The following is a 267,783-nucleotide window of genomic DNA, read 5'->3' as shown; positions in this document are numbered from 1 at the left end:
TGTAGGTGACATGGTATTTTCACATACGAAAAGAGGGTGATTACTTTATTTTCTTGAAAACTCAGAATTCTATGAAACAAGTTCCTTTCATCCTCTTGCCTTTTTTTCCATTTATCGGGGCTTTGCAATCACGTATAATGATTGCTCATAAGTAATAACGTGTATTCTGTGCCTTATCGTCTTTGTCATTTAATGGGTATGCGTATACATATGGTGCATGAGAGTGTGTTTGAACTGAAGCACGTTAAAATGCCGATTCAATTACTCTAGATAGTTAATTGTAATAATAAATGAGTTTCATGGTATAATAAATCTTTGAAATATTCATGGCTACAAAAAGAAAAATGAATTACATTTTTAACATATAATTGATAATCGATAATGCATAATTAATTATTGTTATTAATTCTTCTAATAGCGTAGTAAATTTTACTGTACCACATCGTTATATCGAATATTTTAACATTTTCCGATTATTAATTCTTTAGAGATTCATTAAGATATAATTAAATATTCTACAAAATGTTCTCCTTTGTATGTAATTCATTTTTTCTTTTTTTTTAATGAAATATTTTCAAATGATTTGTAACACTTTGTGATACATTTTATTATTATGACTAACACATTGATGAATTCAATACACCTTTTGTAATAATAAGAAAAGGATTAATATTTCTCCTTCTATTGGATGTTCAGTCTGTTATTGTATCAATTTTTTTAAACTTCATTGATTGTATAGTGAATTAATCTTTTTTAATTAGGTACTTTTATATAAATGAGTACCAAGCTGCAAAAACATTATAAAACTATGGAAAAAATAAATAAAATTACATATATGTATTACAAATACTAATGATACAAATTTTCTGTGTTGTTACAGTGTTGTTCGTAAAACAATGTATTGCTCTTAAATAATTTTAGACTATGATCCTTTATGGCAATTCAAATATCTTCAATTTGATGAAAACTTGTAAGAATTTCCGCGTGTCATGAAAATTAAATTAGCAGAATTGTGCAATCACACTATCTTTTACCATATTTGTAAAAATATATAAAATCTGCTTTCATTGTCAATACATTTTATTATCAAAAAATTGTTTTTACATTTTGGCATAGATGCATTAAGTAATTCAGTGTTCTTAAAATGAAAGTTTGAATAATCAGAATTTGATATAATTCTCAAAATTTACACTAATTATTAAGTGAATGTTTTCCTTGCATAGAATTCTGAAAGATATATTAAAATAATTAAAAAAGATATAAATATAATGTTAAAAAAATAGTAATGCATACTTTCTAGCATACATTTTAGGTTTACAAGTTTCAGTATTATCTTGTAAAATTGCAGATAACTTTTATAAGCTTTGGATATTCTATCTGTGAGTTTAATTACAAAAAGACAAAAAGAAAGAAAAAGAAAAAATATGCACTTTGTGTTAGATTATATACAAGTACGAATGATAATTCTTCTAAGGAATCATATTCTGTCGCTTCTTATATTTCTATTTAAATTGTAATCCATCACCAATACTGTATTTGGATATCTTTGTGCAAGTGATGGTTTCAAAACAAAGGGAAAGTATTTATTATTGATATATAAGTTAAATGAATATCTAGCATGTACATTGTTATGTATGATATATAAATTAACATTATACCTTTAAATGTATGTGTATATGAGCTAAGCATATTCGTGAAAATGCCTATAAATAATATTATGAAATCAGAAAAAGAAAAATCTGACTTATTTGTGTCTCTGTATATATGTAAAATTGTATTTTTTCAAATAACAGCATAGAAATATAAACAATCGTTTAAATTATTTTTGAAATATCCAATTTGCATCTCAGTACCAAATAAGTTTGCTGAATTTTATTTTATTTGATTTTATTGAAGCATAATTTCAGTCTTCTAAGAAGTATAGTCTAAAACAATAGAAAGAACAGAGAATTAATTTGATTCTGTACTTTATTAAGAATTGTAAACTTTTTAAACATTTTTATGACAACATAAATAAGTAGATAAATATTTTTTCCATAATTCAAGAGTTATATTCAAGTTTCTAGGCAAAGTACAACGAAGGCTTATGCTGGTATTCGCGAAGAAAATATTTGCTAAAAACATTTGTATATTTCAGTTTATTTAATTAAAATATACAGATTTGAAACGTGATCACACATTTGTTCGAGTATGCCTCCTTCAACCTATGCTTAACCTGAGATAAACCGCTATAAATTTCCACTCTCTATACAATTCTGTGTTCCTCTGTTAAATCTTATTTCTTCCTTTTCCCGTTTATTTTGACTCTCAGAGAAAATACTTAATTTTTCTATTTATTTGTTTTTAATTCACGTCCTATGTAACGAATGTTAAATCTACAAACGCAGAACTAGACGGATCCTTTTTTCCTCGTCCACTCCTACATTTCATTTCCTTCGTTACTATTATAATTTCTCATGTATATAAATAAACGCTAGCGAAGATTTTCTTTATGTCTCTTATGAGCACAATCATCTAAATCTTTTTTTTTTAATTATATCTACATGTAGACGATTTACAAATATATGCGTTTTTATTTTACAATATGTATGTATATATATGCGCCTATATACTTATATATATTTACATACATATACAGTATATCTATATGTATAGATAGTGCTACTTGATCGCATGCACCAAGAAGAGATAGTGAAATGTTCTTATTTTATGTATCTCAGATTTTATCTACCTTGTAATATATTTCTTTCTTATCATTTGGTGTTTATATTTTCACTGGGTAACAATGAAAAAATTACTTTCTTCTTGGCTCATGATATATGTATGAATACACTTTATACATATATATATACAAATTTCAATGGTAACTATTGTAGGCACGTGTCATTATTTTCTTTCCTTTGTCATACTATTTTCCTCTCTGTTTTTTGAAATAATTATGTCTCTCTCTGCACTGTCTATAATAAAACAGAAAGATATAAAAATATTGATAAATTCGTACAAGCATACGCTTCTGAATGTCTTCATTTTCTTTTTTCACTTGGTCAAATAATCCCGGAGAAATGGTAAATTTTCATCAAGTATGATCACTGTACTATTTCTATAAAAAATATTCCAAAAGATAGAAGTCAACTAAAAATCATGTTATGAATAATCTTATTTTAACATAAAACACCCTCTAATCTTCAACAAACATTACTCTAGAGGATATATATATGTATATGGAACAAAATTGTAACATGTGGATGAGAATTTACCATCTCAATCTCTCTGACCATATTATTACTTCAGCACACATGCAACCAAACTTTCAAAATTATCCTGAAGTAAGTTTCACGCTATTCGCAAATTTTAAATAAACTTAAAAATAATCACCGCATTCGTAATAAATGAAAAAAAAGCCTCCAATAGAATACATTTCTATTTAACGATTTAAGCACATAATTATACGAAACATCAGCATCTCAATCATCGTTTTAACGATTCACTGTTCAACACATCTCTAATTTTGCGAACTTCGAAAGGCGACTCCTGTAAATTTTTGCGAGCAAAACGCGACTCTGCGAACCGTTCTTTCTCAGTACCCACAGTCTGCCGTGTTTCGTCCATAAAAATATATATGAACCACCTTCTGATTGTTGCAAAATTGAGAAAAAGCTAAAATTTGTTGAAGAATTATTATATATCCATACAACAAATAAATTTTTCAATTCTTTCACTCACTCGTTCGTTTTCTCTTTTTTGTAGCTGCTATAAATATAATCTAAATTTTGTATCGCATAACAGACAGTCATTTTTCGTACCGCTTCGTACCAAGATAGACGCTATTCAAAATTATCGTCGTAATTAAGCGAACGACTGAATACTTACAATAGTGAATACAATAGAATCGAACTACCTACGAGTCCCTTTTTTCTTTTTTCCTTATTATATCGAAAGACTTTCTTAGATTTTGTGCTGCCATTGTATAAAGTTAAATATAAAAATTTCATGATTATACATGCCGGTTTTCCCTTAATGTCGACCGAACGAATCTTGAACAGTCACCTCCATGCTTGGCCAAAGCGGATCGCTGTTTTACGTACCTACGTACTAGATATTTTCATTTTCTTTGTAATCTTACTGTAAGCAAATCACATTTTCTCTTTAATGACTTGTTAGTCCTCTTTGAAAGTCGCCCCCGCGTAAAACACTGGAACATTTAAAGGAATCATTCAAAATAATTTCTACAAATCACATACGCACTTGTAGTTACAGTTATCCTTTACTTCTTTTACTCTCATACTCACATATTTTATACACATGTTCGTGTTCTTTATCTTTTTCTGTTTCAAGCTTCCTCAAACTCTATAATTAACAATTTAACAAGCTAGTCAAACATTAGAAAGCATAGAATTAAGAAAGGAATCATTTAATATTAAGCTGACAATTAATGAGATACGCCGTCTTATTGGTTTCAAAAAGTTGGAAATTATTTAAAAAAAATTTTTTTAACAGAACCTGTTTTAAAACTATGCTTTTCGACCTAGTACCCAGCAGGTCTTAAGAGTTATTCATACAACAAATTCAACTTTTTACAAATTGTCCTTTACAAAATCATCTATAATGTATTGTACAATCTCTCTAATATTTTAATATTCGTTATACATTATATTGTAAAAGGTCTAACTTTACTTATGTTAAAATAGTAATTTCTTGTTCCAATTGTTGGTAATACTGGGTTCCAACTGGTTTTGTAATCTTAAACAATAATAAAAGTCTTAATATACTATGAAATAATTACTAGATAAAGCAAATGTTTAGATTATAGTATTCATTTTAATCCTACAAGGTGCTATGCTTTCTTAAGAAAGTGAAAAGTGATAAAAATGTACCTAGTTAGCTTTCTGATGGCAAAATCTGTTCAAATGAAGTAGCATGGTGATCTATTACTTGAGAAAGAGGAATATTTTACTCAAACTTGAAAACCGATAACACTGATTTCTGAAAATCAAAAACTATTCAGAAACTATTACCACGGCATGAAAAAAAGGAAGTATTGTTACATTCGGGAAATTACATACGTGGATAACAGTGGAGATATTCCAATGTATAAATTACAATCTGCAGGAATAGTATATACAATTGGAAAGAAATACACATGCAATTTATGATTGACATGACGTTAAAATCTCAGTTATCGAAACCCCGATTAATGGAACGATCGATTAACGAAAAATTCGATTATTGGAACATCGATTATTTAACGGAACGTTCGATTATTCGAACGGGTTGTCTAAGATGTAAACAAGAGAAATATGTGTTTATGTTCAATGCGTGTATGTATGTTGTGTTTTCATTTCGGTTATGCTTCCTCTTTCTCTCTAATCACTATTCATTGTATGTAGGTATGTACGATGTCTTTGGGTTATTATTAGCATTTATAGATTAGATCCTATTAGTAACGTTCTTATTGCTTACTACACACTCAGAAGCATTCGTTGCTTTAAAAACGAATTTAAGATGGTTCGAAGCACAAAGAGAGAGAGAAAGAGAGAGAGGGGGGGAGAGGGAGATAGATAGATATAGATAGAGATAGAGAAAGAGAGACAGATAGAGTACGGCTACTGAAATAATAACATTGAAAAAAGTCGCCCAGTTGGCAGCTAAGTAAGATTGGGAGACAAAAATGAACACTAAAGAAAATTGTTAAATCTTGATTCAAAAGCTTTTGTATTTGTGTAATACTAATATATCTGTATGTATCTACAAAATATTTCACATTAAATGATCTTTGTTCGTATAAAAACAGAGTTACTCAATTATCCGTATGGACGTGCCATGTCTTGTTTTGAATAATCATATTAATGTATGCATTTTTCTAAACGGAACATGAAGAAATACGTTATACTATTCGATCGATTCTACATTATTGCTAAATATCTTTCAACGTGTGAAACTATGCAAATATGAAAAATACGATCAACTCTTGACCCGTAGTGTGCCGTGGAAGTAGTAAAACTTTACTATGTATCGATAAGAAAATTGTTATCCTACTTAGTATCCTCATATACTTATTACTAGCAAATTGTTTTAAGAAGAAGTTAGAACTATTCTAAAATAGGAAACGATGGAAATCGTTGATGATTCTTATTTTTCTTTGCTTTTTTTAACAATTGGTCCATAAAATGCAAACCCAATTCCATCGAGACATTTGGAAAATTGAGACAAGAGCTTGCCTATAGCATCTTCAAGTTTCAAGATAAAATGCAACAGTATAAACGAGAATAGTTAATCTCTCTCAGTTAGATATACCTTTCCATGAAGATGAAAAGCAAGACGCAAAGTGAAGAAAAATTTGGTGAGGGTAAGAAATGATACCCTGTTTAATGTAACAAGCAGTGTAATTAATGTACGTTACCCTACCTCATTTTCCAAGACGTTTAATGCGAGATCGCGTGCTTAATGATCTAGCACTTGGGTTATAGGGTGATTTGACTCTCTTAGCCATTCCGGAACTAGAGTTACATCCGGTGTTCGTAGGATTAATCGTAGAGCAAGCTCCGTTCGCAGTATTACTGCTAGTTTGCTTTATACTGGACGACAAGGAGGAAGACCTTACTCTATTTGACTGTAGAAATCCATTATTACTAGAATGCTTCAATTTACATGGTAAAGAGAGCCGACTTTGCTTTACTATTCCGTACTGATGTACTAATTGTGGAGATATCGTGTGACCAGTTATGTCTACATTACGTGAACGTAGTGTTTTTACAGGTGTCGCTGCGATAGTATCTGACCTGGAATGAAAACAAATACAAATATATCAGGTAAGGAATTGCAAAATCACTTCGCGCAAATGCAAGCTTAGTTTCAATACAAGTTAGTAGACACGATAAAAAAAGATCAAACGATAAGGAAACTAACCTGAGCCAACGTTGCGGAACAGTCGTATTATCTGAAGGACCTATAATAGACACGGCTCGCTTTATCCTCCGCTCGTTACAATTATTCGATCGATTACTTCTTCCCTGATCCCACTCTCTTGCGCTGAGACTAGCAGCCCACAATTGTTTCAACAGACCTTTGATAGACGGCCTTCTGATAGCTTTCACTGGCGTAGCTTTTTTCTCCAAATTTCTTTGGAAGCTATTTAGCGACGGTAGCCTTTCCTGTACAGGTACAGTGGTAGCAACAGCCGTAGAACGAGCAATATTGGAATCCGTGCTAGGCCAGCTCATACTACTACTCGCGTCCTTTGTGGCTTGATTCGCTGGATCGTTCTCATCGACCGGGTTCGGACGATCCTCCGATCGCGTCCTCCTTTTAACGCATGGTTCTTGTAACATACATGACTCCTCAATCGTGTTAACTACACTCTGTGATATTGCACTGTGTCTTCGTTTAGTAGCAACAGCACTACTGCTTGTTTTGCCCGTCGAATTTCTCACACCTTCCTCCACCATGTTTCCCGATACTGACACTTTTGTACTACGCGATTTAAGTCTAGAATTTACATATGTTTTCGTTTCCAACGTACTAGCATCCCCCAAAGTATTTCGCGGATGTGTGGTTAGGCTGAGCCTTCTCGTGCTTCGGACGTCTCTTCTTGAGGTTGAGAATAATGTTGTTTGTCTGTGACGAGATCCATTTAATATGTTAGCTTTTACTTCATTCTCATTACAGCTAGTACTCGCTAGAACTACTTCATTGCTCTCTGTGGTATTAGTAACGACTGTGGAAGAATGTGTACCATTACATTCACTGGAAAATGCACTTTGGTGTATCACATTTGAAACATCAGGATCGTTTTTCATTTCTATCTCAGGTGATTGCCGAGATGATCTCGAATTTTTCTGCTCATTTAGTGTATTATCTTTAGTTATCTTTGTTGGTTGTCCCTCATTGGTCTTGGTTTTTTCTACTTTTGCCTCAAATTCGAGACTATTTACTTCTATACTGTTCTTTAATATTTCATTGGATGATAATTCTACAGGTTGAAAATTTCCATCGACCAAATTTTCTGAGATATCTGCATGTTTTTCATCTTTTTGATATTGATTTTCTTCAATTTTATCTGCAGGTGTACATATATTATCCACATATGATTCTTTTCGATTCCCCTCAATCTCATCTGAAAAAGCTGGTACAGACCGGTTAAGATCAACATAATGATTTATTATAGGGGAAGGCCTTGGTGTACTTGGAGAGACTTGATTACAGTTATGTCTTGTTGGGGCTTCTGCAAGCGTAGCTGTAGGTGTGTGCATAGTACGATGTGTTACAACACACTCTTTCTGGCTCAATATAATCTTGAAGAACCAAAAAAACAAATTTGTTTAACAATATAACCAACATCTTGCTTTGTATCTTCCAAATCATTTTTTCCTTTTTTTAATGATATTACTAAAGAGTGGATGGATAATGTTTAACCATACATACCTCACTACGAGATGGACCTGGTGGATCTAACATTAATGTAACCACGCTTGTATTATCTGCACGTAGCCTCTTTAATGACCACTTTTCCAAAGCTCTATCTACTAGACTTTTTGAAGGATTTATCCACAGTTGAACATTATCAGCTTGCTGTTTAAAATAGGAATTACAAATATGTCTCTGTACGTTTAATATCTTATTCAAGTTCCTTTTAAACATACCCCATTACATGTTTGTTGAGAAGCAATCAGATGTTTCTCATTATGTCTATCTGCAGCTTGGACAATAGCCACTGCAGCTTGGGGTGTCAACATATTCCACAAACCATCTGTTCCAAAAATAAGGCAACGATGTGATTCCACATCAATCGCAACTACTTTAACATCTGGTTCTGGAGACACAACAAATGTGTTCAACTCTGAGTTATAACTCCAAAGATCACCTATAAAATACAAAGTTGTTAATCATCTAATGATCCATACATTCTTATAGGTTTTTCCCTAATATTTTAATAGCAATATACCTAAGGATCTAGCAACAGCAAGAAATGGAATTTCATCTATATGAGTTGACCTTCGAACAGGTCCTTTGTGCCCAATACGAGGTCTGTTCCAAACAACTCTTGGAACCCCAGACTTGCTAACAACTTTACCACCAGACTGACGTATCCTCATCATTTCTGGCCCACTTTCCGGCTTATGGTCTTTGGTCAAAGCTTCTGCACGCCATTGAGGATCACCATCTGCTTGGTATCCCAATATTATGCCAGAATCTCCTACATGACCCAGGTAAATTTTACCTTTACGAATAAAGGCTATACTAGCCGTGGTCCCGGCCGTAGATGGTAATCCGGATGCGGTTCTCGGCCACTTGTCTATCACAAAAATACATCCTCGTCAACATATATTTTCATTGAGAATTCCTGTCGAAAACCACATTCTACGATTCTTTGCTTTATAACGAACAAATTGCCCATAGAAAAACAAAAGATATCGAATATTTTCTTTCAACTACTTTTTCTCAGAGTTTGAACTTTCAGGTTAGCTCGGATTACATAACCTAAATTCTAACCTAATCGAGCATAGGTGGTGGGGGAAATACGCGGGACAATGAGAGAAATTCTTCAAAAAATAGTAGATACATTAAGTTTCTTTGTAAATACGCGTGAAAAGTGATGGAATTTGGCGGGAAACGAGTGAAGTAGTAGAAATAACGGAACAAATGGCGGAAATAAGATTCCTACCAAGCTCCCGCCACATCGCATAGTGCGTGTTCACGTATCCGTCTTTGATGGCTCGCAGCACATCCTCGTCCCGATCGCTCCAAAAGTTCTTCTGCTTGACGATAACGTTCATCAGATGTTCTTTAGCAAATGTGGCAGCTTCGCCGCCTCCGTGGCCGTCGAATATTCCGAAGAAGGCATACTCCAGATCTTTGTCATCCGGTGTCGATTGAAAGGCCACGCTGAACATGTCCTCCATGTACTTACGACCGCCCTGATTACAATGTCCGGTCACTCTTAGATTAACCCCAATACTCAACGGCATGATGGAACACGCCGGTGACCACGGGATGTCAAGAAGACGAAAGTCTATCACTTCCTTTAACTACGCACTGTTTCAACACTCGACACGCACAGGGAACGGAAGCCTCGTATTTACTGGGTAGGTCTGCGCGTAGCTCGAGGGACGCACACACACTCCAACGATCATGGCCCCACACGGCACAATGACGTTGCGCGCACCGGAGTAGGGCAGGAGGGGTCGTCCCCTCCACGATTTCACCGTCACCAATGCGCCTACCACTATACTCCGACGTTTCTCGAGAATCTTCAAACCGAGTGTTTTTGAGCAACGCAATTTATTTAACTGGGAACCTTCCTTAACCTATAAACACACCTTGATTAGTCTATCTTAGAACTATAAAAAAATTATTTATTATACCTTAAGAGGTAGAAGTAATCCTTCAAATTGGTACAGTATAGTTTGTAGTTATAACGTAGTAGTAACTTCCGAACATTTTAGGTTTTCTACCGAGCCCTACTACGCCCTTCCTTAAGACTTACTTTCGACTTGATAAATTTCTTAAGTTTCAACTATAAATATTAACTACCTATATAAGCCTAATTCTTAAAGTTATTACCATTATTATTTCATAATTACAATGTATATAGTACTAGTAATTTCTGAACATTTTAGATTTCCAACTTAACTCTGCTATGTCTTTTATTACATGTTACTTTCGTGACGACAAATTTCTTAAGTCTGAGTTATAACTATCAACTACCTATACAAAATTAGTTCTTTAAATTATTAGTGTATTCTATAATTATAATGTAAATACATAGTATTGATAGTTTTTGAACATTTTAGGTTTTGAACTTAACCCTACTACATCTTTCATTATAAGTTGCTTTCGACTCAGTAAATTGTTCGAGTTTGAACCAGATAAGTATCAGCCACTTACATAGAAGCATTTTCGAGCTATTAGTATACATTATAATTACAACGTAATATTGGTTGCATCTGAACATTTTATATTTCTAATTTAGTCCTACGTCCTTCGATTCAGTTGTTAACAAATTTCTTAAGTTTGATGAAAATACTGAAATCACTCGTTACGTTAAACATTTTTGTAAAATATTGAATTTCCGTTCTGAGGCAGAAAAATTGCAGTGGCAGGGTTTCAAATCGATTGGCGCGCAGAAAGTTCCACGCGGAAGCGTATACGATATATGTATACATTATCAATGCGTTCGATAATTTGCAAAACGCATCATGTATACGTATTTCCAAGATAACTATTCCCGTTAGTTCGATTCTCATGTAGCATATGTTCCCCGACGTATAAGTTAACGTATAGCGGTTCCATAATCACGATTGGACGATTCGATTTGCCGCGCTTCGAATTTAACCGGGAAACTAGATGTGCCCCTTTGAAATTTCCAAAAACTCTCCGTAAACAGCAACTTGGTAACATTACCTCGGTTATATTACCCTCACCGACGACCACCACACGCAGAGCGGTATCGCATCCCCCTTTCGTTTCACCGTTTCCGCCCATCCCCACTGTCGTGGAAACTTTTACCCCTTCCCTTCCCCCACCATTCCCCTGACATAGGGCCGGCCCATCAACGTCGCGGTGCTATTCATGCCGCGCATCTCGGCTCACGCAGTTGCTGCGTTGCCATGTGTTCTCCGACGAACCTGAACTTTCTTGTCCAGCTGGTGACTCTCGAAGTCTCGAACATGTCTTTTGCAAAATTCTTCCCAAAATTAAAACATTATTTTACATAAATGCACATTATAACATACAATCACCTTAATTATCAAAATATGATAATTTTTTGTAAAAGAGAACCAAATTGGGGTAAGGATAAATAAAATATGGAATACTATAACACATAATATCTTTGGTCGTTTCCAGATTTAAGTTTCCCTCTTCGTTTGAATATATATTTGCATGTTTTAATGTTGTAAACATGTGATACAAGTTTGTAAGATATAGATATGTCGAGAATATAATTTGCTGTTAAGGAGTGTAGAATTATTGTTTCGTTTTTTTAGGTGGTTTTGCGGACGTAAACGGGAAATGAATGCGAACCAAGTGGAAAGCAAACATTCTGTTTTGCCAGGCTGTGCAGTTATCTCTTTCCAAGAGCAAAACACGGGGCACGTGTTTGAACTTGTTCGCCTCACGAACTGGCAACGTTGTACTTCGTTCAAAATAGCACTCCCAGCTGGCGGCTTTCGCTTAACATCCGATAGGCTATAGTTTGATGAGAACTGTTTTTGACTTTATCGCTAAAGTAGAACCGTTTTCGTTCATATTTTGTTTTCTGATTTCGTTCGCCAAAATCCACGGTTAACAATTTCTATGATTCGCTAAGCGATCGGAGATACGGTCGATATGTGTCATCGATTGCATCATCTCTTCGAAAAGATGGCTGTTCTTTTCTGCTTGGAAACAGTTATGCGGAAACACGGCAATCAGCAATTAAGCTATTTCTTTCGAATTTATTATTAATATTAGATTTGTTATGTGATTAGGACTGTTAATTTTCCAAAGATATAACTATTGCAATATCCTTATTGTTGAAGCTTGATTACTGATTGTACTGTTAAATTAATAAATGTAATAGTTTTAAAAGTAAATGAAGTTTGGAACTGTCAGAACAGTTGTCGCGCTACCATCTACCGACAATTGGCAGAATTACCGAAAGATCAGATAACAGAAAATGATACAAAAATAAACGCGTAACTAAATAAATAAAGCTGCTTTTCGCAAAGCACTGAAGTCTATTTAATATCTGTTTGCAAAAACAGTATATATAACAATTGTTGAACAAAATTTTGCTATATGAAAATTTTCAAATGGTTCTATTATACCGACGCATATTTTAATTCAATGCAGAACACTTTGCAAACAGAAAATTGCGCTGTCTTACATACACATACACAAAAGCGCGCGCGCTCACACACACACAATCTATCTATAATAATATAATATATATAATATAATATATATAATATTATAATAATATTATATATATATATCTTTATAATATTCGGTATATAATTACAATAATGATAATGAACCATTTTCATGAATATAATTAATATAATTCAAGATAAGTAATAGAGAGAATGTAAATCTTTAATTAATCCTTCCTGAATTAATTAAATAATTGAACAATTATTGAGAAGTGTTAGCAAAATACAAATTTAAGATATATTTCATATTTTATGTAGTAAGTATAAGACAATGTATGATTAATTACTAACGAAATTATTTTATTTACTATTAGTATGAGTGGAGTTATTCTTTCGCGGAACAACGGGATGCGAATTTTAAATCTGTTTCCAACGCGACGGGTTGGATGATTCAGGAACCTTCTCAGGAATTAGGAACAAGTCGGTGCAGGTTCAGTCCTGTCCAGGCAGACCTAACGACATCTTCAAAGTACTGACGTGTTGTGTTACTAAGCCAAGCCGAATGCATCGATTGTGTCAGAGAAAATTGCTTGATGACGTTTGTTTCGTGATACAGTATACCGGTCTTTTATTTCAAAAGTATCATTCACTTCGCTTTATGCGTTGATTCTCTCATGTGTAATGTGTATCCTTTTTGCAATTGAAATTTGTTTCTCTTAAATGCTAATTCTAACCTTTATGTTTACATATTATGTATATCAGTATGTATGTCAGATCAAAGTAAACTGAATATCCTACTTGAAATGTGATGTTACATTTAATAAATATATGTAGTTATAAGTACATACAAGTCGTCTGTGTTATAACATAATGTTTTGTCATTGATGGTAATTGTATTATATTATTAATAAAGTATGAGTGAAATTATTATTATGGATAAATTGATTCCTTAATTTTTATTTTGTTTTACGTGTTGGTGTTTGTAAGAATTTCTCATTTTGTAAATAAAATTTAAGACGATGTAAATATAACCAAATTTGTATATAAAAAAAATCTATACAAATAAATATATGTCTAAACCTTGTAATAAATTCCCGTAATGTAATATTAATAATACGTAATTACAATTATTTTGATAATTTGATTTTTTTATATACAATATTTCCCCTCCAGTTTTGTTTATTTTAATACAAATTTAATAAGCATATAAAAACAACATTTTGGTATAAATTATATATAATTATTTCTCTTACATAATTTTGAACGTTTTGTATTTTTATCAAAAGCACTATAGAAAAGGATAAAAGAATCTCTCTTCGATTGTCATTTTGTCTTATAGATTCTTGCTAGACTTGATGGCAACTTGACGGAAAATCAAAATATTGGTAAAGGTATATTCAAGAAAAGTGGGTATATGTATATACTTGGGAAAAGAACGGAAAATTAAGCATATATCTTTGTATTATGAAATCCTACTTATTTGCTCTGCTATCAACAGAGGCACAGGAACATTATGGAGGCATCAGACGAGGAAACGGAATTATAGAAGGGAAAATATCTATATTTCGTGATCTAACAATATCGACCCATTAGCCAATGAAATTGATAATGAATAAATAATTTCAGGCCATTCTTTTATGAATTTTTCTTAATAATAAAGTTTTACTCAAGTGTAAGTATAAAAATATAACGTATAATAAAGAATTCCATTAGTAAGGAGCTATATGTTCATAGAGTATTACCATATTGATGACTTAAAAATTAAGGTCTGTTAAATGAATTCCATCCATTTTATTTTTAATAAATAATTTTTGTTTATACATATTTTGTTTCGAAATAACATATATACATAGATAGTTATCTAACTCGGCGGCACGCCGTCGCCAATTCGAAATGTATGAGTCAGCCATGCACGCAAAGAATGTACGAATCAGCCACTTGTAAGAAGTAAGACTAATTCTACGAAATACTATCATTTATGGAAACCCTCGCATTCTTGGATAACTTTAACCTTTCTTGAATAAAATTTATACATAGTCTAAGATATATCCAAAACACAACGGCATGAAAACAGAACGAGAATTAAAATCACAAAAACTTTTATAAAGCAGTTTAGCATTCTAAATCTTGTAATAACAAAATTACAAATTATTTTGAGATTCAAGGTTTAGATAATAAAATTCACTTTCATTAAAAATTAACCGTATATTTTCTTTATGAACTTTGGTAACAGATCGTGTCTTTATCTTTCATCTTTTTTTATGTCTAAGTTTGTAACAAAATATTGTTCTTTTTTCATAAAACAAATTACACACAAGTTATGTAAGTCTTATTTGTAAGAGTGTATTTCAAAGATTCCATACGAATTTGTTGTCACAGAAAAAGTCCAATCTCTTTCGTACCAAAAGCTATTTGTCCTAACAATTTCCACGTCCTGCATACAAATGTAAAGTAAAACTTATTATAAAATCTTCAAACATAATTGTATATTAAGATTCAATTTAATATATAAAATTTTACCTCTGCCCAAAGGCAGCTTGAACTTTGTAGTATCTTTTTTAACTGTACCTCGTCCTCCTATATTGAAACAAATAAAAATTAAAAAATTAGAAATACTTCACATAAATTGTACCATACAACCCGTTAAAAGTAAAGAAAAATATTTTTACACAAAATATTAATATGTTTTATTATAATATATCTTACTGAAATTATTTGTGCACTATTTTTCTTAAGTTACTATAATTAACTTTCACATTTTGTAGATAGAAAGGCACTAACAATTAAACAAGTATTACCTTATAATCTTACTCAGAAAAATAATGTTGAAAATAACGTTCAAAGCAATAAATTCAAAAGTCACTTTATGTTTTTAAATAAATTATCAAGCCAATCCTAGCGGCACTGCAATGCTAGGCTGACTCACGACAGAGGTGGAGCAAGCACCAACCCTCCGTCAGATTCCAAAAATCAGTTTAATATTCTGACTTCCCAATGGGAAGTGTATCAGATATTAAGCTGATAAGAACAGATACTACACTTTGATCTTAGCCATAAGGCCGAGAAGCGATACCAGTTCTGATTTTCTTTCCGAATATAACATCTGTATCTCCTAAATTTCCTAGCGAGAAATGATACTCTAAAGAAACCACCTAGCGGTGGGGTTTTCAACTACTTTTATTTATGTATAGGATATAAGATAAGCATACGTCACGGTTCATAAAACTGATTCTGTCGTTGATTTAAGAGAGATTATGTAAATAAAGATATTGCATATCAAAAATTTTTGGAAATTTTAAGGGAAAGTCAATTATGTGGTATTTTTATCTAATTAATTTTCACCGAATAAACTGGTAATACGGAAATAATCTGATATTTTTCTTACACTCTATACGCAAAGTAGAATAGTTGGACACCCTAACCTAACCCTAGCCAAACTCTAACCTCACCATTAAGGGTAAGTGATTTCTCAAGGCTACCGTGTACAAAGTATACATTTTCATTGACACTTTCTTTATACTCGTTATAATTTTTTTGTTTGTTGTATACATTATAGCTTTTTAACTCTTCTTTGAAATATAGGTAATTGGAAATTCATAAAATATATTTAAAAAGAAAAAAATAATTTCTAGAAATTAATGTCTCACCAATTGGTGGAAAATTGGTAACATCGTTAAGAAGCTCGAAGCCTTCCTGTGTTCCACTAAGAGCTTTAGCTAAAATATTATAAAATATTTAGTTATATCGTACAAAATGGATGTAAGTAGGACACAAAAATATACTTACCCATTGTTTTAGGTGCACGCAATGGTCGCATTGGCAAATTTAGCTAAAAGTTCGAGAAATAAATTATTTTCAAATTGTATACTTTGTACATTCTAATTAACTGCTTGGAAGTTTAGCCGTGACGGTTTGAAACACTTGTACTTACAGCTGCAGTGTTGGATTTGGATGTACTAGCTTTAGCATGCTCAACTATGACCACTTTATTCTCCATTCGTCTATTTTTCTCTTCTTCGTAAGATCGTGTAGATACCTTATCCCTATACTCTTTGGATACCTAATTATATTGAAAAAATTTTATACTTGTCAGAATATGAAACAATATCACCCTCTCTTTCTCTCTCTTTTTCTCACATAATTTTATATACTAAAAATCAATAATTTATTACTCACTCCATTCATATCAGCAATTGTTACCCTGTTTTCCAGTATTTTTAAAGTCTTTATCTTCAGATCAATGTTATCAGTTCTTCCGCTAGCAGTATCTTGTCTATTAATGTCGAAGGAATTCTTGTATGGGCAATGCACACCTTCGATCATTTCAACATTCAGGTATTCACAGCAATAATCACATATCGTCATACCCCATCTTGTTATTATGGATTTACTGCAGTACTGAGCTACATCTACAATTTTATGGAACTATATGGAAATCAAAATAAGCTGTTATTAAGGGTATTATATAGTATTAATGATTAGAAGTATTTTTTGTATGCATACTTCACACTCGAAGCCACGCATAGTGGATAAGTAGTCTTTTGCAAATTCCGTTTCAGCAAGAACAAGAGGAATGCCACGTTCGTCTACGCTCTTTACAGCAGCATTTCGTAGTTCTCCAAACAGTGCTTCTATTGAATAGATTAGATAGTCGTCAACAGATTGACCTAAAATACAATTACTAATTAAAAATGTTGCCAAAATTTTGTATTATCTTCTGTAAACTGTTATAAATATCTATAGTTACCACTTGCTTCATTCAATCTCTGTAGCAGTGATTCCACAATAGGATATGAGTTTTTCAGAGTGAACAATGGAGGATACCTTCTCCCAGTCTTATTACGTTCCATAAATTTGGAGAACTTATCATACATAAGTGCAAAGTCATATTCTCCATCATCTAATTCTATAGGGATTTGGTGTGTTTCCTGACTAGTTTCTAATGCATCTCTTTTCCATCCTAAAGGTATTTTTACCTTTAATATTTCATGGTATACATTTTGAATACCATTTAGTATACTAAATTCTGCAATTGCAAATTCTGCAGGACAAAAGTCATACTTGTTAATTCCTATGTCTCTTCTATAAAACCAATTGACATGTATAAATATGAATTTTAAATTTTTCAAGTCTGTAACAAATGACAATATTAAATGTTAAATAATTAATCAATATCTTAAAAGTTCTTATTAGAAAAGAAGATTTAATTTGGAATACTTACTATCATGTCTTACACCTACACCAACTATAGATTCTATGTATTGAAGCATGTTTTGATGAAATTCCTCCTGTCTCTTTTGCTCTAACTCTAACTCAGCTACACTTTCACCAATTGTAGTTCTGTTGCCTACTGTCATTTGAGCTTTAATCTTGTTGTCTTTTGCTTTAGACTTATAAATTCCCTTTTCATGTGGAGGAAGCTTCTATGATAACATAGAATTATACAAAATACTGTAATTTCCACTAAAAAATTTTATCAACAAATAACTATTAAAAATCATTAATATCACATATTCTCTTGCATATCACTTTATATATAGGGACATAAAAAAATTAGTTTGAGAAATTTCTCAGTCAGTTATTCTACTGTTAAAATGACCTTTGTATGTTAACACAAACATTTACATTCAAATTCTTCTAAATGTTCATATTATGTAAGTATTTTAAATAATGATATATTTTTAAATTAGAATTATTTATTAAATTGGAATGTTTTTTATTCAAAGAATGGTACGTGGTCAGTTAAATTATTGAAATAAATTGTTAAATAAATAGCCGAAATATGAAATATATCACCTTCCAGTCTTCGCTACAAAGCGATGAAAGTTCTTTCATATTTCTTGGGACAGATATGCCACGCTTCTGTTGCTCTTTTGCCCAGTCAAGAGCAAAGAAATAAAATGCATTTTTTGACATATTGTATATAATGTTCAACAATCCACATTCGACGGAGAACCGGAAAGAACTGTTCCTTTGTTTGATTTTACATCGCATAGAGCTGACATTTGTTGGCAGTGCCATCTTCAATACTGAGGAATTAAAATAATTCGAAATACGAATTACAATCACACGTTGTTTGATTATTAATTATAAATTATGGAATTTTTATATTATATGAATATTGGATAGGACATATATTGACAGGTTGGAGGCAAAGAATATGGAAAATATTAATATTATTAATATATTGTATAATATATATATTAGTTATGAAATTATAATATATACAGATTTATTGAGAATTAATAGTGAAATTATAATATATAATCCTTATATATTGAGATTTAGATAATAATCTTTTTCAAAGATAATTTTAATTTATTATTGTGAGAATATGAAGCAGTTCTCTCATTTTTAAGATATTATACAATAATATATTCACAATAGTATTAATTAGAATTATGCTATCGACAATTCATAACGTATAAATATATATATATAGAAATAATTACTATCAGTAAATAAATATTACATATAAATAATAATAGTTGATGAAAATTAACTACATGAGTGAATAATGTAATAAAAACGAAGTTAGAGTTACATATACTTATAACTGTATATAACTGTATATGTATACATACAGTCGATCTCGAAAATATTCGGGCACTAGTATAACTTTGACTTCTATGTTCTATGTCTGAAATAAATACACGTAAAAAACAAAAATATTTTGCAATCTATTGAGGTATAGTATGTTTAGATGTCAGAAACTAAAGAACTTTTGACTTCAAACAAACCGTTATTTAAGTATTAGAAGAAATATCAGAACAAAGTGAATTTTCATCCCACAAAAATATTCGGACACCTTATAAATTATTGTTAAAAATACTAAAGTGGTAATTTTTTTAAAAAAGTTGATGTTTTACCCGATACCCCATTTGTTCAATAATATGTCTCAAGCAGTTTAATATGTCGAAGATTAATGTTTAATTGTTGGAATACAACGATATCAATCGCATGCAGATAAGGTGATTGATTGTACGGATTCTTCCGTTCGTTGCCCAGCGCCATCCCTACTAGCGTGCGTTCGTGAGATGCACAACGGCAATTAGCAGGTGCATGCTTTTTCAAAAAACGCCGGAAGAAACGTGAGGATATGGATGGAACATTCTAGATGGGCAAGTCGAGAAGCTACTAGAAGGTTCTGGAAGGTTCTGTGCCGCATGTGACGCCACACAGACACCCACACAGGTCACACTCATTACTGCATAGAGAGTGGGGTTCAAAACCTTTTCAAGGGCCATGGGTCACTAAGCCAGTCAGTCTGTGAATAACTAGCCAACTGTCTACATTCCAGAACGCACATTTACAATTCGTGTAACAATTGTTTAATAAATATCACATTATATTATTTCAAACACAAACATTGTGTTTTCCACAGATTATTAATCTTAATCCCAAGATTAAATTCTAACATTAATTAATAATCGATACTGCATTTTTTTCCTCCTCTAAACGAATTTATACGAAATTTCCCTTTAGCGTCTATTGTTGCTCCTGCCAATATACCAATATGTCAAATATTCTTGCAAATTAAAAATGCGCCTTTCTTCGGTTTATCTCGTAATGCTCAGGCAACAGTACATAATTAATTAATAAATATTTTATTCTCGATAAATTACAAATCATCTAATTTTTTATTTCTGATATCTGTGAACTGTATCGTAATATTTTATGTTATACGCTTTTACGACATTGTATGTAAATAGCAAAAAAAGAATATACTGATTTATTAACTGAGTACTGAAACATAAATCGAAGATAAATGAATTTAAAATTTGTGAGTATACTTCAGTACCGATAAGTTTTCTTTGTTGAAATTATATTAGCTGCATGTTTATTTTCTTTGCATTTCAGTCTAACGTATGGAGCTCTTTAGTTGGAACAGAATATGCTAACTCTCGAAAGCATATTAGGTATCTTTTCTAGGAATTTGGCGACTACCATATCAGTGCGCGCTCGACTTGTCCTTTTCTTAAACCGAAATTCGCTGCGTAAGCTGTGGCGCGGGGGTCAGTTTAGAGTCGAAACTCGAAGCAGCCAGACGTTTGTTTTTGTTATTATTACTTCGTGATGGGTGTTGTCTTTCTGCAATGTAATAGCAAAGTGGAATTTCCTGGTAGTACTGTTATAGACATTTTTTTAGTGCTGAAACCGACGCTATTTTTTAATTAACGTACGTTTCTACTCAATAATTTATTACAATCTTCTGTAACCTATTATTTGATTATCTTTGTTGCGTTACCATGTTTTTGGTTGTCACATTTGCCGGTAGCTTGTATAATGAACTTTCAAAAAACAATTTGACCTTGACCTTTGTTTCACTTTCATACAATTTGTTCTTTTAATACATTTATTCTATTGTTTTGGTCTTTCGTTGTTGAGATTACCAGCAGATTATGAGGAAACTTAGGAAACATTAGAAGGACGCCACGAAATTAACAAACATGGCGCGGAATGAAAAAGGATGGAAGGTGATCGGCGATGAATTCAACAAGTTCTCGTGGAGATTTGGTAACATTTGATTCATTTTAATAGAGACAAATTCATTTACATGTTTGCTTTCTAATATTATTGAACAATTGGTAACGTTTATTTAGTATTCGATCAGTATACATTTTTAACGAACAATTCATAATCTTAACATAATTGATACGTAATAGAACGAAATTCTAAATTAATTTCGTGGTTCATTACGAATACTAAGATGGACATATTTTGCGCATCGCGTCTTTTTCGTATTACGCAGCTTTGTTTAACCGTAAAAAAGAGCGCGCCATATTTTATCGGTATAAACTATGTTCGAAACTATAATGGCGGACATTCACTGTATGATTTTTACAAATCAATTATATTATGAAATCGTAAACATTTAACAATTATTTAACAATATTAATAATATTTTTAATGTATTAATTAAATATTTGGTGTTGTTAATATAGTAGTAATATTTTCATGAACAAACTCTCGGAGTTGTTGGAAGAAAAAGAGATATGAAAAAAATATATTGCTTCTTTTCTTTAACCCCTACCCGTTAATAAAGTTTTTCTTTCAGAGAATTTTTGTGATCGCGCGCAATGCGGTCGTTAGAGTCAGTGTTTGTTGCCTTATATTATTTTCAATATTCTTTAGAGCACATAGCTCTCATTAAATTTCATCATAATAATCATACAAGAAATTAGAGTCAGTGTTCGCCGATTGTTATTTGAACGGGCGCGGTAATATGTAGTTTCTTATTTTTCTTTTTTTTTTATGAATCCTTTTTTTCAAACGTTCGTTTTCGATGGTAGAGTGGCTGGTCTCGTAAGAGGATAAAGCCTCTCTTGGAGTCCAAGAACGTAAGTATTTTTGTATACTATACTTTAATTTATTTTATTATTCGTATTTTAATTGATTTATTATTAGTTTCTGTTGAAATAGAATATTAAAGTTTCAATATTAAAATATACAATAGAATTGTTTAACATGGTTTAGCAATCATTAGATTCTTATCATTTTTAGATTTTAAATTTTTATTTTAGTTTTACAATATTTAGGTTTTAATTGTAATCAGTCTTTATAAGAATTTCAATTCTTATTATCAGAACTTAGAACTTGTATAGAGTTCTATCTTTCATCATTTTGAACTTTTTAAACAATAAGCAGTATATATTTCAGAACAGACTATAATTTTTCACGTGTTTTGTTATAGGTTTTTCACTTTTTCCTGTTCATTGGGAAGGGTGGAGTGGTGCTTTGCAACTAAGCATGTAAGAATCTTTGTATATTTTATCCCAATTAATTTTATTCTTCGTATTTTGCTGTATTTACATATTTATTAAAGGATAAGGTCAGATTTTTAATTTTAATATTAGAGTATTTTTTATTATTAAAATTTCAAGTTTTCATAGAGTGCCACATCTCATTATCTTAAATTTTTTGAACAATCATCATTGTGTGTTGCAGAACTAATTATAATAATTCATTTTTTGTTAAAGGTTTTTCACTCCTCCCTCTTCTTGTTCATCAAATAATACAAAATAAAAAATAAAACTTCATCAAAATCATCAAAAATAAAATAAAATAAAAAATACAACTTCATCAAAAATTTGACAAATTTAAACTCATTCTTGAATGGAATAGTGTTATTAGAATTTCATGAAATTCATTATTTCAAATTTTTCAAATAATTAACGCTGTCTTTAAGAAGAAATTATAATACAGATATTTGTTAAAACTTTGTTACAAATTTCTTCCAGATTTCGTTTTTTTGATTTAATGGTGGTTTCACGATGACTTTCCTTGGTTCACAACGATATAAAGGACAACATTCTTTGCATGTAATTGTAAGTTGCATGTATTTATGTTCCTCTAGTCACTCGATCATGTCGTAGGATGAAAGGTCCGAATCGACACGGGTAACTGGTTGTATTACGTAGAATTTTTGACGAGCATAGTGACCACGGGTATTTATTATACCCGCGAGTAGTAACATTTTCTTATCTGTGTTTTATATATTAGTTCAGGATATATCTTCTTGTACGTCGCTTTTTTTATATTAATAATAATGTCATTGACGATTGAAATATTATATTATTACATAACATTAATATAATGATATTAATTGATACAAACAGTATTATATCAAGCATTAATTTAAATATTTGCAAAAGCCAAATATACATATATAAATGAAATGTGAATATTTGAATAAATAATATGTATTGAAATGACTTGGTTAAATATTTCCTTGCAGAGAAATCGAATACCCTCCGATTTCGTTGCATGAAAAATTCCAATTATTGCATAATGATAGTGACAATAATAAATTTTTTTTCATTTCATCTTGTGTTCTCTGAACATAATATTCTAAAGAATTTAATTGTTTGTCTTTCATATTTGAATTTAAGTATTAATTAGAAAAATATAAAGATATTAATGTTCAATTCGTACCGTACAAAGATGTATTCAATTTCTTGTGCAAGAAGAAACTTCGCGACTGGCAGATTTCGGAATCAAAGCTACAAATTCTGAACATTGCTTTTGTGCTTTTGAAAATATGCTTTGACAAAGGGACTGCCTGAGGCTTGCATTAACATGTAATTTAGAGTCAGTTATTAAACAAACTTCTTATTGTTAATATTTTGTTTTAATACGAATTAGAATTATTAGAAATATATTAGAAAATTAGAATTTTAATAATTAATTAAAATATAAAGTCAGTTATTTGATTGAATCATTAAGTTGTATTGGTCTTGTTTGTGTTTTCTATAAATAATTTCAGTATTAGAATTGTTGTAATTTATTAAATTAGCCAAAATAGAAAATACAGTGATAGTAACTTGAGATAAAATTCGAAGATGCAGAATGCAGAAAGATTAGCCTGTTAAATACAAAACAGACGTACTAATAATTTTGTTAGTTAGGATTTTCAGGTTTGATCTTTTCCGTATCATTGCCAGGATCTCGCTCACGTGTCCAGGTGCTACTTGGGTGGGAGAAAGGCAATGGGTACGATGACCATTTATAAAATGATAATGTTTGAGCGACTGACGACGCGTTAGTGTATCGTGCACGACGTACTTTCCACATTGTGTGTGTGTTGTTAGGCTGTGGAATTGCGTCGTTTCAATTATTTCGTACACTATAAATTTAAATAATAACAAAATAAATCTACACAAATATTATTTCAATCACAAATTGTAGAAACAGACTCCCTGTTAAATATGGAACTGTAGATAGCAATATTATTAATTTTGTCATCAAATTCTAATAAATCATACCAGATTTCGTATCATTTAATATTTTTTTGAGAAATAGACACACTCTTTGTTTTTTATTCTTTCATTTTTATTGTGTTTGCACGCAATGGTCTCTAGCCTTCGTCAGACGATTTCAGGAAAACGGTACGTACCTTAGAGTAGCTGCATGGTGTGTGTTAAGCTCGGGTGTCGGAAGCGTCCCGGGACGTTCTCTCTAGTGTAGGACCTTTGCGCCCGAGCGTTTGCCTGAGAACCGTGGAGCGTGTGTGTTGGTGTGCCCGTTTTGCCATTTTTTAAATATAGCGCTAGGTAGGATAGGTAGTATACTTTCTGGTATGTCTGTTATAACTATAAGTAGGTAGGGCCGGGCAGGTTGGCACAGTCTCTGGTCGGGTAGGCGCGTTTTCGCGTGACCAACCTGTTTCTGGAAATTTATTTGAAAAATCGACGGTGAAATTGGCACGAGCAGAGCATGCTCTCGTCTCTGGTTTTGCCTATCGATTTTTCGAATTTCGCGGTCGCGGTCGCGAATGGGCTCGAAACGAACGTTTATCGCTCGAGCACGCACATACGAGTGGGCAACGATCACGGCCGTGATCGTTGGCCAGTCCATGCGCACTTCAATCAGCTTCCGCGGTTTATATTTTTATTTCACCTTTATAAGTTTTTTTTTGTTTGCGATTTAGAAGTCTCGAGCTTAGATTTAAGTTTCAGCGAGCATTGCGCTCGAAGAAAGAAGAGGCTATAAGCCGAAGAGGCCCGGCAAACTGTCACTCAAGAGGGCAACTACCAATGGCTTCCCATCCTCTGGGTCATCCAGAGCATGGGAAGTCATTAATGTTACTACTTTGTCACTATGCTCGCTTTTACCATCTGTAGTTGTAGTTGTAGTATTTTCTTTCTTGACCGATGTACATGTCGGTCCATCACCATATTGGGCAAATTGTGACTTTTCTCATTAGTGTTGCGAGAGATTGATTACAATTGAGTCAGAGTTGCGGGAAAGTTTCGCGGCTTTCTATTAGCGTCACGAGAGACTGATTACGGTTTGAATTAGAGTTGCGAGATGACGATAATCGTGTTTGTTTTAGTGTTGCGGGTTATCACATCGCGATTGTCTTTAGTAATTTTGATTTTGAGTTGTTAGAACTGTTTACAGAGTAATATACGTTAGAGTTTATCTTGTTACCTGTCGTTTAAAGCTAAATTTAGAAACGCTAACTTCTCATTAATTTTATAGCATTGCAATTAGTATGTAGCATTCACGTATGGAAATTAACTTTATTTTTGTTTTAAGAATTAGTGTTGCGGACTCCCATCGCGATTATTTTGATTAATTTTTTAATTAGAGTTGCGTTGACAAATGACCGCGTTCTTCGAAGTAGTGTTGCGCCTGTATCATGCCCAATCTCCTTCCACTGGACTGTGGAAACACGATCCTGCATGATCCGACGCAGTTACGCCAGCAGTCTTACAGATGGCTGCACTGGATGTCTCGTTTTTAGCGTTGCGAATATTTAAACACCTGAGTGCATAGGTTAATAGCTATTAGTGTTGCGCAAATAAATAATTCACGCGGGAATCTTCTATCTTTTTTTCTTTTTTTTTTTGTCAATAGTAGATTGATTAACATTGAAAATGTAATAAAGCACTCGTAAGTTACGTGTAATAAATTTGAGTTGCGAAATACATAGAATTCACGTTCCACTCACGGTTTACTCGGATTTATATCGAGTGGATACTCTTTGATGGCCCGTTTGGCTGGTAGAGTCATTTCTTTTTCAGTGTTCTTTATTTAGAGTTTTTTTTTATTATTTAATTTGTACTTTACAATTTGTCCAGCTGGACATTTGGTAAATTTTTCTAATTTTATTGCTAAATAACATGTGGATGGTTACCCCCAGAGGGATGCCATCTTCGAGTTTGTTTATTTTATTTCTTTAGTGAAATCAGTGGGGTGTTTTCTTTTTAGTCTTCTTTTTATGTGGGTTTTGCTCGTTTCAACAGCCAGCTGGTTTGGATGTGTTGTCATTCTTTCTTTGTATTTTTGTGCGTATCTGTTGATTTCTTCTTTGACCCTTGGTATTTTTAGGTCTTTGTGTATATCCTTGTTTCTGACATACCATGGGACGTTGACTATTATTTTGAGTACTTTCGACCGTAACGACTCTAGATGCATGATAAGTGTCCAAGATTTTGTACAGCAGTCCTTGCCCCTTCCCCATCCTCCAATCGCTTCACTACAACTAGCTATTTGTATAGATAGGGCTCATGAAAACATTTTACGATGCAGATGAAATAAGATTTTCGAATAGGTAGAGATTTTTGAAATTTGTAGGTAGGATACTTTTAAGTTAGATTTATGGTTAGGTAGGGTATTTTTAAATAAGTGCTTACTATTTGTATCAACGGTTAATATATAAGTAAGATATAAGTTATAAGTAAGATTTAATTAAGTGCATGCATAATTTAAGAGTGGTATTTTAGTAGATAAAGTAGCGTAAAGTAGATAAGTCGTATAATTCTATATAAGGCGTATATCGCGATTCAAAATTATTTTTAAGAGTCTTATTTCCGATCTTCGTTTCACCATTAACTCGTATATCGAAGATAAAAAAGAACAACATCAATTTCTTTTCCTTCCATAAACCAAAAAAAGCAATTAGAAACTCATAAAAAAGATTCTTGTTATCGACTGTTAAACTGTTAAACTGTTCCAGTTTATCTTTTCATACAGAATTACTTCCTTGCCGGCTGTATCACGGTTACTGGCACATTCTGCATATGTCAGGTGTCGCTTCAGGGAAGCTACAGCTTCAAGTCTTGTCTTTCCACGGGCGTCGCTATTCGATAAAAATACATTTTATATTACGACTATAATGATTAATTTACTCGTTTAATTTAGGAAAAATTGAAAAATGAACAATTCTCTTTTAAAAGTGTATAATGTCTTTTAACAAATTTTAAGTATAACTTATCAGAAAATAGGTTTTATTTCACATTTACGTAAAATTTCATTTTAACTCCTTCCCACTTAATTCTACCAATTCTTAATTCTCCGCTGTGTCAATAGTCCCAGAGCTCGAAAACTTGAATTCGACCCTGTGTAATGTGTATACCTCCATAGAGCACAATAGGTTAATTTACCTCCTTCGCTTCATCCTGGAACCCAATACCATCAACAGAATTCGTGCAACTCAACGAACGTTTTATCTGAAAATGCCATCGAGCGCAATTTCTCGACGCCATCTTCTGCATGTTCTTCCTGCCATCAGAATACAATTTAAGTTCATTCGACATGATCGTCGTTACGGTCGTGTCAAATTTCCTGTCGTTCATCAGACCTCGTACGTTGCACAGGCTCTTCCATCGAGATCCCAATTTCTGATCTGCATTTTCGTCTCGAGCAACGTCGTTAAGAGGAATACTAAACGTCCTGATAGAAAGCGTATCGCGCGTTTTCAGGCTTGCACATCCCTTTCTAGGACGCTCATATGGTTGCCTGTAAATGGCTCGCTTCCGAGGGCCATTTTCTCAGTTTAGCTCGCGTGACGCTTTGTCGAACGCCTTAATGGAATATCGAGGAGCAATAGCGGGTTAGACAATGGGCTTCTGGCGTGTATGAGACGCGTCAACTGCTTCGTGAAATCCTTCTGCTAAGTTTAGAGGTTAGGTACGATTATTCGAATGCCTTAACGATCACGCTGACGTTCAGATACACGTTAGAACGTCCTAAGCATTGCTAATGATCATTTTGATCGCGTGTATGATCTTTTCTTTCTTTTGATTTCTTCAGATCAAGACCCATTGAATATTTATTTGAATATTTCATTTGAATTCTAGAAATTGAATGGTTCTTCAAACACGAGACAGACCATGACTCATTGAATACTTATTTTAATTTTTCCTCTTAGTTTTCGAATAAAAAGTGAATATTGTTTGCTAGAAAGTACGTACAATAGTTTGATGATTGTTATTGTTAATCGCAGCGTAACTATAAAAAGCATTACAAGGCAAGGCATTTCTTTACGTAGACTGACGTTACAATTAAACTTCTACTATGCACAATGTGTGTATATTTCTGTATATTTCTAAACAAACAAGTACAAAGTAACAATGTCTAATCTAAATACATAAGACTCCTCCAAATCGTTACAATATTTTTAAAGTAACGTATATGTATTTCAATTTTTATCCCATTACACATGAACCAGAGATTTTTTCACTGTAAACCATAAATGGTAAAAAAAAATGAAATTATAATAGTTGCTTTTTTCGAAAAAAAAGAAAAAAAAGAAGAAGAAATAATTTAGGTGAAAATGTAGGTTTCTGTGATTGTCATCGGTTGAACGGAAGTACGAGTAATTTACACAATTCTCTTACATTTATACGAAAGAATTACATTTGTATGCTGCTTCGATTCGAATTGGAAATTACTGGATGAAGTCTACTTGCCGGCGGGCCATGCAACGGCACAGCAAGAATCCTAGTTATCTCCCCAACCTAACCTAAAACGGTAAAAGAGACATTTGTGTAAATTTGTTATTAAAATCGTGGCTGTGCTTCAGCGAATTCTTTCACGCAAAAAATTATTCTACAGGAAAGAAACGATATTGGAATAATGGCACTTTTTATTTATCCTTCTTCTTTTTCCTTTATCTGCTTTATATTATCCATTTCTAGGTTATAAGAAGCGCTCAACTATAGACATAGCATAATAGTATTAAGTTTAGGTTAGGTTTCAACTGAATTCAGATTTAAGGTAGAATTCGAATTGAATTTAATTCAGATTAAGTTTGATAATTTAAGTTACTTTTCGCTAGATTTCGATCGAACTTAGTTTGATAATTTAGGTTAACTTTAAATTGAATTTATTCTGGATTTAGATTAGTTTTGGATTGAACTGATTTAGCTTAGAGACAGGTTTGAATTGAATTTCATTTAAATTTAGGTTAGATTTGCATTGAATATGTTTCACGTCTAACTTAGATTAAAATTAAGTTTAGCATCGACTCGGTTTAGGTTAGGTCTGAATTTAGTTTATTCTTAGACTATGTTTCAGTAAAACTCGTTTTAAATTTAAGTTAGCCTCGAATCCTCCACAATATTATATTTGGATTCTCTCAAATATATTACCATCTTTTCAATCTACTGAAAGAACCTTTTATCTCTACCACATTCTTAACCACAATTTTCTTTCCATCAAATAAGAAAGAAAAGCTGATCTCTTCACGAAAATTTCTCCTCTCTCATATATATCTATTTGATTTCTCATCAAAAATAAATTCTCCCGTTAGATGAAGAAGAATCACGTTTGAGATTGCTTGCAAGATCGTTATTAATCTTTTCTAAACTTTAAGGAAGTCTCTGTTTCTTACGTTGTCCGTGTTCTCGACGGATAGCCTGGCGGATTCCATTTCGCACGATCGATTTTCATTCAGCTGCAGTTGCTCGGGGGCCTCGGTAATTAATTCGTTGAATCTGGCGGCCACTTGCTTCCATTTCACCAGATCGGCCGGCTGTAACAGCAAAACGATCGATCAGTCGCGTTAAAATCCTTGTCGATCTGCATCGTGATTCGTTTCGTGGCTGTTTCTGTTCTTTGGGTTAAACCGAATGAACGATCCATTCCGCTCGAAGGGATCTCAGAATTGCACAGCCTCGAAAAAATTGCGAATACGCTGTAACAAAGGAGCGTTATATACGTGTATATCTATATATATATTCACAAAGAGGAAGCTGACACCGGTTTCGATTGGGCCAGTCAACGTCATATACGTAACATAAGATGCCCCGTAAAAATGTGAATGTGCATAAACATGCACAGTCTGCTCTCAACACTGGAACCTACCACACCAGTGAAAACGACTGGATTTACAATTTTATAAATGTGCCAACGCTCATTTAGGGATCATGGTCCCAGTTGGGTAAACAGTACCAAAAATGTACTGCATAACATGGAATTCCCTAGTGTTTTAGTGCAGTAGTTCTAGTGTTGATAATTAAATTTTTAAAAAATGTGAATTTGCATAAACATGCACAGTCTGCTCTCAACACTGGAACCTATCACACCAGTGAAAACGACTGGGTTTACAATTTTATAAATGTGCCAACGCTCATTTAGGGATCATGATCCCAGTTGGGTTAAAAGTACCAAAAATGCACTGCACAACATGGAATTCCCTAGTGTTTTAGTGCAGTAGTTCTAGTGTTAATAATTAAATTTTTAAAAAATATGAATTTGCATGAACATCCATAGTCTAGCCTTAACAATGTAGTCAAACAATGGAAACGAATCTAACCTTGTAAATTATAGTTTCGATAATTTAACAAATTTAGGGAAATCGTAAAATAGAATCTGATCTTTACGTAGTATAACAATTTTGATTTCTATTCATTCGATCGTGTCGAGAATGATTTACCGTCAAAGTAAAAAAGACTGGAAGAAGTGCGATTGGAAGCGGTGATCCACGAAGCTCTGATCTTTCGGATGGAGGGCCAGAGAGTGTCAAGTGTCTGAGTAAATCAAGAAGGCCGGCTAGAAGCTCTCCGTGACGACCACCGACGTCTTGTCGTATCAATCCTAGTGCATCCTTGGCGATCATGTGCGCAGTCACTCCGGGATTGTCAGCTGTTTTACGAAAAATTATCATTCAGTCATTGGTTCTTTTTATTTCGATGCTCGTATGCAGATAAATACCTTTATATGCGAAGAAAAGGAATTATGAATTTTTATTTATTTATTTTCTTAAATAGACAAATTTTATCTGCGAATGACCAAGTTAAGAAAAATAAAAATTAAATATTTGTACCTAACGTTGGTAACGCTCGTTCTAGTTATATTCTAGTTATATATTAGTTAGGTGGTACGCTTGAAGTTATTGACTTAGATCTTTGTATTACCAAGATATGGATTTTATAAGTTACAAATATCTTTCTCTATAAAATACGATAATCGTACATTTCAAGAAAGTAAAATTCTCAAACTAAAAAATAAAACAAAAATCATTATTTCAATTATATCTAAATAAAAGTACTGCTACAAATTACACAGAAGAGAGAAGAGGAAATGAAACGTGATATAACAATAAAATTTCGCGGATAGGCAGTTTGGTAATTCTCGTTTGTTTCTATAACGAGCGTCAGTCGGTTTTAATTACCAGCACGTATCACGTATCAGGATCTTTTATAGCGTAGAATATCGTGTCGAAACGTGGTCATTCGAAACCATGTCAGGAGGGGAACACGAGTGCATATTGTTTCCAAATATCTGCGGTTAGGTAACGCGAGGAATTATTACTTAACGCCATGATGGCTGGACTCGTTAATTTAATCGATGATTCGTATCGTTTGGCTAGATCGCAAACAGATATGCCGCGTTTCATGGATTTGTTTAAGTAAGAGTAATTTCATGTGGAAGTGAGAGGGAACATAAACATATGATATATAAATTGGCAAACCTTTTTTCTAGGGATTTTAATTTTTATTGGATATGAAGATAAAATAAATATTATAACATTCATTGAGTTATTAGAGATTTTAGTTTTTAGATCTCTGACATAGACATGATTAGATATTATATTTTTTCTTTGTGTTTCCGTAGATAACACGATCTTCTCTAGATTTCTAGGGATTTTAATTTCTATTGGACAAACAGATAGGTAGATTTCGTATCTTTCTTCAGATTTCTATAGATCTTATATTTTTCTTTAGATTCCTACAGATTCTTAATTATTTTTCAATGGATTTAATAAAAATGTTTGTCCAAATATAAAGTAAATAAATTTTTGAATTCAGAGAAAAATCGCCGCTTGAGATTTCGTGATCTTCGTAATAGGATTCCCCACCAGTTAACCTCCTTTTTTACGATGCTTAAATAGAGATCGTAACAGTTAGAAGCCAGGGTGGTTTTTAATTAAAGAAGGAAGGAAACACAAGGAAAATTCAAATATAAGAAAAAAAATTGTATGCTTATGAGAATAAAACGTAAATCCTACTTCGATTAGATCTCTAAAGAATTTTCGTTGATGAAGAATAAAAACAGATTTTAATTATTCAGTATTCTTCTCTATAGGATAAAAATGTTAATTCTATGAAATTTTACTAATTAACGTATAGTTGCATTTACTATTATTCAAAGAATTTTCAATTTTTTTAATCCATTCAGTAATTAAAATACCAAAGTGCTTTTTCAAAAATTCTATCTTGTATGTTAGTGAATAATTGTATGAACTGTTATACGGAATTTTTCAATTGTTTAATTCACTTTAATAATTAGGCGAAAAATCACAATCACTTTAGAGATTTTTTCTAAAGAAACTGAAACCTCACGAAATTAGACGAAACTTCCCAAATCACTGAAGGAATCTTTCAATGTTCAGAATCTCCTAAAATTTATTTAAAAGACAATAAACGTCTTTAAAACAATTTAAAAAACAATAAACGAAAAAAAAGGGAAAGAAAAAATGGCAAAATTAATTTGACTCGCAATTCCCCTGGTAATCCTTTCAATTAAAAGAAGACGTAGGACTCTTTTGTCTACCAAGAAGAAGTTGTTGAACGTGCTGAGGCATCACAGGTTTCTTCAAATGGCTTAAAAAAAGTTGCAACGCGGCTGCGCATTCCAGAGCCGCGTCGTTGTTCCCTAAATGAGGTTTCTCGCCTTTCTTCAACGAGTTCAGAATTCGTCTTCTAAGATCGCGACGACCAGCACGTCGAAATAGCCCTTCCTCTCTAGCATCTTGAAATCAGACAGAAAGCAGTTTTGTGAGTCTTTAATTAACCTAATCACGTCAGACTGCGTTACAGAAGAAAACGAAAATAAATATACAGGGTGGTTGGTAACTGGTGGTACAAGCGGAAAGGGGGTGATTCTAGGCGAAAAAAGAAGTCGAAAATATAGAATAAAATTTTTGTTTTTAATTTTTTAAATTTTTCTATCGAGGCAACGATCTACAGTGAGATCCGTTATAACGAGACCTGATAAAGTGCACGCGTACCGAGCCAAAGTTCAAAGTCGATTTTCTCGAAAACAAAGCCTCGAACGAAAAATTTTTATTCTATATTTTCGACTTCTTTTTTCGCGTAGAATCACCCCCTTTCCGCTTGTACCACCAGTTACCAACCAACCTGTATATATAATTTTATTTTATATATATAATTTTCATTATTTTAATAAAAAATTCTGTGCGTTAATAACAGCAAGAAAATGTTATGTAGCCTTTGTGATAGAATTTATGGCATTTAGCTTTAACGGTAGAATTTATGGCATTTAACTTTTATAGTAGAAGTTACGGTATTTAGCTTTTATACGGTAGAATTAACAGTATTGGAAATAAAGAATAAAGATGTATCGTTCGAATAATTGCAATTTAATTAGCAGTAAATTTGCTTTGTAAATTCACAATTCCTTACGTTCTTTCAGAAAGTTGATGATCTGCTTGACTGATTGTAGTGATTTCTTCGATATTATGTCATCGTCTGTGTCCTGTCTGCGAAGAAACATTCGGTGGATGAACATTCGTAGCGCCATCTGCGATTGTGAAGGATCCTTGAAAAAGTAACTAGGTACTTAAAAGTAACTAGATACTTAACACTAGTTCGATGATCGAGAAACCAGAACTTAAAATTTGGGAACGTAATGATTCGTTATTTCGAGAGTTTTTTTTTAGAATAATTTTCCAAGAAATTCCGACAATTGCAATTTCAAAATTTTCCTATTTTTGCATCGTTTCTCCCTATAGATTATATTCTATGTGAAATAAAATAGAAAGAGGAATGTATGGACGAGTTTCATCTACTTTCAGTTATTATTGTCAATTATTATAAAGTAAATTTATTTTTGAAATTATTCTCATTACATTGTTACGGACTGTTTTCTAATCAAAGAAGAATTTTCTAACCTGATCAAAGTGAAAATTGAGAGGAACAGGAAGACGGTTTAGTAAGAAGAAAAGGTACAGCTTGTACGACGCGTGTGAAATTAGTTGGAAATACATATGCAAATATTCGTGGAACGAGAACTAGGGGCAGCTCGTATTTCACTCCAATCACTTTTGTCAACAACAGGGAAACATTGCGCGTAACATAACAATAAATAATCGGATTATTTATTATTATTTCACTTTGATGACATCTCATATATCAGACTGAATTTCAGTTCCCCCACTTTCTTCCATATTTACTCAAATTTACAATTTGCAATGAAATCGGTCGAACGTTAAGGAAATCCATAATATTTATAATTCTTATTCAGAAAATGGCAAGAATATTTGTCATTTATTGTGTAATAGACCGTCGGAATAATTTTTCTTATCAACGTTAAATATGTTAAATTTATGGTATTTTTAATAAATTCGTAGAAAGAAAGTTAAACGATTGACAAGAAATTGTCCAGAAACTGACGTACAATGAGCGAAATGTGTTTAAAAAATATCCTAATTATGGCAGGAAGACGATAGCTTTAAAACGAATATTTATTTTTTGTACAACATATAATAATAATAATAATAACGATAATAATATTTAATAATAATAGTATTTCAACGTTTATGCTATTGCATCATCATAATGTTGATCTTACTCAGGGAAAAGGAGATCAAGGCTAACCCGAGCCAGTAAATCATTAATGCATCTTCATTTCCGGCCACGTAAAGGAAACACGAGATTCTGACGCAACAAAGAGGAAGTATATGTCCTCGTCGCGTTTGTAGCTTATAAAAGCGTCTCGACGAGGTCTGATCTTTAATAACCATATAAGCATGTTCGAACGATCTTTTAGACGACTTCTTCTACTTTGTCTGTTCTTGAATGCGATCTCTGGATCGCCACAGTTACGAAGGTGGGACGAAGAAGAGCAAACGAGAAATCTGAGGCATGCTTCCTGCCCCTCGTGTCGTCGAGAACGACCAGACACCCTGGTTTCATGGTGAGAAATCGAATTCTTCGCGTTTCTTAATTTCATCAGCTTATAAATATCAAACTGTTTGAAATTCTTGAAAATTTTAGGAAATTCCATTTCCATTTTACCGAAAAATGAATGAGCGATAGACTCTACCATGAAAATTAATCCGTTATTATTGGTTTTGCAAGAAAAAATTATCTAAAACAACTTTCTTTTTAACAAAAATTTAAAGAATCCTTTAAATTTTGAATTCCAAGAGATTGACGAAAATTTGAAAGAATTTAGACCTTTCGCCATAAGAATATTTTTTTCCTTACAACTCCCAATTTATTTTAATTGACGCTGAAACGTTAGAATTGACCCTAAATTTCTAGGGACACGTCCAGAAGAGAGTATCATGGACTCGAGCCAGAAAGCAGTCCTTGGCAGAGCAGCGAACCATTTAGACGTAACCCAATCTTCCAGCAACCCTACAATTCTCCATTCAATGACCCATACGATAGAGCCTCGTATGATAGAGCCATCAGAAGCAGAGGGACCCCACCTGTCACTAAATCAACAGCCACCTGCAAACGCGAGAATCCCTTTACCATCGGACGAGATTTCGATTTTGACGTGGCTCCTTCGCAAACCACCTCTATTCACAGTATAAATAATCCAACATCCTCGTATCAATCTCATTTCCCAGTTTCAAGAACTCCAAATAGAACACCATACAGAAAGCCTAATTTCTATGACCTCATCAAAGACCAATCTGACTTGGTACCTTCGAGCAAATTGTATGCGGATTATGGCCTGATCAATAGTGAGTCTTCTATGAATAATTTCAAAAGACAATCAAGTGCCTTAGCTAATGATGAAGAAGATTTGAGGAACCTTGGAGCGGGGAAGGAGTTTAGCGTGAGCACAGGACCTGACAAGTATTTTGGGGATTATGGCTTGTCTAGTAGTCAGTCTGATTTTGGTCATCCAAAGAAATCTTCAAATTTTGGAATGAGGAAGGACTTTGAGACGAGCTTCAATAACGAGCCTTCATCTAATAATTTCAGAAGACCTTCAGGTCTGTCAATCAGTAATGAAGAATATTTCAGGAATTTTGGGACGAAGAAGGATTTTGGAATGGGTAAATATTTGCCTGGTTCCAATAACGAACCTTATTTCAATCATATCAGAAGACCATCCAGCCTGTCATCTGATAATGAAGATTTGGGAAATTTTAGATCGAAGAAGGATTTTGGAATGAGCTCTAGGTCTGATAGGTATTTTAGTGATTCCTTTATACACGGCAATCCTATGAGTCAATCTAGCCAGCATTCCAAAACTCAAGTTAATCAATATTTCAAAGTTCAACCTAACCAGCATTTCAAAACTGAAATTATCCAGTATCCTAAAACTGAATTTAACCAGTATTCTAAGGTTCAACCTAGCCCATATATCACGCCTGAACCTATCCGATATTCAAAACCTGAACCTGTCCAATATTCCAAACCTGAACCTGTCCAATATACCAAACCTGAACCTGTTCAATATACCAAACCTGAACCTGTCCAATATTCCAAACCTGAACTTGTCCAATATACCAAACCTGAACCTATGCAATATTTCAAACCTGAATCTAACCAATATTTCAAAGCTCAAACCAACCAATATTCCAAAGCTCAAACCAACCAATATTCCAAAGCTGAACATACCCAATATCCTAAAATTCAGTCCAACCAACAATCTGCAATGGGAAATCCTAGAATTCCTTATGAAAGAGAACAAAAAGTAGTACGGTCCCAATTTGTCCAATCTCAAAGGACTCAGACATCAGATGATAGCAGACAGATCTATGCTCCAGAAGTAAAACACAGTTCCTACGATATTCCAGGGGAGTTGAACGTGTTCAGGACGACGCAGAAGGTTGTTGGAGATGGCGTTGAGATTGTTAATAGTAGCAGATGGGAGAAGCAATTGGAGAAACATGAAGATCAGGAGTCTTACGAGATCGATGAAAATGGCGAGCAGATGGGAGCTGAGATGGTGGAGCAGATGGATGACAGTTATCAGGGTAATGAACAACTGGAATCTCGCGAGGCGATGCAGCAGCAAGAGATTAAGAGGAAAGGAGACATCACGAGCGAAGATAATAATTCTAGGGACAAGAATGGATTCTCGGGGAACAGGTCCTTGGGCGAAGATTCCCCGAAGACTAGATTGATGCAAATGGAGACGATAGGAGATGACGATGTGTCTGAAGAAAGCACGATAGAGACTATGAGTGGTGTTTGATAGTTTGGAAACGATAATCGGTTAGAATGGAACATTATTAAAAAAGACTGGAATAAAAATAAATTTGTTCGAAGAATTTTTTCAGAATTCGAATAAAATTTTATTCGAAGAATTCTATGGTTCGAATGAAATTTTATTTGAGGAATTTTTCCATATATAAATATTTAATAAAAAGCGATTAATTATTTGACAATCATCTAGATAAAATTTTATTCAAGAAATTAGTTATAATTCTTGGGCAAGTTCGTTTTATTCGTGCGCTTTATTTGAAAGTTATTTGAAAACAATTTTACTCGAGTCATGTTCGAGTAAAAGCTGCGAATAAAAAACGAAGTTACTTAATTAAAAATGACGAATAATTGTTTCCATGTTTATAAAAACATTATTCGTTATTGATCTGGAGATTTTATTTGTTACGCGAAATAAAATATGCCAAATTGCTGACTTTACGAGCAGAATAAAAATATTAGAAACTATCTAACTTTTGTACGAAATATTTCTATGAAATTTGTATTGTGATAAGAATATTTTACCTATTAAATTATACCATATGTGAAACATCCTGTATACTTCTTCGTATCTTCATTATGTAGTTTAGATTTTAGGGAATTATTTTTACAGAAGCTAGTGAATAATTTGATTGTTAGATGAGAATTTGAAGAGTCGCTTTTGATGGAATAAATTCTCATAGAAGGTGTTTTTCTCTTGCAACATTTATCCTCTTATTTATTTTTGTGTTACGTATTGTTTGGAATAATAGCTTGAAAGGTTGGACTAAAAATGGAAATTAGTGAAATGTATCGCCAATATTTGGTAAACAAAATTGCAGAATATCTTCATCGTTTTTTATCTACCACATCGTGAAACTCGTCGGATATTTGAATAAAAATCTTCCGGGATATTCGTATTCATGAAATTTTAATGTACGCGTTTTCTGATGCGCGAAAAATTCTCGATACAGTAAATATTCGACTGGGGCATTCGATCGTTACAATGCTCGTTTTAAACAGCGCAAGAAAATAAATTTTTCTATATCAGATGTGAACAGCCACTTTAATCTTAAAAAGATTACTTATCACCGCGATAAGAAACGATTCATTTTTTGTAGAACTAACCTCCAAATTAGAATGACAATAATGAAAAATAATTAAAAAAACATATGTTCTAAAATACCATTTTAAGTAAAAGAATTACGTTTTGTAATGAGATCAAAAGAGATCTCTCTTCTTATAGAATATTGTATAATAAAAGGACGCATTTCTTTGAAAACCTAACCTAAAAATTAGACTGCTACAGTTGAGAAAACTCCAGTTAGACGATATTCTGAAGCATCATTTTAAATAAAGTAGTTAGGAAATAAAATAGGAAAAGGAGTGCGAAAACAGCAAAAAGTGAATCCCGATAATAAAAAGGCATCCAAAGGAACAATTCAATGAAAAATGTGCTAAGGAACACATTAGAAAAGAAATTGCAAGAAGGCACCAAAGGTAGTAAAACAACAACAGGTAACAGGAATCTACCAATGCAACGTAAAACGGAAGCAGGAAAGTAAAGTACTATTACTTTTACTCGATTTTTATTTTTACGATCTCGTTACGCCGTGCACTCTACTATATATATATATATATATAAGTTTCCATGAAGCTCTCCTACAATGGTGTGTTCTAATCAAAGAGGAGGAAGAAGCACAGTGATTCTTGGAAGAAGAGAGAAGGCACTGCTTTGAGATTAAAACGTATTCTCTCTTCAAACCGACGGGGAAGAAACAATTCGATCATTGAAGAGGAAAAAGAGAGACTCCTGAGGAGAATTACAAAGCAGGTTAGGGTTTCGTGTAACCTTGGTTTGATTCAACTTTGGACGTCGGAGGAAAATGGTCAGTGAAATGAGTTTTTCCCCTTTTCTCGTAGAAGGATCGGTGTATTGTGAAAAATAAACTGGCAGAGAATGGGTTCTTTCAAGCTAGCAAATTTCATTCCTTTTTCTTCTTTTTTTGTATTATATTGGGTTGGCAACTAAGTGATTGCGGATTTTGTCACTAGATGGCATTGACAAAATCCGCAATCACTTAGTTGCCAATAGAAATGAGGACTTAAGAATAGAACAGTTTATCGAGCGATTTTGAATTATGACGATGTAAATTATGACAAGGTGGAATTTTGGTACGTTTGCAAATAAATTTAATTGGAAATAAATAAATAAATACAGTAATAAACTGTTGATGATTTTATGGTACGATGAACATATCGAAATGTGAGAAAGAAAATCAGTAAATAAATGAAATAATAACATTGGAAATAAATAGAAATAAATGAAATTGGGAAATGTAAATAAGCTATGGAAAGAAATAATATATACTCCCGATATTCTTCCTTTTATTTTATTTGTTTAAATCATAAATACGAACGCGTGATCTTGACGAAATATCTCACTACTGTTTCTCAATTACGAAACGAATATCAGCTGAACAATATTGTTCAACCTGTATGCAACATGCATTCTTATTTTGGAAACGTTATGCAATAATAACAATAATCATCGTAACCATGACGATGACGAAATCGAGTTTATTAATCGTGTTTCTTAATCGAGTTTATTTATCGAGTTACATGTTCTTGCAGTAAAACGTAATGTCACTGCATCCGATGTTTCCGTATTATTCTCAAACACACGGCTACGCAACAACGATGAATATTAACCCTTTGATCTATTATATGCATTAACAAAACCAAAAAGAAATAAAGTAACCGAGAAAGCCTAGTGAAGAATCGTCCATTTTGTCTGCGAATAATATAATAAAAAATGAATAAAATAATTAACTTGTGTTTTTTTTTAATTAATTTGCGTTTGATTTAAATCGTAAAAATACGTCAATCAATCGTTTAACGTTCAAAATGACAGTCGATCGTTTAAAGCTTCTATAGTCATAACAATAAATTTATGAATTTTATCATCGTCAAACATACTGTTCCGTTAATTTAAAATGGTACCAAGATCTGACGCACGTACTGTTATTTTTATGTTCAAAATTTGAAAAATTTTTTTCTGCAAGTAGAATTCCGTAAAAGATACCGAGGTAATGCTCCTTTCCAGCAAAACTTCGATTTTTTTGTTCTCGAAGGTCTAACCTCGATCAAATAGGCGTTGCTTCGAATAAAATTAACCGACACTCCGTTACTTACACTTACACGAGTCATTTATTACACATTGCTGGTCACTAACGCTATTTTAAAGCTATGAATTTAGAAAAAAATGCAATTTACAAAAATAGAGAAATTGCACAAAACTGTAGATATTTAAAAAGATTGCAAAATGTAAAGTAATTGAATAAATTTAAGAAATTGAGGAAGTGAAAAGCTTTAAAGAAATTTAGAGAGTTAAAGAAACTAAAGAAATTGGAGAAATTATCTTTTTTTTGTGTCTTGTATTTCCAAAAATATCGTATAATTTGCATATTGCCGCATACTTTATAAAATGCTTGTAAAGCAACTTAATACAAGAAATTCTCTATCTTGGAAAGTTTCGCGGAACCGTTTCACGCATGGTAACACGCCGACAAACCAATAATCCACTATCGCGTCAACAAAGTGGCTCAATACCTTCAAATTACGCTCACTCAGCACCATTGCGTATATACGCGTGCTTCCTAAATAAAACCAGGTCACTGTATTTCACCAAATCCCTATAAAAACCGAGCTCCTCATCAGGATCCTCACAGTTCGACTTCGAAGAACAATCCAACTAAAAAAATGAATTCCAAAGTTGTCTTCTTCCTCTTCTTCTTGGGTCTGACCCAGGCAGTTCCAACGAACATCAACGAGAAATCACTGGACGAAGGCCATAATCTGAAGATCGACAAGACAGAAGAAGACGACCAGGCTAGATCCAAGAAATCAGTCATCTGTCTGGATTCAGGTAGCATGGTACCTCAAGCACAAACTTATAGCATCCAAGCTGCTCCTCAGCCTGTTCAAACGTTGAACATTCAGCAAGTACCCCAACGAGTGCAAACACTTAATATCCAAGCTGTTCCTCAATCAGTTCAAACTTTCAGCATCCAACCTGCTCCTCAGCCAGTTCAAACCCTCAACGTGATTCAACCTCCTGCTCAAACTTCCTTGAAATTCATCCAACAGCCTCAACCTTGTCCACCTTCTCAAACCAACGTCAACATCATTCAACCACCAAAAGAAGAGAAACCTGTGAAACCAGTGGTTGAAACTATTATCAAAGAGAAGATTGTGAAGCCTGAACCTAAACCAGAGAAGATCGTGGCCCCTAAAATAGAGAAGGAGCCTGTTAGGCCTGCGTACGAGGAACAAATGATGGTGGTTCCCCCCAAGCCTGTTGTGATGATTACTGAACCTGAACCTGTGGCCGCTTATGTCAAGGTACCTCAGTGTCAACAATGTCAACAGAGTATTATGCAGTGCAGCTGCACTAAACAGCAAGTTCCTACTTTGGCCTCGGCTGTCTTCATGGAGCCTGCTATGAGGATCTATAAGGAGAGAAGTATGGGCCGCCATATGGTTCCCATGACCCATCGTATGCATCATCATGTAAGTTGAACTATTTGGCGATACTCTTAGCAATGTTTTAGCAATGTTGGTACAAACAATATTACTCTAACGGTATTGAACTATTTTAATATTATGTAGTGCTATTGGTATTCACTGAGTGAGAAAGCTTCTGTTTTGGTTTCCGTTCATTTCTTCAGCTGTGTTTATAAAAACGTAAATTTGTATAAGTATTCAGGGCTTGATCAGTATTTTTGTGATAGGATTTTCGATTTCTCTGGATGAGGTGATCAATTAAGTCAAATTTTGCCTTTTTTCAGATGTGATGTGTGCACCTAGCAGAAGGGGTTACCACCAGAGCTGGACCTAGAGTAGTTAAGAAGATCAAAAATGAGAGAAAATATACGATTGTGAAAAATATGAATAAAATTTGAAGAAACATACACACGTCTTGATTTCTCTTTCCAAATAACTACCAGATCTACCGGTTGCCTAAAATTTATCTCACCAAATTTAATCACATTTAGTCACATAAAAGTACCATTAAATGAGACGAACTTTAATATATCTGGTCCTAAGTAATTAGCATGTAAATGGTCTCCAATGGAAATAACAGCGTGTAAATACTGTTTGTAACTACTGTAAATTCATGCTACCAATTCAGGAACCACATCATATCATCAGCAGCCTTCATACGAGCTAACTTATGAAATTCATCGTAAACCGAGCCACAGATCGTTTTTCCACTCACTGGGCAATCATAATAATTAGAATTCGCTAGGATGACAGCCACGAGCAAGATTCATTTACCAAACTCGAGAATATTTCGAATCACTTATAACACGAAGAATCGATCGTCGTCGTCAGATTCATCAACGAATCTTCGACAATTTATCACGTTACGTTCAAGCAAATGGACTATGGAATCTTCTAAGGGAATGCTAAAGTGCCCTGAATGCCACTGGTCGCTAATGGAGCCAATGACATCATCTACAGCGTGTTAAAAAATTGTGGAGGATATTTATATTGTTGTTCTTAGTTAAAATCCCACAATCAATATTTTATTTACATTTAAGACTGTTAAAGTTACTAATGTATTTTTAATGTAACATTTATTTATTCGTCACTTGACAAACAAGTTACATGATTTAAGTTATGCAAGCCTTTCATAGAATAAAGTAGATGACATTCTGAAATTTTTGAAGTTTTGAGTCAAAACAGTGTTGTGTGCGAGTTTATTGATCGATCGACTTATCCAATTTACCTAATTTCTATATAATTTCATCAGTTTCCTCTGCTTCTCATTTTGTGAAATCAATCAATTTGGCAAGCAAGTTTTATACCTGACTCCTTACAAATTCTGTACAACTGCTTCCCTTACATTTATATTTACTTTTTCCAATCTTATGTTTATCAATATATCAACCATGCTTAATTACTTTAATCAGAAAACAAGTGGCTCATATATTGTGTTGGCAACTAAGTGATTGCTGATTTTGTCAATACCACCTAATGACAAAATCCGCAATTACTTAGTTGCCAACCCGATAGTTTCTTAAATGATTTTTGTACATGAATTATCTCCACTGTCTTCATATCTAGTAACATACTTCTTTTTTTTTTTTTGGAAATGCTCTGTACATTATCTCGATTAGCATCGTTCAGGGTATCGATAGAACGCAGAGGAGGATGAAGAGTAATTAAGTTGAACGAATGCATTTCCATTAATATACATATGTATTATCCGACGCATTACTATTCGCGGTGTTCTAGGTGTGAGTCATTATCTGCTCTTTACCAATATAAATTCCGCCAGATAATGGATAATCGATGCCATATTTTTAACTTTGGCTTTGATGGAACGTATTCGCCTCCGGCTAGCCACGTATCGAACGACCAGACAAATTTTCCCTATTTTTTGTTCTGCGAAACTATCTTAAATGTCCTTAAAATTATCTTAAATGCAACTTTAAATCGTTTCTCTTTCGTACAAATTGTACATTAACACTTTGACTGCCACGCGAAAATCACATGTTTCACTGAGGACGCCACGGCAGTATTTTTATTATTCAAAGCATATAATGGCAAAATAATAATAAATTCTTACCCAATGGACCATTTATCTTATTGGGGTTAGGTGGCGCCTTGGTAACACTCGATAGCGACATATTATAACAAGGCTTCGTTTATGTCAACAAACCATTCGCATTCGTTATTCCGTCGTAAGCAGAACGTGCAGAATATATTGTTGAAACGTGTAAAAAATATTAGTAAACAGTACTTGCTCATTCTGTGGTAGTATCATGGACGAAAGGCCTAAGAGATATCGGGCGAACTGTAAACAATGTCGCGAGAAAGTCGAAGTGTCGACAGGCCCAACGATGTATCGTCGGTCCTTCGATCGGATAGTTTCGTGGAAAAGGTGTGCGTGACCCTGGCCACGAGCGGTTACGGAACACGTGCGTGGTGGGGATAAGACAGAAGGCAAAGAGATGCTAAGGGACAAAGACGAATTAACAGTCAGTGTCAGTTGAGAAGCCAGAGAGTGTAAATCGAGAAGTCAGAGAGATAATGTTACTAGCGTTGTCGAGAGAGTGTGGTCCGCGTGAGAGAGAGAGAGAGAGAGCGTTGGAACCGTAGTGACGAGAGTTGCAAATTAACCATCTAGTTATCTTAATACTTTATCGACTGCTAGCGAGTCAACAGTATGTCCGATTGGCATCTCAGGCGCAGATTCTCCCTGGTGCCGGCTCTGTTTCCGTTTAGACTCTCCAATACCATTTTTTTCGTTCATCGCGAACGGCAAGTTTTTCAAATTGGTATAAAACTGTGGGAGCTTACAGAGCAACGCGACTGACGCAACTGAGCAAGGTACCTTAGTATTAAATAACGAATTACTGTTCAAATAATGAGAATGATTGTCGGCGACAAAAAGCCGATTAATAGGCTATCGGTCGGTAAACGTCGGCGACAAAAAGATGATTAATAGGCCATCGATCGGTAAGCGTCGGCCATGAAAAACCGAATATGCTATCGGTCGGTAAAGTGTTAATTATAGTACGTTATTGTGATTAGTTCACGTTAAACAACCATCGTTTCCTGTTTAACCAACATGTGTTTAATCCATTTATTGTAAATAAACTAATTGTAGTAAGATCCTACACTATATATAATAGTAAGGTATGTGCATATTTCTAACTTCAATCATACGATTATAAAGCAGCATTTACAGTTATTTTCTAAGGTGTGTTTGTAATAATATTCGTAGATTACCCTTCAAAGATATGGATGCAAACACAATGCACCGTTAGATGCAAGATTTGTTCTCTCTTTTTTTTTTTTAGTGATGTTTTAGTAAAAATGTTTAATTGTTCAATGAGGCACTTCTTTTTCAAAGTATCTTCTATTTATCGGTTATATTCAAAACTGTCCTAACTGTTAATTTTCATATAATTTTTAAAATGGTAAGAAGTTCGAGCGCTACGATCATCAATGACCACTGTGGCGTCACAGGAGAGACCGTTGGCCGGTCATATATGACCCACGCGGTAGTCAAAGTGTTAATGTTAATCGACGAATTGAGATCTTACGTAAATTGAGGTTTTGTATAAATAACACTTCATATGTTACACGTACGCACACGAAGACACAAGTAGAAAGAGTAGGATAACATTTTTTTTTCGGACGAAGCTATATTGCTAAATAAGTGAAGGAATCTCGCTGCAAGTTATTTTGCCTACGTACGATCCTCTCCATTTCATGCATGATTTTCATAAATGTTACTGTTTCGCCGAGTCACACGTATTTAATAATTTTGTTCATCACTACATTTCATGGAAGCGCTGCATCTACCATGGAAATGTAAAGAACGAATAATTAGTAATGCCATGCATAATTTTCTAAGGATGAAATAATCAACGTATTTGATTTATTAAAATTCCATGCATAGGGAGCTGATACTGAATTATCAAAAGAAATATCGATTCGAGATAATTGTAGAGAATATTTATTAATTAAGATCTTTTGAATTACTACACGATCCTATCAAAATTTCAAGAGAAATTTGTAGAGAAAATTTATTAATTAAGATCTTTTGAATTATTACACGATCCTATCAAAATTTCAAGATTAATTTAAAGCTAATAAACATCTTTTTACTTCGATGGACACGGTTTTATCAAAATTTCAAGTTCCGCTATATGCAATAAATATTTTTTTATTTTATTTACTCAAGATTTTGTGTACTAAAAAAAAAAAAACGACGTACCTAATCAAAATTTCTTGAGTAGATAAAAATATCTATGCTTCAATCATTTCAATGAAAATTATAGCTTCGATGAGAACGTAGAAAATGACCGAGTATCAAGACTGAAGAGGGAAATCAAAAGCAATCAAAATGATTACACGAAGCAATTTCCATTAGTCACATTTCAGGTCAAAGGTCGACAACTAAATTTTTATAGGTTATGCGTATACTCTCGTGGGTGACTAATCGTAGTACTAATTCGAATAGTTCGTGCACTCTGGTTATTTCGACTATAGGTCATATTTAGTATTTCACGAACACCTTCTTGTTTTGCCTTTTAAAGTAACAATCTTACGTAACAATCGCTCTTCTTACGTAAAACATGCTAACATTGCGAAAAATCTGTCACGTTTATTGAAATCGCATCTTACGATATTGTTAGGAAATTTAGTTCAACGAGAAAATAGTCTCGTATTTTATAAAATTTGCTAATTTTTACGGGTTTTTTTTTTATTGAAAAACCAAACGATATACGAAATTGTATTTTATAAAATTTGTAAAAAATTCAGTTTAATCAGAAAGTAGTCTTGTGTTTTATAAAATATTTTAGTCTCTGTGAAATTTATTTTAATGGAAAAAGTAGTCTCGTTATAAAATATACAGAAGATTTCGGCGAGTGGGTTGGCGAGTACGTGGCAGATGAAAATTGTGAATCAGAAGACACTAACCTCTTGGAATTTTGCATGCCCATAATTCGATTCCCAGTGGCTGAGAGCAACGTGCCGATTCTCAGAGAAGAAGATATCGTTTTACGCTTGGTCACGACGTCTGATAGTCAACCGTGGAATTTTTAAACGTTCATTCGGGCCACGAAGGTTACGATGTGCCGCGTCTATATTTTTCTGCGAGCGACGCACGCGAACGCAGTCTTTTGTCCCGCTCTCGAGGTTTCTATGCTAAAGAATAACGCGAAATTCACTAATCCATCGTATCTCTTTGCGTTTCGATACAATCGAAGCCTCTACTTTTACATTTTGTCCTCCGATTACAGAAACTTTTGACAATTTTAACATTTTTCTTTTCGAGGGAACCGAGTGTACTTTAAGAAGATTTTTATCAGTTTTTCTAATTTTCGGATTCTAATTACAGACACCTCTCGTGATTTGGAAATTTTTATTTTTGGAGGGGTTAGATGGATTTTGGGGAAACCTTTTAGGCGAATTTTAAACCAATGCGACGATTCGATGATTGGTATTTATTACGTAAATTTAATTTGGAATTTAATTTTTAAAATCAAATTAAATAAAATTCTAAATTTAATGTAGAATTTGAAATATCAATGACGATCTAACAGTATAATACAATCTGACAGTAAGATACCGCAAAACGTATAGTTGAAGTTCAATCTTTTCTTTTCAATAGCGTCTTGGAACTTGTGATATTAAAATTTGATAACATTTATTGAAAAGTATATAATTACAGGAAATCTGAATTTACGAAATTATACTCTTCCTTACTTGTACCTATGAATGTTTCATTTCTAATGAAAATCCAAATATTCCTACAAGCATATACAGTGTAATATATTCGTTTAATTTCTAAGCGTTGATTTTTCCGTACGCAATATCATTTTCTATTCAAACGCATAGAAGAAAGTATGAAACGTGGTTGCAATAGAAAGACGTAAGGTTAGAATCTTAAGTTGTAAGATCATTAGGAGAGAAATCTTTCATATGACCACAAAGAAACGTAAAACCTAGAGAAATATGCTGACGATTCGAAAGCTTTTCATCGATAGTGGGAACACGTTCGAGTCACATGGTGTTACAGAGAGGTTAACTTTTCTACTATTCGGTACAGAGCACGTACAGGCAGTGTTCTTTCTTCTTATTCGATGGAAGATATCTTATTCCCGCGGTTCCAATAACAACCTGTCGTCGTCGTCGTCGTCATTGTCGTTTTCCTTCTCCTGCTGTCGACTAGCTGCACAAATACTTACGTTCGGCTCGAAAACCTCGATTGCCTGTTTCGAGAAGATACCAAGTCTGCGGATAGAAGCGAAACATCAGCCAGGATTTTCGTTTCTCCTGTTCCGTCAACGGATAAGAACGAACAAATATTTTTCTATTTTAAAACCTTGCAGAAGAAAGTGAAATGTAGATTTCAATTTTCTTCCAGATTTTATTATCACCGAATCATCTCATTGTTTGTTTCTTTTTTTTTTTCAGGTAATTCGTTAAGCGAACGTTTGTTCGAGTAAATGTCAATAGAAATTTATTAAAAGTTATTCCGGCATAATCGTTTATTACTACCACGATACGTATTGAGTCCTTGAATCGCTATGTTGTGAAGTTTCTCAGCCACGTATACTCGATATTTCATATGTCAGATTTTATGTCTCAGAAATTCTCCCACTTACCTAACCTAACCTTAAACCATCACAATTGGTTGGCCATCTTTTCCTCCCAGATCTCACAAAGGACATAACCTAACAAACACGATGATGGTACCCCGCTGGGAGTAGCCACCCACATGATATATTAGTATACCGCTATAATACTTTACCAAATGTCCTACTGGACAAATTGTAAAATAAATTGTAAATAAACAAATAAAAAAAATCTTTTCCTCTATCTAAGAATTTACCATCTTCAATACTTTTTTCTATGCTGTTCAAAGAGGATGTCCGATTGTCTAATGTTACGTTTTTGTTTGATTTGTTTTGGTTGTGTTGCCGTTAATTTTTGAATTTAGATTACATGGTAGCACTGTCTGATGTTTAATGCGTTTGGCAATTAAACTGCACGTTTCGGCTAACCTGCTACGCGCAGGAATACTGGCACGGAAGAGGATTAAAGTTGGTGAAAGTAAATGTTCGCTTAATCCTATTATATTATTAGACAAATATTCTCTACAACAAATGTTTATTCTAATTCTAATTGGATATTGACAGAATTGTCGTTGAGATTTCGAATACTCGAAATTGCGATCGTTCGCGATGCGTTTTCACTCTTATTAATTACAAGATTTTAATTTGATTGATTTTCAATAATTTACAAATTGACAGATACAAACACGTCGATTAACTGACAAGAACTGGGAACTAATGAAACAAAGAACTAAAAGCTAAGGAACTAAAGGACTAAAGAACTTAAGAACTGAGAGCAAAAAAACTAAGAGCTGAAAAACTAAGCAACTAAAGAATTGAAAGACAAAGGAACTGAGAAATTAAGAGCTAAAGGAATTGAGAACTAATCGCTATGAACAAGGAAATTACTTGCCAAGAATTGGGGAACTGATCGCCAAGAACCAAGGAATTAACCACCAAGAACTGAGGAACTAATCACACACAACTGAGGAATTAACTACTCTGAACTAAGGAATTATCTCTCTATCTTCTATATCGCTACGCTTATTTATAATTACCTTACGACCTTGGAGGGGTCGTCATGTGACGGGTTATTCCGTGGGGGTTGTGAGGCTCGATTTTGGTTTCTATACAAATTCTTACATTTTATCTGAATCTCAAATTGAAACGCTCAGTCGCGCTATTGGTAGTTTTAGTCTACGTTACGGCGCATGCGCAGCGCGGGACGTGACACTAATATTATAATAATAATTTAGAGGATCTATTGTTATTTAATTTCCACGTTCAACCATAGTAATTTGCAATATATTTTTATTGAGCAATATATTTTATTGATATTATTATATTTTAATGAGCAAGCAAGTAAATAAATAAAATTCTAAGTAATAAATAACATACGATAAACAATAAATATAACGATTCACATCTAAACTTGACGACTTATTTCTCCATCATTTTCATCACCAGATGGAACCACCATCGAATGCACGTATCTCGCTGAAATCTCTACAATTTCACCTCATTCCTTGTCTCGTGTTCCGCAAGTCTCGTTCCAGTTTCAGATACGCATCGTTTTCTTTGGTGCAGCGGCTCGAACCGGAAGCGACGACGATGAGAATGTAGCTTCGTCGTCGCTCAAACCTACGGAATGAACTGGATATTGACGTTCTATCCATGAAATCGACAGGAATCAGCAGTTCGCTCGCTTCTCGCGTTCCCAGCCAGCCAAACACGTACCACCGGAAATGACGATCCTCTGCGTGAGACAATTCTCCTGTCTTCGTTTTTCCCTTTATCGTCTGTTACCAGATAGACACACACACCGGTGTTGATTTTTCGTATCGAATGAGGATTGGAATATGTACGACCAAGGAGACAGGTTTTCACTTAGAGGTTATGACGATTCGAGCAAAGCTTCGACATATATACGGTGTCTTATCTTGAATCAATTTTCGTGAATATATTTGTTCGAAAATTCTTGTTTTAATGATCATTATTTAAATAATATCTAATTATTAGAAATGTGAAAAATTATTCATATGACAAATTTCTGACGTTTTTCGATAGAAACTGAACAGGATCTGTTCGATTTGAAACTTGGTAGAGATTCAAGGAATTATTTGTGTTTTTAATTATTTATAGATAGTATAAAATGTAATTATTTAAACGCGTATTTCTTGGTCTTTTACAATATTTTTCGATGCTTTTTAAGAATTTAATAGAACACCAGTATTTTTATTTTAGTTTCTCTTTCGTGCAGTTTCTTTTTACAATTTTTTAATTCTAGCCACGAGTTACACCCGCACTCAAAAGTTACGCAACGCTTATTACATTCGCGCGAAAAGTGGGAAAAGTTACGAATGATCGATAGCGGTATTTAATGTCACCACTATTAAGAAATATTTTTGCAGATCTTCGTACATTTCTCAGCAGATTTATTTCTATATTATTTATGTTATTTTGAGAAGTTTCAGGAGTTTCAACAATTTTTAAAATAGCATACGAAAATATAGAAGACCTCGCAAGTGGAACATTTATTTGGACTGTGGATTTTTATACATTTTAAGGAAATTTAAAATTGCAAAAATCTATAAAATATTCCAAGTATAGTAAACAATTTCTGCGTCGGTTTCATTTCTTCCATTGCATTCAGTGAATTATGAATTTGTACAAATATTTGTGCTCTAACAACGATACTTAATACAATTTGAAACTATGGAGGAAAATCGACGGACTTCAAAAGGAATTTGGCCGGTTATTTCCTTAAGATTTTCCGGGATGAATGTGATTAGCTTTCTCGAAAGCACGTTCAATTATGCGATATCTGGGAAACTTTGAATGTTTAATAGCGATGTTTAATGTCAGTGGAAACTTTTAATACCGGTTTTACTTGAAACGAAAGTTTCAAAACGAAAACCAACTGATACATTTTTCTTCTTCTTTTTTTTTTCTAAGTTTCTCTTTGGTTCAGGCACGTAATATAGATTATGGGATATCTTCGAAACTTTTAACGATCTAATAACGACGTCCAATAACGACGAAAACTTTAAATGCTTGATACCGATTTTACTTGATAATCGAAGTTTTAAAAGCGAAAGTGATTCCTCTTCTTCCTTCTGCTCCAGTTTTTTTAGATTTTAAAAATGTTATTTCGCATATAATAATATACATAGCTCATAAGCTACAAGGCCTATATAATAATAAGATGTAATAATAATAATTAATAATAAGATATAAGGCCTATAGTAAAGCAATTAGAAAGTAAGTGTAGTTTCGGGGAGACGCAATCGCGAGGAGAGACGTCAACGGGAGTCGTAAATTCCCGTTACGATTATAGCAATCGATCCCCTGATTTCCGTTGAGATAATAGGGCTGATTCAGTTAGTATAACACTGTGATTCACAGAATTATAAGTTATATATTTCCAACACTTAGATTACAGTTGAGTAGATATAAATAGATAACAACTTATCGCACGAAGATAAGATAGATATGCACGCTGGAGCAGGTCTCTTATAATTGAATTTAGTGTATTAGTGGACGTAGCACTATAGTAGACTTGGTAGAGGAGATGGATGTTCGACAATACTTAGATACAACCGACTTAGATAGTTTACGTGACTTACGCTCCTCTAGCGTTGTGTTTAGACTTAACCGTTAGGCGTTAGATTTAGACTGTGTAGTTGACTTGACCTTCCAGATGTTGCAGAAGAAGTTGACTCTCGTGAAGTCGTAGGAGCAGTAAGGTAAGGTGCTGTGTCGTAGGAAAGCTAGTGATGGGCGTGTCTAGCGCACGGGGCCATCGGATTTGTTGGTGACGATTTTGGCTAAGAGAGTGAGGGAAATAGGCTTCGTTGTTAATTGGTTAAACGAAGGTTGGTGGACTAGGAAGGGTCTTAGCTGCCCTCGATAGAAAGTTGTTATTAGGAAGCATCGTACGCGGGAAAACCCAACTTTCCCTTGTCAAGCCGTAGTAAACAATCGTCTTTAGAAAGTGATTTAGAAAAAGACATTTGTTGGATCTGAAGGACCCTAGCTAGCGAATTACTCGGATTTATGACGGGTCCTTAAGGCTATTGAGGGTACGCCGTAAGGATGAGCGGGCATCTGGTGTCCGTCTGGCCCGCTGGTGTATGACCTGGTCCAGGTAGAGAGTCGCCCGGCGTAACAGTAAGAATAATGAAAAATATTTCATTGCTACTACGAAGCTGTCCCGATAATTATGGTTGCCAGTGTACATAGAACGTATATTTTATTTTCGTTCAATATCGTACGCTTTACACGACAAAGATCATCGTTTATAATTGCCGTTTCGTCAAATATAAAACATTGAATAAGATAAAAGGGATACTCTAATGCAACAATAGCAGCTAACGATTAATATCGGCTTACTGTCTTCTTGGTCATCAATTTCAATTTTGTTAGTAGCAAAAAAAAAAAAAAAAAAGAAAAATGATGCCGGAAACGTCAAACGTTAACTCGAAAGACCCAGCGTTTCCTGTTTCTCTGGAAGATTTTTCGCCGTCATTGCCTCTGCTAAATGGTGTCCGATATTTCAGGCGGTAACGTGTCTGCTCCAGTTCGTGGGGCTAGTGGCATTAACCGGCGTTCTAGTCTGCCTCGTTGCCGTGTTGCGATTGGTGGAACTGGCCATCACCCTGATCAATCCTTTCACCGTTTTTATGCTTCACCAATCGGGCAAGATAATCATTGTGAGTATGAAAACGAGGTAATAGAATTCTTTTAGACACCCGTTTTATCAATGGCTGATATTATTGGACCATTAGGAACTGTAACAACGTTGGATGAACCTGCCGTATACAGCTAACTCTTCGTTGATTTCGGTGTTCTTGAAATATGTGCTCAAGGCCATAATTTTGAACAGCTCTTTCCTATACATGTATAAGATGTTTATATAGTTATCGAGTTATACACGAAAGAATTGCATTTTTTTAGCAGGTCGCCGAAGCCGGAAATGTGACACGTTTTTCAGGAAAACAACAAATTTTTGTTTACCTGTTGATGCGCGACGTCCTCGTGGGACTCGATTTGGTACTCTTAAACATATCGTATGGTTTACGCTGTGTGCATTTGAATCGCGAGTATTCATTTTGATTTGGGGGTTTCTTTTTTATTTCCCGGCTATGATCGCATATGACAGAAAATGGTAAACGAGAAAATTGGCATTTCGAGTATTGGCATTGTTGCACCAAACGTTTCCCTGAAAAATGAGTCGCCTAATATATCCACGAAAAGACACATTCGTATTATTTCTGTATTTTATACTAATATTGTTTTTGTTACTTTTTATACGATTTTGTACATTAGATGTTAGAACTATTGCGCGCGCGTGTGTGTGTGTCAGTATTTTCCCCTATTTTTTAACATCACTGGATTTAAATCGCACATTAATTCCGCCCCCATGCGACTGTTCCCGTTCACGAGGGCTGCAATCACTTAAATAACCTAACCTCACCTACTACTTTCCATTTGCAATTCAATTTTTATTATTTTTCCTTTAATACCTCACCACAGAGGTATTAGAAAGAGTGCTGTTAAAATTCATGCGAAGGTAACGAACATTACTTGCGTTTGTAACTTGAAAACCGAACACCCGATATATGTGTAGGAAAAGGTTGTTCAGAATGACGACCTTGACAACATATTTCAAGAGCATCGAAATGTGTGAGGAGGTAGCTATTCGACAGGTCGACCCAATTTTGCATTCAATTTCACTAGACTATAATCCAGAGACCGAAATGACAATTATTTTAAATACTTAAAAAGAGAAAATTATCGGGAAAAAGATTTTTGATTTGAAATAAATTTTTTAGAGTAAAGTAAATTTGTATTTAGATGGAAGTTAGGATAGTGACTTTTTTGTTTCCAATGTACGCGGGAATTTTGTATTTTAATTTAACGAGAGGAACTTTATTAAAATTTGTTAGCTCACGTTTCTATGCGCAGATCTATCTATCTGCCTGGATAAAGGAAGCGAGGGACACGATTGTTTGTGAAGTATATTATCAAACTTTAGAAGTAAGCAGCACATAAAACTGAAGAGAAATTCGTTTCTATTTTACTAATCCTGTGTTTCAATATTTGGAGAACTTGTTGGGAAACTTGTTAGGAAGCTTGTTAGGATTTAGTCCATCTATAATAGAATTAGTGGAATGATCTAGGGAATTATGTTGTGATATTCTAGTGAATTTAACGTCAGTGGTCTTGATCGTTTTTTAAGATACGTACTAGATTTCTAACTAAATTAATTAATTTAATTTTTTACAAGATTTATAGAAACTCTCAATTTAGTATTGCCACAGAGAAAAGGTTCTTAAAAGGTTTAGTCTCATTGGACTGGATTTAAAGATTTCCTTTTTAATCTGATTTGATGTATAAAAAAATCCCTAGATTAAAGTATAGTAACAATTCCTAGATTTCATAGACATAACACTTAAGTCTATCGTTAATTACATTGAACAGATTTCAGATGATTTTAAACTTGGAATGTGATGGTCGAATGTGGTGGAAAACAGAAGAGAATCACGTTAAAGTAAGATAAGAGGATCGTTAATGTCGTTCGGATTAATTAGTTTGTCGCGTTGAATATTCGTCGACGAGGGTTTGTCGTGTGCAGTTTGCCAACGTTAGAGAAAATGGAAAACTGTCTGCAGGACTGTGTGAAACCAGCTAAAATATTAGGTTATTACACGATTTCGTAATACCACCGTCGTCGTAGGACCTCGTCGTGCGGATTATTCGCGGAAATTAGATCATCCATTTCATGCTCTCCTCCCGGAATTTTCAGCCGTTAATAATTTCTTATACCGACGAATCATCATATATTTTTTTGCCAGATTCAACTAGGTACATACAGATTTTCTACATTGTCACCAAACTGACAAATCATGATCAAACGAATTGTAAGAAACAAACTCGTGCATTGTTCTATTTCTTGCCCTCTTTTTTTTCCTTGTTTCGATTAGTTCTTTTATAAAAGTTGGAAATATTCTTGCACAAGTTTATAAATTCTTTTATTTCTTATCTCTCGTTCTTCGTCTATTTTCATTGCTTTCTAAGAGATGAAAATATTGCTTTTTAGATTTATAGACTCTTTTATCGCTTTTCCTTTTGTTTCGATGCGTGCAATGAAATATTCTGTTCTTGAAATATTCAGATCCTCTCATCTGTTTCTCTTTTTATTCTATTACACAAGGTGCAAATATTGGTTGGTAAACTTGTAAATTCTCTTACTTCTTTTCCATTGTTTCTCCTGTTTCAATTCGTTTTATCGTGTAGAAAGAAGATATCTGGTGAATTTGTAGGTTTCTAAGTTATATTACTTTTGCAAATTCCCTAGTCTTTAGTGCCTTTTGTCATTATCTTGCAAAGAACGAAAGAAACCTTCCTACTGTGGATCCTCATATTCTCTTTATTCTGTGACAGAATAACCAAATATTTTCGAAATTAACAATAATTAGTAATAATCAATTCAAGATCAAGAATCATTTATGTATTTGGTTATAGTGTTAACGAAATTCCAAAATTTCCAAAATTCCAATAATATACAGTGGCGAACAAAAAGAATTTTGTAGAATAGAATAAGAAATATAAAACGACATTATAATTTTACACAATTTGTGTACAACGCGGAGTAGATGACCAAACAACTGTAAACAATATTTGATACAAAAGTTACTAAAATTCATAGTTACCAATTTTAAACTTTCTCTTGTTCCCCACTGTATACGTAAAAGTTCCCTATAGTAAGTGCTGAAATACTTTCGTAAGTCATTATACAGGGTAGTTCAAAATTCAGTTCCTACGATTTTTCAGGCATTTCCGATAGTCGGATAGAAAGATATCTCGAGCAAAAGTTAATCAGTTTCCGATCGACTACAACGTTAAGAAATTCAAAGAAGGTTTCACTTGCACAAAAAGTCAAGGTCATACATATTTTTCTAAACAGAACACCACATCTTTTAACACACCATCCGATGCATTTCTTAATCCTCTAGGAAAAAAAGTATGAAAATACTCGAGTCGAAGAATGATTAATTTAAACGATATTTGAACTTTAATGTCGTGAAACCTATCGCTTGAAGGAGGGGGAAAACGTTAAACCGAAACAGCACCGCACTATCTTCTCTTATTTTTTATGCGATAAGTTTCGCGATATTAAAGTTCAAATATCTTTCAAACTAATCATACTTCGATCCAAGTACCTTAACACTTTTTTTTATGAAGAATTAAAAAACATAACCTATCTGGCATAAAAAAATGTCGTATCGTATAATTGAAAAAAAATACAGTGACTTTAATTTTTCCATCGAAATAAAAGTTTCTTTGATATTCATAATGTTTCAATTCGTAGTCGTTCGACAGCTGAAAACCTTTGTTCGAAACATCCTTTTGTCCGACTATCGGACAAAGGCTCTTGGTTACTGTACCGCTGTGTGGATCAAACGAAATATTTAAAATACGTCGATAAATGGAAAATAAGTGGCAGGGCCGGAGAGCTCGTGGCCAGTTAATGTTAAATGCCTGGCTGTCCGCAGTTTGGGCTGAGGAAGAGTAAAAAGCTGACATCCAACGCTTACCATAAGATGCGCATGGATCGTGGACGCGCACCTGTCTTAGAATTAGAGATAGGTATACGTCAACCGGAAGTGCTTTACAACAGAAACGTGGTGTCAGGCTTGATGGAAGAAACGTTCCCTCGCGAGGGTGATAACTACAGGGCCGTACAAATGTCAGAAGTGGCTAGCGTCGGTCAGGATGACGAGGAGCAGGACGAGCAAGAGATAGAAGTTCACAGTTCCAACGAGGTGGAAGTCGAGAAGGTTGACGAGGACCGAGAAATCGAAGAGGCTGATGATGATCGTGAAACTGAAAAATCTGCTTCCGAAGAAATTGGATAGACCAGCGACAAGGAAGCAAACGAAACGCTTGAAGAGTCCATGGGAGAATAAATCTCTGAAGTGAATAACGACCATGGTGTCTAATGAAAATCGTCAGTCTGTTTTGAAATATATACATGTCTTTTCGACGAATTAAAAGAATTGTGTTGTTATTGGGTTTGCAAGTGAATTTGGTTTTTACCTTTTTGTAAGAAATTTTTATCAATATTAAATAGAACATAATTTTATTTATATTTTTCATAGAACTTGATCTCTTATCTTCTTCAAAAAAAATTTTTTTATTAATGTTTTCATAAAATTCGACCGATATTCTAACAAACTTCGATCTTTCACTGTTGGAAAACATTTTGTTTTCAGGTTATAGCAGTGTTTTTTAGGTTAAGTTAGAATTTTAGGTTAGGTTAGGGTATTAACTGCAAATTATAAGACTAGATACTGATCTGACAGCAGATCAATCTTCGTATCGATAACGTTTTATAAGATTTTATTCATAAGACTGAATTCTGGGAAAATCCAAATTCCCAACATTTTTCTTGCCACCGATAAACTTGTTCATTTATTTTGTTCGAGTCTGGTTTCCAGATTATAAAATCACATTGTCCAATGGTTGCTTTTTAAAGTACTTTTGACACTCTGGTTTCCGATTCTCGTTAAACCCGTGAAATTAAATTTTCCTCCGTTTTCCGATTTTCACGCATGCCTAAATCAAATCCAAAGTAAATTGCACAAATCGTGATAAATCGTTCAATGGGAATTAAGCGCGGACAACTTTCTCACAAATTTCTCAAAGGGAATCAAACGTTACGCCTTTAAAATTGAGCGTCCCTTTGATATCACGGATTCTCTCTGTAATTGAAGTAATCGTATAAATGTCTTTAAAATCTCGTCATCCGTTGATAATTCATTTTTCTCACGAAATTCCAATTAAAAACACGTCATCGTCTACTCGACTTTACACCGTTGGATGATACGTTTCACGCGATAATCGATCACAATTGGATATTGTTACACTTGCTTTTCGACATCTTCGATCATTTTTTTTCTCCTTCCCTTAACTTTTGTTTTCCTTCCACTTCATAGTTTCTGGAAGATCCGGTTAAAAATACAGGAAAATTGTATTTTGTGCAAAATATTCCTTTTATTAGGAATTTTGTTTTCTCTTTGTCCTTTTCCTAATTCGAGAAAGATCACGGTAACGGTGTGACAAAAATGCTATTTAATGCAAAATATCGTTTTTTTTTCGTGTTTTTCGCAAGTCGCGAAATATTTTCATAACAAAACTGCAAAATTTCATTCGAAACAAAATACTCACTTTAGTAGAAACTTCCATATTACATCGACCTTTTCTCATTTCTATTTTGCAGAAGATTTGATTACGTATACGAAAAAATTCTGGTTGCAATACAAATAAATATTTATAAACGAAGATTCATATATGTGGCGGCACTCGACAACGAATATCACCACTCGATACTAATTTTTACCGGACGACGGCAGCGCAGTGGTTAGCGCCTTAGGTTACGAACATTCGGGACCCGGGTTCGAATCCCGGTCACCCATAGTCCAATTTTTCTTCCACGCATCTAAATTAGAAGGAAAATAGCAGTACCCCATCAGCGACATACATTTACAGCTCAACATCTACAAGTATCGCGGACAACAACACTACACTTCATATATATATTTACATTTTACGCATTTCAACATTACATTTACATTTGAATTTAAGTTCATTATAGTAGATTTCAAACATCAAAGGATTGGTTGGTTGTATGTCAATAACTGCATAAAAGTATTAACATTTTTTGCAATAATATTTATTTGTTAAGTAGAAATAGATGTATATAAAAATCTTATTTACAGCAAAAAATGCATGTATAATAATGTCAGATAAATAAATATAAAAAAACATTATTTGGTGTAAGAAATATTGTATGGATATAATACTTCAATATATGTTTGCAATTTACTTATAAACATAGAAACTTATATAAAAAACTAAATATTCAGTTATGAAAAAGAAATATTAGAGCAATATTTATTAAATTAAATTTTCAATAAAGTATATTTTTTAGTGTATCGTCATTGTAAATTTGAAAAACTATCGCATTAATTTGATCATTTTTTTTCATTTTCTTCTCTTTTCGTCTAATTTCCAAGGGATCTCGTTAACATGTATTCTACATGTAAGAAGAATGGAATTAAACAATGCTAATTTCCAAGAATTTTAATTAGAATTGCAAAAAAATTCTAATTCTAAGAATTCACCGTTGCAGTTTGTAAAATCCTGTTTCTCATCTAATTCTTCTATAAAAATTCTTCTCGGCCTTTAATGAATAATATTAGAAATGCAAAAAAAGAAAAAGAAAAACAAGAAAGATAGAAAGAATATTAGTATTTTATTATTTTGATTATAGAAAAATTGGTAGAACTTTCGCGTCAAATATTTTGTCGTTATTTTCAATATTCATGGAAAATCAGGGAATTTTGGATGAATTCAGATTTCGCGATAATTAGTGGCTTAATTTATGATCGGTCCACAGTTTCGCGAATTATAATACATCATTCTGATGTCAGGATAATTAGATTTATTGCACGCTCGACTAATGGCTTTCCATCGCGAATGAGAATTTTTTCACCTATATCTTCGCTACTTTTATTTTCTATCAAACGAGCCACAGATAATTAGGTTGGAAGAAAATGTGCCAAGCGAAAAGCATGCGAAAAAATTCTTTCTGTAACATCACAAAACGCTATCTGTCTGTTATTTGAGTTGAAATTAAAGAAAAAGAAAAAATATATAATTTTGAAATAAAATTTCGAAGATATTTTTTGAAACGTCTTAACAATGTGAAAATTTTCAACAGTTTTATTTTTCCGATGCTCGTCCCCGGTTTTCCAGAAGATTTAAAATGAAACTGGAAGCCGAGGAAAAAAGGCGCGAACATTTTTGCATAAAAGATATTTTCATCGTGGACTCTGTCAGTTTCTTTTCCCATATTTTACTTTTTTTTTTGTCCCCTCCCCCTTTTTTTCATTTCCTGTCAAATGCGTTCTCTTTTTCATTAGGTCATCCTGCGAGTTCAGGTCGCGCAGAGAAATTCATTTCGCTTGGCAACAAAGAGAAGAAGATGGCTTTAAAATATGGGAACCATGCTGTGTTCAAAGTAAATTAGGAGCAGTATGTTATGAACATGAAATAACGTACCTCAGAATATTAACTTAGGGCGAAGAAACTTTCCCTTTGATCTTGGAAAATGAACGAAATTGCAGCAGAGTATTTTTCCATTGTAACATTCTTAGAGTAAAGGAAATAGTTACTCTAAAAAATTATTTACTACATTGCAACAAGATTTTCATAGAATTTCGTTAAAATCCTCTAAGGATATTGAAATCGAAGAACATGCTCCTTTATCACGTGAATTTTCAATCTCGACATCATAAAGGACATTTTTTCCCCTAGTTAATTCGGCAAAATTATTTTCTAAGAAATTTCTAAACAATTTCATTTTATTTCTATTTAATAAAAATTTCATTAAAAGTTCTTTCGATATTTCGAGATTTATTATTATTATCGTTTCAATTGAAGTTTACGATATTCAAAGAGATCGAACGATTGTCAATTATGATGAAATTCACGTAGGTTAGTTGAGTCGACGGACAGTGAGCAATGTAACGCGAGATGAAAAAAGCATGAAAATATTCGTTTATGAATTATGGTAAATTTTCAGCGTTCGTAATCTCGTAATAGAGATACACAAATATGAACGTAAGTAAATATTAATGACGAATATCGTGGAAACCGTGTGACAGTTCCTAACATTTGTCTGTAGACAATTATTTTATTATATTTTATTTTATTAAATGTTAGAAAAATATATCTGACTAGTCGATTGTACGTCTGTATGCATTTAAATACATTGGAGTTTTACGTAAGTTGTTTTTGAATACGTAAAAAGTGAAAAAGAAACTATTAAATATGAAACATGTTGCTTCAGGAAATGTTTATTTATTATATAAATAATATGTGCACATATACATTGACTACCGAGTGTAAAAAATTAAATTAATATATTCAACTGTAGCGTTATAAATACTCGTATTATACGTTACATTCGTGCTATTAGCCAAGAGAAAGCAAGTTGTTTCACGATCGAATATTAACACGAATGGGCAAATAATAATTATCTAATTATCGCAAAAGTGAAAAATTATTCGTATGAGAAATCTTTGACGTTGCTCGATAGAAACTGTACAGGATGTTTTCGATTTGAAACTTGGTAGAAATTCAACAAAATATCTGATTATAGGAATTATTTGTGTTTGCAATTATTTATTTATAGATATTATTAAATATAATTATTTAGACGCTTGTTTGATGGTATTTTACAATATTTTTCGATCCTGCTTCTTAAGAATCGAATAGAACCATCGATTTTTGATTTTGCTTTTCATTAGACGATCTCTGTCTTCTCCTTCGTGCAATTTCTTTTTGCAATTTTTCAATTTTACGACACTCTCGATCGACACTGTAAATCTGTTTGTATTTTACGTACTTTGGAAAATTTCTACTCGCTGGCTAACATACTCATAAATCATACTAATCGTATTATAACAATGCGTACGGGTAACCTCGTTAACGCGAATAATTAGAGCGTAGGAAAATTTCCAGATTTATTATCTATCAATTTTTCACGCAGCTCGAAGTTATTCTGACAGATTTGAGCGCGAAATTCCCCGGCTTAAAATATGTTGTACGACCGGAGTACGCGCCATATTTGAATACAGCTGGTACAGTGTTGCTGGGTTGGCTGATAGTGTCTTGGATTTCTTACGTAAGTTCTATCCTTTTTCACAATTTCATACATCTTTTACAATTTACAAATATTTACTCGCGATTTTCCTGGGATACATTGGCTTGGCAACTAAGTGATTGCGGATTGTGTCATTAGGTGGTAATGACAAAGTCCGCAATCACTTAGTTGCCAACCTAATATCTGCCAAATTTCTGCCCATTTTTATTTTCACTTACTTTCTCGTTTATTTTCATTTATTCAACGAACGTTCCAATTACACGGCTGATTAAAGCAGAACAAATGAAAATCTGTTTCGTATCGTTAATTAATCCGTGGTATTTTTCCATTCGTCGTTTGCTCTTTCACGCATCGTCGCATTTACAACATACTCAGTTTAACATTTACGTTCGTTCGTTAAATATGTCAACGTCATCGTCTACTCGAACAGTAATTCAGAACAATTTTTTATTCTGCATCAGAATTTGATTGTACGAGATTTTCTTTCAAGTATTGGCTTGGCAACTAAGTGATTGCGGGCTTTGCCATTAGGTGGTAATCCTGCCGAACGACAGCGTGTTTTACATAAATGTGAAAATATTCAATTAACCATGTAGTCTCGCAAGATTTGATCCCAAGTTTTCCCAAATCTCACTTTTATTATCGAATATCGATTATTCAAAAGAGTTTCGCTTTAGTGGCAATAAAATCTCAAAGTGTTTCCTATAAAACACACGATATATTCTACAAGTGTTTTCAAGTCAGGGATCAAAAATAACGGTTATGTCTAAAATCTTGGTGACGAAAGTCATTGATAAAGAAAAAATTGAAAAATTGAGAAATATTAATTTTTAAGTACTCTAGTTACGAATTACCATTAGTGACCATCAGAATGTTCTTCATTGTCCATAAGCATTGCATATGATAAATTTTTTTTATTATTTATGAAACATTTCATTTCTGTTTATTTTCTTTCCACTTTTATTTTCATTCTTCCTCCCTCCACCCCTTCTAGATAATGGTTATTGGTGACCAAAAAAGAATTTTGCCACAAACGATGATTATTTATCTATTAGAAAAAAAACTATAATAGTTATTCGTAAAAAAAAAAAAAAATCAATTAAACCAACCTACTACTTCTTACACAGCAACTTTACTCATCTCGACTATAACTATTATGGTCCTTGGTTCGAATGTTTCTGTAAAGAGTGTTCATAAAATTTGATCATTTTTGACGATACTGTATTTCATTGGGAATTATAAAAGTCCTTTATCTGTAGCTTATCTGGGCGTTCCTCGCGCCCCTCATGATCACTGTCATCGCCATAATCCTGATTTGCCCGACGACGGCGAAGTGGTGCGTCAAACAAACCATCCCCGGTATGGAAACCGTTTTCAACGAGTTCTTGGAAATGTTCCGGACCATTTTGTCGCAAATACGCGACTGATCAAATTTTGACAACGGCAGTTACGAGTTTAGTCGTAGTTGCAGCACGTTTTGTAACTGTGTTTCATCTAAACCTTCCATCGTTGATAAAAACGTTCCAGGAAGAATAGTATTAGCTGTAGAAGAGGAATTAAGATGAAAACTAATCGACTGTAAAAGAAAATTACTCATTTCTGTCAAGAAATTGTAATAATAATTTACAAAATAAAATTGGATATGTATTTCTATTTTTTTTTTTTTTTACGTTAAAAGAAATTTGAGACGTTCAGCGTTGAATCATAAATCGATACGTGGTATAAACTTGGAATAGAACACGCAGAAACATGAGGAAATACGGGGATGCGAGTAATGTCTCCGATTACCATCCAAACGGCTCGTGTTCTAATCCCAACGCACCCATCTGGTTTTTTTTCAACGTCAAAAAATACTTTTCCCATTGCACGATGCGCGTACGTCTTAAAATAAAAATAAAAGTCAAAATAAAAAAGCTCTCATATGCATGAAAAGAAAAAAATAATGGAAAACAAAAATGTTAAGGTAGTGAAAAAACGTATTAGAGGGTTATTCATCATAATTATCAGAGTAATCCAGGAAACAAGAAAAACATTTAAATTTTCCACAAATTGAGAAAACATACCAAATACATGTATATTAATAATATACCACAAAACGAAGTTTATGAATCTGGTAATTATGAATTTGTCGAATATCTCTAAATTATAAATTGTGCAAATCCCTGAATGTAACAATATAAACATTATTTACGTTAATTACTTAGCAGTATCAAAATATTCTAATAGTCAATCAACAATAATTAATGTGTTCGTTATTACTAATGAATTTAATGTTCGTTTACAACAACTAAATCCCGCTATTTAAATAAAATTCAAGCTTATCACAGTTTTAAAGGGGATTACCTGTCCGAAGCTGAACAATTTGAAAAGAAATAAAACAACCCATCGATAACAGGTGTAATTACTATTGCAGAAGATTGTGATAATTTAAACTTCATACTTGGGAAATTCAATAAAAGATAAATCCTGTGTCTGAATCAGCTCCATCCTTAAAAATCCACGTAACAAGAAAGATGGAAAATTAGAGCTTTAGAAAATCCACCTATAGCTTTCGAGAGAAGATACATCTGGCTAACTACAATATTGGGTTTTTCCCATCCCACGTGGCCAGACGAATTTGTAATACGGTTGTTCACAAGGTTACAGTAGCCATTTGTCAGGAAAGCGCCCAGGCAGATTAGTTGTAATTCGTGGGGCGTCGTTCATTAAAACGAGAACACAGTGTTGGAAGGTATTTTAATTGCCTTCACGATCTTCTTTCTACTCGTTCTCTCTAAGTGTGGCATATTCGTGGTTCACAGAGGGATACTGGATGGAAATAAAAAGCTGTTCGTGAAAAACAGGATTTTAATCTCATTCTGGAGGATCAGGAATACCTTCGAGCAAAGTCCACGATTTCCTCGAACGAATTTCCCTGTTAACGGTTCAGTGGTTTAATGGTAGGAAATTTTCGATTTAGAATTTGAAAATTCAGTCAATCGAAACAGTGGCAAATTTTCTGCCCTCTGTAATTTCTGAATTAGAAAGAAAATTCGAGAATGCGAAACTTGAGATTCGACGACTTTAGAAGTTTCGAATTTTCTAAAATTTCGTAATTCGAAAGTTTCACATCGCGTACGGATAAGTTTTTTAGAAGTCTGAGAGGAAATCGGTGGTTTGAAAATGCGACATTTCGAGATCCGGAGAGTCGACGATTTTCCAGCTCGTGGGAGAATTTTCAAATTTAAAGACTCGGAAAATCGCGATGTTTCCTAGGCCGAAGCTTTTCAAAATTAAAAGAATACAAAATCTGGCGATTTTGAAGATACACAGATTGGAAAATCTCAGTTACTCCGAAAGCCCGGAAAACTCTAAGCTCCGTACGTTTCCTAACTTGTACGTCATCAATCGTAGAAAAGCAATTTCCCATTCCTATACTAATTTTCCTACATTTTTCATAATATGCGTACGGTGCGAAATATATTGTTCGATGCTTGAAAAGTTTTCCAGTCCAATCGTTGGCCGTTTCATACTCTGTCTGAATGTACGAACACACGCCGCCTGCGTGTCACACGTTCAATCAATGTTAATTAGAAATTAATTTCCACGGCTCTCTGTTGCCGGCGCGATCGCAAACGGCAGCTCGATGATTTGGCAGCCTCGAGGCTTCGGCACAACACAAATCCGGCCTGTTGTTCAATTAGCGAGCCCCAGACATCAAGATGTAAATTTCGGCCTGGTTAATCGTTTTCGAATGTATCGAAATTCCACGAATTTTTCGTCCGATCGACGAACACGAAAAGCCGCGTAAATGGAATTGCCGATTCCGGAATAAATTCCTTCGTTGTTTCGTCACTACATATCCTAGATGATTATTTGGTCGTTTATTCGGAAATTTCTGAATCATCGACTGCATGAAATGCTCGAGTCACGGACTTGAAAAGGAGGTAACGACATTTGGAAAAATATCTGGCTTCCTAGCGAATGATTCACGGATTAGGCGAATTTTCTGTCATCCAGCCTTGCAAGTTACCCACTGAATCGGAAAATTGATGAAACAATAGAAATTTTGTAAATACGTGAAATTTAACGAGACGATTGTTCAGTTCTATGTTGTTCTATTAGGTTGGCAATTAAGTGATTGCGGATTTTGTCGTTAGGTGGTATTGACAAAATCCCTCAATCACTTAGTTGCCAACCTAATAGATACTCTGGAAACATAAAATTCCAAGCTTTTCCCTTAAATCGCTACCTTTTTAACCTCAGCCCTTCAATCATTAGAGGAATTTTAATTCATCACCTCGACAGAGTGAGAAAACTGGAAGAAAAGCGATAAAAGCAATTCGTAGATCGCTAACGACTGGCTGTGGTTCCCCTGAAAGATACTGAATTACCGGCCGCGCAAAATAAATACTTTGCGCGTTAAAATATCGACTGCGCACAGATTTAAGGTTAGGATATAATAAATGCCTGATTAACGGTTATCAATATTTATTTACTCAGCGAACGGTACTTTACTTTACTGGACGTGAAACGGCTGCGTTATAACATCGAAATTATAAAATATTATATAAAAGGTTAATACAAAAAGTTTGCGAAATGGTTACCTATGCGTGAAATAACGTGGCAAATGCGGAAATAAAGAAAGAGACGGAAAGGTACGTAATATAGAAAGTTTTATAAGGTAACTCTTCGCAAGGTAGAGAAAATGATCGTTTCACCTTATAAAGGAGAATTTACAAGTAACAAGTTGGAAGTTCCATAATGGAGTGCTTTTTTTTTTTTACTGAGAATTGCAGTACGCAGATAGTCGGGAAGTTTTTTATGGTCCAAATAGAGGGAGCCACTTAAGGGCAATACTTGAGGAAGCTTGAGTGCCTTTAAGAGACGCGATTATTTCCAGTTAAGGGAAGAATATAGGGGCCGATTCGCCATCCCAGGCACTCAAACGTCTGATCTAAAAGCATATAAGACTCCAACGACAGGAGAACTACAAAGTTGAGCGCTCGATAGGCTGCTAAGTAGCACTGTGCTAGTAGCAGCGCACTTATCTCGAAGCAAATGGAGTTGCAGTTACTGATTTTCATTGAAATGAAAAAAGAAAGTAAGAAAGGAACAACTAAAAAATAAAAATTAATCCAAGATAAGAAGGTATCGGGATTGTAAAATTTTTGAGCCGTGTCATTTTTCACGGAAAGCTAAAGAGGACGATTTTTTCACGGAAACGAACGATTTTGAAAATTTGGCCTCGAGAACGAGGGTTTGGCCAACGAACGTTTCAACTGTGGAAACTGTACACGGAAAATAAAAATTATTCGATAATAATTCGATACTCGCGATTCAAATGTACACAGAGTAAACCACAGAGTAGGTTAAGAGTAGCAAATGTAGAAAAAGCACGTGGTCAAAATTAACGAGGATGTGACACATCAACAGGTTGAACGAAATTTGTTGCGTCTCATTTCCGTGAGAGAAGACCCAGATTTTCCGCCTCGACGAGCTCAAAAACCACTAAAATCTGTCATTCTGGCCGAATATTTTTCAGTCCGGGTACTATACTCGAGCTTTAAAACCAACGATTCGTAACATCAGTGTTGCGTTACACATACAGAAGCAAAATATTGTTGGCTCGAGCGAGGTTGGAGTGGAATTTCTTGGATCAGATTTCTCAGATTTCCCTTGTGAGGAAAATGGAATTAAGTTTCACGTTAATTAATGAACATTCCTGGTAAAGAGTGCTAGGTAATTGGAAAATAAACTCGGACGAGTGGAAGACTTACTTGGGGAATAAATTAAATTAAGTTCCGATTAAATAACGGGATAAGAAAATATCAATTTGTCTAAAGTTTGAATGAAGAAATTCTCGGGAAATATCTTTTATTACGCGAAGCAATCAAATATGAGAAAGTTTTGCAGAATAATTTTTTCGCGCTAATTGGTTTAAATAGTATTGAGGTTAGGTTGGGATCAGGTTGAGGTTAGGTTGGGGTTGGCAACTAAGTGATTGCGGATTTTGTCATTAAGTGGTATTGACAAAATCCGCAATCACTTAGTTGCCAACCTAATTGTACGAACCGGAACCAGGTCCGAGGTATTACGTGTCAGATGGACAAAACGAAAAGGCTATTCTTCCGGTGGAAGGAAAGAAAAGAAGAGAAAAAGACGAGAAGATCGTCGACGCGAATGTTTCGTGACGACAAGCTATTAATTTGCGGTGCACGTTAATCGTGGTTTGTTCCTTGGAATGATCATTACGTTTCGTTACAATGTAGGTAAATCAGGTTCGATAAAACATTTGATTAACACACTGATGGTTGAAAGTAACATCTATGAGGAATTTTATAATTTTATAATATTTAATTTTAACTTAGAATATTCTTTTTTTGTTTTTTTAAAGTTTCTGAATGTTCCAATTTTTCAAACCATTGATTTTATATCTTTTCGTATCTTGGAGTTTTTAATTTTCAAAATTCCGACACTGGGAGTTTGGGGTTGACAAGTTTTCAATTTCACGAGACCCCAAAAGTTTCACAGAAATGGAATTCTCGAATTTTAGATTCTTCAATTTTCGAAGCCCGCGGAAAGAAAAATTTGTTAATTTTGAGATTCAACAATTTTCAAATTTCTATTACGCTTCCAAATCGCGAAATTTCCGCCTGAATATTTCGGCCTTGCGGAATAAACTTCTCAGAATCTCAAACACTCGACTGAGAAATTCTCAAATTAGCAAATCGGAAGAATTTTCAGCTTCGAAATCGTCGTACGTTCGCTGCTTGAAATCTGCAGCTTCTTTTCCGAAATCGAAACAAAGTTTCGAGAATTGCCACCAGTTTCGAAATTCCCACTCTTTCAATTTTCCAATTGTGAAAGTTTTTCAATTTCGTAATGTCACGTTTCCGCGTTTTCCATTTCCTTTACGACTCTGCTGCCCTTTGCCAGCCTTCTGCTTCTTTAAAATTTACATAAAATACATAAAGACGTACGAGGATACGTAAAGATTCGCAATACGTCGAGTATACTCGTCGAGCATTTGCTAGACGAGAGTAATATCTGTTTAGAAACCAATTTATCATCCATTTGACAAAATTAATGAAAATACGAATTTTTTGGGCTGGCAAATAAGTCGGTGCGGCCGCTCACGATAGCAACAATGACGGTGCGGTCACTCGAGCTGGCAACTATGTCAGTGAGGCCACTCGAGCTGGCAACTATGTCAGTGAGGCCGCTCGAGCTGGCAACTATGTCAGTGAGACCGCTCGAGCTGACAACTATGTCAGTGAGGCCGCTCGAGCTGGCAACTATGTCAGTGAGGCCGCTCGAGCTGGCAACTATGTCGATGCGGCCGATCGAGATGGCAACTATGTCAGTGCGGCCGATCGAGCTGGCAACTATGTCAGTGAGGCCGCTCGAGCTGGCAACTATGTCAGTGAGGCCGCTCGAGCTGGCAACTATGTCGGTGCGGCCGATCGAGATGGCAACTAAGTCGGTGCGGGTCATATGATCTGGCAACTAAGTGAGTGTGGGTTTTGTCAATACCAACTAATGACAAAATCCGCATTCCTTAGTTGCAACACCATTAATAAATTTCGAAATAAATATGCCTTGCCACCATCACGAAGCATCGGTATTTATCAAAATCTAGAAAATCTAGCACTGCGAGTAGCGACGAATATTAATCGAACCTTACGTAGAAACTTGCGGCCGCTTATGAAAACGGAAAAACAAAGGAATACATTAAGTTTCCTCGTGGCTTGTTTGAAATTCAACCGTCAGCGGGCAATAACGAAGCGCGGAATATTAAAACTCTGGCGTAACAAACTCGGACATCAATCTCGCCGTAACACCATTCCTCTTATTTTCCGAAAAATAAAAGAGGAAAAAAAGAGAAGAAAAATAAGAGAATGGTATCCCTTCAGGAAATGGCTGAAAAATCGTTCTCGCTGATCTGTTCGGTCACGAAGCAAGAGATAAGCTTTATCTTTGATCATTCCTTAAATCATGCGGAAATAAAAGTGGAAAATTCAAGCGATTAAAAAATAAAATAAAAGAGAGGGAAGAGAAGGAAGATAGAAAAAGGAGAGATCCGCGATTTTTCTGTGTGCTGTGTTGCGTGCATCGATTGCGTCTATTCATTCAGATTCACAAATCTCGCGAACATGGAATCGACATTTGGTCAGGGGAAAAATTTGATCTCTAGTCCACCGTGGGAGAGGAACAAAACGTTGGCCAACCTGTCGTTTCAAATTTACGACCCACGATATTTTACAGTCGTTCTGAAAATAGTTACAACACAGATCTGGCCACCTGGAGGCCGGTTTGTGGCTCGTGATATTTATAGCGATCGTTAAGACCCACGGTTCATATGGATGATCTTTTACATCACTTTGTAAAATTTGCACACGTGTCGACTATAAATTGCAAGAGACTGGGAAAATTAGATCGAACCAGTTACTTCTTCCTTCGTATACAGAGATACTTTATTTGAGATGAAACTATTGGGTTGGCAACTAAGTGATTGCGGATTTTATCACTAGGTGGTATTGACAAAATCCGCAATCACTCAGTTGCCAACTCAATATGTGAAAATTGTAATTGAAGAATCTCTGTGTTAGGAATAGCATCATTTATCTGAGCCATCTATCGATCGTAGGACCTGTAGAACTTTCGCACAGTTGTTGAACTTTGTAGGTCCAGAGCCTCTCAGGATTCATTAGTTTATGACAAATGCCAAGTGTAAAGATTGACCTAATTGGTCTTTTATTCTCCCCACTTGTTATATCCAGAGTGGTTTCTAAAATGTTCAAGATTTAATTACCACATTTTGGATACTTGGTCTTGAACCTTAGATCCCAAATTTTAGATCCTAAACCCTAGATCGTAATTCTGATCTCAGGGATCAGATCGCAATCCCGAAACAGCCCACTTTCTCTCATTGTCTCTAACAGCTCATAAAATCAGCTAATAAAAGAATCACTAATCAGCTCATAAAATTATCTAATATTACAAGGACGCTTGGTCTTTATAATAACTACAGTGATGGACAAAGAAAAATTAAAAATCGATGCTGCACGAGTGCCTGAACTACATTGGACCAGCTATATTGGTAGCCTGTTCTTAAGTAAATGTTACATTCGTTTATTACTCTTTTCAAGTATAATTCGATTTTGTAAAATTACGATACCTCTTCGTACCATCTATCTCTTAAACTTTTCTTTCTCCGCCATTATGTATCACTAGCCAATAGCCTATCCATTATCCAGCATCACGCATAAGCTTACGCCAAACTTACAGCCAATTCTTTATCTCGTAGATTACATACTTCCATCGAGTGAAACATTAAGCACAACCGTCAATCACTCGAACATGATCGAAAACTAGTTGGAAACTCGCTTCAACAACTCGCACCGGTGCCTACGAAAGTCTCATCAGTTTCGATCGGCGTTCACAGGTCGACTCCCATGAGAAGTCGGCCAAATAACTTCGCTCGTTCTTCCAGCAAGTCTCTCCACCTCATAGATACCTACGATTCCGCGAAACTATAGTACAATCGATTGACAATGGATACACTCATCATTTTTGTCATAAAATAGTCACTCCACATCGGAGCCAAATTCCAAGTGCAGCAAAGATTATTTAAAGGTAGAACACATCTTGATGGGGTTAGGTTAAGTTTCGTATCATACTAATATTCGAATGAGTGATTGTTCAAAACCTAGGCTCAAGGATCAAGGCTGAGTATGCATGATTTTGAACGTAATGCTAAAAGCTGAAGGAATTCACGAAAGTTCTACGGCTTTGAATTTAGCTCATATAGGTTAGGTTTCTACGAACAACAAGTGGTTTAGGATAGATTCCATACTCTCGATAACATACACTGTAAAGTCTCACAAATCCTATGGTGTTTGAAATCTCGGATTAATGCAACACGTATCAATTTACACAGCTCAACAGCTCACGACACCTGATACCCACTATCTGGATTAACACTACTAATCCTAACCTTAAAATCGCTAATTCTGCTGCCGAAACAAAGGCACTACTCGCAGTAAGTGATACTTTTCTGACAAAAATGATAAGATAAGTAATATAGTGACAATCCTTTTCTATTACAGAAAGAATTGTCTGTTCCACTTTAAACTGTCGTTTAAAGAGTGCAGCGATTCAAAAATTGCTTTAACCTATATTCGATAGTAAGATCCTTTTGTACGAACCTAACCCAAACCTTTAGAATTGAAAGACCTGTATCTAGATTGCAATAATTGGTTGCTACATTATCTTTCGAACTTAAGAAAGGAAGAAATTATGTTAAAATAAGGAATTATTCACAACAATTCTGGAAAGAGAAATGATCAATAATCTTAAAAGAAAAAAAATTAAAAGTAATTCTAAAACGTGAGGTTATTAATAATCCTAAATGATAAGAAGTAATTCCAAAAAAAAATTATCAATGGCCCTAAAAGATAAACAGTTACAGAGGACTCTTCTCTTCTCTTCTCTTCGAGACGCGTCGTCTCTAAAATAAACACGCGTCGTCGTTTCGAGAGCCGTAGCGGAAGACAGCTGAAATGGATCGAACACGATCCCGAATCGTCCTCGACGGGGACGTATTCACGCGTGGCTGCAACCTGCACGAATGCATGCGCAATATCTGCCGTCTGGTGCACATAGAATCGCGAACAATATCGTCTGCTGCATGGAAATGAGGAGAAATCCGATTAGATCCGGCTGTTGCGTCTTATGAACACCAATCTCTGGATTATTCGTCCTCATATTGCGTTTCCGGGCCCAAGCTACCAACTATCCTAACCTCTACTCAACGAATTTAGGACGGTTGACAAGAGTGGAGGAAAGTTTCGAGCGCGGAGCAAAGTGGCTTACCGATTCGTCGAGTGCACTGCTTGATAATATCCTTCTTTTCGATCGTATCAAGAAAATGGAATTGGTGGAGTCGTGTAAATGATATCTCGTAACTACGCTTTGCACCCTTCACCTGCCCCTTTATTGTTTCTTTATTTGATTTTGTTTGTTCATTGTGACAACTGGTTAAGAAAGTCAGGGATAGGTTAAGAAAAAGGTTAGGAGAATAGAAAAGAGGTTAAGGAAAAGGTTAAGAAAAGGAAAGAATCTTTCCTGGTGACTCGCATTGAAATTGTCTTTTGTTTCTTGGAATTGTTGTTTTAGAGAGGTTAGGATTGAAATCGAAGTAAGTTTCAATTAGTTCAATTAGACTAGGTATAAAAGTTCATTTTTGAGGTTAGGTACCACTACTGTAAAACTAATAGCGTCGATACTGTTAGGATAATATACAGGGTGATTAAAACATTTCGATCCACTTTTGAGAAAGATAGTTATTAGAAATGAATCGACGCTTTATAATCATCTTCTATATGAAACGACAATTTGTTCACATGTTAAAATTATCAAGTTTAAGTTTTAGTCTGCCACAGTGAAACCTTTTGACTTTCACAGGTTTATTCTGCAGGAAACATGGCAAGTCCAATACGGTACTCCTCACAAATCCATGGATAATCCGGAAGTGGCAAGGTCATGGAACTCTACACCACCGGAAAGCGTTACCGAAGACTATCCAAGACGGAATCGTACGGCTTATAATATCCAGACCGATTTCCAGATTCACGTGTTACCTTCGAGCCACGTAATCCTGGTATTAAGTCTGGTTTCCAACAATTAAGCTACGTGTCCGCCTGTTGTGCAGTTCGATGGATTAAGGAGCTCGATAATTAAGTGTTTTCCTGGCAAAATTTACGCTCCATTTATCTCATTGGTCGGGAAATACGACTCACCTAACGGAACCATTAATTTTCCTCTCTTTTCCATTCTGGAAAAAATGCGGCAAATTTAAAACTATATACGTCGACAGTTGTTTAACATAATTAATAATTAAAAAATAAAAATGTTACAAATCTTGTTAAATTCAAAAGTCCAAGTGAATATTCATCGCACACCCATATTAATATTCGAATTAACGATATTCGATTGACGATCGATATTTTTAATTGAACGATTGACTCACTTCTCACCAAGATTTCCAAGTATTTGTAAATTATTAACATCATCCGTATATCAAATCCACGACAATGTTTTGCAATTAATTTCTTTCAATCATAAAAATTGATCAAATTAAAAATCATAACGAATTTGATGTCTAACAGTGATTTAGTAGAATCAGTGGAACTAGTGGAATAAGACAGATGTGTAACGTGGTCAGACACGTTAAAGATCGGATGTAGAAATTCTCGTGGAAGTTGAACATTAATATCGCGGGGAATTCTCTTACGAAAGGAATGCTATTTATTTAAATTTAGGATTATTTTAAACGCAACAAATGTTGAAAGTTTATCAACTAAAATGCGAAATGTAATAATTCATATAAATACATTCGTTGATGATGGATTTGTGGAGATTTAAAGACAAATCGGATAATTAGCTGGCACTTTATAATAAATTAATTTTATGATTTTAATATTTTAGTCGTTTCTGAATGTGCTTGGTGAATGGACTGTTCAGTGGAGTAGGGAGATTAATATGAAGGAGATGTTTCTTTTGTCGAGTAAAATCGACGAGGCGACGCGAGTTCACCGAGATTCCGGAAATTCTGCAAATTGTTTCCACCCTCGTGAATTTCGTGTATGCCGAGCCAACTAAGAATATGGTTGACCAGAAATTCGGAATTGTCCTGACATGGTAATCGTCGATTATAATTTATGCGAATATCCGGACTGAAACTATCGCAATGTTCGATATGTTCCAAAGCAAATTGCTTTGCGTTTCATTTATTTTCTCTTTTCTAACGTGCTGATTCACGAAAAGTTATGAGAAATTGTAGCGAAGCTTCTTCTAACGGTAACAATTTTACTGAAATTTTAAGTGAAATTCTCGTCTCATATTGGACTTTTTTCGAGTATGTGAAGGGAGTTTGAATGAGCTTCGGGGATTTAAGAGCGTTGACGGAGCATCAAAGTGGCAGGATCTCATCGGAGATCTATGCAAGACGGCGAGGAAAGTAACGGAGTCGAACAGTCATGTCACGGACCAATAGCTTACAGCCGATGCTAATTTTGCGCTTGAACTGCAAGCTACGTGCATCGAAGTTAGATGAAACGATCGCTTATGATCGTGTTCTTAGATTTGCGCTGGAATATTTCATCGATCGACTCCTCGAAAGCTGTTCTCACAGAGTGCAACCGTAATATCTTAATCTAAATTTAAGCCAATTCTGATCGAAGACTAATTTCAAACCAAATTTGTCAATCAAACGCGATTAGCTATAATATGTTGTCACAGAAAAAATAAATAGACAGATACAGAACGACTAAAAGGTAGTTCAACATTTCTATTTGAAATGGAAAAATGGAAATATAAATCAATATATATATATATATATAATCAGACGTAAAATATTTCCAATATGATGACGACAAATAAACGTAGTATTATGTTAAACATATTGTTTAGATTGTTAAGCAGCATCCGAGATTTGAGTTTAATTTAAGAATTTAACATGTTTCGGAATACTTCAACATACTTTAACATAGTCAGTATAATCCAATGTACTTCAGTTTATTCAAACACAGTCCAACATATTTCAACACACTCGAATACATCTCAAAGATTGTTTCATTATACTTATATTTGAGCATAGTAACCCAATCAGAGAACACATCAGCCGCTTAATTTACCTTAACAAATATAGATTAATATTGCAATACCACCAGTAAACAAATTTATTCCAACATAACAGCCGGTAATTAAACGCGTTCAAACATAGTGCAACATATGCCCAGGCAGTCTAACACGTCTCAATTTATTCCAACTTATTACAATACAGTTCAACTCACTGCGACAATCTACAAAAGTCAACAACGCTATAACCGATCTGACTTTGCTTCAACATAATACGACTTACTGCGATCTACTAAAATCTAGTCTCGTATGACACATCTTAATTTTCTTCCAATATGTGTGAACCTATCTGATCTCGTTCTAACATAATGCAAGCCAGCCGAATCTATGAAAATGTAACACACGTCAACATAGACCACGCAATATGGCAACCGAGCCGAACACTAAACACTGTCAACCAGAATCCGGAAATTGCAAACACAGAGGAACCGCTCGAAACCAATTAGGCTTGTCGACCGCAACAAGCTAAAATACAAAGCAGCAGCGATTAGAATATTCATGGTGGCTCCTTAACAAGGCGATTCCCTGGGGGACAGGCGACGGGTGAAAACGCCGCCATACAACCGATCACGTTAAACAATTCAATTGGTCCCGGGGCTGGTCTTTATTATCGAGCAGATATCGGGCAGACAAAGCAAATGCTGACCGACGCGACACTCGGTCCACCTGGCTGGCCAATAAACATTTCACGCTACATCGTATCTGTACGATCGGTCCCAGAAGGATTTCCGCTTCGCCACCGCTTTATCCACTTCGCCGCAACCCCTCCGTACTGAATACTTCACAGTTCAGAGGAATTCGTACTGTGGTCACGTGGACCGCTCGTTATCCGAGAATTCGAGCGAACGGCTGTAAATCGTCGAGATCTCACGTATCGGTTTCGTTGGTTACGTAAGGATTTCCCGGTGTGAATTTTCGTGGTGAATGGGGTGTTGTCGATTTAGGGGTGTATCGGCCACGAAATTTTCGATAGAGGGTTGCAAAGGACGTTGAAGGGGCGATGCGGCAGCAAGCAATCGGGTTTGCTTTTATCGACCACTCGCGTCAGCTTTTACTGATCTGGAAGGTTTGACGATGTATCGTGTGCCTTGAAAGCGTGACAGTTTTGATTTGTCGAAAAAGCCTTGAATGGGAGAGACAGGAAGAGGAATGTCGGTTTTGATTTTATCCATCAAAACGGTCGCTTTGACTAAGGTAAAATGTTTGACGCTGTATCGTGTAGTTTGAGCATGTGTCGTGTAGTTTGAACGTGTTTCTTGTAGTTTGAGCGTATGTCAGTCTTGGTGTGTACTTCAAGAGGATTGTTTAGGGCGAGATTTGATGTCTTCGACAGAAGTTATAATCACTGGTATTAGATTTAATCGAATCGGAATGTTTGACGTTGTATCGGATGGTTTGAGGTGGTCTCATACCAGTGAAATTAATTTATCGAAAATATCGCGCCCCTCTAAATCGTATAATCCAAATAGAATCATTTATCTTCACTACACGGTACATTTTCCTTCAAAAAGAAGAAAAGAAAAAATTCCTGAATAAATTGTGTCTCGATAACCGAGATTGAACTATTTCCAAACTATTCTCCAAACTATTCTCCAAACTATTCTCCAAACTATTACAAACTACTTCCAAACCCCAGAGGTATAGAATATCAAGTACCAAGTGTTTTCTAAGATAATAATCGCGGAATAATTCAGTGTGCTTTAAGAAACGGACAAAGTACACGAGTACTTCACAGGAGGAAATTTCGCGGGAAAAACGCGTTTGGAATTATTTCATGCCCCATTTCCCGTTGCCATAATTCGGGGATCGCAGTTGTAGAAGGATCAGTGAACCATGCGCGCCATTTCCTTCCTTCTTGGCCGGTTCCCACGGCTCCCATAAACACAAATCGTCCACTACTAAACGCCTGGATAAAATCGCGGGGAAGAAATATCCCTGGATATAAGTGTCGGTCGTGTCTGACTGGTCACGGTCTTTTCTACTTGCAACGTCGCCTTTGAACAACCTCGCCTACTTCCACCTAGTAAACCTTCCCTTCTTCTTCTTCTTCTTCTTTTTGTTTTTCGCCTTTTGTTTCTTCTTCCTGTATTCTTCTAGCTTTTCACGCGGATTTGGCTAATTAAAAGAGATAATTGAACGAAGAACGGCTAATTAGGAAGCAAACAGGAGAGTGCAGTTTGTCTGGAAGTTGCCTAGTAAGCTTTCCCGTGGTTTCTCAAGCGTTTGTTTATCCTCGAGTTTAATGCAAATTTGCATTAGAATCGCCAGAGCAAAATTCTCATTCTACCCACTATCATCCTCCATCACATTGGGAAACTAAGAAATTTGGCAGTTTGGAAGCTGAATGATCAGAAAGTGAATACGTGGTCTAAATTATCGCCAGACATCCATAAACTTAGCAGATTCGTTAACGACCCGATTCTACTTCCTTTCGTCCCGTTTCATCCCCGTTCGCGCGCGAAAAGCCATCAGGCAGGTGCATTTCAATAGGGATGCAGGTACTAAAGGTTCATAACGCTGATAATTTAATCGGCGTTTCGCGTGAAAATGCTGCCAAACGAAGTTCCACTAAATTAACCACGAGAGTGCTTCAAGTACCGAATAAACCGATCGCTTATCTGCAAACTACCACAGAGCCAGCGGCTGTGTTTCCGTATGTGAACGCACAAATAATCGAACGACAGGCTAAAATGGCGAACACATACGATTAACGGTGATTAATGTTAGGATAATAAGCAATTCTCAAACACTTCGTGTCAGGTAATCGAATTTATTTCATCTAGAATTAAAGTTACTGTCCAGATAGATGAATAGGCGTTGCGGTTGTCCGTAGTTGTATAAACAATAATTACGTTGCCCTGTCACCGATAAGTAACGATTAATGAGTGGGTAAATAATGAATCGGGAAATTGAAACAGGATTTCAGCCAGTGTGTCATCCTTTCGTTACATTTCCAATTAGCGAGAGTAATTAACGGCCGCTCTTTACACGAACCACCAAATCATTAAATTTTAGGTGTAAATTGCCTTTTTAACTGTTGCCAAACAGACAGTGAATTATTGCCTGGAAGGTCGAATCTTTTATCTCATAGCGAAAAGATTAAACGAAAACAAATTTTTATCTCTCTACGACAACGAAATTCATTGAGAAAGTTACATATTGCAGTAGATGCAACTTAGGAAGAATTCAGCACGAAATATACGCGCGTGATAAAATTCATCCAACCTTAATATAAATATAAATATCCACCTTTTAATTTTTAAATACCAATTAACCCTTCAAATATCCAATTTGATAAATTTTCAGTCATATTTGCTTTGTGACGTCTGTTCGGGCTCATCCTCTATCACGAAATTTCTTTCAATTTGACATAACCTCCAATGAAAACCGCGCGAGATTTAAATTCAAATCGGACTGGAAGAATGTCGTAACGGCGCTTCTAGTCACTTTTCTCTTCTCTATATCGATATCGATGAATTTCACACGCTATTTGTTCGATAATCTCTATTCAAAATCACTATCCACCACGAAGTTTTTTTCCCAATTTAACCGCCATTAAAGCCGCCATATTAGATGCTGCACGAGCAAGCATAGACACGTGTCTAATTTTATTCGCTGTCGTTGGCTTTCGAAAAATCCGAGAAAATTCTCGGGACACTCGTTGAAGTCTTTACCATATCGTACAATCAATTCCAACGTTTAAAAGGTTCATCAGGAAAAATAAAAATTCACGAGCTCTCGATTAGCTTGGTTACACACAGTTCGATTCAAATTATGTTGGAACAAGGCAACCGTAATGGCACTTGAGCTCACTTTTCTTAACGAATACTGAAACTGCAATCGAGTCACGTTCCAGCAAGACAAATCACCAATACAGAACTATTTCACCGTCCGTAAATCGAGGCTCTCGAGTAAACGAACCATCCCCGTGAAACTTACGTGTCCGGTGGTTCCAGGCGTTCGCCGTTAGATGGCTTTCAATTACGCCGCGCAAGAAAAACAAATCGCTCTGTTTGCTTCGACACGTTCGGCACACGTCGATCGATCGAGGCCGGTTTCCGGTAATTTGTTGCTGCGACCAGCCGGACAAATTAATGGACACGGTTCGCGAACAAGTATACGATCAAGTCGAACGGAATCGTTTTAACGCGACTTTCAAACTGAAACCCGGGGGAATTTCGCGTGGACAAGTTGGCAACGCGCCGACAAGACCGACCGAGCGGTCCTCTAACGACCGGGAATTCATTTAATTCGACCTCGACGTGCTCGTAAAAGCTGGGGATTTTTTCTTTTTTCTGGTAGTCGAATAGGGGAAAAAGTATGACTTTTGGACGATTTACTTGGACGATTGGTAGTAGGTTCTAACGTGAGTTAGTTATATACAGGATGTTTCAGATTTTGTAGTTCGATCGTATCAGCGTTTTTATTATAATTTCATAAATGACAAAAAGACGGAGGACGCGAATTTTATTTTATTTGATTCTATTTTATTTTTCATTTTATATTGCTTTCACATGTTTTCCAAAACCGTGTGAGAACTTGGGTAAAGCATAAAATTTATCTCACAGTTGAGATACTGTGTTTTAAGGTGAAGTCTATTTGTTACGGTATAATGTTGGAGTTTTATATTACGAGCTCAGCTCAGCTTTCGTAGGTGAAGGATTGCAGCATATACAGGGTGTCTCGTATTGTTTCAAGGTACTGTGAGATCAGTTTGTTAAGTTATAACGTTATGGTTTGTCGTACACGTACACTATAGTTTACCTCATCGGTATAGTATACTTCAGCTCGTAGTTAAGGAGCATATACAGGATGTTTCATTTGTTGAAAACGATATCTCGACAATTTGCCGTTTCTTTTCGTATCTTTTACGAAATCTTTTGGACGTATTTCCAACAGTTATAATTTTCTATTAGTCCATTTTATCTCGTAATCTATCCTAAAGAAATTTAAATACAGACTTAATAACAAATATTTTAAACTCGATATTTTTTTAACTTTCTAAATTTAACATTTTATATATCTGACAAAGTATCATTATTCTTCCTTTGAAACAAAAACACGACATCTCAAAAATAATAAATTGTGTATGAGTGAACATAAAACGACGAATGTATTCGTCACCATAAAATCGAATGATCAATAGCAAATAGAGACCAAGTTAGTAGTCACAGAGAATTGGAGAAATTAGAGAGATATTATTTTGACGTTTCGATCAAAGTGCTGTAACCCAAACATCGAGTGACTTTTAGAACTGTCAACGCGATCTGATGTTAATAAACCGATATATACTGTTTTCTATTCCATTCAAGCCGCGACCGCTGACGTTGTTCAAAGACAATAGAAAGAAACGCGATGAAAAATTCATACGTTCTGCTACGCGCGCAAGAGCGTGATCCCTTTAACCCTCTACGTTTCTGTATTCGTAGTTTCGTATGTAAATCCAGCTCCACAATTCCGACAGCTCATCCGTTCGCCCGTTTCAACCTGCAACGATGCGGTTGAAATTATTATAACACTCTCTCGATGGGATACCATCCGTCTGTCAGTCCTTTGATTAACTCGGTGTTTCGGTTAATCCGCCGGAAAACTATCCATTGGTCCCTGTTTATCGTTAACAATTTATTAATTAATTATGCGTTCATTTATATTGCAGAGCTATGTCGGACTGGTTGTTCAAGTATTTAGATTTTAGGATTTAAGAGGACCGTGAACGAACTTTGAAATCAAAGTTTTATGTCTTTTTGGAAAAATTTCTAATGTCGAGTAGTGCATCACGTTGATCGAGGATTTAGAATTTTACTCTGAATTTTGTTACAGTCTGGAAGATTATAGTTTGTTATTTTTATGCGATAACAATAATTAGGTAAAATTTGATGGAGACAGAGTTAAATTATTTCTGATAGCCATTAGCGAAAAATATTCAAGGTCATCAATGATTTTGAAACATTTATAGGATTCTATAACGTACTGTTTAATTAAAAAAAAAAAGTAGAAGTACATTAAATTATATATACGAAACATAATTTTTCATTAAAAGACATAAAAATGGTGCTAAAATTTCTGGGAAAATTTATACGTCACGCGAAATCGATTAATTTAACCGTGCTTCAAAATTCTCTCCGATCTTCAATCATTTCGAATCTTTTCTTTTCGTTAAGAGAATCGCTTCCTTTTATGTACAACCTCTTATTTCAAAACCGGGCTGGTTTCAACCGGATACTCAGCGCTATTTTCATTATAGGTTATAAAAACTTCGATGAAATTTTATTTTTTCGATTTATATTTCGATACACGACGCATTAAAATTTGTCTGGACACGAAACACGTTTGTGTAGGCGTTATTCATTGAATAAAGAGAGGGAAATATCCGTGGGCCTGAATGACAGATTGATTAACGAGCAATCGTCCGATTCAGAAGAACGTCTATCGCTGATCGTGCGTCCACTAAAACGCTTTTCGTAGCCCGGCTGTGACGCATCATCATTTATTTCACCGAATGAGATCGAATGTGATCCTGATGCACCTCTTTCAAACGTGTTAAAACTACTCTTCAATTAATTCTTACAGGTATCAGGCTTTGCTCTTCATGGATCTTTCGCATTTAACGCGACATTCGGTAATCACTCATCATCATTCACTACCATCTACTGTCATCTATTATTATCAATCACTATCATTCGCTACCAACTACTAAAATTTGTACATCTTTCTTACGGCAAAATAAGTATAAATTAATGTATGCGACAAGTTCACCTTCTTCTCTATTGTGATATATACAATAACCATTTTCTCTTCATTATATTGTGCAATACCCCCGCTTTCTTGCAGGCCAGCATTCCCTTACTGATAAATCCCCTAGCAAGTCCCTAGCAGGTTTCTAGCAGGTTTCTAGCAGGTTCTTAGTAGGTCCCTAGCAGGTTCTTAGTAGGTCCCTAGCAGGTTCTTAGTAGGTCCCTAGCAGGTTCTTAGTAGGTCCCTAGCAGGTCCCTAGCAGGTTCTTAGTAGGTCCCTAGCAGGTCCCCGGCAAGCGCCTAGCAAGTTTCCAACAGCTTCCCTAGTAAGTCCCCAGCAGGCCGCTAGTATTTAGCAGACCGTTACTAGACCCTATGAGTTGCCTAGCAAGTCTCTAACAAATCCTATGAATCTCCCAACAGGCCCGTAACAGATCCTATGAGTCTCCTAGCAGGAGCTTAGCAGATCCTATGAATCCCCTATGAGATCCTACCTGGTTACGACAGAAACACTACAGCTTTAGTTCAACAGTATACGTAGTATCAAGATGTCACACATCGCCATTATGACCATTCATCTATTCGCTCCAGTGAAAGTGAACACTTTCTAGGGACTTTAACACTTTATAAATGTGAACAAATCTCGACAATAGTATACATTAGTAGTGGATGCACCGTTTCTAACCGTGAAGAAAGGACCATCGCTGTAGTGCCTTTTAATGCAGGGAGTCAACTAAAGGGGATGTACGTCTATCCGGCACATTAAGTATAGCTTTTCGTACGACGCTCTCGGTAAAATGTCGCGGTTCATTGATTTACGAGATAGAGTGTTCTATTTGATTGGAAGGAAGATATAGGCCGAGGTTTGGCTAAGCTTTATTAGGTTTGGGAACGTCTGCTTCGACAATTTGGAAGTTTGGGAATTTGAAGATCAGCAGATTGCAAAATTCAACGATATAAAAATCTGAAGATAGGAAAATTGAGCGGTATGGAAACTTGTAATTTTCTAAATTTAAAAAATTATTTATTACTTAAAAAATTTAGAATTAAAAATTCGGAAGATCTTGAAGACTCGGAAAAGAAGATTCGAGGAATCGAGAACCGGTAGATTGCAAACCTTAAAAATTTATTAAAAGATTCCAAATTTAAGGATGAAAGTAACCTTCACGATTATGAACCTGAATTTCGCGATCTTAACTATCTTTCCAATTCCTTCAAGTATATCATTCCAACACACCCCTCTATGAATGTCTCATGGTTCAATACGAAATTCCCACGAACGAAGATTAATTTCCCTTTACAAACTCTTGGCGAATAGTGGTATTGCTCGGTTAGCTAGAATGAACACAATCGTCTAGGGGGGTGCGATCCGACAAAAATAGTCGATACGTGCCTCGAACCAGTTGGAGGCGTGACCGATTCCCCCTTGGCGTATTGATTTTACACTAAGAACCGGTTTAAAAGCATCTTTATCCTCTTCCGCGTCGTAAACTGCGGTTTCTTCGTGTACGACACGCTTTTCAGGCTTGTGGGAACGTGACGAAGATGCTCGCTGTATAATCGTACGAATAACACATAGCTTCGCTCGTATTTTGGAACGAAGCATTAAGATTTGCAGCGTGTCGTAAAATTTCGAGACTACCACCTTCCTCGAGAAGATTCCGTCAGTTGCATCTGACACTGACAACGTATATCTTATATACAGGGTGTCTTTGTTATTACGGTATAATCGACAAGGAGATGAACCTACGTAAGAAACTAAATAGGAAGAGTAGAATATAATTTTCTCTTGTGAAGCTACGTTTTTGAGAAAATCAGACTTGCAAAAATACCATTGAACTCAATTTTGTTTTTTTTTTTTTCAAAACAAGGTCTTAAACGGAAAAATGTTATCCTACGTTTTTGACTTATTTTCACACGTACAACATCTTCTTACTGATTGCCTTACTCTCGTATCGAATCGTTAATTAGCCAAGTTTGCATATGGCAAATAAATTTTGAAATTCGATTTTATCGAAAACGAAGCGCCGTATGAAAATATTTCGTTCTACAATTTTGATTTATTTCTTCGTGTAGAATCACCAATCTTGTCGATTACATCATGGTTATCGGGACACCCTGTATACGTAGGTTTCTTAAACTCGTAGAATGGTTGGGACAAGGTTGCATAATTGAAAAGTTTGTGAATTTTGAAAAGGTTCTTAAACTTCTTATCGATCCGAGCAGCTCGTGCTCGTTTCAATTTTTAAAGCAAAGGAAAGTTTTAAGCGAGCGCGGTACCTCCCTAACCGTATTAGTTGTCCGATACGTCTGACCATAACGGGCTGCTACCACTTAGCCTCGTGTGCAAGTGACGCGACAGTGAAATTCGTGGCGCGAGAAAGAAAATAAAGATTTCTTATGGGAAAATAAGATGATCTGAAACGCGATGTAAATGCTAAATGGTTCGAAATTCGGAAGTTTCGAAATATAGAAACTTGAAGATTTAAAGAATTGAAAATTGGCTGACTGCAAGACTCAGAGACTTGGAGGTTTAAAGATTCGCAGATTGAGAGACTTGGATACGTGGTAATTTATATTTATAAATTTATATTTATATTTAGAGATTTCTAAATTTGGATTCTCAGAGATTTGGCGATTCGAAGATTACGAAACTAGCAGATTGTAAGGTTTGCAGATTTGAAAAGTAAATACTGTAACAATATTGTATAATAGAATTTTTACATATTATTTCTGTAGTGAGTGCTAAATGAGAAACTCGTCGCGCTACTGAGATTCCTCGAGCATTAATTATCATTAATTTGGTCGCGCGTTCGAATTCGTACAACCACCGATCGATCCAACGCATTGTTATTGAGGCGAGATGGAGGAGCACCATATTGGAAACGCTAATTGCTATCTCTGTATGTGTATAAACTCACCATATACTCTGCTCTGGCTGTCTTATTGCTTGTCTACAGACAAAGCAGTTATGCCTACATAGTAACTTTGATTAAGATGAATCTAGTAAATTTTGGTAAAACACATTAGACGAATTATTATATTCTTCGATTAATTTATAATTGTTTTGTTGCAAATAACTTCCATGTCTTGTGATTGAAGAGTAGAAAAAGTGGAAACATCAAATTCTCTCAAATGTCGTTTTCTGAATTCTAACCTAGAAAGATATTTCGAAAATTATTGCACATCTTGTTTAATTTACCTTCCAAATATAATATTAACTTGAATTTTGGTGACTGTATAAATAAAATACATAATATTGATTAAAATCTTTTAGGATACAATTTTTCGACCATAACCTAGAAAACCTATCTTGTAATTGTTACGAAATTGTTACATAACATGTATAATTATCTTTTAAATACGTCAAACATTTGAACTTTCGCGACTGTATAATGAAATACACAATGCTAATTAAAATTTTTTGAGATACAATTCTCCGAACATAACCTAAAAATTTTTCTTTATAAAAGATTTCCACATCTCGCTGTAAGTATAATTATCCTTCATGCACCATTGAAAATTTGTAATTTGACGATTACACTAATATTGACTAACGAAAGCGTCAATCTTGCCGCAATTAGCTGACCTTATCAACAAATTTGTCTGATTAGCCGATCAATCGGTCGAATGTCGATGATCATCAAAGTGGACGACTGTAAAACATCCTCTGCAGCCAGTCTCCTGTCGTAGTAATAACGTGTAGATCCTCCTGTTTATTGAATCGTCCGGGGAAACACATCCCCAGTTTGCATAATCAATTTTAATGCGACCTGTAATGGTGACATGATGCGCGTCGATAAGCTAAACGCGATATTAATTAGGATATACAGATAATTCGCATGTTGGTTGCTATTGCCATTAGATTTGAGGCTTAATAACGTTGTTTAGCATTCAAGGGAAACTGAATGAGATTAATAATTAATATTTAATACTTAAATTAACACTTAGGAACGAAGAAGGAGGGGGAAAATATTCGCGTCTGGTTTTCTGAATTATTTTTGAGGTTATGTAGCATTAATTCGTTTAGAGGATGAAAAAGGTTTGAAAAAGCTTGAAAAGAGAGGAAGTATTTTAACACTTTACTAGACGAAACATTCGATATTAGTAGCAGAGTAATAATAAAATGAAAATTTAATAAATATTGATGAATATCAGTTAATAAATATTAAAGGATGCAAGTATTCCATTAATTACGATATAGAATTATTATTAAGGATATTACAAAATTTTAATAATGATATTGCATCAAAATAATATTATAAAATTCACAACAGAAATTCTCTTTAAAAATGCCAACGAACTAATAATTCCAGAAAGAAAATGTTGATATATTTCTGACACAAAAGATGCGTGATATTAGTTTGCATCAATTTGATCAACTAAAAGTCCCTAGTTTGAAAATCTAACCTAAAGAGAAGCATGCAAGCTATTTTTTTTTTAAATAATGAAACGTACACGAAATTGAAGCGTATTTCGATATTTCATTTATTCATTTATTTATTTATTTGCTGAAACACTTGCCCATGGCAAGGCACGTCCAGTTACAGACAAGAGGAGTGTCACATGAAATCGATCTCCTTAAAACCAGTGTTTTTACCCTAGGAATGGAACTTATACATTCGAAATTACTCGATGATCAATCGAATAATAACAACATATATATATTTATATTTATATATATGTACACTACCTTCATAAGTCACTGGACACTTATAGTTCCTTCGTAATAACGCAACATCTCATTTTGTAGTGAATTTCCGTTCTTAAATTCTGCTGTCTTTAATTTTCAGAAAATTTCATGTCAAGAAATTTCTAGGTTTACTTTAGTTAAAATTGTTCGACAGTTTGCAAAAGCTGGAATACTTGTGATAGATTTTTATGCATTTATGAAAAATTTGAACATGTAAAAGTGCACAGAGTGCATATAATATGCACAGCTATATAAAATATCCAAAGCATGGTATACTTTATAATTTGTAATCTCTAATTTAATTCCATTTCCTTTACTTGCGTTGATAAAAATGTAAATTTGCATAAAAATCCTCGGCATACTCGTATAACATTTCAATTAAATTTCATTTCACCAAGAAAAGTAACTAGATGTCCAGAAACTTATGAATCACAGCGTGTATAGACTTATTTATCAGCTCGTCTTTTCAAGCTTGCAAACGATCCGTGCAACGATGAGAATAGAACGTGTGATTTTATCGACTAAATTCGTTCCTCGAGCGTTTCGAGCGTCTTCTCCGTCGGGGCCAGAAAAGTTTGCCAAGTTTTTCGAGCTGGAGAAACTTTCTCGAACTATCGTCGGATCGGGATGAACAAGCTCGACACAACTGCGAAGGAAAAAGCACGACAACTCATAGAATCTTGCGAAAACAGTATACGAATGAACAAATAGTCCAACCTATTCTTTTTCTCGTTTCACTTTTGCTACGAGAGAAAATCGAGGCAGGACTAAAGAATTAAGTGGGATTAAGTAGAATCTTAATTCTGGGCAGAATAAAGAGCAGTTGCAGAATGCTGGAATTTCTCTGGCTTCGAAATAGCTTCGAGGAACGTAGGAAACTCGCAGCAATTTGAAACATTTGCGACGTAGCTTAAAAGTTGTTTAATAATTTGTAATTTACGTTACTCCGTACCTGGAACACGTTGAATTCCCATCGTTGGTTATCGTTCGCTTTCTTTCGCGTCTTTTGTGACTCTAAGGAATATTAGAATTTTGCTTTGAGAAACTTCTCCAATTGTTGTTTATCATTTTCACGTTGATACATTTTGTTTGATATAATTGGAAAGTTTAAGCGATAAATAATATTTGTTATCTGCAATCATAAGCTATTATTATATAATTTAATTAAACAGTCGTGGAGTATTTATAGATTTTTGAGAATTTTTGCGTGATTTTGTGACGAGAACTTTGTTAGCTTGAATATTCGTTAGAGCCACTGATTTTAATAATTTTCCATAATTACAGCAACGTACGAGCATCGAATTTGGCAAAGTGAATTAACATGACGAATCCTTTACTTTCTCTCCTTCAATAGACGATTCAAATTACCCGCGGTGTGTCGTGCCAATATACGGCAGACAAAAGTGCTAGTGTTGCTAGTGAATTTTTAAGGAAAATAAATGTGACGTACGATATACGTTTATTTGTCTTCTGTAATGTTCCTCATGTTGAAATTCAAGAAGCAGAACGGAACTCGACTGGTATTTCTTTCCTTGCAATATGATTCGATCGAAGAAATTAGATATTACGAAGGTAAATTAAAATCGACGCGTCGATGTTCATTTTAGATGTAGGTTATGTTACAACTACGATGAACCAGTTAACCTACATTCATTTAATGACTAATGTAAGCTATAGGATTAGGCTTGGATTAGTTTCAGATATGAGCTAAATCAGAAGGTTTATTGAAATTGTATTAGTATCTAATCTGGATTCAACAGAACCTTAAATCAAATCCAAGCCTATGTAGATTTAGTACAAATGTCATTTTCCTACCTACACCCTGTTCAAAGGCTGTTAATCAAGCTAGATCCAAATCTAAGCCAAATCTGATTTGAACCTAACCTAAATGTAATATCTAGGTTTAACAAAGATTTAGCTTACATCTACTCTGTTCAAAATACATTAATCAAACTTATCTCAAACATAATTTAGATTTGCATTAGTTTATGTCTGTTCTGCTAAAAAAATCGTTAACAAAATCTTATCCAAACTTAACCTACATCTACCACAGGTCTATTTTACGTCTGTACGTTATTAACCGTAATCATAACCTTTCATAAAAATGTGAAAAACGTGAAAAGAAACGCTACATGTCCTAAAACAAAATGTTTAAAAAATACCAGTACCGAAAACTTAAATTATACGACAGAATTATGATAAAGAGAAGCAGAGCACGACACAACGCAGGTTTCCTTCATGACTCGATCCTTTATTAATTATGTACAGAGGTTATGTTCGTTTTTTCTCTCTCCCTTCGAACAACTCGTTTTTAATACCATGCTGCGCTGATTTAATCAAGAAAGCGATATTGCTGATACTCGTTATATCTACGGTGTTTCTCATTATTATAGAAGTAACATGATCCCTTCGCGTCCTTTGGGAGAAGAATAGCTGGAGTTTTCGGCCGGTATCGATGAGAGTTTCTTATAGACAGCTTTCATCGAAACTGTTTCACCGGAAATTGCCATCTTTCCCCTTCCAAATCGGTCACCCAGTAGAGCGTCAGACTCGATTATCGGGATTTCACCCTGCCTCCCGCCACAATATTCGATACCCCATGTTTCCAATGACCGAATATTGAAAAATTACCCACTTTGCCTAAGTTGCGAATTTTCCCGTAGTGATTGGTAATATTGCGTGATTTATTTTCTTTCTTTTACAATAAAGTAACAGACACAGAACAAATTCTGTTGTTGATTCTTCTAACGTAAAGCTGAAAGGCGCGAAAATGAAGTAACTTAACCTAAATTTTTGTGGATCGCCTGCAGTCAAATGACAGCAATTCAAGGTAAATGTAACGGAAGGTCATAAAGGCTTGTTGATATCGGAGGGTACAAGAATATGGAGAAAAGGAACATCGCCATTTTGCCTCTTTATGGGCTGATAAAAATGGCGGCCGGCTGTAAATCAAGAAAATGTCTAATAACGGTTGACGTTCATCGACAATTGGCAAAAAAGATTGTAACGCGAGAAATTTTCATATCGGATTAAACTATAAAATAAAAACCGTAATTCTTTTGTTTAACTAATATTATCCTTTTTCGTAGTTTTTTTTTTATAACCTAAAATCATATTTTGAAATTATATCTTTACGATTATGGTGAAATATCCATGAAAATATTTTCTGCATCGTTTGAATAATATTTTTCTAAGAAGAAAAAGGCAATTGTCTTTAAAACGACGTAAAGTTTGTTTAAGAATAACAGAAACAAGATATGGAGTTTTATGCGATTTTACGAACAGAAGGTTAAGGGGATTTAGATTTAGGAATTCGAGCAACCCTTCGATCAGAGTCCCTTGCCATTTAAATCCAATATCGCCAAGGAAACGGACTGAATTCTGTACCAAATAAAAGTCTTTCGTTTCTAATACTAAAGTCCCTTCGATAATAAATTTCCAATTCTTGAACATTACAAATTCTTACAGTTGGTAGGTCTGCAGAGATCCCGAGTGATCTAAAAGATGCATGTAACATTTTATAAATATTTTTAAATAAACAAAAAGATCATTTTAATTTAATTTTTATTCTTTTTCCGTATTATTTTTTCCTTACACTGTGTAAAATATGATTCCATTTTGGTATACTAAGCATTACTTGTATTAAATATTTTTCATATATCCAACAGTTTTATCCTTTTCATTAAAGTTACCATTTACAATAGAAGCTTTCAATGATTGTATCTTTTATATAGATCACAAGACAATAAGAATTTTTAGGACCTCTGCAGAGTTAAATTTATCCCGAGAATAAAAAATGCCAGGAAGTCTAAAATATTTATTCCCAATCTCTTTAAACGATACGCTTCCGTCTAGAAATTGCACCATCAATATCAAGAATCTACCAGGATTCTAATCTTAAAAATTTATTCTATTTCGATGCATTAACCTTAACTCCAACGTCCACATTGTTGCCATTATCATGAACATCTAGCTTCTCTGATATACCAATAATTTTATTAACAATATAACCATTTTATCTATGAAAATTTTTTGCATAATTGAATTAATTTTCAATTTTCTTTTTCTTTTTAATTTTTCGTTATGGGCTGAGTGACCATCATAAAATTTCACATTTTTCTTAATTGTTCCACTAGATCATGATAATTAAATAATAATTCAAACTCCTTTTAGAAGTGAGAGCTTTGTAGTGAAAGCATAACATTGGTGTAACATAACCTCGACTCTAGCTCTTTATCTCCCCAAGGACCAAAATCATGGACCGATATGCATAATTAAAACGTTTATGTGGTAAGTAGAGTCTCGTGTTAACTTTGGATTAATGAACGGTCATGTCGAAGTGGCCAGACGAATGTGATCAACGATTACCCGATAACCCACTGTCATGGCGTCGATCAATCATCTTCTCGTGTGGGACGACTACGTGCGGCCCGCAAAAGTCCCTAGATCATTCTCTAGGTAGTTTACTTGCCGCGACGATTAATCGCCACGGTCAAAAGAATTTACAAATCCGAGTAACAGCTTGCAACGAGTTAATTGTTGTTCCAATTCAAGAAATAATTTAATATATAGTATGTACAGAAAAAAATAAAAATAATATAGCATTTATAATATATTTAATTATAAAAATAATATAAAGGAATAAAATAAAAATGAAATGTAATATAATAATATATATAGATTGAAAATACGACTTTGTACTATATTAAGTTGTGAATTATAAATTATTGTTCGAATGAATGTCGATTGAATGACGAATGAATTAGAATGACTTCTAATCGATATGGCTAGAGCAAATTAATGTATAGTGCACGAAGATAGTGAATCAATTAAATTACTGTTATCCTGCAGAGGATCAGAGTTTCATTAATGCACGGTATCAAGTCAGGTGTAATTCATAAACCGCATTACCGTTTCCAGCTATTAGGATCGTGTATTATTAGAAATTGATTGGTTTCGCTATCAAGTAATTAGACGTTTTGTGTTGAAGTTTCTTATCAATATTTTTTTTTTATTTTGATAGCGTTCTTTGGTGAATATGTTTTTGGTAAAATATCTAGGTAATTTTAATGGATCGATAGATTAAATTTTTGTTTCTACGTTTACAGGCAGCATTACTTATTTGATATTTTAGAGATAACATTAAGAAAACAATTTTTAATTTTAGATCTAACGATGAGTAGAGTTGGAGAAAAGAATATGTCGATATGAAATGTAGCTTTGAAGAGAAATCCCGATTTCATTATGTATCAATGAAATATCGAAAGCTGAAGTTATCGAGAAGCCAGATTATATGCAATGCAATGTATTTAAATCATCACATCGTCTGATAAATGTATGTCGAATTTTAAACGAATTTTATCGTTAATTACGTTAACGTAAATCGGTTAAGTGCGTTTAGCAACGTAGGGAATTTAAACGAAAGTGATAAGAAAGATTTTCAACATTGTGCTAGTATATTTTGATATGTCTTTAGTACACAAATATCCGCAGTCTAATAATTTATAATTCAATGATCTATAATCCACGTAGAATTGCCACTTTCTATATTTCAATCTGTAGAATTAGACAATAAAATCAACAACATAAAGCAAGATGAAAACTCTCACGAGTCAAATATAACTATATGACACCAAATTATACTTTTGCTGATAATCAATTCATAAAAAAAAAATTCCTAGATCTATGAAGAGCAATTTACTAGAAAGACACCAAGAATAAATAAATAAATAAATAAACAAACAAACAAATAAATAAATATAGGTGATTAAAAAACAAAAACAATATACATACTTATATCTATTATATATAAAAATCAAGACTTTGAAACCTCTCATGTGCCAAGTATAACTATATGGCGCCAAATTCAATTTTTGCTGATAACAAAACGCAGCAAAAGAAGACAGAAGGAGAAAGTTCCTCAGACTGATGACAAATTTTGAAGCTTTCAGTCATTTTCTTCAAAAGGGTGGAAGTTGGAAAACAAACGATTTTCATGAACTGTTGAACTCGGATCAATAAATCTGCTCCTGCCTCACCATCTCTGATTCGAGGTTCAGCCCGCCCATAGGGAACGTCGTGCGATGAAAAATGTCCATCATCACGTGATTACTAACGACGTTGGTGATCAGTTAAAACGTGCGACCTCCTAACGATGGAACTGATCGTCTTTTTAATCTAATGGCAAACTCGTCTTGGCGCGTATATTTACAAACGTATTTACAAGTTGTTCAGGCTGATATGAGAAAAAGAGAACGAGAAATAGAACGACGGATCGTTCTTCGGTTTTTTTTTTTTTAGCTCCAAGAGCTTCGACCTTGATCTAGAGTGTTGAGCCGACACTAAGTTTGGAAGCAGTGCGATTCTTTACGTGAATAGGTTAGGTTGTCTATCTCAGGCTACTATGGAGAATTTTCGCTAATCTTGGTATATTAAAAATGAAAGAGGTTATGTCAATGATATTATGAGACATTTATTTTATAAATAAAAGCTTTTATATTTCTGTATATGGAAATAATTTGAAAAAAAAATTTCTGATCCATTTTACGTAAATTAGTGAAGTAAATTTGTAATTCTTGAAACTTTAGTTTTGCAGTTTTCTTCATTATTTCGTGTAATTTATATAATAACAATAAAATGAAAAATTGCGTAAAAAGACCTTCATGCTTCCAAACCTTTAATCGGTATCGTAATGCATCGATCGTACGCTTCGAACGGTTTCGTGTACTTGTCTTAATTAATTCCCTTTGTTTCTTAGTAATTTTATTTACAAATCGACTTAATATTATGGCAGAAGACTTCAGACAAGCGGCTACGACGATATTTACAGAAAGCTGGCTCGCGAGGCTCGACTGATCAATGTTGACGAACGTGTTCCTAGATAGAAATGCGTGTGCATTCACTCAGAATGAGTTTCACCAAAATTTTGGAAATTTTCTTCATGGGAAAAATAGAATAAGAAAAAATTATTCGATAAGGTTAAGTTTCTTTGTGATTCCTGATCTTCTATATTCCGATATTTCATATTATTATAAAATAAAAATAACAGAATGAAATCTGGGTAAATAAAATTAAGAAATAAAAATAATGAAGGAATAAATTTTAATAAACAATTTTTTATAATATAAATAATAACAATAATAAAAAATTGCTAACAAAAAATGGATAACAAAATTTGCAAAAATAAGAATAAAATAATTTCAAACGAGAGACATTCAAAAAGCTCAAATAATCTTCGATCCCAAAGTGTCCCAAATCTTAGAAATGAAACTTTTTCTATCCAGTATTGGATTATCAATGGCTGTTTGAAGAAGAAGGTACATTCTCCAGAAATCACGCGAGTTTCTTCGTACTTATTCCTTTCAGTTCTTTTCCAGACTTTGTAAAAACTTCGTTCCATCGTTTCTCCATCGAGAATCTCCGATAAAACCGAGAACTTTCGTGCAGTAAACGTCTAAGAAGCACTATTTATGATTTCAAGCTTTTAAAAACTGAACGTTTCCCGCGCTTCGCGTTGGAAATGGCGGGAAAGTAAAGTCGTATCTAGGGAATTCCCCTAAAACAATTTTGTCGTTCCTTTAACCATTTTCTTCTTTCTTCCCTCGTTGAGAGCTTCGAAGTTCTTGATAAAACCGAGATTTTATCATTTATTTTTCGTTTATCCACTTGTTTAAACTAGTTCGATTTACTAATTAAAGTTTCGTATATAGTTCTCTGTTTCTTTTCGATTTATAAGACTCGTCACCGTGATATCACAAGTTTCCTTATACCACTAAAACGATGAAAACATTCACGAAAAAACGTTACGTGCCTAGCTGTTCGTTAACTTATATTTACACAGCAAGGTTTGTTAAACCTTTATTTAATCGTACAAAATCGCCGCGCTCGAAAACAACTGTGCGAGAAACTTTTCTCTAATCAAATTAGCGAAATTTAAAGTGAACATAATTTACTCGGAATAAGGAAACTACGTTTAATCTAATATCTTATGTCGAACAGATAAAATTCCAACCGAAAGCTGTTTATTTTACTGTTTATTTTATCTGAAAAAGCAGGCAGTGTTTATGTTTGAAATGGAAATTTTAACATTTTTGAGATTTTAGATAAATTTCATGAAAATCGATTGAACTGAAAAACAGATCCACCACTAATTGAAAGTGAAATTTGCTGGTTTAGTGAAATTAAAAAAATTTAAATAAACCTTGAGAATTTAACGAAAACAAATGAATATAAATGAATAAATAAGATGAAAATAAGTTTAACAGAGTCGAGCTGAAGTTTAGTGACGATTGTTCTGTCAATTACCGTAGAAACGGGTTATAGAAGAGAAGGGTCCGTTTGCAGTTGAAATTTCCTTATCTTGCGCGTCTAATTAAAAAATTAAGAGGAAGAAAGGAAAGGGGACGAGAAGTTTTCAAGAAACATTTGCAGACTGCACTGTTAGAAACAAATTTAATAAAGGCTAACGGGGGAATCCAGGGCCGATTAGCATGTCTTTGGTTGAATCTTACAAACAGAACCGCTGTAAGAAAGTTAGCCCCGAAGTTTCTCGAAAGAACGGTTAAAGCATCGAGGGAGAAAAAGAAAAGAGGAAAAAGTAAAACCTATCACACAGTTAAATTAATCTAGAAACATTTAATAATAATACTCGAAGAACTAAAATTTATTTAAAAATTTCAGCTCAAATTAAAAAATGAGAACCGATTCTAGGGAATTTTTCTCACGCCGGCACCACACTGGTTACTTAATCAGATCGTTCATTTCACTTTCGATCTACAATTAATTACAGACAAAAGAACACGAAAGTTGAAATCGAACATCAATGAGAGAAATGTCACCATTACGTCATAACAAAAGAAATCAGCACCAAATTCCCTAGCTTTACACTTCCTCGAACATATGTCTCTAGTCACTCGATTAGTTAGTTTCACCTTTCACAGTGAATTCTAGAATAACTAGAAGACTTTGATTCGAAACTTTAATTCAGTTTTCACAGAGCGAAATTTAGTTGCATTTTTACACGGTGACTTCTTCAGAGAATCTGCTTTTATCGTCCAGATTGATGACTATAGCGTGCGTCCTCGCGTGGCCGGATTTGCTCTTACTCTTGTCGCGCTCCCTAACCTCACTTTCTTTGTCCTCGTGCTTCGTTTCCGTTCCAATGTCCTCTGTAGCCGGTTTACCGGAAGTAGAGACCGCTACATCGTTGGTCGCCGTTGATTTCTTCGTCTCCACAGAAGCTAGGACTACAACCTCCTTGGAAGAACCCTGATCCTTGCTTCTAATCCCATTTTTCTCCACGCAGGCCTGACACTTCTTTTCCTCCCTAACTTCTCCACCTGGGCACACGTTCATTCGCACATGTGTCACGTGGTTTATTTGTTGCTTTTGTATGAGATTGAGATGCATGTGCAGATTCTTCTTTGTGAATAAAGAACGTGAGGACTTTTGACGGTGTGTAGTGGATAGTTTGTCGACAGTGAGGTTAGATTGGTTAAGGGGGTTGGAAATGAATTGGTAATAAATGGAAATGAAAGTCACCTTCGCTTATAGTATAATGTAAGAAATGTTAATGGTTGATACGCGGCACAGTTTCGTTAGGCTAGGTTCACTGATTCGTTTGGGAATTAATTTATAATTGGTAATGGATATGTCAGATGGGAATGACAGTTATTTAGTGCTCATAGTGGATAGCAGCTCATGGTGTAATGTAACAGGTGTTAGTGGATGATTAGTAGCAATTTCTGATAGCAAAATTTTCTTACCTTTCTGATCGACGTCACTTTTAAAGGATCCTCCAACATCCGTTTCGGCGATTGTCGTAGATCCGTTAAGATCGTTCAGTCTCATGCCGCAGGAGATGACCTGGATGGTCGACACTTGTGTTTCAACGCGATTCGCAGCTTCCTGCATGGCTGCGAGTTTGTTCACCAAGTGGTGATTACCAAGTAGGACGTTTTTTTCCTTTAGAACTTCTAACTGAATCATGAACCGACGGAATTCCTCCTGAAACATTTAACAGCAATAAAGACTTTTTATTCCGTGTCTTACATCCTGTGAACTATAGATAATATTTTTATTCTCACATCTCTACATTTCATATTCCTTCTTTCATATCCACAATCCAATATTAACATTCCACACCTATCATTTACTTATCCCATACCACCGTTACTTATTTCATTTTCTAAATCTTGTATTCCTTATTTCATATCTGATATACGTAAACCAATACTGATATCCAACATTCCCTACCCCATATCATTACTTCATTCCTTATTGCATTTCTCATATGCATACCCATATGTAATATACACAATCCAATACTAATATCTCACATCCAATATTCCCAGTCCTATGTGGCCATTTCATTTCTTACATTCCGCATCCCATATCCAGTATCTGGCAGCCCGCTTTCCACATCCCAGTTCGATAATTTCACTCTCCCCATTTGGATGTAAGAGAAATCTTATACAACATACCATAAAAAACATTTTTCCCACAAAACCTAAAATACGGCCTACAAATTTCTTACAGGAAAGCGACACTTACCACAAAATGAAATTCGTTGCCCACAAGGTCCACACAATACCCACAAGGTCCCCACAATACCCACAAAGAGTTAGCGTTCGTACAGCCGAAAATCGATATCGCACAAAATGTAATTCGTTGCCCACAAATTTCCCACAAAACCCACAAGCAATAGACACAAGCAATAGAAAGAAATTTTATATCCCACAAAGTGAGATTCGTTTCCTCAATCATGTTAGACTACAGCTGAAATTCTGACAACGCATCTCGGTTGTGGGAAGTGGTCCTTGTGGATCTCGTGCGAAAACGAATTGTATTTTGTAGGAAAACAAATTTCACTTTGTGAGATAGCGATCTTTGTTTGTGGGCTCCATTTTACATTTCGCGGGGAAAGTGTAGTTTTTGCTTGAAACTAGATTTTTGTAATGAATATATAATTTGAAAAATATAGGGTTTAGGGGAAAATGGTAGTTTGGCGTGGACAAGTACAAAATATGGAATGCAGAGAAGGATACATATACATGCAAGGATGTGCGACGTGGTTTAATAAATACGTGGCGTGAAATATGGGAAACGGCATATAGAAAATGTGTTAAAGGATGAAGGATATGGAAATATGAAATATGATATGTAAAGTGAATTGTGTGCTGCGAAAGTAAAGATAAAAAGTATTTCTTAAAGGTACTGGATGTGGGATATAAAACACGAGAGAAGGAATATGGAATATGGAACGAAGAAGTGAAATGTCAAAAGTAAGATGAAACATATAGTTTGAGGATATTAGTTATGGAGTATACGTGACGGATATAGGATAGTGGATATCAGATGTTAAATGTGGATATAGGACATAAACGAATTTTACTGTATTTTACTTTTAACTTTCATTTACACGAAGAACTACCTTTTTCCGGTTGTACTACGATTTCAGAAACACGCTGTGTATCATCGATATTTGATCTTTTAATAAATGGCCCCTTAAAATCCTCTATTTGTCATGTACAGGCGTATTAAAATGAAATACTAGACATTCTGTTTTTGTCATCCCGTAATGGCCTCGTCGTTCGTCATTTCTAACTTTATGGAGACTGTTTGTTTCTCTTTTAGAGTGCCCACAGGGACATTATTCCCGAGTTTAGCCGCACCAGCTAAATCGGATTCTCCAATGTCGATATCGTAATTAACGTGACATGGTGGCCTATTAATCGGCTTTTCGCACAATAGTGCTCGACAGTTCTATGCCTATTAATCGGTATTTACCTTTATGGTGAGTATATATGTATGGTATTTCAGTATACAAGGTAGGTGTATACCAACTTAAATAAATTCTCTAGCTCTAGGGAATCATAAGGTCTTGGAAATGGGATTTAATGTTTATTTAACTTTAGGTTGTTCCTTCATTTCTTTAAATTTAACTTTATAAAGTAAATAAACGGAAATTGGTAATCAATGATTACAACTTAAAATATTTCTTGTGTATCAAAAGATAAGATAAAGATATTAATACCTTAGAGTATTTTGATTGGAATAAATATTTTTCTTCGTTTCCATAAAATATAATAAAAATTAACGATTAAAAATGAAAAATTCATGATAAACAAATATAAAACAAATATGACTTTAGTGTACTATAGTGAACTGCAGTGACAACTGAAAGTATATCTTTAGAAAACATTTTCATATATTATTCTGTATAATTATTCTGTTTTTAAGTATTTCATTAATAGTGTTGCTTACTTCTTGGCTATGAAAAAAGTGCTCCAATTAATAGAGGGTTGAACTGAAGATTATTTAAGACTTAAGAAATTATTTGAAAGAAGTCAAAGGAAAGGAACGGAGCTCGGGAATAGAAATCAAGCTTCTGAATGGAGAGTTTATTAAGAAATAGCTTGCCAGGGTTTCTGAAGGAATTGCTGCTGCTGGCAAGGAAACAGCAAGAAATCACAGAAAATATTAATTACTTTAAATAAAACACGCTAGTTCATTACAGGTATTTAAATAATATATAATAATATGAAATTAAATATTTTTACAAATCAATCATTTACATACTTCAACATTATAATATTTGGACAGTTGTTTGAAGTTTAGAAGAGAATTGTTTTGACATTTATTATCCCAATCTATACACCAGAAGTTGGCAGACTTGTATCAGATTGGCAGTAATGAGCATGCAGGCTGGCTAAAAGCAGGGACTTAGTGTCGTGTATACTAAGGTTTGAAAGGGGAAGTGTATCCCCTCGAGCTCTAGAGTTCGATAACGGCATATTAGTGGTCCTGTGAAAGCGGAGCTGCAATTAATAGAGGATCAAGTGGTAGCAGGCTCAATAGGCTTTCACCTCGGCATCCCTTCGACCAAAGGAAGTCACTAAAGCGTTCTACCGTTGCAAACAGACAGGGTGTAAAGTTTACACGATGCATTTTACGTTTCTGCTTGCCAGCAATGTATACATTCTCCTTGTGAATCGAACTATATATTCTTCTCATATCTTCTAAACAATGTTGTACAATATACATAGAACTAGAAATACTCTTGCAAAGATGAATATTATAAATAGGGATTTTTCCTAGCAAGGAATTATAGGTGGTTTTTAAAAATGAAGATGCAGAAACTGTCTTCTAGGGATAAAGAACTAAAAACATTCTTGCCAGATTAAGCAACTAGGAATTTTTTACAAATACAGAATTACCAACATTTTAGTAGAGATACGGAGCAGACGTTTTTCTGAAGACGAAGATCTAGGAATCCTTAGATTGAGAACCCTCTTGATAGACAAAAAGAACTAGGGTCCTTTTTTAGCAAGGAAGAATAAAAGAGAAGCGTTTCTAAACTTACAAAATCAATCAAAAATTTTTTCTTACTTTCTTTATACAGCGTTGTGAACGTAACAAGAAACACGAGACAAACCAGCACGTCTGTGATAAAAGCAGCGAAACGAGTCTTCAACGATCGCGTCAAACGACAGGCTATAATCAGTAGTCAAATGTCAAAGCAGCCACGGTTTCACCGACCGTGTCTTTCAGGTCGACGTAATTTTCTCGGCTTTTTGCCAAAGGCCTAGCAATCTTGGAAAAAGTTCCCAAGAATGACATTTGTCATTGCAAACGGCCTTTTTCGCGCGATCCCTCCTGTCTAGGTCAACGTAACCTAGGGTGTGGGTCAGAGATTCTCTGAAATCAGCGAGTCGTGATTTCCACTTGGCTGATCTCGCTTCCACAGTAACGTTCTCTTTAACTGTAAAACTATAAACTCGACATGCCTTGGGTACTCTTATGTAGGTTATGTTCGATATATATATACGAATTCTTTTCCAATTTTGCACGGGTCACTTATAGGTGATGCGTGGCTTTCTATGGCTTATATGAAGATTATAAGTACACAGGCCAGATATAAATGATATCTAAGTTCCTATAAACCATATGAGAAGATAACATGAATTTAAATTTAGAAATTTGAAAATTTCGATATCTTGGATATTTGGACAAATATGGAATTATACATATGTGGATATATAAATGGTTATGTTTTATTTATTATGTATCTGAAAGTAATAATGCAAAAATATTTTCATGTGCAATTTATATGCAAAAGGTTGACTAAACCAAATATAGGTTATGTACATATGTCTTCTTCTGGGTTATATCATTTTAACGGGTCCAATGAAAACTCTGTATAAATAACATAACAATGGGTTATGTAAAGATTCTATAAGTGAGATATTCTTTACTTCGACAGACTTCTCGAACACAACATTTTCTAACATAATGGAATCTTAACCTAACTTTTCTTTTCTTAAATGTTTGGCTTCAACCGTGAAGTTACTATTCTATGTTTTGAGTCAGGACCACAATACACGTGCTCAACAGATCTTTTCCTAATCCCAATTCCGCTATGTTTTACAAGATTGTCATAATTCATAGGAAACTCATCCAAGTCCTTGATAGCGATCACCATTAAAAACAATCGTTTGATTTCATGAGTCCCGTAAAGGACAATCTTAAAGGAAATCCGCTTAACAAGCAGATCCGTCTAATTAAGTTTCCAAGAGATGGTTAAGGAGACTATGAAAGTTATACTGGTAAACCCACCCTAATACTCTATAAGCTTATTAAAGGACTGAATTCAGTGCGGGCTATTTTGTCTTATCCGTTGATATCATCGTTGAGAATTCATGAGAAATTAGACGTCAACTTCCGTTGACTACTCTTTAGAATGTTGGCGGTGGAAGGGAGATGTTTTTTGTTGGACGCCATTTTGCACTCCAAGGAACCGAGTTGGCCTATGTATTTTCCCTCCACATTATTCAGAGAAAATTATAAAATTTAAGAAGAAAATTTATTCTTAACCCAGTATGCCTACGCTTAATGATAGAACACCAACAACAACTCTCGAAAGAATCCTAGATTTCTCCAAAGCTCTAAAATAAAACTGCCACAAAAATACAACCAATATTTCATTCGTAAAATCTTCCCATTTTTTTTTTCTTATTTTTGCATAAATTGACGAATGTGGTTAGGTTACGTGGTCAGTCTAATTCAAGCAGAAATACTTTCCTCATTTAAATGGACCACTTTTCCTATATTCGTGGCAGTCTACAGTTCCTTAGATTTATCGTCCCTTTCAACAGGACACATTTGTCAGCAAGTTTTCTCGTTACTCCAGCATCTGATGCCTTCGCGACGTTTTGTTCGAGTTTCGAGTTCTTTTAGGTTAGGTTAGGTCACGTAGCCATTTTTTCCCCCTACCTGTCCCTCTTTTCGGTTAGAATCAGCACTTTTACGAAATCCTGTGCTTCGATCAGTACGCGGGAATGGTCGACGTTAATGGTGTGGCTTGGTGGATTTAGAGGCCACGTGATTTCACTCGATTATGGACAAAATTAACAGCTCACGGAATCGTAAATGACAAACAAATTGTACATTGTACGTTCATCTCGATTATGGACGATCTGTTGAATATTATAATTATGAAAATATTTGTTATCAACGAGCGACGTAGAAAGCTGACGCGTTTCAATATGGAATTTTGATTAATTGATTAATAATCGCTTCGTATTGACTCAGGCTGTGTCAGCCACGGTGCAGTGTTGCCAACACACCGAAAACAATCCATCATAATTTTCATATTATATGTCCCAGATATTATAATCATATTGTAATTATGTAATTGTATCATACTAAACTTCAGTATGTTATAATTGTATCAAAAGAGCGACTAATTTTTCCATTTAGACATTTTCACGATTGGCTAGTAATTTTTAGAAAACGTATAACTATTTATTTAGCCGATTTACTTCTGAATAAATTATAAGCCACATTTTTGCATTGCCCTGTATAGTATTGTGACAAAATTACCGTTACCCAGTCACGAAACTCCAGCGAGAATTTATGTAACGTGGAACGAACTAGAGGAAAGAAAAGAGCAGCTGATATCTAAGGAAACATACATGCACAGAATCACGCGAACGTGCCATTAAAGACATATTTCGTCGCTGGTTCGAGTCGCCGTGGGAATTTAAATCAGACCCTGGTGCTTCCCTCGGTGCACAATCCGTCGAAATTGTGGGACAGCACACGTGTCTCCCTCTTCTATTTCACAGTCTCATATTTCACGCTCAATCGACTTGACACGTGACATGTGTAAGAGAGTGAACATTTTTCGACAAAGAATATTCAGTCTCAGCTGTTGATCAATTGCTTTAAATATTATGCAACAACCAATCATTTTGTCTTTTTAACTTAAGTGTTTAAAACAGATGTCCTATTTTATTTTATTTTTATTTAGCTCGAGGTCTTCATAACCTCAAAAATATCTCAACTTACATTTTTGGATGTAGCCTCAAAACTTGGAAAATTTGTGCACGACATTACAAAGTTTAAAACGCTACTATATTGTTTCCACCTAGAGCAATATATTATCCATATGGTTCGCAGCGAAATCTGGGCACTTCTGATCCTCAGAAAAGGGTCTAGAACCAGGGACGAAAGTTGTGGGATTGGATAGATCAAAGTGCTCTTACCGTCGCCCCGTCGCTTTCGTCTGTGAAGTTTCCATGCTGAAGGGATATGGAGTTTGTCTGGTTGCTAGTACCCGTCGGGCGACTGCTTTTCCCCAGAAATTTACCTGTGGCCCCGGAGTGTTTCGAGTCTTCCTTGCCTCCGCTGCGGAACACCATGTAGACCTACATTAAAACAGGCAAGTTTCAATGTTTCCACGCCTCGACCTTCTTTTTCTTTTTTGAGAAATTTTTATCCACCCGGATGGTGAAATTTTCGTCTATAGTGGCGCGATCTTGGATGGATGACGGGTCTAATACGACCACTCTATAGAGGAGCACGTATCTTTATGGGAAAACGAGTCTCTTTATGGTGGGAATAATGCGTTAGAATTTGGTATAGCTTTTCCGAACGAAAGCGAAGCTTTAATATACGTTTACAAATAAATAATACAATTTCACTCGACTTAATTTACTTTACAATGGTTTTACAAATTTCTTATTTATTCTTACCAGTTGTTCTCATTTATTCTTAACAATCTTAGCGAGGTTAGCTTCGATCAACGTTCAAATTAACACGATTTCTAATCTGCTTTCTATTAGTGTAATTTCCTTTCTCGAGTCTCTTTCACAGCTGAAAGAAAATCACAGAGTAAAATGTGCATGTAATCTAGTAATTTACTTTGAATTATCTAGTGACATTCTAGAGACATCCATTAAAAGCAGTAGGATTACGAAACTGAGTGTTATCTCTCTCTTTAACTAGTTTCTAGTGGATTTCCGTTTAATACAGCGTTTCTAATCTATGCCACTGAAGTAGCTTCCTTTTTGCAACAGTAATAACGTAGTGAGGTTAAGTCGAATTAATATTCGAAAGAATACCGGAACAGTTGCCTTTCGAAATCTGCACTTAAATTAACAAAGAATGGTAAATCAAGATGTAAAAACATTCTTGAATAAAGCGTTCATTTTTATTTATCTACTGTTCGCTGGTTAAATAAAATGGCGCTCACTGTAATGGAAGTACAGACAGGTACGTTGTACGAACACCGAAGGACTACACTATGGACGGGAATGTCGCTAAACGACATGAATATTGAATTTGCCTGGACGTACTCTCGATGTTGCATAACTCCATAGTCTTGTCTCTAACGCATTCATCCGTCGAATCAATGGCGGCCAAGAATATTAGGTTAAAAGGGAAGAAAGGGAACGATGAGAAACCGTGCTTTTATCCTGTGTTAAGGTATTTGCTCAGGTTTACAATCGTCGTACCCGGCACAAGGAATACTGTCGTTCGTTACTCGGCTAATTAGTTCCGCTGACACGATTAATAAGAAACGAACGAGGTACATAACCTCTAACGAGCAAGAAGTACCATAGATGTGAAATTTTTCTCTGGGATACTCAACTCTATCGTATAATCTAGCATGTAAAAACAAGGAATAGCATTAAAGTATTCTAGTTAGAAAATCAGATTTTAGTATTTTAATGAACCAGTAAAACATTTTCTTAATTAGGACGGAAACAAATGATTTGACGTATATCCAGTTATTTTTGTTCATACTAATTCAGACATTTAGTTTCCTGCTCGTATGTTGTGCACGAAGTTTTATTATTCTAAACGAATATGAAATAGTGGAAGCAGAAAGAACAGTGACATTCGTTGCTTTATTCCACCGGAGAGTGGATATTTCTTGTTTGTAACTGGTTATACCACGCTTTGTTTCATATGCATACTTTTTACTTATACATAATCTCTTAAACTTCATTTCATATGTACATATATTCACTTGCAACGTTCTGCAACTTTGCAGTTCTAGAATTTCAATTGTTACCAACAAAATAAAATGAATATTCCCTATTTTTCTTCTATTATATCATTGGTAATACTCATCATAGTAACGTAAAATCTTTTTGGATCATTGGCTAGTTACACCAACTTTCAAATCTTATTTTATAATTCCAATTGTCACTAAACATCGCTAGGAACAAACATCTCTATTCATCCCCTTGTGATACAAATGAAGTAAAAAATTTTTTAAATTATTCTACGTATGTGTATAATTTAAGATTATTATTTTGGTACACGATGAATTTGATAGGATTGGTCTGGCAGAGTTATCGAATTGGAAAGAAATGAGGTGTTTTATATTCAAGTTTCGACGTCGAACAACTTTCAATTTAAGCGCGGAAAAAGGGGTGGGCCAAAAAGGGGCGCGATTTTTCATCCCGACCACACGGCCGGAAATAAATTAGACCACGGCTGTTCGTACACAACTATTTTACAAGTTCCACGAGCGCCAGCCGTTGCTTTCAAATGATCAATATGCACGCCGTGAGATAAATAAATTTCAATGGGTTGGTCGCAGCCTTTAGAATTCGCGATCCAGCCGGCGCCATTTGTCAGGCGCGCGGACCGCATGAACGCGTTGAAAATACAAGAATCGATTTAGTCTTACCTTGCTGCCGAATATCAAGCACAGCAGCGGCGTCACCGTTAACTGGGTGTGACAGAAAAATATTAAGTAGAGTAAATCCGGATTGGCTGGCGACTGCATGAACAACCTGCAACCAGAGAGATTGTGCCCTTTAAAAGAACGATCGTGTCTTTTTATTAAGTGCTAGTGACTTTTTCTTCTTTGGTTATAAAATCCTATTAAATCTTGATTTATGTTTGCTTAGATGTTCGTAGGACTGCAGTTGTATCGCAGTTAATTCCAGTACCTTTATATTTATCTAGAAATTTTTCATATCGATAATGCCAGCCTTCTAAATAGATCTAGTGTCATAAATTGTACTATAAATAATCGTGCGAATAGCAGAAATATCCAAGCGACCGTGGAACCACTGAATAATTGAAAAATTCCACTAAACATATCGAATTCTCCCCAGACAGTCACGGTAATCCGAACAAACCTAAAAATCTCAATTCCATTTCGTCGTTATATTCCAAGCTGTTTTAACGAACAAGCAGACGTATAAAAAAATCTCATTAGCGACCTAACCTTAATTTAGCTTGTCTTTTTTCACCTATCTTAACTATTCTGGCTTTGTAAAATAGCTTTTGTCTCTTGCTTGAAAGCGTTTTCCCTGCGAAAATGCCGACGAAGTATAGACGCTTCTGCCATTTGAGGTGTTTTCGTTTAGTTCTTAATTATGCGCATAATTATGGCAAGACACGCGAAGCTGTAAACTCGGAGCAAAGCTTCGCCAAAGTAATATAACCGCGAGTAGAAAGTGTAGTTTAACGAACCGCAAGTAGTTGGAGAAATTGGTACATCGCGCACACTTTTGGAAGGAGAAAGGTAAACTCCGGTTCTTCGCCAGAGAAAACCCGTATGGTGGTCGGTAAACTGTCAGATAATAACAATAAGAGTTGCAGCCAGCTTCCGTATATTGCGGCAAGCAACTCGTTGAAAAGCAATAAACCAGCCTAGACCTCTCTAAAAATTGCTTTCTAAATATTAGTAGTCACTACCTTCTCAGATGGCGCCACCATGGAGCGGATATTAAAGTGGCCATTTTCACTTACCAACTTGAACTTCTCTTTGATCTCACAGATTAGATTCTGTAGTTTAACCTCATAATCTAAGCTCAATTTAGAGAGGACAGGAAGGATAGTATGATTAATTGACTGAAGGTATCACCTCCATTAGTTGGAATTCCCTTGTTAATATTCTATATTCATGCACCTAGCCAAATAAGGAAACCGATCTATACTGTATGCGTGTAGATGCCAGTGTAGATTATTCAGAAGTCCGAGGCCAACCTTAATTGATCGTCTTAATCATGTTTTCAATAGAATTAGGGGCCTAAGCGACAAGCAGATAACGATAGAATTAGTAGATTGATAAACAGAGCTAGGATCTTTACCAGAAGTTACTTTTAGATTTTCATCATCCTATTACTATCGTTATATAAGATGGTCGTCCGTGATTCGCGGTGAAAACGGTGCTAAGGAAATTCTATGCCTTAAAATAAGACGAGATTCGCAATGTGTACGCAGATTTGCTCAATTCTCAGCTAAACTGGAGTAGAGAGCAGAGAAAAAGAAAAATGGCGATTCTTTCGATACGAAAAGTTACTAGATAAGTAATGCCACCATTTACCGATAAAAATTACTGAACATATAGTAAGATAGAGAAAAACAAATAGCGGTTGAAAATTGAAGAAGACATTACGATAAGTGAAATATTCAGATTGATTCGATACGATTTTAAGAAGACCGTCAGTGAGAAGCTTCTCCGGTAACATTATTAATGCAGAACACGTGCAGTTGCACGAAGCATAATAGTTTCCGGTGTTCTGCTCTAGTTCGTGTTGAACACGACCGAGTATCAGTGGAATGCATTATTAAAATTAACGATTCGCGGACGGCCCAATATTTGCAGGGTTTCACGGATTCGTTCGGCGTATTAAATTCAATGTTGCACGATGGTGTGCCTCTGCCTATCCATTCACACCGCCAGCCATCAACCGGTTTGATGGAAAATTATTTGGATTACGCGTGGCGGGTTTTTCATATATGTAAATATAAAGGCACGATTGCGTTAAAATTTCGTGAAAATATGCGTGAAAATATGCGTGTAAAAATTAGTTGGAAAACATAATGGTACTGTATGGTGTATTTACATACTTGCACTGTATTCCATATTTAAGAAATGTATTTTGGTGTCTCATTCGAAACGAACGATTTCTATTAAAACGAAACAAACGATTGCCACTTTGATTGAAATTTCCGAGTAAGATAATAGACAAGAGAATCTCAAATATCGTATTTCGCATATATCTCCGTTGTTATTTCTATACTCAGAGGTAGGATCACGATAGTTATTATTTTATTGAATGGATAAATCTATCACACCGTTCTGGGCAAAAACGAAACCTTTTATTGATATAAAACTAGGGATAAAAACAAAAAACGCATCGATTAAATCTATCGATTGTAACTAGGATTATCTCCTAGTTACTATTTCTTATAACTAACGCATCTGCATATGGATGGCGAGCACGAACTCACCTTGACATTTTCAACAATTTCGGTAAACATTATTCTTTTGTTAATTATGAACGTTTGCGAGTATATAAGTTTTTTTTAGTTTATTTCGATGTTGCATACAAATAATTGTAAAACAACGGTATAACATAATTAACTATTTAACGATTATAAAATAAATAATATTAATATTGTTGTATCATCGAAGAACAACTAGTGGAAATTAACAATTTGTCAGGCATATTATTTAAATAATACCCAGAATTACCAGGAGAGATTTCATTCCTATACAGTAACATTTTGGCGTTCTTGTTTTGAAGTTAAGTACAAAGGGGATATACGGAGGCAAATAATTCTCATGGCCTGAGTTGCTCACAATGACACAGTTTCGCCTCGCACAATCGCACGGTTTTTTCAGCACAGCAAAGAATCCTGTAGTCGTTTGTTAGACTTAGCGTTAACCACGGATCTCTGAGTACACTTTTAACCTGTCGCTTTCAACTACGGTACAGCACGAGCTTTTTGAATGTATTCTGTTGACTTTTCAGATAAATTGGTGGAATACGCTGTACCCATGGAAAAGAATTTTTAAACAAAGGATTTCCTCTCTCATAATATCATCAAAAGAGGAGCATCGTTAAATTCTATTTTATTTCTTTTTCCTTCTTGTTTTTTAAACGCCCTGAACGTGCAATATTTTTCACGGGGATTTATGAAGTCTAAAGTAAGTAAAAAGGAATGTTTGTTTAGTTTCAAGGAAATTAGTGTTTTTAAACGTTCACGCGAATAAACGTGAAAAAAAAAAGACGGTAAATGGAAGTCTCTAACGTGTGTTCTGTATTATTATCAATGTTCATGTACTTACATAGATACGTTTAGGAAGACTGACAGTATAAATTCGTTGTAAATTGCCATCGAGATGAATCGACTCTCGTTGAACTCTGACGGTGTTCTTCTCACCACGATGCACAGCCTGATTCCCCATATAAGAAATATAACCTCAACTGGAACAAAGTAAAACATTTCTTCTTTTACTGTCGGCGAGACGAACCTGACTAAGTTGCGTTTACGTGTTTATTTAAGTGGTCAATTATATTTTCACATATTGTTTATACAAAACATCAAATTAAAAGTATAAAAAGTTGCAGGTAAAATCAAAAACACGAAAGATTACTAAAAATAAATGACACGACTTGAAGGTGAAATTAAAAATTCGTAATGCATTTTAATATTTTTTTACAGTGTGCTTTTTTTACAGTTTATCGATAGTGTAACTTTCGAATGAATTTTAACACTAGCAAATTGCTGTATTTCATTATACACTGTACTTCATAAAAGCAAAAAAAGTGGCGCAATTAATTGGCGACAGTTCCAGGTAAACAATTACTAATAATAACAACAACAAAAAAGAAAATGTGTTACTAAAGTCAAAAAGGAAGATCTCCGCGTTCGGTCGCGCAGCGATGTTCCTCGCAGAGGGGAGACCTTCCTGTTCGGTTGGCTAAGTGTTAAGAAACTCACGACGACGACGACGACGACGACGACGACAGTGTTACTCGAATTTGAAATTACCCAGAAGCCTGAAACTCACACTGCGGTCGGAATAATATAAGAAGACACAATAGAGAAGGGAAAAGAAGGAAGAAAATTGCCGTGATTTTCTTCCCGTGGAAGAAATTGTCCTATTACAGTGGTTCTTATTAAATTGTACTCTCGAGGATTCTCGTGGCATAGCCATAATATCGTGTCGTCTGTCGGATGAAGGAATTGGCGTATAACCGCTGCATTCTACGGCCAATTTGCCAACGTGGAATTTCCTGCTAGTTTGATGCAGAATTTTAGCAGGAACAGCACATCAAAGATAGACCGCCTTATCTTTGATGTGCTTATCAGCAACATCTGCCTAGCAATATGATTTAATCGCCGTTTAGCTTACGTATCGTATCTACAGACCTTCGTTCCTTAAATTCTTTGGTAATTGTTATCGAATTACTTTGGAAATTTCTGCGAAGCTTGAAATTTCCCAATTTCTTGTTTAACGTTTAAAATGGCTCGCCAGAAATATGATAACAGAACAATTCTACGAGTTGCTTTTCAACTGTATATTGGCTTGGCAACTAAATGATAGCGGATTTTGTCATTAGGTGTTAACCCAATATTTTCGTTTCTCTAATCCATTATTTTATTTGTTATATTTTCCGAATTACAGTCGCATGATATATATAAAAGTATCGTTGAATAAACTTCATTAAACGAAACTATCCAATTCAAAGGGATCTTCCATTCAGTCGCGACTCGTCCATAACTGCGATTCCATTTATGATCATACAGTATATCCCCTCGTTTGGATTTCCCAGGTCCATTAAATTCCAACAAAACGATACACATTGCCTTGTCGCATAAAAATTGCAATTCGAACGAACCGCCTTGACGTTTGTACAAATCAATTTGAAATCGTATTTACCGTTTCATAAAACGGTCCGTTTACGGTGATCTCATTGCAATTTTTCATTTGACCTCCTCATCATATTTTAATTCGAGGTCGTACGTATCTTATATTCCTTTATGCATAATTTTGCAATAAAAGAGATAAACTAGCCTCTCCTCTAGCGACCTTTCTTTCGATAAATTTCCCCTGAAATAAGTTCCTCGTTCAGTGCCTTTTTCTTAGATAATTTTCCCTTCAAATAAGACTGGACGATATTACCCTTTAGTTAATTTATCGAACGACTCTTGGTAATTATTTGATAAAGGTAACGTCTACTTTTGTTAAATATTTTACTTTTTTAAATATTTTGTTAAATATTTTTGTTAAATATTAAGTTGGAATTTTTCCATTTTTACAATTTTCCTACATTTTTTCACTGTACTGTTTATTTGGATTCGTAAGGTACGGTCCGAAGGGAAAGAGATGGACGGTCGATGCAAGCAGCGAACGTGTCGGTTTTGCTTGCGACTGAGTCACACATGCACACACATATGGGCAGGATTCGGTGTGGACAGTAGGTAGGTAACTTTTTGCGAAATTCGAAAATCATCGAAATTGACGAGGGATTGGTCTTTCGACAAGTTCACCAAAGTTTTGAAGAAGAAGATTTTTAGTACAGCGACGAAATCCTGTAACAGAGTATTCTAAATTTAGTGAATCCTAGGCTTGTACATATATCTAGTAACTTTCCCACTGAAAAATTCCCTAGAGCGTTGCAGCGTCTGCTAAGCGTCATTAACAGTCCAGGCACGTTTAACCCAAAAAAACAAAAGAATAAAGAGGGTTACGAATGAAGAGGAGACGGAGTACAACAGAGGTAGAAACCGTTTTAGAAAAGGTTGTTTTTCCTCGTCAAGAAAGCTCTCGCCCTAATGCGCTCGTGGAATATGCACTGGTCTGGAACGACGAAAAAGCTCAACAGTTCCTAGCCTGACTAAACACGGAAACAGACAGCGTTATTTCTAGGAAACATATACATGTATAGAACTTTTCATGCGTTGCAATTAAGGACATCAAATTAAGCCGAGTTTTCAAATCATTACCGCGCATCAAAGGGGAAATTTGTGAAAAATTCATCAGAATTTTAAACACCTGAGGCATTTCGCTCCTCTCGCAAGAGTGGAAAGTTTAGTTTCAACGAATTTTTGTCGCGGAGAAAACGTTAAAATATACGTTTGTATACAAGAGGGAATGAGAAAGAAAAATTACCTATCATTTTCGCGCTATTCAGTAAGTTCTGCTCGTATATTATGTTACGTTTCTTTAATTATCTCTCGTTACCCGAGCTTTGTAAAATTCTCCGGTACATTATTTTTGATGTATAAATAAATTTCGGTTATTTTCAGACAATTCTTAACGTTTAACATTTTAAGGTTAGAAATGAAAAATCATATACGTTCTTAACGCAAGTACCTGTTATTCATTTTCAAGAAACTCTTAAACATTTTGAGGTTAAGAATGATATATCTTCGATCGTTACATTTCTTCAACATTTCCTAGATTTTCAAACTTTGCACGAATTTATTATTTTCCCATTTTCTACCGTCCAAATATACGCTATTCGTAATTAATTAATTTTTTTAATCTGTCGAGTTTATGTAACCTCAATTTTCTGAAACTAGTTAAGGAGGTTAGGGCACACATTTGATTCTGCCCATTTTGGTTTTACCTCTATTTTACGCAATTAAATTGTCCCAATTAAAATAACGATTAAATGAAGGATAATAATTGGAAAAATAGTTGAAATTGAAAAAATTAATCCGATCCATAAAGATCATACGATTAAATAAAAAAAGTAAAACAACCAAAAGGTGCTTTTTAATTTTGAGAAAATAAATATGCTGAGTGGAGAGTTAAATTAAATTTTGTTTAGTAGAAAATGTTGACTGTGTTAGCGGAATAAAATTGATCAACGTTCTCAGATGACAACACCTGGTGACGCTTAATCATTCGGTTAATTGATGGGACGTTCATGGAATTTCGGGTGGGATTTTATGAAGTGAATGATTGATTTCTGTCAGCCAGTGGGTTTTAATGTCGATAGAAATTCTCACGGGAATTACCGGAATACCGTGGCCTGCATTGGACATCTACAATTGAAAATACAATAAGACAATTTATCAAAGTAGAAACTCACCTTTCTTTTATCTCGATTGAACAAAACGCGTGATATACGATCGTAATACCAAAAATTGATTCCTTTTTATTATGTGCGTTCATAACAACGTCAGCTATCAATTTTTAATATGGAATGACGTAATTTATTAACAAAATAATAGCCTGATAATCAATGATATATGAAAGAGCATTAAAAATAATTCAATCTTCGATATCGGAATAAATTGTTGTCAAAATTTTCGAAGGTTATAAAGTAGCCGTCGTATTTAATACGATAACTATAAAATACTTAAAATAATATCGTTTGTCAATCAATTTAAATTAAGTAATACAATTATAATAGTCGAAAAATTGTTTTCATTGTTAGGAAAATAAATGTGAAACAAATGAAAAAATTCAAACGATAAAAAATGGTATAGATATTCACATCAATCGTAATAAAAGTTAAGAGTATAGTAATTATAAAATAATCGTGATTAATATTATCTGTTAATTCATTTTTTTTATTTGCTATTTATTCATACGATTTAGTTTTCGTCATTTAAATCGTCAAATTTTTCAAAATATCAACATTTTCATTCGATATTACAATATAGTGACAAAATTGGTTACACTATTAGAAAGGTAAGTGATGAAGCCAAAAGAAAAGGAACTAGCAGCTCTCCACGCGACATCTAGTCACCTAGAGGAGGTTTTAAGTTCCTAATGACCGCTGTTTTATATCACCAGCCATTATCTCCGATACTTCGACTCTATTCTGCCTTTTCAAATGGCTAAATTCGTCTTTGCGTGAATGTTATCCGATCGGTAGATCCACTTTCATGCGACGACCTTCTTGATTTACATTTCGAAATTCAGATCTCGCGATACGGTGCGCATCGAAACGAATTCCAGAGATACCGGAACACTGCAGAGACTCATTGAGATCAACGGAGCTGTACTCGGTCGATAATATTCGTCTTTTCAATGTAAACGTTTCATTAAAAGAGACACAAAAGTGGCGGCGAAGGAGAGTAGATTTCAACTCGAAAGAGAAGGAAATTTGTATACAGAAAAGATGAAATTTTTGAGATTTTGTTTACAGTGATTAACAATTTGTTAATAGTTAGTATCGTTGAGATTTCGAGTATTTCAAATCTGGATATTAGATTGGTTTTCAACATATACAAATGGCACGTGTTGGCAAGTTAGGGTTCTAGAAATTTTGGTTATCGGAAAATTGGAATTTTCGGAAATTTGTGAACGAGAAAATTTTAATTCCCTAGCAGAAATCGTAATTCTTGGTAAATATGAGATTCCTGCTTCTGAGAATAGGATTTTTTGTATTCATTTTAAATATAAATTCTCCGACTTATTATTTACATATTAAAATTATAAATAAATGGATGAAAAAATATTTGATACGAAGATTCGTAATATTTTGAAAAACAATATGTTTTTAAATTTTTACGACAAAGCCTTCCAATTTTCTGCCATCGATTTTTCATGGAAATGTTAAAAACGTTTAAAAATTTGCTTTTGCACAAATGTTACACTGTTCTTTATTTTTACTTTTTTTGATGCTTAAGCTTATATTACTAAAATTATATCAATCTCATTATAAAAAATTCCTTATGATTTCGATTTTTACCGAAAATTATGAAGAGCTATAGATTTGATTAAAAAGCATGGAATTTGTTGAATTGTTTGCTTTAACCGTGTAAAATCAGGAGCGGAGTGAAAAAACTGTAACCATAGCCATTACTCTTCATTCCACGATAATATCGAACATCGTTTCTTATACTTTTCCACACCTGTTTCACATTTTATTTGCGAAGGGGTATGTTTGAATTTGCCACGAAATTTATTTGAGCGCTGATCCATCCTGAAACTTTGCCTACAGCAAATAAACGTTGATTTATTTTTTCTCCTTTTTATCATTTCATTTTCCAGTAAAGAATTTATCTCGTATTTATTCATGAAATATTATCTAAGAATATATGTATATATCGAAACTTCGAAAATTTATATTTCTCAATCGACGAACCTTTCACAATCCCCATTTCCTTAGTAATTAAAATCTCCAACATACAAATTCTCCAATAATCAAAATTTCCAATATCTAAATCCTCCGATAATTTCCACCGTACCAGTTCTTAATTCTACACGAACTTCTACAATACAAATTCCCCAATAAATAAAATGTCTAAAATTCAAACCTCTGCACATTCTCACTAGCTGGTGATAATTTCAGGAAGCAAACACGCTTTATAGTGAGATACATAAATTCCCTAGAAAGCTATTAACATAGCAGTTACATTATTTTATTTGAACGATTGTAGTGCTGGAAATATTTTCCGCTGGACTTTAGCTGGACTAGATGGCGATACCGACAGTTTTTATTTGTTAAAACGTTGGCACAATTGCCAGATAGCATCCTAACCTTTGTTCAATGAATTTAACGGGTGATTTCTTTGAAGAAAATTTCCATATCTACGGGACTGCAAGAAAAGTACGGTGACGAATGGTTATCGACGAACCAATGAGTTAGACGTTCGCCGAATGGGCTGATATCTTTTGCGGAAGCTTAATAACTGTCCTTACCAAGGCAATATCTCCTATGAAAACTCCCTATGGTCGTGTTTAAACCAATTAAAATCGCTTTATAAATCAATCGAGAGATGGAACCCGCAAAGTTTTACGTTGCAGGATACCATAGGATGACGTTAAGTGGCTTAAAATTTATGTCTCGCAGTAAAAGTTTTGTAGAAAATTGGTATCTGCACCGACCACGCAATTTGTCTTAGATATAATACATTTTTTTCAGTAATTTTCAATTATATCCTTTATTAAAATTTGCCAATCTTCAATTCTTTCATCATTGCCAGCAAACTCGTTACAAATTTGCCAATTGGTCAAAATCATAAAATTACTATTGGTAATTAGAATTATAAAATTGTTTAAAATTATTTGAAAATTGTCTCAGATAATTCTCAGTAGTAGTTTAAGATACCTGATGCTTTCAAATATTCTCAAATATCCTGAAATACTACAACGACCATTCAGATGCTATCAAATATTTTTAGCTGCTACCTTTCAGTTTGGATTTCCAAGAAATTGTTATTTTTGAATCGTGCTGGACAATTTAAACTAATTTCAGATACTGTCAAGTACTTTCAATTATATTCTGACTTACTATCAAAGCACAAACATACATTTTTCAGTGTACTATCTTTTATATTATTTAAAATATCATCTTTTAATATACTTCCATACTAACAATGTCACATCGGTATTACCTAACCTATCGCTGCAATCTGTACATCAAAAATAACCTTAATAGAATAGTTACATAATATCAAATTTCAAAATGGCCGCAAAGTGCATGTGCACATAATCGCACTTCATCAACAGTCCTCTTCAAACTTTCCTTCTCGATAGAGGCAATTGATTCAAATCGTTCTACCAAAACACAGTGCAACTGATAGTGTTCTACGCAGTGCCTATTACACAGTGAGACGAGAGATGATAGAGGAGAAGGCATGCATTAGGCGATTGGTCGAGAGTTAAAGCACTCACGTATGATGAAACTGTGATCCCACCAGTCAGTCCGGCAGAGATAAGCCTTCAGGTCGTCCGTTGTTCGTGCCACTATAACTACAGGCGGTGCAACCAGCGTGCGGATGCTCAGGAACACGCTGAATGTCATCACGATGACGCCCAGTCGCTTCAGCAGACTTCCATCCGTTATCTTCACCGCTTTCGCCGATTTCACCCGGAATATCACCGATATTCTGCAAACAAAATCCGCCAATATCTGGTTATCGTCTATTGTTAACCCAGGATTTTGGGAATAAGGCAATGTTCAATAGGGATTAAGGGAACGCTGTTTATTGCCAGATTCGGACAGTTTTCTCAATGAGCAAACGTGAAATCTTCAATAGCCAGGTTTCAGCCGATAGACAATGACAAGGTTTGTGTACTAGTCTCTGCTATTATGGCTCTTATAGTTACTATATGGTATATGTTTTTATATTCACTTTATAATTCTTAGATTCTAGGGATTTCTTGATTTTTAGATATCAAGGTATTTTGAAGATTTGCAACGATGCATTATTTTGGGATTTTTATGGTCTTTTATTGGAAGATTGGTGGCTCTCTCGTTGCATGGCACCCTTCTGATATTTTGGGTTAACGCTGGGGCTACCTACCATGGTGGTCAAAGTTATAGAAACATGGGAGACTCACAATGGTGTATTTTATTTTTATTCTTTTGATTATTACTTATCGAGTGGACCAAGAATTCTTATTGATTAGTCGTCACCTATTTCATTTTTAGATTAGTAGCTAAATTGCTGGGAGAATTCTTGCCATCTCTGTCCCAGTTTATAAAATGCTCAAACTCCTCAAATCACTATGCAAATGGACCAAGAATTACTGTGGACCACAATGATTCTCTATCCTATGTCCAGGTGCCGCCTAGATGACTCTCAGGCTATTAAATAACTTCCTAAACGCTTTCACGAAAAGGACACTTGTACTAAATGTTCAAGATCTTCTAATTTTTTCCGAAGCTGAACAGAAAGTCTCTTAAATGCTCCTTAAACTCTGGCCCTTAAAATAGTGGAGCAAGTAGAACATCGCTATCGGCAGGATGCAAGGATGCTCGAGATTTAGTAGCGTGGCCGTTTTCCTGACCAATAGAGCGTGTTCAAAGGATGCGACCTCAAGGATGAAATCTGTTCCGAGGAGTGCACTTGTGGCGATAAAGGCAGCGACACAAGAAAGACTGGAAAAAAGCTGTTTTCGCTGGTGGAAAGAAGGAGAATCCACCTAAGTGGGCTTGACCTTTGATAATCGTCTCAGAGGTTCATTTGACGATACATCTATTAGCAAGATCGTACTACAGAATTTACGCCATGAAACAGGCTGATGATTTAATACAATTTAAAGTTCCATTTATGGAACTTCAGATTCGTTTTCGCAGATTTTAATCAATCTCAAGATTCTCCCAACTGAAGGGGACCTTTGAAACCCCGAGGAAAGTCTCTTTTCTAACTCGCCAATTTCCATTCTTAGGTCAGACCATCTCCAATAGGAGAAGCTTTCCTGTCCATTGCAGTTAACTAAGCGTTGGAATCCTTCTCCACTTGGATACCGCTTATAGTCGGAAGCATCAAACGGTATTACCATAATTACTATGATTACCAGTATAACCACAGCAAATTCCAAGCAATGTTAACCGTAACAGTACTAAGTGTAACACTGTTCAGTGAGAATGTTCAAGACCTGCCAGTTTAGCATCATCCTTTGAGATGGGATACACTGAAAAGTGTGTCAGTTGTTCTGGATTTGGAGTGGCTGTCAGTTTATGACTTGGACAACACATCCTTCACATCATTTTTCGGCAAGGTCCGAATTGCCTACCTGTCCAGGCTGTAGACCTTACGATGCTGACCTCATTAAGAGGCTAAACAACAGTTTAAATGCCGGATCAGTCAAGGCGAAGGTGAACAGCTGGCAATACCAAAGGATATGCGCCCACCAGAAGACAATAAACCATGGAAAACCCGGGGCTGGAAAGTCAGTATGTAACGACGATAAGAAGCTTCTGGCGAGAGTAGCAGCAACATCCTACCACAGTCTTCATCAGATCGTCAAACTCTTTGTGTATACTAAAAGTGCAAATTAATTACCAAATCATGCCAATACTGAATATACTTAATTTACCTCCAGCTTGAGCGTTAATCTCGTTCAAGGTTATATCAACCGATCAGTGGAACCTGACCGATCTCCATTTAGTTGAGAATTCGCAACGTCAGTAGCTGACCACAAAAGTGCTAAATGTATCGATGTTGCGTGGGACAATCCGAGTCCCAAAAGCCTTAAAACTCTCGCTCATCGATCCCTCCGACAAGCAGTCGGCGACGTTCTCAGACTGCTTCAAACACCAGTCTCCACCTTGATCAAACTGTCGAGTTTTCCCGCGAGAGCGCTACCTATTCAACAAGATGTAGATTAAGTACATCCACTGGCTCGGTCTAAGATTCAACAGTCCGAGTTTCCATTCGCAGTGAAACGCGATCTTGGTCGAGGAAACGGAACGTAGAATCGACGATTACAATGCACTACGCTCTGCTATACGATCGTTTCGTTTGCCTAAGGAATCCGTTTAATTACTTGTACACCTTGGTTGACCCAGTTGTCGTGACCACTGGAAGCGATCCTCGAGGCGAATAAGAACCTCTGACAGCAAGCTACCCAGTCTGAGGGAAAAGTTTCGCCATTGCTCTAGGGAATCGGCCAGGTCTTGAGCAAAATCAATGTGTCCTTGGTGCTAAACACAGGTAACAGGTGAATCGGTGAATCTTGAAGCGGCTAAGTGGAAAATTGCAGCTGCTAAATCCTGGTCGACGATGGAAACTTCTCCTATTCTACATTTGAACATTATCAATTTACTTTACAGTATTGTCAACATTATTCTAAACTCATTTCATCGTATTAATTCATTATTGTTAATATTAATTATTAAGATGACGAAGACTTGTTTAATCCTTGTTTGATCGTGGATATGGTCGAATTGGGTTTAGAAATGGCGGAAGGAAGATTTTATTTTGTACCAAGGATTCTGAATCCGTGTTACAAGGTTTGGTAAAAAAATTGCTTTTGAATAAAAATTTGGAGAACATTGAAATACTCTCCAAATACAAAGGCTTCTCAAGCTGTTTTTTTTATAAAGGAATTTTCTGCGTTTATCGACTACGTTTTGAAAAAAATTCAAATAGATTGAAATATTCGACATTTACAGCAATGGCTTTTATCTTGTTCCTTGTAACGTTGCTAATTTCTATTAATTAATTAATACTAATCGAGAGACGATAGAGTACGCTCATATATTGTAAATGAATCTTGGAAATTCAGAATTCAGTAACAAAATATTCCTGCCAAAGGTAAGCAACTGTGCACATATTGGGTTGGCAACTAAGTGACTGCGGGTTTTGTCAATGCCACCTATTGACAAAATCCGCAGTCACTTAGTTGCCAATACAGTACTTCTGTACATTAGCGTTTGGATGGTCGGTTTATTTAGTGTAATTACCGCAAGTTTTCGAGTATCAAAGGAAAATATGCCTAAGGGTGTATCAACGATGATTAATGGAGCTTTGATTATCAGACGGACGAAAATAATTTTCCTGGCGTCATTCAGGCGAACTTTCCTCACTTTCAACTTTCGTCAAAGAACCCAGGGGCTCAGGATTAATCCAGTCTGAAGGCAGAGGACCACGAATTATTCAGTTTTATTTCTGTGTCGTCGGTTAAGTTAATATTCCGCGCGAGTTTGCCACTTTTCGTCACCGATACAAACAAAGTACAACGGCTCGTCCCGTGGCAAGTAAATTACGAGTTTGGAAAATATTGAAGATTCAAACGGGAGAGACAGGCGAGAACTTTTGGATCGCAGGCGCAGAGTTTTTATCGGAATTGGATTATTTTTAATCAGCAGGCAGCTTTACCGGGTTTGATCTGAGTGGTGATAAGTTTGGGGAAATTTAGACCGCGTATCTCGAAAGTTTCGTTTAAAATTATAAGCTGACGCGCGTCATGAAATTCTTTAAAAGCGAGCAAAAGCTTGAAGAGCTTCGAATTTAAGGTTTTAAATCCTGGGAAATTCTTATGACGATAATTAGTTCGATAATGAATAATTTTTCCCATATATTTAGCTTTTGTTACTATTTTAATTCCTGAGTGTTAGAATATTTATTATATTAGTTTGCATATTAAATTTTAATTTTATAATATTAAACATAACATACTTAAGTTTTGAAATATTAGAACACACAGATTCTTCAAAATTGTGGATATCAGATTATTGGCTTTTCGATCAGTGAAGATACAGAGTATTTGCACAAAATTAACTTTTATTTGCAAAAAAAAGGATTACTATTTTTGTGATTGTAACATTTGGTTTACGGTCACTCAGATGCGCATAAAACAATGAAACATATCCTTTCCTCTTTGGAATGTCACAATTTGGAAATTAGATAATAGAAATTATAAAACCGAATTTCCTATTACCAAACCTTTTCCCCTTTGAAACGCCGCAATATGAAAAATTGGGAAACCGAAATCTTATTATTTTCACGTTTCTCCTCTTTGAAATCTAATATAGAAAAATACATCTCTCGGTTTCAGGTAGCGATCGAGTTCTCAAATGACATGATACTACGTGGGCGGGAGTTAATTAATAGATGATATCATGAAACTTCTCAAATTTCGTGGAACAATCGGTTAAGCAAGACAAAAGGAAACAGAGACGTGATCAGAGAGGCAATTTTGAGTTTCCAGCCGGAATTTCTAATTATGTGTGTCGATTTCTCGTGTAAGTCAAGCCTGTGCATTAGCTGGCTGAGTCGACTTCCGTTAATTATAACTTGCAGCTTCTGACAAAGTTGCACGTCGCGTCGATTAAGCGGCAACTTCGGCTAAATAACATTAGAATGCCGGAAACAAGGACTGGGTGTAATGGCGAGCGTACTAGTAGACGAAGAAAGAGAAAGTTTAACAGTGGACCCAGTGTAGCAAGTTTAACAGCAAGTTTCAGGGCCTTGGTTAATTGTGTTAGCTTCGACAACGAAGAAAAGTACATCGTCCACAGGATATTACAGCAACTTGCCGGTTCAAGGGTCAGTTTTGCTTCAAATGGCAGTTTAGATTACATTAATACGGCGTTAGTGAATATTAATAGTTCCTACATGATTTGAAAAAATATCATGTGACTTTAGTGAATTTTCTATGACTCAAACTATTTAAATAAATTTTCCCATGAATCAAATTAAATTTCAATTAGGCCTCAATAGATTTTCTTGCAACATTTCCATGTCATCGATAAATTTTCCTCTGACTCAAGTAACATTTCCACGACTTTAATAAATTTTTCCGCGACTCAAACAGAATTCCTATAACTCCAATAAATTTTCCTCTGACTCAAATAACATTTCCACGACTGGAATACATTTTACTATGACTCAAGTAACATTTCCATGAGTTCAATAAATTTTCCCGTAACTCAAATAAGACTCTCCTTCAATCACGATTATTTTCTCTAACTTTCCAAGCTTCTTTCAAGTTTCTATGCTTTCCATCTCACTAACATCTGCCATTATCGAAAGAAAGAAATCGGAACGTGCCGACCGCGGAAATCGTCATCCATCCCTCAACCCTTTAAAATAGATCAATGTTTCACGATGAAAGAGTGGTTTATCACTCGACTGGCGAAGAATACAGTAAAAGGACAGAATCGTGCTCACTTGGCCGAGCTTTGTTCGTCGAAAACGAGGTGCAGTCCGAATGGCTTACGAATTCCAGGGGCGAGCCACGAGAGCGTACTTTTATTTCTCTTCTTCGCAAGCGAAATGGGCTGGGGCATGAAAGTAGAGGCAATCTTTGTCCCGGAATCTCCGTGCCCGACGGAAATCCTGCAGCTGCTCTTGAAACCAGCGATCTCGTGAGAAAAATCTTCGCAAAAAAGAAGAAGAAAACGAAAGGAACGATACACTACTCGTTGGTCGACGAAGCCACCGCTAGAAACTACTGACCTTCTTTTTTTTCACGTTTCAACCCTTCGGAGCAACTGAGTCAGAGGGTTGATCGGTGGAAATCTATCGAACGCGAGAAGTCGGGGACGAAAGGAAGAGAATGGAGACAGGACGGTGCACTTCTAACCGTGGGAAACGATTCTTCCGATTCTTTCCAACTAGGGGATGAAGTGCGAAAAGTGCCACTGTTTCATCGACTAGATTCTTTCGAGATCGAGGAAAATTGGCTGAACACTGTAAATTGGAGAATTGCGACAGACGAAATTTTTCTGACGTGTGACGGAAGAGATTGGAAAAGGAAAATCTGTTTGAGGAAAAGGATGTTTTCTTTTAGTTATGGGAAAACTAAATGACCTATCCGAAGTTTGGTGGGATTGGAAGGAGGTGGTGTAACTTTTGGAAGAAGATATTGACAGCTTAAGATGTGTCTCAAGTATCGGTGAGTCATGGAAAATTATTGTGAGTCATAAAAACTCATTTTGATCCATAGAAAATTACTTGGGTTTATGGGAAATCGTTTAAAGTTAAAGAAAATTTCTTAGCGTAGAGAAGAATTTTTCTATTTAAATATAACAGCTATTAGTATTCAAAGGAAAGTTATTCTAAATCAGTACAAATCACTCTGAACCATGGAAAATAATTTGGTGTTCAGGAAAATTCATTGTGAATAAGAAAACTATTTCGATGTAATGTAATGTAGTAGTAAGAGTGTGAAATCTGTATAAATTGATTTGACGGGTCATGGGAAATTATTTCGAGTCGCGGAGAAACATGATTGACTCATGGAAAATCGTTTGACGTAGAGGAAAATTATTCTGACTTACGGAATGTCATTTTCACTAAGTTAAAATAATCGTTTTATTCAGATTAGGTTTAAATCGATTTAACTTTTGGCTCATATGAAATTTAAAATCAGAATTCGTGGATTTCCATTTCCAATGAGATTCATCTCAAATATAAAGCAAACATTACAATGCTACTAAAACTTTTCCTAACTATTCTATTGATGATAAAACTATTCCTCAGAAAATTATACAATTATATAATATGAAATATAGTATTCGAAACTCGTCAGAACTGTTGGTTATTTAGGAATTCTGTAAGGAAATTAAAACGTACAACCGCGTAATTTTCCGCACGCGTGTCAGTGTGCAAATTGGAACTGTAATTTGAGTGAAGTGGATTCCCATTTGCAGAGCAAACATCGTTCGTCGGATCTTAGTATGGCACATGGAATTAAACATTTCCAACAACGCTATTTGTACTCACCGCCAAGTCTTTAACATGAGAGCTCCATAGGTGAGAGAAAACCCAATCTCCCTCAGCCACACACGCACTGTACAGGTTATGACGTTCGGACGTGGATACATTACTATCGTCTGAAACAAAGAAGTTGATTTCCATTTACCATAATTCAACGTCTGCGGAGAAAAGTTAGATTTACTGAGAAATTTGAGTTTCTTCTTTTTTTATGAATTCTTATAAATTGAATTTTTCTTGGCATCACAAGGGGCTTAGAACCGAAAATATTCCATTTAACAAAGGCAGATAGTATTGACAAAATCGTACTTTTTAGATTTTTCCTTTACAGCGCGCCATTATGATTTCAAAATATTTATCGCGACAAATATAAAAGTAACCGTAAAAAGAATAAAAATGACAAAAATTGAAAATAGTTTGGATGTAACGACAGTTAAAATTACAATAATTTATAGCAACCTCTCATAAATGTATAAAAAACCACAGTTATTAAACGCGGGAAAGAAAATTCCTACGACACAAGCACCGTTAAATAGACGATATAAAATCCCTACGATGCAATTATTCTTATAATCTAATGTTTCGAGAAATTAAACGATCGAGAAGTTCTCTCGATTCTTCACATTCTTTCCTCTCGACAGGAAAATTTCTTTCTTGTTCTACGGGTGCATCGCATGAGGATAATTGCTGATATCGAAAGAATGTTCTTCATGGAAGAACGCGAACTCGCGTGCCGCGTCACGCTCTACGATTAGGTTAATTTTCGTTTGAGCGGCGCTAGTATCGCCTTTGCTCCGCCATTTTCGTGTCGACAGATCGTCGGTTTCACGGTCAAACAGGAGGCAAGTGTGCTCGATTGCCGGATAAAGACTTCCGAATGAACTTATCAATTGCATTTTATACAAGAACAGCCCACGCTGAATGGCTGTTTAAGCGGCTCTCAAATTACACGGTCCATCACTAGCGATTTATTCGTATTAAAGGCATCGATTAACTTTGTTATTATTCTTTATAACCGCCGTGAGCTTTAGTGTTTGTCGACTATTTTAGCTCTTCATCTTCTATTTTGAGGTTAGGTTGCAATTTGCTTCGGGATAGAGCTTAATTTGGTCTGATTCACTGATTTTGGCTAGGTTTAGGTTAGGTTCGCTTAGGTTTCTCTTGAGATAGAGTTCAATTTAACTTGATTCACTGACTTTGTGATGGGTTTATGTTAGGTTCATTTCCTATCTTGATTAGGTTCATCTTAATTTTAGGTTAGGTTCATTTCCTATTTTGAGGTTAGATTTCAATTTGCTTCAGGATACAGGTTAATTTGATTTGACTCACTGATTTTGCTTAGACGTAGTTTAGGCTCGCTTCAGATCTGTTTTGGGACAGAGTTTAGTCGAATCTATGTTATATTTGAACAAGATTAGGTTCAGATTAAATTCTGATTCGTAAGTTAAGTTTAAATTAGATTAGATAAATGTTTTAATCGAAAGTTTCTTTGGATATACTGAATGTGCTTTTAGGGGGAAATAGCACTATAGCTTTTTTCTTCTGAATGATATTTTAGGACGAAGTGACATTATCGTGGTTCTCCTCTGATCATTTTTTAGAAAAAAAATGTCATCATACCGGTTTTCTCTCTTATTTTATATTGAAAACTGCATGTTACATGAGAATAGTTTCATACGTGTCTTATATAGTTCCTTTTTGTTTCAGTATGTAGCACACATAAAGTGTTTACATTAATTTTTCTGTATTTTTTTAAGAAGAAGAAATAGAATTATTATTTTTATAACCCACGTTTAAAATAAAATTTCGTGAAAATGTAGGTAGCGTATGCTACTTACCGTGCAGTATATGAAAAATGCACCTAGTACAATAACGCGTAGAAGAACAGGGCTTGCAGCTCTTACCACCTGCAACAAGAGAAAATCACCAGAAAATAAAATACCAGCTTCAAGCATTTTTACGACTATATCATTAATAATAATTTATTATATTTTTTATATTCATTATAATTGTCTGTTTTATTGTCCATCATCAAAGCTGTTGATTCTCTTTAGAATGAGAGCGTAGCAATATATAAAATACACGAAATAAGCGATATATTTTATTATTTACGTAATTAATTGTATTTATAGAGAGTATTCAACGATATAAAAGCTGACTTTTGTCGATTTATAATTATTTGTAAATAATTTGCTTAATCAATAATTATTGACAGTAAAAACATTGTTTTGTTACTGGTTCAAGAAGGTTAATCTACCGAAAAATGGCCAATTTCATATCGTTAATTAATTCGTTTGTCAAATACACAGCCAATTAAAAAACAAACAAGGAATTCCCGAATGAAGAATAGAATATTGGTAACAGTAAAAATTCCAATGATATCGCTTTTTTCCATCGATTGCAGACTATTGAACATTATCGGAAATTGGAAGATTTTCCGTTTCGCTTTGCTGTGCACGGTTTTAACTTTCAATACCCACATCATAGGTCATAGGTCAGTAGAATGATTCACGTTATATTTTGTATTAAAAGACGTAAAATTATTTCAGAAGATAAAATTGTCATCTTAAAATTTTAGGGAAAAATTATATTAAAACTAATTTACGAAATTCCACCACACCGATCCGAGACAAATTGAAATTATCCCAAGGCAGAAAATATCTGACATGAAAATCAAAGCATACGTAATAATTTATAAAGGAAAATACGAATCAAGCTACGTTAGAATTAATTCAACGCGTTTCGTTCGCCTAAACTTCGAACGTTCATCATTCACAACATAAATTAAGCATCTATTGGGTTGGCAACTAAGTGATTGCGGCTTTTGCCATTACCACGTAGTGACAAAAGCCGCAATCACTTAGTTGCCAAGCCCAACCTAACCTCAAACTGTCGCTTGACGAGGCAGAAAGGCATCAAACTGATAATTATAATATTAGGTTGGCAACTAAGTGATTGCGGACTTTGTCATTAGGTGGTAATGGCAAAATCCGCAATCACTTAGTTGCCAAGCCCAACCTAACCTCAAACTGTCGCTTGACGAGGCAGAAAGGCATCAAACTGATAATTATAATATTGGGTTGGCAACTAAGTGATTGCGGACTTCGTTATTAGGTGGTAATGGCAAGATCCGCGATCACTTAGTTGCCAACCCCATAAAATTATTTAAACGCAAAACTACAATCGACACGATGATACTTAACGTAGGAATTAAAATAATTCCATGCAAATCCATCGATATACAGGAACATACGAGTAGAAAATATTTGTCAATGTTCAACAAATGGCGCAGAAAAAATATTTCGGCAATCTGAAGAAATTGGACGACAGCCACTTGAGAACCACTGACGAAGAAACGATTTACTCTGGCAACTAGAGACAAAGCTCGATGAAGAAGGGGTGGGCCGACGGATTTTTAATTGTCCAAGAGTTTCTATCAACTACTCGCTGCCTTCCACCCTCTTTCACCCCTTTCGTCCGTGACACAGTTTACGCAAGAAACAGACACATTATCGAAACTGCGGGGGTTGAGTCCATTAAAATAGGAAATCGGAAGTTGGCGAATTGCATTGGACGAGAAATAACTGCAGTCAGTGCTGAACTTGCCAGACACAATGGGAACCGGTGCCTTTCACAGAATGCTTTTAGTTTCTTAATCCGACAAGATTTCGTGGCTCCAACCCCTTTACCTCTTCGAGTTGCGTCGATAAGCGACTCTTCCTTCTTAGCTTAATATCGTCCCATTTACTTTAACTCTGTCCGACAGTTTTTTTAATTCTTTCTGCCATTTTATTCTTTTCTCGATTTTCCCACGATGAGTTTTGCTCAAGTCAAGCGTAGGTGGAGGGGAGGGGAGGGGGCAAGAAGCGCTGTACGACATCTTCAGATACAGCAAATTATGTGAATATTGGGGTGGTTTCTGTGGAAGATGTTTACGTGTACATTGTGCATTTTTACGTAGATTTGTATCTTCGTAGACTATTATATGGTTGGCAACTAAGTGAGTTAGTTGCAATAGAAATGGAAATAAATAAGCAGATATTTGTTTCACCTGTTAAATATTGTAATTTTTGTTAATTATTAATTATTAAATATTGTAACTTCTAATTATGTATATATTGGACGTTATAAATATTTAATGATAATAGAATAATTGGAGAATATCGGAAATTATAAATGTTAGGTTAATATTTAAATAGCAAATTCATCTTTTTGTGGATGCGATTAAAGAGATTTTGCTCAAAGATTGTTCGTTCGTTCTACTAATTAGAAATTAATTATTGAAATAAAAATAAATTTTTCTTATATTATAGTCTTCATATATAGCAACCTAACATTATTCCTCAACGATTCAGCACAATATTCGTCACTTTAGGTTTCCACGATCTCTGGTCAAGTGACACAGAAATCGAAGAATCGACGAAAATAATTGAAATTAAATAAAAGAAGATAGAGACTTATCACCTTTTTATATTCTACATCTTTACACATATCAATTTGTTACATTAATAATATAGAAATATTAATTGCTAGATTATAAGAATAAATTGTAGAAATTATGGGAATAATTTATAAAAAATCCTCTTAACGATCCGCTGCAATATTATAATCGATCGACGATAGCTGCTATTATATATCTGGTTATGGTTACGAGAAACTCGACGAATGGTCCTATAATTCGCGTCGATTGCAGGAACATGTACAATATGCACAGTCGTGTTTAAATATTTGCCATCGAGCAAAACATTTGCAGCTCGACGTGCATTCGTTTGAACAGCATCCCTGCAACGTTTCGCTTGGAATTCGCACGGAATAATATTGGCCAGCCTGGCTACGCATCGGCCTCCATCGAGTCAGACTTCTTCCTCCGTTTCTATTAGGTTGGCAACTAAATGATTGCGGGTTTTCTCAATATCACCTAATGACAAAACCCGCAATCACTTAGTTGCCAACATATGAAAATAGCCTGGTGGTTTCGAAATATCGTAGCTTGTTCGATAACCTTGATAACGTGCTTTGCCACGGATGAAATCAACTGACAGAGATAAGGGAAAAAATTAGTTGCGCCTTCACGTCGACGTGTGAAGTCCGGTAGGTTTCAGTAGCATAGGTCTGTCAGTAGTCAGACGTTGCGAGTAGAGCAGCCGTGAAATATCCCAGGCGTATCAGTCACTTGTCCAATATTTCCCTTACAACTAAGTTCAAACAATTACTGCGAAGCTCAACCCATAAGCCATTGCTCTTCCATCTTTATTCGCACAATATTACAAATGCTTTGTACGATATTAAAAATTACTTACATAACAGAATTAAGTTAAACGCTCAGTTAGGAAATTTCTTCTAATTTTTGCTGAATGATTTTTCTTCAATGGTATGCGTGTATTTTAACAAATGTGAATTGACGAGATCGACGAATTGATAAATATGGAAAATTGTAAACGACGGAATAATTGTCGATTGAAACAGTGAATTGAATAATGCGAGTGCAAATGAATCTTCCTAATGTTTAATTCTGAACGTACAGCATCCTCTCTTCGTTTTTTTCTTTTTTCTGATATATCTGATTAAATGTGCTAATTATTTCAATTATTTTATACATACGATAAATGCAAAGGTACAGCACTAAATTGCTGTAGCCAACGAACCTAGAGAATAATACTGAGTTAAATAATTCCTTGGAAGCATCTTATCCACAAAATGTCTCGTTTAAATGCATTAGTTTCCCTTTAGTGTGGCGTCTTTTATGGTATTCTTCTCTTGACACGTTGCACGATGCTTTCTCCCCCTTCTTTCACTCGGGGCAAGCACTTTCTTTCCCTTTGAACATTTCCTTCGAGTGGCTTTTCCGACGGCTCCTTTTTCTCATTTCACCATCCACGGTGACTTTTCACAAAAATATTTCGCCACGTCTTGCGATCTTAAATTTCATTAAAGTAACTCCTTTTACCCTCTACGTCGCCACTATCTCGCTGATTAAATGCGTTTCCGCCCTGTTCGCGTCCCGCTCGAAACCCATTTTCTCATTATATGTCGTTTAAATGCGCTTCTGCCGTTTCCGCTCTTTATTTAACCTATTTCCCCTAACGATCGTATCTTATGGGGTAGCAGCACCCCTTTTGCCTCCACGCCAGTGTCCAACAAGACACACTTATAAACATATTATAAACATACGCGTCATGTATTTTACGTATTACAAATATACGAATATTCTAAATTTTATACAGGTAGGCAGGTCCGTACAATTTTCTATGAACATTTCCTATATTGTATGTAAAGTGTTCCATGAACGATTGTTCTTCGAGAGTCGTGAAAGTGAGTAGTATTATTTTATTCGTGATTTAAAAAAAAATTTTTTTTTATGTAAATTTATAACTTGAGAAATGCAACGTTAGTTTTGCAGTAACGCATGTGACGACTGCGGTAAAAGCAGAGAAAAGTATAAACCATCGGGACGTTTTTACAATCAGTGCGGAATCGTCCCGCAGGAGCCCACATAAAAAATGTAATTTAATCCAGCGTTGAACACGCTGCTCGTGCTTAAAATGGGAAAATATCGCGACAATGTGCACTCGAATCTCCCAGGTTTATGATTATGGCTGCGAGACAGACTGTTTGCAGACGAATGGCGAACGTGTTCTTCGACGGCAGATGGTGACTATAAAGACACAGTGGTCGAAATTTTGTCACTGATACGTTTTGATCGACGATATCAGATGCTTATGATGATTTCATTAGTAGAATTTCATTTCTGGATTCGAAATTTCGTTCGTCAATCCAACATCGACGATTACGAGGCCGTGACGATCGAAAATTGGTGACTATAAAGTCGCAGTAATGAAACGCTGATAGCTACAAAGTTATAAAAATTGAAGATTGGAGACTATAAGATTGCAAGGATTAGCGACTGTAGACGCGCGGATATTGATGATCCTAAAGCTATCGTGGTGAAAAATTGGCGCAGCGATTAATAGTCAACGACTATAAGAAACGTGGAAATTGAAAACTGGAAGCTGTAAAGCTGTAGCAATTTGAAATTAACTATATGATCTATATAACTGTATAACTATAACTGTGAAATCCCACCGATTAAAAACTGGCGACTACAAAGCTACAGAGATGCAGGATTAATAACTGTAAAGATGTAGCAATTGAAAATTGCTGACTGTAGGTGCGCGAAAATTGAAAATTGGTGACTACGAAGCTGCGACAATTGGAAATTGATGACTATGAAGTCGCAGCAAAGATCTGGCGATTACAAAACCAGAGAAATGGAACATTGCTGACTATAAAGTCGCTACGATTGAAGATTGCTGACTATTATAGAGACGCGGAAATCGAATATTGGTAAATGGAAGATGGTCGCAGCTTTTACGCGTTTTGTGTTCCGACGTCCTGCCGAGTTATTTTTATTTCACGCGTACAATCGCTCGTCAATGTTCCTTCCATGGGACAAACACGCTCGCTAAGAAACAAGCACCGCAATTTTTCATTTTTATAGCGAATTTGTCATTCGAAGAAAGCATGTACGTGGTCCACTGGTAAAAGTAACGAAAGTACATTCGTGCAAGTTTCTTTGGGTTTCATTTCAAAGAATCATGGTTGTAATCTGAGTAGAGGTCCCTTGGGAGATGATACACGCGATGGAAAGGCTTTTACTGATCCCTGGAACGATGACAGAAACCTTCGTTCGTCGAAGCTGGAAGAAAGTTGGCCGGGAAGGGTCGCGACCCTTAAAAGGGTCGTCCTGGATATTTCTGATCGCGATTATTTTTATTGAATATTTTATTGCCAGCCTTTCAGCGTTTATTTATTTCTATGTAGCCAGAGAAACGTTTCTCCTTCGTTCTTTTATCCGAACGTTTGGACACCTTGTGCAATTTGATTAAAGCACTGATATTAACTTTACGTTTCGAAAATAATTTATAAATATCATATATTCTGTATATTTATAATATATTACGTTGGATAAAGTCATAAGTTAATTTTGTCTTTCTACTGTGATATTTAGAAGAAAATTTGAATTTGCGAAAATCTTCGAAGAAAATTTAAATTGAAATCTGAAAAGAATGCGATGAAAATATAAATTTAGCATTTAGGAAATATTCCAAGACATTGTTTGTTCTATTTAAACAATTCATCGATACATTAGTGCGTAACAATCAAATCTCAACAATTTTCGTATGTTGAAATTGACTATTTTTAGAAATCGAGCAGCGTAAATTCGCGTTTTCCGAAATTCATGGACCATTAGGAAATGAAGCAAGAGGAAAGATCAGGAAATGCTGTCGACAATGATGTTTTCAGAGATATCACTGGAAACAATCCATGGCAAATAGCAGGAGAAATAACATCTCGAATAGAAACGAGCCATTCCATAGTTGTTCCTCTTGGCTCATATAGAAGACGTAAAGAGAATGAACTAATATCATGCCATTTATTATTGCCATTTCATTACGTTGTACAAATAAATAGAAACCTGGATAATTATCGCATTATGGAACAGGCTGTTCGTCAGCTGAGTTATAATTGTACCCGCATATAATGGAAAAATATTGCTTTTTGAAAAGCGAAAAAATTAATAAATTTGAAAATATTAATGACACCGTTCTTTCGATGTAGATAATCAACCTACGCTTTGTTCTTTATCGATAATAATATTAAAGATAGTATAGTATCAATTGTAAGGTACAACATTGTTATCACAATATTTTAGGTTGGCAACTAAGCGATTGCGGATTTTGCCATTACCACCTAATGACAAAACCCGCAATCACTTAGTTGCCAACCTAATATTATAATTATCAGTTTGATGCCTTTCTGCCTCGTCAAGTGACAGTTTGAGGTTAGGTTGGGCTTGGCAACTATGTGATTGCGGATTGTGCCATTACCACTTTATGACAAAGCCCGCAATCACTTAGTTGCCAACCCAGTATTGCAATTATCAGTTTGATGCCTTTCTGCCTCGTCAAGTGACAGTTTGAGATTAGGTTGGGCTTGGCAACTATGTGATTGCGGATTGTGCCATTACCACTTTATGACAAAACCCGCAATCACTTAGTTGCCAACCCAATATTGCAATTATCAGTTTGATGGCTTTCTGCCTCGTCAAGTGACAGTTCCAAACTGTTTTGCTATATTTTGCGGAATCAAAGTTGGCATTTAAAGTTACGAACAAATTTTCAGCTCTGAAATTTTGTTACTGGTGGAAGCGCCCCTTACGTAAGTCTCCTCCTCCTATACGTAAGTCTCCTGCCCCGATACGTAAGTCTCTACCTCGCTAACGTCAAGTCTTCGTCGTCGTGTCACACACTTTGCCAATAATTCTCAATATGAAGAAATATTAATGAATTGAAATTTAATTCGAAGAAATATTAATGAATTGAAATTTAATTCGAAGAAATATTAATGAATTGAAATTTAATTCGAAGAAATAAAATCGAATGATTTTATAAATCGCGAATACTCGTCGTTTATTTTGAAAATATTCTTCGAACAGTTCGATCAACTTATCGATAAACGTTGGATGTCTCTCATTGGCGACGAGGTAAAAAAGGAAAAGGAATCTCGTTCGCTAAGGAGCATGGAGTAGCTGCGTTTATTGGAAGGATATAGCAGCATCGTGGAGGTTCTCCTTTGTAACGAACCTCCGGGGAAATAAGAGCGGAGGGCTGTTAATACAGACTGAACTGCGCTGCTTGCTTTCTGAGAGCTGGATTTTCTATTTCATTAGCGATAACGCGTATCGTTTCCGTCCTACAGCCATTTTAATTTTTATTCCTCGCTGTTTACTGTCCTGTGGTGCACGAGGGTGTTGCTGCAATCAACTTCGCTTCGTCGTTTCTCAATTTTTCTTCTCGTCCGCCTGTTCCATCAATTCGTAGCTCCGGCAGATTTAATACGCGAAATGTCAGAAAAAAATATTTGTAATGTGCAATTCCAGATGCGAAAAAAAAAATGTTCTTGTACGTACAAATGTATCGTTCGATTTTATTAAAAGATTTTATAAATGTGTGGAATGTTATAAATATGATAACGCGTAAACGAAACGTGATAATAATTATGTGATATATAGCAATAATATGTAATGATATACGAATATATTGCTTGTATTATAAATATAATTTACAATGATTAGGTCATCGCAGAAGTTCATTTTTTATTGTGGTATATAGAGAAAAATTGGAAATATACTGTGCAAATGCTGTGGAAATACATTTCAATTTATTCAAATTTCATTCTACAATTTCCAGCTTTTTTCCATACACAAAGACACAGAACGTGCAAGAAACACTGCGTAAATATTTGCTTGGGAAATTTTATTGACACCCTGTATATTCTCCAGATAGTCCCTCAAGATACTACTACTTGTTTCATTCGCTGTAAAACATTTTTTTAACTGGCAAAAGATTTCACAATACTGGTACGAACAATTTCACTGAAACATATTTTTGAAAAAGCACGAAAGCTTCAGGTTGACGACACGATGTCTTTCCCAGAAATTTGCAAAGAAATTGTAGAACGATTGTAGTCCTTTAAACATTTTTATAGTATTTACAGATACGTTTCAAATTTTCTTCTAAGTACCACAGTGGAAAGACAAAATTAACTTATGACTTTATCAATTATAATATACATAAAAATTAGATATAAAATGTTCAATTAATGAAATATTTTCATAGGTGGAAAATTCATCAAGTTTAGAAGGTTCGTAAAACCGATAAAACGAAACAAAAAATTTAGAAAAGAATTCGGGAAATTCATGAAATTCACAAAGCTGGTGAAACAAAAATTCGTTCATAAAAACAAGTGTTTTGTTAAATCATCGTGAACACGCCAACCATTGTACATTTATAATACAAAGTGAATTAAAAAATTCGCTTATAATTGAGATGGAGTTGCTGCTCTATTGTTGCCAAGCATTCTTCATTCTGTCAACAAAATTCCATTACTGCCGCAATGTAACAAAGAATCAATTCGCTTTCAGATAGATGGATGTATCTGGCACACCTGTATACTTCTTTTTAATTATTTCGAGGATGAGATCGATATCAGTTAAATTGCTACTTGCTCGAAGCTCGTGTGCTTCTTTTAATTGATTCGAACGAAGGAACACGATTCGATTTCATGAAAGATTTATAGTTTCACGATGATTCATGGTCGAATTCAATTTCTTCGATTTAGTTGCTATACCGTACACGATGCATCGTAGATCAAACTGTTGAGAGAGAACGAAACACTCTTTAGGGTCAAGGTCATTCTCCTTTGCCACTTTTCAATTCTGTTCTTTGTACGAAGAAAGGCCACGCGAGATTATGTTATTGGGTTATTTGTAAAATTCGTGGCGAAGTCGGAGAAAGATTCAAAGGAAACGTACTTTTCATAGAATTGACATTTTATCGAATGTACCAGCACTTGCAGCAAATTTCTGAATTATTTTAAATTTCAGATATTTTGGCAATTTTCATACTTTCTTTATTTTCATGGCATCGATGTGTATGTAAATTGAAATATGTGTTATGCAAAAGAATTGTTTTTTTTACCGAGATTTTACTTTTTTAATGATATTCTCAAAAATATAAATCTCCATAAAAATGGAAACAGTCTACTCGCGATACATACGAAATTTCATTAGCACTAGGATTAGAATTTGAAAATAATCTGAGAAAATTCTTTGAAGAATTAATATAGCCGGAGGAAATTCCAAAAATTTGGAAACAAGAACGAACGTTGGAATTCGAAAATAATATTTGAGAAATTCGTCGGAAAATTGAAATTATTCGCCGAAATTGCGAAATCGGACAAGCGGCACGAACGTCGGAATTCGAACGTAATACGAAGGAATTTTTCGAGAAGCGGAAACGATAAAAAAAAAAGCTACAAAAAGTTCGATGAGTCACAAAATCTGTGTAATCTTGAGGATAAGTGTCGTAAAAGATATTCAATGTATGAAGCCATTATTTGTGAAGGAAGTTATGTTAATGTTTACACGGATGAACTATAATAATTCGAGCAATTTGAAATCGTTTCGTAAAAGTTGAAACTGGCTCGTGAAAGCTGACATCGGTTCGTGAAAGCTGAGATTGGTTTGTGAAAGCTGAGATTGGTTCGTGAAACTTGAAACCGATTCGTGAAATTTGAGATCGGTTCGTGAAACTTGAAACCGGTTCGTGAAATTTGAGACCAATTCGTGAAAGTTGAAACCGGTTCGTGAAATAAGTTGAAACCAGTTCGTGAAAATTGAAACCAGTTCGTGAAATTTGAGATCGGTTCGTGAAATTTGAGACCAATTCCTGAAAGTCGAGATCGGTTCTTGAAATTTGAGACCGATTCGTGAAAGTTGAGACTAGTTTGAAAAATCAGAATACTCGTAAGCTTAGATTTGAATAAGGGTAGTAAAAAAAATATTATATATACGAATGCATCATTTGAAAAATGAGAAAGGGAGAAAGGGCAGAATTGCCATCGAAGAAGATAACTTTTAAAGATATATTACCGTAATTAAGAATTATTACTGCAAATAATTGACGACAATGGGGAATCAGCGTTTCGTGCGAAAGTAAGCCAATCTACTGTTGTCGGTCGTTTCGTTCAAATAGGAAAAGTAAAGAGAATGGATAAATGGATTTCCTGTCGCTTCCAACGAACAAACAAAATCCATTTTCAAGATTTATTATCATCTGCGATTACAAGTGGATGTTATCAGTTTTCGTGTCACTTTTTAACATTGGTAGCAGCATAATTCAGAAAATAATGATTTAAAATGGCTTGATAAATTTCTATAAAATTGCAAAACACCTCACTAGAAAGATTTTTGTAAATTTGAGGCAACAAAGTGGAGGAAAAATAGCTGGCAGCAAAACGATGAAAGGTCTATTATTAAAGAATAAGAAATTTTTCCTATGAAGCCATTCATTCGTCCAATAAATGGGAAAAACATTGAAAACTTAATCGAAAACCAATATCGTTTATGACTTCAATTAAAATTCTATTAAATCGATCCTTATGAATTTAAAACGAAATTACATAAAAGCATTAAAGGACTGCACAAAACAAGATGGATATTATTTTAATCAAACGCACGATATTTCGAAGAAAGAGCAACCGTGATTGAAGTTTTATTTGAAAGCCATCAACCGGATATTACAAACGTCGTTTTCCATCACGAAGATGACGGAAATTTTATAGAACGTTCGAACAAAAGTAACAGACTTATTCTACCTTGGTCTGCACGAAATTTGTTGCTGCAAAAATGTTCAAATATTTCTCAAAGAAATTCAATATGAAAATATTTCTCCATGAAATACTGAAACACATTATACTCGAACAAATGCATTATCAAGAAACACAGGCAAATAAAAAAAATTCTCCTGAATCAGTCGATAAACGTCACACGTTATAAAAATATTTCTCATAAATTATTAGCAAATTGCTACAAGCAAACTTTTCTTTGTCGACGTAGTTGATATATCGTGGCCGACGATACAATAAAATTTAATGAGCAAACGACGAAATTCAACGATATTTCACCTGCACCAACCTAATATATTCGACGAAACAGCTGCCTTTTTGTCTAGCCAGTCGCGAGTTCGCGTAACTCGTTTCCATTCGGCTCTTAATTTCCCCCAGTGGTCTGGCCGTGTCGAGCAAAACGTTGTTTCGTTATGGCTGGCCGCGAGAAACGAAAAAAGAGAGAAAGGCAAATGGACATGGCCGCGCATATTTCACCGCTTTTTTCCCTTTTCTTATCGACCCACCACCTTTTTTCTCTACCACTAACGACCAGGCGAATACTTGTATGTCCTGAGTATTCTCCACCGAGCAAATCTATCTTCTCCATCTGTTCTCAGGATTTTGCTATTTTTGCAATTATTACAATTTGGATTTTTTAAGGTTGAGACGAAATGAAATTACAAAATGAAAAGTGGTGAAAGAAGAAGTAGAAGTATTGGCAACTAAGTGATTGCGGATTTTGTTATTAGGTGGTATCGACAAAATCCGCAATCACTTAGTTGCCAAGCCAATAGAATCCTGGAATCTTGAAATTTTCAAGATCGTGAAATTTGTAATTTTCCGAATTTCCAAAGCCTTCGCATTTCGAACGATTACAGATTTCCTGAACTTCAAATTTTCAAAGTACGAAATTTTAAAACTTTTAAATTTGAAATTTAAAAATTTAAAAAATTTAAAAATTTAAAAATTTAAAAATTTTAAAATTTTAAAAATTTTAAAAATTTAAAAAATTTTTAAATTTAAAAATTTAAAAATTTAAAAATTTTAAAATTTAAAAAATTTTAAAAACTAAAAATTTAAAAATTGGAAAATTAAAATCTCAGAATTCCTGCAGTATTGTGTTGGTAACTAAATGATTGCGGATTTTGTCATTAGGTGGCAATGGGAAAACCCGCAATCATTTAGTTGCCAGCCCCATAAAACGAAGAAACGACAGAAGGTTTGTTGGCGATGCCCGAACGACAAACTCGAAGGAGAACAGTCAGAGTTCAGCCGGTCGACAATGGCTCGCCTTTGGCCAATGAGTTGCCCCCTGTTGCTAACTTGCGTTAAAAGGACGCTTCTCTTAATTTTCCAGCCAGTAGATCCGAGAGAGTAGATTAAATTGCATTAATTTTTAACCATTTCGCGCTCTAATGCTGCTGCCATATTGCAAAAATGTTCCACGAATTCATTAAAAATGAACTGGTTTCGGGTTAAAACTTTTCCAGACACGAAGCTTGTTCCTTAAAGTGTAGTTCTTGGAAATTTTTCACCACCTCCGTGAACTTTTCTTAATCTTGGCTTATTTGCATCCTTTGAAATATGTACGTCTGGTAAAATAGAATTTCCAGATTTCAATGTATATTTTGGAATAATTTTGGGCAGTTTCATAAAACAAAAATTCTCGATCGTTCGTAATGAAATAAAATATTTGAATTTTTATTACTGGAGATACTTGAAACTTTTATGCAATTTCCAAACTTTTCTATCCTTCAGCGACTTGGATAGTTTTAAACGAAACCCTCCAATTTACATATTTCCTAGTATTTCTAATAACATGAAGTTTCGAAACTTTAATATGTTCTATTACAAAGTTGTCCATTTTTTAGATTTCTAAAACTTTCACAAAATATAATTTTTTACAAGAGAAGAAATCTTAACTAGAAACGATAAAGCCAAAAGCATCATGCTGCAACATAAACTTATTTAAGTTTGTCCAGGACCTAACACTTGACTGCCAGTAAGGAGTATCGCGCGGTTTTAGTCAGCCACCTGTCCTGAACCTATTAACCCACACTACTGACAATAACTGAACCGTCTGTTCATACGTACATTGACCAAGAATTAATTCAAAATTAATTAGGAGCATGACCTAATTTTTGTCAGGCATCTATCGTGTGTCCATTATATTTCCTGCCATCGACAATCATTTCTTGGATCACATATCTGTTTATGTGTATACCAGCCGATATTATTGGGCTTTTAATTCAATTATGAACGTGAACAGATTTTACAGTCTAATAATTGCTGTAAAAATAAAAAGAGCGGTAAATTCTGAAACTTGTGTTCATCAGGAAATTTTTGCATTCTCAAATAACATCAGGGTTTTGCAACATTTACAGTAAAATACGATTTTCAAATTTTAATTCTATGTTTCTTGGGTGCAGAAGTCTTTAAAATTTGCATGGAGAGGAAATAAAATAATAAATAAATAAAATAAAACTTGGATAATAATATCCAAGTTTTTATGTTGTGTGTCTGTCAATACATTGATCTATACTACTGCCAGCCATTAAGAACTACTTTTACATTGTAATCAGACACGTATCTGACAATGTATCCGACCAATATCGCTATTTAGTATTGAAAACTTGTTAAAAAGTTTCTAAATAATTTACCTCACTTTTCAAATTTTAATCAGCCATTGGTTTTTCGCATTTATCGACAATACGTATCGAAGATTATTGAAAATTGTGCATTCTATTGGAAATTAATCAGAACGTTGATCGTTGTAAACTACTGTCAAGCTGAAAAATTATTTGTTGGGAAATAGATCGACCAATACTACTGTTAGTCACTGGAAACTACGTATTTCAGGTAGATTTCAATCGCGTGTAGGTTTTGAATCGGAAACTATTACTGTTCTATCCAACAGACTGTATGTATGCTGTATTTCGTGTTTTCGATCACAGAATCGTCTAACCATATATCGTCCTATACCACTAGCTCCGAGCTATACGACAATTTTCCCAAACTGCCGAAAACTTTCCCCTCATAAATAGGAATCTGGTGAACTTCGCAGCGTGCAATAAATTTTCCTTCCTCATAAATCGAGCCGTTGCACTCGTCGAACAAGTCAACGGAGAATCAAAAAATTAGAAATAATTTCTGACAGGATTCTTGAGTAGCTGGTCTATTAAAAAAATAGTCGAAGATAACTAACTTTTCTCTGGGATTCTTAACTTAAAAAAAAAAACATTATTTAACGAAGATTGAACAAATATCTGGTGGCTAAAACGTAGGAACGTTATTCTTAGCGATTCGCAGTGATTCAGATCGATATATTCTCGTACATTCACATTCGGATTGCATATAAATAACTCGGTAGTATTACCATAAGTAACATATATTGGTATTACTATAAGTAGTAATATCGATCATCAGATACATATACAGACAAACAGCACGATATTTGAATTGTCTCCAAGTAGTATTGATCAGTGTATTCACCGGGATATTTCCAATTGAAATTAATTCTCCATAACTGTAAAAACAATTCTTCTCGATTATCGACAGTACCAGTCGATATGGTGAAAGAGTTAATGAAAACACAATTAATCGATACTATTCAACATGATCCAGCACGTCTTTAATTAATTTTCAATACTCGTGAAATTAGAAATGACAAATAGTAATATCAGAGTCAATGTATGGACAACCAATGCAAACTTGCGAGTATCCCTAATTAATTTGCAGTAGTTAGGGCCAATATTTGTACAGGCACGTGACTTCCCTCAGTGTTTACGAGCGTACAAAAAAAAAAAAAAAATGGCTTCCTAAAATGCAAGAATAATTTTACTTAATTGCGAGTAGTATCGATTAATATCGATGCAGGCAGGTCTTTGATTAAACTGTAGAAACAATTGCAACCAATAATAGCAACTTGAAACCATGTCTCTGGCAGACTAATTTCCTTCGTAATTTACCTCTCGGCGAAGAAATACGTGCGTAACGAAGAAACGGGTTCACTGAGAGCTCGCGAGATTACGTTTTTGCAGGCCGACGGTGGATTTGCATTTATCTTACTCCGTATTCTGTAATTAGATTAAACGCTTGAAGAAAGACGGGGACTGGCTGACTGCAAATGAACAAATTCGTCGGGTCTCTCGACGTTGATTTTCACTTAACTTCCTCGGAGCTGTAAAAATTACCTTCGTTAACATTCAATCGGCTTGTACAATACGAGCCTGAATGCTAAATAAAATGTAGCAGCCTGATGATCAGCGAGACACTGGCCCAATTCTCACATATAGATATATTTTAATTTTTACAAATTAAATAGGTCCGTTCGCCAAGTAATTCCATTTCTTTCATCCATCCTCCTTCATGCTCCTATTTCCTTTGAGAAATACCACGAAGTTTTCATTTATGATACACTTCTTTAAAGTTCATATTTATCATTTATTTACTTATCTTAGTTTGGAAATCGGAAATAATAGCCACGAACGTGGTTGTATCAATGTCCCTTAGAAAGTAGGTCTGATCAATGTAGTAACATACTACTTCTACCTTTCTGCGTGAAATTTCTATGTGAACAGTTGCTGAAAGGATTTTTATTGTAATTTCATTATCGATTGACAATATCTGCATTGACAATATCTCTTAAAAAATGAAATTTTAATTAGCACAAAGGTGGCAAAAGAGTTTCAAATTAATTCATTGTTTAATATGATAACTGGAGACTAAAGTGTGAAGTTAATGTATTTTTAGATGAAAAATTTATTTTCTCAAGGATCTTCTGCATTTCTGTGTAACATAATAGCATCACAAATTTATTATGATAAGATCACAGTTGATTATCGCGATGAAAAGCGGCTAAGTCAAATTTGCTACCTTCAAATCTAAAATTTGTTTCTTAATTTATTATCTGAATCGGAGAATCTTACATATAGCGAAATTACAAATTCTGTGGAAGGAAGAGTTTTCATTGAAAAGTGGCCCCAATTAACGAGAAAATTCCGCATCTGAAACAGTCGTTAACTAAACAATAACCCAACGAACAAATCTTACAGTGAATTTACCATAATAAAAAATTGTAACTCTACAAAATTGCTACAAAAAACAGTAAATTGGTCATTTTGATCATCTCGTCAGTACAAATACCAGCCTGCAACAAATAACAAGAAGAAAAGTATAAAAATTGAACCAACGTTTTACTACCATTACAATACCAGACCAAACTGGAACATCGCAGTTTATATTTCAAGACAGCGGATTCTCAGACCCAGTCATCAATTAACCATCTTTTATTCACTTTAACATGGGCGCAGTACCAAGCTGTTAAATAACGAGCCACGTACCAGGTGGCCAATGAATAATACATGCAACAACGTTGTATCCATTGGCCACAGAAGCAGCGTGCAGGTTTGCTGACGCGACACGATGAGTCAGAATTTTCAAGAGCAAATTCCAGCTGGTTTGGCAGGCGTTCGCAATTCGCAGATGGCCGGGGATTCGCACAATCGTCTACGTGATTCGGTCGTCGTGTAATAATTTCCGGGACAGTAACCGTTGCAACTATGGCGACTTGTAACGCTAATGGGCCACGGGCACGTCGCATGTGCGGTCTCATTACCACTTTGATCGTCAACCGAGGGTCAGTTTCAGCGATGCTGTTCCATTAAACTCCACGTTTAATTGTCCATTCGTGGTGCTTCCTGAGCGACAGGATCGTTAGTCTTCTGACGAGAAGAATGCTAATTGTAGCGTGAAATATGATGGTCGATATGGCGAATCAAGTAATCAGTCGGAAATTATAGCGAAACTTTGGCCTGAACCTTCATATCATCGACAAACTTTCGATTTCAGTGGTAGACGCTCTCGTATAAGTCAGCCAGGGAACAAAACACAAGAAATAAGAATTCCCAGTGATGGTTTCCGAGTTGTATATGGGATTTATGTAGGTTAGCAGGTCCATTTTAATTGATTTTAAACTCGCCAATTAATTGGTTACTTTTAGTTTGACGAAAGAAAAAGATGTATGTGCGTGTGTGTGTTAATGAAACTACGAAATATGATTTCCAATATAGCAAATGAAGTGGACATTTGGAAATCACGAGATAAATTCAGTCTGAGTCTTCGTATCCGTAAGAAATCTTCCATTTCAGTAGTACAGTCTCATGTAAGTCAGACGGATGATACAATAGCACAAATCAGCGTGTAAAGTGGTTTCTATCGATTTTTGTCTATGATTTATGTATTCTGTGGTTGGAAGAAAGCTAGCAGACCTACCTTAACAGATTTTTATATCAAGTTACCATCACAGTTCGCGTCACAGAACGTGTTATATCCAGGATGTATCAAAGAGATGATAGTAAAACGAGAGCTTGTCACAGCGAGCCAAGCGCATTGAAATGCATCAGGTGCCACGAAAATAAACTTGTCTTGGCAGCCCTTTAGAACCGGTCGTGTCGTTAAATTAACCTTCCGCGATCATCAGCAATCTGATGCGTTTGCAAAAAGGTTAATCTATCCGACGCAGCGGTATAACGCGTGGTATCGCATCTCGCTCGTTAAAGCATCATATAAGACGCGCATATTGCGCTACACGATGCTCGTAAACGTGAACGTGCATATTACACGCGTTGCTCGTAAACTAGTTTAATGCGGCCAGCCTTCTTCAACCAGCCCAGTTACAACATCAAAGAAACTCATTAAAGCTGCGAGGCCAACCGAATTGCGTTCGCGCTCCAAAGTCTTCTGACGATTATGACGCTTGCTTGGCGATCTTCGAGAGCCAGGTAATCCTCGAATGGTACAGTCGCTGTTGAAGATTCAGGATTGTGTGCATTCTACGTTTGGTCCATAGTATAATACAATCAGTTTGATAACTTAAGAGAAACAAATTGTCATCTCAACGACTGTTTGGCTCCTCACATAATCTCCTCCATCTTATTGAAGTTCAATGAATTAATCAATTGCAAGGTAAAACAATCATCTGACTAAAATCTGCAAGTATAGTCACTGATGATACACAGTGCTATTGGTCAATATATGTCTTAGCATATGTCTCAAGTTTATCCTCAGTAAACATTATCGAGTGTTTAGGACACTGGTACCTTGCTGATAATTTGGTTACGCTGAAAATCCACGAGAAGCCCACGATAGTCAGTGACTAGAATCTGGAAATGAGAATTCAAGTACCAAAGTACTGAGTACTCAAGTCTCAGGATCGAGACCTAAATCTGGTCTACAAATCTAGCTATATAAGTGGCAATGTAAAATGGAAAGTCTGGCAACTGGATGGGAAAGTGAGTTTTAGAAACAGGCAACATGATAAAATAAGTAACCCACGTGTTTGCTTACGTGACTTTGAACTTCCACCGGGCCGAGAAAGCTATTTTCTGCGTCAGCGGTTCAGGTATATTCACGTCGGTATGGGACACTATTTCACCGAGATACGTAGCTATTCCACGTTACAATAAACAGGTCTCAGGAAGATGGATCAGTCGTGGCAGACCTTTATTGTATCCTGACCTAAGTCTCCTATATTTCTCCTTACAGTAGTACTGTAAGGGGCACATTCAACCGGATGCACAAAGGCTGCTACGAGAGAAAGCCACTAGGTATCATTGCGACAAACAGCATTCACGCTGTCGAAAAATAACTCTGCTTGCCGCTCTTCTTTTCGCCATGTTCGACCGACCAACTTGTTTCTATGTTGTATTCCACTTCAAAGTCTCTTCTTCCACTTTCAGCATAATATACCGTGGCAATAAGGGACCAGTGTCGTATAAACCTTTGAAATATTGCGAGTAAACTGGGATTGTTATACCCGAGTTCTTAGTCTTTTGATACCAGCCACTAGAAGTCAGAAACTTGATAGAGGGTCAAAGTTCAGCACAGCAATTTTCATTTGACAACTTGATATATTTTTTTGCCGGTATAAATGGACCAGTATCTGAAACATTTTAGTAATTCAATTTCAAGTTTCTAAACTCTTCTAACATATTCATACGTTCCGAAGATGTTGATCACCGACCATAAGGTCTTTGCATCATAGTCTTCAAATTCCAATTTTTAATATCGAATTCTCAAATCCTAGCTTCCATACACTTGGTTCTCTGTCCTCTACATTTTTGCTTCCTAAATAAAAGTTCCTAAAGTCAGTTTCCTGAAACGAATTATTACTCAAAAATTCCTAACATTCTGCACTAGTAAAAAATTCCTCATAAATTATATTTGGAATTGTTAATAAATATCAACAGGTGGTTCGATAAATTCTGAAAAAATTGTGCACATTAAACCAGTTTTGGTATCCAGCTGGAGACCTTCTAATCCGTCCTCGTGCAATCTAAACACTGCATCCACACGGAATAGGATCTCCGTGAAATAAATCCCAAAACACTAGTTAACAAGTATCAACGATGTAGTTGGCGGACAAACAGCAGAAAATCCTGCAGACTAGACGAGCAACCACCGTTTCTCAGGATCCGTTACGTTGGCCAATGTTCGCTAAAGCTGGTTTATCCCATCGCAACGCAACGAAAACGCAATCGGGTTAGCTAGAACGCCTGTATAGGAAGTTTGCTCGAACGAGTCCCATGAGGGCGGTGAATTCTCGCGTGGATGAATCGCGATAGATCCAACAGAGGAAAATCGATTACCAGTTCGAGGATCTGTACGCGACTCACTAAGCGGAAGAGCGGAACGGTATGACACGTAGCAGCATGATAGAGGAGCCTTACATTACAGCATCAACTAAAGCAACCTACAGATGCTGTGATACCCACGCTTCTATTCAATGCTTTGTACTTTTCTAAAAATTAGATATACAATAAAGTGACATTTTTTTAGTACGACATTACAATAGCAGTATAGTAGAAAAGTAACAATAAAATAACCAAATAATGGTAAGGCTTAGTAGCAGTAAGGCTTCATTTTTTTGCTAAAATAATAAGACTTTCAAAAATGGGGTTTTACTACTATTTTGTGTCTTACTATTTTGACCAAAAGACGAAGCCTTACTATTATTTTATTATTTTATATAGTTACCACTGTTATACCATAAAATAAGAAATGAATATAATATATATCACAGAGTGTATAATAATAAGAGTCTCAAAAATGGGGTTTTACTACTACTTTGTGTCTTACTATTTTAACCAAAGAAATGAAGTCTTACTATTATTTTATTATTTTAGTTACCACTGCTATACTACAGTGATATTGTAATACTATACTACACCTACTGCTACTACTAATACTCTGAGTATCACCATACTATTGTAATACTAGCATCTACTGATACTCTGTGATATATATTATATTCATTTCTTACACCTACTAAATACAAATTCACTTTGTAAAATTATGGTGTCTCTGTACATTTCTTATTTTCTAAACTTTCTTTTGTCCGCTACCAGACAATAACATATACAGGTAACAGGCTTCTTACTGAACTGTTGGCAACATTGGCTGGTTCCATTGGGTACAGTAGCCTTGACAGTATATCGGAGGTCGTAAAATTGGAGAGGCGTCGAAGCTTATGTACGTGTCCGAGAGAATTGACAGAAGGTTGAAAAGATATGAAAGTTCAGAGTCGGGACGCGTCAAGCGTACCAACCTAGCTGTGGTTAAGTCTTCAACTACTGTTCTTATTGCTCGGCTATTTTCTCTTCACGTCTCACGGCTTTTTTCTTTTACTACTACGACTTCTTTTCCACCATATTTTTTCTTCTTATCGCACTGACATACAGTATGACATCTTTGCCTTGTGCTTTTTCATTCTGCTAGCGGACCTACCCTATTCCTTCTTTCTATTTCTACTTTCTTTTTTTCTTAGTGCCCTGGACTATCGTTTTTTATTAGTGGAATATTTTCGACGATCTTACGATTTTCCTTTTTATTACTGGAATTTTTCTTGCTACTATCCATGATTTTTCCTTTTTTATTGCTGGTATTCCTCGCTCACGTTTCTCTCAATTTCTCAAGCTTTTTTTTTCTAACTTGTATGTCAATAATTGCTCAAATAACGAAGAAATCTCTCGTTTAATTAAAAGTTTGGTGTTTGCTAGCCAATTAAACGAACTTTTAATTGGCGTTTATTATATGCAAATAATTTCATTAATTTTTCTCCCACATCTGTTTTCTTCTTTTCGTTCCAACACGAAGTGACATCTTTTTCGTCGATAAGACTACATCTTCTCTCGCACAATATTTCCAGCACATCTCGTTTTTTTTATGGGAAATAGAAGAATCGTCCGTACGAACTCGTAAACATAATTCCTGCCGAGCAGTAATTTTTACGTCGATTTGAAACGAAATTTATCGCGCGTCTCCCTGCCTTTTTCTATTTGTCACAATTACTCGACCCTCTGGGTACTTTATTCCTTTATACGATTCTATGAAGCACCAGGAAATTGTATTTTTAATCGATGAATACGATTTTCCCCGTTCAAGTAATCAATTTCCGATATGAACTAAGAACTTCACTCACGCAATTCTTTTTGTTATTACACTAATGCAAATGATATCAATGATTTTATCTTATCTTCTTCTTCTTCTTTTGCGTTTTGTTATTAGATTGGAAACTAAGCCCAACCTAACCTCAAATTGTCACTTGACTAGGCAGAAAGGCATCAAACTGATAATTATAATATTAGGTTGGCAACTAAGTGATTACGGGTATTGTCTTTAAATGATAATGACAAAATCCGCAGTCACATAGTTGCCAAGCCCAACCTAACCTCAAACTGTCACTTGACTAGGCAGAAAGGCATCAAACTCATAATTATAGTATTGGGTTGGCAACTAAGTGATTACGGGTATTGTCTTTAAATGATAATGACAAAATCCGCAGTCACATAGTTGCCAAGCCCAACCTAACCTCAAATTGTCACTTGACTAGGCAGAAAGGCATTAAACTCATAATTATAGTATTGGGTTGGCAACTAAGTGATTGCGGGTTTTGTCATTAGATGGTAATGACAAAATCTGCAATCACTTAGTTGCCAAGCCCAACCTAACCTCAAACTGTCACTTGACTAGGCAGAAAGGCATTAAACTCATAATTATAGTATTGGGTTGGCAACTAAGTGATTGCGGGTATCGTCTTTAGATGGTAATGACAAAATCCGCAGTCACATAATTGCCAAGCCCAACCTAACCTCAAATTGTCACTTGACGAGACATTACCATCTAATGACCTAACCTAATAATTATCTAAAAAACTGGTAGATTTTAAGAAAGTACGTCATTACAATTTTACAATACTGAGCATAATAATGCTACGTATTAATGCAAATAATATTAGTGCTTTTATACTGTTATTTGTATGTATTAATTTCTGGAGAAATCGATGGATCTGAAATGAGCCATTAAATTAGAAACACCATCTGCATTACGTTACAATTATTATCTGTCTATAGTTAATTATGCTATTTATACTATCTCATAGAAAATTTGTTCTTGTACGTCACGATTTTGCTATCTATAAATATCCACAAAATTATAGAAATCAATTTTTTTTCTTTCTAGACAAAATGACTAAAAGCATTCAAATTTTTCCAAATTTCAAAACATTAAATTAAATTTAGCTTTAACAAAACACGCGAGATGTTAACAAAAGACGTGCACAAATACTCGAACGCTTTCTGCAGATGAACTCTGTACATCTGTTGAATTTTCGAATTTGATTAATATGGGAAATTGGTTCGAAGAGAGGATTGCATTTATACGGACGAACGCACATGGTTGTCAGTTTAACTCCGGAATTCTGCAACTTGTTGCATTCCGCCAACTCGTAAACAACGTTGCAGATGCGACAGGAAATCTGCTCTCGAAATATCATTTCGCAACGATATTTCGATTTGTCAAACGGTATCGTCTGCCACTGTGGCGACAGTAATCAGATACAACAACGAAACCAATTAACGATTTATCGTAATTAATTTTCGCTATAAATATGTCTCGACAATTCAACTAATTTTATTAACCCATTTTCTTGTTTTTTCTTTCTTTTCCAATAGAACGAAACTATTACGAAGAGAATTTTACTGAAAATATCGACAATTTTATAAACCGATTTAAAAATACACGCTGAGTCAGTAGAAACCTGCACCTGTAACAATTCCTTGTCTATTGACTTTATCGAACTTATGTTTCAAACGAAATTTATTTTATTGCATTGAAGATAAAATCGAATATTGCAAAAGTTCGTCTACGTGAAATCTTTTTTCTAGAAATATTTCAAATTTTATTCTTCTCGATGGATGAACGTAAGTTCTTCGGTTAAACTTTTGACAGAAGACTCATCGTGAGTGTGTTGAGATCGTGAAACAGACAATATTTCTCTTCGCTGGAATTTTCTCTCTGATATTATCCTCAATTTTCCTGGTAAAATATATAAAATTATAGCATAAAATATTCACATTAACATGCGCATGGTTTCACTAGAAACGTTGACAATTTTAAATTTAATTTCATAATAAATTCGACATTGCGACAATTTCTTCGAAAATGTAAAAATCTGTTTCTTCTATTTGTAGCCAGCAACGATGTTTATTTCCAGCAATAATTCCACGCTGAATTACCTCGAATTTGATATGCAAATTTCCCTTATTCGTATACACACATATCTGTCTTTATAAATATTTAACAGATGAAAAATATTTGAAATATTTATACATTTTATGTCTCTGTTTTTCACCAAATGTTTACTCGGACAAAGATAATTTCACGGAATACGGACAACACAACTTTTCTCCACAAGCTTTCCACAAACGAATAATACAACAAATTATTTTCAATTATTTTAGACATTTAACCATCGAGCGAAAATTTTGACTGAATAGCAAACAAGCACGTGCACCTATACATTTACAAGCTGTATGTAAATGTTAATGAGAAATTACGAAATCGTTGAAAACAGTGGAAAGTGGCCACTGCTTGTTCCACCGGTTGTTACGTTGTTAATTATTAATTTATTTACATGTTTAATTATTGATTGGCAAAAGTAATTAAATTTATTGCGAATAAACGTTGCTACTGATTCGAGCAAACATTACACGGCGTGTTGATGTGGTTACAAAATTATTGAAAAGCTTAAACAGAATAATCAGAGTCGACGAGAAATGAATGCGACTGTACAAACAACGGCTCGTAATGAATATTTCAATTGTATTGTTGTAATAAAATGTTTCCATGGCAAATAATATTCGCGTGTGTTTCTATATGTGTAATGTCTCTGTTTAATAGAGAAACACTAAAAATTATCAAATTGTAATAAAATGTTTTCATCTCCAGACAAATATCTCTCTGTAATATTAAATATTATATATTGTATATAATATTATATATAATATTATTATTATATATAAAATATTTATTTATCGTTCGATAACGTGTTTCTCATAATAAAATTTTATCATTGTCATTGAATAAAATACATGATAAATGTGTATGAATTGTTATATAAAAAAATGTTTTTATTCCAAAGGATATTTGTATATATACCCCAACGTGTATAATATTTTTGTTAACAAAAAAAAACAGTAATAAAACGTCCCTTTCTCTAGATAAATATTCCTCTGTATATTTATTTTTCAATAATAATATTTGCTATGAAAACTCATGAGAGGTTACATAGTATTTAGATTGAATTGTTTTCGATGCTCGTAAAAACGCACGAGCCAACTGTTTGAATTTTACATTGTACGATATAATGGGAGTCAGTTAAAAAAAAAAGAGGAACTTTGAACCAGAATTATTTCGATAATATGTTAATCATTTTTTAAAAGTAATCTTTATTGAACGAACAAATTTGAAAAAATGGATAATTTCATTGAAATTTTCAAAGGGTTCAAAAAATAATACTTTCAATTTGTTTCAATCTTTTTTCGAAATGAAATTTTACTATAACAATTTTTGAATGAAATTTTTAGAGATTTATCATATTTCAATTTTAATATGCTTGAAAAGAGATGGTACAGAAGATAAGGTTTGTAGTCGCTTTTGGTTAAGCTTTTCTTCCAAATGAGATTTTAAAATAAAATACCATTTTTCAATCTTAATACACAATGCAGGAAAGAAGATGGTAAAAGGTTCGATTGAATTTCTCTTTTACTTTTTCTCCTGTCATCATCTAATTTCTTTTCAATACAAATTTCACACAAAATATCAATTCGCTTAATGTTATTTGTATAGTAGCTAGAAACAATTTGATTAAATATCTTTCTCAGGTTTACTAGAATTAAATTTATCAATAATCTCTTATCAGACGCCCAATTCTTGTTCAAAAACACACACGATATTCCGCCTAATCCTGCCACTTTTAATTACTTCCTTGTTTATAATGACAGAGCAAAATGTATGAAAGAAAAGTTGTATAATAAGAAGAACGCTTTTCTTGTGAAAAAAATTGCTACCTTTGTAACTGTCTGCTTACAAAACGTTTTCTCAATAGACAACTTCCAAAGTCACTCTTCGACTATCTCTTTATATTTGATATTATTTCTTATATATTTTCTTCGAGTTACTGTTATAGAATTTTTTAATTTATTTAGAAACATTAGAAATTAAGGTTTCCAATGATTTCTATCCTAGTGATAAGTTTATTGATTGATAGATCTATTGACAATGGATTAAACATGGATGGAAACGATGGTTATTTAATGTGAACTAAATACAGTAATGTGCTATAACTAAGACAACTAAATAGTTAATTCGCAACTGACAACTAATAGTTTACAACTCATAACAACTCGACAACTCAACTCTCGACTCCTCACAATTCGACTCTCCCCAACTCTACTCTCAACTCATGACTTGATTCCTCACAACTTGACTCTCAACTCGACTCTCCACTCACGAGTGTCAATACTCGACTCCCCACCACTCGACTGTCAACTCACGACTGCTCAACTCGACTCTCCACTCACGACTACCACAACTCGACTCCCCACCACTCGACTGCCAACTCACGACTGCTCAACTCGACTCTCCACTCACGAGTACCACAACTCGACTCCCCACCACTCGACTGCCAACTCACGACTGCTCAACTCGACTCTTCACTCACGACTACCACAACTCGACTCCCCACCACTCGACTGCCAACTCACGACTGCTCAACTCGACTCTCCACTCACGACTACCACAACTCGACTCCCCACCACTCGACTGCCAACTCACGACTACTCAACTCGACTCTCCACTCACGACTACCACAACTCGACTCCCCACCACTCGGCTGTCAACTCACGACTACTCAACTCGACTCTCCACTCACGACTCTACAGATAACGACTGCCAGGTAACGACCACCCGGTAAAAACTGCCAGGCCCTTTTGGCCTAACGGCGCTTAGGCTTTCTCGCAATATTTTTTATGGTTCACGCGATATTTCTTAGGCCATTTGTCCACGACATTACACTATCTACGCAAAATATTTTCTCCAATTTAATTCATCGGCAAGCAACATAATCCTTTTTCATTTACGAGCTTTGACATAGTTCCCTGAAATAAACGATATAATTTCAAGACAGAGTAACTGATAAAAATCTCCAACCAAAAGCTATGAAATTTTTCCTAAATTCCCAAATCCTAAATATATTTTTGAACTTAAAAAACTTGCATCGGAGCAACACGAAACAGCTGAATAAAAAATACTTGTTTCATGCAACGGGAGACAGGATAAATTTGCAGAATGGAAAACTACGAGGGACACGTAGAAAATTGTATAAAATACATACGCGTGCATCGTCCAATGGACGCGTTCCTGTTCCAGAAACGAGGTGTGTAAAAAAAAAAAAGAGAAAGAAGGAAATTATTTGTTCTGCGTGCGCGGAAATGAAAAATTCTTCAGCGATGCGTCGAGTTTCATGTTGATTAAGCAATCTGGCAAATGGCTCAACTGCCGCCACAAACGGACGCGTATAACAGAATAAAAAGGGCCGGTGAATATTGCATAGCAGCGTGACGGATCTAAAACGAGCAACGACTCGTAAATTCCAGCCAGCAGGAACGAATTAACCTTCGTTCGAATCCAGTCGTATTTTTATTAGCGACGAATTGTCCTTTTTCTCTCCAACTCGAATGGAATGAAAATTTTCAATGAGCAAACGCACGGCCAATGAATTTCATCCACATACTGTACATCGTACAGGTTTTCCTTATGAAATGCTGTTCGAGTTTCTCGTGATTACTAGAACCACGGATATTTATGTATCCATGGGAAATTGAAAGATGGAAAAATATCTATGGAATATACGCGGCAAGTCTGTAGAAACCTCCACCTCAAACAATTCGTCGTCCATTGACTTTATGAAAAAATATTTAGAGTTCCAGTTGATCTCATCGCAGAGATCATATTATGAGTTGGCAACTAAGTGATCGCGGATTTTGTCAATACTACTTAATGACAAAATCCGCAATCACTTAGTTGCCAACCCAATACTTTTGGCTATAAAGAAAAAAAAGGAAAAAATATGAAAAGTATTGAGACTAGTCTTCAAGGATCTACGAAATGGTCTGAAAAGAGAAAAAAAGAAATAGTTGGTTTAGTTTAATAGTAGAGATAATAGCGTTATCGGTTAGACAAAATCGGTTGGATGTTAGCAAGATCCATAATCTCTTCAAGCAAATCTTATCAGCAGTGACTTGACGTAGGAACTGGTGAAACCGACGGAAACAATCCTGTCTTTGGGCTATTCGTGTAATAAATTTCCGTAACAACTGGAGGCGATAGTTGCCGGAAGTGAGTTCGTAGTTTAGGTTTCGGCCCGTCTCCGGTTAATTAAAGGGAATTTATTAGCCCTGCGATGGCTCAACCTCGATACGTGATTGCAAAGCAACGCTGTTATTCTCGTTCAAATTGACGGATAAACATCCTGACACGAATCTGAAGCTTTTAGAATTTACGGAATTATCGATAGAATTCGTTAAGAAAATTCAGACACCTTGAAGAGTTGGGATATTTCGCTGGAAATATCTGTAGAATGTACAGAGTGTACGTTCATGGAATTGTTCTTCCACTTTTCTCTTATTCCACTCTATTTTTCTTCTTCTTCTTTTTTTTTTTTATAACAAATGCCACGAAACGGCTTTTGAACAAACAGTTCCATCACACGCATGTTTACAAACAAATATTTTTCCAACCCTGTCCCCACATCTGAAAAATCCTAGCCAAACCAAAAACAAAGGCGATCTATTTTTCGTTGGTTAGATCAGGCTTTTAATTTCCGGCAGCGGGAACACGTTGCCTTGTCTGGTAACGCGTTATTTTCCGAAAATATGAACGCCAAACGAACAATCATCGAGGGTACACGATAGTTGCAAGGACACGCCATTGGAAAAACGTAGCAGCGATTTACAGTTCGTCCTACAGATCCACCTTTTTCTCCCTTTAATTACGCTGGGTAATTGAACAGAACAGGATTCGTTAGCCAGGATTCGATTATCGAGACAGGAATGGAAAAGCGGCCAAAGTTGGACATTTCAACGCGATTATTGCCCCCATCTGTTTTTCATCTCCATATGGAAAAATCCGTCTTAACTGTTCCTCAAAATCGTGCTACCCGAAATCCTTGTGCCAAGCTCTTCTGATCTAGGTCAGGATCTTGCCAATTATTTGCCAAATAATTTCCTAAATCGGTTAGCAAAAGGTAGAGAAAATCGACGAAAAAAGGTTCAAAAATGACACTTGAGTAAAATTTATAGAATTATCGCGGGGCATTATACACGGGATACTAATTGGTTGGCACAAGTATGAGAATGAAAGAAGACAAGAGAACGTGTCAAGCAATCTTAGGCAGTCATAGAATCCTGGTACATAGGAATCTTAAACCATGGAACCTTAGGCCACAGAATCTTGAGCCATAGAATCTTGGGACATAGGAATCTTAGGCCATAGAATATTGGGGCATAGGAATCTTAGGTCATAGAACCTTAGGCCATAGAATCTTGAGCCATCTTGGGCCATAGAATCTTGGGCCACATCTTAGGCCATAGAATCTTGGGTCATCTTGGGCCATAGAATCTCGGGACATAGGAATCTTAGGCCATAGAATCTTGAGCCATCTTGGGCCATAGAATCTTGGGATAGAGGAATATTGGATCATAGAATTTTGAACCATAGAATCTTGAGCCATAGAATCTTGGGACATAGGAACCTTAGGCCATAGAATCTTGAGCCATATTGGGCCATAGAATCTTGGACCATAGAATCTCGGACCATAGAATCTTGGACCATAGAATCTTGGGACATAGATTCTTGAGCCATAGAATCTTGGACCATAGAATCTTGGACCATAGAATCTTGAGCCATAGAATCTTGGGCCATCTTGGGCCATAGAATCTTGTGCCATAGAATCTTGGGCCATCTTGGGCCATAGAATCTTGGGATATTGAAATCTCGGGCAATAGAATCTTGGGCCATAGATAAGGATGAAACAGTGAAACGTCTCTTTGCTTAGCTGTCAAAAGACACAAACCTTCTTCGATTAACACTTAGCCAAGCAACCTATACGCTGTCCACCATGCATTTTTCCAAGTTCGGGGACTAATGTTCACTACTTACAATACAAAGAAGCGTAAAAATTACTTAAGGGGTGAATTATATTTTGCGGTAATGATTTCGTTTAACAGTTTCACATATTGTTTATACAAAACATCAAATTAAAAGTATATATTAAAGTGCACGACACAACCATAAGGGAATGTAGACAAACCAGGGAACAATGCCGGCTTATACGGTGAACTGCACCGCAACTTTGCAATGCAGAGATGTAATCTGCATTTGAGAACAGATAAAGGATCGATTCACGAGTCAGCCGCATTGAGATAATCGCGTTGAAAAGGCAGCTTGGACCTGAGTTAATTAATTTCGAAGCGGAGGTAGGTTAGCCTTTGGTAGTTGATTCTTTCGACAGAAGTTGCCTCAACTGCGTTTAGGGCAGTTAGTTGGCTTGGATTAAAGGACCTTTTGATGGTGGACAGGCCCTCCCAATGGGATTCTCCCCAGACCATTTCAAAGACCTTGCAGAAAGAAGATGGAGCTGACATCAAAGGGGATTCTAGATTATTTTAAATCTATAGTTGGTGCTCAGAAGTTGTTAATCAGAGAGAATTTAGAAGCAGTTCGAATCTTGGCAGCAAAAAAAAAAAAAAAAAAAGATACGCTAGGATCTCAACTCAGACTAACTGTTTTAGCTGTAGGTTGAAAGTATTATAGTAATCTTGGGATTTAGTGATATCTGTGTAAAATTAATTTCAAAAATGCAACATAGGTGAAAGATTGCTTCACTTATTCAGAACAGCAGAGAATACTGAATTTGGAATATTTTATATATTTCTGTGCATTTTCCATTAGCAATAGATGCATCTGTTTTTCCAAATGATAAGATTTCTGTCTGCCGTTACATTTATTAGCTTCCTTGTTACCTAAATTTTCGGATTTTAAAAGCATGCACCCTTTTGTGTAAATTATGTTTTATGCAGAGAATTTTGTTACCAATCGTCTGTTTCAAACAATGGAAATGTATTTTAACCGAACATTTTATAAAATGCATTTAAAGTTTGAAATTTAGAACTTTCCATTAACAGTTATCCGCCTGAAGAACTTTCAGTTATGAATTTCCATTTTAAAAGCACAAATGTTCCTATTGAAATTTCATTATAATATTACAATAATTTAATTTCAGTTTCCATGAAAAATTTCCTCAATCTCTTTTAACGTCCTTATTGAAATAAAAGTTTAGAGCCTATTTATAATGGAAAGTGCTGATAATAGAATATATGCTTTTAGTACCATATCCTTTCTCAGATACAGTCTTCCTTTGAATACTTATTGCATCGATAAGAACTTGGAATCAATATGTGATCAAAATTTCAACGATATTATAGAATTTCATTATCCGGCCTTCGCTGACTGTAGAAGAGTGCCTCTGTAAAATATTCAAAGCGTAAGAAAGGATTTGGATCGTGGAAAAGCATTTAGGCTCCTTACCTTCACTTTGCCATACTTCCAAGTGAAAAGGGCGACAGCGGGCAGACAGGCGATGACGCAGCATTCCAGGATGAGGATAGCAGTTCTCATCAACCAGTTCAAGGATACCACACACGGTGAATCGTCCTCACAGGACTCGCAACCCTCAGCACAGGGGAGACACTCGAACACGCCATTCACGTCGTACTGATTCTCTTCACCCTAGAAATAAGACATCCAAATAGAAAATTAGAAAAATCGATTGTCATGGTACACTTGGAATGCAAAATAGAGACTGAAAGAAGATAGAAAACTAGAAAAAAAAGGATGATTATATTCGAAATAGAAGGTAGAAATGGAAAATTAAAAAAAAAAGAATTAATTATTATATTTGGAATTATATGTCAGAAATATTGTACGTGGAATATAATATTTTTAGAAAAATTAGGTAGAAATGGATTTTGAATGATATGTTAAAAAATGTCAAAAGTATAAAAAATTATAGATTTATATTTTACACGTACTAGTATTATCTACATATTCATATATGTAACACGAGAAATTACATTGTATTATAATCATGGTTCTAATTACACGATCTCCTCCATTTTCACATTGCTAAAAATGGATTAAATACTGTGTGCAATTTAAAATTCTACATTTAAAATACCATAGAATACACGTTTTCACGGAAGCCAACGAATATAGTGTTCGAATAATCCACTGTGGAAAAGGACACGAGAAAAGTACTGGGAGAAAATATTTAAAAAATACAAAAAGTACAGTATCAAGAAATATGAAAAATAATATTTTAATCCAAAAATGTCTACCATCGTTTTATTAAGAGTTTACTAAAAATTCTATTTTGCATTTCTATTTTGCCCATTGGTGTCATATTATACGATAAATATATTTTTCCAATTCCAAGCACAATTATTATTATTCAAATAACAATTTCATATTGGTCAAAATTATGAGCAATTCGGAATTTTACGTCAGAAATATATTATATTTTTTATAATTTGTATTTTATTACAATTTTTTGTTTCGAATTTCCACTTTGGTGAGCGCTAGCGTTATCTCACTTCCACACGCTTCAACCTCTGTCCACGCGCTCAAACGTCTGTCTCACTCGCACGCGCCCCAATGTCTGTCTCACTCGCACGCACTGCAACGTCTGTCTCACTCGCACGCGCTCCAGTGTCTGTCTCACTCGCACGCGCTCCAACGTCTGTCTCACTCGCACGCACTGCAACGTCTGTCTCACTCGCGTGCGTCACTGACCTCTCTTTTGCGCACTAGCGCTGTCTCACTCAGCCGCATCACTGACCTAAAGCTCCTCCAACTGGTTGCCATTGAAGGGCGCTGAGCCAGCGGGTTTTTTTACTATACAGTAGGTCGCGCGTACGCACTTCCCGGAAGGAGTGGAAGGTGAAGCTTACTTTCAGGGATTTTAGCGGCACATCAATGGTAAACTTTAAAGCTGGATATCTCGAAAACGGAGCGACGTATCGACGTGAAACAAAATGGGTTTGAAAGAGCGTGATTTATGCTGTCTTTCAAGAGTGAAAAATTGACAATTCTTCTGATTTCGTGGCTCTTATTTTTCCGTACATCTTATTGTATTTTCTGCTCCTCTCATTGCGGTTACGTTATTTTTCTAAATATCTGGATATCGTTTAAAGAGAACAAGTTAAATATAGAAGAACATACAAAAATAGCGAACTTGTTAACAAATTTATTGCTGGTTTATGGATAAATATGAGGATATTCGATATTAAGAAACACTTAAACGCCATCAGAGGAATATTAAAAAAATACCTTTCCATAAAACACTGTATAAAAATATTTTCCACACATGAGAAATATTTGATGGTATCTCGATAAATTAACTTTTTCTAACTTCGAAATACACACTGTTTAACAAAAATTTATTTTAGTGCCATTTTGCTACACACGTTTCTTCCAAACTTCTCGAACAACACCTGTATTTCTAAAGGAGAGATTCGTATTCCATGGAGGAAGGTTTCAGTGGAATCGTACAGGTCGTAAATCACATAAACGCTGCTGTAAGCGGCCATACGGCAATCGAATCGATTAACATTCGACGGCTATTCGCCACATTCTTAATCCCATCGATAGCCCGTAATTCAACGAGCCAACCAACCGGACGGTTCATTAGCGGCCAATGTCAAAATCGGTGTCATGGAAACAAATGTGTGTCACGCCATCGGAACAAATTTCTTCAGCCATAAGCGACCAAATATGCATGATTACTTCCGCGTAAATCCGTATGGCTACAAATCATAACGTGGTAAATCGTATTCACGTTCGTGACTTAAGTTCAGGAGAATTTATCGATATCACAAATCAACGGCGATGCCATTATGGTTTAGGATGTTAGGGTCAAGCTAACTACGCCCAGTTGCCATTTCCATGCGTCGAGAATGGAACCTTATGGCGCATCTCATTGCAGAATAACATGTTTATGCTAAGACAAGATTCTATTTCACGTGTTACGATATTTATTTGTTTTCATAGGAAATTTATTTGCTACTTACATTTTTTACTGATCTACTGATTTAGTGGCACGAATCGTTTCAATGATTTTACAATTTGAAACTATCAATGGTTCTTGATTCAAATTTTTCTTTAAGGGAAATATCCCTGCCAAAGAAAATTTCGAATTTTCCTCTTAAATGAAAATCCTCTGGAATTTGGAATTTCCACAGAATGAAAACCTTCGGCTCCTAGGAATTGCGAAAAGGGAAATTCTCTAAAATTTTCCAAAATTTTATTTTCGATGAAAATTCTAAATTTTCGAAGCTTCCAAATTTTCACTGAAAGTTTTCGTTAACTTAGCTTTTCTGAAGAGAAGACCATTCGAAAGGCGACGACTTTAAGCTGTAAATTTCAAATTTCCATCATTCTAAATTCCAAATTACAAATTCCAAGGGTTTGAAGCTTCAAATTCCAGCAAGTATAGGTTTCATATTTCAGATATTCTATGATTCGCAATTTCAAAAATTCCAAGTGCCATATTGCAGAAATTTTCAATTCCAAATTTCAGCAACTCCAACTTCGAAAAATTGCACGTTCGAAAAAAGAGTACTTCTTCTATAAAATAAATTTTGAAAAAGAATATCTTGCACATTTATATCTCGTAGCTCATGTTAATGCAGATGATAATAATTTATTAGCAGAATGAAATTTCATGTGTGGCATTAGCCAGACAAATTCAAACTCCAGAGACACGTCTCATATTTGCCAAGCTAATAATTAAATTAGTCTACGAAGTGGCATACCGTACGTCTGTCATGAATTCCAACTGCTTCCTAGCATAATTGTTCGAGTATACAGGCGAAACCTTGTCTAAGTTGTTTGGAATTACAGAGAGTAGAATTTCATGAAGTTGTTGCCATGTTTACTGTTGATTATTACACACGATAAACAATGCAAATTGCTACGAAGTTCTCCATATTTAATTGTACGATATTTAGATAACAATGTATGCATACGAAAGAAAAGAGAAAAATGAAAGAAAAAATATTCTTGCAAATTTAAAGACAGGATGTTCTTAAAAAAAGTAAAAAAAAATTAAGTTTCTATAAAAACTTCTAATATTAAAAAAAAAGAAATAAGAAGATACTTTGAACAATGTAAAATTATTTATCAGAGCATCAAATATGAAAATTATTCCACTACAAAAAAAATAAATAAATAAAAGAAAAAATATTCTTGCAAATTTAAAGACAGGATGTTCTTAAAAAAAGTAAAAAATAAATTAAATTTCTATAAAAACTTCTAATATTAAAAAAAAAGAAATAAGATACTTTGAACAATGTAAAATTATTTATCAGAGCATCAAATACGAAAATTATTCCACTGCAAGAAACAATTTATTATAATTCGCTATACTTCTCTTCACTGATCTTTATATTCAAGCGAAAGTATTTCATGAAAGAAATTAATTTTTCTTCTTGGACAATGTTTTTAATTATTCTTTCAATAAACAGATATTACTATCCACGTTGGTGTATGACACTTTCACTTGTCTGTCTGCGTTCGCCGCCTGTTTCCGTTCAACGATGTAATAAGACTACGAGCACTTGAACGCGAGCTTTGTTGCAATTTTAATCCCTCGGATCGTGTCGAGTTCGTTAGCCAGATTATTAACACGTCCGCGAACGGAACGAAATTTACTCTTAATTGAACTGGTGTAACATTTCGAAACCGTGTAGCCAAGTTAATTAAGAGCTTGTTTTTTTAAGCGGATAGAATTCCAAAGAGGGATAATAGAGTGGAAAATAGCTGTGAGATGTATAAAACGCCAGTCAGACACCCAATTCTCTATCTGAAACTATTAAAGAGTAGAATTAGTTTATCAGGCGGAAAATAGAATTGGACCGGTGATTAATTATTGTTTTACGGAGAAATTGTGAAAGTTTATTAAATTGGAGGCTGTTCGATCGAGCAGAAATCGTTCCACGTGGCATTTCGAACAGTTGGAAAATCTGGGATTTTCTTTTGGAAAAAGTGTAAGAGATTTTGGTCTAAAATTTGTCTGTCATATATAGAATTGTATGGAAAATATCTGGAAATTTTTTCGTGAAAAAAAATAATTAGTTTATATAAAGTTTATTTCTCACAAATATTATTAATTTTAATTTGTCCATCGGGCAGAAAGAAGACAAATTTTAGCTAAATGTTAATCTGGACGATTGTTCCCTTCATCCGGACCCAATTAAACTCTCTTTATTTAGTCGTGTTCATGGAAATACGAATTTGCCTAAACGCAATCAGAGTCACGTGACAATAATAAAAATAATATTGTGTTCTCTGAAATTTTATTAAAATTCACGAACCAAAATTGTAACGCTATCCTGTCGATGCAAAACCATACATAGCAGCAATAACAATAACGGATAACAATAAATTTCACAAAAATTTCGAATAAAAAATTGTCAGGAAAATTTCGAGCTGGTCGAAACGCGAAGAAAAGAATAAAAGCAGCTGCTAAAAAGCATTGGGAGGTGCAAACAGGCGGAGCAGAAGCGGACAGCGTAAGTTACCTAATGGAAATCGACGAGAGGTGGCAACTTTCGCATTCACCAGTGAAATGGGTCAATCACTCGTGCGACCTTCGCGCTCAACGCGTTGTAAACATCTGTGACAAGCCGAAACGATGAAATAATTTACGTTAACAATACACTTACGTATAGAATCCGAACCGTTGACTCCGCAATGCCATGAATAATGATAATTCAAATAACATTAGGACGACAATGCTTTGGGAAGTTGGCAAAAGTGATTAGAATTCAACGAAGCGCGGTTTAAATGGTTTTCTGGTTCGTTTGGTCGATTAATTGATAATCCACAGTGATGTTCCTGGCCGGTACAAGGGGAAAAAATCGATTAGAATCGGACAAGTGACGGGGATTAGTAGAATAGGGTCGCGTATGGTCGGACAAGTGGATCAATCAGTAGAATAGCTCGCCCCTTCGGTCGACAGGTGGCCACGTCAGTGGAACAAGCAGTTTATGGTCAAACAGTGGTTACCTTTCATGGAACAGGAAAGAAAAATGATAGAACCGAGTATCTTTACGCCCCATGCAGGGATTTAAGTAGATTTTAACACACAATATTATTTTTATACTGCAATGAGTGAAGAATATAAAGGAATAATAATATAATTGAAATTTTACAAAAATGATTTCTGTGATTCTCCACGAATCAGAATATGCCAATAATAGTTAGGAACAAGTAACAAGCTAAGAAATATATTTTCCTTGGATGGTATTCCAAAATAAGTATACTTTATCAAATAGAAGACTACAGAGGAAGAATATGACAAGTTTCTCATCTTTCAGATAGCAGCAGTTTCCAAGTTTAAAACTGTCAGTTAATCACATTAACAAAATTGTTTGTGCTTAATTATTTGCTCACCCTCTCTGTAATTATAGAACTATTACTTATCACAATATTAACACTGTTATCTGTGTCCTATCAATTTCACTTCTTCATCAACTATCCATCTTCAGTCTTAACAAATCCTTCCGATCTTTACCTCCTTCCACAGTTCATTTTATTTTATATTATTCAGTGAAAAACGTCCATTAAAATCATCCAATCGATAGAAGCATACTAATTACATTATTTTTCCACCAAGAACACGTTCGATGATGAGAAAAATATCTACAGCTACACTGGTAGACAAATATTGGTAAGACTGTGTGCATCGTATGGGGTCTTGAACAGTTTCAATCTGACAAGATTGATCCACGAGTCTCGCTTAGATGGATAGCAAATTCTCGTAGCAATGGTTCGCTTGTCATAGGTACTCGTCAGCCGATGAGATTGCACGTCAGAAAGACACGGTGGATTGGAGACAGAGGTGACACGGGAATCGAACGGTGGCCCTGGCTGGTCGGTGATCGTTCGATATTGCAAGCTTAGTGTGTCTGTTCACTATGACAGCGTGTCATTTCTGATTACGTCCCAGGCATTCTGACTGAAGTTTAACGCAAACCGACGCATACCCTGCGCTACCGCTGATTGCTTTCTGATTGGAATTCGCTTGTCGACGATGACGAGAGGCCTGGCCACCGCGGTCTCCACTCTAACTAGCTAGATATCTAACCTACGGGGAGGTTTTAGCGATGGATCGTCGACGATCAGATACCTTCGTCCTATCGTTCCATTAATCTCTCAGAAATTAGACATCGCAGCTTCCATCAGCTCTTAATTGATATCAATGGGTCACTGAGGATTTTCGATTAGGTCACCGGATTCTTCAGTATCTCCTTTTACATTGTACTTTGTACCCTACGGAGCAACAATTGTTAGTCATTTTTATGAAATACAAATTAAATAGCTTGGAATTTTTGACCAAAGCTCATCCTCGACCGAATGATAACAGTGGAGGATGAAGGCTAGAACTGACACAGTGATTTTCTCGACTTTCGCAAGATTAATTACAATTTTAGGATCGTCAAACATCTCAGATCTTTATCCACGTATTTTGCAAATAAATCATTCGAGTTTACAAGAATCCACGAAATCTGCAACATTTCTAGGAACAATTACGAGTTACAAATTTTGGCCAACTACGTATCTGTACGTAGTCGTAGCGCTGAAGCTCGAAGCATCGCGCGATGAAGAGGCTTCTGTGAGAGCCTGACTGTCGAGGAGACGTCGACGAATTGACAATTGATTTTGGTGAATTGCACCGACCAATAGGAATTACCAGTCGATATGGTAAATGGAATCGTGAATATTCTCGCATGTAGGAATTAACTTCCGATTTCCAGAGAATAAGCTGAATTGGATAGGAAGTTGGGAAGAAGGTTCATGAGAATAGGCTCAGGCCAGATTTCTGTGTCATTAGTCCTGTAACAATTTTAAAAGGGGCAAGCGAACCACGCACCCTTTGCTGTTCCGATTCTCAGAGATTTTACAACTATAGTGAGCAGTCACGTGAAACAAGGAAGAATCTGAATGGGCTTTGAGTTATTATAAATTCCGGTTAAGAAGTGAATAAGAACCCAATTATAGGGTGGACCCCAGAAAGCTGTGAAGTCTTAATACCGTACAGAATTCTGGTTCTTTGAAAGTTTCAATCTCGATTGTAGCGAAGTTGTGGGGAATAAAGGAAGGCTTGAGTCAGATTTGGATTAGATCCCATTTATGTTTAAAGGTTCCAGGTCAAGGAGCGAATTTGGCCCGGGAATCTAACGTATGGAGTAAAGGATTAATATGGACGATTTAATATTCCAAGTGAAATAAAATAAGTGAAATTCTAAGTGAAACGAGAAATGAAACAACTTGATGCTTGTCGGCTGAAGAACGGATAGAAGCTAAAGTAGAATTTTATAAGGTCGATTCAAACACAATTTCCGAATAGTTGGCAACTTACTGTAAACATTGGAATACTTCGATGTTAGCAAATTTTATAAGAAAGCTGAGATCACGTAAAGTGGAAAGAAATTCTTCAATCTGATGAATACATTTTGGATACATGTTTTAATTTTCACGGTAGAACCGCGTGAGAGAATAGAGAACGAACTTCCACTGGAACCATTGTCAATCAACAATAGCCCACAATCTACCCACAATTTACCCATTCTGGCCTAAAGGTCAGGCCTGAAAATAGCAGCTTTCCAATTGGATGAAACAAGCAAAACGAGGGAACAACAAAAGCGAGAAAAAGTCACCAGAAACAAACAGAAACGAGGATCATAAAGACGAGAAACGTAGTGGGGAACATTAACGAACAAATGACAATGATTCTTTTCAACGATACCTTTGGTGACGTCTATGCGACCCGTTTCACTGGCAACGTCCACTAACTAGGAAAATGGACGAAAGCAAAGCCGAATCAACTGGTTTTATCGTTCTGTTTATTGTTCAGGTATTATTTCGCCGGAACAAAACAAGGTGGGGAAAAAGGGAAAAGTCTATGCAGAGGAAACTGAAGAGCTCGCAACGACGGTAATTGAGGGGCTGCATCGAATGGTCTTGCATCGCACACTTCTCGAAATTTCTTTTTCTCTCTACAGAGCTGCTCTGTTTTTACCATCTTTTCCCAAACATGGGAACTGTTGCTATTAGCGTGCGATGACACATTGCTTTTTCTGGAGAACATGGCGACCTGGTTTAACACATGTTTGTGACGGATAGGATCATCAGTACATGTGGTTTTATATTTTTGCCAGAGGTTTTGCAATGAGTGTGAAGCTTCGTTTCAAATTGTACCGAAGAAACCAGAACAAACTGTTCTTCATTTTTTGTGTATTTGCAACAAACTTTCCGTCTAATCTGACAAAATCCAAACTAACCTAAATGTAGACTGTGCGCGATCTAGACCATGCTGGTCCTCGTTTCTTTTTAAATTTATCACGAAACCTAAATACAAATCTAGGTTATACACGATCCGGATCTCAATGTGAAATTCCATCATTTCTCTTGTCATCGCTAATTTCTCATTTACGATGGAAATGCTCTTGACCGATGGTACAATGTCCGAATTCTAGTCTCATAGTAAATATCAGTGCTTAGAAAGATAATCGAAGAAAGCGCATCTATAAAAAAGAATATAGCCGATTCAAAATCGATCGATCTCGAAAATCCCTAGAGTTCAATTGACCGAACGATAGGAACCTGCCTTACCGACTGAGTCGTCGATGAAAAGATCTCATTTCATACGTCACACTAACCATTCGATGCGACGGGTCGACGAATTAATAACGTTTCGCTGAAACGCCAATGGGAAATCGTTTCGCCGTCCGGCGCAGGTGCGCTCGTCAAACCGGGCACATAACTCCGGATGACAGTGCGGATGACAGCGTGGCTGCTGTCGATATCCATTTTCGCGCGAAGGAACGAACGAATCGACAGACTGTCCAAGCTTCTATGCGCTGGCCGTATAGGGTGCTCGTGAAAAATAGCGTTTGACCGAATAGCAGCCACAAAATGGAGAACCTTGGCCGTAACTATCGCTGCACAAACGATTTGTGACAGATGTTGAGGTGTTGTTCATGGAAAAGAGATCGGAATGTTCCTCCGGGTTAATGAGAAAATCCGCAATCATTTAGTTGCCAACACAATAAATCCTATCCTTTGGAATTTTGTTTGTTTTGTCAGCCATTCAAAAATTACCAGTTTCCTTTAATCAGATGTTTATACGCGGTCGTAGTTTTACTATTATAGCGCTAAAAATTAAGACCATAATCTTTACATTTTCTTCTATCTAACCTTTGGCGAATGTCGGTCGTAACTGACCCTGACATCCTGAGGCGTTTCTCTATGGAAAAAAGATTAAATTTTTTTTAGTAATGGAGATTTACATGTTAACCTTTGAAATTTTCACTGTGGAAAGACACTGGATAAATTCTCGTAATCGCTTTCCATTAGTGCAATATAAATTCGTTGGAAGTTAGCAACTACATAAATCAGGAATAAATTAGAAATGAACTGCTGCGTTAACGCGTCATGGGTTCTTAATGGGTTAAGCGTAATGAGGTTCACAGAATCCTTGGAATAGATTTCCAACTAGTCACGTGTCACGCCAAGTTATTTACCACGACCAAGCACAAATAACCACGGAATATTCTGCTGCGTCGCGTTCAAGTTCTCGAAGGAATTTCTGCGCCCAAAGGGCAGCATACGTGCGTCTAGGGAATATTATCGGAAGTTACGAAGGAATCTAGTAACTTTTTCGTTTTACCACTCGAACGAAGAGGACGATAAGCATTCTGGTTCTTGGGCGCTCGAATAATTTTCTGTCGATTAAGATGACGGGTTCTCGATAATCCGTGGTTCCAATCCACAAGTTTAATTCACTTTCGTCACGGACGATTGAACGTGGATAGCGATTCGGTAATGAATTCTGCTGCTAACTACGATTTCGTTCCAAAACTCGTATCCGCTGTTTTCGTGAAAAAGTTTCTGAGAAACGAGCCACGGAAAAACAAGTGAAGAATCACCTGAAACTCGATATCCAGCGTTAGTGTCGTGTACTTAACAGCACAGCTTCATGCAAACGGCCCTATGGAGGGCACGATAGTTGTTCCTCTGGCACGTTGCCACGGAATTCCGCACATTTTCATTCAACGAGAAAAAATTATAGTTTCGTAAGCATTTTTTCCCTTCACTTTTTTCCTACCTTTACTACTCTCCAGGGATTAATTTAGCCTCTGTAGAGCTGTATAAATGAAATAATTTCTATTGCTTTCCAACGCGATAATTTCTTCTTCTTTTTGTTTTGTTTTTTTCCTTTTTTGTTCCTTTCCTTTCTTGTTCTTCGGAATGGAGAGATTCTTGGGTAAAGTTGCAAGGCTTGCTCCAATTTTTAATGCAGTCGTACGATCGTTACGATGATTCAGGAGCCTGCAGTGTCCCTATATCAGTTGTTATTGTTAGCTCGTTGCTAGGTAGTATTATTTTCTTCTTTTTTTTTTTTTGTTTGGTGTGCGTATTATACATTTGATTTCTTTATATTATACTAATTTACAATATAATTTTTGTAATTTTTTAAATTATAGAACTCCTTTTTGCGTGTCTGATTAGTATGACCACTTATGTTATTTACGTTTATTCAACAAAGTTCATGCAACTGGTTTAGAAAAAATTTGAACAGATTTTCAGTAGTTTAAATAAATAATGACCTAACAAATAAAAGCTATATAATCAGCCTCTTTTCGATTCAAAAAAAATTATCAAGCATTTAAAGACTCAAAATATCTCACTTTCCCATCATCTCACTGCAATACCTTTATACGCAAAATTTATGATCCAAAAAATAGTGCATCTGTAAAAAGCCTATACATAGCTGTACTCGTGAAAAAAATAGTCTCTTTTAAGTCCCTTTTATTTTTAGATTTTTATCTCGGTCTTTTTCTTTTTATTTTTTTTTTTTTTTTTAATTCAGGAAAGGCACGTGGCAATTCTATGGGACACCTTGTCTAATCACAGACTCAACAATTTGAAAGCTCTACACGTCTGGCGAAAGTCTTCTCAATTTTTCCTTTTTCCACTATTATCTTGTCACTATTTATCAGTTAATTGAAACAATCATTTTTCTTGTTCAATTATAGTCACGCGAATATTATTTAAATAAAATATCTGAGAAACAATCGTTTACTAGGCCAGCACCGGAACTTATTCATCGTTACATTGCTATAGTTATAGAAATATTGTATTAAGTAAACTATTAATTAAATTATATTTAAGAAACTATTATATCAAAGTAAAATATTTGGAAAATGAATGTTTGTTAAATTAAAAGCAAGATTTGTCCATAGTTGGATAACTTTGCCAAGTTATGGAAATATTAAATAAAATATTAAATTTTCTTATATAAAATGTGATTATATGAACATATTATATGATATTAGAGAAAAATATTGCTCAACCTATGGAAATACCATTTCCATGGCATAAAATATTTGACAAATGTTTATTTATTAAATAACTAGTAAAACTTATCCATCTCCACTTTCAATCGATCCCCAGGGATTATTGAAAGTTTCTCGTTTTATTTCTTTCGCTACATTTCCGTCGTACATGCGACATGCGTTTATTTATTTTCTTTTTTAACAGAAATATCGGAAAAATACGCAGACACGTGTGATTATATACGGGATAGAGTAAAATTGGCACGGTTATTTGGTTTTGACAGAAAGGAAACGATTGTTTCAAGTTTAACGCGAGTTTGACGTTCCCTCGATTAGATGGCCGTTCAAAAAATGTAAAGTTTGAGACGAAGAATTGGGTCATTTTTTTCCCCTCCCTGCTCACGTCGTCTGTGACGTGCAGTTCTGGATTACGTGACGGGTTAATGGAAAATATGAGAACGAACAGAACCAGGCCGAGTTTTGTATCGCGTTTGCTATAAAGTAATTTTCATAGTTCGCGTGATTTCTCCTTTCACGGTGTTGCAAGGGCTCCATCCTGACCGATTGCCTTCGTATAATTTAAACAACGATATGGATCTTTCACTAAAAATGGTTGCGAGGTTTCTCCTTGAAATTTGTGTTTTTTCCTTCTTCTTCTTCTTCTTCCTCTTCTTTGTGGCAAGTCGTTGAGAAAGATGCAAAGTAAAAATAAATTGCGTCGTCGAGGCTTTTAATGCATGGCAAGGCCGCTATTATTAGCCTGAAATTACTGCAAAACGGTGCATTTTGTTATCAGGCTTGTCAACTTGTAGAGAATTAGTTAAAAAGTAATTTTCAAAAATATGTAGCTGATAGTGGAGAAATATTAACGTTCGTGGTAACAGTTTGAGTGAATTTTTAAATACTGTTTCTTTAAACAATTCTTTAAATCTGATCAGACAATGATTTGTAGTAAATTTTTCAAGAATATTTCATTATACTATATATAGTGTACAACATGAAGAACTTTTGATGAATTAATATCACAAAATTTCATTGTTTCAGAAACACAAGAAATTTAAGAAGAACACAACGCAATCTGAGCTAAAAAATGAAGAAACGAATACCCAAAAACTTAATTATTCTCAGAATATTATGAACATACTGTGTGTAATGCCAACGATATTCCAAAAACATTTCACCATGCAAGAACTGGAAACACGAAATATGCAAAATACCCAACCGATAGTCTAAATCCTAGCCATTTCCAAAAGATCGTCAAGCTTCATTGTTTAAAACGTGCATAACCATAAACGTAGCATCTGCAGTCCTACACAATAATTTCTCATGGTACTTAAGCGAAAGCAAGTAGAAATCCCACTATTCTCTCATATTGCTCTTCACAGTATGTGCATTTATGTTCATCTTTGCATGGAGCTCATTAAAATAGCGACTTCTCCTTCAGCCTCGAATGCGGTTGTCCTTTCACACTAACCGTAAAATCAACAGATTTGGCCCTTTTCCTCTCAGCACATTAATTACTCTCAGGCATTAGCCTTTCATGGAAACGCTCGATCCCTGGTCATTTATCAACAATTACAAACGACCTATCAACAACAAATCAACGCCACATAGGTAAAGTACAATATGTCAATGTTTGAAGTTCTATGCCAACTGCCTGGCTAAAAAGGATCAACGTAGTGTGAACGAAGCGTTTGACATACAGTAAGATTTTTCTTTGTCTGTATGCAAATTCCTTGTACGAATCAACGTCTAAAAGTCCACTTCCATTCGGTTGATTTAATTAGATACAAGTGTGTTTCAGTAAAGGACTGTGCAAATGAATCAAAGAGACTTCAGTCTTCTGACACGTGGTGTCCCAGTGATGCAACATCAACGAGAGAGCTTGCAGGTTCACAATTATGTAAAGTTGGTAATTAAACGAAACCACCATCGTCTGAATTGTCTTGTCTGACCCAGGGACATCTAAAATCACCCAAATTTCTATGAGACATGGCCAATAGTGATAGTCTGACTGTTCAATTTCTACTAAATACATAAAAATTCATGTTCTACCACTTACCACCTTCTTACATCTCCATCAGTCGATCGAGGAACCCTTCAGATCCATAGACCAAGCTATAAATCCCATATACGTCTAACAATCAACCTAATTCAATTCACCTTGAAAGAAGCCAACGATGACACCAGCTGACCAAATTATTCTATGTTACCTTTGAGTTACGTTCGCAATAAATTAACTGCAGGTTAGCTCATGATCCCAGTCTGTCTACCAATCACCAACTGTCCCATTTCAGTCGCCTAATTCGGCGACTCAGTGGTCTGTAACGTTCGCCTAACACCGACATAGTATGGTCGTCCACGTTGGAACTAGGTGCCGGAATTGTTTCAGGTCCGTGGATCGTGTGCAGCACTTTCGTTTCAGCAGAGATTAGTCGAATACTTCAAAGGAATCGACGAATCAGCAACGTGTTCTGTATTTCGTTGGGGACAAAAGGGAATCACCGGTCTTGGTCGTAGGCGATATAAAGTCCTTGGGTTCTATTTGATGGCGACAAGTGAGAAACGCGGCAACCAGACTGCGGATAGCTTAGAACTGCTAGAATGTTGAGTCCATTTTTGTGGACTCAGGGGAACTTGACTAGCAATCGCTAGTCTCTGCGAGACCTGATTTAAAGCCCTTAAAACTCTACGCCCAATAAACATTTTTATTCATATCTGATGTACATTAATATGTGATTTGAGAGTTTCTAAATTGGCTGAAGAGAAGATGACGAAGAGCACAGATTCTTATATATTAGATTGGCAACTGAGTGAAACCCAATATTTAGAAGAAATTTAAGAGCAATTAAAATTACCAGTTGATAATTTACCATTAGAGATTTATTTATGAGATTCCTGAAGGCAGTCAATAATAATTAGCAAACTATAATTCTCTATGTACTTGGAAGAATCTCAACGTGGGTTCAGCACGATGACTGTCAAAATGTCCAATTGGTAATTCCATTTGACAAAATGTCTATTCTACAACAATACCGTCTCTACGAATTTCTTCTTCTCGCTAGCCTGCATGTTTTATTGCAAACATTTACTCAAAAATGTTACTCGTGAACCGACCTGGAGCCACTTGAACAATGGCAGTGTCTACGCTCTAATTGGGTATTGAAGCGTTTCTTTTTCCTTGGTAGTGGATTTTTCTGCCTCTTCAAAACTGTGCAAGAGCTATCCACGAAACTCCTGACTCAACATTGAGAGACACCTGAAGAGGTAGAGAAGTTGGATCTTGGAAGAAAGAGGCAACTCCGGATGCCAAAAGCAACGTGCTATCTCATTCCCTCCTATTTTTCCTTCTCTTCATCTTTTGAGCAAGAGACCACAATCCTGAAGTTTTTCCAAGTTTTTGATCAACAGAGGAACAAGACACAAGGAGGGATTCAGAGGTGTTTAACCAGGCTAAGAACCCTCGAGCAACCGGCAAGCCGATTTACAGCGGAGCTGCTTTTGAAGATCCTCGCAGGAAAGAATATTCTGTGACCTGGAATTAACCGGCTGCTCACCCTTGTACATGATTTTTAATCAGAGCCACGAGACACTGATAAATTGTCAGTAAAGAAGCAGTCTTGTAATTTGTCTGAGATTCCTTTGCAGGTCCAGAAGAATTCAAAGTAGTTGGAGAAAATTATTAATAGTTCTTTTTTGGCGGTTTCTCTGGATGATTCAAAATAGTCTGAGAATTTCTTAACGCCTCTTTTACTTTCCTGAAAATAGTTTTAAGCAGAGCAGTTTTTTAAGGGAGATTCATTATGGTTTTAAGAGCGGATTGAAGAATGGTCATAGTTTGTCAAGGTATTTGGAATACTTCTTTTCTCAAGCTTGTCCAGGATAATTTTAAGCGATTCGAGGCTTTTTTATTAACATTTTATTGAACTTTTAGGAATAGTTTAAGAAAGGAATTTCTGGGAATGGTTGGGAATATTTTCAGACTTTTAAGAATAGTCCAAGAGAAGAATTGTTGAGGATTTGTCAGGACTTTAAAGATAGTCTAAAATATAATGATTTGAAATATAGTGTAAAGCAACCTTTTGATACTTTTGGGTGAGAGTAGTTTAGAATAGTTGTAGAATCCACAAACTGTGCTTTCTGAATCTTATAAACAATTCTTATCAACTGAATGCATGAAGGACAAAATATAACATAATTTTCAAGTACTTCTTTTTGCTTGAAAAACTTACCATCATCAATTTCTCGTACTCTTCCTCGATCACGGTGCCATTGTAGTACCGGTTGATAGACTTGGTGTCCGGGTAATAAAAGCCACGTTTGCAGATGCATCGGTAGCTTCCACGACGGAATCCAAGTCCAGGGATGGCGATGCACTGCAATTGAAAATTACAATTAGACGTGAACTTCGTTCAATACCAAATAAGATATTAAATACCTGACACACACAAAAAAAAAAAAAGGAAACAAAAATTTGGCGACTAAAATATTAACATTTTACCAATAATACAAGCTAACAATTTTTATTGATAAATCTACTAACCTCGGTGGTGCGTTTCTTGCATTTGTCACTGGCTGCAAAGATGTTCAATTGAGTGGATCCTGGTGGCAGAGGGCACTGATCTATGTCAAGTCTGCGCAGATCAATGTCTATTCCACTTGTCCCTCTGAAAAAAGAGAAAAAATATGAAATTATTCGTACGATTGTCTACACATATTTTTCACATAACCATCTTTCAAGAACAATTAACAAAATGTATTCATATAAAATAAGAAGGAAGATAAATTGCTAAGTAGACAGGACGTGGATAGAGTCAAAGTGGCAATGGTTATTCGCTGTGACAGGTTGAACCAAAGGGTAGTGGTAATTGACTGAAAGTCATAGTGGAGAGAGGACAAGGTTATTCCTATCGAAATTCATGCTTGTGACCGGCATAATGGACGGCAGTGTCAAACGACCAAGCATGCCACGCGTAAAGCTATTGATCGTTGCATCGCTTTATTGTACAATAAAGCATAGTTAACGTCTATTCTGAAAGTGAGGATCCCCTTGCCTGAAACACGATATTCTAGACTTAAGTAAGGCTAATTTTTCAGAGTGGATATCGGCATTGAGTTAAGAAAATAGAAAGGTTCAGTTAACATGTTTTCGCATCATCTGTTTGAGTTATCGTTTTTCTATACTCAATAAGATTATATATATGAATATATATTGAGTATAGAAAAACGATAACTTAAACAAGCTTGGATATATTAATTGGACTGATTGAACAGTATAATTGGTAAACGTGAGTCGAATATATAACATGAACTAATTATACGAACAAATTGCCTGATTCGTAATAGAAACTATTGATTTTACTATGATCTTTGGATTTTAATACTTTCATGTAGATTTCATTTTGAAAAAGGAAAAAGATCTACAACGTTTCAGGAATTGTTAGCTTTTCATTTTCCATTATTTCCCTTTCTTTTCGTTTGAATTTTCCTTTATTTTCTTCTCTTTTCCTTCAAATCTTCTGTGTTTTTTCATTTTCTTTCAGTTTCCCTGCCACCGGATTTCCCTTAATTTTCTTTTATCTCTTTTTATCTTCTTTATCTCTACTTTTCCTTAATTTTTCCTAACTCACAATTTTCCTTTGTTTCCCTTTCCTCTACTTTAAATTTCCCATTGATCGATTTCCCTTCTGTTAGCTTTAAATTTCCCTCCCCTTATTTTCAACTTTCCTTCCCTTGCCTACTAATTTTCCATCGCTTTTCCTAAATTTCCCTTCCTTTCGTTTTCTTTTATTTTCCTTCAGACTGTTCCATCTTTCCCTCGCTTTTTCCATTTCCCTCTTCCATTTCTCAATGCTGTTTTTCACTTGTTAATTTCCTTCACTCTGAACTCCCCTTTTATGTGCACTTTTACGATCACAGAAACGCATAACAGTATACTTTGCAAACGTTCATGCACGCGCATTAAAAAAGCCTGACTGGCTCTCGTGTCGTGTAGCTGTGACAGACACGATGCACCTGTTCAAATAAAATACCTGTTATAGCGCGACATGGACCACGGAACGTGGGCGATGATCAATTTACTTCGCCCCTGTGAAGCACGTGCTCCGTATCGCTAATGACAAGACGCGAGTTCTAACCAGTGTATGCAACGGGACCAGCAATATTCATTACAGTAGTAACAGAACAGACACGAGTTTGTCAAGAGCGTTATCAGTTGTGGCGACAGTATCCACTGACAGAGCAAACTTTGCTGTATGAATTTAATTTTTCATTTTTCATCGCGGCTTCATTAATCGCTTAGCGATGACGAGTACACCAGAAGGTAGAATAATAAATAGGTGGATGACAGTCTTGATTTTGGAACGTGATTTCTCGACAAATAAATAAGACACGAGTGAAAAAGGATGGTATTGTCTGTAATCTGGTTGGCAACTAAGTGTTTGCGGGTTTTGTCAATATCACTTAATGACAAAATCCGCAATGAGTTAGTTGCCAAGCGTATATCACTGTCTTGTCGTTTGAAGAAGCTTTGGATATCGTTAGGTGGACATTTGACATTTTTCCACAGTTTGAAATGTTCTTCTCGAGATCTTTTATTGGCTGTTTGAATAAATTTTAATTAACCAAACCAATTTTTCAATTTCACATCACGTAATTTGATCTTAATTGAGTATCGACCGTGTCATTTACTTACAGGCCGTGCAATGTAAACTTAATTAATTAATGGAATTGGCAAATATCGAATAATCAAAGAAAAACACAGTAGCGTTTCTTCTGAAGAATTTCCTTATGCGGAAAATGAATTTTATTTTGCAAACGTTTAACAGGTAAAACGATCCCTTTCCATGGAAAATATCCCATCGTCTTTCAATGTGGAAGTTTGCGAATCCTGAAAAGACCTTCTTTTAGCGTGATTTCCAATTAACCTCAATTTCCCCTAATTAACCTAATCTGTGGAAACGAGACTCCATGTATTCACGGCCAGTTACGAATTAATTCAATTATTACGAACCTGTGCATTTTCTCTGTAAACTCTGACTTCCTCGATTCGAAGGATAAAACTAATGCAGAATTTTCCAGTCTGCTTGCAGAACGATAGTCAAATTCGATTTGTTCGTTTATTCTGAACGCGACACGAGCCTGCAACGCGTCAGGCATTTTCTTGCTTGATCGTGAAATTTCGATTCGTTTATGCACACATGCGTCGACTTCAGAGCCAATTATCGAAATTAGTCCAGTCGATTCACAAATCGAAATAGAAGAGATAATTAAGCTTACGCGTAAAATTCCAACTCCAAACGGGTAATTATCCCGGAATAATGCGACTGGAAATAATGCAATGGCATCGAATAAAGGGAATATCTGATCTTCAGTTTTCTAGAATTTGAATATGCTCGTTTTAGGTTATGTTTTAGGTGTTGTATGTTATTAGCTCTATTATCGCAGTAACGTTGAAAAGTTATTTGTTGGTCGTGCGTGTCGGTTCTCTCAGTTCTATGATAGCGGTGGAATTAGTTCAGTCCGTCTAACTGGAATGCAGCTTGGACCTAGCCGTGCTTCATTTTCTCTTGTTTGAAGGTTAGTTTTAGTCAAGTTGCAAACGTTGCAAAACCGCCAAATTTGCGTGAAATTAACCGTACCTAGCTGGCCTAACTCAAAACCTCATTTAATTATACTTAATTGCACTTAATATAAATTTAATTTAAAATAACTTTCACTGTATTTAACTTATGTCTGAATGTACTGAACCAAAAACTAACCATATTTTATTTTATTTTAATATATCTATATATCAAAAGTCTGAACACTATCTGCCTGATCTCACTAGTCTGAACACTATCTATCTAATCTCACTAGTCTGATATCGCTAGTCTGAATATTACCTACCTGATCTCACTAGTCTGATCTCGCTAGTCTGAACATTACCTATCTGATCTCACTAGTCTGATCTCGCTAGTCTGAACACTACCTGCCTGATCTCACTAGTCTGAACACTATCTGTCTGATCTCGCTAGTCTGACTTCACGAAGACCTGTCACATGTCCAAGCGATAAAAGAAAATTCGAAATTGACAAACTATGGATTTTACTAACTTTCCTACTATACAGATACTACACCACTCGATAGCTGTCATCTATTGCTACATATTATATTTATTCATCATATTTAAATACAAATTCATCTTGCAAAATTTATCAAATTATCATATTGTTATCTTATTTTCCTTACTATATTGCTATTTTATATTTCTTATTCTATAAATTTTCTTTCATAAATCACTGGCACGATACTCGTTAGAATATTTAGCAAGCGTAGGAAACCTCTGCTTGAGCGCTATTTGTTTAATTAGGTCCATAAAGAATTGTATAAAAATCCGTACTGTAATTTTAATTGAACGAAGGAAAGGTTAAACAGCAAAAGGAACGAACGTACGTAATCTGGGTATTTGCTAAACACGAGGAGAGACAACTTGGTCGTCCGGCTGCAATTAACAATTAATCAAGCATCCCATTGCTCTTTAGCTTCATTCAACGAAAGCGTCTAATCCTTCGTTCCTCGAGTTGCGTTCAGTGAAGTTAAATTCACCGTGTTCGAGGAACGTTCCCACTGGACCAAGAAAATAACAAAAGGGAATTGTTCGCGAAGCGTCTGACAGTAAAATATTCGCCGTAAGGCAAAGGATTATAAAAACGTGAATACCAGCAGTGAAGATGCATGACTATGCTTCCGTTTTGAAATCGTGGACCTTCTGCTAGACTGCGGAAAAATAATAACCAGCCACGCGACGCTTTCGCTATACGGCGAGAGAAGCGGACATGGGACGTTTCACGCTATTATGAAGTGCTATTATACGTTGTGCCTCCGTTTTAATCATTTCTTTCGAACAAAACTTTCTTATTATATTAATTCTCTATTGTTCAATTAAACAAAAAGATCGTTCCTTCTACTGTCGTATTGTGTTATTGGACTTGGCTGATTAACAGTAGATCTGCTCTACTTATTCCTGAATAAATGATACGTTCTAATATTAATATTTATATTAATATTCATTAGAAAATTTATATATGCCATACTACTGCTTCCGTAATATTTTTCAAATGAGACTTGGTTACTAAACTAGTTTCTGATTAGTAAATTAAATAAAAAGTTGCTTGTTGTACAGTTTTATCGAGCTCGGCTGATTAATAATAGATCTACTCCACTTTTTTCGCGAAGAAACGACGTTATTCGGATTAATATTTGTTAGAAACTTGTTGAACTACCGTCTTCATAACTATTTTCCGACGAAATTTCGTTATTACGGCCGATACGTAACTGACTTATTCCACTGGCTTCACTAGTAACTGACCCATCTGCTTTATCTGTCCAGTAACTAACCTATTCTCCTTGTCTGGTTAACCATAAGAATTGATTCCTATCGGCTGATTAAAGATTGACACATTCTCCTTGACCACAAAATGACAAACACAAGCCAGAATCAGATATTGTGGCTAGTAACTGAAATATTCCCTCGTCTCAATCAATGACTGATTTATTCTTCTAATTTGATTACTAAGAGAGGTCACGTCACCTGTCTGACTAATAATTTACTTACTCTCCTTGACCGACAAGTAACAGATACTGTTCACCTGCCTGATTAATAACCAGCCTATTTCGCTAATCCGACTAACCAATGACCTCTTCCACCTGACTAGCCAATGACTTACTTATATTCCTTATCTACTGGTAACCGACCCATGTCACCTGTCTGACCACTAACGTTACCACTTCCCTTGACCGACAACCACCTGAGTTATTCTACTCGTCTATTCAATAATTGACCTATTCTACTTCTTAGACAGTTGCGTGGATATCAGCTGGAACTTAGTGGCCTTACAGCTCGAATTAACTTTATGTCTTTGAAGTTACCAGTTCAAACTCTTCTTTCAATGAATAAGAATACAATTTCGTTCAATAGCCAAATCGATCAATTTCTCTTTCTGCACATTATTCAGTTGTGTAACAGGCTTCAAAATTTCAATACACTTTCTTAATGCTAATCATAGCATAGTCTGTTTTATCTATTGTATTGTACTGTATATATTTGATATTACATTTTAAACATATATTACTTTACATATTACAGTATAATGGAATGATTTGTATTACCATAAAATATGCCACACAGATAGGAGTACCAAAACAAAATATCTTCTCATAAATAATTTTCCGCTAAGAGGGCAATCTTTAATAATAACAACCTATGAATTAAATAACGTTAAAGAATTCATACTAAATTATCCGCTGATAAATGATAAATTTTCCTCGAGCTTGCTCAGTCTACCAGACCTTATCAATGACAAAATATCTTTAAAACCTGACGACTGCCACCAATTTGACAAGATCGTCATTTCCCACTTGCCAATTTCAGTTTCAAATTTCCTTGGGCCACTGAACGAATTTCATGGTAAAATTATTTCATCTGTCTTCCCGTAGATTTTTTTCATTATTTTATTTTTGATAAATGGTAGTTCGCTGGCTGGTTTGGTATCCGTTACCGGTCGGAATTACAGCGTGGAAAATGGGAGAGATGAGCAGGGACGATGGCCGTAATTCCCGCGAAACGAGGGATCGAAGGAAAATCGTGCAACTGCGGTGAACACGGTAAACCAGGGGTTACAGGGAGCCGAGCATCGAGTATGTTAATTCGCGCCGTCCAGGCAAACCGCCAATCGGTGTACGAACCGTTAAACTTCCACTGATAATGGCCTTGCTGGCACTTACGTGTAAGTGAAATGCGAGCAACGGAATTTGACGCCGTTTACGTTCCTTCTCAGCCTCATTTTCATCCAATTTCCTCAAAAACTATCTACCCTTAATGTATCTCTTCAATACGATAATTTAACAGTTGTACTACTTGCATTACTAATTTTTCTCGATTTAGCTGATCTTTTTTTTTTAATAGGTCTTATTGCGAATTTATTATATATATTCATTTTTCTTTCGAATTTTTTTTTTTTTTTTTTTAAATAGTAACACGATCTCTAAGAGTTAATTTTCGACGTTAAAGAGTTCGACGTAACACGGTTAATGCGGCGTTAACGGTCGCATTTTTCATAAGCCACGTCACTACAGCTTCTCGCATCTGCGGACCGGAAGTCGCAGCAAAGACTGTGACAGTAGAAGGGGGAAAGAAAAGCGGTGTTTACGTGGCAACGGTACTGATCGTAAATCTTCCGACCTTTGATTTATATTGTCATGGAAATGGGAGACGAACGGTGTCCTCGACTGGTACCAACCCGATTTACGACCACGACGGTTCTCATTGTCGCGCTTAAAATATTGCTAATCGAAAACGACCAACATGACAGGATCGCATCACGCGTTCGAACATGATTTTCAATCATACGTATTTAGATTATATATGTGTGTGTGTGTGTGCATGAAGAAACTAGTATCATTAATACATAATTATTTTATTACTAGTATCATTAATATATAATTATTTTATTCTATAAACATATGTACAGGGTGGTTGGTAACTGGTGGTACAGGCGGAAGGGGGGTGATTCTAGACGAAAAAAGAAGTCGAAAATATAGAATAAACATTTTTCGTTCGAGGCTTTGTTTTCGAGAAAATCGACTTTGAACTTTGGTTCGGTACGCGTCCACTTTATCGCGTCTCGATATAACGGATCTCACTGTAGATCGTTGTCTCGATGGAAAAATTAAAAAAAAAAGATGTTTATTCTATATCTTCGACTTCTTTTTTCGCGTAGAATCACCCCCTTTCCGCTTGTACCACCCGGTTACCAACCACGCTGTATATAATTATTACATTATAATGTATAATTATATTATCAATATTATACATTTATTGGGTTGGCAACTAAGTGATTGCGGATTTTGTCAATGCCACCTAATGACAAAATCCGCAACCACTTAGTTGCCAACCCAATAATTCCTTCATAACGATTTATATTATTATTATTATTATTTATTTGCAAAATAGTAGTTTGTTAAAATGAAGCGAAAATAATTCTGACCAGTCTCCTACACCGAACACGCCGCTATGAATGAAACGAAAATGATACAATATCAAAGAGTGTGATGATGCAGCGAGCTACGACGAACTTGCTGGTTCCAGCTACCATCGAAATTTAATTAAACTTGCTCGAACCATCTTCCACGTCCACCACTTGAATCGCACTTCAGCCGATTTCTCGCCCCTTTTTATCCGCAAGAGAAGGATTCCTTTTATCCGTTTAACTCGAAAATCTCGACTCGTCTACTTCTTGCGATCCAGGCCGATTGGGAAGGGGGCGAAGTTAAGAGTAGCTGGCCAATTATATGGCGATCAGAGTGTAAATTAGCGCAGAGCTGGAGATAACAAGCAGCTAAAGAAGGGTGAAATGAAATTCTCTTTTCGTTGCACCACTCCCCAACGACATTTGCATGAAACAAACTTCCCTCTGCAAATGGCACATCGCGTTTACATTTCTTTCCGTTCGTTAAAAGTCTCTGATTGAAACGTTCGAACTTTCCTTCCTCTTATTTCCTGTTACTTCCTCCATCTCTTCTTTTCTCTTCTTTTTTCGCGAATCTTTGTCGAATGAAAAGTGCCCGGGAAAATTTCACGACGTTTGCTTTTTTCTTTTTTTTTTTTTTTTTTTTTTTTCGAAAGATAATGGTTTTTTGATGGAAATGGAGTTAGGTAGATGAGACTGTGTGGTCGGTACATTAATAGAGAATGGTCGAAGTGGTGCATTAATCGGGCAGAATTGCCTGGGAACAAGGAATTAAACGGGGAGGATGGTGCGTCCTAATGAGGCATTCGATTGTTTTCACATGGAAACCTGGGAAATGGAGGCGTGTCTGCCTTGTAATATCCCCTTGTAATTTCCACGAAATTCAACGGAAGCGAATTCTGAACAGGATTTTCCACGTTGCTGAATGCGGTTGAAAATTTCAGTCGATTGATAGAACAACGTAAGATGCGGCAGAAATGTTTGTCTTTCGTTGGCAATTGGTAATTTCAAACGATCGAATGGACGTGATAAGATGGACAGGAAAAATTTTGCTGTTCCTTTAATCGCATGTTTATGCAACTCGGTTCAATAGTTTCATAGTAAATTCGTTTTTCTTTTTTTTTTTCTCAATATATTTTGTAACATTTTGAGGAATGTTGGGAAAATTGTTCAGAGAATATGGAGGTACATGTACCTGAATTTTGTTCCATGGAAAATATGTTATCGCTTTTCCAACGACACTGGCGCCGAGAAGAGTTCTCTCATCATTGTCATTCGCACAACCATATAATATCGTCGTGAAAAAAATTCTGATAATGAAAGAGGGCAGGTAAAAATGACAAAAAAAATGTGTTTGAAAAAAACACGTAGAGACTGAGAATAAAAATAGGAACAGGGAAAGAAATGTTCAGATTTCAATTCGATGTGCCTTTCTATTGTTATAACAGGAAAGAGAAAAATTCTTTTGCTGTTATTATCGACATGCTAATGCAGTATATCTGTTTATGAAAGACTAACAACGATGAAAAAGGGAGTATCAAACAAAGATGACAAAGCACGTATAATTAAAAAGAAAAGAGAATTCATAATTAAAAAATATTGTCCCTTTAAATTCGTTCCTTTCTTCGGCAACTCTTCACCGAAGGCAGAACAAAAGAGTTGGCTTATCCCAACGAATGTTAATTTCTTTATTAAAACGTAACTACGAGAAGAAAAAGCATAAAAAATCAAAAAATAACGAAGCCTGTAATAAAAAAAAAAAAAAAAGAAGAAAAGAAAGAAAAATAACAAAAGAATATCTTCCAGTTAAATTTAAATTACTATTTGAGGTTAGGATTCCGCAACCACTTAGTTGCCAACCCAATATTTACATCCAATTAATTGTTCCAGAAACATTATCCAAATTATTATTACTTTTTCAATAACATTCTACTAAAAATAGAACGAAAGAGCTGTTTCATCCTAACGGACGACGATTTATTTATTAAAAACTGGAAAACGTGTCCAAACCATCGAGAAACGGCGAAAGGAATGTATCGAAAACAAACGAAGAGTAACAAAAATATTTTTCATTTAAATTCGTTATCGTTCGTGCAGCATCTGGCCAAAAAGAGTAAAATGTCTGGTTTATCATAACGAATGTTAATTTCCTGTGACTGGGTTCCAACGACGTTCCACGGCCGAGATAAACAGGCGGCTGGAATTTGGCGTGGCGCACGAACGCGAATAAAAAGTGTTCTACAAGCTCGAAGAGAGAGAGAGAGAGAGAGAGAGAGAGAGAGAGAGAGAGAGGCGCGCGAGGTAGCAAAGCGGAAACTAAAGTCTCGACGGATTTCGTCTGGGCGGCAACGGGGAGGGGGAAGCGCGGAGAGAGTGGGGGGAGCTGAACATTCGCGACAGATTTCCGACGATTCTCACGAAAGGCTCACGCCAATTCCTTTATCGTAGCTTTTTATCGTAGCGATACGATTACTTCAGTTGGCTTACACGATTCCAGGCAAAGCCGTGGGAAAATCGGCAACTGCTGCTACATAATCGGCCCGTGAAATCGATACCAGCAGACCCTCCACCTCGGACTCCTCCCCTCTAGGCTTTGTTCGTCACACTCCTTATTGAAAACTTGACCTAAAGAGACACTTATGTGCAGTACAGTCGACCTAAAGTAGGGCTTGCTTCATAATGTTTCCAGCGAGTAGATTGTAGATTTTAAGAGACACGGGAAATCTCTTTTACTCGTCTCGTTCTGACTATACGACCTTTTGTTGGAAATTTGACTTAAGAAAAAGCCTGTGCCTAGTGAAGTTGACATAGACGGGCCTTTGCAATTTTTCCAACCGATCTTCCTACGTTTTCCAACACGCAGAAAATTCCTATTATTTATAATAGGTTTAAGTCGTTGTATTAGAAACTTAAGGAAAAGTGTAGTGGCTGGCACAACAGTTCGCTTAAATCTTCGTCATTTTTTTTTTTTTTTTTTTTAGTAAATTTTGTTAATTTAGCTCTTGGAAGAAGCAGAAAATTCTGTATTATCAATTTCGATAGAACCGCACGTCCTTCTATTGGAAACTTGACTCAGGAAAAAACGTATGACTAATAAAGATAACTTAGTTAGGGTTCGTCATTTTTCCAGCAAATTCCATAGATTTTTAAAGGCAGAGAATTGAAAATATTTGTTTGTCTACGGCTATACGTTGTTTATTTGTAAACTAGATTTCGGGAAGTATTTTTACGCACTAGATGGACGCTTTGTACTATAAATTTAACCGCTTCATCGAATTTTGTAGATTCTAAAGAAGCGGAAGAATTTATTAACTGTTCGTTCGTGACGATAAAAGAAAACAAAATGGGAAATTTAAAACAGCTGTTACGAGAGACGAAGAAGTATTTTTCTTTGTTGCTTTATATGGCAAATAAACAGTTTAAAAAATTCATGCGACTTAAAATTGACGATCTACACGAAACACCAAAGATTCGTTAAAAATAGAAAATATCCTACGACATTTCGGTAAAGCTGCACTTAAGGAAAATTTCGCAACACGAAACTCTTATAATATAGTCACTGTCAAAACAATACCCCTTGTATTGTTTTATTTCGACGTCCCCTGGGACAGCAACCTACACGCTCGTCACCATAACCACTCACAACGTTGTACAATATCCAGTACATAGCTTTTTCAAAGCACACAAATGCTTGTCGATAAACATTCAGAGTAACCTGGATGGAATTGAAAAGCAAACAGCCAGCCAACAAGCCAGTTGCAGCAATATACATAGGGAAAATGCGAGCTTCGAAAAATTTCTCCGTTCGATACGTTGATGACCGTCGAAGGGACTGCTGTCAGAAATAACACAAGAACTCTGAAACAAAAATTCGCTGGGAATAAAATCCTAAACGAGTTACACATTGCCGCTTATCTATAAGCAGGTGGACACATCTTGGTCGATTTACGATAACAATACGTGTGAAACGAATCGTTTATTTAACATCTTATCGATGATATGTTAAAATAAGCAATTCGACGAACTTCTAGCTAATTTTACGCACTGTCGCTAGAACCACGACAGTCCCTTCGTTCGTTTGGAAAAATCTTCTCTGTCGTGTCTACATATTTGACACTCGGCCGAGCTTTTAAAACGACGAAACAATTCCACGGTGTCTGACACTTACAGATGCCAATTTCTCCTAATGTCCATTACCCTTTAAAAACAAATTTGATCGTGTTACAACGATGAACGATCCTGGCTGGTCCCATTCGTAACGTCGAGACGCGTTTCTGTCAAAAGTAACCAAGCGTCCACGAACATTCGAGCAACAAAGTACAACGTGGTATCGCGAGGACATGCTGTCCGCGAGGAACTGGAGCTTCTAGCGGCGATTAAAAAGTTGCAGACGGAGGCTGCGGAAGTTTCGAAATGTCGGTGGTATTCGCGAATACACAAGAAAACTGGTGGAACGAGGGCAAAATATTTCGCGACGAGTAAGTGGTCGCATGTTGTACAAGCAATTGGCCAGCTCAAATTTTCTCTTGTAACTTCTCTGCTGGCCGAGGATGGTTCTACCTTTCTCTTTCTCCCTCTCTCTCTCTCACACACACACACGACACACACAGAGCGAACGTTTAATTAAAAAGTTCCCTGGCCAAGGATGATTCCGTCATAACTCTCATAATTTCAGCGGAAGCTGCGACCCGGCCTCTTTATCGACGACAGATCGACGAGATCCATTATGAAAGGGAATTTCGATTCTTAATGGTTTGGAGTACTGCGATTGCTCGAGTTATTGCTGACTTGGATGGCAAATAATTTACAGTTGGACGTAGCATATTGCACGTTCCACTGATAATGTATTTGCCGCGGAGCGATGGGTCCCATTCAAATCACCCACGCCGTTTTCACCGACAGCGATTCACCGACGCCAGACCTGATTCACGACAGCAGCTTTAACCGACGATGGTATCGATCGATAACATCGACGATCGACGCAGAGTGTAACCAATTGTTCGCAGCAAACTCGACCAGAGTACGAGATTGCTCCCAAGTATTGCACCAGTGTGCGTTCTAACTTTGTCCGTACGTCTGTCGCGTGTGTGATCGTGCCAATCCCTTGCCGTACCATTTAACAGGTTGAATGCCATGGGGGTCACCGGTGACCGGCACTCAAGTTGGCCGCGGGGGTCACCGGTGACCGGCACAAAACTAAGCCGTGGCGTCGTGGGGGTCACCGGTGACCGGCAGTCAATTTGGCCGCGGGGGTCACCGGTGACCGGCACTAAACTAGGCCGCGGCGTCGTGGGGGTCACCGGTGACCGGCAGTCAACTTGGCCGCGGGGGTCACCGGTGACCTCAGTGAGATAATTTCATTAACGATGATTCTACATACACAGTAAGATTGGAGGTAATATTTCAACATTATATGCACCGCATAATGAAAAATTCACCGTGGCGCCATGGCCAAATCTTGTAAACTGGCGTGGCATTCGACGTGTCAACTCGGAAGAATCCGAGCCCAAACGTTGCGCCCGAATTGTCAGGAAAGGTACCAAAGCGACGAAGACAAAGTGTCGGAACTTGTCGGAATATTCAAGTTAGACGTGAGATTAGACCACGAGTCTGACTCGTGATATTCAGGTTTGGCTGAAATTCTCATCACGACTGAAACTGGTAAAAGTATGGCAACGGGTTAACAAGAAAGCGATAATCATAGTATAAAAATGCCATCGCCTGTGAACACGGCTTCTTCGCTGACTAATACAATGACACGCGTCAGGGACGCGCGAGCAAAGTTAGAACGCAGACTGATACGATATTCCGAGCCAAACTTCTGCCTTGCTCGAGTTTGCCGCGAACTATTGCTTGAACTCGATGTCGATCACTGTTGATATCGGTTAATACCATCGTATTATATACGTCGATCAAGTCCAGTATCGATGAAGCCGGGTCTCGGCCAAGTCTGGTGTTGGTCACATCAGATGTCGGTGAACCGATATCGATGAAAACTGTGTCAGTAATTTCAATGGCACCCGGTGGAGCATTAGGATCATAGAAGCAACGAGTCTGCCAAATTCCTTGGAAAAATGTCAAGTGGCCAACAGCTGCCTTCCGCAGCTGCGACCCAAATGACTAAAAAGTTGCAGGAAATATTTTTTAGAAATTGGCATGTTTCCGAGACTTGCGTGCTTTATGACTTTATCACTTGCGAACGTCGTGCACGCCAACTTAGGCCAATCGCAACCTGAGAATCGGTTGAGAAAATCGGTTGACGAAAAAGACCGGTAGACAGGAGGATAAGCTTCCGTTTCCATTAATTTTCCGATACTGAATTATCGTCTTTTGCCACCATCTATGTGTTTATAAACTATCTATGTGCTAAATAAACTTTTTGAGTTTTTTAGAACTTTTTTAGTTCATCGAGAAGAAAAATGTATAATAATTTAATCCTTTTTCGGTCTTCTGTTTCGGTCAAGAATTACGAGGTGGATCTTTCCCCGCGGATTGAAAACTTAGGCTTAGAAATCTGCTATAATTTTTTTTTTACTTCCAAAAAAATTTTTTTGTATTCGTTAAATCTATATAAAACCATAGCTCAAAATTCAATAACTTCGTTTCTTTCTTTCCCTTCTAAAAAAAATCACAAAAAGACGCTGTTTTAGACTGCATTCTAACTCAGGACATCCCCTTAAAAGACAATTTGGATATTCCAAAGAGTGTAAAAAGAGCGTGGGCTGCGTTTATAAATATCTCAGTATCTATCACTCGGACGTTGGAATTCTATGAAATTTGAAAAAATCGAATTTCCATATATCGTTCAATTATAAATTATCTTGCTTCGATGTTTCAATCGTATTGCTTTTACACGCAATTTTTACGAATTACTTCACGTTCCTGATCCTAAGTAGGTTAACGGTAACAAAGGCTATATGGTGCATCGTGGAAATGGTATGGCGGATGTAGAGGATTTATTGTCGCGTCGTTTCGACGTGCACATTCGCTTTGATTCCGCCAGCCGGAAGAAACGGTAGCTTGGAAGTGATGAAAATTTGATACCGATGTAAATTTCACATTAGAAGTCGTATTATACTGCTACTAAAATGGAGGAACATGACCGAAACGGAATTTTAAATCAGCTGCCATTTCCAGAGTGTTACGTGCATCGATAATAATACGATGTTGCATTATTTCATATTTTACCTAAATATGAATCAGAACGTTAAACATCTTTTGCCTAAATAATCATCAATTGACATTTAGTTGGATTTATCTGAAACCGTTGCTCAGACTGAACTTTCAAACGTGTAGCAAATTTTCAATTCGGCTCATTTAGTATCTTAGCCAAATCTTGTTTACAGCTTCTAAAAATTAATTATATTCCTGCAACAAATTTTTCCACTGTGTCAAATTTTAGCTTAGGCTGATTATTTTGTAACCTGGTCAAATCTGGCTTACTTGACTGAAAAATTTCTTACTGGATTACGTGGGTTATTTATTTGTTAAATTTCGATCAGAGTGGTTTCAAATTTTTATGGAAACACGGCCAGTGTACGTGTAATAACTGCCATCGAAAAACAAAATTCGATAGCATAAATTGGCTCAAGGATAGAATCGAGAAGATGAATTATTGTATTAACGAAACATTAGCCCTTAATGGTAGTTTTCATGGAAATAATCTGAAACCTGGAGGATCTTGGTAATCGAATTATCTCGCGTGTCTGTCGAAACTTTGGGTAAATCCTATTTCAAGTCGACGTAAATTAACGTCATTGTCCAAAGAATCGCCAAAAGTAAAGTCTTCGTGGGAGATTTGAATTACCAAAAAAAAAGCGAGTAAAAGTTAAAGTTAAAAGTCTAGTCTCGTTGGATAATTTGGAAAAAATCCTCTCGCAAGACTACGAAGAAAACTTCCTACGCGTAATTAGTGCCTGTACTTTCGTTTTCTGGCTTCTAAGTAAACGCTCTGGTTGCTTAATTAACAAGTTTAAGTCGGTTGGTTAAGAGGCAACCTGATTCCTGAGATTACCATCGAACGAGCAACAACGGATCAGTCTGTTAAAAAAAGTAGCTCGAGCAAAGCGAAATTTTCCGCCTCTTTGTGAAAACAACTTCTTATCGACGATTTCCTCCGTTTACGCAGCTAATGGTAAACGTTAGTTGAGAAAAATTCTTAATTCGAAGAATCGACGTGCTGAGACAGACTTTCAACGTGCACTTTGTCCGACTAAAATGATACAATCCACTTGATATTGGGTTGGACTCATTATATAGTTCAGGCATTATAAAAAAATAAATGCGTATATGCTAATTAAAAATAAGCAAAATTTCAGAAGTTAACACACTAAAAGTTATGTAGGATGATTACAAATTTGTTTAAATTAAATTAGGTAGAATCTACCTAATAGGAAATAAAGTAGTATAGAAATAGATACATATATGCTGATGAAGAATAATTGTTAATTTAAGAGACTGCTACAGTAAATATTTTGCATTGTAAAACAATTAGAAGATAGTTGTAGATAATTAGAAAATTGATCAATGTAGTATAATCTGGCTGATAGGAAATAACGAATTTAAAACTGTAACATGACAGCTGTATATTCGAATGATTTACATTCAACTTTAACTTAATGAAAATGAAACGTGGTTTCTTTTGTTATAAATATTAGTGCATTATTAATTATCTCATTGAACTATTAACCGAGTCGAAGAACCCTGATCCACTTGCCTGAGCGGAAGATGTATGTTGTAGGATTTGGTTAAGCAAAGCCTAGAATGCTTCACTTGTTTCATTCTAATTGATCTATTCTACTTACGCAAACTGAACATCTTATACTACTTGATTCAGCACAGACAATACTGTTTCATTTGTCTAACTAAATATGTCTCTTATTCCACTTGCCTAAACACATGCTATCCATATTCCACTTGCCTGACCATGTTTGCTCCCTAATCTACTTTCCTGATACAGCGCTTGCCTGTTCCACTCGCCTGACGAGGCACAATCTTGTTTCACTTGTCCAATCTGAATTTCTACCCTTCAAATTTGATAAGAAATTATTCGTCCGGATTTTGCCCAATTGGGAACGTCCTTGCACATATTATTTGTCCAATTAGGGATTGTTCTGTTCCACTTTCCTAGCTAGACACGAACCCACATTCAGCTCATCCTGGCTAATAATCTTACAGCGAGAAACTAGTTGGGAATTGTACGATTTCTGTTTACTGAACCAAATATGTTCTCCTCGGTCGTATGTTTGGTCAGAGATTCCATTTAACTTGCGATATTGACAATTACTTCGTCTCAATGCCCCTTTCTGACTTATCTTGTCACAAAAAGTCCCACTCGACTTGACTCAATTGTGACCATCTTTTTCAGTTTTCTAACTAGCGACAACCTTCTTCTACTTATCTGGCTGCAGGCAACTTCCTGTCTGGCCAGTCTTCTTCTATAGGTCCGACTACTAAAACTTTTGTTCCGATTTGGTCAATAACAAAATCAACTTCACTTGTCGGTGCATTAAAGGACTCCTTCCACTTGTCTAACTAGCGACGATCCTTTTCTACGAGTCTGGCCAATATTACTTTAGCCGGTCAATACCAATACTACTTTGGCAAGCGCTGTTTTGCTTACGTTGCCTCCGCGTGACTTCTATACTATCATGGCTGACTAGAATTAGTATATTCCACTAATTTGATCCACGAAAACCCTTATTCTGCGTCACTTTCCTACAGCGTGCAACTGAATACGATCCATTTGATTAACCTACATGCAAGGTATCGCATTAAATCGAGCAGCAAGAAAAGTCACATGACCAAAGCTTTAAAAGTTTTCTCTGGAGCACAAGCAAGTATTCCATTTAAATGGTCACTCGAGCTCGCTATCTTTTTATATGTAAAATTACTGTGTTATGCCATTCTATGAACCTCTGGTCGTTGTGTTTACTCATTCGAATTCCTTCGCTTCTTAGTAGATCTGATCCAATAAGTAATTTTCTACGTATAACCATATGACTTCTCAAATTCTGACACCAAATCCAGAAACGGACAAAATAAGATTTTGATTGTGGATCCACAGATTGTGGACCTCATAAAGCCACAGTGTAAATAAATATGGAGAAGCGGATTCGACGCGAATAATTCTCCTCGGGGAAAGCTGCGAAGCTAATCGCGTGGATTTATTAGTGTTGCAGCTTCGTAAACATGGGAATAACGTGTTTGAGATATCGCCCTATATTATGCGCATAATCAGCGGAGGGAAAGCATGAACCAGAGGAAGGAATCCAGACTCTCAAGTCATCATGCGGAAACGCTGAAATTACCGGATGGCTCGAAGCTTTTATCGCGTCCTGCATAAAATTAGGGGTGAAAATTAAACGAAAAACCTTGAATTCCAACCAGAAGAAACGCACAAACACGTTTCAATTTGGCGAGCAACGTACCACACGAGCTACACTTGCCAAAAATTTTCCGTGCCAAATATTTATGTATTCGATTTACACGTAGAATTATTTTCTGTTGCAAACGCCTTATTCCGTGTTTGCTTGGTATTCAAATTTGTTCCCAAACACCAGCTAACGTCGAGTTCATATCTCGTCGAAAATGCCGTCTTTGCAAGAGCTAATTATCGTAATATGGAGTTATAATTAATTGTTAAAATTGTTTCGTATATCGTGTTACGGTTGTTAATTGTTAAATGCGGATTAACGTTGAAACAATGTTACGTGTTCGGTAGGCTGCTTACACGAGCAGGTCAGTAATTGCTATGAGAAAATACATTGAAAATACAGAATGAAATTTATTCCTACAACGATTTGTCTCTGGTAAGATTGACGCAAATCTTCACAACGTCGCTTGAGCGCAAACGAAAATAAGGAAGCGCAGATATATTGGGTTGGCAACTAACTGATTGCGGATTTTGTCATTTGGTGGTAATGACAAAATCCGCAATCACTTAGTTGCCAAGTGCATCTATCTCACAAAAACGTCAACTCGATTTTCTTGAAAGCAAAGCTCCGTACAGACAAACTATATTTCTATTCAGATGTATAATTTTGTGTGCTAGACTAGATTGGCCACGTGGTAGTGACACGCGTATGTGAATATGAGTGTGTGGAAGTATCTGTTGAGAATTGTGGATCTTAATAGCCGAAATAATGGTATAGGAACACTAAATTTACACTTGGGATTAATATTAGAATAATTATATATTTATTCGATGAGCGATTTCTAAGATATTCATCGATACACACTTGCACGCGTCTCACCACTTTCTTCCATTGCGACTCTCAACCGACTGCACAGTTTACGTTCATCTGTTTTCGCACACACATACTTCCACACACTGATACTCACATACAAGCATTTCTACTACACATCTAACCCAGTCTAGCGCATAAAATTATACATATCTCAATAGTATGTGTGTGCGCAGCGTCTCGAAAAACAGATGAATGTAACCGTTCCGTTGGGAATGTGGTATGGAAGATGGAGAGACAAAGAAAGTGCTGAGACGCGTACAAATGTAATCGACGAAGATCCTGGACATCCTTTATTAAATAAATCTAAAACTATTTTAATATGAATTCTAAGCGTAACCTTGGTGTTTCTTTACGTTTATTTCGGCGATTAAGATCCACAATTCTCAACAGTTTCAACTCGTCTCTTCTTATGGAATCGCTGTCTCTCCCATTACGTTCCACTTTACGCAACGCGCGTATCGTAGAGATTTAAAGTAAATTTTTGATTCTCTCAAGAACAAAGCTTCGTGTAAAAATCTGTAATGTACGTTTTCAACTGGTTTCTTTCTCCAATGTTATCTCCATCTCTATTGCACCATCGTTCACAGAACACCCGACCTTTCTCCACCAAATATAGTTCACGGAACCTACGCAACTGGCTCTTAATCAACCAAGTTTGTTCTGCAATTGAAAGTTGCTTTCAATTTCTACTCGCCAAACGTAATTCGAGCGAAGATGTGAAATTCGAGCCGTAACGCGAAGCTAACAACGACGGAAACACGAAATCGAGGAGAAAAATAGCAGCTAAACGCACGTAGGTACATGGTCCCTCATAGGATGATAGGCGTATCAGGCATCGCTGGAAAATCTAATTACGATACAAACACGATTTTTCTTTCCTGTTTTCAGAATAAGAAAGAAGAGAGACAGACGGTTCAAGTCGTTAAACGAGTTATCGCCCGGATGGAAATGGCTCGATACGATCTGTAATCTGGCAAAAGGTCTTCGAAGTTGAGTTAAATGCACCCATTGCGTTATTCTGAGATATTCTGAGGAATAAAATTTTAATTCTGTGAATTCCAATCGACGATCGGATCGGCTGATAGAAATATTTATATTTAAATTATTTCAATTACTATTTATGAATTAACCACTTTTCGTCCTTTCTCTAAATTGTATGGCCATTTGAGTTTAAGTTACGATTATAGATAAAAAATAGAAGATTGTCGGACAGTAGATGAAAATATTTATTTGTGCCACGTGATTCTGTAATTTTGAGATATTTGAAAGTTTGTGATTTTTGCCATTCGAGGTTTGGTAATGTGAACATGAAAAAGTTATTTGTTACGAAGGTAAATACGATATGATAAATATTATCGAAAACGGAGACTTTTTCCCCATCAACTAAAAAGGACGTCCCTCGCATAATATTTGCTCTTTCGAAATAAACAATTCTCCCCTGCGATATTTCTTCTCGTCTTGCGCGATTTTTTCTAATATTCAACTTCTATCGTTTGTCACGTTGTTTAGTTATCAGAAACAATTGTTTCCTCGGTCATTCCATTACGAAAAATATGTCCAACATTTTTTGCCGATTAAATTATAACGTTCGTTCGTATTTTATTTCCAAAGCACAAATTTAATCGCAATGATTCGCAAATTTAATTAAAAAGTAACGCTCCACGTTCGTTATACTCCGTTGCATACATCATATTCATTGGCTCTTGCAAAATAATACACAGTGCATGTTACAGATTTTTAACAATAATAGATGAAAAAAGTTGGAAGACTATTGAAACATTGATTTTTCCATTCTCATACGCTGTATATTTTATTACATTTTATTTCACGGATCTGTACGTATTCCTTTCCTTTTCGTCTTTCTTTCATCAATAATTCCGGTGTAATCAATGGAAACGATCGCATGAATACGAACTCACCGGAAGCTTTGTCGTTTCAATTAACAGGTTAATCCGAAACCGATATCGGCCGTGGGAAACGAAATATTTTAGACTCATAGCGTATAAATTGTTTAATACCGGTTGCTACTTCACATTTATACACGCGGAATTTATTTATATTCGTCGAACGAGAGACCAATGTGTGTGAATAATATCAGCAATCGAAATATCTTCAGCCGTAACATTTCCTACAAGTAATTGTTATTAAAATGAGAACGTAAATGTATTTATGGATAATTCAGAAGTGACAAGATTTATCGAAAAATATTGAAATATCTCTCGTTGCATAATCAAATTTTGATTTAGCTTTTATTCGTTTGGTTGCGTTTACAGAAATATAAAATTGCAGAAATATTCTATCTGGTATACGAATAACACGTAATATAGATGTAAATTAATTTTGTCGAAAGTACGTGCATCGGTGAGCGGAAAGTTCAGAAAATTTGATATACGTCATTTCGATAAGGAAACGAGGTTGGAAATTAGGACGATCAGTGAATGGGATCAGACGTAAAAACGGCATATTTAAAATCCGATTTTCAGCATCATTAAGGTCAACGCGTGTCGAAAGACATGTCGTGATGTCATAGGAATTCGACGTACTCGTCGGCTCACTGATAAACCGGCCCGTCCCATAACGATCGATCAGTCTGTGGCAGAAATCAGTTGATATCTGTGCTGTCGAAAAAAAGATACGCTTACAATATGATGGACGATATTCTTAGAAGCTTCCAAAAAAGCTTGTGACGATGTAAGTATTGTCGGAAAATTGATAAAATTTCGATAGAATAGATCGATCATTGATTGGAGGAGGGAATTTTTTACGGATTTACAGCATTAAAATAATATAGTGATTTGTATATTTTATTGTATAAAATATACTGTTTATAAAATAATATATAACGCAAAATACTAGCGAGAAAATAATAATAATAATAATAATGAATCTGTATAAATATTCTCGTGCCGGATCCTCCAAAGATGACCATTATTTCTTTAGTCGCTGCCCAAAACCATAGCAAAGCAAAAATTATGATTAGAAATGATATTCTTCTCTCGTTCTCAAATTTCATCTCTTCGATCACATTAAAACATGAAATTTCGAAACTGTGAGGTGAGTTAATTTTCTGACATTTTTACGAATTTTGTCCTTTCCGTTTTCACGAACACGGTCATCCCATAATCGACAACCTAACGATTCTACCATGTTTCACCGCGTAGGAACTAATGTACGTGTAAAGATAAAGAAAAATTGTGTTATCAAAACGCGATAAGAAAAAGCTATGACGGAGATGCTCGAAATAAACCGTACCTGTCGACACGATGAAACGGGCAAACCTGAATCTTTCGACGAGCAAAAAAGATTTGAGAATCACTTTATTTCCAGCGATCCTGGTTCGTGTCGAATTACTTTGCAATTCAATACCAGGAAACGACTTTCGAGAAACCTAATTCACGCGGAACAACAGTCTGATCGAGCAAGTGGCTCGCCTTTCCCAGAAAGAAAACTGGATTCAGAGTTTAAAGTTTAAACACGAAGAACGAGAAGTGGATTTCAAGAAAAGAACCGGTGAATCCCATGGAAAAGATTAAATCGTCGATTACATTCACAAACAAAAATATTTGTATTTAAATTAATTCAGAGAATACTACGGAATATTCGTTTTTATATTGGATCATGAGTTAAGTAAGTAAGTAAGTAAGTAAGTAAGTAGAATTTTAATATCGTGGATCGCAGATAATGATATTCGGTTGTAACGAGCTTCTTCCTACTTTGAGCAAAAAATAATTCCAAAATAACTCTCACGATAATTTAATCAGACACTGTGTGTTTTTTAAATTTCTACTCGCGTGGCGATTTAATAAATTCACAATTTCAGACTTCAGCTTACATTTTCATCGCTCGCGTTATATTTTGTAAATTCGTTCTTGCATTGGCGATAATTTGACAAACTACGATTTATCAAAGGTTCGGAAAACTCAAACGCAACTTTCCATTTCCACCAAAATGTTCATTTTCGTTCTTTCTCAAATTTCAGACGAACGATCATTCGCACTGTACATTTCCTCGTCCATTATATATTTACTCATCCACTGTATATTTTCCAAATCTACGCTAGCAAACGGAAGATGTTTGAAGTTTAATGAAATATTACTAATATTCCAGGAAATCCGTCGCAAACTTAAATTCTCAATTCCGATCAATTAGTCTGCAAACTTTAGACAAAAAATAATTTAATATCGTAACAAACGTAAATTAAACAATTTAATATTTTCCATCTAATAGTTTGACCGTCGAATGTATACCTTCGTGTATTTGTATTTGTGTTTTTGTATATTTCGATATATTTGTCCCTATCTTTTATTTTTATGTTTATGTTTATTCTTATATTCATATCTTGCCCGTATCTTTTATATCTTTCATATCAACATTCCAGAAAGTACATATGTTACGATTTATATCCGAATGTATCTAAATGTATGTATTACAGTGTTTGGATATACCTCATATTGGTTGTTAGTACAATGTTTACATGGGAAAAATGTTTGGACCACGTCAGTCCGATTAAGAGCGTGAGGAAAAGGAGACGAGAGAGATAAAGATAGATGAAAAGATACATACGGCGAAAAACGCGCGTTCTTCGGCTAGTACTGAAGAAAACGTTGCGAACGGAAGAGCGTCACAAAGTAGGAATCTTGTGAAAGCGAACTGCAAAGAGTGGTAGAAAAGTTACGAGTTTCGGTGAGTTTAATTAAACTATTAAAAGCCAACGTTTTGCAAATACTTCATATTTCATTCGCGAATTCTCTTCATTTCCTTTCTTTCTCTTCCTTTTTCTTTTATTTTCTTCTTTTTTTTTCTAACCAGTTTACACGATTGAATTCTGCTGCTTAACATTTTAAGAAACTTTTTCTTCCATACAATTAAAATTGTACGAAATTGTGAAACAATTTTATCATCATTCCTAAACCATTGTATTATTATAAAATGGAAAACTTTTTTTTTTTTTTGAAAATTAATGTGATTCAATTCTACGCTTTCGATGCAATAATTTCATATTAAAATTCCTCAATTTTTCACATACAATTTTCATTTATTTTATTGCCCGTTCGTTAATGAGGTTAGGAGAAGTAGTTGTAAAAGGAACAGCATTTACGAGATCAGGAAAAGTTCCAGGAGGTTAGAATTTCGCTATGGGTTTAATTAATTCCAGTCGTAGACTGGGAATATTTATTAAGTGGACAGTTCTGCGTGTATATTCGAACCTTTGAGCCTGTTATTTCTATGTACGGCTTGTTAACGTATAACCAAACTAACCTCAACCTAACCCAAACCTAACCTAAATACACGCATAATTTATTTAGTTCAACGATACTCTGATAAGTATTTGCTTAACGAGATACGAGTATAACTTCAATTTAACTGGGACTTTACTGAAACCGAAACATAAAAAAGAAAATTCTGCTATTTTCTATGCTATTTTTAATCAATTTTCGATCGTGATACACTAATACTACCATATTCCATAGAATTCGATGTATGCAAAGAGAAAGGGGGTAGAAAGGAATTTTTTATTAAGAAAATACACATGCATTTTTGCACTTGCAAACAAGAAAAATATAACTGTGAATATGTAATTCACTTTGAAACATTCAGCCTTTTCCTTTTTCTTTCATTTTTCTTTTTTTTTCAAATTTATTATATCTGTACATGACAAAGAAATATTTACAATACAAATTATTACAGCTACGATGGCGGATAACAAGAACGAAGTGTTCGAAGAATGTGCTGACGATAAGAAATGTGATAATGACGAAGAGTGTGTTAACGACAAGGAATGTTCAGTTGACGAAGTGGATTCTAACGATAAAGAACGTTCTGATGACGAATTTTCTAATGTCGAAGAAAACGAGAACGGAGAGCGGCGGGGGCACCGGAGCAAAAGGACCATAATCGACCCACCGCGAAGAACGCCGATGTACTATGATCATAAAGGGAAGCTTAGGAAGCCCTTCCGTATACCACAGAAAAATTTTAGATAAATTTCTTTATATCCACCGAATCGATCAACCAAATAAATTACAATAAAATATATAACACATAGTTTCAATTTAAATATATTAACAAACTTTTTGAATTATTATTCATTTAAAGTCGTACAATCTTAAACATTCGCAAACCTAAAGTTTCGCAACTGTAGATCGTCGATGTTAAAACCTTGCGATTTAAAAAGACAAATTTGTACAATGCAGAAATAGATTGGAATAACACTAAATTAAAACAGTCAAATCCTATCGACTACTTTTCTAATTTAATCCATTCGAAATTCCATAAATTCGAAAATTTCTAACCTCGTAATTCTTCGAATCGGTAGGAAAATCGTGTTACGGTAGTTTCGGTGACTGCCTAATTTCAAATATAGTGTGACCTTTAAACAGTAGGGTAGATCATTCTTAAATCGTGTGAAAATGCGTTTCAACTTCAAGATCTCATTGTACCGAGTGACTTTTGACCTGGCGAAGATAAGAAATGATAAGTGGCAGCGACAGCTGCAGGGGATGAAACGAGATTGGCCGTGAGCCAAGACGTGTTTAGCCACATTCCACGGGCCACGGCTCACGGGGGATCCCCTGGGGCTACAGCCTTGCACCGTCATGAATGTAGCGCCATTCCCAACACCAGCCAAACCTTATTACCAAACACTTGCCTCGAATTATTAAACAGCCGATCTACAATGCAGATTTGTCCTACCGAAATTATTCGACGTTTCGCTTGATTCATGGCCTTTTGCTCCTTTGGCAATTTCTTCTCACAGCGATTTATGACTGTTCGGTAAAACGTGAGAAATGAGCTTCAAATTACTAGACTTTGCGAGACACGGTTGCTGGGAAATTTTGTAACGTTACGTTTCTGGGGATTTTTCGACATATCAGGCTCCCGGGGAATTTTGGAATTTTTAGTTTCTCGGATTTGCAAAATATGGTGGGAATTTTCCAACTGTCGGAAGATTAACATTTTGTAGCTTCGAAGACTCGAGATCTGTGAGAGGCGAGTTCCTCGAATTATGTAATTTCTAAATTCCGTGCAATCGAAAAGTTGCGAGAAGGTACGAACCGTTTGAGTTTGAAATACTTGAAATTGCAAAATTTCGGAAATTTGGAATTGTGCAATCTTAAAAATTGAAAGATTCTCAACCATTTTGATATTTTCAACTAAATTAAAAAAAAGTTGAAATCTTCCAATTTTCCAGTTAATTTCCCAATTTGAAGAAGACAAAGCTGCGAAACGATAAGGAAATTGCAGATTGGATTGGTCCGTGAAAAGAAGTAATTAGATCATTTTTCTGGATCTGAAGAAAACACGACTTCATAAAAAGTATAATTTCTGATTCATGAATTTTCAACGTCGTTTCAGCTTCGTTTGTCACTGTCCGTAAAAGAATTCCCTGAGAAGAAGAAATCACAATTGACTTTTAATCTTTCCCTGCTACTTTGAAGACCGGAAATGGATTCCCCGACGCCAGATAGCGCGAACGTCGCTGGAATTTTAACCACAATGCGACGTCTTCCACTAGACTTCAAATCAAGCCGCATGAAATACGAAAATAACTATTTTTCACCAACGATGCGACCATTTAAATAAATTTTCCACGAACTAACAAACGGACATGTTTTTTCTTAACAGCAATTAAAGCAGACCAATTAATTATTTTCATGTAAAAATAAAGAAAATTCATAGCTTTTACTTGCATAGAAAAATATGCCAAATAAATTCATTTCAAAGTTAGAAACACGTTGAATCTGTAAATTATTTCCATTCGAAGAACAAAGAAACCGATTGTTATAATTCTTGTAATTTTTTAAACGAATGACTATGATTATTCTTCTATTAAAAAGAGAAAATACAGCTATGTCTCTCGCATAATTTTTCATCGCAAACATTTTCGTAACGTTATCAATGTTTCTCAAACAACAGTACACTGTTACCCGTTTCGTTGCTTTTTTCAAATCTTTTTATCGACAGCTGCAAATTCAGTGAAATGATAAAGTTACTAGATAAAAAATCAAACGATAAATAAAATAATTAACGACGCACTATTTTTCTCTTTTTTTTTGAAATTAATTAATTACCATGTAAACGATTGTAAAAATCGTCAAAAGACTAGTGGAATAAATAACCCTGTGAGTCGTTTATGCAATAAGCCAAAATTTCGATAGAAATTTGCATTGACACTGATGATCATAATAGCTGAGATACAAATTAATCAAACAATGAAATGAGAAATAACCACGTAATAGTGGTGCACAAAATGAATTTAATAAATCCGGCTCTAATTGTTGTTACTATTATTGTCGTTATTGCCGTCGTTGCATTACTATTGTTATTATTATTATTGATCCAATTTTCTGCATCACGGTTTCTCCGTAATTACACGTTCCACAGTTTCAGTTTCATAGGTAAATTCGATTCTATAGCTATCGTGCTGCCCTCTATCTGGGGATTTCGCGTCGGGCGACCGCTTGGAACGTGACTTCCGGAAAACGAGACCACTTTCACGGTTTGGTTGACGAATGGATCGCGAAAAAACACAGGAAACTGGCGAACTACCCGTCCCAGCGAATTTCCAAAATTCGCATCGACTTTGATTTGTTTTTCTACAGGATGTTCAAGAAATAATGTATCTTCTATGAAAATAGCGAAAAAAACGTGTAGTTTAGTACGGATCTATATTTTTCACTGAACTAAGGTTTATTGGAATGTTGTTTGAAAATAAAACAGATACAAAATGTGAGGAAATACGACTGTGTGATTGAGAAGAAAGGAAAATATATTAGTAGCGATTGAACAAGTAATGCTGTTCTATAATTTCACATCAGCTGTTTTACAGGCAAACGTATCTTTCTAATTTGAATAAAAATTTGCTTTTTCCCATAGATTATGAATTCTCAATCGCATTAAATAAAAAAACACTGATACTAATACACTAATGACATACATCTGGTGTAGATTACGAATTTTGAATTGTACGTATGGGTTTAATAAAATACTAGTACTAATTTCGTCCTCCCATTTTTAAGAAAATTATGGTATTTCACGCAAATTATAAATTGCAATTTAATTATAATAAAATACTGACGCTAATACACTAATTATTCCTCCTTCGAATAAGGATACCTTTAATAAACTTGTAGTAAACATTTCGCATACGATATAGGTTATGAATTATATATTCTATACACAAATCGATCTGAATGCGTTATTTTAGCGTTTCTTCATCGTTCGAATTCATAAATAACACAATGTCAGACATGCACATTGCCTCTTGCCATTATTGACGCTTATAAATCGATTATATTTTTGAGGTTATGTTGCAACCTCGCTAAACGAAATGTCGTTTCCAATGGCAACGTGCAAGCCACAGAGTAATCACAGAGAGGAGCGGGCAAATCATTTCGTTTTATGATCGAACTTCTTAAAGCTTAAAAAAAAAAAAAAAAAAAAGAAAAAAGATATTTGAATTATTCATTCGTGCGCTTAACGGTATAACACAAAACGATAAATCAAATGTTGAACTATGCGGTGAACTATGACAAAACAACTGTTGGACAGCTGATATGCTAATAAAAATCGTCATAAATCAACATTAGAATCGGCGTCGTCGGTTATTTCAATCGAACGACACGATTCGCGTGTCAGAATTTCTAGAATAACGATTCGTTTTTCGCCTCGGGATGATTAATTACGTACGATCGATGTACTCGTATTCTATAGCGAAAAAAAAAAGAAACTAGGAGGAGGGCAGGGGAGGGGAGAAGCGATGTTAATACTCGGTTTGAAATTCTCGAAACGAATCGATTTTATTAATGTTCCGTCACTAAGTTTCCTTTTTATCGGCGCTGGCGTTTCGATGATAATCCCCACTGACAATGACTAATGCGCTATTCCCAGAGATAAACTGTCGTGTATCATCCACTCATAAAATATCGAAACGGGAAGTGCCGTTGGTAAAGTTACTGAAGCATGACAGTTGGGTCTTTACGCACGAATTATCGAGCTGATCAACTCGATTAGATTAAATATCGACGAGATAAGATTGGATTTCATTGGAAACTTACGTCTTCTTAAGGTAGGTCCTGGCCAGCTATGTCAGCCAAATTGAAGTCCCTTGGTAAACGACAAGTATAAAGTTGACATGGTGCTATGGAGGAATTTATATTTATTTCAGAACGTTGCAGGTTAATAGAAATAATCAGGATATGAGGATAAAAAGTTCAATTGCTTAGTGCGGTTGATCGATGCAGCAGGGCTGACCTACGTCATAGCAATTCCGAGTATTTTATTCAGTGCAAATTATAGAGCGGAACGTATTGTTAAAAACAAAAATACCGGGAACACAAGTTCGTTTGAAAAATGTTACAACGTCCAGTAAACTTCGTTAGAAATATAGTGATAACAATTTATTGAAAAATCTGAAATAGTCATAAATTTCAAGGTTTACATATTGGCTTGGCAACTAAGTGACTGCGGATTTTGTCATTAGGTGGTAATGTAAAAATCCGCAGTCACTTAGTTGCCAACCCAATAAGACCTGCCTTAACATATTTGTATCGTGACAGTATCCTCCGGAAGTAAAACACGAGCCGAGGCTCGTAAGCCACGTTTTTCGCGCCTCTTCTTCTTGCGAAGAAATTTCTTGGCTGTCTGTACTTTTTACGCGCGCACGCTGCAAACAATTCAGAAATAGACAGAACAGCAACTTCGCGTAACGCGTTACAACTTCGTTATAACATGCGGTATTTTGGACGCCGAAGCTACCGATATTGCATATTCCAAAAATACCGATGAAGAAATTTCCTATTAAAAAAAAAAAAAAGCAGTCGGAATTTTCGTTTTACGACCCTTCTTCGTTTTAGCATTTTATGATAGGAAACGCGTGTCTTCAACTGGCAATTTGGTCGTGAAAACGAGACGAACTTTTCAATTATCCTATCGAACTATTGTGTTGGCAACTAAGTGATTGCAGATTTTGTCATTACCACTATGGCGGCACTCGACAACAAATACCGCCACTCGACACTAATTAGCACCGGACGATAGCAGCGCAGTGGTTAGCGCCTTAGGTTACGAACTTTCGGGACCCGAGTTCGAATCCCGGTCGCCGTATTTCCGATTTTTCTTCCGCGCATCTAAATTAGAAGAAAAATAGCAGTATCCCATCAGCGACATCTACAGCCAACGATACAAATATCACGGACAATACATACCACCACTTCACCACCTAATGACAAACTCCGCAATCACTTAGTTGCCAACCCCAATATAACTAATTCGTCAACCTATCTCACTAATTGTTTACTAATTATTTGCCAATTAGTAGCGCTGATTAGGGTCACTGTAGAAAATCAAGCGTGAAAATACACTATTATTTAAATATGTATACATTTACAGAATACACGTAATTGTTATCATTGACAACTTTCCAGATGATACGACGAAAGATAATAAATAAAAAAAGAAGAGAGAGAGAGAGATAAATGTGTGCAATCAACGTAAATCCCTGGACCCTCGAGTCTAGAAAATTCGAGCAGATCTTGACACGAGTGCAAGATTATTTATATTCAGAAGGGGGATGAAAGCTGGTAAAGCCGTCGAATAGCCGGTCGACGTGTGGTGAAATATGAAAATATTGCCCGTTTCTCATAACTGGCAAGACTACATTCGTTCCATCTACCCGGATGGTTCATCGAATTCATTCCATGTTCTAAAATGTATCTAGCAACGGCAATAGCTCAATGGAAAGTTCAACCAATTTTCCTAGCAAGAATATTCATAAAATTGATATCGATATCGTATGGAGATAAAATACTTTATTATCAAATCAGGATATTAGTGGATAATATTCTTACAATATTATAATTTCTTATTAAATTATTTATTCTTCTACATTTATAATTCTTATGTTTTTAATTTATTATTTATATCGAATAAATATAATTCGTTTCATTGCATCGTAGAATTTGTACAATATTTGTCGAAATTTTACAATGTATAATTCGATTTGCTTTTTCACGTACAATTCTCTCTTTGCCTGTTGTAGCAGAATTACCAGCGACAGGGGCACATCCTCAACCCGCAAATTCGAAAAATTAGGAAACTTTGGCGATACGTGGAGGATATGTGGGCATGTATCGGGCATTTTTTTCCTGTCCAAACTCCCTCTGAAGGGATCAGATTGACCCGTGAAGATCCGGGTATTTTCCGATTTTACATTTTACAACTGGCTAAAAGTTTCAGAAATTTTTTATCAAATAATAGTCCTAATTGAAGCAAGTAACTTTCGTCTAGACATTCTCGTTCAGTTTCGTATAGATCGCGCGTCACAAGCTACAAAAATTGCCGAATCCGTAAGGGTCAGTTTTAACCCCCTCGAAATGAATTTGAACAGCAAAAATATTTACGTAAAAAAATATACATACAATCGAAACCTTCATAATTTTTTTAATTTGGAGGTTAGGGATTTCATGGACTCTCTGTACATAAAAAATCTTTGAAAATTTTAAATCTTTAAAAATCCGCTCAAAGGAAATTTTGAAATCGCTCAAAATCGTCACTGACATTCTCAGCCGCCAAATTTCGATCGATTGTTATCAAATAGTAGTCCTAATTGAAGCAAGTAACTTTCGTCTAAACATTCTCGTTCAGTTTCGTATAGATCGCGCGTCACAAGCTACAAAAATTGCCGAATCCGTAAGGGTCAGTTTTAACCCCCTCGAAATGAATTTGAGCAGCAAAAATATTTACGTAAAAAAATATACATATAATCCAAACCTTCATAATTTTTTTAATTTGGAGGTTAGGGATTTCATGGACACTCTGTACATAAAAAATCTTTGAAAATTTTAAATCTTTAAAAATCTGCTCAAAGGAAATTTCAAAATCGTCGCTGACATTCTCAGCCACCAAACTTCGATCGATTAAAAGAGAGGGTAGAATTTTAATCTGACGAACAGGTGGAACGAGAAGGAATATCATCTTTTTCTACGCGCATATTCCTTCCATGTGTTTCTATTGATTGATGGTGGGGTTAGCCAGAGGCGAACAGACACACTGTATACGTATGTGGAAATGCGCGATGAAATTCGGCACACATTGTTGGCGAGTAAAAGCCGTGACGTCGATGGAAATCCCAGTAAACCCAGAAACGCTAAATCTCCGGATAGCCGGTTGTATTTTGCCGTGACTTTAGCCGTTCATAATCATAATCAGGGCTCGTGCTACGAACTCGAGCATTTGCAGCAATCGATAGGGTCTACGATCGTAACACAGTCTCATCCTTTCATCCTCTTTTCCAATCAGTATGCTCGTGTTTCATATTTTTCTGCGTTTAGTTTGCTTTTTCTTTCTTATTATTAAATTTACTTTTTTTTCTGCGTTAGGATTTCCACTATTTTAACGAGCTGCTCACAAATATAAGCAAAAAAGTACTAATATTGCAAAATATATGACTAGTTTTTAATTTAATCTTTTGGATTATACTATACCAAATTGATACACTTCTATAGCAAGAACCTGGTTCAGCATGTTAATATAATCACTCTTCAATACGTGGTAATGAAATAAAATATAACTGTGAAGCACTAATAGGTTGGCAACTAAGTGATTGCGGATTTTGTCATTAGGTGGTATTGGCAAAATCCGCAGTCACTTAGTTGCCATTCCAATATCGTGTTGATACAATGGAATATAGTAAAGTGTATGAAATACTTCGTTATTTTCTTAATGATCAGATTAAATCGATATATTTCTATATTAATAGTACGTTTCAACATATCAGTACAATTATTCTTTAACGCTTTCGTTACGGCCAACTTGTCCGACGCGTCGCTCGCGCCGAACGAGTCGCCGCGTCAAAACAGTGCACGGTGCGCGAGAAAGATCGTCAGCGGTCACGTTTACGCTTCACTGCAAACCGAGCTGCTGCGACGGTGTTTACCGAAGATAAAAACCTTCCTCAAAACAGAGTATTTATAACTTCTTAACACGCTCACTTTTAATTACAATTTGGAAACAAAACATTACAGAATATAATAATATAATACAATTGTATGATACTAATAGCTTTTAATAATGATATTGCGTGTGGTATTTTTCGAAATACCAAATTAACCAAAAATTTCAAATCTACCACTGGCATCGCGATTCGCTACACAGTTCCCATCAATCGACTATAATCGACCACACACTTCGATTTTTTAATCATTTTTTACACAACACATATACACTGTCCTCTTGTTACACCATTTTATTGTTACATTACCATATTATGTGGTATAACGCATGCAAATGTAATTTTCAGAATGTCACAATAATATTAAATGCTTCAAGTACGTTAAACCTACAATATGCTGAGGTAAATTATACGCATTATACTAATTTGATACGTTCCAATATAAAATAATATACTTAAACATAGAAATATAATTACACGCTGACTGTACTGGGTTGAGAACTAAGTGATTGCGGATTTTGTCAATACCACCTAGTGGCAAAATCCGTAATCACTTAGTTGCCAACCCAATATAGCCATGCAACTTGATATACAATCTAACATACTGTGTAATGAACACAGAGATATATCAAATACATTCAATACGCTTAATCGCGTATTCAATGTTGTTATACAACATTGATACAACATGTAGTATATACCGAATATACGTAATATACTTGGCTATATTCTAGTATCCCAGTGTAGTCGAAACCACTAAAATATTTGAAATATTCGAATGCATTTCAATCCGCCATTACGTTTAACCGTATCAAATGTACTACGTTTTCATATATTACTATACTATATCTTCATTTGCATCCTATTACATGGCACTGCATCAGCACGCGGAGATACTGTAATAATTACTTTTAGGCTCCTATAACTCAAACATCGCGATCAAATAATTTCCAGAGAACAATATCGTGAATCTGTCTTGCAAATCGTTCTATTAGCCGATAGATATTAGGTTGGCAAGTATGTGACCTACATTACCATCTAATGACAAAATCCGCAATCACTTAGATGCCAACCCAGATAGAAACGAACAGAACGCACAGATGAAAATGCGCAAACGTAAAATTCAAACGATTTGAAGAGTTTCAGATGGAAGACAGAGGAGAGGCGCATAGTTTCTATTCAATTACCTATGGCTGTCTGTTCGCGTGGTTATTAAAACGGATAAATCTTGTTTGTCGTTGCTTCTTCACCCGATTGCAATTTTCCGCGCCGAAACATCGAATTAAATCGCTGTCGCATGGATCCGCACGGTTGTTCGCGTGCGTTCGTCCAATAAATTAGAAACAATTGGGCGGATTAGAATTTCGGTTGGTTCACGCGACCCTGCCATGTCATCGAGCTAGTTGATCCTACAGATAAGCACAGGTAAATAATGCGCTATTACTTTCACGCCTAACCTTTCACGCTTAAACAGATTGGCCCATAAACGATAGGAAATTGTTCTCAGCTTTGCCACATGTTCCGAAGTAAAAGTATTTTCGTTGTATGCAGTGGCCGATGAAGATATTTCAACGCATAGCGCAGAAAATTGCTACGAACGTATTACGTGCACTACGCGTGACTTTTCTCATATTTTGCGGCATCGAAACACGAGTATCGCGGTTGTAACAGTAAAATTTGAAACTAGTCTGGAAATATGTATAAAAGCTGTAACATGTTTGTTGCAAACGTACGTTAAGCGAAAAATTAGTATACAGCATGAATAGTAGTATTAGTTTAGCAACGAAGTGATTACTGATTTTGTCAATAGGTGGCATTGGCAAAATCCGCCATCACTTAGTTGCCAACCCAATATATTGAATATCCAATTGATGCTGAAGACGATCCCACTAAACATTACGCTTTATTAATTTAATGAAGGATTAATTGTCGAGTGTTTAAATATTTTGATGATCCTCGCCAAGTACGTGTTTTGTAATTGACACTGTATAGTAAATGCAAGAGTCGAGTTGCTTGGAGGATTTGTTTGTATTGAAATTTGATAGTGTCGAAACGATATGGAGACTTTGCACGACATTCAAATCGATGTATACGGAATACCATTTTTTGAAATTTGAATTTGAATTTTACCTCTTATCGAATGCCACTGAATCGCGTTAATAAAGAAGAAATTTACTATAAAACGTGTATACCAGAGTGTAGAATTTACAATGAAACTATGGTACCTCGTTAGAGTGTGTTAATTTAGAGTGTGTGAACTGATATTTGGGAAAATTGGCGTGAAGCTTCCTGTAAAACCTGATTTAACGCCTGAAGAAGTTTCCTATTCAACGTAATAATTTTACAATGCATAGATTATACCAAACGGATTTACAAATGAAGAAAGTACAACAGCTGAACTACAAAGTTTTTTCAATTCTAACTATTCTAAAAATTCTCACGAATGTGGAATATGATGAAGTAAAATAGTCGACGAAACATAGAAAAGAAATTCACATAGATTAACATAATAAAAAAAAAAAAACGTTACAAAACTTTCAAATCTAATCGAATAATATTTATGTTAAAATGGAAACATATATTATTACAATTTGAACAAATATGATTCGTGTAGCTAATTATGTTGGAAATTAATTGCCTAGGGCACACGGTGATATACGTGAAAGGGACAGTGTGGATGAATGAAAAAGCTGAAATTTGTCGAGATATAGTACATAACATATATTATAGATATAAGATATAACATGTGTGAAGCTTCTATATTATTCGATATCGAGGTTTCTCTACACAGTTGTGTGTTTTGTTTGAATCCCGTATTTAGTAAATATTCTATTATTTGTTTATTCCAACCATGTACGTCTAGTTCTGTTAGTTCTATGCTATTTGCTTTCACGCAATATTGCATGTACATTATGTACAAGAAAATAGATCAAACGTGGAGATTAAATTATAATATATGTATATAATTTAACCTCCTATATTAAATTTTAAATATATATATATATATATAAAAGAAGTTTAAAAATGCTACTTGTAAATTAATGTAACTTGTAAATTACCAATTTGGTTAACAGATTAGCGAAAGGGAATATTGTACATGAAAATAAATTATGAAATTACGTATGAAAACAAAGCATAGAATTACGTGCGAAAATAGATTATGAAATTATACATGGAAATATGCAAATGGATGGACTAAAGAAAATTTTTGCTTGCCAATTAGTTAATAGATTAATAAAACAGAATATTATACATGCACGAAGATTATAAAATTATACATGGAAATATGCAAGGGGACAGACTAAAAATAGTTTCAAATTGCTATTTAGCTAGACAAATTTACTGAATGTCCAGCTGGACAAATTGTAAAGTACAAATTAAATAAAAGAAAAAAGAAAAAGAAAAAAAATTGCTACTTGTAGATTAACATACTACCAATTGGTTAATTGGACAATGAAAGAGATGAATGTCGTAATGAAATATACAATTATACATGGAATTAGATCAGAAAATTGTACATGGAAAATTGTAAAAAAGAAATATTATAAAATAAAATTATTTATTAAAATAAAAAAAAATTATTTAAAAGAAAAGTCTACACGATTAAGAAATTTATCGAACAAATCTTCCTTTCCTAACATCCATAAAATTCCATAGATAAACGAAATAAGCCTAGAACTAAAGAAATCATATACACGTTTTCTGTCTACGTTGAAAATCACCGGTTTTGGCATTTGCAGCATTTACCACTGCAATTTCGAAATTCATAGAATGTAAATGACTTACTTGAAAAAGTAGGTGTCGTTGACGTATCCGAAAAAGGGAACAGTGTAGGTCAACATCCAAATATTTCCACCACCGCAATCGTAGTAGGGTTTCGACCATCTACCATCCTCGTATTTCACCGTCAGGATTTCGTCTTCCTCGCGTTCCGTATGCGTCGTTTCGTTCAGTGTATACGTGTGGAAACCTGGACAACGAAATAACAATGGATTTCAATAAACTTTACATGACAGCAAGTGTATTTTTATTTTATTAATTTAAGATTAAATGTATAGAACATAGACCATAAATAAGATACTTCAGTAGTGGTGTAACTTTTCTAAATGAAACTATACTTCTATGGCGCAGTTTGTAATTCTCTACAAAAAGGTATCGAGGCGCTCGAGTCGATAAATGAATAGTTCGAAAGATAGTTTGCCTCTGGTCTTGTAAAACATATCGCATGAAAGACAAAGGAAACGTAAATATGAAAACATCGCGTTGTTCCCTTTTGTCTTGCATACAACACACATACATACGTCGAACAACTTTCATCCGAAACATTGTTTCGTATTTCTCATATTTATAGAAATAATCACGCGTGGACGTTTAAAACGGACATATGGCGTGTATCACGCTTATATTGGCAATCTATAATACTTAAACGGGTATTATAACAGTCGGGTTAAATTAAAAATAGTCTAGGTTACATTCATGAATACTAAACTGCGTATTTTTAATCCTTAAACCATAATACATTTTGACGGTAACCAAAAAGCTGTGAATCTGAGTCTTTTATAACCTATGCATTTTTCAGCAGGCGATGCTTGTTAAAAGAGATCCAAAAACATTCATATAACGCTATCAAACGTTCTAAATTAAGGTTATCGTAAAACTTTTGTCGAATAACTGTTTCTAGGCGACAAAAGAAAAGTTTTCTACGCGTTACGTTGAGAGAAACTCTTAACCCGGTCGAAATATACAAATATTCACATTTACAGGTTAAGGGTTAACTTTATTGGTATCGTTTAGCATTAAAATTTACTACTGACGCTTACACGATATGTTTATGATAAAAATTCGCAATACTTCGATGGACCAGCTTAGGTTAGATCGTTTCTAGATTAAATATATTGAAATTTATCACTTACCACTAACGAAATTTATCACCAGAACCGCACAAAGAAGTTAAGTATTCTAAAACTAATTAATTCGATCGGCACTGTGAAGAAAAAAATAGAGAAATTTTTAAATCGCGAAACTTTTATACACATTACTTAATACTAAACGCAGAACGATACGACCGACGTCACTCGTACCGTCCCCGATGTTTACCCAAATCGAACTGATTGAAATTGTGGAACGCGGAACGCTAGCGCCGATTGAACGTTAGGTCATAATATAAGGAAAATAATACATGAACTGAGTGTATACATCATCCGTTATTCGATCCATAAGCGTTTGAATGTAACAAAACAAAACAGCTGCACAGATGTGGAAATTCTTAGTCATCTGTAATCCAATAGTATGTATAATTATATATTAATATTAATGTCGACATTAAGCCAGATTATAATTAGATTGCGAATTTTTACGCATTTATAGGAGATTAAAAATTGGAAAATATGCAGAAATATACGACATATTCAAAGTACAGTATTTATTTTAATATTCAACGGGTGAAATAAATTTCTACTTAAATTCCATTTGTTCGATTAATTTGCATAAAAATCCGCAGCCTAATAATTACGTATGATCGAACAAGGAACTTGTTTGATACATCTAACGTAAATAAATTTAATATAATTTATTGAAATGAGAAAAAGAGAATAACCTATGCTGAATCTATCAAATATTAACCTCTAACAACATATCAATTTTATTGAATGTTCACGGTTTCAATGATCGTATCGTGCAATGGACAAGGGAAATTTTTACAAAAACACAGTATATTTTATATTTTGATCCGACATATTATTCAAATATATCTGCAACAAACAGAGGATTTTTCAAATGAAAAACACAAAGCAGGGTTTTTTCAATGGACATATCGGATATTTTCGTATCGTTATTCGTATTTGTATTTTGCTAAATACATTTCACTGGCACGTCTGACGATTTCGTTTCCCTTTGTTTCTGGTGTCTATTGGGAGATTATACGTTCACGATTTTCATTCGCCAACGAAGAAAATATCGAGTGAACCTGAGGAGACTGCGTGATATAAAATGACGAGATATTATCGAGCATGATCAATAGCGGAAGAATTAATTAACAACTCGAAGCAGATTTTCTCGCATCTTCTCTCGTTGGGAAACAATGGTCAGCCTGTCGATTTCGTTTTTCATTCTGTTCATGGATACTAACTCGCGTATATAGGGAATCTTCGATAAAAAGTCACGTCCAACCTGTCCCGCGCGGTAGTTTTTGCACTGTATTTTATTAAATAATGTAACGTGCATATTACTATAATTACATATACATAAGGGAAAAGTTATGTTAACAAGAATTACAAGAATATTGATCTTTTATGGAAAATGTTATTTTATGGAAATAGAAAATATAAATTCGCATTTAATGCGAATATTTTCATAATGATACAAACATAAGGAGAACGATAATAATATAAATTTCTTATTTATTCGGTATTACATTATATTACGTAATTTTATAATATTTTCATTTTAATTATTCGGAACATGAAATATTAAAGGCGATAATGATACGATATAAATATTAAATGTTCATTTCAATACAAGCATTGAATTTCTGACTTTCTGTAATTAATAGTTTAATTAACAAAATGGAAATTTTCTCTGAAAATTTGTTTCAATAATTTGCATAAATAATTATATGAAAGTTTGCACAAATAATTCCTACATATAATCTAAATATATAAATAAAAGATCTCGAAGACTGAAATTTTGGAGATCTACGATCTACGTAAGTAACAAAATTTATCATTTGCACTTATACAAATCTGTAAAAAAACTGTAACATATAAAAAGCAGGAAAGTGAATTCTCTTTTTGATTTCTATAAGTGAGCACTTCTCAAACCCGGGATACCATTTTTCATGGAACGTGGAGATTCTCCAAGAACGAAACGGTATCGACGATTTTTCCGTTTCTTACATTTGGATCATAAGATTTGAAGCGATATTCGAATCCGGAAGCCGTGCAAAATATACGAGACGCGTTAGGTGAGAAATTCAACTTCCATACATTTCTGATCGTCGATTCGACAGGCTACAGCTTCGGGCTCTTAAAAGAAATCTAGCATGAAGGGTGGAAAAGGGGTGGTGGTTCCCCTCGTATCTCGACTTCGTTCATCGACAGAAGAGGCAACAGAAGAATTTTGTACGAGATTACGAATTCTGGATGAAGTTTAACATTTCCCCTTGGCCCACCCCACTCTTCGACTCTCCGATGAACTTCGATCACGCGAAATCGATTTTGAAATCGTAATACCTTTACTCATACTTAACTAAAATCTTCTATCCCCCAGGCTTTCCATAATATTCGAACTTTAAATGAAATGTACATTATACGATCATGAAGGGTGAAGGTTTCGCCAAGTATAGGTTAGGTTTTAGTTAAATCAGGTAAAGTTAAGGTTATGTTCGGTTTACATCGAATGTGCCTCGTATAATGAAATGTTATCTTTAAAGAATGGAAGAGTTTGTCAATTGATATATTTTATGGTATTATAAACTAAAAAGAAAAGCAGGAAAAAAGTAATCAATTTGTGCTGCTGGTTTTACAGCATTTTTTTATCTCATATTTTCCCCGATGTAATGCTATACATTGTTAAATTGGTTAAGCGTTTCGAATCGTAGATTTAGAATGCCTTCGCGGGAAATGGGAAATTTGTATCAAAAAAGTTGCAAGCCAAGATAAAGTTTGATTTATTGCCCCTGTTTTCCATAAACTTTTTAATCTGGTGACTGTTTTATTGTTGCACGAGATAGTGTGGCCCACTGTTATATCGACTAATATTTTGTACAGCTGTCGCAAGCGAATTCTACTGACGGATCATCTTCCGATTTACTGACATATTTAAATCTCAACGAATTTAAAAAAAATATGAAGAATAAAGAAGAATTTGGAAAAGAGAGAACGTTAACAAATTCAGAAAAAGAAATTTTTATTGAATTAAGGCTAACAGCCATGTACCCAAATTTCACATATTTAAATATTTCAGTTTTGATGGTTAAAATGGAAATTTTTATGATTTATTAATATTTCACTTTTGTATAAATTTCTATAATTTCTTTATTTCTCATTTCTATTTCCCCCAATCTTTTTTCTTCAAAATTCAATTTTTTTTTTAATCTCGATCACTATCATTGTCTTCCCGCGAGATGACTATTAATTCCTAAATACTTCACCTAGAGTACTTTCGATGCACGGCGATACGAAACCACTTCCCGCGCTATTACTCTAAATAACCTAACTTAACCTTGCCTAAAAGCTTCATCGCCTCCTAAAACCGAGAACTGTCTCCTCACAATATTCTCCAACCCCATACTACACTATAATTTTCACTCCTAACACCTAAAATTTCCTCTTCAAAATCAACCTAACCTCAATAACGAGCGGATAATTATAATTTACACGGCAAGGTACAGTGAGAAGAGAAAGTTTATAAAGTAGGAAGTATAAAGGTGCATACCATAATTCTACAAGATGCTTCTATATTTAATAAGATCAACGAATAAATGTAACGTACGCTACAGAAGACAATGACGGATAGAAAGAAGTTTTAAAATCGGTGCATATGAATTTTGGTTACTTTTAACTAGACTTGACATTTTTTACCATGTTGGTAACAGTCATCTATCCCGTAGTATAATCGTATAGTAAAATTATGGTGTCTTTTGTACTGTTTACTTTATGAAATACCTTCTGCTCCCTATAGATGACTGCTACCAATATCCTACGATATTAGTATAGGACACCCGTTACAAAAATTCATACTGTGTTGATTTTAAACTTTCTTTTATACTTGTATGCACTCACCATGTATACCAAACTGCAGTTAAAGTGAAATAAGGCAGTGAGAGAAAGAAAGAGTGAGAGTGAGAGAGAGAGAGAGAGGGAGAAAAGAATAGCCAGTAAAAGGTCCGTTGAAAAACACAAACAGAGAAGGAAATTACCGCGAAGGGTCGAGCAGATGACGGAAATAGCGTTTCGTCGAAGCCGTTGTTTCCTTAGCCGCTTTCGTTTCCTCCTCTGTCTATCGATAACGCTCTTATTTGCCGTAAGCTTCCGTTCCGGACGAAATTGCTCGGGCTTTATCGGTCTCACCCTACTTCCGGCCTGGGGAATGCGAGAAACGTTATTTGCACTGGAATCCTGACAGCATTGTCTCCATTCGTTCAGCCCGCTTTATTCCACGATAACTTTACATCGCGCGATTCTAACCTATACTCGCTCCATGGACTAACTACGATCACTGCGCTTTATTGTAGCTACCTTACATCCGGTTGGTGGGACACGATTTTGTTTCTACGAATCGACTGAAGATAACGCGATTTTCTTCGTGCTTTGTTCGGCATGTCCTTTGTTAGTTGACAATGTTTTGTGCCATTATCGACGATAGATATCGATTAGGCTGGGCAGCCTTATGTACAAATTTGACAATAATTAGAAAGTTTACAAATTTAATGACATTTACAAAATTTACAAATATTGCAATATTTAGAAAATTTTAAGAATGACCGATGTACTTTACTGCAGATACTTACACGTATCTGGTTGCTGGAATACAGCCTCATTTCTATGGATGAGCTGAATATATACCGCAATTCCCTCGGTGCTTTGTTCGGAGTTTCTTTTTCATTGAGTGACAATACGCTGCCAGTCCTGGTAGTAGAAATTGGTAGATCGGGGAAACACATTTTTTATGCATTCGTGGGAAATTCAAATTTACAGATTTTACAAAAATGTTCACAACGTGTAATAATACAGAGAAACATACGGGATATCCACTTATGAATTTGGATCGGATTAATTATAATGCAAGAGACTTTCCAAAATTTCAATTAAATTAACCCAAACCTAGAAATGACCCAATTACATTTCAGGAAAAATCCCATTCATTTGCATCCTCAAACGTGTATAAGCTTAATCAATAGTCAGTGAAATAGACTATCCGCTTTATTGACTTAACTGATAATTAACAGATCAGCTACAGAAAAAGAATTCGAGATAATTAACCAAGGACAGCCCGTTATACCAGCAAGAAATAACCTAATTCTGTTTCATAAGCACACTAATCCTCTCTACATATATACACATGCTACATTTAAAGACAAACAGTGTTACCATCATCATGCTACCAGGGCTACCATTGTGCTAATTACTATTCACGTTTCAGAATTGGATTCTATTATAGATAATAGACAATATATAATACAAGTATAGATAACAGGTATGACACAATATAGATCAATTTAGATATACTTAATAACAGTGACTGCTGATATACTGTAATTTATCAAGCAATCAACTTGTGACCATTTTGAATATTTTATGGAAAGATTTCCCACTGTTATAAGGACGCAATGAGACATCGTGAAGTGAAATATCTCAGCAAGTCCCTTCTACCGCATAACCTCACTCCTAACCTAACTCCTGCGCTGATTATTCGGCTGAACAAAATGTCACACTTTTGAATTCTATCCGTGTGAAAATGCTTTTCTCAAGACCTTATCTCGTCTTCGTCTTAAATCTCCGTGAAACCATATTTCCGAGCATCCATGTTCATTTGGAACTATTCCTAGCTCTCACTAGCGAATAAACCAGCAGCTGAATCTGGGATTCGGCTTGCGGGGAAGATTTAAAGAGGACAGAAGCTGGCGAGAGGAAGTAGGTGAAACAGGCCTCAGTCGTGGGTGTATAAAGCGCGATGATGGAGGTTAGGATTAAGCGGAATAAATAACGGTCATGCGAAATAGAATTGGATCTTCCGCGTCCTTGATGTAGAAATACTCCTTGAAGGACGATTCTATTGCTCCGAATCGGCATTTACCGAGACAAACTTTTTAAATAATTCGCATCTCATCGAACAATGAAACTTGTTGAAAAACTATTCGACGAGACGCCGGATAGAATCGAAAAAGGATGTCAATAGTTTCGAATTGAAGCAAGATGCGATTTCATATTGTCAATGACTCAAAGACTTTTGTACAGGCCGTTCACATCGATACAAGCCACTTATTCATAAAACACGATATCCAACGTGGCTTCGGGTGGTTATCATTAAATTGCAAATTCCTTGGACCATCGCTACGAGAAAGGAACTATAAACACTGAAAATATACGTTGACCCAAAAATTCCCTTAGGAATACTCAGAGGGCACCATGGTATTAAGTTACTGGATAAAACATCTCGGAGATGCGAATTGCTAGCAATGCCAACCCCGCGGCATGGGCATAGGGTGCAAAATTAAGAAACCCACGTTAACGTTGTTCTTAAGATTGAGCTGGTTTAATCTCGAACACTAGATAGATCGCAGTATAACCTCACGCCTTAGTTGGTAATTAATATTTTCACCTGTGCTAATTAACTCCGGCACTTTGACAGTTATCATCCAGTTACGCAAAGTAACGTAACAGCCGGTTCGAGTAAATATTGCACGAATTCTAACCTATACTAGGATAACCTAACCTAACCCGTGAATTGTTGATTAGATTACATGAAGAATTTATGTAGAAGGTTTTGTAACAAAGTTTCGTAATTCTAGAAGTTTTAATCCAGTAATGTACTTAAGCAATATATCTAAATATACTTGGCATATTTAGGTGTCATGCTTAATATTCTTAGGTATCTTTATGGGAATAAGTCAGAATTATGGAAGCTTGTTCAGAATATGACGTTAATCGTCGACTGATACAAACGAAATAGAGAAATTCTCAAGAAACAAAGTTGACCAATTTGACTAATAAAGTTCAGCTATTATATTAATTTTATTAAACCAATATAATATATGTATATTATTGTCGTCTTTAAACACGTCATAGTGAACATACTAAACTTTAAGACTTTACATAAATTCCCTACAAATTAGTAGTCTACCAGACACATCTCGCGCCGCAATTTCACAGAATAATCTGGGGTCTCCCCAGATGTTATCAAAGGATTTCCCAAAGGGCCAGTTCCTTCCTCTGTCGTTTCTTTCGTACCTTTGCTTTTACGATGCTCTTTCCGTGTCTTTTAAAACAGGAATGCCACAATAATTTAAGTCGCCGTTAATAGACACAGAGTGGAACACCAGCAGTATTTTTCCTGCCTCGTTATTTATCAACCACTAAGATTTTACGCAGCGCCGGACAATCGGGCCGCTGTTGTTGCTTTTTTACCTCGTTCGAACTCGTTCCTCGAGCGGATCGCTGCAGCTGCAGCTCTTAGAAAAGCTACAGAGACGGCGCTCGACTTTGCTCCACCGAGTGATGCTGATTCACTTCCGGCCGAATTCGCGCAGGCTTTTAATTGGAAAACGGTTTTTAAAGTTGCCAAATGGAAACTTCTTAAGTGAATTCAGCTTTCGCCCTTTTGTCCGAAGCGATGGTAGCGTGAAAATGAAACAGAGTTAAGAAACAATTTCCAAACGAGTATTTGATTACAAACGAACCTTTCCAATGGAAATCTAGCAAAGCTTATTCTTAGAAATTAGTTCAATTTCGTGTGTTCCTATTTCCTTTTGTTTCATTAATATTAATATTGCTGTGGTGATAGGTTTTCGACCAGGAGAATTAAGATTGCTTGGGTCGGAACAATGGACCTATGAATAAAACACCTACGGTCTAATAAGATCTAATTAACTCCATAATTTCACCTATATTATATGAAAAAATGGAACTAGATATTCCCTATATTCCCCATACAAGCCTGCCACCTGAAACTTCAAACGAGATAAAACCTTCAGATCCTAACCTAACTTTACAGAGACGCGTATGTAGACGAAGGGAGCAAGATGGCTTCTGCTTTCTTCGAACATAGTAGACGATAAATAACCGTTCGTCGTTCGATAGGTGAATTCAGTCCAGATCAGACAGATTCCAATAAGGTTTTTGTATCCTAGTTAGATTATTCCTGGGAAAAGAAAGAGAAAGAGGATAGCAGGTTTATTGCAAAGTAGGAGAACAGAGGAATAGAACGTCGTGTGAATATTGGCTGAATCGTGGAGAAATCTGGATATATCGTCGGGCTACGACACTTCCAGCCGATAACGAAACGATATTAGCGGCGGTGTTGTATCCAGCTTAAACAGGATTTGCCCTCGTGATCACGTGATTGAGATACGCAGCTCGTTTTACGACGACCAGCCTTCGAAACGGTGGCTTTCATTATCAAATACCAGACTGGGCCGTGGTTAATGCGAATTAATTAAAAAGAGAACGTGCCCGGGGATAATCGTCCTGCTCCAGATTCCAAACTTGAAAGGGCCATTTATGGATGAAAAGAGCTGAGTGCTGGAGAAAATATTCGATCGGTTTGAAACGTCAATTTTTAGGTTAGTTAGCCAGGTTATCTGGATTCTAGGGACTTAATACTTTGCGATTGGCATTTGAGAAAAATCTTTGTCAAATCAATTTTGGCGAAATGTTCAAATTAATAAAAACAATTGTATATATTTATACATTGTAGCCAAGCAGTTGAATAACATTTTATTATACGTACTCGTCGAATGCAGAAATACTAAAATCAACGTTCTAACACCAACAGAAAGTATATAACGAATATAAAAATAAATACAGAAACAAGATAAATTCCAATTTTCCTATAAAATTTTGTTCCATTGCTTCTTCCTTGCTGGAAATAAAATTAGACCGGGTCTGGGTTAAATTCGACCATATAATCACTTCGCCACTGCGAACCTATTAAAATTCTTCCATCTGCTTCCATTTGTCAAGTCGATGAATCTCGAGTTATTTGAAAGTAGAACTAAGCGAAGTTTACGCTCGACTTAGTACCTGTACTAAAACTATACAATTGGGTGTCTGTATTAATACAGCTGCTTTCAATTACAAAGCCATTTTCAACCTGAAAATCACTATGAACTAGTGAACAATTCCCAGTATATCCCTGTTAGACCTACGGCCATGTTTGCAGAGACATTCTTGACAGAGGTGGTCTGATGTATTTCTAGAGCAGGATCACGTTAGATTATTGATCAGAATTGGAAAGAGGAACAAAGATCCCGGTCGAAATAGCTTTATTCTCGGTCGAGCGAACGATGAAACATTTATCGTGTTCCAAGGCACCTGACTTGGGATTGGTGACATGTATTTCTAGCACGGATCCAATTCAAGCTGGATAATTTAAAAGAATATTTCATATTCTCAACTTGAAATTCGCCGGAATATTGATCAATGCATTTGTACTTTCATAAGCAATGGAAGCAGGCGAATGAAACAATGAGATCTTTTAATCGAATCAAACTTTGTCAAAGACTAAATTAGCTTCAAATTACCTAACCTAACGAGGATCGAATAAGCTTCCACTGACGAAATCTTTTTGTGCCATTAAAATTAATTGAACAACGTAAACACTCTACATTGAAGCTTCTAAATGGTAAAATTATTTTTTAAACGGTTTTTTAACCAAGATCGAATAAGCTTCGAATAAGGACCAAAATTAATCAAACTGCCTAGATATTGCCTTGCAGGTAATTTGAAAGATTGTTTTCGAATGGTCCAGTCCAATAAGAACGTTCCCATTGACGAGACTTCTTACTCCATGGGAAATTAATCAAAGGCTAAATGAAATCTTGGTAGTGAATTAAACGAAGAAATGGCCTGGATATTCAGCCCCTAGATGGAAGAAGCACAAGAAGTATAAAAATACTGGGTTCCATAAGACAGGTCTAGCTAGGAATCGATCCGACCATTGGTCAATACTATTTCCACTTGCATCGATCAGCTACAAGGCCGTGCTTATTATGCTGGACTACACTGACCTTTCGCATCAGCCATCCAAGTTTCTTGTCAGATTTCAACGGCCCTTTGCTACAAGAGTGGCGATTAGATTTTCGCCCGACCTGGATCGTGCGACCAGACACCGCTAGGTATCGGCAAACGGGGCTAAACATATTTTCTACCACGGCCAGTCTGTCGTTCACCAGTCAGGTTAACTTTTCAGCTGGGGGATAATCGAATAAACGCTGGTCCCGAGGTGCTGACCGAGACCTCCTTTTCTAATCGTTCCAGGCTCATCCGATAGAAACTATACCGATGGGAGTGATGGAGGAACGTCCATGTACTGTCACCGTTATAAATTAACGTAACACGACATTGGTGGATAAGAGAGGCCGGTCGTGCAATGCTGTAACCTTTAAAAGTCGAGTGACTCCACCGTGAAGTTAGGTTAGGTTGACATCGCGATACTGGAAACTAAGTGAAGCTAGCAGACTGTGTCCTCGAGTTGTTCGTAAACTTATGATTGTTAATTTTCAATATTCTTTGAGAAAGTTTCTGAATATTACACTGGAATTTGGTGGAAATTCTGCGATACTCTCGAAGCCTGAAACTTCATTTCGAAATACCGTAACAGCGAGGCACAATCGATCGAAGTCCAGGTGCTAAAAATTTAGTCCAAGAGGATTCGAGTGCCGGGGTTTGAAAATTTCAGATACCAGCGGCAAATTGCAGGAAACTTGACGTTCTATCAATCGTAATGTGACACGGTATCATCTCGACTATGCCAAATTCTGGCAATGCCAATTTCGCACCCAAATAACTTGGACAATTCCGACAATCTCGGTTTAGAATACGAATCGAGCGTCTTGCTATCATAGGCATCAGCCTCGTATTCATCGAGGAAAAGAGGATTCGCCTTTAAATATCAACTTATAAATAATCCTGACATTTCCTTTCTCGTCCAGTTACAGATCCAACGACCTGAAAACACGAAACCACAGAGGTAGACGTTCTTGGTGACCCAAGAGCCCCGTCCTTTTCGTAATTCGTCTTACGACCAGCTCGTAACTGCATCAGCTCATCCAGTTGGAAACATCGATTCGAGAGATTTTAGATCTTAATACGTAAAGGTCGTAGAGGGCGTGGCGGATGCCTTTGTAGTACAATCGGACAGAAGATTATTTTTTTATACCAGAGTTTTATATTAGAACAGAAATTTGTCTCCAAATGAAATTTTGGGATCTTAAATTTCCGAAAAATTCACAAGCGAATCCACAGTCTGTAAATTGATCGCTGGTTTCAAATTTCCCTCGACAAAATCTCCGAGCATAGATAAATATCAAATTCCATGATTCCGCCAACTTATCAAGTTGCACAATTTTTAATCCCGATAATCGCGATTTCAGATGCCGCCACAGTAACAAAGAACAGTATCGACAGTGGCGTATCGATGACCTGCGCGCCCTGGGAAAAGTCTCTTGTCTAATCGACAATTGGTTGGCCGCTCGGACCGATACGGATCGCAGTACGATCGAGTGTGGTTGCATACGTGCAGGGGCTGAATAGGCTGAGAGGAAAAAGGTGGCTGGCTATGAATGGAAGATGAGTGTTCCGGGCTTTCGTGCGGATAAATAGAGGCACACACGGTTTCATAGGGAACTCGTCGATCTGGAATACTCGCAGGATCAACCTGAATGTTCCATCTATCAGCTGCGATTCGAATTTGAATTTTCCTGGGATTTGTAAAGGTCTTTTATCCGATCCTCATGACTTCTAAATGATCGTCTCTTTTCAGGATAACGGGGTCAATCTAGCGTGATACCATTTCACTCTCAAGCTACATTCTAACCTGCACATACACATATTTCTATCTGTTTTACGTTCTTCGCTTCTTATCTTACTCCTTCGTGCGGCTACGTGTTTCTTTCATTTGCCTGTTACGTATCCGCTTATTACCTAATAATTATTCCCTTGAATTATCTATCGGGTTGGCAACTAAGTGATGGCGGATTCTGTCATTAGGTGGTATTGAGAAAATCCGCAATCACTTAGTTGCCAAGCCAATACTTACGATCATCGTTGCTTTTTGTTCGACAAATATAAAATCAAAAAAACGTACGATGAATGTTGGATTATAATTCTGTGCGTTAGAAACAGTATCGAGGCAACTGTATCGTATCGATTCGACGAACAATATGAAACAGAACTGTTCATCCTGCTGAAAGAAATATAAATGATGGCGATACAAAGAAGCAAAAATGCTGAATCTTTGCTACGTTAATTAACGTTAAACGTTACTTTCAAATAAAATTCGAGGTAAAATCGCGTTTCTAATTTTGCAGCAGTGAAACGTAGAGCTACTCGAGATTGAAATATCCCTATCCCGGCGTTGCTCAGCGTGTCTATGAAGCAGCCATTTCAATTTTACAATAGCGTGTCGTTTATCATTTTGTTTGTTCGCGAACTCGCAAAGTACTTATGAATAGAATGCCAAGTGGTAATAACTCTTGATGACAATACCTCCACAGATACACATATAGAAGACAGGATAACGCGCATTATGAAATGTAGCGTAAATAAATACGAACACGACAGATGGCGCGATAGTCGTATGAAAATGTACAGGACCGGCGTGACCTTTTGCGGGGGCCAGGTTCAAAAATATTCCAGGGCCTGAATTCTGCACTTAAATTTTACAACGAGAAATTATTTATTTACAAATACTGTTACATGTTATATACTTTTTATAGGCAGTTTTTAAAACAAATTCAAGTAATATTTTTTCGTATCTATAATTCGCTTTCAAGGGGCGAAAGATTCAATGAAAGTACAAAATCCGTAATCATGTGTGACTTTTTCAAAAAAGCTATTGATGTAGTTTAATTTCTCTAAAAAGTACATTTCTCTGAAAGCGCCTGGATTTTTTTATCTAAAGTGGTTTGAGGACTTTATGGATTTACACTGAACTTTGATGATTTTTGTCACTCCTTTAAACTGAATCATCGCTACCAGAAAAATGTCTTTTATCTGTTAATGGTATCATCGTTCTGTAAAAATTTAATCAAAATCGGTGTTTTTTAATTGGATAATTTTCGTAGACTACGGGGCGCTTCAAAACGTGGGGCCGGGTTCCGGCGAACGCGCTCAACCTGCCTTGCACCGGCCCTGAGAATGTAAATATATCGTGTTTCCAAGAAACCTTTGGCTTTTTACGTTACACGCGAAGTCGTCTCCTTACGAACGTAACAAAAAAAAAAAAAAAAAAAAAGAACCTGTCCATCTGACGAATGTGCTGTTTATCAAATGTAGGAATATTTCATAACATTTCTCTGCGTTTCCGCGTCTCCAACTTTCCCATAAAAACATATCGCAGATAGAAATTCAGTCTACTCGGAATCACAATTTCCGCCACGAAACCAATCACATTAGGTTGGCAACTAAGTGATTGCGGATTTTGTCAATGCCACGTAATGACAAAATCCGCAATCACTTAGTTGACAATACGTCGAATACGATTCGACCATAAATCTGCCAAGAGGAAGAAACAACAGTTACTGAAAATTCGTGTATCGTTCTAGGAAAACAGAGGACGTAAAAATCTACCGGCACGTTGATCGTCCATCGTCGCGGGCAAATGGCTTTCGGTGTTTTCATTGTATTCGTTTTTACCGTTCCATTTCGCCACCTCGAAATAGCGAGACTCGGCGCCATTCCGCGTCGGCCTCTGTCAATACGACTAACCTTTTACCCTGTCCACTTGTCCCGCGTTTTCGGAACAGTGAACAGGAGCGGCGACCAGTTTCTTTAATCTTATTTCGTAGTCGGCTAGCTCTTTGCTTCGCTCGATGTTTGTTATTGGACCGTGAACAGAGAAGCTACGACAGCAGGATTTCTTTGATGAGAAATCGACGAATCCGTCTCCGGTGCCCATTACTTCGGCTCGTTTCTAGTCCGTGTATAGAGGGTCCGGAAAGCTCGTTTAATCTACCGGATAAGTTTTAAACGAGAACCTTTTATTTCTAATTAATCAACCGGCGAGCGGATTACGAGTTACCACGTCGACGTAATCGTGGCACACGAGGCACGTGTCACGTGGTTTATGGAGCTTCAGTGGTTTATATTAGGTTGGCAACTAGGTGATAGCGGATTTTGTCAATGCCACCTAACGATAAAATTCGCAATTACTTACTTACCAACCTAATATATGGTCTTGTAGATTGTTTCGAGAAAAGTGAATTAATATGGGTTAGTATATATATATATATATATATATATATATATATATATATATATATATATGTGATATGGATAGTGGTGTTTTTAACCCTTTGCACTCGAAAGGCGACTGTAAGTCATCATCTACGAAAATCTACAGAAATCACCACGGGTCTATGGGTATTTATACAGTTACAGAAAACTGGCCTGTCTGTAGCCCGCTGTATCATCTGTGCTAAGTATGTTCTTAGAAAATTATGAGTCTCAGAGGCCCTTGAAATTGATTTAGTACTAAACAATAGTGAATCGCTTCGAGGACTAAGAAAACTAAACTTTAAAAAAGATGTGAAGTTTTCCTTGAAGTGGGTCCCACTATGACAATTCTGCATATGTACAGATATACGTTGTTACTGTAGTTTTAGGTTGAAATGAGTAGAGAGCAACAGTAAGAGTAAATATAGTATAATATAATAATTACTATATAATATAATGTAATAATACAATATAATGAAACAAAACTATATATATTTACACATATGCTACGTTTATACAGTGAGCAAGTGACTATATAGGCACACGACTGATCTCTAGAGATATCGCCCAGTGCCACTCGCGAATCACGGTGATTCTTTACAGTGATCTGTGTGTTCTCTGACTAGTGCAAAGCATAAATATTCTTCGTACGCATCACACAATCCGTATACTTTATACTAACGATATCGACCGAATATTACGATCTGCACACCGATACGAAGATTTAATATTTTGCTGTTTAAAATACCGACATATGATAAAGAAGAGAAGATTGAATTATTTCTCACTTTTAATATGAAATAAAATGAATTTGCGCTATACTCGGAAAATATAACGTAATTTCAAATGCACGTCACGTGCAGATACCTTCGTAGTACATCAAAGTGTCGTCTGATAAATAATTCGATGAAGATGAAGAATTACGATCGCGGTGAGGCATATTTACCGAGGAAAAAAACATCAGCATCGCGATAGCGGACGAAGCTAAGTGAAGATCGTGATCGTGATTCTGTCATCACTGCGATAAATCACTGTGACGAATCACTGTTAGTAATTTTACCGGCCGTCCCTACCGATCTCACGACCAGCACCGATAATACGGCCATCGTCTGGCAGATCGCGTTTCAGCAACGGCGATTCGTCGTCTTTCTTTTCGTTAAGCGTCTAGTTGGTTGCAAAGTCACGGTATATTACACGGTCTATGTACACGGTACGTGTCTGTTAGCGGAAACTCCTGCGATATCCAGCGAGAAAAAAATTCCTATTGTTCGTGTGCGCGCTGTTCGAGGGTCAACTGTGTTTGTCGCGCGGTTACTGTATTTGGCCGCGTCGCTCACTCGCTTTCAGCGTGTTTATTTTGCCAAAGCACTTTTTTCGCGATGGTCTGATGGAGAAATATAGACGGGAGGACTATGAGCACGTGACAGACGCGTTGGTATACAGACTTTGACGACTGGGCACGTGATTAGCTAAAAACAGCAAATAGCTATATTTCCATTGAATTTTTTCAAAACGTAATTGTACAAAGTAATTTAATCGATAAGAGGAATGCAAATATTTTCTGTTCGTTCTTTTATGTAAATATCGTAGCCAGCGTCGGTGTTCCATATTTGGCTACCTATCCCATGTTATTTAGGTTCCTTTAATATTTTTCCTCTTTTTCTTTCATTTAATTTACGTTTCTTTAATAACGTCAATTCGATATTGGAAATTGTTCGTAACGTTAAAAACATAGATCTGCAAACATAAACATAAAAATTGTTTATTCGTTCCGATTGATTCTGTGCAAGCATGACGTTCGAAAAACAGAATGATCTTCCATATTTGGCTGGTCTGATGTTCGTACGAGTTGGATAAACTCGATCGATAACAGGGAACGTTAATTCGTACGAATTGTCGGTAGTTTCGTTTTCGCAGCAGGTTGTCGTTCGAACAGGGACACGCCTCTTCCAACGCGTCGTTGTATCGTTGTTTTGACGATCGATTTACGAGGATGTAGCGATCGCGATTTTGACCAGAGCGTGCTTCTAAGATGGCAGAATTACGAGTATCAATTCTTACGACCTATGGAATCGATCGAACCTGTCGCTTCCACACTCGAACCCATAGGATTTTCCGAGTGAACGATCAACTGGCGTAAACTTTTCGCCGCGAGCGTGTCGCTTTAGATCTTGAGATTTTCTGCGACGTTTGCTCCGACCGATTAAAAATTATAGTACGTTCGATCGATATCCCGCGGCATTTTAATTCGGAAACTCGGAATTAAACGCAGTGAGATGGGATCGACGATTTGCGTGGAAATTGAAGAAAGGAAAATACAATGGGACGATGAAATATCTAGGTTATAATTGGTCGTAGGATTTAATTAAAAACGTTTCAATCATAGTGAATGGGGATTAATCGAGTTCGTAATTGCCGCGCCAATTTATCCAGTAACGTTCTGATCGTTTGATAATCCGTTTATTTTACGCCAATCGCTGTTTTCACTGTCGCTCGAATAGTTTTAAGTGCCGTCTTCTCTGCTGGCTTCGTTTCCCTTTCGCCATCGTATTTTACGAAAGTTCGACGTGTTAATTGGGGAAGAAATGGAACAGTTGTAAACGCGATAGCTAGATCCGAGTTTAAGTGAAAATCTTTAAAAGACACGAAAAATGTGCGAAGTACAGCACTCGTAATATTTAGCGAGCAAGCCAATTTTCCGAGCAATCTTTTCTTTAATTACATTGAACTTTTTTATTACTGTTCCACCGAAATACACTTTTCGAAAACTGTCCGACACTAATTGTGTTTTAATAATCTGTCATACTAATATTTAGCATATTTTATAAATATATGTGAGGTGTAAGTGTTGTCTCTGTGATAGTTGTAGATGCTGGGATAATGCTGATTTTCTTCTCATTTTTTGTATCGTGGAAGAAAAATCGGACTCTGGGTCGCCGGGATTCGAACCCGGGTTCCGAACGTTCGCAACCTAAGGCGCTAACCACTGCGCTGCTTTCCTCCGACACTAATTAGTGTCGAGTGGTGGTATTTGCTGTTGAGTGCCGCCACATATGTAATAATGGTATATTACGATTGTTCTAATAACATCTTATAGCAATCCATTATACTAATTTGTTCTAATAACTTGTTATGCACTAGAATGGTCCACTGTAATAATTTATTCTAATAACATGTTATAACTGTAATAGTCCATTCTACTAATTTGTTCTGATAACGCCTTATAGTAATGTATTATAATAATCCATTATACTAACTTGTTCTAACAACACGTTATAGTAATGCAATATAATAGTCTATTGTACTAATTTGTTCTAATAGCATGTTACAGTAATGCACTATAATAGTCCATTGCACTAATTTGTTCTAACAATATGTTACACTAATGCACTATAATAGTCCATTGTACTAATTTGTTCTAATAACGCGTTATAGTAATGCACTATAATAGTCCATTGCACTAATTTGTTCTAACAATATGTTACACTAATGCACTATAATAGTCCATTGTACTAATTTGTTCTGATAACGCCTTATAGTAATGTATTATAATAATCCATTATACTAACTTGTTCTAACAACACGTTATAGTAATGCAATATAATAATCCCTGTACTAATTTATTCTAATAGCATGTTACAGTAATGCACTATAATAGTTCATTGCACTAATTTGTTCTAACAATATGTTACACTAATGCACTATAATAATCCATTGTACTAATTTGTTCTAATAACACGTTATAGCAATGCACTATAATAGTCCACTGTACTAATTTTTTCTAATAACGCGTTACGGTAACGTATCGTAACGATCGATTACACTAATTTGTTCTAATAACAGGTAATAGTAATGCATTCTGATGATAGTCCATTAAGCTAATTTGTTCTAGTAATACGACGTATTAATGCATCGTAAGGACATATCAGCACAGTGTATTAACGCGTACTAACACAGAACACGTGTCACCGTATATACGATACACGCGATATACACTCATCTGTCAAATATGATTGCATGGGCAAAGAAGCCCAACTGGAGCCTGGCTCTCCAATCAACTAAACTAAATCAACTAAATCGTGACATTCGCTGAACAAGCTCCGAAATAAAGAACCGCCCTGATGATAAATACGATACACGCAGCAAAAAGGAGTTCTCTCCAAGGACGAGAAACGAGGCGCGCAGAATGGCCATCGACGTGAATACAGCCCCTGTCAAGCTCAGAATCTCATGGTTCATCGGTGTTTTTCGGACTCGCGGAGGGACCACCGTCTCCCTTTTCCCTACCAGACCGTACGATTAGCCTTCTAGCAGAGATAAAACCGCCATGGGACGAGTTTCGCTTTTTTCCTCCTCTCTCTCTCTCTGTCTCTCCCTGTCTCTCACTGAACGAAAGAAGGTTCGCACGAGAGGATACTAGTCGAAGTGGTTTGTCGGTGACCAGAGGGAGCCCCTAGTCGCTCGCCGAGGTAATAATTTATGTTCCAGCGTACAAATATAGCAGCCAATAATCGTAGCCTCCGGCAAACTATCATAGGAATGGCAGAACACGAGGAAAACACGAAAGGCAGAGAGGGTGGAAAGCCACGTAAAGAGATGGAAACGTGGGAAATCAGACGAGAAACGTTTGATATGGACACGTGATATCGATGCATTCCGGGTTTCGTTAAGCCGGGAAAACAAAGGATTAGCTTCTTTTGTCGTGGATCCCAAGCCACTCGTTGACGATGTGTGTTTACGTATCATTTGTTTTCCTAATTACCGACGCAGTAATCGTACTACCATGCGAGGGATACTGAAGCTTGTGGTTCGTGGAATATGCGGATCGTTTATTTTGGATAGCAGGCAATTTTTTAGAAAAATTGACCGGGCGAGAAATTTTTATTTATATTTGAAGGATTTGATGTTCAAATCATATGGAATGAAAAGGTGAGAACGAATCAACGTTCGCTTTACATTTCTTCAGAGCTGGGAACAAAAGTACAAGGGGCAATTGAATTTTTGCCAAACTGCGCGAGAAGACAATTATTCCATGTCGTATCATCCGCTTTCTTTCCTATTGCAACAATTCTATAAACCACCTTGTGGATTTTTATTTCGCGAAAAATCAAGAAACAGACTTCAGCTTGTAATTAACCACTGCGCGCTTCCATCTTCGTATTTCTCCCACCCCACTGACCTCACTAAAGAAATAAAATAGTCAAACTCGAAGATGGTATCCCGTAGCCATCCACGTGTTATTTAGCAATTAAGTTAGAAAAATTTACCAAACGTCCAGCTGGACAAATTGTAAAATACAAATTAAAAAAAAAAATATCAGCCACGAAGAAATCCACTTCTGGCAGGTTAGTTGCTTTCGTCCAACGTTGACCAGACCAGCTGAAGTGGACCAAAGGTTACGTTAAACGGTTCTTAATCCCCGAAAACAGCCTGAAATCTACTGTGGCAATCGTCAGCCGATCTTGCCGGTCCTGGAAATCCTCCGCACTCGCAACGAATTTAGGACAAGGCGAATAATCAGCGTGGATCGGTCGATGGTTTTGCAGGCCCTCGATGGCTTCGGATTACTCGAATCGAAAATGCCAAAGGCACTGGTTGCTGAACGACGAAATATTGACTGGTCAGAGCAGAAACAGTTGGCGATCGCAAAATGGTCACACACTGACGCAGCGAACGTTTAACAGCCGAGGCAAATTTGTTTAGTAACGTCCGATCGTCGCGATAAATGTGCCCCTTTTACATGCGTTTCGTTTTATTTCGCCCGGGGACTGGGCTCGTTTCACATTAAATACCGGCCATCCGCTTTTGTTTGGCCAATATTTTTCTCTCTGAAGGTATTCGCGGCTGTTTTGTTACAGGTTTGACGAGGTTTCAGCGAGTTGGCTCGGCAAAAGCTATGACGAGCTCCAGCAACGACCAGGGGGCCGACGTTTATGTAAATTCGTATCTTCGTGGAAATGTGAAAATAAGGAAGATGATGGGAACTAACTAGGCAGAGATTTCATTGAAATATGAAACATCGTGGCGAACGATGAGTTAACACATCGAATGAACGACCCGTTTGCATTTGCTGCCAAGCACTTGGTTTATTTCCACGTTTCGTTTGTTTGCATCTGCGAAAACTCGAAGCTCGCCGAGCAACCGAGAAAAAGCCTGTGATCCACGAAATTTGCATCGCGCCCCTCGAGGCTGCATATTATTCGAGAGACTTTCAGGAAGTGCGATTACTTCCCTGTACAACGCGTGTCTGTCTGCTGAGGAGCTCGGTTTATTCAACCACTGGTTGAAGAATCGTACGTAACGACCAAAGATTCTTCTGTTCACTTTTACACGCTTTCCTACGCGCTTCAGAATCATCGATAAAAATTAGAAAAATAATAAATAGCGATTTAACTGATGGCCGTACGTATCGTATAACGTCGGAGGATTTTGGTGGAAATTTTCCAAATTCAACCGAGGTAATTCGACCCGACTATAACCCGAGGCCACGTAAATCGAAAGTGCAAACCCGAGTGCTAATTACTCAAAGTAATTTATTATTCTTGTTGAAAATTGTGAATGTTAATCGCCGAAATAAATGTATAGGAACACTTGGATTACACTTAGAATTGATATCAAAATAGTTTCAGATTTATTTGATATGGGATGTACAAGATATTCGTGGATACACATCTGCACGCGTCTCAGCAGTCTCTTTGTCTCGTCATCTTCTTTACTACACTTCTTTACCAACTGAACAGACGCGTTCTTTTGTTTTACGAGACGCTGTGCACGCATATACTTTCACATACTCATAGTCATATATGTGTGTCACTACTACTCGGCTAATCTAGTGTTTTTTTTTTTTTTTTATTATCTAATTTGTACTTTACAATTTGTCCAGCTGAACATAATCTAGTGTAGCACACAAAATTACGCATATTTCAATAATTCTCCTAGTAATTAAAAAAAAACAGGGAACATGTTAAAAGTAGAATCGAGACTCGAGGTAAGAAACTCGAATCGAAAGTAACCTGGTAACTTTCAACTTCGTTAACTTGTATCGGAGACGTACGAGCGTTCTCTTAGGCGCTGTGGCGCTAGTGGAATTTACAATTTTGGATCGAAACAAAGAAAAAAGAAAAGAAAGAGAAAGGGAAGAAAACACGTTGTGGTTGAGCGTAAAGAAAGGCAGGGAACAAAGAGCATCGTTGGAAGAAAGTCGAGGAAGACCGGAAGCTTCGCGTCGAGAAACGAGTTTCCTGGTTCAAGTGTTTGAGAAGCTCGTTAACCATAAAACAGTCAGTAACTTCCGGACCATTATCAGTGTTTACGGTTCCATTATCGTTGCATGAAGCAGCAAGAAGCAACTTGAACAACGCGCCCGTTAATTCTAATTTACTATACGACAATAATCTTTGTGACCGGTGACATGATTACCAATTTAGGTCAGGCCAAAAGGCTGAGATTCGTTAAAGCTCGCGCACACTGTTCGTGAAACGTATTTTATACGGCATGTTACAAAAATCATGATACTATTAACAAGCAAGGGAAATTCCACGCGCCACGTGGAACAACGTTTGACCATTCGTTTCCCGGAAAATCATATTTGAAACTTTATTCGGCGTTTGCGCGAGCTAGAACGTTTTTTGATTCACCTTCGAATTCCAATTCTGATGTGTTGAGATTGACTGATAGAGGAACGTGTGGATGAATTTGTAATAGAAAAATATATTGAAATAAGTATAAGCGTTATAGGATTTTTTGATTTATTTAGAAATATTAGAAATTAGGCTGTCTAATGATTTCTGTCCTATATGATAAGTTTATGATATGTTATATTATATTATATTATATATTAGTCTAGACCGATAGATCTATTTACAATGGATTAAACAGGAAACGATGGTTATTTAACGTGACAGTTAATAGTTTACAACTCATAACAACTCGGCAACTCAACTCTCGATTCCTCACAACCCGACTCTTCCCACTGGACCCTCAACTCACGACTTGACTGCTCACAACTCGACTCCCCACCACTCGACTGTCAAATCACAACTACTCAACTCGACTCCCCACCACTCGACTGTCAACTCACGACTACTCAACTCTCCACTCACGACTCTCACAACTCGACTCCCCACCACTCGACTGTCAAATCACAACTACTCAACTCGACTCCCCACCACTCGACTGTCAACTCACGACTACTCAACTCTCCACTCACGACTCTCACAACTCGACTCCCCACCACTCGACTGTCAAATCACAACTACTCAACTCGACTCCCCACCACTCGACTGTCAACTCACGACTACTCAACTCTCCACTCACGACTCTCACAACTCGACTCCCCACCACTCGACTGTCAAATCACAACTACTCAACTCGACTCCCCACCACTCGACTGTCAACTCACGACTACTCGACTCTCCACTCACGATTCTCCAGATAACAACTGCCAGGTAACGACCACCCGGTGAAAGCTCTCAGTCTCTTTTAGCCTAACGGCAACCCAACCCAACCCAATAAGAACGCAACTATGATACGTCTGTTGTTATATGTTAGGAAATACCAGAGCTTGGAAAGCAACTGAATTTTTCTATTAATAATAGAAATTAAATTTAATTCAGATATATATATATATATGCGTTGAACAATAACAAGTATTTTCGTGCGTAAGGTGAACTTCAAAATGATCTAAATGTAAATTGGCGCGAAAGATCTGCGAGTAGAGATTCTCCGAGAAATTCTTTCTATTCTTCGTGATGACAAGCGCAACGCAAAACGAACAGTAGGGTGAAATTAAAAGGGGAGTTTTTCCTCTCGGATTTCCAGCTGATAGCGGTTCTTCCCTTGGATTTCCAAGGATTGGTACGTGCAGAGTTAATTAGTAGCTCGTTCGAGTCTGCTTTTTGTCGATTAACGTTAATCGCGATCATAAAATTGATATTCGCGATTACGTAAAGCGTTTATGAAAATATCGTGCGCGCTACGATACGAGAGTCGGAAAAATTCCAGTTGCAAAAATATTTACATTGGAGAAAAATATTAAAGAGTATTATACAAAAAAACGTTTATATCGTATCACGGTGCAACTGCGTGTATTCCAACGAAATGTCACGTAACCCGTTTCCGCGACTCGATACGTCCCTCGTGTGTCGAATTTAAACGAAACATCGGCGAAATGTAACAGCAAATAATTAATTTTCCTCTTTATCGTTCACCTGCACTCGCTCTAATTCTCCTTCCAAGCTAACGGATTTCGTTCACGCGCGAAAGAGAAAGTTTCATAACAATTGTCCTAGAAACGCTAGATTAACATAATTTTCTATAAAATTAATCATTTTTTTATAGAATCCACACGAGAGACGAGCGAGGGTCCCGGTGACCCAACTTCCGCTGCTTCGACTGAATCGAACTATCGTGCGAACGAAAAATAATAACGAAGAAAGTAGTTGACGAGCTCGTGTACGAACTGCAATTACGTAAACTGTTCGTCCCCGAAAAAATTCGATAAATTCGATAAACAGAGTCCTACGTTTACATTTACAAACATACGCCAGACGCGACCTTATTTTCCAGCAACAGCTTGTTTCGTGTGGTAATAGTCGCTCGCCAACGTTCGGAGAAATTGCTGCAACTGACCTAACTGCACGTTCGAACTGAACCTTAGCTACGCTCTTATTATATGCTTGTAACCACCGACGAGCATCTATCCGCTTATGCCTTATGTGAACGTCCAACGATAAGGTACGAACGGTAGATGCACGCACTTGTAACATCAATTCACATCAGAGACCAGGCCACACACCGCGGACAGGATGGCACCCGGATGTCTGCAGATTTTTGGTACCCTCGATAGTCTTAAGTACCCACCAGGGGTCTTGGCATTTTCATAGTTAAGGTCCTTCGCACCAAGCGAGTATTTCCTGTCTTAGATTTCCCTTTACGTTTATCGTTTACCACGTGTTACCCTAGAAAGTTGGTTTTCTTCGCATCCGGTACGTTCCGTTAGCAACTTTCTCGCGAAGGCGGCTAAAACCCTTCCTGGTCTACCAACCGTCTTATTATCCAATCGGAGACTGTGTCTACTGCCCTCGCTTCCTTAACCAAAATTGTCATCGACAAATCCGATAGTCCCGTGTCCTTAGACACACCCACCCCTAGCCCTCCTCAGACATGGTATCGCCAGAAAGACTCACTTATTCTGTATCCTTAGAATAGTCAACATATCTATACCGGTCTCTGCCCTTGTAACAGTCGCGTACTTAACGTATCGTTGTAGCTAAGTCTCGCATAACGTGGTTGGAGCGAATTGTGATTTATGTTAATTCAGCGTGTGTTACATTGTGATTGCCGAATTCGTAATAAAGTTAAATTAAAACAAAATTAATAGTTGTGTTACGACTCGGCCATTTTATTTCATCAGCCAACCCTTAAGTTTACGTGACACACTGTACGACACGCTGTTACGCTTCGCAGCTCGTACAAGTTCGTAAGTATATCGCGGTTATTACGCGTGTAGCGGCACACGAGTCAACGGAACATGCGAATCGGCAGAGACTCGTATTACCGTGCCTTGGGACACTGTAGCGGCAACGCTGTAGTCGGATACTGTACTCGACAACAAAGCTTTTCAACGGTTTCGTCGGTGCAAAGTATATCACCGAAGCGTAATGTGCCATCGATATCTCTACGATCCTTTCGCCAAATACTTGGAAGGAGATGTGGCAACGTGGACGCCTAACGAACGCGTGCGTAGTGGGGATATCGAGGGGCGACGGAAACAAACGAATCAGACGAAGAGAACAGCTGTTGGAATCGGGAGTTGTACGTAAAGAGTAAACACCGCCGGGTATTTCTTTCGCGCTCTACACGTCCCACGCCAAAATCACCTCAATACCAGCGTTGTTTTGGTTTGCTAGCTTCAAAGGTAAACAAACTGCGGACAAAACATTATCGCCGTTATTTGTAATCGTCAATCGGAGTTACATTCGAAGTTTTTATAATAACACCTGTATTTTCGACCAATCGCGGGGAGACGTAGTCGCTAGGAGAGACGTCAACGGGGGTCGTAAATCCCCGTTACGATTATAACAATCGACACCACGAATTGATCGACCCCTGATTTCCGTTGAGATAATAGGGGTGATTGAGTTTGTATAACACTGTGATTCACAGAATTATAAATTATATATTTCCAACACTTAGATTACACTGATGAGCATAGATAGATAGATAATCACTTATCGCACGAAGATAAGATACGTATGTACGTTAGAGCAGGGCTCTTATAAGTAGATTTAGTGTATTAGTAGACGTAGCACTATAAGATATTTAGGAGAGGAAATGTAGGCTCGACAATACCGAGACCGACTCTCGCGTTATGCTTAGACTGCCCGATGGGCATTAGCGGTATACTTAGTAGTTGACTTTTCCAACGATGTAGAAGAAGTGAAGTCGAGTGACGATGCTGTGTCGGAGGAAAGCTAAGGATGGGTGTATCTAGCGCACGGGACCATCGGATTTGTTGGTGCCGATGTTATTTAGGAGAGTGAGGGAATAGGCTTCGTTTTTAATTGGTTAGACGAAGGGTCTTAACCGCCCTCGAGAGAAAGTGGTTAGTGGGAGGAAAGTTGCAGCGTACGTGACAAAAACTAACTTTCCCTTTTTCGCCGTGGTAGACAATAGTCTTTAGAAATTCTTCCGAACCAGATGTTTGTTTTGTTTGAAGGACCTTTTCTAGGAAATCTATGAAATTTATGGAAGGTCCTTGAAACTATGGAGGATACGCTGCGAGTATACGAAGACATCTGGTTGCCATATTGCCTGCGGTGTGTGGCATCGGCTAGGTAGAGTGTTACGCGACGTAACAACGCCGGTACCGTTAAAGCGATACTATATAACGTTTTATCAAATCGAAAATTTATTAGAACAGAATAACTATTTTATGTATAACATAATAACTTGAAGTATCAACGAACAGCGCTCTATTCTCTTGTACGTCTGAAAACAAGGATGAATTTGTTTTATCGCAGATTCGTGCATTCAACGCACGTTGAACTTGTCGATGGGTGACTTATTTCTTCGGTTACGAAGAATTAAAAAGTCCGCGATGGAAATGTCCGCGCGCAGATTTTCTGGCGTTGCGTGTGTCCGACGATTCTACTGTTAGAAAAAACGCGCGTTATCGATGCAACCTAACTCGGTCTCTCGTTGCAGCCCAGGCGGGCCTGCTTTTTCAATGGCCGGCAGAATCGATACTTCAGCAAGTTTTTCTTCTTTTCGAAAGGGCGGCCGGATCGAAGGTCGAACGGTTCTGTCTGGTAAAATGTGAGCAGACTCGAGAGGGAGATTGGCCAACCGACTGGGGAAACGGGCGAACAGGACACGCCACTGTGTTCCAGCTATTTGTTCGTCACTGCCAAAGAAGTTTTTCGAATTTTTATCGCTGCGCAAATTTCTACGCTTCTAGGTGCTGTTTCCAACCTAACCTTACTCTGACCTTCCTAACCTATCCCATAAATCACGATTGCAAAATTTCAAAACAATGGCAAAATTTCGATTTCAACGATTTATTTCATGGTGCAGAAAGTTAATACGAAACGTCTGAAGATTAGCAAAGTATCAACAGAAAATATCCCAAATAGATGTTCGTTCGTTAAACGCTTTAAACATTCGTAAGAAATCCGTAAGGAAGCGAAACCTAACCTAAAAGAAAAGCACTCGAAGAAAACGGTAGGGCTCGTGCAGAAGATCCTGTCCTCGAAGACCTGAAGATTATCATTAATATGATTAAATGGGCCATCAATTATAACGGTTTGCTGGGATTGGACGAGAATGGCGTAAGAAAATGCAGCAATGAATAAGATAAGAAGCGAAAAGAAGATGTTGAGCGGACGATAGACATCGACGAGTAATATTAATGACGAAAGTTAGCGCAAGGAATTTGTTCGACGATAAATACCCTTTTACGACCGCCACGATCACCTTGGTATCTCTTCTTCTTTTCTTTTCTTTTCTTTTCCTTTTTATTTTTTTATCGCCCCTAGCCGCGTTTCAAACGCTCAAGAGGAATTCCAAGGGGCCAGAGTGGAAAACTTTCGCCAGAAGAATCTCTCTTGCTCGTGTTTAATGCGAGCAAATTTTTAATTGGCGAACTTTCCCAGAAAATCCGACATACAGGAAATCGTTCGAGTGCCGAAAGATTCACCTGAAAACGAGAATACCTGACATTCCTTTGCCTATCGAACTGGAAATCTTTCCGCAGGAATTAACATTGACTAAAGTTAATGCCAATACTCGTCGTGTAGCTGGAAGATGGTTCAACCTCTTGAAAACGAAGTTTTGTTAGCACGATGGCGGCCATCTTGGCGCGAAAATTTAAACGACCGAAATACGAGATACTGGATATTGCGCAAAACGAAGCAGAGGTACATCAGATTTATTTGTGCAAGATGTTGCAAACGGAATTGGAAGCGAACGGGTGCTAAATTAACGCGATTCGTGAAAATCTACGAAAGACGGTTCGGCAACGGGGCGCGGAAATTCAAAAAATCTACACGTAAAATGCCAGTTATTGCAAAGATCGATCGAGAAAACCCTCGAGTATCGTTAAAATAGTGTTAAACACGTGGTAAATTGGACTTGCTATTGCGCCGAAGTCGATCAAATTTAGATCGACGATTCGGCGGGAAAATTCAAACGGTCGAAACAGGACAGCGAATATCTGACGAAACGGCAGGGAAGCTTGAAAAATTCGATGGACAAAAGGGTGTCTGAAACGCAAACAGGTGTTAAATTAAGCTGTTCCCGTGGCGAGATCTCGTCAAATCGATAAAATTCGTGGAACGTTGTTTGTCGCTATCGCGATCCCCTCGTCGCTTTCGTAAAGATAAGCCCCAAGTGCTTGGCTATGAATAGGCGCCCTGACATTTAATGAGTCACGTTTTCTTCGGCAAATCTCGAACAACCTTCAAAGTACCTAGATACCATTTTCTTCGACTCATTAACGTGTCAAGGAAATCAATTTCGATAATTATTGGCGGCTAAGTATAGCAACGCGCATGCCGACGTCAGCTGATTTCGATGTGCCGTGTTCCTGGCGAACTGGAAACGTTGTTAAAGCGGAGAATTCAATTAACTACCGGGCTCTGTTGTATCGGTTATTTCCCTAATTTCCGCCCAACTCCGTACCTGTCTATGCAGTTTACGCTAACTTTTATTATTACTGCCATTTCCCACGAAATCTTCGCTAAAAATTAGACACGAAGTGACGATAACGGCGGGCCAAATTGTGCTATTTCTGATATTCCTATTATTGTTGTTATTATTTATTCTACATACAAATTCTATTTCTTTGTTACATATGCATGTTCTGTATGTATTTATACGCGCTTTTTACATGTACGTTGTCTCTTCTATACATACAAAATGGCAGAGGAAAGTAAGTGGGTTGCCAACCTAACAGTATCTTTTTTAAATATACAGATTTTTATAACTGGGTTTTGTGAATCGTTGAGAAATGAAGTATTTCATGGTTTCTTGGATGCTAGATGTTGGGATATTCGACGATTATCTTTTACACTTACGATTTTATCTTTTTTTAATTTTTCCCCATGGCGGCTGGTGCAGACGACACGAGTTTGTAGCGTCTCGAAGACGTTCGAATGTCAGCTACAAGAATACGTAATAAAAGCTGGAGGTATCAGTTTAAAAATTTGACTGTCGCATTTGCAGGACGCTTCAAAGTCGTCGCGAGATGAAATAGATGAACGCACAGAATGTTGTAGCGTCTCGATACCGCACGACTCTCGTCCAAAATATTTTATCGCATCGTTCGTATTTTTCCAGATATTTCAACGTTCCCAGCTAAACAGGGCACATCGTGTAAACGTATATTTTTTAGGGCTCGGTGAAATCTGATACGTTAGAAAAAAAACGGGATAAAATACGGGGAACTACAAAATAAAATACGACTATTTCATACGCTGCAACCTCGCATGGAAGCAGGACCGTGTAAACAAAGTGCAGTGCACGTAACTAATAAAAATGTGCTTCATAGTCAACGCGCGAGCAAGAAAATAAAAATCTATTGTACGATCATTATATTTTTATTTTTTATATATATATTCTTCGACCATTGGCATACACGCGAATTTTTCATAGAAATTCGTTTAAAAATACAAAAAACATAGAGCTATATATTTAACGTGTTCGTAAGTAATGACGCAACGCGTGCGTCACGAGCATCTCGAATTCGACACCTGAGGACGCATACGTGTGCGTCATTCGTCGTTATCGAAGAAATTTGCAACAAAGAAGTACGCGTATTCCAGTAGCCAATTTAGTCTAATTAAATTGGTTTAAAATAGTGAAATTAGTTGATAGACGCATGATCCCTTGGATGTATCTTTCGAACGAAGACGATCGTGCAACTGTTTCATTTCACCGTGACAATCGCCTTGGATAAAAAAAAAAAAAAAAACACGATCAACGTTGTTTTCACTTGCGACTTCGTGACCCTCGCTTTGCGTCTGACATCTCCTGGGTCGCGGCCATTGTTGCACGCTTGGTTGATGGGTTCCCTGGGACCCAGCCTACTGCCCGGATTTGGCTTCTGCTCGCTTCTTCCTGTTCCCTAAACTGAAAATGGCAGCAGGGTTTCTACAGGAATCCCTGAAGCGAGTAAAAGCCTCCCCAACCCTCATATTCGATACAACCATAAAGATAAGCTCGCGTATTGATCGAAAAGTCACACATATAAATAAGATGATATTGCCGTAGGCTGTGATAGAGGCACTCAAGATACAATCAAGGAAATCATCTGGAAATCCTGAATGGTAGCGAAGGAACAGCCTTCTGACGATGTATTGGGTTGGCGACCAGGTGTTTATGACAAAATCCACGATCGCTTAATTGCCAACTCGATAGAAACGCTTGGGAAGAAGGTGACGCGCGTTTTAAATAGAATCTCAAAAGACGTGTGAGCACGTGTCTTTCGACGACTGCGCGAGGCACCTGAAATTCGTGTAGGAAGGCAAGACGTATGTTGAATGATATTTGGGGTTCGACGTAGGAGCGAGAGAGAAGGAAGAAGGGAAAGCGAGGAGAATGTTTGGTTCAGGGCTTGTTAGAGGACTCGTCGGTAAGGGTTAGGCAACGTATATTCTTCCCTCAGCCTCCAGAGGTCTATGACGTGCGAAACTTTGCAAATAAGATTCCCTAACGGCCTCCCTCTGCCAGTATCTAAGGCAGCGTGTGGTACGTAAGCCTGGAGCTAGTGCTGCCCACTGTACTACGATGCCTCGCGCGCCTACTCCCCCCTCCACCTACCGTTTCTCGATATACGTTCGTCAGTCGTCGAAGAAACCGCGCGACGTTAAGAAGTCATCAACTGCGACAGGCTAAATTTTGTTTTGTTATTTGATTTGTGCTTTACAATTTGTCCAACTGGACGTTCGGTAAATTTTTCTAGCTAACAGGCTAAATGTGATTAAATATGGCGTTTACTAAATATCGACGTTGAATTTATACCTTGAAATTGAATTAATTACGGATTAATATTATATATTCGAGCGAAACATTTTTCTATCATTTCTGAAAATCTGCTTACATAATTATGTTCGAAAGACGCGAGTCGAACAATTTGGATCCGGAAAAAGCTTTGTTTAAATTGAACAAGAACTTGATTTCCAATCGTTCGAGTAAATTGTAAATGATTCAGAAGGGGAAATAAAACGGATAAATGAATCTTTCTGGAAACATCGAAGTAATTTCCGCGGTTAATGATAACAGTTTTATAAAACGTTTCGTTTAAGTCGTTAAAACGTTAAGTTTTGTATTTTTTTTTTTTTTTTTTTTGTTTGAAATAACAAACCGACTAAGCTTCTGTATGTCGTTTAAGTGGTGCGAAGAAGCCATTCGTTAACTTTCTTCATTTTTTTTCTGTCCGAGCCAAGCGACGAATAACGGTAGAATGGATTATTATACTTTCATGGATTATACTTCCCGTTTGTCGTGGATTATTTTCAGTAATATCTCTTAAAACGTCCATGGAATTTTCCAGCTCTCCTCTTAGCCCATTCTTTAACGAAAAATTACCAGCTGCGAATTTTCACGAACCAACGAGAACCGGCTTGCAGATTTACATAATCTTCTGCAAATGCTAAATTTATGTTTTTCATCGAGTGTGCCAACATTCCTTCCAACTTTTTACATCCACGCGTGAAATATATCAAAAGTATTTATTTCTCCTTATGATTTCCATTATTTTCCTCGTGTTCCCGTAAAAATGCAAACACGCAAGAAGCTCCATAGGACGGTGGTAGCCTAAAAGGCAGCATTATATTTTCAAGGGGTGAAAATTCAATGGCTTAGAAGGTCGAAGCTTCGCCAACCTTTCTTTACGCCATGTTGGCTTTATTGGCCTTGGAAAGTTGCACAAATAACCAATCTAATAGGCAGATATCGGTAGGAAAATAGTCTACCACTCAATTTTCTCGGATCATGTTTTCCTTTTTTCTTTTTTTTTATTAAGGCATTAGCGTCCCATCGACATTCGCTTCGTTTCTCAGATCTTATTTTTTTATCCGGCAGAATTCTTCTGCAGTAGCACGCCAAGTGCAGAATAAACGCGGGACGATAAACACACGGAAACTTGTTTGTTTTCGTTTCATCGGATGAAATTCAAACCGATGCTTCATCGTCTGGGCGATACACGCGTTCGGATTAACGCATTTATAGCTTACAATTTGTAATGCTGAATTGAATATCACATATATTAAACAATATCACGTGTAATACTAATTATTCGTTAATAATTCAAACATCGAATATATTGCAGGAAAATACGATGAACAAAACATAATACTCGATAGACGCTGTTTCATATTCGCTGTGATATCAGATACCTGATGACGTAATACGAGTTGCTCAGTAGCCACCACTTTCTTCTCAAAATGTCTGCATTTTAATAAATTTCGAAAATAATGTCGTCCTTATTTTTTATTTTGCAGTTCACCGACTTGGTCAACTGAATTGGTTTGCATAAAAATCTCGAACATGTTGGTTTATCAAAAAAAAAAAATTCAGTTTCCCTTCTCGTCAAATATTAGGTTGGCAACTAAGTGATTGCGGATTTTGTCATTAGGTGGCAATGACAAAATCCGCAATCACTTAGTTGCCAATCCAATATTAAAGAATACGACGTAACAAGATTATGGAAACTCATAGAATGGCAATCGTCAACTTCCCTTTGATCATCGTAGTACGCAAGAACTCTTGTTACCGGTAAAAGAATCTTCTCGCTGAACGGATAATCCGAAATTGTCGAAGCGTACGTTGGTGTGAAAGTTTTTTATTACTCGTGCACGCGACCCGACTGTACCGACTGAGAATTAAAACAATGGAAATAGGGCAGGCTAGCCGCTAGTTTCGCAGCGCATGTTCCATAGAATGCCGTTATACGCGTTCCAAGAGGCTACACGTTCCAGCAAAAGCAATTTTCGTGAAATGTTTCGCCGATTGTTTGCTGCTCGCTATTCACCGCCGAGAGTTTAGGAGCAGAAAGTATATAGAGAAATGAGCTAGAGCAGGCACTTTCAATGAATGTATTAGCAATTAGTTGGCAAGTAGGGGAAAGCGGTAGACCGCGTAATATTGGCTTCGAACGAACCGTAACGTCAGAAGTGTCGAAAGCGGAGCAGCTCGAGTGGATCGAGGGTTTGAAGAGTTTAAACGAACCATTGTATCGCAGTTTAACCGCATTAAACCGGCCTGTTTAATATGTCCAATCGAAAAAGCTAACCCCCAATCGATTCCGTGGCACAGCCTCGTTTTATTCAACCACGTAGTAAACCGAGGAAATTACAGCGACTCGCGAATATGTATCCCAAAAAACACCAGGCGAAACCGCGAATATTGTGTTATTCCTGAAGGTAATAACGGTACAATACATTGTAGAGTATTGCGAAGCGATAGTAGCAAAGATCTGAGGTGAATAATATGTCGTCGTGTCCGTGATGATTGTGATTGGTGGCTGTAGACGTCATAGATACAGCTATATTTTCTTCCTATTTTAGAATCGTGGAAGAAAAAATCGGACTTCGGTCGCCGGGATTCGATCCCGCGTTCCGAACGTTCGTAACCTAACGCGCTAACCACTGCGCTACCGTCGTCCGTTGGTTGTTTGTGTCGAGCAGCGGTATTTGTACTGTCGAGTGCCGCCACAGATCTACTCGCGAAATTATCCGAACGTGTTTAGAACATTTTTAGATGGACAGTTCACCGAACTGTTGTAACTTCGTCGCCTGAAATTTCTCGCTTGTTCTTTTCCACCATATTGACAAATGTTTCGGGTAGAATCTGAACGATTTCAAGGGCGACGTAACGCGAGACGTATCATATTTCCTCCAAAACGCTTAATCGATGCGTTCGACAGTGTCGCTTGAACGATACGTTTGAGAGTTCTGAACAAGCTGAGCTCTCGTTTAGGAAACTTCAAGCGTAATCGCAACGATCGTGTCCCGTTACGGTGGCGACGAAATCTCAAAAACTTTCGTACAACGCGCCTAATATATTCGTGGCAAGATTTTCTGATAAACGTCGGAATACTTTGGTGCACCAGAGTATCACGGGAAACGATTCAACGGCACAAGGAGAAATTTGGATATTTGACACGAGACTGTGGGAACGCAAGTGGCAGTCGTTTCGTACCGACTGTGATACGCGATACCGTATCGACGATGCGGGTCGATGATAGCGACGGTAATTAGCCGTTTCGTTGCTAAGTCCAACTATAGTAGTCGTGATCCGTGAAACTTAATCCGATCCTACTGTTCGCTCCACTCTGACGAAAGACGAAAAACTCTTTGTCACGAAATTGCAAGAAGTTCACAAAATGTTTCGCTTTCGTTTCCATAAGCACTGTTATTCGGTCGTTGCAATAAATAACCTCGTCAAGGCCTTAAATTTCCTGCAAAATCTTCCAGAATTTCCAGTACCTGCCATTCCGCAAGACGTGCAAAAAGATCTAATCCCGTTGACCGAAACTTGGGAAGGAACCGTTCCCCTGACATCAAATCGAATTTCCATATGGGGAAAGCTTCTTCTGGGAGAACGTTTCCTCTCGTTGAACGGAACTTGCTTGCACGCAACATCAATCTGAAGTTGCAGCCAGCAGCTCCGCAGCGAGACTCCATGATGAAACGAGTTCGAGTTCGGCAAACGTCGTCGTTTCGACAAACACCAGGCAACAAACACGAATTCGTTCTCCCGTGTACAACGGCGAAACGTCCAACAATGACGACAGAGAGAAAGAACAGAAAGCACGTCTGGTTCTCCTCGAGGCCATAAGTCGAGTACTGCATCGTATGGGGACAAGAGAGAAAACAGGAAGCAGAGGGCGCTCGGCAAACGAGCAAACCGCTGTTTACCTGACCCGGCTGTTTCCGTTTGCTTTGCGTGACGACGCAAAAGGATAACGTTCTTGCTGGAATTGTTCGGAAGAATCCGGCTTAACGCGTTCCCTGTCACGTACATCGCGTGGTCGTACTTGTCCGATGATTCGTTGAGGTTAAATTCGGTTCTTTGTCGAAGTTAACCCTTACACCGAGAACGTTCTTATGGTATTGTTATGGTGTTGTCTTCCCCGAAGATTGGAAACTTCAGCGATGCTAAAATTATATTTGGCACATCAGAAACCTGAACACCGTGTATTGTTTCCCATAATGACTTCTTCGAGTTGGTAGGTTAGGTTATGTTAAAATCTTCGGTACAGTGGCGTTCAAGGGTTTGGAAACCTTTCGTAAAAAGAAGGAGAAAAGGGAATATTTGGGCAAATGGTAGTGAATTTAAGCATAACTTTTAATGTTGTTATCGATTATTGTTAGAGAGATACTCTGATACGACGAAGAAAATAGGGAAAAATAGGTGAAATCATAATGGATTCAAACGCAATTTAACTTAAATCGAATTGGATTTAGTTTGGATTAAGGAAAATATAATTTGTTATACTAAAACTTTGAATGAAAAACTGCTTAAAGAAATGTTATAACTTACATATATATTCCTGAATTTTTGCTAGATAGATGAAAGACAGTCTGTGGCAATAAAATATAACCTAAAACAAATTTAACTCACGAAACTGATATAGGTTTAAATATGGCAGTAATTCGCAAGGCAAGCTCCATATAAACTAGGTTCAAGTCAAAGATACCTTAAAACAGCACGTTTGGAAACTTCAAAAATTTATGAAAGACAATCTGTCTTAATAAAACGTAACCTAAAACCGCTGTAAGAGGAGAATTCTTTAAAAGAATGACAGAAATTTGGTTACTCGAGGAATTTCTGACAGATGGAGGAAATACGATTCAGAGTGCGAGCCTGTGTTACAAATGTATTCCATTTCCTTGGTATAACGACTCGCTTTTCATTCCACGGCCATTACCAGTTTTCCGGGAAACGAGGCCGTTCGGTTACAATATGTTAAGTACGAATCTCGAAATTGCAGCTAGCACGCCACGGAAACGTTGAATATACGTCCAGCAGTAAATCGTAAGCAATTTCGTTGAAGAGAGAGTAAAATCGATTTTAGTGTAAACAGGTGCAAAAATCTCTTCGGATAAAAATTTCCCTAGAATTAACTCGAGTTTAGTCGTTAACAGCTATCGTCGAGATGTCAGGTATTACCAACATATCAGTAGTATAAATTACAATCTAGTTAACTTTTACCTATTTGAAAAATTGATAAAGTCAAGCAAATGCGATATAATGTATTAAAGTCTAAGTATACTAAGTATACTAAGTCGTGAGTATTTCAAGGAAATTATCGAGATTATTGGTCAGACACTGGTCAGCGACTTTGTTCTTCGACAATGCAAATCTAGATTATTATTAACGATCACATGATGAAGGTTATGTTCTATAACGTGCACGACCTATAGGGTGTTGCAAGGATTCCCTGCATTTCTTGAATTCCTCTTTTTAGGTGTATGTGTGTGTTAACCTCTTTATTGCTGAGTATTCCTTGTTGCAAATTCTTCTCATCGCTGAAACTCTTTTTCGGCTCTCCTTTTTTTCTCACTCTTTTTACACGTGTTTGTATGTATCGCCATTTATTTTTTTTTTTTTTTTGTTATTGTCAGAGAGTTAAAATTCCTTTCTGAAGTCTTTACATCGCTCCTCTTATCGCTACAACGTTCCTGTTTTTACTATTATATACGTTTGTTCCCTTTATCAGTGAAATTCCTTTCCTCTCAAATCCTTGCATCGTTCTCCTTATAACTACAAATTTCTTTTTTCATATCCTCATATCGTTTTTTTCCCCGTGTGCCTTCCCCCTCTACAAAAGTCGATTTCCTTTATCGTTAGGTATTATCCCAGCAATCTTCCCCGTGACAGGATTGTTCTCCCCAAATGTGAAAGTTTTTCCAACTTCCAATTTCATCACCGTAGAGTGTACCCCAGGAAGTCCTTAGGATAACAGATTATTTCCCAACTATTGATCCAGGTGGATGGAGGACACTGTCCACGGAACTACTTGAAAGCCAGAAGCCAGCACACGTCCACAGCAGTCAGGAACGATTTTAGAAGAAGTGACCGCTAGTTGGCCGCAAGCTAACCACAAGATGGACGCCGTTGTTCGTGTCAGATACTTGTGACCAAAGGATTATACGACAAAAGCTGGAGATCTACCGGGGAGGTAGGCTATGTTATACCGTGCTGCTGTAAGCTTAAAAATATTTACTGCCATATATTTCTAGGCAACCGTCTCCGCTAAAAGCTAGATCCTAGTATAGCTCAACTTAGCTTTTGCTAATTGAGGATCTATCGGATAGTTAGGTTATGTTCTGCTATGCTGTGGTAGGTTTAAAAATATTTACCGCAATATATTTTTAGGGAATCGTCCAAGCTAGAAGCTAGATCTTAGTGTATTTCAGTCTAGCTGTTGCTCATTGTCTGGTGACACGACACGAAAGCTGGGGATCTATCGGAAAGTTAGGTTATGTTCTGCTATGCTGTGGTAGGTTTAAAAATATTTACCGCAATATATTTTTAGGGAACCCTCCAAGCTAGAAGCTAGATTTTAGTGTAGTTCAGTCTAGCTGTTGCTCATTGTCTGGTGACACGACACGAAAGCTGGGGATCTATCGGAAAGTTAGGTTATGTTCTGCTATGCTGTGGTAGGTTTAAAAATATTTACCGCAATATATTTTTAAGGAATCCTCCAAGCTAGAAGCTAGATTTTAGTGTAGTTCAGTCTAATTTTTGCTCATTGTCTGGTGACACGACACGAAAGCTGGGGATCTATCGGAAAGTTAGGTTATGTTCTGCTATGCTGTGGTAGGTTTAAAAATATTTACCGCAATATATTTTTAGGGAATCCTCCAAGCTAGAAGCTAGATTTTAGTGTAGTTCAGTCTAGCTGTTGCTCATTGTCTGGTGACACGACACGAAAGCTGGGGATCTATCGGAAAGTTAGGTTATGTTCTGCTATGCTGTGGTAGGTTTAAAAATATTTACCGCAATATATTTTTAGGGAACCCTCCAAGCTAGAAGCTAGATTTTAGTGTAGTTCAGTCTAGCTGTTGCTCATTGTCTGGTGACACGACACGAAAGCTGGGGATCTATCGGAAAGTTAGGTTATGTTCTGCTATGCTGTGGTAGGTTTGAAAATATTTGCTGCGATATATTTATAGGCTACCATTTCCACCAGTATAGCTTCGCTTTCAGTGAAAACGGTTCCGCATATATGCATGGAAGCAAATATTTCTGAAGCTAGTGTGCCATAATATAGGCTGGCTTAGTTCTCGAGCGGGTCCCCAGCTTAATACTAGAGCAGCTTTGACGTTTAAATATTCTAGCACTCGCAGAAATCCGAGAGTTTTATGAAATGAACGATAGTCTTATGAATTTGAATTCTATGTGAAAAGGAAGCTGTTCTTAAACCTTAGTGAGTGATGCTTGACCTGAAAAGCATCTGCATGGTATTTCCAAGCAGAGCATTTTTAATTTAGCTATATGTAAATATACTGATTTTCAGCAATTTATTTACATTTCTTGATGTTTCGGGGGATTGTTGGTAAATTGATCGTGATACTCAATAAATAACGCAATGTTGTATATTATTAAGTATTTTCTATAACAAAAGAATGCTCCAACTAAATTATACAAACAGTCGATCGAAACAAATATTATTATTTCCCTATATGCTGCTTCTATCATTTTCCTATTATTTTCATGTTATATTTCAATTTCAATTTTATATTATATTATTTTTTCAAATGTTCGCCTAAATATGAACATTGCTTATACGTGTAACGAACGCTATATTGCTGTAAAGCTTTTCAATAATTACAAATTATAGTTTCAATAATATATAGTTATTAATATATAGTTTCGTTTATGATTAATGTCTTAGTATAAGTGAACGAGACCCAAGCCGTATATCCGGCAATTTCAACGACGTTATATGTACACGCGATGCGAAAAACCGATTATTAAGCCGAGAAGGTGGAAAAGTTGCGGCTAATACGGCAACGATACGCGTGCAATTAGCACGCCAGCAGACGATGCAATTAAACATTTAACCGTTAATTCGTCGGGCCGATATAATGACTACAGCGTTGCGACGAGTTTATAACAAGTTTCACGCCTTGATTTCAACACCGGTCGTGAACGCCTCTCATCTTTCCTGTGTCTGGAATGACACATTATATCGGATAGGTTATATCTTCGTCTTTGAAGGTTCTCAATCTCTTTTTTTAAATTTAGTAAATGTAATTTAATTTGGTAAATATATATTAATAATTATTGTTATACATATTTAATATATATGACTCTACTTCATTTTATTAATTATTATTAATTATCAGTAAGGTTGTTGATAATAGTTTTAACACGAATAATGTTAGTAAATTCGTACAGCATACTATAGCATAGTGAAGTCCACGCTGTCGAATATGATTGGATCGATTTATCGTAAGTCAGAGGTAATTAAAAAAATTCGTGAACATCCTGAAACACGTATGGCATAGAATCTGTTAATTAACGTGGTCGTCAAAATTTGAAAGAACACCGCAAAATTTTTGATTGCGTAAATGATAAAAATGGAAAAGTGAAGAATTCCGTACAATCTTACGCAGAGGAACCGACACCAACGATCGTAACAATGAAGTTATCTAGAATCCGAGATTACGCGTAACCTAACCTCTAAACTTCGAAAGATGTTACAGTGTCTTCGATTGCATAGGTCGTGGAAAGAAAAAATTGTTAAAGATTGTTCTTCGTGATCTAAGGTGGACAAACCGAGGGTAACAACCGTAAAAACGAAGTTAGAAGGAATCCAGGAAACTTGGTGCCCGCTCGAAGAGGCGATCAGATTTTCCACGAGGGCCGGAAATCGTAGTGGAAAGACCATCCAACAAAAAGGAATCGCCATCGCGTATATTTCTTTCCCTCTTTGCCGTTCGATCATTCAATTTCGACAGACAATGAAGTAGTCCATACGGGAAGCGGAAGTAATCTGAGGACCGGCCTTCCATTAAAATCTGGGTCAGAACTCTTTGCTTCGTTCCGGCGAATCGACGTTTCCAATATCCGCGACAGGCAATGGTTTCCCTAGGTGCGAAATTAAGTTGTAGAGAACGAAAAAACTGCGCGATAAGTTCCGTCAGATGTCCCTGTCACCGTTACGACAACCATTCCAAACTGCCACTCGATAAAGTTGCTACATTTTTTAACGAAATTGACCCATTTGAAAATATTTACAATAGCAAAGAAATGTTCAGAATGTTTGACGATGTTTGAACTCCACGCTCCGCTACATTTCATCTCTTATCTGAGCCCTATATTAGACTGTAATTTGAGCTCTACCCTGTATCATAACTTGGACTTTGCACTACGCCATAATTTGAATCCTGTGCTATACCATAACACGAACCTTATGTCACACCATAATTTCAATCCTGCACTACCGACCTATCTATTGGATTGGCAACTAAGTGATTGCGGATTTTGTCGTTACAACCTGATGATAAAATCCGCAATCGCTTAGTTGCCAAGCTAATATTTGGATTCGTTTGCTGTTCGCGTTTAGGCAGATGTCTAGGTGGTTTATAGCGTAATAAATTATCTTTCCCTAGCACGATGTTAAAGATAGAACACGTGTGTTTCCGTTATTGGTCATCTAGAAGTCTGTCATCCATTGTCTCGTGTTGTTTCACCACCTTCTGCCGTCTTTCCTGTCACGAACCACAGCTGTATCACGCTCACACCATATATTTCCTGTGCGATGTGTTATAGTGTCACATTAATGGATCGTGATTTAGAAGCACGTCTATCCAACAACGAAGAAAAGTAGACTTGTAGAAAATCTCAGATTCTTCTGTTCTTCGATAAATCAACTGATTGGGAGCGTTACTACGGAAAACCATTTCCAATAATTGGTGTTACTGATATTATTTATATCATAGCAAAATCTCGGTCAGATAAGCAGCAATTATAGTTCACAAAGTTCCTGTAGGATATCCTGTAGATATGCAAACATGAAATTCTAAATTAAATACGAACGTCTAAAAACTGGTCCAATTAACAAGCAACAAAGGCTTTTGTTCTATGGTATAATGAATGCTGAGAACTGCAATGGAACGTAAAACTTCAACAACTGGGATTTCTTGTTTGGCTTTTCAAACTAGGAAGAGAAGACAACAGGTACCTGGATGGGCGGTTTTATTTAAACATTCTATCGATACTGTGTCGTGGACCAAGGGAAATTGACTGCTGTGTGTCTGCCACAGAATGGGCATTCTTCGTAGAGTGACCATTGCAGACGGGAAGCTTCCAAGAAATTCTAGATTTTAGGAACTTTTAGTTGCCTTTTATCTTTGATCGACAAAGCCTCAGTGATGTGATCTCACAGAAGCATCGAGCAGGCAAGCAAATTCTCTTTAAAGCCCCACCACGAACAACCATGTCATTACCATATATTTATGGTAATTCTTGTCCAATGAAATGTAATTACACGTACCTATTAATATTTCATTATAGTTAGTATACAAAATGTCTAAATAACTTTATCAGATAAATGAATTTTGACCCATTTTACTCGATACTCTTCGTTTTCTATCCAAGTGTCTTTAAAAATTGTTGGTCAAGCACAGTAAGAAGCACAGTAAGAAAGACAGTCGACTATTCTTAGACTTCTACTCTTCATCTACTCAACAAAATTGCGGATAATGGTTCAACCCATGCACAGCTGATAATAATATAGAACCTCGACAAATATCACGAAGAAAGAGAAAAATCTGATCCGCCTGAAAGAACCAAATGAATTTCAGGTGACTCACCGCGACTGAACTGATCATTATTCGCGATCACGCGCTCGGCGTTCTTCCTGGCGATGTAAAACCACTCGCTACTGTTGCTCAGATACTTGTACTCGATCGCCAGGTCCTTCACCAGAATTCCATCTTGGTCCTGAAGTCGATGAGCAAAGGGACAGTAAAGCCAGTGATCTCCGTACTGCAGCTTGTCATAGCAATTCCCAGCGGCGAATATATCCTCGTCAAACTCGACCATCGACAAGACGCTAGCGTGTAACAGGTACTCCGAGGAGAGCATTACGTCTGGCGCGTATTTCCACAGTCTGGTCAGCATGTTGGCCCTGTTCACCGCGAGATTAGCTTCCAATTTGAACCTTTCCTGAGCATATTGGTCCACGATTCCCTCGCCCAGGTTCAAATCTGTCCCAGCGGTGCAGTTCTCACCGAGAATATGCTGATTCTCGATGATACGAAGGAACCTCGTGACGATGTCCACGTGGACAGGTTCCTTGCTCGACTTCCCTTGGTCTCCGATCTTGTCGTATTCCTCGTAATCTTCATTTTCCGAATTGTTCCTGTCTCCGATCATGCCATAGTCGTAAACATCTCCCGATAGGACGATGTCCTCGTCGTCCAGGTCTTTCCTGTCACCAAACGATATTCCATGCACGATGTTCCCATAGCTTTCGGTCCCATTGCCGGCAGTTCTGTTAGAGATTTTAAAGACTTTAAACTTGTTTCTGCTGAACGTTTTCTTCCACTTGTATAAAGAATCGTTTCTGTGGCGCACTCTCCCTTCCTTTCTCTTGTCAGACCCAGCTTCCGATAGTCTGGTGAGCAGCTTGTCCAATTCTACTGTAGATCGTTCGTCGATCGTGCCCGACGATCTCAGATCCTGGCCTGAGATCGTGTTAGAGCTTTCACTCTTGCTCCTAGACCGGTCTGAAATCGAAATATCCTCGCTTTGAGATTCATTGTCTATCTGCTCAGCTCTTCTACTGGATCCACTAAACACGTACGAGGACTCGGTATCATCTAGCTTCACCTGCCTCACGAAATGACTTCTGGATCTACTGTGTCTGATTTGGGTGACTGGTCTTTCTATGTTAGTTTCCAATTTAGATCTAAAGGAGACCAACCGATTCTCAGGCTCCTGCTGATTGTCATCCTCGTCCGGTAACGTGTCCTCCTGATCTTCTAGCTCCATCGAAGGCTCCGTCACGCTTTCGTGCATCTCCAGTTTGTCGACCAGCTTTCGTTCGATGAAGGAAGGTCGATGGTTCTGCTGGTGCCGCAGCAGTTCCTTGGGCCTCTCGATCTGAGCCTCTTGGTCAGCGTAGCCGGCCAGCCCAGTCCAAAGCGTGCACGTGAGCAGGACGAGCGCGTACCAGCCGCATAGGATACTCATCTTAGATGAGAATTCACGGCCATCAAGGGCAACGAGCTGTACAGATCCCGGCCCAGTCACGTCATCCGGACAGGAGCCGGGATTGCAACGCGGCTACCGTCATTTCCGTCACGTGTTCGCACCACTACGTTCCACTAGGCTTCTACCGATCCGAAATTAACTGCCACGTTTGTCTGTCGCATGTTTCTCGCGATAGATTCACCGAGTCACGATCGACCATCCGATGATCGACGATTTGCACTGTGCAGCCACGATTTCGGCACTGTTCTAAGAGACTTTCGAGTTTCTTGGAACAGGGACCACGGTTTCTCGCTGAAAATGTTCATCTTCTTTTCCAAGACAAATTATAGGGAATAATCGAAATCGAGTTTTAGAGAGTTTAGTAACGTTCGAGGGGCTGTTTCAGGTTGGATCATCGGAATTTGAACAGTAAATATCGGTTGTGTCGTGAGTCATCGCTTCGAGCGACGCCGAACCGAGAGGATGACAGCGTTTTCGAGCGAGGGAGCGCCAAGATCCACTCGCGCTCGCACGCGGCGCCAGACTGAGGGTTGAAACGAACCAACCCCCGTGCTACGACGCGGTTACAACGCGCATGCCTCGCCTGGATGATTTCGTTAGAATCAAATTGCATCTGTGTTTTCTTCGGATACGTGGTACGGATCCGTGTAAAACAGGGTAATCGTTAACGAGCAACTCGACAGCGTTCTTCGTTTTTCTTTTTTTACAGCATATTGCAATAATCATAATACAAGTATAGATAGAATTACTGGTACGATGAAAATGATCAACCCTTAACATTCTTAACCATTCGAGACGTAAGAAAATTTACGTGTTCTTCAAGTTTCTGAATTTTTATTTCTCTTGAAAATGTCAGCTGTTAAAGCAATTAAAATTCGTACGACAATTTGATCAACAACTCGATTCTATACAGGGACATCGGTAACTGGTGATACAAGCGGCAAGGGGATGATTCTACGCGAAAAAAGAAGTCGGAAATATAGAATAAAAATTTTTCGTTCGAGGCTTTGCTTTCGAGAAAATCGACTTTGAATTTGCGCTCGGTACGCGTGCACTTTATCACGTCTCGTTCTAACGGATCTCACTGTAGATCGTTGTCTCGATAGAAAAATGTTAAAAAAATTGTTATTCTATATTTTCGACTTCTTTTTTCGCGTAGAATCACCCCCTTTCCGCTTGTACCACCAGTTACCAACCATCCTGTATATTTTTAATAATTCAATTATTTCAAATAAATTGCTCTTGTCAAAACTATCATAACTATTTATTACACTTTGGCTAAGACGAGTTAAAAAGGCGAGGAAGAGGCTCAAATTGAGATTAATTATTATTTTTCAATCTTTGCAGTTATACTGAACATATTATTCTAATAAACAATTGATCTTGCACAACGTTGGAAACAGCTCTGTCGTATTTTATTCTACGTCCTCATTACGTATATTATTATTTTCCATATCGTTTCGTTGTTCAATCTATAAAGGGTGTCTCACTCCGCACGTAAGTATCTCGTTATATCGTGTCGGATATAAAAGAAAGAGCAATGTAATGCTCAATTGAATTTTCAAGCGATAGAATGTTAGCCAGACGATAATGATTAAACGACAACGTTTATTCGTTACGACGTATCGGACAATTTATTGCACAATATGACAATTTATTATGTAACGTGTAGACGTATTGGCGAACGAGCAACGCGTCGATACCTAATGCAGCGGAAAATGCGTAGCAACGCGAAGTTTTCCAAGCCGGAGAAAAATGTTATGGCACACTATGGAAACAAATGGCCACCTCTGAATATAAAACGAATACTCAGCTATTTTTCTTTCCCACCCATTGAATAAATCACCATTTCACCGCGGCTATCTTTTCGTTAGAATTTATCGAACGATCCAATTTAAATGCAACTGAAATTTCAATTTCTAATCGACCGGTATACCAAACTTCTACAAACTTGTTCAAACCAAGTGGATGCAGAGCGGGAACAAGGGAAGCAGCACGTGGACAACAACGATCCGATGTTTTAAAAAATCCAGAGTTGCTGGTATTTCGTAGGATATATTGGCTTGGCAACTAAGTGACTGCGGGTTTTGTCATTAGCTTGTATGGACAAAATCCGCAGTCACTTAGTTGCCAACCCGATAGAAATAACTGGGCAACTCAATCGCCAAACGAAACGATCCGCAGAGACGAAAATAAAGATAAGACACAATGTGCTGGAACAGAGGTTTTTCTATCGCAAACATACGAAGAAAATATGTGGTAGAAGTGCAGAATTCGAGAATGCCAGTCGCAGGGCAGAATTTTTTCGAACAGAACTACCATTTGCCTGGTAATACTAAAAAGTCGCGCGATAACGATGGTATTAAGTTACACTTGAGACATTAAGGTATTGAGTTACGACTTTGAACGAAATCCGATTTGGAAGAATTTTAACACTGGAGCTACCACACCGGTCAAATTCACTGGTTTTACAATTTCATTTTAAAATTCCTACTTTGTGTTATATTTTATAAATATAGTTTATAAAAGAATAATATAATGAATTTTATTTTTAAATGGCAGTCAAAATGACCGGTACTTGTGGAAGTGTAAAAGGGTCCTGCAATTTGTTTATCGAACCCCAATTAATTTATTACGTTATATTAAATTATTTTAATTTATTTTATCTTATTATATCAAATTATTTTCTGCAACACGTTTTTCAAATTTTTACTACGTATCGTTCAATACGAGGATATCGGTTATCAGGAAAATTCCCAATCGATCGCAAGATCGTTGGCTGCTAACACTAAAAATACCACAGTGGTTCTACGATTTTATAAATATGCCAACCCCCGTTTAGGGATTATGGTTGCAAATGGATTGATAATACGACAAATGTACTACATAACGTGGAATTGCTTCTGTAAGAAAGTAATAAATCAATAAATATAAAAATATTCTATCATTACGTATTTTTTAAAGACCAGTGATTTTGATTGGTTTTGGTAGAAACAGCTTCGTGTTAATCATCGATGGTTCCAGTGTTAAGGCTACGTTAACATAAAATTAGCTATTTACCTGGCGGATACTTTTTTCTGGAAACAGAGCCAGAACGAAGAAGACAATTTGTCTTGACGAAAAGTTTACGCGAGCTGAAATTTCTTCGAGATAAAAGGAAAATCCTCGACGACCTGTCTTTGCTCGGAAGAGGCGTTCCGCGGAGAAAAGTTCAGCGAGAAATTTAACGAGAGATAACGATAACTCGACAACGATCCGGCAACGAAACCCTCAAAGGCGTGGCAACTCGAATAAGATACAGTTCTCGCTGAAGAGTTTCGTGAATTCGGTTCTATGTAAGCCGCGGGGGAACATGGTGGAGGAAATTTCTAGGAAATATGACACCGTCTTGCCAGATCTTACATCGTCTTGTTTGAATAAACAGCTGTTACTTTTGCACGAACTGCAGGAAATACCAAGGGAAACGAGAAGGAGAAATAATCTGCCTATCGCTTGCAAGTATTTTATATCGAAAAATTGAGCAGATTTCTGTGTAAAGGGTTCGTGAGATAAATTGTCGAATGACTGTTTCAGAAGCTTTAAATTCTGCCTGTTTAATATTACGTTCACGAATTGGTAGTTCAAGAGATTTCGTTGTCGAATTAAAGAGAAATTTCATAACGACGCGAGTTTCTCCTTTCAAATTTCCTGCATTTCAATTTTTTTCCTGCCTCTAATTCTTTCTTCTAACAATCTATCATTCTGTTTATATTTTTTTACGTGTTGTGCATTTTGATTTCTGTCTGTCGCTTGCGAAATTTCTAACGTGCAAAGCTTATGAAGTGTTTACGTTATGCTTGTTAAATATATATATATATATATATATAAGATATATGTAGCGACATTTGGCAACAATGCCAATACATGGCCGAAGCGAAGTGCCTAATGAGTCATCAATATCCCACCGGTCCTTCCACCGAATGTTCGAGAAGATGGCTGCATAGCAACGGTCGCGGACGCCTAACAAACGTGTGGATAGCGGGGATATTGAGGGGCGAGAAAAAGAAAAGAAACGAATGCGATCGACAGTTAAGTTCGAACTAAGAAGCGATAAAGTCGAGTTGTAACCGGGTAGTGAGATTGCCTAGCGAAACCGAGAGCGATACGCGACGCGAAACAAGACTCTTGTTAATAAATATATTGTTGGCCTAAACATCGAGTGATTATTTAACGCATTACACCTAACATCATCTCACATATATATATATATATATATTATATAAATTAGAACATATAATACAAGCAGAAAGGATATGATTCTACAGAAAAAGAATGCAACGACATAAAAATATAAAATAAAATCTCCCCAGATTTCACACGTTCTGGAATAAGATGAAATAACCTATAATTGTATGTAATAATATAATAATAACGATATAATTGCAGAATATGTTCGATAATATGTATAATACTAATAATTCAATAATATGTATAATACTAATAATTCAATAATATGTATAATAACTTAATAAATATAATAATTTGTTCAATAATATATCTCGAGGAAATGGTAAAAAGCGACTAAAACTGCATATAATATGCCAACATTGTAATAGGAGGGGTGAATAGTGTCCAAGAGCTGATAAAATGGTATCAAAGGTGATAAAAAGAAGTTAACCATTCTATTACGAAAGAGCCGGTAGCGGTTGATCCTAAAAGGAAATTTGATGAGAACGATCAATTTACGGGCCGATTCGAGTAATTCTAATGCGATCTGACCACGCCGGTATCGCTGCCGGCGATGAAAGGCTTCTTCAGACACTTGTTGCTGGCGCATGGTTCTTGATGGCGATAGTGATCGACCGTTTCTTTGGAAAATGACCAATCCTCGCATGGACGTATCGTATAATACGAGTGGCGACGTAAAAAAAGATCTTAAAATCGATCAAACGTAAAATTATTTTCTGCAGTTACAACGTCCATTTGGGAATGTATATTATTGGCCGGATATTTGGAATTGTTATTACGTGCTCTATAAACTGGAAGAATTTAAAGAACAGAATTGGAAGCTTCGAATTTGGAAACAATGGTAATTTATAAAATATATATATATATATATGACTGTTATAAAAATAATAGTGCTTCGTTATGACAGTTTCGTGAGAAAGAATCGTTAAAAAATTATACGTTTTATCGAACCTCCTTCGTATAATTTTGTCGGGCAATTTTTTGCAATTATATAAAATAAATATAGTTGTGACATATGAATTTCGAAATATATCGGAGCGTTTCTTTCAATCTGCAAGTATAAGTTGTAACGTTGCACAGTGCGGAATGCAGTGAACAAAAATTGAAATAATCTGATGTTGTTATTTGATGGTATCGTTAGTTTCGTTTATCTTGTATAGAATTCTTTTACCGCTGGTCAATTTCAATATTTGGATATTATAGTAGAATTGTTTTTGTCATAAACTGTCCGACACTTTGTTTACGTGCATGTCGTCAGGTATATAAGGAATGCACAACTCGGGCGCGAGTTTTTTTTTTCGTGTAAACAGCCGGACGGTGAAGATCGTAAACGAACTTTTACGAATTAAATTATCGATTCATAACTATTACTCTATAACATTTAAAACATTAATTTCTAACCGCGATTACAGCCAATTAGTTCATATTATTCGCTACATAATTAATATCTGTATCATGTACAGCGATGCAGGCGGTATTGAAGAAATAAACCATTTTATGTTACAATTACAACGAGTAAATTTACTCGTTTAACTTGAGAGGAATTAAAAAGGTACCTGACTTTTAAGTAAGCATTAAATAAGAATTTTAAATATCGCAGACAGTGACGTAGGTGTTATTCAAGAAGAAAGAACATTTTATTTTGTAATTAGCACGAGTAAATGAACGAATATGGATAATATAATATAATGCAAAATATGAATTTTATTTGTCTGATTATTGAATACCTTAACTTATTTCACAGTAACGTCATCGATTGCCGTTAGGCTTTTTTCCCCTTTTTGTTCAAACTAACTGATAGTCGAAAACTAGTATCAAAGATGTGCGAATTTAATCTTAGTTTGTAGAAACTATTAAAATGATAAAAATGGATATCGTATTGAATGGTAAAAAAATGCCAATTTACGATAAAAATTAAGAAATTGTTCAATATGATTTTGTTATAATAGAAAAACCGTCGATTGCAATGTCAAAAGATCGTTACCGTTTGAATGGCATCTCGTCACTTTGTCAAGGTATATAAGGAACACGGAAGTCGCGCGCGAGCTCTTTTGTGCCTGAAATTCCGGAGAGTGAACATCGAAGAAGAACATAAATATAAGGCAAATAAAAAAAAATCAAATAACAACATTGCAACCAGTAATTTCTAACGTCTAAACCATTAATTTACAACACTTACGCTATTAATTTATAACATTTAAGCAATTAATTTATAACACTTGAACTATTAATTTATAACATTTAAGCAATTAATTTATAACATTTAAGCTACTAATTTATAACATTTAAGCTATTAATTTACAACATCTAAGCCACTAATTTACAATATTTAAACTGTTATTTTATGCATTTAAGCAATTAATTTATAACATTTAAACTATTAATTTATAACATTTAAGCAATTAATTTATAACATTTAAGCTACTAATTTATAACATTTAAGCTATTAATTTATAACATTTAAGGTATTAATTTATAACATTTAAGCTATTAATTTATAACATTTAAGCTATTAATTTACAACATCTAAGCCACTAATTTACAATATTTAAACTGTTATTTTACGCATTTAAGCCATTAATTTATAACATTTAAACTATTAATTTATAACATTTAAGCAATTAATTTATAACATTTAAGCTATTAATTTACAACATCTAAGCCACTAATTTACAATATTTAAACTGTTATTTTACGCATTTAAGCCATTAATTTATAACATTTAAACTATTAATTTATAACATTTAAGCAATTAATTTATAACATTTAAGCTATTAATTTACAACATCTAAGCCACTAATTTACAATATTTAAACTGTTATTTTACGCATTTAAGCCATTAATTTATAACATTTAAACTATTAATTTATAACATTTAAGCAATTAATTTATAACATTTAAGCTATTAATTTACAACATCTAAGCCACTAATTTACAATATTTAAACTGTTATTTTACGCATTTAAGCCATTAATTTATAACATTTAAACTATTAATTTATAACATTTAAGCAATTAATTTATAACATTTAAGCTATTAATTTACAACATCTAAGCCACTAATTTACAATATTTAAACTGTTATTTTACGCATTTAAGCCATTAATTTATAACATTTAAACTATTAATTTATAACATTTAAGCAATTAATTTATAACATTTAAGCTATTAATTTATAACATTTAAGCCATTAATTTATAACATTTAAACTATTAATTTATAACATTTAAGCTATTAATTTACAACATCTAAGCCACTAATTTACAATATTTAAACTATTAATTTATAACATTTAAGTCATTAATTTATAACATTTAAACTATTAATTTATAACATTTAAGCAATTAATTTATAACATTCAAACTGTTATTTTATACATTTAAGCCATTAATTTATAACATTTAAGCTATTAATTTACAACATCTAAGCCACTAATTTACAATATTTGAAATATTAATTTATAACATTTAAGCCATTAATTTATAACATTTAAACTATTAATTTATAACATTTAAGCAATTAATTTATAATATTTAAGCTATTAATTTATAACATTTAAGCTATTAATTTATAACATTTAAGCTATTAATTTACAACATCTAAGCCACTAATTTACAATATTTAAACTGTTATTTTACGCATTTAAGCCATTAATTTATAACATTTAAACTATTAATTTATAACATTTAAGCAATTAATTTATAACATTCAAACTGTTATTTTATACATTTAAGCCATTAATTTATAACATTTAAGCTATTAATTTACAACATCTAAGCCACTAATTTACAATATTTGAAATATTAATTTATAACATTTAAGCCATTAATTTATAACATTTAAACTATTAATTTATAACATTTAAGCAATTAATTTATAATATTTAAGCTATTAATTTATAACATTTAAGCTATTAATTTATAACATTTAAGCTATTAATTTACAACATCTAAGCCACTAATTTACAATATTTAAACTGTTATTTTATAACATTTAAGCTATTAATTTACAACATCTAAGCCACTAATTTACAATATTTAAACTGTTATTTTATGCATCTAAGCCATTAATTTATAACATTTAAACTATTAATTTTTAACATTTAAGCAATTAATTTATAACATTTAAGCTATTAATTTATAACATTTAAGCTTTTAATTTACAACATCTAAGCCATTAATTTACAATATTTAAACTGTCATTTTATGCATTTAAGCCATTAATTTATAACCATATTCTCCCATTAATTCAAAGTAATTATGCTCTTAATTTATAGCAGTTGTACCATTAATCGGAAGCAACTCTACATTCATTGATTTAAATCAATACCATCAATTCGTAGTGAGTTTTAATGAGAATTAATGTTTTATTTTGTTTTATTTTATTAACGAAACCTTTCAAGTCCCTGGAATGCTATTTTATTTCTATATAGCATTATTTTTTAATTTTAAATACAGTATTTAATTTCTCATTTCACTATTTCGTATAAAACCTGTGGTAACACAGAGTGTAATCTTAAGATGTAATTTTCCATGTCTGCTCAAAACTAAGGAAACAACACCATATTCATGGAATCAAGGAAGCGAGTGCTATTTAACCGAAGGCAACCACATCTTATCTGTAGCTGGACATGAGTCAGAGGACATTTCAAATCATGTTGTTGTTTTGCCTCGGAGTATCAAGACCGTTAGATTACAAGTAATGTAAGAACAAATAAGCTCCGGGCAAAACAATATCGCCGCTACAATGTCGCTTTATTATAAAATAATTTTACATCTCTGCTTCCAATATTTAAAAACTGTTTATGTAAATGGGACCCGAGCGTAGTTACCTCCTCGTGGTGGGTCCCGGTAATTGGTATCGTTTCCCAAATAATAATACACCAAGTACTATTTTGAATATTAGTATTATTATTTGAGAAACGATATCAAGCTAAAAACTACTTGAACATAGTCTGGTCTAGATCATCCAAAATAGTTTTGGTGATCTAGACCGGACTAAGACCCCCCCGCGGGGGCGCCGTGGGACATCGTGGGACATCGCGGGACATCGCGGGACACCGTGGGATGCGAGCGTTTTAGCCTTAATTAATCATAAGATAGATGCCTATGTCATGTGCATTGTGAGCTCATTCTGTACAAAGATACTTATCTATCTTGGAACGAAAAATAAAAATCTCGTCTCTCGTGATCCCCTCGCTTACCACACTGGAAAAATTGTTTCCGCGATTTATCGGTTCACGGTCGCTCAGTTCTTTCAAACCGTAGCGTGACGTACTCGCTCGTGCGTATTCCGGGTACGTGCGGGTCAACGTACACTGGACAACTCTTTGGATTCGTAAGTCGCCCCAAGGACACCTCTGTCTTGGTGACTGCTCGACGACTGCTCGACGTTCGCATCGGATCGCGGGAGTTGTCGTCGCGCCGGTGATGCTAGCGAACCTGTTGGGGATTCAGTCGTGGATCTGCAGTCCTGTCCGATTGGTACTTTGGTACTCGGTCAGGGACCTGCAATTTCACGTCCTCCGTAATTCTGTTCGGGCCCGCGGGAGTGGACCCCACTGTTCAGTTGAGGTCAATGCCTTCGTAATCCTGTTCAGCGGTCCCTCCCCGTGAGTGGACCCCACTGTTCAGTTGAGGCCTCTTGCCTTCGTAATCCTGTTCAGCGGTCCATCCCCGGGTTCCACATGTTCAGTTGGAGTGTGTTAAGTTGCTGGCCTATGTGCCGGATCCACGGCTGAATTACCCGTGGATCACTAGCATCATCGGTCGGCGCCATCGACCGCGACTCGTGTAAGTTTCGAACGGCGAAACAGGAATCGAGTTACGGTCAATTCTTGGGCTTTCCGCTGAACCTCGGGGTTATCTCGTGTACGGGGGTACGTCGCGTAGGTTTGTTAGTTCTTTCGAGAGATCGCGATCTCGTTCGTTTCGGGCGCGCCGCGATTTTTTCCTTTATCATCTGATTCATCGGGCATTTTCTTGTTTTCCCATTTCTAAGGGAAACTTATTGAGATCACGTTAGAGTTCATAACTTTTCAGTCTCTTCAATATCTTACAGTGTCGCAAAAATAGAACGATAACTAGTTTAGTACAGCGACTCGTATGTCCCTTCTGCGAGACACGAAATGGTATATACAGTGTCAGTAGCTACATTTTCTTCCTTTCATTCCAAGTTAGATAAATGTGTGTTTGATACCGAATGATGCCAGTAGGGATGCGAATTATTGTACGATATTTGTACTGATCGATGTAATCGTTGTGTGGGAGATGGATGTTGCGTTACGTAGGCTTTGTTCTACGTTTGTAAAGATTCATGTAAGCGCTGCGTTGGAGATATGTGTTTCGCAGTTAGGCTACGAAACAACTATTTCCATACGCAGGCCCATGGTTAAGTAGAGTCAAAACTCGACATTCTGCCAAAAGGTTGAATGTCGAGATCGATGTGTAGTGTTACATAACCCATGGGCGGGTCTCGTGCGTAGTCACCTCCTCGTGGTGAGACCTGGTAATTGGCATCCTTTTCCAAAAATTAATCAGTTGATTAATATTTGGAAAACGATGCCAAGCTAAGAACTACGCAACAGTCCAGTTTGGATCACCAAAAGCCTCTAAGAGAATTTTGGATGATCTAGACTGGACTGCACCGTGGGACATCGTCGGTCCAGTGTGGATCACCAAATGCCGCCAAAAGAATTTTGGATGATCTAGACTGGACTGCAACGTCGGACACCGTGGGATACCGTCGGTCCAGTTTGGGTCTCCAAAAGCCTCCAACAGAATTTTGGATGATCTAGACTGGACTGCAACGTGGGACACCGTGGGAAACCGTCGGTCCATTGTGGGTCACCAAATGCCGCGAAAAGAATTTTGGATGATCTAGACTGGACTGCAACGTGGGACACCGTGGGAAACCGTCGGCCCAGTTTGGGTCTCCAAAAGCCTCCAACAGAATTTTGGATGATCTAGACTGGACTGCAACTTGGGACACCGTGGGATACCGTCGGTCCAGTTTGGGTCTCCAAAAGCCTCCAACAGAATTTTGGATGATCTAGACTGGACTGCAACTTGGGACATCGTTGGACACCGTTGGACATCGTTGGACACCGTTGGACAACGTTGGACACCGTTGGACACCGTTGGACGTCGTTGGACATCGTTGGACACCGTTGGACATCGTTGGACATCGTTGGACGTCGTTGGACGTCGTTGGACGTCGTTGGACACCGTTGGACAACGTTGGACGCCGTTGGACGCCGTTGGACAACGTTGGACATCGTGGGACGCCGTGGGACATCGTGGGACACCGTGGGATGCGTGCGTCTTAGTCTTAATTAATTAATCGTAAGGTAGATACCTATGTTAAGTGCATTGTGAGCTCATTCTGTACAACGACATTTATCCACCTTAGAACGAAAAAAAGAAAGATCTCGTCTCCCTTCACTCGCTTACCACACAGTACTTATTGTACTCGCGATTTATCGGTTCGCGATCACTCAGTTCTTTCAAGCCGTAGCGTGACATACTCGCTCGCGCGCATTCCGCGTACGTGCGGGTCAACGTGCACTGGACAACTCTTTGGATTCGTTAGTCGCCCCAAGGACACCTCTGTCTGGGTGACCGCTCGACTACTGCTCGACGTTCGCATCGGATCGCGGGCGTTGTCGTCGCGCCGGTGATGCTAGCGAATCTGTTGGGGATTCAGTCGTGGATCTGCAGTCCTGTCCGATTGGTACTTTGGTACTCGGTCAGGGACCTGCAATTTCACGTCCTCCGTAATTCTGTTCGGGCCCGCGGGAGTGGACCCCACTGTTCAGTTGAGGTCAATGCCTTCGTAATCCTGTTCAGCGGTCCCTCCCCGTGAGTGGACCCCACTGTTCAGTTGAGGCCTCTTGCCTTCGCAATTCTGTTCAGCGGTCCATCCCGGGTTCCACATGTTCAGTTGGAGTGTGTTAAGTTGCTGGCCTATGTGCCGGATCCACGGCTGAATTACCCGTGGATCACTAGCATCACCGGTCGGCGCCATCGACCGCGACTCGTGTAAGTTTCGAACGGCGAAACAGGAATCGAGTTACGGTCAATTCTTGGGCTTTCCGCTGAACCTCGGGGTTATCTCGTGTACAGGGGTACGTCGTGTAGGTTTGTTAGTTCTTTCGAGAGATCGCGATCTCGTTCGTTTCGGGCGCGCCGCGATTTTTTTCCTTTATCATCTAATTCATCGAGCATTTTCTTGTTTACCCATTTTTAAGGGATACTTATTGAGATCACGTTAGAGTTTATAACTTTTCAGTATCTTCAATATCTTACAGTGTCGCAAAAATAGAACGATAACTAGTTTAGTACAGCGACTCGTATGCGAGACACGAAATGGTATATACAGTGTCAGTAGCTACATTTTCTTCCTTTCATTCCAAGTTAGATAAATGTGTGTTAGATACCGAATGATGCCAGTAGGGATGCGAATTATTGTACGATATTTGTACTGATCGATGTAATCGTTGTGTGGGAGATGGATGTTGCGTTACGTAGGCTTTGTTCTACGTTTGTAAAGATTCATGTAAGCGCTGCGTTGGAGATATGTGTTTCGCAGTTAGGCTACGAAACAACTATCTCTTTACGCAGGCCCATGGCAAGTAGAGTCAAAACTCAACATTCTGCCAACAGGTTGAATGTCGAGATCGATGTGTAGTGTTACATAACCCATGGGCGGGTCTCGTGCGTAGTCACCTCCTCGTGGTGAGACCTGGTAATTGGCATCCTTTTTCAAAAATTAATCAGTTGATTAATCTTTGGAAAACGATGCCAAGCTAAGAACTACGCACCAGTCCGGTTTGGATCTCCAAATGCCGCCAAAAGAATTTTGGATGATCTAGACTGGACTGCA

The 267,783-nt window shown here is 36.1% G+C and overlaps 9 protein-coding genes and 1 non-coding gene across 12 annotated transcripts; 5 read left to right on the top strand and 5 right to left on the bottom strand.

Moving 5' to 3' along the window:
- Positions 1–2,119: 2,119 nt before the first annotated feature.
- Positions 2,120–10,137, bottom strand: LOC117242556 (protein phosphatase 1D). Of its 3 annotated transcripts, none has more exons than XM_033509340.1 (7): positions 9,662–10,137; positions 8,942–9,292; positions 8,640–8,860; positions 8,422–8,568; positions 6,907–8,291; positions 6,406–6,779; positions 2,120–4,740 (listed from the first exon to the last, which is right to left on the bottom strand). In XM_033509340.1, the coding sequence occupies exons 1-6, from the start codon at positions 9,963–9,965 to the stop codon at positions 6,407–6,409; spliced, it is 2,781 nt and encodes a 926-aa protein (XP_033365231.1). In that variant the 5' UTR covers positions 9,966–10,137; the 3' UTR covers positions 2,120–4,740; position 6,406. The 3 variants fall into 3 exon arrangements, with proteins under 3 accessions (XP_033365231.1, XP_033365233.1, XP_033365232.1); XM_033509342.1 differs by having other exon boundaries at positions 2,120–4,192; XM_033509341.1 differs by lacking the exon at positions 2,120–4,740 and having other exon boundaries at positions 5,694–6,779.
- A 5,041-nt stretch (positions 10,138–15,178) lies between these two features.
- Positions 15,179–19,087, bottom strand: LOC117242472 (protein maelstrom). Its single transcript, XM_033509170.1, has 10 exons — positions 18,648–19,087; positions 18,073–18,274; positions 17,599–17,982; positions 17,355–17,518; positions 17,028–17,276; positions 16,783–16,911; positions 16,638–16,680; positions 16,499–16,567; positions 15,372–15,428; positions 15,179–15,285 (listed from the first exon to the last, which is right to left on the bottom strand). The coding sequence occupies exons 1-10, from the start codon at positions 18,870–18,872 to the stop codon at positions 15,269–15,271; spliced, it is 1,539 nt and encodes a 512-aa protein (XP_033365061.1). The 5' UTR covers positions 18,873–19,087; the 3' UTR covers positions 15,179–15,268.
- Positions 15,731–15,922, bottom strand: LOC117242644. The gene has a single exon (XR_004495312.1). It is a non-coding gene; the product is annotated as a U2 spliceosomal RNA (small nuclear RNA).
- Positions 19,088–28,876: 9,789 nt separating the features above from the next.
- Positions 28,877–34,129, bottom strand: LOC117242529. Its single transcript, XM_033509290.1, has 5 exons — positions 34,010–34,129; positions 33,138–33,335; positions 31,018–31,226; positions 29,974–30,114; positions 28,877–29,103 (listed from the first exon to the last, which is right to left on the bottom strand). Exons 1-5 carry the CDS (start codon positions 34,125–34,127, stop codon positions 29,086–29,088), a joined length of 684 nt encoding a protein of 227 aa, XP_033365181.1. The 5' UTR covers positions 34,128–34,129; the 3' UTR covers positions 28,877–29,085.
- Positions 34,130–35,207: 1,078 nt separating this feature from the next.
- Positions 35,208–38,183, top strand: LOC117242521. The gene is made up of 2 exons (XM_033509256.1): positions 35,208–35,522; positions 35,873–38,183. The coding sequence occupies exons 1-2, from the start codon at positions 35,356–35,358 to the stop codon at positions 37,767–37,769; spliced, it is 2,064 nt and encodes a 687-aa protein (XP_033365147.1). The 5' UTR covers positions 35,208–35,355; the 3' UTR covers positions 37,770–38,183.
- A 3,320-nt stretch (positions 38,184–41,503) lies between these two features.
- LOC117242528 (putative uncharacterized protein DDB_G0294196) lies at positions 41,504–42,729 on the top strand. The gene is made up of 2 exons (XM_033509289.1): positions 41,504–42,328; positions 42,607–42,729. The coding sequence occupies exons 1-2, from the start codon at positions 41,519–41,521 to the stop codon at positions 42,610–42,612; spliced, it is 816 nt and encodes a 271-aa protein (XP_033365180.1). The 5' UTR covers positions 41,504–41,518; the 3' UTR covers positions 42,613–42,729.
- A 7,685-nt stretch (positions 42,730–50,414) lies between these two features.
- Positions 50,415–57,945, top strand: LOC117242448. The gene is made up of 3 exons (XM_033509130.1): positions 50,415–50,660; positions 53,460–53,612; positions 57,459–57,945. The coding sequence occupies exons 1-3, from the start codon at positions 50,646–50,648 to the stop codon at positions 57,819–57,821; spliced, it is 531 nt and encodes a 176-aa protein (XP_033365021.1). The 5' UTR covers positions 50,415–50,645; the 3' UTR covers positions 57,822–57,945.
- Positions 57,946–61,500: 3,555 nt separating this feature from the next.
- LOC117242518 lies at positions 61,501–64,271 on the top strand. Its single transcript, XM_033509251.1, has 3 exons — positions 61,501–61,590; positions 62,522–62,656; positions 63,895–64,271. The coding sequence occupies exons 1-3, from the start codon at positions 61,585–61,587 to the stop codon at positions 64,060–64,062; spliced, it is 309 nt and encodes a 102-aa protein (XP_033365142.1). The 5' UTR covers positions 61,501–61,584; the 3' UTR covers positions 64,063–64,271.
- Positions 64,272–91,408: 27,137 nt separating this feature from the next.
- LOC117242564 (probable G-protein coupled receptor 158) lies at positions 91,409–255,207 on the bottom strand. The gene is made up of 14 exons (XM_033509358.1): positions 253,270–255,207; positions 210,792–210,975; positions 174,341–174,464; positions 174,030–174,173; positions 157,925–158,125; positions 126,547–126,615; positions 124,718–124,827; positions 117,432–117,646; positions 110,133–110,271; positions 106,731–106,836; positions 104,293–104,454; positions 97,510–97,750; positions 96,393–97,083; positions 91,409–91,420 (listed from the first exon to the last, which is right to left on the bottom strand). Exons 1-13 carry the CDS (start codon positions 254,651–254,653, stop codon positions 96,761–96,763), a joined length of 3,402 nt encoding a protein of 1,133 aa, XP_033365249.1. The 5' UTR covers positions 254,654–255,207; the 3' UTR covers positions 91,409–91,420; positions 96,393–96,760.
- On the top strand, positions 205,029–206,445 carry LOC117242566. Its single transcript, XM_033509360.1, has 2 exons — positions 205,029–205,178; positions 206,008–206,445. The coding sequence occupies exons 1-2, from the start codon at positions 205,042–205,044 to the stop codon at positions 206,408–206,410; spliced, it is 540 nt and encodes a 179-aa protein (XP_033365251.1). The 5' UTR covers positions 205,029–205,041; the 3' UTR covers positions 206,411–206,445.
- Positions 255,208–267,783: the final 12,576 nt, after the last annotated feature.

The sequence above is a fragment of the Bombus vosnesenskii genome, unplaced genomic scaffold (genome assembly GCF_011952255.1).
Source record: "Bombus vosnesenskii isolate JDL3184/JDL3185 unplaced genomic scaffold, Bvos_JDL3184-5_v1.1 scf7180000016274, whole genome shotgun sequence".
In the NCBI taxonomy this organism is placed as follows: domain Eukaryota; kingdom Metazoa; phylum Arthropoda; class Insecta; order Hymenoptera; family Apidae; genus Bombus; species Bombus vosnesenskii.
Note: the sequence above shows the minus strand (reverse complement) of the source record. Positions and strands in the feature narration are given on the sequence as shown.

Excerpts from the sequence above, each read along its gene's own strand:
- LOC117242472 (XM_033509170.1), bottom strand. The coding sequence starts at position 18,872 with ATGGCACTGCCAACAAATGTCAGCTCTATGCGATGTAAAATCAAACAA. Across the intron at positions 17,519-17,598 it reads GAGATTGAATGAAGCAAGTG|GTCAATCTGTTGACGACTAT; the intron begins GTAACTATAGAT and ends ATTGTATTTTAG. Across the intron at positions 16,681-16,782 it reads CCAAATCCAACACTGCAGCT|CTAAATTTGCCAATGCGACC; the intron begins GTAAGTACAAGT and ends TCGAACTTTTAG.
- LOC117242529 (XM_033509290.1), bottom strand. The coding sequence starts at position 34,127 with ATGGCGCTACGAATGTTCATCCACCGAATGTTTCTTCGCAGACAGGAC. Across the intron at positions 31,227-33,137 it reads CGTTCAACAACTTCTTCTTG|CTGACAATCCCGGAGTGACT; the intron begins GTAGACAAAAGA and ends TTCGTAAAACAG. Across the intron at positions 30,115-31,017 it reads CAGTCTTTTTTACTTTGACG|CCGGCCGATCTGGTGAAATG; the intron begins GTAAATCATTCT and ends TTGCTGTTACAG.
- LOC117242564 (XM_033509358.1), bottom strand. The coding sequence starts at position 254,653 with ATGAGTATCCTATGCGGCTGGTACGCGCTCGTCCTGCTCACGTGCACG. Across the intron at positions 124,828-126,546 it reads CATTTTTCATATACTGCACG|ACGATAGTAATGTATCCACG; the intron begins GTAAGTAGCATA and ends TCTTTGTTTCAG. Across the intron at positions 97,751-104,292 it reads ACGAAAGCGACGGGGCGACG|GAGGAATTCCGTCGGTTCAT; the intron begins GTAAGAGCACTT and ends TAAATGTTTCAG.
- LOC117242528 (XM_033509289.1), top strand. The coding sequence starts at position 41,519 with ATGAATTCCAAAGTTGTCTTCTTCCTCTTCTTCTTGGGTCTGACCCAG.
- LOC117242448 (XM_033509130.1), top strand. Across the intron at positions 53,613-57,458 it reads AATCGGGCAAGATAATCATT|TTTGGGCTGAGGAAGAGTAA; the intron begins GTGAGTATGAAA and ends GGCTGTCCGCAG.
- LOC117242566 (XM_033509360.1), top strand. The coding sequence starts at position 205,042 with ATGTATAATTCGATTTGCTTTTTCACGTACAATTCTCTCTTTGCCTGT. Across the intron at positions 205,179-206,007 it reads GATACGTGGAGGATATGTGG|GTGGAACGAGAAGGAATATC; the intron begins GCATGTATCGGG and ends TCTGACGAACAG.
- LOC117242521 (XM_033509256.1), top strand. The coding sequence starts at position 35,356 with ATGTTCGAACGATCTTTTAGACGACTTCTTCTACTTTGTCTGTTCTTG. Across the intron at positions 35,523-35,872 it reads CCAGACACCCTGGTTTCATG|GGACACGTCCAGAAGAGAGT; the intron begins GTGAGAAATCGA and ends CTAAATTTCTAG.
- LOC117242518 (XM_033509251.1), top strand. Across the intron at positions 62,657-63,894 it reads TAGTGTCTTGGATTTCTTAC|CTTATCTGGGCGTTCCTCGC; the intron begins GTAAGTTCTATC and ends CTTTATCTGTAG.
- LOC117242556 (XM_033509340.1), bottom strand. The coding sequence starts at position 9,965 with ATGCCGTTGAGTATTGGGGTTAATCTAAGAGTGACCGGACATTGTAAT. Across the intron at positions 8,861-8,941 it reads TGCTGTTGCTAGATCCTTAG|GTGATCTTTGGAGTTATAAC; the intron begins GTATATTGCTAT and ends TGTATTTTATAG. Across the intron at positions 8,569-8,639 it reads CTCAACAAACATGTAATGGG|CAAGCTGATAATGTTCAACT; the intron begins GTATGTTTAAAA and ends TATTTTAAACAG.